The 252207-nt window shown below is 45.0% G+C and overlaps 11 protein-coding genes across 12 annotated transcripts; 3 read left to right on the plus strand and 8 right to left on the minus strand.

Moving 5' to 3' along the window:
* The first annotated feature begins 6347 nt into the window (after positions 1-6347).
* On the plus strand, positions 6348-7262 carry LOC140128801 (olfactory receptor 5V1-like). Its single transcript, XM_072150503.1, has one exon. The coding sequence runs from the start codon at positions 6348-6350 to the stop codon at positions 7260-7262; it is 915 nt and encodes a 304-aa protein (XP_072006604.1).
* Positions 7263-28101: 20839 nt separating this feature from the next.
* LOC140128802 (olfactory receptor 1f45-like) lies at positions 28102-29040 on the minus strand. Its single transcript, XM_072150504.1, has one exon. It carries the CDS (start codon positions 29038-29040, stop codon positions 28102-28104), a length of 939 nt encoding a protein of 312 aa, XP_072006605.1.
* Positions 29041-79788: 50748 nt separating this feature from the next.
* On the minus strand, positions 79789-80727 carry LOC140128803 (putative olfactory receptor 5AK3). Its single transcript, XM_072150505.1, has one exon. The coding sequence runs from the start codon at positions 80725-80727 to the stop codon at positions 79789-79791; it is 939 nt and encodes a 312-aa protein (XP_072006606.1).
* Positions 80728-86740: 6013 nt separating this feature from the next.
* LOC140128804 (putative olfactory receptor 1F12P) lies at positions 86741-87679 on the minus strand. The gene is made up of 2 exons (XM_072150507.1): positions 87107-87679; positions 86741-86998 (listed from the first exon to the last, which is right to left on the minus strand). The coding sequence occupies exons 1-2, from the start codon at positions 87677-87679 to the stop codon at positions 86741-86743; spliced, it is 831 nt and encodes a 276-aa protein (XP_072006608.1).
* A 7964-nt stretch (positions 87680-95643) lies between these two features.
* LOC140128805 (olfactory receptor 8I2-like) lies at positions 95644-96582 on the minus strand. The gene has a single exon (XM_072150508.1). The coding sequence runs from the start codon at positions 96580-96582 to the stop codon at positions 95644-95646; it is 939 nt and encodes a 312-aa protein (XP_072006609.1).
* A 25184-nt stretch (positions 96583-121766) lies between these two features.
* Positions 121767-122717, minus strand: LOC140128806 (olfactory receptor 1500-like). The gene has a single exon (XM_072150509.1). It carries the CDS (start codon positions 122715-122717, stop codon positions 121767-121769), a length of 951 nt encoding a protein of 316 aa, XP_072006610.1.
* Positions 122718-134278: 11561 nt separating this feature from the next.
* On the minus strand, positions 134279-135217 carry LOC140128807 (putative olfactory receptor 1F12P). The gene has a single exon (XM_072150510.1). It carries the CDS (start codon positions 135215-135217, stop codon positions 134279-134281), a length of 939 nt encoding a protein of 312 aa, XP_072006611.1.
* Positions 135218-139891: 4674 nt separating this feature from the next.
* LOC140125821 (olfactory receptor 11L1-like) lies at positions 139892-140813 on the plus strand. Its single transcript, XM_072144690.1, has one exon. It carries the CDS (start codon positions 139893-139895, stop codon positions 140811-140813), a length of 921 nt encoding a protein of 306 aa, XP_072000791.1. The 5' UTR covers position 139892.
* A 20550-nt stretch (positions 140814-161363) lies between these two features.
* Positions 161364-162332, plus strand: LOC140128808 (olfactory receptor 10A2-like). Its single transcript, XM_072150511.1, has one exon. The coding sequence runs from the start codon at positions 161364-161366 to the stop codon at positions 162330-162332; it is 969 nt and encodes a 322-aa protein (XP_072006612.1).
* A 4177-nt stretch (positions 162333-166509) lies between these two features.
* On the minus strand, positions 166510-171259 carry LOC140128809 (olfactory receptor 5G25-like). The gene is made up of 5 exons (XM_072150512.1): positions 171185-171259; positions 168158-169081; positions 167717-167824; positions 167582-167662; positions 166510-166593 (listed from the first exon to the last, which is right to left on the minus strand). Exons 1-5 carry the CDS (start codon positions 171257-171259, stop codon positions 166510-166512), a joined length of 1272 nt encoding a protein of 423 aa, XP_072006613.1.
* Positions 171260-174632: 3373 nt separating this feature from the next.
* Positions 174633-240499, minus strand: LOC140125822 (alpha-2,8-sialyltransferase 8F-like). Of its 2 annotated transcripts, XM_072144691.1 has the most exons (7): positions 240391-240499; positions 234470-234550; positions 229378-229464; positions 184631-184772; positions 176699-176808; positions 175850-175936; positions 174633-175701 (listed from the first exon to the last, which is right to left on the minus strand). In XM_072144691.1, exons 1-7 carry the CDS (start codon positions 240489-240491, stop codon positions 175245-175247), a joined length of 1065 nt encoding a protein of 354 aa, XP_072000792.1. In that variant the 5' UTR covers positions 240492-240499; the 3' UTR covers positions 174633-175244. The 2 variants fall into 2 exon arrangements, with proteins under 2 accessions (XP_072000792.1, XP_072000793.1); XM_072144692.1 differs by lacking the exons at positions 229378-229464; positions 234470-234550; positions 240391-240499 and adding an exon at positions 212194-212278.
* Between the last annotated feature and the right edge of the window lie 11708 nt (positions 240500-252207).

Genomic DNA, 252207 nt, shown 5'->3' on the forward strand with positions numbered 1-252207 from the left:
CTTGAGTCTTGTAGATAGTATAGAGGGTGCTCACCTTGTGAGGAGCTTGATGTTTTGCATAGATTCCCACTCCTGGGAAACGGTCCTTGGTGTATCCAATCCGGATTTGGCTCTTTATGTGGAAAACAGCAGCTCCCACAACTTTACAAACCCGAAACCAAAGGTTTCGGTAACAGCATGTATATGAAAGTAAAACAATGTAAGAGTTTGCGTGGGGTGCTAGAGTACAACCACTTGAGCCTACAAATTAATTTGTACCATTTTATTCTTCATTGATCGGTAAGATCTGAAGTAAATTACCTTTTTATTTATATTGACTGGACCGTGGTTTATATTACCTCACAGGAGGTCTCCTACATCCAAAGGCTCAAGTGGTTGTACTCTAGCGCCCCACGCAAACTCTTACATTGTTTTACTTTCATATACATATTCCTGTTGAGTCCGCTTGGGGATAATGGGGCACATTTACTTACCCAGTCCCGTAGCGATCCCGCGGTGCGTTGTCCGATGAGGATTCTGGTCCGGTTCGATTCACTAACATCGTGTTTCCGAGATCCTGCAGGTGTCGCTGCTGCGCCGAGGTCCGCCGGAGTTCACCATCTTCTTCCCGGTGCATGTGAGTGCTTGATCTTGCGACGCAAATCCTTTTGGAAATTTTGCTGTTTGTCGGAATCCGTCGGGTTGTCCGCCGGCCATGCCCCCGATTTCTGTCACGTGCAAGCCTGCGTTGATGCGTGCAATCGCGTGCGCCAAAATCCCCGGGCAATTCGGCGCTAAACGAACCCCAATGTGTCAGATTTGTGGATTTAGAAAGCCTCCCTTCTAAGTAAAGCATGGGTCCAGGCCCCCTTGTCTATTTCGGGGTACTTCAAGGTCCTGAAATTTGAGTTGAGAAAGGCCTATATCTGCCCGGATCAATTTATCTTTTATGTTGGGGCTTGTTTGAAACAGGTCATAAAGGACACCAATAATTCAGGGATTCCAGGGTGACTCCTAGCTAGTAGTGGCAAATGGGATTTAAGTGCCCTGTGGAGTTAAAAAGCCGATGGAATTGATGGACAAATGTGATCCGATTCTGGTGAGGACATTTGGGCTGTGTGGTAGTCTGCAGGGCTTTTTAGGACCTTAGGGGAATAACCTCTATACTGAACAGTTGCATGGGATCAGACACTATACTTTTTACCCTATCAAGTTGAGATTTAGGAAGAGCCTGTTTGAAGGCCGTGGTGTGGGCACTAGTGTCGTGTAGGAGACTGTTCCTATCCGTGGTGTCCAGAAAATGAATACTGTGTGGGTTAAAATGTAGTGTGAATTTTAATTCAGGCCAAACCTGATTGATCATATACGCCAATAAAGTTCCTGTGGACCATCCCAAATGCACAAGATATCGTCAATATATCTACGCCATACCAAGGCGTGTGTTTGAAGCAAGATCTGTGTGAATACAAGGTGTTCTTCAAAGAATGCCATGTATGTATTGGCGTATGGTGGAGCCACATTTGTATCACGGACTTGTAGGTAGTAGGAATCTTGGAAAAGAAAGAAATTTTCCTTGCGGATCAAGGTAAGCAAATTAATGCAGAACTGACTTGCTATAGGGCAGGGGTAGGGAACCTGCGGCTCGGGATGTGGCTCTTCTGTTGGCTGCATCTGGCTCTCAGACAGATCTTTAATAAATAGTGATGGCTGCTGTGTGTCTCTTAGACTGATCACTGGACACAGGCAGATATGTTACCGCTGCCTACGTCCTTTGTACAACCCAGGTGCCATCGCCTAAGCCTGGGTCAAAGAGAAAAAACGTAGGAGCGAAGAGGAGCTGGCTGCAGGGAGTGCTGGTAAGTTAATATTTTTTTTTTTTTGCTGTGGCTACATATCTACTGGAGGGCATATGCTGTGGCTACTTATCTACTGGGAGTATGTGCTTTGGCTACCTGTCTACTGAGGGTATGTGCTGGGGCTACCTATATACTGGGGGGCATGTGCTGTGGCTTCCTATTTACTTGGGGGCATGTGCAGTGGCTACCTATTTACTTGGGGGCATGTGCAGTGGTTACCTATTTACTGGGAGTATGTGCTCTAGCTACCTATCTGCTGGGGGTATGTGCTGGGGCTACCTGTCAGCTGGGAGTATGTGCTGTGACTACCTATCTACTGGGAGGCGTGTGCTATGGTTACCTCTATACTGGGGGGCATGTGCTGTGGCTACCTATTTACTTGGGGGCATGTGCAGTGGCTACCTATTTACTTGGGGGCATGTGCAGTGGTTACCTATTTACTGGGAGTATGTGCTGTAGCTACCTATCTCCTGGGAAGCATGTGCTGGGACTACCTGTCTACTGGGAGGCATGTGGTGGGTGTCAGGATTTGGAGTAGTGAACCCCCTGGACCACCGCGGATGATGATGTAAGCAGACACCTGGAACCGGAATCTAAGTGGCACCTGGTCTTCACCAAAGCCTGCCGCAAAGCAGGATGGTCTTGCTGCAGCGTGGTGCCACTACATCATTCCACAGGCGCAACTTGTCCAAGGTGGCAGCCAAGGTCGAGGTACAGGATCACTAGGCAGTCTCGTGGTCAGGAACAGGCAGATGTTCAAGGCAGGTGGCAATGATGCGAGGTCGGGGACGGAGCAAGAGGTCAGGGCTGGCAGTGAAGGAGCAGAATCAAGAACAGGTCCGGGGTCACAACGGGAGGTCACACTTGGGAAGGAAACACTGTGGAAAGCTTCCTCATAGGCATGGGAATGCTGGGAGCTGACGGTCTTTTTAGGAACCCGGGAAGTGGGTAGCGCCAATTAGCGGTACACTGGCCCTTAAAATCTGCAAGTGCTGGCATGCACGCGCTGGCCAGCCGGGACGGGAGCAGTAACGTGGAAAGGTGAGTGAGCTTGGAAATGGGCACCACCACAGACAGGGGCACGGGTGTGCCTGCGATCCGAGACGTAGATCGCAGGGGCACCCGTGACACTGGGACTACCTATCTACTGGGGGGGCATGTGCATATTGTACGGCTATTACGGAATAACATTTTAAAATATGTGGCGTTCATGGCTCTCTTAGCCAAAAAGGTTCCTGACCCCTGCTGTAGGGGAATATTCTTAATTTTTAAGAAGATAAACTGAGTTTGCAATAGACCTGTGTGTCAGACAATTGACTCATTATCATAGTCAGTTTTATCCATAATAACAATTGCCCAGCCTTTATCAGGTTCCCTTGAGATCAGATTGATAAAATTCTCAACCAGTGGATCATGGATTGGGGAGCATGAAACTACTCTTTGATCTTAAACCAAAGTCACTGGCTCTGATCAAGGTTTTTTTTTTTTGTTGAGGTCTCAGACTTTGAGTCTCAGAGATCAAAAAAATCTCTGGAGATCCATTTCCAATTCAAAAGTATTATTACAGCCGGAGGGGCAAAAGGATAACCCTTTTGTAACAGGTTCATTTGGGCTGGGCTAAGGGAAACAGACGAGATATTAACCACTCAGGGATTACCTGCAATCTCATTGTCATAGTTGGGGGTTGTGTTTCTGTGACATTGTCCTCCCTGGTGCGTCCTATTCCTAGTCACTCGAGAGAGAGAGGTTTTCCACTTAGAAAGACATCCAAGAAAGGTAATTATAGTAAAATATCTAATGTATCTAAACACTTCTGTGATGTACTTTCTGCTTCTTTCCGTTTCATGATTGTACGAGGCATAGAAAGGGTTAATTGTCCAACAAGAGCTGGAGACTGGAGAAAACTCCACTTATCTCTTAAGGGTTTCTGGATTATAACTTTAAATACAGCTCTCCCCATAGTCTAAATCAGTGGTGGCGAACCTATGGCACGGGTGCCAGAGGTGGCACTCGGAGCTCTCTATATGGGCACCATTGCCATCACCCCAGGGTATAGTTTGCCAGATAGGACTCAAGGCCTCTTGCAGTCCCAGGCAGCCCAGAACCCTAGAAGGAAGCTACAATGATAATTCAAACTTCTTCTCCTTCTTTCTATTGTATTGGTGTCCTCAAGTGCCTATACAATTTAAACCTGTGACACAGCAGGTAGTAAAAAGTTACTACTTAAATTTGCAAAAAATACGTGGTTTTTGGTTGCAGTTTGGGCGCTCGGTGTCTAAAAGGTTTGCCATCACTGGTCTAAATCATAAAACATGTGTTTCATTCAGTTTGTATTTTGTTACGACTAAGGAAGGTGTTCTGTCCGAAACGCGCAAACTTTTTGATATTGTGTACACTATCTTGTTTTTAATTTGATATGGAATAAAGCTTTAATGTTTTCAATGTATGCGCTGGAGAACATCCTCCTGGGTAATTCCCAATAGGCATAGGGCCGGCGAGGAAGGGACCAGTTTATTCAGCATATATAAGATGGATGAAATCAGCTTGGTCCGCCTGACATCTGTGTCATCTAGAGTCAGGTCATCTATGCACACGGATCAATCTGATCGGAGTTATATAACATTGATGGATGATAAACAACTGGATCAACTTATTATTGGCTGCCGGTGATACCGAGGTCAGAAGGTAGGTGTTCTCCTTATGGAGAGATTGACAATTAAGGCCACCTTTAAGGTGTGTGGAGACTTAAAGCCATAAATGCTGCACTAGGGAATTATGGGAAGTATGTAAATATGTTTTCCAAGGAGCTAAGGTGGAAAACAATGGGGCAGATTTACTTACCCGGTCCATTCGCGATCCAGCGGCGAGATCTCTGCGCCGGATTCGGGTCCGGCCGGGATTTATTAAGGCAGTTCCTCCGGCGTCCACCAGGTGGCGCTGCTGCGCTGAAGTTCCCCGAAATGCACTGGAATACACCGAGCCGGGCTGAGTGAAGGTAAGTGCAAGCTCCTCGACACATTTCTTTTAAAAAATGCGGTGTTTTTTTTAATCCGTTGGGTTTTCGTTCGGCCACGCACCCCGATTTCTGTCGCGTGCATGTCGGCGCCGATGCGCCACAATCGGCGCAAATTGAAAATATTCGGGTAACACGTCGGGAAAACGTGAATCGGGCCCTTAGTAAATGACCCCCAGTGCCTCCTTTTGCTACCTTGAAGGGCAGCCCCCTTAACATCAAGTATGGCTTTAAGTCTCCACACGCCTTTAAGGTGGCCTTGATTGGCAATCTCTCCATAAGGAGAACACCTATCTTCTCACCCCAGTCAATAGCCTCTCACACAGCCAAACCAGGTCCCTATGCTGTACTGTGGAGACCCAACCAGATTTTAGAGCACTGTATACACAGGGGAGTCTGTTCCTTCTGGAATAGATAGACTGGATTGGCTTAATCCCACATTGTGTTTTAAGACTTCTTGTAGGTTGTACTTGGTGTTAAGGGGGCTGCCTTTCAAGGAAGCAAAAGGAGGTATTGTTTTCCATTTAACAGCTTGGAAAACATATTTGCATACTTTGGTAATACCGAGGTGTGAGACTCTTGGCCCAACCCCCAGTCTTTGTCATATAGTGAGGGAATGAGAGCCTCCCAGTGAGCTCTGATTGGCCCTCCAACAACTCAGGAAGGAGATGGGTATAGATAACGGACACCAGACCTCTAGGACCCTGAGAGCGCAGAACCCCAATAAGTGGGAAAGTGGAGAAAGCCGTCACTATCGGAGGAAACTGAGCCAAAACACAGAACATTTAATGTGAGGGCTTGAGTTTTGTGGGATTGGATTTATTTGTAAATGACATTATTTTGGCAGGTCTGCAACGTAGTGATAAGATGTGTCTGACACAAGATATCTGCCCACTCTTAGGTTTGAAGGATTCTGTCAACTTTGGGAATAATTTTTCATCCGCGATTTGTAAGTCTTTTACTAATTAATCACAGTGGATTTTTAATCTTCTCAACAAATCCCTTTGTGGTTATTGGTGTTAGTTTTGGTGTTAGAAGCAAAACTACTACCAAAAATATTAAAAAATCATCTCATGGACAAGGAGTAGTTTCCCCTTATATGTCATTGTCCTGGTCACTGGTTCTGGAGACCTCGATCCTCATGTAAGGATTCTCAGTAGAGGAGTCAACCCACAAGCTAAACTGAGGAGCTTCATTTTTGCTTCAGATCTGAAGGGGTTTTTCAAAAACGTGCATTTTACTCCTGTCCAAGGCAAAGAAGTAAACCGCACAACATCTCCATAAGAGTCATAGGACCTTCCTTCTTGTGATTCTTCCCACTTGATAATCAGTTTTTATATAATGTCTGGTTGATGTGAACGTTACTATCCAGAGAAGTAGATTTTTTTTAGTTCATTTTTGTTCTTTAATCCTCCAACTAGCCAAATATGGAAACTCATCTACAGATGACACATTTTTTACCCTCCTTGAAGATGATGTCAGTACAGAATTACTCATGGATGGGTGGGTTCTTTCTTGTGGGCTTCCCAGAGCTCCATAATTTCACAATTCCATTCTTTATAGTCCTTCTTGTGGTCTACCTAATAATCTTAGCTGGAAACCTCCTTGTCATCCTTCTGGTGGCCACCACTCCGGGCCTCCATACCCCCATGTACATCTTCCTCAGCCAGCTGTCCCTAGCAGATGTCATAGTGACAACAACAATTTGTCCTAACACCCTTCATGTCATTATAAATAATGGCGGCTGCATTTCCAAGGTCGGCTGCATCACTCAACTGTTCATCTTTTCAGTGTCCATAACCACAGAGTGTCTTCTTCTGACTGTGATGTCCTATGACAGATATGTGGCCATCTGTAACCCTTTGCATTATATTGCTGCCATCAATATTTCCTTATGTCTTCAGCTTATTTCCTTCTGTTGGGCTTTAAGTTCTCTCATCACCATCATAGTCACCATCGTGATCTCCTGTCTTGACTTCTGCAGGTCCTACACTGTCGTGAACCATTTCTTCTGTGATTATGGACCTCTAATACAACTCTCCTGCTCGGACACATCTGTTCTGGAAACACTAGTGCTGATTTTTACTGCCCATGAGACGACCATCGAAACGCTCTTTATCTTCTCCACATATGTCTGCATTGTCCGCTCTATACGAAAAATCTCAGCAACCACTGGTAGGAAGAAAGCCTTCTCCACATGCACCTCCCACTTGACGGTAGTTTGCACCTGTTTTGGATCAATCATTGCCATCTATGTGTCTCCATCTGGAAAAAAAAACTTTAGCATGAACAAAATCTTTTCTTTACTCTACACTGTAGTGACCCCGTTATTAAACCCCATCATCTACAGCCTGAAGAACGGGGAGATCAGGGTCACCATCATTAAAAGATTCATCAAGCTGAGGAACATCTAGAGGAACGGATAAAAAGACCCTCTGCGACCTCTTTACCTGGCCACCCAGTATCTTACTAGATAGAGAGAGAGAATAATCATTGTAGAGGGATTGACTGAGATTAGAAAACATTTTTTTTTTTGGATACTCGATCTACGTGTCTAAAATGTCTAAATGTCGATCTACATTTATGATCTCTTAACTCTCTAGAACAGAAATTCCAATTTAGATGCCGGAACTGTTTAGTTTTCTTACAATTTTTCACAAAACAATAAAAATACAATAACAAAGGCAAACAAAGTATAAATGCTTTTGGGGGTTTAATGGGGATGTATCACATATCATGTCCTTCCAAGGGGTTTTGGGATAGACAAAACAGTTTTTAATCTGAGGCAATAAAGGAACCTACACATGTTTTGCTGGTATATGAGTATATGATCAGTCAAAGGACCTCACTATTTTTTTGCTCCTCCCCCCCCCCAATATGGAAAAAAGGAGAGTGAAAACTCATCCTTCAGTGCAACTTCATATGGCCCCAACAGTATCCCTAAGGACAGTCACCAACCATCTACAGTCACCCGGTCAGGAAACCACAGCAACGTCTCCCCGGCAACTTCTACAGGCCAACCATGGACCGTGTTTAAGTTTGTTTGGGGTTCAAAGATGGACAGAGTCAAAAGGTCTGTCATGTACAAGGAGCCTCGCAAGGGGGGTAAGGGCATCCCCGACATCCCCACTTTTCTTTGGATTTCTTTTGTGTGTGACATGGTCCGAAGAACTCTGCGAACACCAAGGGACTCTGCCGGAAAGTCCATGTCCCACCTTTTCCTTCTTCCCCTGTGGCAGGGGCTTGGTTGGGACAAGTGGAATAGCTCCTTCCCTTACAACTGGCATCCTCCCTGTGGTACTATGCCAGGGCGGTGAAATTTGTGAGGGATCAACATCTGGAGGGACTCAAGACGGATTTGTGGAAGCCTAAAACTATCCACAAAGTCATCAGAGCTAAGGATATTGTGGATTGTGTTCCGGGGCTGACCACCAGCACCATGGACACCGTGTGGTCCAACATGTCGTGTGAAAGGCTTAACAACTGGCACAAGGATCTGTCATGGATGGCCATCCAGGGGGGCCTCCCCACCCGGTCATTTATGGCAGCCCGCAACCTGAGCAAAACCCAGTACTGTCCCCGGTGTACCTTTGCGGAGGAGACATCATTGCACTTGTTCTGGGAATGCCCCTTTGCTCGGGGCCTGTTGAAAGCTCTGGATCACAAACTGCTTCTTTCTGTGCCCAGGAACACCATGACGTGCCACGCTGCACTTTATGGCCTGTTTCAAGGCACCCACACGGTGGGGGCCATCCAGGATGCCTGGCGTCTTATGAACTGCTTCAAAGACGTCCTGTGGTACGCCAGGAGGCGCCTCACCCTTCACAGAGAAACTTTGTCCATCCAGGACTGTCACCGGCTAGTCTTGAGCCAGCTCAGAGACTACGCCGCCCTTGACAGCAGGGTGGACTTAGAAGAAGAAGACTGACAAGCCACTTCTTCATTTTTCTCTTGTGGACTTTGTTTTTCTTGTTTTACTTGACCATGGACTTTACTTAGGGAGTTATGGGATTTTGCCTCTTTCCTCACAGATGGAGGCATCCAGGAAGAAGAAGACTTACCATCCTCTACTTCCCCCTACCTCCCTCATGTGTCTGTTATTTTTTCAATAAAGCTTCGGGCCTGTGACAACTTACCCCCTTCCCCTCTTCCCTCCCCACCTCCCATCTGTATCCCCTATTGCAGGTTAGTTGTTTTAATTGAAAAATGTGTTTTTTTTGTTTGCCTGAGCTAGTATGCTAGAGTAGCACTTATTCTGCCATAGTGTTAGGATAGGTGCTAGGAGTGTATCTTAATTTATTGTGTGCTTTGTACAAAGCCCATGCTGCATCATGGCACACACTGTCTGTAAGTTTTACTGTGCATCTGTGAATAAAGGCTCTTTCAATCAAAAAACCATGCGCCTGGTGATGTCATTAGAAGCCAATGAACTATCCCTGGTAAAAGCAGTGGGACACCCCGAGGGCCTGTCCCTTCTATCACCTCTATTATAACAGGTTGGACAGACATTTTTTTTAAATTGTTAAACCCGTCAATTTTTAAGAATTCCGAGAGCTTTCCCAGGAAAAGCAGCCATATAGGACCATGGAGTTACAGCCCCGTCTGATATATCCCTGTGTGTGGGCTCCTGGAGATCACTTTTATTTCTCAGGATTTTTTGATTTTTATTACATGAATTTCTGAATCTCACTGGTTATTATTTTTATTATTCTTCAACAATGATACTTGGGGAAATAGCTTGTCCTTTATCTGTTGTTTATTTTTCCTTACAGCGGTTTGGTATCATTATACTGATGTCCCTTTGTATTTTCTTGCAATTTTTCATTACAGTCACACACAGAATGTACAGAACTATAATATGGCTTCCCTAGAGGTCCATGGGGGTCTATACTGTTAACCTACACAGGGCCCCAACTTTATTTGAAAGGCCACCCTAAATATACTGATAAGATGAGATTATAACCTGGTGTAGGTTTTGTTAATCTTTATGTGTTCTCTATGATACTATGTCTACAATAGGAAATCTACCATCAAAACCCATTGGGGCACATTTCCTTACCCGGTCCTGCGAAGTTCCCAAAAGTGCATTGTCCGTGTATAATGCCCTGTGCCGCGATTCACTAAGATCATGTGCCCAATATCCTGCATGTGTCACTTCCCCGCTCAGGTCCCTGGAGTTCACCTTCTTCTTCCTGGTGCATGTAAGTGCATTGTCCGTGTATAATGCCCTGTGCCGCGATTCACTAAGATCATGTGCCCAATATCCTGCATGTGTCACTTCCCCGCTCAGGTCCCCGGAGTTCACCTTCTTCTTCCTGGTGCATGTAAGTGCATTGTCTGTGTATAATGCGCTGTGCGGGGAGTCACTAAGATCGTGCGCCCGGTATCCTGCATGTGTCGCTTCCCCGCTCAGGTCCCCAGAGATCACCTTCTTCTTCCTGGTGCATGCAAGTGCATTGTCCGTGTATAATGCGCTGTGCGGGGAGTCACTAAGATCCTGCGCCCGATATCCTGCATGTGTCGCTTCCCCGCTCAGGTCCCCGGAGTTCACCTTCTTCTTCCTGGTGCATGTAAGTGCATTGTCTATGTATAATGTGCTGTGCAGGAGTCACTAAGATCCTGTGCCCGATATCCTGCATGTGTCACTTCCCTGCTCAGGTCCCCGGAGTTCACCTTCTTCCTGGTGCATGTAAGTGCATTGTCCGTGTATAATGCGCTGTGCGGGGAGTCACTAAGATCCTGCGCCCGATATCCTGCATGTGTCACTTCCCCGCTCAGGTCCCCGGAGTTCACCTTCTTCTTCCTGGTGCATGTAAGTGCATTGTCCGTGTATAATGCGCTGTGCAGGGAGTCACTAAGATCCTGCCCCCGATATCCTGCATGTGTCACTTCCCCGCTCAGGTCCCCGGAGTTCACCATCTTCTTCCTGGTGCATGTAAGTGCATTGTCAATGTATAATGTGCTGTGCAGGAGTCACTAAGATCATGCACCCGATATCCTGCATGTGTCGCTTCCCCGCTCAGGTCCCTGGAGTTCACCTTCTTCCTGGTGCATGTAAGTGCATTGTCCGTGTATAATGCGCTGTGCGGGGAGTCACTAAGATCCTGCGCCCGATATCCTGCATGTGTCACTTCCCCGCTCAGGTCCCCGGAGTTCACCTTCTTCTTCCTGGTGCATGCAAGTGCATTGTCCGTGTATAATGCGCTGTGTGTGGAGTTACTAAGATCGTATGCCCGATATTCTGCATGTGTCGCTTCCCTGCTCAGGTCCCTGGAGTTCACCTTCTTCTTCCTGGTGCATGTAATTGCATTGTCCGTGTATAATGCATTGTGCTGCAATTCCCTATGATCGTGCACCCGATATCCTGCATGTGTCGCTTCCCTGCTCAGGTCCCTGGAGTTCACCTTCTTCTTATCCGCTGCATTCAAGTTTAGCTCAGTACAAAGGGGGTAGCTCTGTAAGAGGGGCTGTACAATGCCATTTGTCTGTATGGCTGGAAAGGGGGGCACTATGAAGAGGGGGAATGCTATATTGGGGGGAACTCTATGGGGCTGCACTTTATGAATGACACATGTTATAGGGGAGGAGCAGTGTATAGGGGAGGAGCACTATATAGACCTGAACCAGGAGTAGAATTCACATAGTTTTGATGTGGACTCCCAAGAAAACCAACTCCTTATCTTTTTGTTGCCTGTGCCATTTCGTTTTGCACTGCCTGAAGGCTTTAAAATTCACAACATATTTCATTAGGGTTTGTGCACAAAAGATGTTCCTTCCTTAGGAACCCAGAGAACTCCTCATCCTATGAGGTTCTAGAAGTGCCTGATGCTAAATTCAGTGGAAAGGTAAAGGTCCTGAATAGAGATGAGGAAATCTGCCGTTCCCAATCATAGCCATGAGTAGTTGCTACGGGCATCAATTTGCCCGATTGATCTGGCAATATGTCTGGGTCACACGGCCGAACCCAAATGAAAGATTCACTCATCAATAGTCCCGAGGAATAGTCCTGTATGTCTACTGACAGCCTGGTCAGGAATTTCCATGGAGATGACCCAACCAAGCTTGGGTCTCCGGAGCTACTATTAAGTCTTCTGGAGACAGATTAGGGTGGAGAATTTCACCCCTTCCGGCCTCTGCCCTTTTTCGTTTTTGTGTTTCCAGCTTTTTCTCCCCTCTTTTGAAAAAGCTGAAGGGTGTCTTAGGTTAGCTTCCTTACTAACCTGAGGTAGCATCCTCCTGGCCCATGGGAGCTGCCCTACAGTGTCTCCCTTGCACTCTGTTGTGCTCGTGTGTCTGCCTGCCATACTCTGGCTATGCACTCTGTGGGAATGATGTCCGGTGCGCCCTAGCATGTTAGATACTGTGTATGTGTATGTTAGAAGTGATGAGTTGGGCTGGTGTCCAGAGGTCTTGTGGGGGGCTGGTGTAAGTATAAAAACTGCGGTAGAATGCTATGTTCTCCACCGTACCACCAATGCTGGGGGCTTCCTCTCCCATTATCTTGGGTTCTGCTGCTAGCCTGACACTGTTTGCTGCCTCTAATCCACCACCATAGCGGATGAGCATGGTCCTTCCCCCTGGTTATGATGACTATGAGTTTAAAAGCCCATAGGCATCTAGTTTTTGGGCTAATGACTGACTGCAGGATTTCATAGCGGTGATGGGTGATGTGGGCTACATGACCTTGGGAGGTGGTAGGTGGTCTTTAGGTGGGATATAGTTCATAAAAAGGAGGCTGGTGGCAGTACTCACCCTCTTTGCCGGAAATCTTCCTGCCCTTTCTTCTTGTTATTCCTGCTTATTTCACTTAATAATGTCACAGCTGGAGTTCTCTAGGTCGGTTTGTACCTACATCCCCTTCAAGTAGGCAGGTATACAGGTGCCCAGGTTAAGCTCTTTAAAGTTTTACAATTTTGCTACTCTATGTGGGACATGTATAACTCCTATTGCTTCCTTTTTCTTTTTTTGTGTGACTTTTTGCAGTTTGAGAGTCTTTAGGTACAGAATCAGGTCGCGCAGCAGCATTAGCTGCCTCCAGGATGTACTGCAGTGGCTGATTTATCTTTGTAGCCCAGATGCTTGTGAGACTTTTGGGCTTGGAATTTTCCCATTCTTGCGCCTTAAGATACAATGCAATGATTAAATAGCCAACTTCAGTAAACTTGAAAAAGTGGCAGCCAGAAAACTATGATACATGAGCCCCAACGAGTAGAAGTCTACAGTTAATTATTTCTAATAAAGCTGTGGCCAACTCCCAGTCTTCATACCACAATTTTAACTTTAAAATGTTGTCTGTGTTTATCACGCTCTTGGGGAGGTCAGCGTTGGGGCTGACACTACGCAGGCTGTCTATGTGCCTTTATGTGCCTTCACCCAAAGAAAATATATTTACTTTTATTCTGTTCTTTTAGCATGCTTCCTTCTTTTTGTCCTAGAAGGAAAATCCAAGGACAAAGACAAGAAGGAGACAGAGAAAGAGCTGTTCAATCTAAAATATCTTTTATATGAAATATCAAGCTACCAGAGCCTGAAACGAAATCCCTGTGTAATGAATGGCAAGAATATTTTGTGAAGAAAAGTCCTCTAAGCTAGATGAAACAATACCAGCTCTGAGAGGGGAATTATAATCTTCTGTTGTAGGATTATCTCAAACCCGTGACCTCAAACCGGAACCAAAAAGACTCAGGCCTGCGGCCCCTTTTCTGACTCGGATTAGGAGTCCCGGCTCCATCCTGTTCTTACAAGGACTCCTTTACTGCTAGATATTTACCACTACATATTTGTTTCTAATATTGAGCTTGACAATCTCCTTAAGGCCGTAAGGAATATATTACATTTATAGGATATCATTGAACCTAGAACCATTCAGGATGAATTGTTTTTGGTCTTGAAGAGGAAGAGAGTTTTCCTAATTAATCAGACACTGAAGGACATTATTCAGGAAGAATGGCAGGACCCGGAAAGGATAGTAAAGATATCTAAGAAATTTACAAGTAGTTTAATGGGAAAGAAGCCAACATATGGGGTAACCCATGTGCAGGTTTCCAAAGTAGAGAAAAGGATGAATTTGCATTTTGAAGATGCCTCAGGGTTACATGCTCCTATGGATAACATGGAACTCTTCGGTGATGAATATGAAATCAAACATTGCGGCTACTTCTATTTCCATTTAGACAAGTTAGAAGAACATCTAAGGGCAGACACTCGTAAAGATCTTCTACTACAGTCCTCTTCTTTGATCAGCCACAGGATTTCTTGCAGATGCCTCAGACAAGAGTATCAGATCAGTCAACCAAAGAAGGAGCCCTGTCTAAATCGACTCACTGAGCGCTATGGTTTAACTAGTGGGGAGGTGATGTTAGATCTAAGATCTAGTTTTGCAACGTTCCCTTTCTAGGTTTGAGGCGGAACCTGACACCCTTTTAGAAAAAGCTGCTGAAGGGAAGAAAGGCTATTTACAAGTTAAGTAGACCAAGAAACCTCCTCTTTTTTGAGTCCTAAATATCCCCAAGAATATTATAGAAGAACGAGTTAGCAAAGCAGATGTAGCTTCTCCAAAGGAACACGGGGGAAGAAGCTTCCTGTTTGCCATTCAAACCATCAGTCTAAAAAGCAGTGACATCCAGTCTTCTATCCTTTGTTCCTCAGTAGATAAGCGTCACTCAGATTCCCTGGATTCTGAATATCATAGAGTCAGGTTACAAGATAAAACACCTTTCCTATCCCTCTCAAAATTTTTTAATTTCCAGACAATCTACCCAAAAACTGACTTATCTATTACTCTGGAATTGGTCTTAATGAAAGTAATCATACATCCAAAAATAAGAAGGACGGGGTTTTTACTCCCCTCTTATTCTTGTGAAGAAGCCAAAGAGGACATTACGATTGCTAATAAATCAGAAACGGCCAAACAAGAAAATTGGGTACACGTTCCCCAGCAATGATGGAGGTCTTCTGCAAGATTATTTACTGGGCAGGAAGTCTTCCAGATTCTTTAATAGCGGTCTTTCTACAGGGGTCAGAAAATGTAGTAACAAAGAAATATTCTCCTTTCTATGCCTACAGTGGGGGTGTCTTTCCATAGACCAGTTTGCCACAAAAAGAAACACCCAGACAAAAGACCTTCTTTCTGTCTCGCTCCAAGAGACAATCCCTCGGGGTTGGATACTCTCAGCCAACCTTGGGACATGGACTTGGCCTATGCTTCTGATTCAATGACTCTTCAAGTGGTGGAAAAATGATCCTAGTAGTGGCTTTCCTGTCAGGAAGGATCTCCTCCATCAGGGACCATTGTTCTACCAGAATCCAGATCATCTGAAAGTATGTGCCTGGCTGCTGAGAAACAGCTCCTGCATGCTAGAGGTTTGTCTTCTGAGATAATAAACACCTTGGCTGCCAACCAGAAGTCAATTCTTACAAACATTTACTTCAAGATTTGGAAGTAATTCTCTTTCTGCTACGCTGACTCACCTCCAGTTTTGGTATTGTCCAAATACTTGATTTTTAACAGGATGGATATACTAAGGTACTACGGCCTATTACTTTAATGGTTTAGAACTCAGCTTTAATGCATATTTTCATTATCCTCTTTCGGAACATAGATGGATTGAGAGATTTGTTAAAGCCTTAAGTAGACTCTGTCCATCCATCAGGTCTGACATTCCTAGATGAAATCTCTCATTGGTGCTTAAAGAGAACCCACCATTGAAATAAACCCATCCAATATAAATTCTTAATTTAAAACTGTGCCCTTATCCCTAAATGGTTGCTTTCCATGGCTGCATTAAAAAGTTTGTTTTTAAACTTATATGCAAATCACCTGATGTGAGTCCAATGACACTGAGTCCAATGAGGCCCTGCATATTCAGTGGTCACTGTACTGCCTCACCTCCTTATTCCTGGTTAACAAGTCTCAGTGCTATGACATGCTGCTGTATGAAACATTGAGCGAGAGCTCTGTCACATCATTGGGTACTTGGCGATGTCTTGTGGTCATGGTGGATATGGTGATGTCATCTAAGGTTGTTTTACATCTGCCACGCCAGATACATACCCCATGTATGTATCTGATCACATGGAATGTCACCAGTCTCCATGGACTTCTACTCTTCCTCATTCCTCCATCTATTTCTACATGTCCCCGCTCCTCCATGGAGGCTGCTATGATTACATGTCATCTTATACATCCATGGGGTAGACATTTCAGATGTAAAAGGACCTTAGATGACATCACCCTGGTCACATGACATGAAGTGGTGAATGCTCAAAAGAGACATAGGATATGAGAAGGAGTAGATAGGAGGGGTCAGCCAAGCAGAACACTCCCACTCTGCTTCCAGGAAATAAAAGATAAAGTTTATTTATTTGGATGTAATGGAAATCATTTTTAGCTGAAAAGGACATCAGTTAATAAGACTGCATAGGAACCAGTCACTAGCTGTATTTGTGAAAATGTTTGGACAGGTTCCCTTTAAATCTGAAGGGAGAATCCTTTAAACCTCTACAAGATTGTAACATTAGAAATCCAACGCTCAAGACTTCTTTGCTGGTATCCACCACTTCAGCCCGCAGAATAGGAGAACTACAGGATGTGTCTATCAAGGAACCTTACCTTTCCATATAAGCCGACAAAATTACCCTTAAACTTGATCCTTCTTTTTGGTGGAGTGGGCTTTCCATCGCAGTCGCAACATGATCTGAGCATCAGAAGGAAAAGTGCTCCAGGCTGTGGTCCCTCCCGAATGTGTTATCTGGCAGGTCTTCTGGTGGGCCGTCATGGGGACGTAATGGAAAAAGGTCTTACCAGTAAATCTGTTTCCATTAGTCCACCATGATGGCCATATATTACCTTGCTGTTATTTAACTTTATCTGACTACTGTTCATCTTATGTCAGTTCCTCTGGTGATTATTTGGAAGACACTGGAAAGAAGCTGCATGGGGGTGGGGGGGGGGGCTTTATCCTATTCACCACTTCCTATCCCTACCAAAGGTCAAGGTGCAATCTCCAGATGGGCCGTCATGGTGGACTTATGGAAACAGAATTACAGCTGAAATGAATTCCCATTATTTTCTATATCAGGAAATGTTTTCCTAATTAATCACAGTGGATTTTGAATAATCTGTGCAAATCCCTTTGTGAATATTGGTGTAAACTATAAAACCTTTCCTCTTTGAGCATAAGTTTCATTTAGGGGAGAGGAGGATTCTGAATTACTTTACGACACTTAGTGAATTATTTTAATTTCTTTGTGCTTGAGAACTATCTGCAGGAGCTGAAGATACATTATATGAGGTCAGACTACAACCAGGGAGTGTATTAGACTAAGACCTCATTGTCATGGTAAAGAAGAGATCTACACAACACTTGTCACTATAGATATGGGTCATAGGGATTTCTATCTGGAGACTTCTTCCCTGTCAAAACCAATCTTAATGTAATGTCTGGTACATGGATGTGGGTAATTCTGCAGAGAGGTTTTTTGTTCCTTAGTTTCACGCCAACCAAATTTGTGTACTCTTCTATAGTTGACCCATTTTATTGCCTATTTTAGATGATGTCAGTACCAAATGATTCTTCAGTGGATAGATTCTTCCTTGTGGGCTTCCCAGGTCTTCTTCATTTCAGAATTCCATTCTTTATAGTCCTTCTTGTGGTCTACCTAATAATCTTAGCTGGAAACCTCCTTGTCATCCTTCTGGTGGCCACCACTCCGGGCCTCCATACCCCCATGTACATCTTCCTCAGCCAGCTGTCCCTAGCAGATGTCATAGTGACAACAACAATTTGTCCTAACACCCTTCATGTCATTATAAATGATGGCTGCAGCATTGTGAAGGTCGGCTGCATCACTCAACTGTTTTTCTTTTCAGTGTCCATGATCACGGAGTGTCTTCTTCTGACTGTGATGTCCTATGACAGATATGTGGCCATCTGTAAACCTATGCATTACCTTACTACCATCAATATTCACTTTTGTCTTCAACTTATTTCCTTCTGTTGGGCTTTGGGTTTTATTATGACCATCATAGTCACCATCTTGATCTCCTGCCTTGAGTTCTGCAGGTCCTACACTGTCGTGAACCATTTCTTCTGTGATTATGGACCTCTAATACAACTCTCCTGCTCAGACACTTCTCTCTTAGAAACAGTGGTGCTGATCATTACCGCCCATGAGACGACCATTGAAACACTCTTTATTTTTTCCTCATATGTCTGCATTGTCCAGTCTATACGAAAAATATCTACATCCACCGGTAAGAAGAAAGCCTTCTCCACATGCACCTCCCACTTAACGGTAGTTTGCACCTGTTTCGGATCCATCATTGCCATCTATGTGTCTCCATCTGGAAAAAAACCCTTCAGCATGAACAAAATCTTTTCTTTACTTTACACTGTAGTGACCCCGTTATTAAACCCCATCATCTACAGCCTGAAGAACGAGGAGATCAGGATCACCATCATTAAAAGATTCATCAAGCTGAGGAAAATCTTAAAGAATGATTAATCTACATTTACAAGTGAGGATAGAGGACCCATAAACTAAATCTGTAGTGAGCCCCAAATGAAATGTATCATTTCTAATCTTGTATAGGGAATAATATATCCATAAGGGTGGGATCTAATTGCTTCCATTTCTCCTTCTGCACCATTTGGAAATGGAGGAGGTGGCGTTGTGTTGTACAGTGGATCTGCAAGGGGATACCCCAACCATACACTTAGCTTATGAGGATACCACAGATACCACAGACAGTTTTAGAAAGACTAAGCTTCACGTAGAGAGAGAACATGATGTTAGAGACAGCAGAGAGACAGTCACTAGTGTTCTGGAGTAAGGCAGGGGTGATGTTACATGAGCAGGTATATAGTCGGGCATCATCAGCACTTAAAAAAAAAATTTGCTGATGGCTTGTCTGATGGAGGCAGTATAGAGGGAAAATAGAAGAGGACCTCAGATTTTTGCCCTGTGGAAACCCGATGGTGAGAGGAAGAGGAGAAGAAAAAAATCCATAAAAGGAGACACTGAAAGTGAAGTCAGAGAGATAGGATGAAAACCAAGAGCATGCAGTGTCCTTCATCCTGAGGACGAACTGGTGGCCTACAGTATGGAACGCTGCCGAGAGATCCAGAAGAACGAGGAGAGAATATTGAGATGATCATCGGAGACTTTAGCAAGAGCAGTTTCAGTGGAGAACATAGAGTGGAAGAAACATATTATGGATCCCCTAAAGCACCTGGGCTTGGGTTATATCACTGGCTGGAGGGGCCAAAGACATGCATGCGCCTCTCCGGCCAGTTACATGGAGTGGTGCTCGCAGAGGGTGTGCATTCAATAATGAGGGTATGGTTCCTCTATCCACCAGCAGTCCATGGGTCACATGACTTTGCTTTTTTAGGAATGAGCTCATTCTATGTGACGGCCATTATTACAAACATATAAGTTGAGTTACATTTTTATTTTGACAAAACTGTTGTAGTATCTGTGTATTTTTCTTCTTTTTCATTCTCTCCCCATCATGACTGATGCTGAACATGGATTGCGTGTTTTGTCACGTTCCTGATGATAATACATCTGTGTCTATTTCGGTCTATTAAGCTCATTTATAATACAAAAATTTTACTTTGTGTTTAGTGACAGTTTTTTTTTAGCCCATAAGCAAAATTTTAACTAAACTTTTATTTTTGAACTATAATTTATTGGTGTTTATATAACATCTCTATGTTAGTACACGAGCCTTGATGCCTACCGGCAGTTTGTCCTGGTAAAAAAAAAACAACAGCAAAGTACAGTATACAAAATATTTAAAATATGGAGCATTTGGAAGTGAAGGGCTTGTTAGCTACACAAGGGCAGATATCTGGGTACTGCCCTTTTCAGGGCGTGAGCTGTAAGCTTGGGGAACGTAGGTGCCAATTAAAAATTAGGGCCAACTCACTCACTCCCTGGGCAACACCTATGTATCCAACCTGGAAGGAAAGTGTATAGACTGTTCCTCTTTCACATGAGCACTGGCAGATCTTACCACAATCTTTAACACATACATATTTTTATGTTTTTGTTGGTTCTTCTCTTCTCTTGCATACAACACTTGAGATTTTGGTACTGAGACCCGTCTGGATAGATGCTTAGGTCTTTTGGCTTCTTTGTGTAAGATGAACAATGCGCAGATTGTCCTGGGGTCCTTCCATGAACCTGATGTTGACTGGGTTTACAAGCTATGGGTACTCGTCATTTTTGACTACTATTATGGGATGTTAATTTTCTCTTTAAGCTATTGTGGGCCCACTTTTTTGTCCTCATCACTTTTTATCTCCCCCAGTGCTGTGATCATTGTTGATTATGGGATGCCACTTCGGACAGCATGATGCTTGTGCTTGTGATGATGCAGTACTTGATTTGGGTTCATGACAAGTATAATTGTTATATGTTCTGGACCTTCTGTTCTTGTCTGAAAATTATTTCCCCTCATATGTATAAATTACAGGGACATTGTAGAGGGACATTGTCTCTATTGACAATTTCTAACTGTCCACGGATCCCAGGGACCAGGTCCCTAGCATTGGGTGTGCTGGTCTCCACAAGAGCCCCTGTGTTCCCATTGTGAATAAGATCAGTCTCCATGCATGGGCAGCACTCCATTCACTTTGTGGAACTCCCAGGATGACTCTTTCTCTCATTGCCATAGAAGTGAAAGGTCAACATGTCCACATGACCAATGATCAGTTGGGTCCCAATAATCAAACTCTGGATACGAGATCCCCATGTGGCTCACAATCTAATTAATCTTCTATAAGGTGACAAGTGATGTAAAATATGTAATGAGATATTACATTGTATGTTCCTTTACAACATGTAAGAAATGTCCATTGAATCTGCAGATTTGGTTTACTGGATGGAGCTTTATGGCAAAGCCTCCATGATAGCAGATACCCCACAGGCAGTGTCAGACTGGCCGACCAGAGTACCAGAGGATCCTCCGGTGGGCCCTGGCTCAATCCAATACTGACCCCAGGGGTCCATCAGAAAACACCACAATTTGGAGGCTGCTAGAGTATATTTCCTGGGGGATAATGAAGAGTCGGCCCCAAGATTGATTTTCTCTGGTGGGCCTAAGGAAACCCAGTCCGACACTGCCCACAGGTCCCACATCACCAAAAATTCAGCATTGTATTTTATATTTCATGTGTTCCCAAAGAAACTGTCATCATAAATACATTTATATCAAAGTAATAACATCAAATCACTGTAACATGATGGTATCATCAGCAAAGAAGAGGTTAAAAGGAACAAATAAGTCTCCTGTGTTCTGCTAAGGTGCTGCTACCAAGCTTGTTGCCACTTGTAAGTTCTTTGTAACCACCAAGCTAGATATATTTTATCTTTTTTAATGTTTAGCAGACAACTGTCCATAAGATCAACCATCACTGGAAATAATAATGGGTCAACTTTGTGTGAGGTCCCTGGACAAAGAAGTTAAAGGTCCGCGTATCGTGATCAGGACTGAAGCCCTCTTACAGCAATGTACCACAATCATGAGAGATTACAATGTTCTTACAATCATTTCAGACGTCCACAGCTTACAGTAAGGGGGATGTATCTCATAGACACAGGGATGATTTACCAGATATATTCCCCAGTATTTCCATTTGTGTCCTTAGTTATATTCTAAAGCCCCTGATACAATTATATAAAGAAAATCTAATGTTATGGGGAGGGGGATGCAGGAGGCCCTGGAGAGGTCAGAGGGAACTATAGGGGGAAGACTTATCCCCATAATACTGGTGTCAGGTGGTTTAATGCTCAGAATCCATAATCCATTATAAACCAGAGGCACCTAACCATAGATCCAGGCACTATGACTGTGGTAAGCGTCTTATTTATGTTATCCATGGCCTCCTCCCTTCTAAAATCATCTTTTAAAATTATGTTAATGAACCTGAAGTGCTCTGGTGGCATTATCAGAACCCAACTTGCTGTAACTTCACAGTTGTTATAGGTTGTTACACTGCACAGGAGCACTCCCCCCTCCCACTGCGTGAGATTATTTCAAGCAGAGAGAAGGGGAAGTGCTGAGGGAGCAGGGGGAGCGGAAACACCCACCAGAATCTGGCTCATTAACATAATGGTGGAAGACACAATGAGGAATAATGTAAATTCTTTTTATAATGTCAACAGTTTAACCCAGGAAGAGGTACGGCGCCGCCTCGCAACCACTAAGATAGATAAATCACCTGGGCCAGATGGCATACACCCCCGGGTTCTGCATGAACTATGTACGGTGATAGACAGACCGTTATTTTTAATATTTGAAGATTTACTGAGGACTGGTTATGTTCCACAGGACTGGCGCATAGCAAATGTGGTACCAATATACAAAAAAGGATCAAATAGCGATCCTGGAAACTACAGACCCGTAAGTCTAACTGCTGTGGTGGGGAAAATATTTGAGGGGTTTATTAGAGATGCTATCCTGGAGTATCTCACTGAGCACAACCTTATAACCCAGCGTCAGCATGGGTTTATGAGAGATCGGTCCTGTCAGACTAATCTGATTGGTTTCTACGAGGAGGTAAGTTCAAGACTGGATTTGGGGGACGCTGTGGATGTTGTATATCTGGACTTCTCAAAGGCATTTGACACCGTGCCACATAAAAGGTTGGTATATAAAATGAGACTGCTGGGAATAGGAGAAAATCTGTGTATCTGGGTAAGTAATTGGCTTAGTGATAGAAAACAGAGGGTGGTCATTAATGGCACATTCTCAGATTGGGTTGATGTTACCAGTGGAGTGCCACAGGGGTCAGTATTGGGGCCACTTCTTTTTAATATTTTTATTAATGACCTTGTAGTGGGTTTACACAGTCAAGTTTCAATATTTGCAGATGATACTAAGCTGTGTAAAGTAATAAATACTGAGGTCGATAGTTTAGCATTACAGAGGGATTTGTCGAAGCTTGAGGAGTGGGCAGAGAAATGGTTGATGAGGTTTAATGTAGATAAATGTAAAGTTATGCACTTGGGCCATGGAAACAAAAAGTATAATTATGTTCTAAACGGTCAATTACTTAGTAAAACTGAAGCTGAAAAGGACTTGGGGGTATTGGTGGATGGTAAACTTAATTTTAGTGACCAGAGCCAGGCGGCTGCTGCTAAAGCAAATAAAATAATGGGATGTATCAAGAGAGGAATAGATTCTCATGATAAAGACATAGTTTTGCCCTTATACAAATCCCTGGTCAGACCACACATGGAATATTGTGTACAGTTTTGGGCACCAGTGTATAAAAAGGATATAATAGAGCTGGAACGGGTGCAGAGGAGAGCAACCAGGATTATTAGGGGAATGGGGGGATTAGAGTACACTGACAGATTACAAAATTTGGGATTATTCAGTTTAGAAAAAAGACGACTGAGGGGAGACCTCATTACAATGTACAAATACCTGAACGGACAGTACAAGGATCTCTCCAAAGATCTTTTTATACCTAGGCCTGTGACCAGGACAAGGGGGCATCCTCTACGCCTAGAGGAGAGGCGATTCTACCATCACCATAGACAAAGGTTCTTTACTGTACGAGCAGTGAGACTATGGAACTCTCTGCCGCAGGAGGTTGTTATGGCCGACTCTATGTACATGTTCAAGAGAGGCCTGGATGACTTTCTGGAGAGAAAAAATATCAGGGGTTATGGGGATAAAACATTTATTTAATTCTTGAAGGTTGGACTTGATGGACTTGCGTCTCCTTCCAGCCTTATATACTATGATACTATGAATTGTAAAAGTTGATTTTAGAACTAGGAGGCCATGAATAAAGAGAGCTTGCCACTCATCATAGGGTCAGTCAGCTCGACAAGGGCTTCTGAAACAGCAGCAATTGCCCTGGCAGAGGCACTGAGGTGTATAGAAGAGGCTCCTCTTCTAAGGGAGTCACCAAGGAGACACTGGTGTAGATAGAAACTCTAAGACACCAGCAACCATTTAGAAGCTACTGTAAGATATCACAAAAAGTGTGGCCCCAGCACCAGAGCTGTCAGGGAATACTGAACATTAGCTCTTACTTATTGCATTGAAAACTGGAACACAATAAACAATAAAATAAAAAATTCTCTTGTTGGAACATCAGCCAAGAAAATAAGAGCTCGATACCAGTGGATGGAGCCAGAATAGCCACCCTAAGGCTCATGCAGAGGTTTATCGGTTGTAGTAGGTGAGTGCCTGCTGCATGACCACCACTGGTGGAAGATCTGTGAAATGGACTGTTGCACCTACCACAGGTACCCACAGAGACACAAGGTAGGTCAATATATTGTGTTATCAATGTAACAGTGTAAAAAATAGATGAGAACAGTTGTTTTCCACATAGAAAACCTAATGACCCAAAGCCAATAACCACTTAAAGAGGAACCCAGCTCTGGTGAACCAGTTGGGGTAAGTCATGGTCGCTCGGCCACCTGTAACCATTAAACACATCTCAAGGGGAGACCCTATTACTTTGAGGTGCCTTGTGCCTTTCTTAGTATTATACAACCATGATTGTGCCTCCTGTGGCTTCATGTCAGGGATTTCTGACCTTGGGAAGGAATTGGACATCAGTGCATCCCTGCCTCTCCGATAATGACATATAATCATAAGTGCTCACAATGTCCGTTGCTCTATTCTGCTATGGACACCTAGAATTGATGGAAAACTGAAGCCCTTCCATTTACTTTCTGTACCTATAGACTTACATGTATGAAACCTTCTGAAAAATAGCGCTGCTGTCTGGTTATATTTGCTGTTATAAGAGAAAGGTAGCAGCAGGCCCCACTAATAGTGGTCTGCCCTTATCCTTCCATGTGCATGTTTGGTGGGGTTGGATACTCATGGATCTGGTACCTGCTCCTGACGCTCAGGAACTAATCTGTTTCTCTTCCCATCCATCATGTCCATGAGGCACTTGTGCAGTGAAGTGAATGCAGTGTAATACCATGCATGGCCAGATACCGACAATAATGTCTGACCTATCTGTAGACAAATATTGTGCTTTTTGTTTTATAATATATTAGAAATTTTTCCAACATAAAATAGTACAGTTAACATGTATCAAGATGGAAGCTCATAATATAGGCAGCTATCTCTCGCAGAAAGAGAAGTACAGTAGGGAAGTTACACAATTGCACCCTCAGAGATACTCATCACTGGAGTTTATAAAGAGGTGGGGGGGGAGATAAAAAGTGGAGAAGGCATTCCAAAAGGAAAAGTAAAAGAAATTTGGGGGTTATAGGGTCTGTAGATGTAAGAGAAAAGGGCATTATCGCAATATCATCGTGCTTCTAGTAACATGCAACAGACTCATACTGGCTACTAGAGTCTTAAACCAGGATCTTCCCCGAGTTTTCTTGTGAGCCTGTATGGAGCCCGTCCTCCAGAAGGTAGTCTACATAAAGCAGGACCACCAAACGTGTTGTTGGGTATATTTTTGAAAGCCTATACAGAGTGAGATATCATCCATATAGTAGTTTTCTAGACTTGTCTAAATGGCTGATGCACTGTGACGGCTTAGTACTTATTGTAAGGGCTTGTTGCTATTGTTGGCCCAAAAAACTGTAGCTTAGTATCCCATTTTGCTTTTACATTATTAAGATCCACCAAAGTTCCATCAATTAGAGTTGATGGGATTCGAGGGGTGATAATATAATAAGTGGGGCAATTTTAAGAAATGTCTTGTTTGCAAGAACTTATTAATGTTCTGCCCCTCACCTAGAGATTTGGTTTGTTTCCCCCTTTGTCAGAGAGATCCAAGTCTGGCATAACTGTAGAGATAACGGAGAGCTGGAGCTTATTTATGCACATGGGCAGCAAGGGTTTGTGGGGAATAACATGTTTCCGTGCGTGGAGCACGGCTTTAATGGGCGGAGATGTTGTGGACCCCTCAGGGGTGGGCACTCTGTAAGCCCAGGGCTATGAAGAGATTGGAAGCCTGTGATGTTCCTTTCTATGGATACCCACAGTTTGTTGTATATCCACCACGCTTGAATCTGATCCGCGATTGCTGCAGTAAGATAAGCAGTGATATCAGGGCACACAATTCCTCCACCTCACATCAGAGGGTAAGAGATTTCTTTGAGAGGATATTTTTTTGCCCTTTCCACATGAGGGATGTTAATGAGGACTAAAATGTGGCTAAAATCTGTTTGGGGAAGTAAAATGGGTAGATTATGAAAATAGTGTAATGTATTTGGAAGGATTGGCATTTTCAAAGTGGTGACTCCTTACAAAAATATTGGGGGGTTATTATAGTGTTTCAACTCCTCCGACATTGATTAAATTAGACGAGTAAACTTGGCTGAAAATATCTTATTAGGAAGACATATAAGGGAGAAACACAAGTAGGGAAAAGCGCTCCCTGCCTTCTGCTTCTCTCAGGAGATGGGCTTTGAGAGATGTTTCTCTTCACACTCCCTGTACAAAGGGAAGACAAAGAGACCTCGTGGGGCGGTCAGGTAACCTCGTGAGGTGCTACTCTTCACAATCCCTGTACAAACAGGTTTTCTCCCAACCTTTGAAGACAAAGAGACCTTGTGGGGTGGTCAGGCAGCAGCTAAAGGTCTCATGCCTGTAATGTACCCTAGCGGGGCAATAAATAGGCCTCCAATCAATAAATCAAAAAGAAAAGAAAAATGTAAAACTGGTGTAATATTATGACACTACTAAACTCATCGATGATACAAGTCTTTTCTTCAAGAGAGACTAACGGGTCAGACAAGCATAAAATCCCATTGTCCATAAATAGTCCAATCCTGAGATACTTCCCCCTGATTTTATACCCCTGATATGTGGGGCCATACGTATCGCTTGGTTGGGAGGTTCCATCATCAGGGTAAAGATTCTTGGTGAGAGGGGGCACCTGCCTGGTCTGTTTGTTATTTGGAATGGGCTGGATACCTGAGCCATAGCCACGAGCTGATGGGACAGAATATAGAGCAAGGATTGCATCAAGAAAGGGGCCAATATTGGGCTTTTTCATAGTATGGAGCATATTAAACCCCCTACCTGTTGCACCATAAGGTCCTGTACCACATCTTGGCCCTGCCGATCCTCCAAATGCTTTGGATTTTATTTGAGGTAATGTTTAATTATGTATTTTTACTGTTCTACATAAAAAGTGCCCCAACGTCCAAAACTGCAGGTGCTGAATCCCAAATCCATCACAGATATAAGTACAATCCACACTACGAGGAGCCTGAGAGTAACTTTATTTGTAGATGTACAATATTTATACATCTAATAAAGTGCATGAAATTCAACATTTAGTAATAAAAACGCAAATCAATAAAACTAATAATTATATTCACATGGTTTGGCATCAAGTAGATTCTCACACCTAGTGAATGACAATGATAATAGGAATAATTAAAATAATTACAGAGATGCAGAAATGAAAAATAATATTTTAAAAAATTGATAAATGGCAGAAATTAAATCATAAAAATGTTTAATAATTTAAAATGTTGTAAAGTAAAATAAGCAAGAGAAAAATAGGGGATTTGGCAAAATATTAAATAAAATTAATAATGAAAATAATTAAAAATCTTATGTCGTAGAGTAAAATAATTTAATTGAAATTAAAAGACAATAAATTATCAAAGTAATTCAATTATGTGATGTAAAATCACAAAATCATTACAGAAATGATTAAATAAAAACTAAAATAATACATTGTGATGTAAAGAGTTTAAAGTAAAAAACAATTGATACAGAAATAAAATAGACTAAAAATAACTATGACTATTAGTATTATAATTATTTACTCAATTTTATTGATTCTTGTACTCGTTATATATACAGATTAATATTTATAAATATATCTATAAATTGGAATTTTTTTCCATACTATCATTTTGTTTTTTTTTATATTGAAATCTAGAACTATTCATTATAATATGATTATATGAATATTTCTCATCATGGTCCCTTTAAGCAGATATTCATGACATTTTGACTAACACTGAGGCTTAATGCTTAAGGTAAGTTTAAAAACATAAACTATGGAGCATTAAAAAAAGCAAAAAAAAAAACAATGGTCACTATGAAGGCTTTTTCATGCCCCCTGCGATCTTCTTGAAGGAGGCCACATGCATAAAGGTCCCCTCTCCTATGTGGCTCAGTTAGTGTCCAGAGCCAAACATGGGTTGACTAACATAAGTCTGTACAGTTCCGGGCACAATCCATACTAAAAAGAAATCAATGGATTGTCTATACATAAGATTCTCTCAGTGCACTGATCTCTTCCTCCTGTAGAGGTTCCTCATGGTGTCGATGATCTCCTTGTTCCTCATGCTGTATATTATGGGATTGGTACATGGGGTGAGCATGACAAAGAGAAGAGATTTCAGCTTGTTCTCACTAAAGGCATTTGCACGTGATGGAGACATGTAGACCCCAATGAGTGATCCATAGTAAGTACACACCACAAGCAGATGAGAGCTACACGTGGAGAAGACTTTTTTTCTTCCCTTTTGAGAAGAGATCTTAAAAATCACAATAAAAATGCAGATATAGGACAACGTGATACAAACAAAAGGCAAAAAGATGACAAAAATGTTAAAGGAAATGTCAAGCCAAGCCAGTACACGCACCTCCGAAGAAGAGAGAGCAAGAAGAGGAGCAAAATCACAGAAGAAGTGGTCAATGATGTTAGTCGAACAAAATTGCAGTTGACTTATTAGAACGACTTCAACTTTAATCAGGAGAATCCCAATTAACCAAGACCCAAAGACCAACCTAATTGAAACAGTCATATTCATTATAGCAGAATACCGTAACGGGAGACAGATGGCCAAGTATCGGTCAAAGGACATCACCATGAGGATGCAGCATTGAGCGTAGGTGGACACAAATACAAAGTAGAACTGTGAGATACAACCATTGATGGTCATACTGTGACCTTCCAACCATATAATGCACAGCATGTTGGGTACGACACTGGTGGAAATAATCAGGTCGGCCAGGGACAAGTTAGAAATGAAGAAGTACATTGGACAATGGAGGCGATAACTGGAGGACACCAAAAAAATGATCAGAAGATTTCCAACAAATGTGAACATGTACACGAGAAGGGCGAGACAGAAGAGGACAATCCGGAACTTGTGCGTATTCTGGAATCCAATGAGGACCAACTCAGTCACTGAAGTCTGGTTGTCTCCGCACATCGTTAGGTATGATAGGGTTCTCCTAGTGAAAAACGAAAAAACTCAAACTCAAAATTTCAGCATTCACAAAGATTTCTGCTGACGAAAACATTTAAAAAGTATATAAAAGTTTAAATGAAAAAAAGAAGTTCAACATTTACAAAACATTTTCAGCCAATTAAAAAATTCTAATAATCACAAAAATATTAGAAAAGATATTGGAGAAATAAGATGAGGTGTAAGGTGGATATTTCAAGAACGATTTGTATCTTTTCTCATGTTCTCGATATTCCATCATGAGAAATCCATGTGAGAAGCCCCGAGATCATGTCCTGAGCTGATGACACTTATATTAGACATAATTATCTGACAAATTAAATATAATCTTTCCTATCTTTTACATTTTTTTACAAATGTATTTACATTCACTAATATAATGAGATATTGTTTATATTAACAAAAGAACATAATTTTTTAAATTTTTTTATTTATTTAATTTTATTATGATTTTTTAAAATTCCACTTGAATCTTACGACTAGACTTGATGTTTCTCATCTTTTATTTCATGTATTTTCTAGTTTAGTGCAGGTATTTTTTTTCTAATCTAATTCACCAAAAATGATGTAAAATTATCTTCCATTTACTTACGGGCTCTGGAGATCAGATATGAACAATGTGGGTCTTTTATCATCCTGAGTCTTCATGTATCCATGTTACCTGATCCTTCCTGTCTGTTACATATCCGTGTAATTACTGGTCTCTTTTATACCATTAATTACCTGGGGAGACTCATTACTGAGTCTGGTAGGAAAAAACATTCTCCAGGTCTCCGAGGTGTCTTATATCCATCATTAATTGGTGTTTTGGATAAACATCTTGTTATGATATAAATTCTCTTAATTCCTCCTCCCCCCCATAGTAATTTACCAACCCAAACACACATCAGATCGTAGATAATTATGAGCCTCCCTGGATCATCTGGTGATTTAAGGGAAATGTTGCAAATATCACACAAAAAAGTAACAATTTTTTAAAAATAAAAGTGAGAGTGAATGAAGTTAAAATGTGTCCGGAATCATTGGGTTGCCAGAATATCAAGCTGTGGGAGGGATGAGTGATGTGTGGAGCCCATCTTGGGAAATCCTGGAGCCATAGGAAATGAGTAGCAGCTCCATCTGGATGGTGATTAAGGAAACATGGAGGACAAGGATTTCTTTGATACCTGGAGCCAGATCACTCTTCCAGGTTTCCCTTAGTTCTTCAGATTCTTTTACATCTGAGACTCCGGTCCTGTCATTGCAAATGGAAGATTAAGCCCTTTGCCATTCAGGGCAGAGTTGTTGCGGATTGCACATGAGACTCCAATGGCTTGGGATCACTTAGACAAATATCGGGTTATTGCAGTATTTCCACTGGCCAAATATAGGGTCAGATGTCCCTGCCTACTGATGTTTGTGTGATACCTGTCAGAGGGCGGGAAGGCTCAAAGACTCAAAGCCCCACTGATAACTCTACCAACAGGGTGGCTGTTGATATAATTGGACTGCTGTCCATTTCAAGCAACTTTAGGAAATGTTTCTACTGATGGTTGTAGAATATGCCCAGAAACGGTAGCCTTGTCATCTATTCGGAAGACATGGTAGCTCCCATTACGGGAGATTTACCCCTGTTTGGGTTTTCCCCAGGAAATGCTCACTGATAAGGGAACTCAGTTCATGTCACAACTGATGAAATCTCTTGGTAAGAGGATACATCTGCTGACCAGCCCACAACCTAATGGACTGCTTCTATTGTTCAGATGCAGATGTTTAGGAAGTTGATTGACCCTCATGGGCAGGACTGAGAGCAGCACCTCCCATATTTGATATTTGCTTACCGAGAGGTTCACAGGGTTCTTGTATAGACCATATGTCTGGTGGCTTGGCCATCCCTGGAGTGTCAGTGATAAAATACTTGACAATATGGCGATTGACATAGTAATATGGCACAATCTAAGGCTGAGAAACAAAGTTATGACCTGACAGCTTGTGAGTACCTACCAGGTCAGTCAAAAGGTGTGGGTACTGGTCCCTGTACCCGAAGACAAGCTTTAGGCATGAGTAGGCCTATACCTTGTACATCAGAATCTCAATATTGTAACATATTTGGTAACCTTGGGCCATGAATGGGGAAGGGCTTCCTTGTGGAAATGAGGACGGTGCACCATGAGCAGGAGGAATCTCCCCATTCAAATTTTTCAGAAGCGCAGGAGGTGGATTCACAGAGAATGTTGAGTGTTATAACCAGCAGACCAATGCTCTTCACTGTGGGGAAACTTACATCACTTCCGGGAGATGTTCAGCAACATGCCTGAATGGATCAAGTTGGCTATTCCTCACATAGACACTAGATCATCCCACAATTTGGCACGCAGCATATTGGGTATACCTGGAGGTGCAGCAACACATTGCACAAGGATATGGATAAGATGTTAAACCCAGATGTCCAACAGTGTTTGGCCCTGATTGTATTCCTTGTCCCTAAGAAAGACCCGTATATATCCCCATTGTGAATGGACAATTGGGGGCTAAACAGCACTGCTTAAAAGATTATCTTTGACTTTATTGTTCAATTAAATCCATTACAAAGACATATAGATAGCAGCAATGTGTTTCGAGTGCAATGCACTTTTCGTTTTGGCTAAATTCATGTTAGAGAGACCAATGCATAACATATGCTGTGGACTTGTGACCTGCTTGATCAGTTGGCCATGAACCTGACAATCATGGATCTGAGCCGGAGATATTGGCAGATTCTCCGTATCTGTGAGGTATGTCTACCATGATGCTGTTTGGCATAAAGAATGCCCCTGCATTTCAGTGGATGGTCAACACCCTGTTCAACGGAATTGAAGGGTACATAGGCAGGTACCTAATGATATTGAAGTCTTCACTCCCAAATGGGTTGATCCAGGGCTGGGCCAGCACCCAATGTTTTTGAGCAAGTGCTGGCGCCCACAGCACCTTGGGCGCCCACCTGGCTGCAGGAATTGAAATCTGCTTCTAGGCCCTGGAATCTAGTGCTTTAGGGGCCTCTGACCCCATCAGAGGATCTCACCAGTAAGAGAAATCCCTTCATGAATCACAATGGTGTCACAATGGACTGTCATTCATTGTCCATCCCAAATTATGATTGTTTTATGTATGTGAGTATTTAATATTGGCTCTGCTATAGAAGGGCTATGTAAATATTGGCCACAGAGAGGCCCAGTTACTATTGGCTTTAGTGGGGACCCTGTGACTATTGGCTACAGGTCTTGTTCCTGTACCTGTGTAGCAAACTGCTTGGTTCTTGTACCAAATACTTCCCTGTACCCGTAAACACTGTTGCACCTCTCTTTCATCTTCTGCTGACATATGAGTTCACTGCGAAGGGGCCCATTGAGGCTTTGTTGACCAGGGCCCTCATTAAACCTCAATATGGCCCTCATTGGATCACCTAGAGTACCCAGAGTACCTGACACAGGTTCTTTGGAAAATGTGCCGGATGAGATTAACTATTGAACCGGGAATGTGCCAGCTGGCAATGTGCACCAGGGTAGTCATTGTGGCTCTGAACCAGGAGCCTAGAAAATCGCATGCCATTGCGTCCCACGCCATGTACAATAGATGCATTCCCCTTGATAGCAGCCTGACAGACCTAACTAAGAAGAAGTGACCTTCTACAGTTAATTGGAGAAATGACTGTAATATAAGCACTGATGACCACCCTCTCCGTCCTCCTGGTACAATATGTCACCAATTTATAGAACAGACTAATGCAAGTGACTTTCACCTTGGTGTCACGTTCAGCCAAGTAGACACTGAGGGCCAAGAACATCCCATTATGTATCTGAGCCAGAAGCTCCTGCTGCAGGAACTGGCCTCCTTCATGATGTAATAGGAAAGCCTGGTGAAAATGTGGGCCCTGCAGCATCCACAGACTTGTTTTTTTGTATGGGCACCATTTCACTGTGGAGATAGATGAGAACCCCTTTAGCTGGTTACACCTTATAAAGAGCTCATGGGAGGTCACTAGGCTAGAGTCTTGCACTCCAACTGTACCATTTGCCACAAAAAATAGCTATGACCACAGTAATGAGGGTAACAGGTAACAGACAGAAATGTGGGGGGAGCACAGTGAGGTGCTTCCCCCTATTGCCCACCTAGTGGGAGGTGTGGAGAATATTAGATTGTAGCATAGTGTCAGGTCAGGAAATGTGGCCTTGTTTGAAGGCTTTCTGAAGATCAGGAAGGCTCAGCAAGGGGTCTAGGGTACTATTGATTGCCGAAGACGGTGCAACTTCGTCATCTTCACGCTTCCTAAGTATGTAGCAGGAGCCGACAGAACACTGCTAGCAGAGCAAGAGGGGAAAGTTGTGCGAGCAAGAGGAAGTGATTTAAATATTTTTAAAAGTGGGAACTGTATGTGTCTTAATTACGATATATGCAGAGCCTCATGATTAATATTTATAAAAGCTATTCTGGTTAAATATGGAGGGCACCATTTATACTGTATATTAATTCATTGTGGGGGACATTGTACTTTTAGTGGGCTAGGGTTAATGGCTTAGGGTTAGGGGTGGTGTTGAGTGAAACCAAACCCCCAAATTCATGTCTGCACTGAACATGGCAGGTTTGGCACCCACAACCACAAAGTCAAATGGCCGACCGGTCATTTGGGCTTCAGCTTTGGCTTAACCGTGACAAGCTTAAGAATTGACTGCTGAGAAGCCAATCAACCCCATAAGATCCACTGCCATGCACTGTGATGGCTGTGACCAGCTGTGATTGGCCAGATGAGACATGTGGCCTTGCTGTATAAAGACCTGCATAATGTCCCAGCACCATCACAGTCAGGAGACACGGAAAGATTGGAGCTTCAGGGACGGTGATGGAAAGAACAGAGCTTAAATCATATCGCAATAAGGAGAGGAGGGTTTGAGGGACAGATAGAAATAATTCCCCTTTTAGAGTAACTGTATATCCCTACATTGCAGACTCCTTATTCACTGCATTAAGTGCTACCATTTCCTAAATCCATACATTCCTATATAGCAGTGTCCGTGTTCTCTCAATTCTCCCAGGCTCCGATTGTGAAATCAAGGATATTATTTTATATTTGGGCGGCATGAGGTCTTCTGCCCAGACAGATGGCAGCTATTTTAGTAATGCTCCAAAGTCATTGGGCATATTTATCAGGACCTGAAATAATCGCAAATGCTAGCCTATTGCTAGCACTTGCAACTATTTAGCCCTCTAAGCCACCTTCACCCCTGTGGGGCATGAAGGGGCGTGAGGGTGGTGCGGCCGGCTGAGTGGAGGGAGCGGGTGGCCGGGAGTGGGCCGCTGCAGGGCATATTGACGTGTGGGGGCTATTTTCCATCACAGGGTTCACTTCTGGGAATAGCTGTTTTTATATTTTGATAGGGAGACCTAACATGTCTATGATTTTTTTTTTTTTAGTTTATTTTTACATAGTTCTAAGAAAGGGAGTTTTTAAAATAATTTTTACATTTTTTTACAACTTTTGTTTTACAATATTTTAGACCCCCAGGGATACTTTTTCCCTTGGAGGTCTAATCCCTTCTACCGTATTCTGCAATATGATAGTTTTGCTAGAGATCTCTAAACATTAGTTGGGCGAATATTGAATCCAATATATTGAAGTGCCTGCACCTCCAGTCTTTAAATGCCTCCAAGTGTTACTGGTAGGTGTTTGCTGCAATATGCAGAAACCAATCACCCTGTAAGAGAGGGCTCTGCCTGTGAGCCCTCTCCATTAAAGTGGAATTCGATACGAATTTCACTAAAAATTCGTCATGATGCCGAAGTTTACGCTGATTCGCGGGAACAAAGTTTATTTTTCCCCTCTTTTTTCAATTCAATGGGCGCAAGAACAACGTGTTACATGGGGCAGAGAACTCTGGGAAGGAGAAAGGAACACCCCCGATGACATCTGCAGACCTTTAAGCCAATCAGCGGCCGGCAGGCTTATGTGATGTCACACAGCCCTATAAAACTGTCGGCCATTTGCAATCCCAGCATGTGAATATGCTGCCTGTAGTGTCTAGCTGCTGCTACTGTACTGTACTGTACTGTGTTTGGAGTGATTCCTGCTCCAATCCCTGGGTGTTCTTTAAGGGGGGGGTCTGTATATCCCAAATAGCAGTTCTTTTTAGTGAAAAAATCGAATAGAAAGAAATCTGCTTTATATTCATGCATCTGCAGTAGTTATTTGTGGACCTCTCACTGGGTGTCCGTTGTGGGGTATCTGTATAACGCAAATTCACATACCTTTGTGTTGTTATAGTTTAGAGCCAGATTTACATGTCAAATCCATGTAGTTGATTAATCTGACCTAGTCAACCATTCAACAACCCAATGGCTTGTGCCGAACCAAGGTGGAGAGTTCCAAGCCACAATTTTTTTGCCAAAAAGGCAGTGCCAGCCCTTCACAAATATGTACAACAGAAGGTGGGACAGTCCTTGAGCTTATCAGTTTATTCCAAGGTGCACGGCAGCGCAGACATGTGGAGTTGTAACTACAGTCAAGGCCAGTATATGTCCTTTACGGCCCACTGGGTGAATGTGCTTCCCGCCCAGCCACTCCAAAAACTTCCACAAGAGACGGCACTTTCTCCTCCACGTTGTCAAACTGCTGCTCCTGAGCCAGTGTCCGCCTCCTCCTCCTCCTTCTCCACCACCACCTCAGCCTCCAAAAGTGGTGCTCCATCATACCACATGTGCAGGGCACAGCGGTGTCACGCAGTTCTACACCTGGTTTGCCTGGGCGAACGAAGATTCCTTAATGAGAAGATTTCTTCACCCATCTATTGAAGAGGGTAGCCGCCAGCAGCAGCAGCAGCAGGACATGGAGCAGACCCTGCACAAGCAGGCGGTGGGCTACTTTGACAGCATTTCCCCACCTCAGGTGGAGAATCCCATGGACAAATGGGCAGCCAAACTTGATGCGTGCCTGTAACTTGCGGAGTTTGCTGTAAGCTGTCTTGCCTGGCCAGTAGTGTGGCATCAGATCGGGTGTTCAGTGCGGCGGGGGCCATCATTACCCCAAGGACAACCCGCTTGTCCTCCCGTAATCTGGAGAGACTGACCTTTGTCAAGATAAATCAGGCGTGGATCGGCCAAGATTTCAACTCACCAGTGCCTAATGCATCAGATTAGATCAGCCATGATGCCTCGTCCAAACGTTGAGAAATGAGTCTGGGTTCTAACTACCTGCCTCAGCTACTATTCTGATGCTTCCATCCGCCTGATGCCACCCATCTGCTGCCATTTGCTCCATCTGCCTCCTACCATCTTTACCAGGGACTGGAATTGTCCGCCACCTCCACTTTATATCATGGTGACACCCTCCGGGCTCCTGCTGCTGCTAATGCCACCTTCACACTATATCATAGTGCCACTCTGTGGGCTCCTACTGCTGCTGATGCCACCTCCACACTATACCATTGTGCCACTCTGTGGGCTCCTGCTGCTGCTGACGCCACCTCCACACTATATAATAGTGCGACTCTGTGGGCTCCTACTGCTGCTGCTGATGCCACCTCCAGACTATATCATTCTGCCACCCTGTCGGTTCCTGCTGCTGCTGCCACCTCCACACTATATCATTGTGCCACTCTGTAGGCTCCTGCTGCTTCTGATGCCACCTCCACACTATATCATTGTGCCACTCTGTAGGCTCCTGCTGCTTCTGATGCCACCTCCACACTATATCATTGTGCCACTCTGTAGGCTCCTGCTGCTTCTGATGCCACCTCCACACTATATCATTGTGCCACTCTGTAGGTTCCTGCTGCTGCTGATGCCACCTCCACACTATATTATTGTGCCACCCTGCGGACTCCTGCTGCTGCTGATGCCACCTCCACACTAGATCATTGTGCTACACTGTGGCCTACCAGTTGCCACCACCTCCACACCTCTGACCTCATGCTGCTGCTTCTTCTGGTGCCAACTTTGCAGTTTTTTTGGTAAAGACCTGATATTTTCCAGAAAACTGTAATGTATTATGGTTGTGGCATCTCTAATCTTCAAATTCAAATTTAATTGGAAAATTTCAACTTTGAATTAATTTCAAACTTCGTCATTGTTCCACAATGTAGCCTCCTCTGCTATTGGCTATGTGGGCTCCTGCTGCTGCCACCTCCATACTCTATCATTGTGCCACTCTGTGGCTTTCCCTGTTGCTGCCACCATGTTGCTGCCACCTGCGGGCTCCTGCTGCTGCTGCCAACTCCACACTCTATCATTGTGGCACTCTGTGGCTTTCCATGTTGCTGCCACCACGTTGCTGCCACCTGTGGCCTCCTGCTGCTGCTTCTGCCGCCACCTCCACACTCTATAATTGTGCCACTCTGTGGCTTTCCACATTGCTGCCACCATGTTGCTGCCACCTGTGGGCTCCTGATGCTGCTGCTGCCGCCACCCCCACATTCTATCATTGGGCCACTCTGTTGCTTTCCATGTTGCTGCCACCTGAGGTCTCCTGCTGCTGTTTCTGCTGCCGCCACCTCCACACTCTTATCATTGTGCCACTCTGTGGCCTACTCATGCTGCTGCCAACTGACTGCTGTCTCCCTGGAACACCCTGTGATTTTCATTATGCTGTTTTCTCCCTCCATCGCTCTATGACATCGCCACTATGTTTAGTTTTCCCCTTCATTTCATCTGTCAGAAGGCATGAAAAGCCTCAGGATTGATAGCCGAAAGCAGGAGTGGATACAGAACACAGAGGACATGCAAGTATCCCATTTACTGCTCATCTCTATTCTGGATCAACTCCTGTTTGTTTTTGGCTTTAGCAATACTGAGGATGGACTATTGACCGGACACTGATGGATGAAATGAAGGGCAAAATGATGAGTGACGTCAATGCAAAATTATTGCCGACACCCTCTCCATTCTTTTGGGGGGTTTCTACATGTATCAGGGTTTAAGAGAACAGGTTCTGTCATAATCTATGGAATCATCTGATGTCAGTGTAAAAAGAGTGCACTCTGTCATGTTATAGTGGGATCTTGGCCCTGAGCTCGGTCCTTTTGAGGTGGCACAGACAATACCTTGTCAGGCTGCTTTCCCGCTTTGCTTATTTGGTGAAGTTGGCCTCTGTAAGTGCACATGGAAGTGAAGAGTGAAGCGGTTCTAAGAGCGGCGGCTGTCATGTGCATGTCATATTAAAACACAGCATTGTTTGAAGACCAAACCACGCTCCCTATGCATATTTAAGCATGGCACAACATTCTACAACACCCTACAGGCTCTCTGCAGCCAGGAAATACCTGTCTTTTAACATGATTCAATTTTTTTCTAAACATTCGGCGAATCGGGACAAACCAAATTTTAACAAATTCGCCCATCTCTACTCTCCATACAATAGCCCGAGGTCCTGCCAAGGTCCTGCCTACCCGAGGTCCTTCCCAGTTCTTGCCAACCTGCTGAGGTCCTGCCTTCCCTGTGTCTCTACCTTGGCTGCCACCGCGGGCCTAGTCGCTCCTGTGGAGCGACCTGGTGGCTCCCCGCAACAGCGAGACCATCACACTTTTCGGCGGGCTCTGACAAAGACCAAGGGTCCACTTAGACTCTGCTCCCGGGTTGCAGCTTGTACCTTCATCCCCCCGCGGTGGTCCAGGGAGTCCACAGACTTTAGCCTCAAGAGACTCTCCCACTTCCCCCTGTGACAGTAAGATCCGGCCATGGACTCCGCCAAGGTCATGTATCCTGCTTAAGCCTTGGACTGTGCCAAGGACCCACTCCAGCTACTGGCTGACCTTCCCAGCACTATCGCTCAGCAGTCTCTGGAGACCGCTGTCCAAAAAGAGCTTTTGGACAAACTCGCTGCCACTTGACGGATGGTTGCCTCCCAGCAGCAGGCTCCCGCGACTCCTCCTGTTGCTCCAGTCACCCCGCTATGTTTTCCGGTAGTAGAGTCTGGACCCGAATGTTGTATGCCACAAATTTGATGACAACCCCAATTTTTGCAGGAGCTTTGTTTCCCAGTGCTCGCTGCACATTAAACTGATGTCCACCCAGTTCACCACCAAACGTTCTAAACTCCAGAGAGGCCCTGGCCTGAGCTACTCCTTTGTGGGATAGCGGTGGTCTGGACATGGTTACCTATACCACGTTTCTGGACAAAATCTGGTCCAGGTTCGAACAACCTCAACTCTGGCTTCCATGTCTGCCATGCTTGACCCCAGTGTTTCCAGAGTCTCCTCTGGCCTTCCCAGAGGCTGCTCCAGAGTCTCCTCCGGCCTTCCCAGAGGCCGCTCCAGGGTCTGCTCCGGCCTTCCCAGAGGCTACTCCGGCCTTCCCAGAGGCTGCTCCAGAGTCTCCTCCGGCCTTTCCAGAGGCCGCTCCAGTGTGCCAAGAGCTGCTCCATCCTCCGCAGCTTCCCAGTGCTTCTCCAGCGGCTCTCCAGGAGTCGACCCAGTCCCCACAGCTTCCCAGTGCTGGTCCAGCGGCTCTCCAGGAGTCGCCCCAGCCTACGGCTGAACTGCTTGCAAGGGAGTCAGTGCAAGTTACTAGAGTCTGTCTCTCAGCCAGACGTCTCCAGGATATCCTCGGCTTGTTCCCTGCTAGGTCCAAGCATCTCATTGGGGTTTGTCCTGTCTTCACTGTTTCCGCTCTCCTACTCAGGAGTCTCATCCCCAAGAAGATTTGGAGGAATCTGAGGAAGAAGAAGAGGAGGCTGAAGAAGAAGAGGGGCCCTGAAGGGGGGGTGGTACTGTCACGGTTACACCTGTGATCCTCAGTATGGATCCCAGGTGCACCAGTGCCCTCATGTGTGATCCCCGCTGCCCCGCTCCCCCGGGTCCATACTTACCTCTCCTGGCTCCATTGCAGTCCCGTCCAGGCAGCGTCCACCTGGCTAGGCCACAAGCTTCCGCTACTAGGGCGTGCGAGCGCCGACTCCTTCAAGATTTAAAGGACCGGCATCCTCCTAAATGGTGCTGGCATTTCCGGGCTCCTATATAGCCCGGCAACTCCCAGCATTCCCTGCCGAATCTTCAAGTCATTTTCCTGAAGTGAAAGCCTCCTGTGCGTTTCCAGGCGCCTCTGTGTTTCTTGTGCGTTTCCAGATGCCTCCTTGTTTCCCGTGGTCCTGTGGTGTTCCCATGTTCCTGTGGCGTTCCTGTGTTCCTGTGGCGTTCCTGTACTCCAGTGGCAGTCCCGTATCCCGGTGGCCATCCTGAGGTCCTGCCTACCAGAGGTCCTGCCTACCCGAGGTCCTTCTAACCTGCCGAGGTCCTGCCTTCCCATTGTCCGTTCCTACTCCGGTGATCCGTCCCTGTGGTTCCTGTTTCCTGCTCCTCTACCTTGACTGCCACCACGAGCCTAGTCGCACCCATGGAACGACCTGGTGGCTTCTCGCCGCACCAAGACCAGAGAGCCACTTAGACTCCGGTCCCGGGTTGTGGCTAGTACCGTAATCCCCCCCGGTGGTCCAGGGAGCCCACAGACTTTAGCCCCAAGAGACTCTCCCACACCCTCGTGTGTCATAGGTGGCCAGCACCAAATAGCGGTGCGCTGGCCCTTTAAATTTCAGAAGCGCCGGGAGCACAAGCCCTAAAAGGCGGAAGCACGTGCACTGAACCAAACTGACCTGGCCAGGTAAGAGAGGCTGCTACTGCTGCCTGAGGGGGCACAGGGAGGCACACGGGTGCGACTGCTACCCGGAATGGGATGTAGGAGCACCTGTGACACTCGGCAGTCAACATACAAAGGATATGGACATCAGGGTCTTCTGCAGGATCCCATAGAAATACATGGGGATGTGTGGCAGCTGTTGAAACATTGGCTAAAGTGTCCCCAAACTAGTTGTGTGCATGAAGCTTAAGGTAGATATTGTGAATGTTTGATCAAGGGTAAGGTCTTCCACTGCGAATTTGGTCGAGTAGCATGTCAAAGAAGACTCACAATATTACAATTGATCTTCTTCTCAAGATAGAAAGTTGCCTTGAAAACCAGGAACATTCCCTGTGATGCACAACTGAAGCCCTGAAAGATAAACCCCTTATTGTAATCAGCACCGGAGGATCCATTCCCAGGCAAACTTTCCCTATCGCTACCTGGTCACGAACTTCTTTACTGTGGCTGCGGAGTTTCCATTGTTTTGGCAGCCAAGTTTGAGGCAGTTACATTGTTTTCCAATGTCTCCTATCATTAATGATATCATTTCATTTCTTAGCTCATCTGTAATCCTAGGAAATTATAAAACTATCATTGATATCAATAATAATAATAATAATAATAATAATAATGATAATGATGACATTTGTTATTGTTTGTAAATAGAAAGTTTTTGTTAAAAACTATAAAATATGTAACATAAATTAGTATTAACAGCAATGTAATTGATTATTGTTAATGCTATGTTGTTATCATTATATTTATTATTAATGTTTATATATATTTATGCAAATATATAATTTTATATAAAAGTTCTATCTATTTATCATTCTTATTTTATATTATTATTTTAATTGTTATTTTATTCTTATTTTGTATTATTATTATTATATTATTATTAATATTATTATTATTATGACTATTATTATTATATTATTATTAATAATAATATTATTATTATTATTATTATTATTATTATTATGACTATTATTCTTCTTCTTATTATTATTATTATTATTATTATTATTATTATTATTATGACTATTATTATTATGACTTATTATTATTATTATTATTATTATTTTTATGATGACTATTTATGACTATTATTACAATGTGGTCAGTGATGGGGACGATGTAGCAGCAGGTCCCTGGTCCATGCACACAGTGACACGTGACAGACACCAGTAATATCCGGGCTCAGTATTAGGAGAGCAGAAGCTGATTACAATCTACGACGTCTCTTCTCCGGATAATGAATCTCCAGAGGAAACTTCATGTTTTCTAACAACAGAATTAATGAAGAGACATCGAGCCGATCCCAAGACATGGAATCTTCTGTCTGCTCCGAGCCAAGAGGGAGGACAGAAAGCTACAATTACCCCGACGTCCCAGGACAGCGCAATAATGACCGAGGGGACGGAGCGCGGAATATACCGGAAAATAACCCAGGAATTATCTCCCGGTAATCACAATCATCACACAGGGGAACATTATTAATGAATCAATTAAAAGTGTCTTAAAATATAAAGAAAATATAATGAGATAAATCGTCTCCCTGTAACCGCAATCATCAGGTGACATCATCTGGAAGAAAAAAGAAAACAATTAGAAACATCCCGTCCTGGACACGGCGACAATGTAACCGGAGAGAGAGGAAGAAATGTCAATCACATAGAGAATAATAACACATGGGGGGAGGAGATGAAGGGACTGTCACTCACAATATCAACTACTAGTAACAATAATTATAATAAAATATAAGGAAAAAATAAAGAAATAATTATATAAGGAAAATAATAATAATAATAATAATAATAATAATAATAACTTTATCCTCATGGTTTGTGAAATATGACAAGTGAAATCCCCATTTTAATACTCATTTCCCAGGACCCCGCTGGCGCTGTCCCACCTGGCGCTGTCCCTCCTGGCACTGTCCCTCCTGGCGCTGTCCCACCTGGTGCTGTCCTACCTGGCGCTGTCCCACCTGGCGCTGTCCCACGTGGCGCTGTCCCACCTGGCGCTGTCCCACCTGGCACTGTCCCTCCTGGCGCTGTCCCTCCTGGCACTGTCCCTCCTGGCGCTGTCCCACCTGGTGCTGTCCTACCTGGTGCTGTCCTACCTGGCGCTGTCCCACGTGGCGCTGTCCTACCTGGCGCTGTCCCACCTGGCGCTGTCCTACCTGGCGCTGTCCCACCTGGTGCTGTCCTACCTGTGCTGTCCCACCTGGCGCTGTCCCTCCTGGCGCTGTCCTACCTGGCGCTGTCCCTCCTGGTGCTGTACCATGTCCATGTGCGCCACATATTCCCCCCAGTGTCAGAGTTGTGTGCAGGACAGAAGGAAGAATATTTATAATAATGATAAATATTTCTATATCGCCGCCATATTCTGCAGCGCGGTACAGACCGTTAAGATCAGACATTACAGAGTAAGTGACAGGTATTAGACTAGGAAGGAGGGTCCTGATCACAAGAGCTTACAATCTACCAGAAGCCCTGCAGCAGATAACCTACATATTAAGAGGTTCTGCAGCAGGTGAGCTCTATATTAAGAGAACATGGAAACTGCTTGTACATGTGATAATAAAGCGTCTGCGCCAGTTTTGTGTGGCGGCTGCTCTGTGTCCGCACATAAAGGGGCGTCCGGTGCAGCGTCGGACCCTGCGCCACATTGTTACTGGGACTGAATTATTTCTCTATGTTAAAAATGCACAGAAAAAAGATGGTGCCGCTTCCTGAGCAGCACAAGGGGTACCAGGTAATGGGGGTCCTGCCCCAGTATACTGTATCTAGCGCCCCCTGCACATTCCTGAAGCAAACTGCACTGCACACGTTTTGATAAATCTGGGCTAATGAGTGTATTATGAGGTTCTGCAGCAGCTGAAGTGTTCCATGATGGTTTTCAGCAGATTGTCTGGATATTAAATGTGTTTCAGCAGCTGAGGTGGGTATTTTGAGGCTCTGCAGCAGCTGTGGTGCATATGATGAGGTTCTGCAGCAGCTGAGGTGTGTATTATGAAGTTCTGCAGCAGCTGAGGTGCAGATGATGTGGTTCTGCAGCAACTCAGGTGTGTTTTGTGAGGTTCTGCAGCAGCTGAGGTGCATATGAGAAGGTTCTGCAGCAGCTCAGGTATGTATTATGATGTTCTGCAGCAGCTGAGGTGCATATGATGTGGTTCTGCAGCAGCTGATGTGTTTATTATGAAGTTCTGCAGCAGCTGAGGTGTGTAATTACTTTGTTCTTTTAGAATAGGTGTAATATTTGCAGGTGACTGCAGATGGCGATGTGCACCTACAAATCAGATAGAAATATCGTGCAGCGTCTTCAGGTTTTCTCGCTCTCACGGCGGACGAGCAGAATCCGAATATCATCCGAATGTATCTGATCTTTTTTACTTATAAAATGATATGATGTTCACTGCATAAACACGTTGGGGCTCACTTACCCGGTCCAGGCGCTATCCCGCGGCGCGGTCTGCTGTGATTCACTAAGGTCCATGCGCCCGATGTCCACCAGGTGTCGCTGCTGCGCCGAGGTCCTCCGGACTTCACCTTCTTCGTCCCGGTGCATGTAAGTGCCAATCTTGCGACAAAAATTCTTTTTTAAATTCAGCGTTTTTTCCGAATCCATTGGGTTGTTCGACAGCCACGCCCCCCGATTTCTGTCACATGAAAGCCGGTGCGCCAAAATCCGATCGCGTGCGGCAAAATCCCCGGGGCAATTCGCTGCAAATCGGAAAACGTCGGGAAACCCAACGAAAGTTCGCGATTCAGGCCCTTAGTAAATGAGCCCCAATGACTAATTGAGTCTTCTGCATAGATAGACGGTACCAGCCTCAAAATGACAACATGCATACGGTACCAGAACAAAGCTTAATACCTACAGTACATATGCTCAAACCAAGCGGAGCTTACTACATAGATCCAGTGCTTGAACCAGACTGAGTATATAGAAATGATATCTGGACCAATAATGCTACAAAGATACAGAAGAAGAAAAAAAGCTCACAACATATATACAGAAATAGAAGGAAGTTTAGTACTAGAACCAAGCTTCCAAGCTTACTACATAAATACCAAACTTACTATATAGATAGGGTACCAGAACAAAACTTACTACATAGATACACAAGTAAAAGCAAGCTAACTATATTAATATGTTATCAAAACCAGACTTAGTGCATAGATACAGAGACAGAACCAATCCAACTACATAGATACAGTGACAGAACCAATCTTACTGCATAGATACAGTGACAGAACCAATCTTACTGCATAGATAAAGTGACAGTACCAATCTTACTGCATAGATACAGAGACAGAACCAATCTTACTGCATATATACAGTGACAGAACCAATCTTACTACATAGATACAGAGACAGAACCAATCTTACTGCATAGATACAGTGACAGAACCAATCTAACTACATAGATACAGTGACAGAACCAATCTTACTGCATAGATACAGTGACAGAACCAATCTTACTGCATAGATACAGAGACAGAACCAATCTTACTGCATAGATACAGAGACAGAACCAGTCTTACTGCATAGATACAGTGACAGAACCAATCTTACTGCATAGATACAGAGACAGAACCAATCCAACTACATAGATACAGTGACAGAACCAATCTTACTGCATATATAGAGTGACAGAACCAATCTTACTGCATAGATACAGAGACAGAACCAATCTTACTGCATATATACAGTGACAGAACCAATCTTACTACATAGATACAGAGACAGAACCAATCTTACTGCATAGATACAGTGAGAGAACCAATCTAACTACATAGATACAGTGACAGAACCAATCTTACTGCATCGATACAGAGACAGAACCAATCTTACTGCATAGATACAGTGACAGAACCAATCTTACTGCATATATACAGTGACAGAACCAATCTTACTACATAGATACAGAGGCAGAACCAATCTTACTGCATAGATACAGTGACAGAACCAATCTAACTACATAGATACAGTGACAGAACCAATCTTACTGCATAGATACAGTGACAGAACCAATCTTACTGCATAGATACAGAGACAGAACCAATCTTACTGCATAGATACAGTGACAGAACCAATCTTACTGCATAGATACAGAGACAGAACCAATCTTACTGCATAGATACAGTGACAGAACCAATCTTACTGCATAGATACAGAGACAGAACCAATCTTACTGCATAGATACAGTGACAGAACCAATCTTACTGCATAGATACAGAGACAGAACCAATCTTACTGCATAGATACAGTGACAGAACCAATCTTATTGCATAGATACAGAGACAGAACCAATCCAACTACATAGATACAGTGACAGAACCAATCTTACTGCATATATACAGTGACAGAACCAATCTTACTGCATAGATACAGTGACAGAATCAATCTTACTGCATAGATACAGAGACAGAACCAATCTTACTGCATATATACAGTGACAGAACCAATCTTACTGCATAGATACAGAGACAGAACCAATCTTACTGCATAGATACAGTGACAAAACCAATCTTACTACATAGATACAGTGACAGAACCAATCTTACTGCATATATACAGTGACAGAACCAATCTTACTGCATAGATACAGAGACAGAACCAATCCAACTACATAGATACAGTGACAGAACCAATCTTACTGCATATATACAGTGACAGAACCAATCTTACTGCATAGATACAGAGACAGAACCAATCCAACTACATAGATACAGTGAGAGAACCAATATTTATTTATTCCCACATAATTCTATAGATTTTAACTTAATGCTGAAGGTTTGCTGGAATACAGAGCCGGATCTGATCCTTCATCCGCCATCGGGCCCCCGCCACACCACTGCAAACTCACGCCCCCGAGGTCCAGTGAGAAGAGATGAAACAGCAATGACAGTGATTGGTCGAGGTTTGATTGGCCGGTGGCTCAGCCAACCAGAGTTGGGGATCGGTTACTGTGTCCGGCACATGCACCGTAGCAGGGAAATGATGGTGCACGAGGGCTGTGCATGCGCAGCGCCACCTCTGACCACATATCACATTGCAGCTGAATGCCACAACTGTCGGCCTGCCGGCAAGTATTTATGTGTGTGTGTATAAATATATAGGCATAGGTGTGTGTATATATGCTGCATGTATGTGTGTTTATGTAAATGCTGTCTGAATATACATGGTGTATGTACACAGTATGTGTGTTTATGCAGTATGTGTGTATATGGTGAGTGTATAATGCATGTATAAGTATATGATATATACTATTTGTACTGTATTACATAATGTGTATGTAATATACAATATGTGTGCAAATAAATGTATGGATGTGAACATACAGTATGTGTGTATAGTTTATATGCTTTTGTATATACTGTATGTATTAGTGTTTAAATGTGTATATAAGTACAGAAATGTGTGTGTATAAGTGTATACATGTATGTGTGTATAAATGTATGGATGTGTATATAAGTACAGAAATGTGTGTGTATAAGTGTATACATGTATGTGTGTGTGTACACATATAGAGAGAGAATAAGAGTGTACAACTTTATGTGTGTATATATAATAACAATGTGTGTATATGTGAGTGTATAAATGTATGTGTGTATATGAGTATGTAAATGTGTGTGATTGTATAAATGTGTCTCTACAAATAGGGGCCCCATGTTATATCCGCTATGGGGCCCCATGTTATATCCGCTATGGGGCCCCATGTTATATCTGCTATGGGGCCCCCATGTTATATCTGCTATGGGGCCCCATGTTATATCCGCTATGGGGCCCCATGTTATATCCGCTATGGGGCCCCATGTTATATCCGCTATGGGGCCCCCATGTTATATCCGCTATGGGGCCCCCATGTTATATCTGCTATGGGGCCCCATGTTATATCCGCTATGGGGCCCCCATGTTATATCCGCTATGGGGCCCCATGTTATATCCGCTATGGGCCCCCATGTTATATCCGCTATGGGGCCCCATGTTATATCCGCTATGGGGCCCCCATGTTATATCTGCTATGGGGCCCCCATGTTATATCCGCTATGGGGCCCCATGTTATATCCGCTATGGGGCCCCCATGTTATATCTGCTATGGGGCCCCATGTTATATCCGCTATGGGGCCCCATGTTATATCCGCTATGGGGCCCTATGTTATATCTGCTATGGGGCCCCATGTTATATCCGCTATGGGGCCCCCATGTTATATCTGCTATGGGGCCAAGCTCTTCTGGTTACGCCAGTGGTGCTGGGGTGTGCATTATAAGGTTCTGCTGTAGTTTAAGTCTACATTATAAGGCTCTGAAGCAGCTGAGGTGTGTGTTATGAGGTTCTGAAGCAGCTGAGGTGTGTGTTAAGAGGTTCTGAAGCAGCTGAGATATGTTTTATGATGAGTTTCTGCAAAAGTTGAGGTGTGTATTATGATATTATACACCTGGGGATGAAGCTGGGGTGTACAATATGAGGTTCTGCAGCAGCTGAGGTGTATTCTATTGGTCTACGGGTGCTGGGGTGTATACCATGATGTTCTGCTGCAGCTGATGAATATAATATGAGGTTCTGCATCAGCTGAGGTGTGTAATGTGTAGTAATGCAGCAGCTGAAGGGTGTTTTATGAGGTTCTGCAGCAGCTGAAGTGTGCATACCTCCCAACATTTGTGAAAACGAAAGAGGGACAAAATGGCGGCACGCGTAGCCACACCCCCAATCACTCCCTGACCATGCCCCAAATTTTAGCCATATTAAAATAATAAAAATCATCTCAATAAAAAAGAAAAAAAATTATCCTCATTGGGATTTGAACCCAGAACCTGCAGTGTCCATGTACAAAAATAACACAGCGCCCCAACCAACTGAGCTATAACCTCTGTGATTAACAAGTGGAGAATTGTGGTAACTAAGAACTATGACTATATACTGCCTTGGTATATAGGGAGGGATCTTCTCAGATTATTGTAATTATTGAGACTATTATTATTATTATTATTATTGAGATGATTATTATTATTTTTACCATTATTAATAATCATCTCCATAATAATAAAAATAATAATATTTATAATAATAATAATAATAATAGTCTGAATAATTACAATAATAATCTCTGAGAAGATCCCTCTCTATATATCAGTGCATTAGTCTGTGTCACAGTGTAAATGGCAGATAACATGTCTTACTTACCAGAAATCCTCAGCTCTGTATCCCTGGGCTTATAGCTCAGTTAGTTAGGCTCCTGTCTATGGTGCACAGGGTCCCAGGTTTGAATCTCAGCCTGGCCAAAACTTTATTTAATTTAATTATATAAAGAGCTTGTGTCTGGGGAAGCCCTGGAGACCATATATGGAGAGATGCTGATCTGACCTGATGATGTGGTCCCTGCTCTCAGGCTAAGCCGACACTTCTCTGAAAAGGATTCCCTGCCCGATGTCTGCTCTGGGGAACCCTAGGAGATGCAGTGACCATATATGGACAGATACTGATCTGACCTGATGACGTGGTCCCTGCTCTCTCTGCTAACCCGACACTTCTCTGAAAAGGATTCCCTCCCGATGTCTGCTCTGGGGAACCCTAGGAGATGCAGTGACCATATATGGACAGATACTGATCTGACCTGATGACGTGGTCCCTGCTCTCTCTGCTAACCCGACACTTCTCTGAAAAGGATTCCCTCCCGATGTCTGCTCTGGGGAACCCTAGGAGATGCAGTGACCATATATGGACAGATGCTGATCTGACCTGATGACGTGGTCCCTACTCTCCGCTAAGCCGACACTTCTCTGAAAAGGATTCCCTCCCGATGTCTGCTCTGGGGAACCCTAGGAGATGCAGTGACCATATATGGACAGATGCTGATCTGACCTGATGATGTGGTCCCTACTCTCCGCTAAGCCGACACTTCTCTGAAAAGGATTCCCTGCCCGATGTCTGCTCTGGGGAACCCTAGGAGATGCAGTGACCATATATGGACAGATGCTGATCTGACCTGATGACGTGGTCCCTACTCTCCGCTAAGCCGACACTTCTCTGAAAAGGATTCCCTGCCCGATGTCTGTAGAAGCCATTCTGTACTGTGAGTTCAGACTTTCAAAGTATTTACTATGCGGACACAGCGCCGGGACACAGCGGGACCTGGGGGGGAAATCCGTAACAATCTCATAGCTGCCCGTGACGCGGGGCAGAGGTACGAAAAACGGGAAAGACCCGTCAAAATCGGGACGGTTGGGAGCTATGGAAGTGTGTAATGTGTAGTAATGCAGCAGCTGAGGTGTGTAATGTGTAGTAATGCAGCAGCTGAGGTGTGTGTTATGAGGTTCTGCAGCAGCTGAGGTGTGTAATGTGTAGTAATGCAGCAGCTGAGGTGTGTGTTATGAGGTTCTGCAGCAGCTGAAGTTTGTAATGTGTAGTAATGCAGCAGCTGAGGTGTGTAATGTGTAGTAATGCAGCAGCTGAGGTGTGTCTTATGAGGTTCTGCAGCAGCTGAAGTTTGTAATGTGTAGTAATGCAGCTGCTGAGGTGTGTAATGTGTAGTAATGCAGCAGCTGAGGTGTGTAATGTGTAGTAATGCAGCAGCTGAGGTGTGTAATGTGTAGTAATGCAGCAGCTGAGGTGTGTAATGTGTAGTAATGCAGCAGCTGAGGTGTGTAATGTGTAGTAATGCAGCAGCTGAGGTGTGTAATGTGTAGTAATGCAGCAGCTGAGGTGTGTAATGTGTAGTAATGCAGCAGCTGAGGTGTGTAATGTGTAGTAATGCAGCAGCTGAGGTGTGTGTTATGAGGTTCTGCAGCAGCTGAGGTGTGTAATGTGTAGTAATGCAGCAGCTGAGGTGTGTAATGTGTAGTAATGCAGCAGCTGAGGTGTGTAATGTGTAGTAATGCAGCAGCTGAGGTGTGTGTTATGAGGTTCTGCAGCAGCTGAGGTGTGTAATGTGTAGTAATGCAGCAGCTGAAGGGTGTTTTATGAGGTTCTGCAGCAGCTGAAGTTTGTAATGTGTAGTAATGCAGCAGCTGAGGTGTGTAATGTGTAGTAATGCAGCAGCTGAGGTGTGTGTTATGAGGTTCTGCAGCAGCTGAAGTGTGTAATGTGTAGTAATGCAGCAGCTGAAGGGTGTTTTATGAGGTTCTGCAGCAGCTGAAGTGTGTAATGTGTAGTAATGCAGCAGCTGAGGTGTGTAATGTGTAGTAATGCAGCAGCTGAGGTGTGTGTTATGAGGTTCTGCAGCAGCTGAAGTGTGTAATGTGTAGTAATGCAGCAGCTGAAGGGTGTTTTATGAGGTTCTGCAGCCGCTGAAGTTTGTAATGTGTAGTAATGCAGCAGCTGAGGTGTGTAATGTGTAGTAATGCAGCAGCTGAAGGGTGTTTTATGAGGTTCTGCAGCAGCTGAAGTGTGTAATGTGTAGTAATGCAGCAGCTGAAGGGTGTTTTATGAGGTTCTGCAGCAGCTGAAGTGTGTAATGTGTAGTAATGCAGCAGCTGAGGTGTGTAATGTGTAGTAATGCAGCAGCTGAGGTGTGTAATGTGTAGTAATGCAGCAGCTGAGGTGTGTAATGTGTAGTAATGCAGCAGCTGAGGTGTGTAATGTGTAGTAATGCAGCAGCTGAGGTGTGTAATGTGTAGTAATGCAGCAGCTGAGGTGTGTAATGTGTAGTAATGCAGCAGCTGAGGTGTGTGTTATGAGGTTCTGCAGCAGCTGAGGTGTGTAATGTGTAGTAATGCAGCAGCTGAGGTGTGTAATGTGTAGTAATGCAGCAGCTGAGGTGTGTAATGTGTAGTAATGCAGCAGCTGAGGTGTGTAATGTGTAGTAATGCAGCAGCTGAGGTGTGTAATGTGTAGTAATGCAGCAGCTGAGGTGTGTAATGTGTAGTAATGCAGCAGCTGAGGTGTGTGTTATGAGGTTCTGCAGCAGCTGAGGTGTGTAATGTGTAGTAATGCAGCAGCTGAGGTGTGTAATGTGTAGTAATGCAGCAGCTGAGGTGTGTAATGTGTAGTAATGCAGCAGCTGAGGTGTGTAATGTGTAGTAATGCAGCAGCTGAGGTGTGTAATGTGTAGTAATGCAGCAGCTGAGGTGTGTAATGTGTAGTAATGCAGCAGCTGAGGTGTGTAATGTGTAGTAATGCAGCAGCTGAGGTGTGTAATGTGTAGTAATGCAGCAGCTGAGGTGTGTAATGTGTAGTAATGCAGCAGCTGAGGTGTGTGTTATGAGGTTCTGCAGCAGCTGAGGTGTGTAATGTGTAGTAATGCAGCAGCTGAGGTGTGTAATGTGTAGTAATGCAGCAGCTGAGGTGTGTAATGTGTAGTAATGCAGCAGCTGAGGTGTGTAATGTGTAGTAATGCAGCAGCTGAGGTGTGTAATGTGTAGTAATGCAGCAGCTGAGGTGTGTAATGTGTAGTAATGCAGCAGCTGAGGTGTGTGTTATGAGGTTCTGCAGCAGCTGAGGTGTGTAATGTGTAGTAATGCAGCAGCTGAGGTGTGTAATGTGTAGTAATGCAGCAGCTGAAGTGTGTAATGTGTAGTAATGCAGCAGCTGAAGCTTATATTATGAGGTTCTGCAGCAGCTGAGGTGTATGATGTGTGTTGGGGGCGGTGCTGTGTGTGTATACGCTGGGGCATTGTATTAGTGGGTTTGTTGAGTCTCTTTGGGACTTGGGGGATTTGTCTGATGAGTTTTCTGTGTTTTTTTAATGTTTATTTGCTTAATAAAATGTAAATATTTTTGGTATAATGTGAATTGTCTTATTATGTGTTTTGTACTGTAAACATCTGAAGTGCGTATTATGAGGTTCTGCAGCAGCTGAGGTGTGTATTATGAGGAGGTTCTGCAGCAGCTGATGTCTGTATTATGATGAGGTTCTGCAGCAGCTGAGGTCTGTATTATGATGAGGTTCTGCAGCAGCTGAGGTGTGTATTATGATGAGGTTCTGCAGCAGCTGAGGTGTGTATTATGATGAGGTTCTGCAGCAGCTGATGTGTGTATTATGATGAGGTTCTGCAGCAGCTGAAGTGTGTATTATGTGGAGGTTCTGCAGCAGCTGAGGTGTGTATTATGATGAGGTTCTGCAGCAGCTGAGGTGAGTATTATGATGAGGTTCTGCAGCAGCTGATGTGTGTATTATGATGAGGTTCTGCAGCAGCTGAGGTGTGTATTAGGATGAGGTTCTGCAGCAGCTGTGGTGCTTATTATGATGAGGTTCTGCAACTTAAAGGGCCATTTCTCGTCACCGGCCAGGGGTCCAGAGTATCTGAAGCTGGAACCATGATGCAAACTGTGAGGTCCACCACAAAGGTTTCTGGGGTCTAAAACTACGGCTCATGGTGGACCCCTAAATAATTTCATCTGGTCAGTTGCAGGACCCCTCTATGGGGCACATGTATCATGAGTTTCAGCTTTGTGGGACGTTTCTTCTGGTCAGTTGTATCTTAGGGGGTTTCCTTACTGATTCTTGTCGTGTTTGGTCTCCAATAGTCGCCATCAGTCCGGAGCTCATTTCTACTCCTGGGCAGGGGCAGACGTAGATTTGCGCCAAACTTTTAAACTGTGACTATTAAAAAAAAGTCAAAATGTTCACATCTGGATTTAAGTGATAACACAGGTAGGAATTCCGGAAACTAGACAATGGAGAACTTCTAAGGGAAATTAGGGGCAAATGAGAACAAGAACCATGAAAAGTCTGAAAAATAAAAGAAAAAGGCAAACCAGAAGTTCCCGATGTCTCCAGAAGCTTCTCTCGATGTCCCCTGTGTACGATCTCACAACCTGAGCCTCCAGCAGTCTACAAGCCTGTAATGCTGGCAGCTGTGAGGACACGCCCAGTTGGCGAGCAGCCAGCGCCGGAGCCTCACACCACCGGTTTTAGAGTAAGATTTCAGGATTACCATGGCAACAAATCTGTTTTTATCATAATTGAATTATTTCTATTGTCCTTTTTCCCATCGGTTCTCACGTTTCTCTGAGGAATCTCTGGCTGAGGTGGAGGAGGTCTTCTCTGTGAATGGTTGAGATGACGATGACCAAGCGATGGTGGAGGTGGGACCATTCCTCACCTGTTTCCTCAGTTACCCTCACAGAATCCAACTAATTGTCTGAGGGGAAGGAGGAGACTTCTCTACAGAAGATGCTATGGCTCCAGACACTCTCTGTCCAGGGGTCACCCATGACTGGAGACCTGCACATTGCCTGAGGAGAAGGATAGGGACAACCCTACAGACTACTGCTAGGGCTCCATCCACACTCTGTCCAGGGGTCACCCATGACTGGAGACCTGCACATTGTGGAGAAAAATGGATACATCTCTGCAGGATGTTACTATGGCTCCAGACACTCTATGTCCAGGGGTCACCCATGACTCGAAAGCTGCACATTGTCTGAGAAGAAAGATGGAGACATCTCTACAGAAGACGCTATGGATCCAAACACTCTCTGTCCAGGGGTCACCAACGACTGGAAACCTTCCCCCCATCTGAGGAGAAGGAGGAGACATCTCTACAGACTACTGCTAGGGCTCCATCCACACTCTGTCCAGGGGTTACCCATGACTGTCTGGACATTGTTTGTGGAGAAAGATGGGACATCTCTACAGAATGCTGCTGTGGCTCCATCCACACTCTGTCCAAGGGTTACCTATGACTTTCTGCACATCGTTCGTGGAGAAAGATGGATACACCTCTACAGAATGCTGCTGTGGCCCTATACCCTCTCTGTCCAGGGGTTATCCATGACTTGAAACCTGCACATTGTGGAGTAAGATGGATACAACTCTACAAAATTGCTACTTAGGCTGAAGACCCCCCTCTTCCCATGATCGGATGTGTGCACATTGTCCGTGGAGAAAGATGCAGACATATCTACAGATTGCTGCTGTGGCTCCAGACCCTCTCAGTCCAGGAGTTACACATGAACGGATGCACATTGTTTGTGGAGAAAGATGGAGACATCTCTACAGACTTCACATCTCTCACTGAAATCTGCACATTGTGGGGGACAATGAAGACAACTCTACTCTGTCCATGGGTAACTCATGGCTGGAAAACTGCACAGTGAAGAGGCAGATCGAGACATCTCTATAGGCTGCGGCTATGGCTCCACAGAGTGCAGCTCCTTGTCTGAGGGGAAGCAGGGACCCTTCTCTACAGCCGGATGCGGTGGCTCCAGACCCTCTCTGTCCTGAGGATTCCTTCGAGTCAAAGCCTATGTGGTACAAAGTACTTTGGTACCGGGTTGATATGGGAAAAGTCTGACTTAGAATTGTCCTCTACTGTCCTCATGGATCTACAATCTGCAGTCTTCAGGAGAAGATGGGGACTCTACTGTCCTCATGGATCTACAGTCTTCAGGAGAAGATGGTGACTCTACTGTCCTCATGGATCTACAATCTTCAGGAGAAGATGGGGACTCTACTGTCCTCATTGACCTACAATCTTCAGGAGAAGATGGGGACTCTACTGTCCTTATTGATCTACAATCTTCAGGAGAAGATGGGGACTCTACTGTCCTCATGGATCTACAGTCTTCAGGAGAAGATGGTGACTCTACTGTCCTCATGGATCTACAATCTTCAGGAGAAGATGGGGACTCTACTGTCCTCATTGACCTACAATCTTCAGGAGAAGATGGGGACTCTACTGTCCTCATTGACCTACAATCTTCAGGAGAAGATGAGGACTCTACTGTCCTCATGGATCTACAATCTTCAGGAGAAGATGGGGACTCTACTGTCCTCATTGACCTACAATCTTCAGGAGAAGATGAGGACTCTACTGTCCTCATGGATCTACAATCTTCAGGAGAAGATGGGGACTCTACTGTCCTCATGGATCTACAATCTTCAGGAGAAGATGGGGACTCTACTGTCCTCATTGACCTAAATCTTCAGGAGAAGATGGGGACTCTACTGTCCTCATTGACCTACAATCTTCAGGAGAAGATGGGGACTCTACTGTCCTCATGGACCTACAATCCGCAGTCTTCAGGAGAAGATGGGGACTCTACTGTCCTCATGGACCTACAATCTGCAGTCTTAAGGAGAAGATGAGGACTCTACTGCCTGGAAGCTTCCGTCCAATCTTCTCCTACACACGATGGATGGACAATCCACCGCTCCACAGGCCCCATATTACAGTAAGAGACCACTAATTGTTGGGTGAGTAGCCGTATGCCGGACACCACTACTGGGGCTCCTTCTAGTAGGAGGTGGAGAAGTTCTTCCTTCGTCTTTCTTAACCCCTTCCTGCCTCTGCCTATTTTATTTTTGTTTTCCTGTTTTCTTACTCATTTTTCTGAAGCCAAACATTTTTATTTGCAGAGGGTTTGTTTTTCCTACAATTTTCTTCCTCGTGGCGGTGTTTAACATTCCATGGAATATGGCGGGAAGCTGCGGCCCACGTCACACGTCCCCTTTATTCCTTGGGTCAGTACAATCACAGAGATAGAAAATCACATATTGTTATTATGTCTTTGTGACCTTTAAAAATATAAACACAAAAAATAAAAACTTACAACATTCTAAGATCCATGTTTATGCACTTCCATCTAAGAGAAGACATTTTTCTTTGTTTGTATTATGGAAATTTTTCTATTGTTTGATCCCACATAAAGTGGTGATGACAGTGAAAGCAGCTGCGACCCCCCCCCCCCCCCCATTACAGCATTTTTTGCCTTTCTTATACTGTAAATCGTTTAACATTTTAATAGATCAGGCATTTTTAAAGACTGGAGAACACAATTTTTTTTTTAATTTTAAATTTTTTAGGAAGAGGAGGTTTATTATCAATAATAATAATAATAATAATAATAATAACAAATAAACTGGATGATGCGTTTAAGTTATTGTGTTCTCTTCACTTATGTTATTCCATTATTTCTCTTTTTTCTTGGCCCCTCCTGCTGCAGATTTTAATTAAAAAAAAAAATTAAATCTCTGAAAAATTGTATTTTCTAGTTTCTCGTTGATTTTTTTTTTTTCAAATGTAATAAAATTGACAGGAAAAATGTTTACAAAAAGCGATATCTTCTTTTCTGGGCTTTGTTTTTTCCTTTGACATTACAAGGTCCAAATGACAAGTTACTTTGATTTATTGGGTCAGTACAATCACGGAGATACCACATTTGTAGAGTCGATTCCTGCTTTAATACTTAAAAAAAAATCTGAACATAAAAATTCTGTCTGATACATTTAGAAGCTGTTAATGACTTTTGATTCGGATTATAAGCTGCAAAATTGCCCAAAAAGAACCAATTTCTATATTTTTTTAATTATTTTTATTAGTTTTATCATAAAACAACGTAACATGTATTCCATTGTTGTACAGTGTCATATAAATCAGATAACAAGATTTTGTAGATCTTATGACGTCTTTATATCTTCTTGTCCTCTTGTAAGAATTGTATCGTACTTGACATATCTGATGATGACGACGATTTTAGGGATATCATATAGTATACATGTCCTTAACTTTATAGAACCTTATTTCTATTATCTGTATTTTGCTGTATAAGGAAATGATTTGATTACATTTATATAATGCAGCATTTTTTATACCTGCTGTCTTTATGGGTTTTTTTTGTATATACTTTTTAGTAAAGGGGAAATTGAGTTAGTATAAATAATTGTGTTTTATTTATTAATTGTCAAATTTAACCCCTTCTACCTGCTGATGCTTTGTCTTATTTGCTTTTTAACTGTTTATTTTTTAATTTTTTTTTTATTTACAGATTTGGTATAAATTGTACTTACTGTTTACACTATTTTATATCCATTGCAATGTATCAGACAAACCTCCACAAGTCATTAATTATTATTACTATTATTATTATTATCATTATTATTATTATCATTATTATTATTATTATTATTATTATTATTATTATTATTTTTGCTTCTTGCTTACACTTTGTTGTGCTGTGCAGTTTTTTAGAAGCAGCTTTTGACCTTATTTATGGAAATTTGAAAAATTTTGACCACTCTTTAATTTTGGCTAAATCATAAAATAACCTTCTGTTTACACTTTCTGTTTACACCTTCTGTTTACACCTTCTGTTTACACCTTCTGTTTACAGTTTCTGTTTACACTTTCTGTTTACACCTTAGGGGCATTTTTTTTCTGTTCTGGTTGTACAGATAAATCTTCCCACTATATAACACTCCACTCTTACATAAATTGTTGGGTGTTACAGACATTTGGAGGGTGTTCTATAAACAAACGGCACATACAAACTTTTTCTATTTTTTTCTTTGTCAATTTCTTTTTATTTCATTATTTCTTCTCCTTTAACCCTTTGTCCTGCAGCCTTTATCTATTACTACGTTTCCATTTTTTTACTGTTTTTTTTTTTACTCTTTCTATTATAAAATTGTATGTGGCTCGTGTCTTACAAAGCAAATGGTAACATTGTCCAGTCCTGTAACGTACTGAGAAGGAGATCTAAGACAAAAGAGGATTGACCAAAGACGGCTACTTCACAATTTCTATTTTCGTTTTTTATGGCTTGTTTGGGTCTAGATAATCACCAAAAGGATTTTTTATTTTATTTTTTATTTTTTTAGAAATTTTAGGAATGGTTTTATTAGAATCTTTATAGGGGGCAAAATAAGTGGATATTTAGAAATGTTTTTCATTCTCCTTTTTTGGGTTTGGGGATATGCTACATGTTTATGTCATGTTTGCTTATTCTAGAGTTTTTTTAGATTTTTTTTATATTACACATGACAATACTATGCACTATAGCAGATCTTTTCTACTTCTAATTTCATCCCATCCCCTTGGATAGTATTGTCATGCACCAGCATTAGTTAGGTCTTTGGGTATGCATGAACATCATATGCAGGGCCGGATTAAAGGAGGGGCTCCCGGGGCTCGAGCCCCAGGGCCCCCACCACTTTCACTTTTAAAGGGGCCCCCACCAGTTTCTCTCTGTGGGTGATGCGCAGCATCACACATTGAGATCTAGGATGTCAGCTATGTCAGTGAGACGCAGCTGCTATCACTGGAGGAGATCGGAGATGCACGGTTTACAGGGGCTGGCTGGCAATATACTTCCAAAAACATTATTGGAAGGGCCCCCACCAGTTTACGCCCAGGGGCCCCCACCACCCTAAATCCAGCCCTGATCATATGCATCTCAAACAAACATGCATCTGTGACTCTGAACTCAGCAGTGTGCATGTACCTAATAGGGCTAAGTATATCAGAAGAATAAGATGTACTAATGTGTGCAGTCATATGAGTATGTGTGTCCATACTATCAAAGGCTAGTCATACTCTGTAGCTGTAGACATCTGTAAATAGGCATAACATGTCAGTAGGGTCCCACGATAGTGAGACAATGAAAATTGGGGAACCTATAGGTGTCTACATGTGCATGTGATGCGTTACCACCGAATTCTTAGAGAGGAGTGTTGTGTCAGGATCTAGACGTCTCCCTGTGACCTGCTGTATGAGTTAATGGGATATGACTGACATCTAGTGGTGACATAGAGAATTGATCTAAATCTAGTCGTCCAGGGTTGGTGTTGTAACCAGACAAGACTGACATATAGTCGATATTCCCAACGCAGTACTCACCAGCAGTGTGGCTAAGCGCATGCACATTCAGTGTCGTTGTCTGCTCAACCAAACACACTCCTAGGAGCAATGGAAGTCTAATACAGTGGATCATCAATTCTGTTATATTGCACATTTAGCTGTTACCTCGACCTTAGACTCCATTAACTCTATAGAGCCAAGTCAAGAGAAATATATGACTGTGGCTGGATTTTTCCATTGGTTTGTCCCTCCCAATTTTGTTTTAGACGCCACAATAAAAGTTATGTTTTATCCTATGTATCCGTTTTTTGCTCAGTGAATAAATGTTTAAAATTCTAAAACGGCGTTTGACATCGATTTATTCTGTGACACGTCTAATATATGCAGAATATAAAAAATAATAAGTAAAAAATAGACATTAACATATTAGATATTCTCGAGGTCCAAAAGGTGGATGTTTTAAAGTTCAAAATTTTTATTGCTTACATTAAACACTGGAACAGCGAAAAATGCGCCCCCCCACCAGTAACTTGAATATAGATTATATATATATTATTTTTAAAAAAATATAGTAATACAAGTTGTACTTCCATCACTTGCAGACACCTGTGTGATGTCACCTGGGGGCAGCGGGAGCCTCTCATGACTGTCATGCTGCATCTCATGAAGGTAGGACTACAGTATATTACATGAGCATTGAGACCTCCTTGTGGTCAAACACCTCAGGGGGCCTGATAAAATAGTAAAAAAACATGTAAAATGTATTTAAAAAAGTAAAATTCCAATCACCCCCTTTCTCTAGAATCACAATATTTATCTCCACATCCTAAAGTGACGGGTCTATCAAACTATAGAAATAACCATCAGAACCCTCTGAGTGGAGTTCTGAGTTCTGAGCTGGTTAACTGGAACCAGGACTTCTCTACTGGAGATGTGATTGACAGCTGCCTTTCAGAGTTCATTGCCTTGGGTTTGCTGGGTGTTTTTTTGTGTAAAGCTGGGTGGTTTCAACTTGCTTCTGAATTCCAATCCTCAGTCCACTTAGAGCTGGTTATACTTTCTCCTATAAATTGTAGTACTTCTTTCTGTTTTTTTGCTGGTCCTGTATCCTGAAACCTGCCTGACCCAGAACCTTGAACCCCAACCTGATCTGGAACCCTGAACCTGTATCCTGCCCGATCTGCAACCTTGTACCCCAACATGATCTGGAACCCTGAACCTGTATCCTGCCTGATCTGCAACCTTGTACCCCAACATGATCTGGAACCCTGAACCTGTATCCTGCCTGATCTGCAACCTTGTACCCCAACATGATCTGGAACCCTGAACCTGTATCCTGCCTGATCTGCAACCTTGTACCCCAACATGATCTGGAACCCTGAACCTGTATCCTGCCCGATCTGCAACCTTGTACCCCAACATGATCTGGAACCACAGACCTGATCATGAGCCTGTATCCTGCCTAATATGTATGTATCCGGCCAAATCCAGAACGCTGCACCCCAAACCTGATCCGGAACACATACCAGAGCCTGTATCTAGCCTGACCCGGGTTCTTTAGCCTGTTTCCCTATATTCTTTTGTCTGTATATTTATCTGCCTATTCATCTTAATTTTGTTCTAAGCACTTACTCAGAGTCGGGATTGTTGAGCAGGAGTCACTTACCACTAGAGTTTTTTGTAGACTATTAGGTAGGGATTTGGATTTGTAGGTGAGCCCAGGTTCTCTCCTGTGACACTAACTATCCCGTACAATACATAACCTCACAGAGAAGAGCATCTAGATGTACATCACTTTATTTGACAACTTTTCCACCTATAAAAAGTTGATTAAAAAGTGATAAAAAGGTTGTTGAGCCCCAAAATATCATCACTGTAAATGTCGTCTGGTCCCTCAAAAAAGCTCATTTACACAATAAGGTATAAAAGGTAGTGGGTGATACAATACGGGAAGACAAGGGGGTCATTTATCATATTCACTTCTCTTTGTTCTTGTTTCTTATTTTTCATATTTTTAGATCTAATTAATCATAAAGTTTTTTCTTGCTGTTAAATCTCATGTTTGTAACTTTTTCCCATTGGTACAGATTTTTTCATACACACATATTGACACAGTTGCTATGTTTGCTTTTCCTTCTGCCTAATTCAAACATGTGATCCCAACAGCCAATCACAAAGCCCACAAGAAATAGCCACTCAGAAGCAGCCAAGGAAGGGAGAAGAACACAGGGAGGACGAGCAAGAGAGAGTAAAGAGGAGCAGGTAAGTATAACACAGACCCAAATAAAGATATAGAAACCCCAGAAAGGTGACGGCATGTGTAGGGTAAAATACCCCCTCCCCAACCACCATGGATACAGACTAATGGTATATATGTACTTATATATATGGCATACACAACCCCCTCCCCAACAACCATGTGTAAAGACAATATAAAAAAAGAGATTCTGCCCCTTCCGCCTGACCTCCCCCTACACAAACTCTGTGCTATTGCCTATTATATCCCACATACACTATATCAAATATACAATTCACACAATAAATAACAATTCCCCCAATTTATATATAATTTGTAACAATGATCACATTGTTTCCATCATATATCATATATATACCCCTCACACCACAACTGACCACACTGTACCCCACATATATCATATATACCCCTCACACCACAACTGACCACACTGTACCCCACATATATCATATATATACCCCTCACACCACAACTGACCACACTGTACCCCCACATATATCATATATACCCCTTACACCACAACTGACCACCCTGTGCCCCCACATATATCATATATACCCCTCACACCACAACTGACCACACTGTGCCCCCCCACATATATCATATATACCCCTCACACCACAACTGACCACACTGTACCCCCACATATATCATATATACCCGTCACACCACAACTGACCACACTGTACCCCACATATATCATATATATACCCCTCACACCACAACTGACAACACTGTACCCCACATATATCATATATATACCCCTCACACCACAACTGACCACACTGTACCCCACATATATCATATATACCCCTCACACCACAACTGACCGCCCTGTGCCCCCACATATATCATATATACCCCTCACACCACAACTGACCACACTGTGCTCCCATATATATTATATATACCCCTCACACCACAACTGACCACACTGTACCCCACATATATCATATATACCCCTCACCCCACAACAGACCACACTGTGCCCCCAAATATATCATATATATACCCCTCACACCACAACTGACCACACTTTGCCTCCACATATATCATATATACCCATCTCACCACAACTGACCACACTGTACCCACCACATATATCATAAATAACCCTCACACCACACCTGACCACACTGTGCCCCCACATATATCATATATACCCCTCACACCACAACTGACCACACTGTGCCCCACATATATCATATATACCCCTCACACCACAACTGACAACACTGTGTCCCCAAAATTATCATATATACCCCTCACCCCACAACTGACCACACTGTACCCCCACATATATCATATATACCCCTCATACCACGACTGACCACACTGTGCTCCACATAAATCATATATACCCCTCACCCACAACTGACCACACTGTGCCCCCTCATATATCATATATACCCCTCACACCACAACTGACCACACTGTACCCCCACATATATCATATATACCCCTCACACCACAACTGACCACACTGTGCCCCCACATATATCATATATACCCCTCACACCACAACTGACCACACTGTACCCCCACATATTTCATATATATACCCCTCACACCACAACTGACCACACTTTGCCTCCACATATATCATATATACCCATCTCACCACAACTGACCACACTGTACCCACCACATATATCATAAATAATCCTCACACCACACCTGACCACACTGTGCCCCCACATATATCATATATACCCCTCACACCACAACTGACAACACTGTGCCCCACATATATCATATATACCCCTCACACCACAACTGACAACACTGTGTCCCCAAAATTATCATATATACCCCTCACCCCACAACTGACCACACTGTACCCCCACATATATCATATATACCCCTCATACCATGACTGACCACACTGTGCTCCACATAAATCATATATAACCCTCACCCACAACTGACCACACTGCGCCCCCTCATATATCATATATACCCCTCACACCACAACTGACCACACTGTACCCCCACATATATCATAGATACCCCTCACACCACAACTGACCACACTGTGCCCCCACATATATATACCCCTCACACCACCACTGACCACACTGTACCCCACATATATCATATATACCCCTCACACCACGCCTTACCATAATATACCTCTATATATCATACAGTATATACCCCTCACACAACTGACCACACTGTGCCCCCACATATATCATATATACCCCTCACATCACAACTGACCACACTGTACCCCCACATATATCATATATACCCCTCACACCACAACTGACCACACTGTGCCCCACATATATCATATATACCCCTCACACCACGCCTGACCATACTATACCTCTATATATCATACAGTATATACCCCTCACACCACAACTGACCACACTGTGCCCCCACATATATCATATATACCCCTCACACCACAACTGACCACACTGTACCCCCACATATATCATATATACCCCTCACACCACAACTGACCACACTGTACCCTCACATATATCATATATACCCCTCACACCACAACTGACCACACTGTAACCCCACATATATCATATATACCCCTCACACCACAACTGACCACACTGTGCCCCACATATATCATGTATACCCCTCACACCACGCCTGACCATACTATACCTCTATATATCATACAGTATATACCCCTCACACCACAACTGACCACACTGTGCCCCCACATATATCAAATATACCCCTCACACCACAACTGACCACACTGTGCCCCCACAAATATCATATATACCCCTCACATCACAACTGACCACACTGTACCCACATATGTAATATATACCCCTCACACCACGCCTGACCATACTATACCTCTATATATCATACACTATATACCCCTCACACCACAACTGACCACACTGTGCCCCCACATAAATCATATATACCCCTCACACCACAACTGACCACACTGTGCCCCACATATATCATATATACCCCTCACACCACAACTGACCACACTGTACCCCACATATATCATATATACTCCTCACACCACAACTGACCACACTGTACCCCCACATATATCATATATACCCCTCACACCGGAACTGACCACACTGTACCCCACATATATCATATATATACCCCTCACACCACAACTGACCACACTGTACCCCCACATATATCATATATACCCCCCACAACACAACTGACCACACTGTACCCCACATATATATACCCCTCACACCACAACTGACCACACTGTACCCCACTTATATCATATATACCCTTCACACCACAACTGACCACAGTGTGCCCCCACATATATCAGATATACCCCTCATATCACAACTGACCACATTGTGCCACCACATATATCATATATACCCCTCACACCACAACTGACCACACTGTGCCCCCACATATATCATATATACCCCTCACACCACAACTGACAACACTGTGCCCCCCACATATTTCATATATACCCCTCACACCACAACTGACCACACTGTACCCCACATATATTATATATACCCCTCACACCACAACTGACCACACTGTACCCCCACATATATCATACATACACCTCACACCAAAACTGACCACATTGCACCCCCACATATATAATATATACCCCTCACACCAAAACTGACAACACTGTGCCCCCCACATATATCATATATACTTCTCACCCCACAACTGACCACACTGTGCTCCACATAAATCATATATAACCCTCACCCCACAACTGACAACACTGTGCCCCCTCATATATCATATATACCCCTCACACCACAACTGACCACACTGTGCCCCCACATATATCATATATAACCCTCACCCCACAACTGACCACACTATAAACCCACATATATCATATATACCCCTCACCCCACAACTGACCATACTACCCCCACATATATCATATATACCCCTCACACTACAACTGACCACACTGTACACCCACATAAATCATATATACCCCTCAAACTACAACTAACCACACTGTGTTCCCACATAAATAATATATACCCCTCACACCACAACTGACCACACTATAAACCCACATATATCATATATACTCCTCACACCACAACTGACCACACTGTACCCCTACATATATCATATATACCTCACACACTACAACTGACCATACTACCCCCACATATATTATATATACCCCTCACACTACAACTGACCATACTACCCCCACATATATTATATATACCCCTCACACTACAACTGACCACACTGTACACCCACATAAATCATATATACCCCTGACACCACAACTGACCACACTGTGCCCCCACATAAATCATATATACCCCTCACACCACAACTGACCACGCTGTGTCCCCAAACATATGGTATATACTCTTTACGCCACAACTGACCACACTGTGCTCACACATATATCATATATACTCCTCACACCACAACTACTACACTCTGCCCCCACATAAATTGTATACAACCCTTACACCACAACTGACCACACTGTGCCCCTACATATCTCATATATATCCCTCACACCAAAACTGACCAGACAGTACCCCATATATATTATATATACCTCCCACACTAAAATTGATCACACTGTGCCCCTACATATATCATATATATACCTCACACCACTACTGATCACACTGTGCCCCCACATGTATCATATATACCCCTTACACAACTCCTGACCACACTGTGCTCCCACATATATCATATACACCCCTCACACCACAACTGACCACACTGTACCTCGACATATATCATATACACCCCTTACACTACAACTGACCCCACTGTACCCTCCAAATATATCAAATACACCCCTCATACCACAACTGACCACACTGTACCCCAACATATATCATATATACCCCTTACACTACAACTGACCATACTGTACCCCAACATATATCATATATACCCCTCACACCACAACTGACCACACTGTACCCCAACATTTATCATATATACCCCTCACACCACAACTGATGACACTGTGCTCACACATATATCATATATACCATCGCACACAATTGACCACACTGTACCCACACATTTATCATATATACCCCTTACACCATAACTGACCACACTGTGCCCCCACTTATATCATATATAACGCTCCCACCACAACTGACCACACTGTGCCACCACATATTTCATATATACCCCTAACACCACAACTGACCACACTGTGCCACCACATATATCATATATACCCCTCACACCACAACTGACCACACTGTGCCCCGCAAATATATCATATAAACCATTCACACCACAACTCATCACACTGTACCCCAACATATATTATATATACCCGCACACTTAAATGACCACACTGTACCCCCTCATATATCTTATATACCCGTCACACCACAACTGACCACACTGTACCCCCACATGTATCATATATACCCTTCACACCACAACTGACCGCACTGTGCCCCCACATATATCATATATACCCCTCATATCACAACTGACCACAGTGTTCTCCACATATATCATATATACCCCTCACACCACAACTGACCACACTGTGCCCCCACATATATCATATATACCTCTTGCACTACTGACCACACTGTGCCCCCACATATATCATATATACTCCTCACACCACAACTGACCACACTATGTTCCCACATATATCACACCTAACCTTCACACCACAACTGATCACACTGTGCCCCCACATATATCATATATACCCTTCAACTACGTGCTTCTGCATATCTTTTATTTACAGCACAACTGACCACACTGTGGGGCAGATTTATCAAGCAGTCTGAAAGTCAGAATATTTCCAGTTGCCCATGGCAACCAATCACAGCTCAGCTTTCATTTCACCAGTGCTCATGAATATTTTAAAGGGGAGCTGTGATTGGTTGCCATGGGCAATTGGAAATATTCTGACTTTCAGACTGCTTGATAAATCTGCCCCTGTGTCTTTTAAATACATCATATACAACCTCACACACAACTGACTACCCTGTGCCCCCACATATATCATAAATACCCTTCACACCACAACTGACCACACTGCCTAACATACACTCACCGGCCACTTTATAAGGTACACCTCTCCAACTGCTCGTTAACACTTAGTTTCTAATCAGCCAATCACATGGCGGCAACTCAGTGCATTTAGGCATGTAGACATCGTCAAGAGAATCTCCTGCAGTTCAAACCGAGCATCAATATTTGGGAAGAAAGGTGATTTGTGGCCTTTGAACGTGGCATGGTTGTTGGTGCCTGAAGGGCTGGTCTGAGTATTTCAGAAACTGCTAAACCTCCGGGAATTTTAACGCACAACCATCTCTAGGGTTTACAGAGAATGGTCCGAGAATGGTCCAAAAAAGAAAAAACATCCAGTGAGCGGCAGTTCTGTGGGCGGAAATGCCTTGTTGATGCCAGAGGTCAGAAGAGAATGGGCAGACTGGTTCGAGCTGATAGAAAGGCAACAGTGACTCGAACTTTGAGGCAGATGGGCTACAGCAGCAGAAGACCACACCGGGTGCCACTCCCTTCAGCTAAGAACAGGAAACTGAGGCTACAATTTGCACAAGCTCATCGAAATTGGACAGTAGAAGATTGGAAAAACGTTGCCTGGTCTGTTGAGTCTCGATTTCTGCTGCGACATTCGGATGGTAGGGTCAGAATATATATATACCCCTCAAACCACAACTGACCACACTGTGCTCCCACATATATAATATATACCCCACAAATATATCATGTATACCCCTCACACCACAACTGGCCACACTGTACTTCTACATATATCATATATACCCCTCATACTGCAACTGACCACACTGTGCTCCCACATATATCATATTTACCTCCCACATATGTTGTGTATACCATCTAACCACAACTGACCATACTGTACCCCCCACATATATCATATATACCCCTCACACCACATCTGACCACACTGTGCCCCCACATATATCATATATACCCCTCACACCACAACTGACCACACTGTGCCCCTACATATATCATATATACCCCTCACACCACAACTGACCACACTGTACCCCCACATATATCATATATATCCCTCACACCACAACTGACCATGCTGCGCCCCCACATATATCATATATACCCCTCACACCACAACTGACCACACTGTACCGGCCACATATATCATACATACCCCTCACACCACAACTGACCACACTGCACTCCCACATATATCATATATACCCCTCATACCACAACTGACCACACTGTACCCCCACATATATCATATATACTCCTCACACCACAACTGACCACACTGTTCCCCCACATATATCATATATACCCATCACACCACAACTGACCACACTGTACCCCCACATATATCATATATACCCGTCACACCACAACTGAGCACACTGTGCTCCCACGTATATCATGTATACCCCTCACACCACAACTGACCATACAGTACCCCACATATATCATATATAACCCTCACAACAGAACTGACCACACTGTACCCCCACTTATATCAGATATACCCCTCACACCACAACTGACCACACTGTACCCCCACATATATCATATATAACCCTCACCCCACAACTGACCACACTATAAACCCACATATATCATATATACCCCTCACCCCACAACTGACCATACTACCCCCACATATATCATATATACCCCTCACACTACAACTGACCACACTGTACACCCACATAAATCATATATACCCCTCACACCACAACTGACCACTCTGTACCCCCACATATATCATATATACCCCTCACACCACAACTGACCACTCTGTACACCCACATATATCATATATACCCCTCACACCACAACTGACCACACTGTGCCCCCACATATATTATATATACCCCTCACACCACAACTGACCACACTGTGCCCCCAAATAAATCATATATACCCCTCACACCACAACTGACCACACTGTGCCCCTACATATATCATATATACCCCTCACACCACAACTGACCACACTGTGCCCCAAAATATATCATATATATCCCTCACACCACACCTGACCACACTGTACCCCTACATATATCATATATACCTCACACACTACAACTGAACACTCTGTACCCCCACATATATCATATATACCCCTCACACCACAACTGACCACACTGTACCCCCACATATATCATATATACCCCTCACAACAGAACTGACCACACTGTACCCCCAAATATATCATATATACCCCTCACACCACAACTGATCACACTGTGCTCCTAAATATATCATACATACCCATCACTCCACAACTGACTACACTTTACCCCCACATATATCATATATACCCCTCACACCACAACTGACCACACTGTGCCCCCACATATATCATGTATACCCTCACACTACAACTGACCACACTGTACCCTCACATATATCATATATACCCCTCACACCACAACTGACCACTCTGTACCCCCACATATATCATATATACCCCTCACACCACAACTGACCACTCTGTACACCCACATATATCATATATACCCCTCACACCACAACTGACCACACTGTGCCCCCACAAATATCATATATACCCCTCACACCACAACTGACCACACTGTGCCCCTACATATATCATATATACCCCTCACACCACAACTGACCACACTGTGCCCCCAAATATATCATATATATCCCTCACACCACACCTGATCACACTGTACCCCACATATATCATATATACCTCACACACTACAACTGACCACTCTGTACCCCTACATATATCATATATACCCCTCACACCACAACTGACCACACTGTGCCCCCAAATATATTATATATATCCCTCACGCCACAATTGACCACAATGTGCCCCTACATATATCATATATGCCCCTCACACCACAACTGACCACACTGTGCCCCCGCATATATCATATATATCCCTCACACCACAACTGACCACACTGTGCCCCCATATATATCATACATACCCCTCACACCACAACTGACCACACTGTGCACCTACATATATCATATATACCCCTCACACCACAACTGACCACACTGTACCCCCACATATATAATATATACCCTTCACACCACAACTGATCACACTGTGCTCCGAAATATATCATACATACCCATCACACCACAACTGACCACACTGTGCCCCTACATATATCATATATACCCCTCACACCACAACTGACCACACTGTGCCCCCAAATATATCATATATATCCCTCACACCACACCTGACCACACTGTACCCCACATATATCATATATACCTCACACACTACAACTGACCACTCTGTACCCACCACATATATCATATATACCCCTCACACCACAACTGGCCACACTGTGCTTCCGCATATATCATATATATCCCTCACACCACAATTGACCACAATGTGCCCCTACATATATCATATATGCCCCTCACACTACAACTGACCACACTGTGCCCCCGCATATATCATATATATCCCTCACACCACAACTGACCACACTGTACCCCCACATATATCATATATACCCCTCACTCCACAACTGACCACACTGTGCCCCCCATATATCATGTATACCCCTCACACCACAACTGACCACACTGTGCCCCCACATATATCATGTATACCCTCACACTACAACTGACCACACTGTACCCTCACATATATCATATATACCCCTCACACCACAACTGACCACTCTGTACACCCACATATATCATATATACCCCTCACACCACAAACAACCACTCTGTACACCCACATATATCATATATACCCCTCACAACACAACTGACCACACTGTGCCCCCACATATATCATATTTACCCCTCACACCACAACTGACCACACTGTGCCCCCACATAAATCATATATACCCCTCACACCACAACTGACCACACTGTGCCCCTACATAAATCATATATACCCCTCACACCACAACTGAGCACACTGTGCTCCCACGTATATCATGTACACCCCTCACACCACAACTGACCATACTGTACCCAACATATATCATATATACCCCTCACAACAGAACTGACCACACTGTACCCCCACATATATCATATATACCCCTCACACCACAACTGATCACACTGTGCTCCTAAATATATCATATATACCCCTCACACCACAACTGACTACACTTTACCCCCACATATATCATATATACCCCTCACACCACAACTGATCACACTGTGCTCCTAAATATATCATACATACGCCTCACATCACAACTGACTACACTTTACCCCCACATATATCATATATACCCCTCACACCACAACTGACCACACTGTACCCCCACATATATCATTTATACCCCTCACACCACAACTGACCACACTTTGCCCCCACATATATCATGTATACCCTCACACTACAACTGACCACATTGTACCCTCACATATATCAAATATACCCCTCACACCACAACTGACCACTCTGTACCCCCACATATATCATATATACCCCTCACACCACGACTGACCACTCTGTACCCCCACATATATCATATATACCCCTCACACCACAACTGACCACACTGTGCCCCCACATATATCATATATACCCCTCACACCACAACTGACCACACTGTGCCCCTACATATATCATATATACCCCTCACACCACAACTGACCACACTGTGCCCCCAAATATATCATACATATCCCTCACACCACACCTGACCACACTGTACCCCACATATATCATATATACCTCACACACTACAACTGACCACTCTGTACCCCCACATATATCATATATACCCCTCACACCACAACTGACCACACTGTGCCCCCGCATATATCATATATATCCCTCACACCACAATTGACCACAATGTGCCCCTACATATATCATATATATCCTTCACACCACAACTGACCACACTGTGCCCCCGCATATATCATATATATCCCTCACACCACAACTGACCACACTGTACCCCCACATATATCATATATATACTCACACCACAACTGACCACACTGTGCCCCCACATTTATCATATATACCCCTGACACCACAGCTGACCACACTGTGCCCCCATATATCTTATATACCCCTCACACCACAACTGACCACACTGCGCCCCCACATATATCATATATACCCCTGACACCACAACTGACCACACTGCGCCCCCACATATATCATATATACCCCTCACACCACAACTGACCATATTGTGCCCCACATATATCATATATACCCCTCACACCAAAACTGACCACACTGCGCCCCCACATATATCATATATATCCCTCACACCACAATTGACGACACTGCGCCCCTACATATATCATATATACACCTCACACCACAACTGACCACACTGTGCCCCCATATATCTTATATACCCCTCACACCACAACTGTCCACACTGTGACCCTTTTATTTATATGAATATTAACCCCTCACACCTCTTAAAAAACTTGGGGCTGATGTAATATATTATGTGTTGCATTACATTATGGACCACATTTATATAAAACTAGTGCAGTCTGTACAATGTGCAGTGTCCTGTGGAGTTTGCGGGGGGGGCAGATTTATCAAATCGGGAAGAGGGCGCCATATTTTTTGGTGCGCCTTTACCATACACCATGCAACACAAGACAGAAAACTGGTGCAGACACTTGAGTAAATCTGCATCCATGTGTCAGAGTGTGATGCAATGCCGGGGTCTTCAGATTGTTACTATGTTACTTAATGTAGGTCCGACTTACCTGATGATGTGAAAATTAATTGTTACACTGATTCGCTGCAAAAAATACTTGGCACTTGCTAAACAGGACGCAAAAGAGTTACTGACCTCACATGTTGTTACTCTTCCTCCTCCAGGTCACCTGATATGATGAACAAGACCCGTGATAAAGGCGCCCACATCCTTAGATTCAAGTAATAACAAAAGAGGGGGTGTAGCACTGCCAAATAATATTCGAGCCAATGCACAAATGCCAACATGAAAATACCACAAGAAAAGAATGCATTCAAAGGCTCATATGCGGTACAAAACGTAAATCCAAGTTTATTACACAAAATTCATCATGACAGACAATCAAAGAAGTACAAACATTTAAAATACTATATACATGAATACATACAGTCACCCGGTATAGTGAACTGTAAACCACCCCCCGACCAACACTAGGTAAGTGATACAAGACCAACCTGTCTGCCCAATAGTAAGATAAATGCTCAATTGCTGAGTGCCAAAGAGTAAGGTAAGGTCCCCTAACGGATGAACTGTACCAACCTCGGAGTCCATGAAAGAGTAGAGAAATATTGCTACAAGGTAAGCAAGACAAAAACATGGATGAGTACCGAGGAGAGGACTATGGTCAATGGAGTACAGGCGACGATCCTATGGGCAGTCAAGGACGGCACAGGTGGACAGGGGTGGCGGACTCCCCACGCGTTTCGTCGTATGAAAACGACTTCCTCAGGGGTATGTAGCCCACAATGATTGCGACTCACCTTTATACAGACCCTGCAATGAATGAGGTGTCAATTGCGGCATGCCGCTACAGTACGGCGCAAGACCGGAAGTGAATCCGGATAACCGGAAGTGATGTCTACACGCATGCGCAACCCCGGCCGGGGATTTAGCAATTGCACAGGTAACCATAGGAACCCTGTGACTCATCCAGATATCGAGATGGTAATAGTTGCCGAAGTATGGAACGCCTGAAGGAAAACAAGTATGAAAGCGGCGCCTAGGTTTAGATGGTAGAGCAAAGGGGCAGAATGAAAGGAAGGGGTTTTTCATGGGTCCATCTCATTCCCAGGGAGGGTGGATATGCCGGCCATTAGGTTGGAAGGTAAGTATGCAGGTAAATAGATTGGAAGGACGCGTCACATCCCCGGAGTTGAGTCCAAGTGGAAAAAGAATGGGTGAGTAGTTATGCCACATCGCCTAAATTCTATTGAAAAAAAGGGTACATGTTAGAATCATATTGGTATACACTATAAAAATGGTATGTGTTAGTGAATAAGGGTATCCCCGATAAGCAGGGACTACAAAGATCAGAAAGAATATCAACTTATTAGAGAAAACTTACCCAAGTTAGACAAGAACCCTGAAGATCTCACAAAAGACTGGGCGACGGAGAGTCATCACCTTTGCTTATAGAAACCTGTATACAAAAGTTCCTCATTAAGACCCTTTTAGTTTAAAGATCCACCGGGCTTCACGCCGTAGTAGCTCCAAACAAATATTCCCTCCCTTAATATTGGGGCGGATTTTGTCCAGACCAATCACTCGTAGCCCCCGGGTCTTTCCGTCATGATGGTTGCGATAATGCGTGGCAACTGAGGAGAGAAGTTTACCTTGTGAATAGTGGGCACGGGCGTTGTTAGTGCTCGATGGGTGTTGCTGAATCCTCCTTCTCAGTTCCTGTGTTGTCTGTCCCACGTTTACCTTATGACAGGGGCAAATCAAGGCATAAATAACATTCCTAGATCTAGAGGAAAAACCTTTCTCGATTCAAGGGATTAATGAATTCATTAGTTGGACACACTAAGTTACATACCGAGCAGTCGCCGCAAGGAAAAGATCCCTTTCATTTCAGGCCTCTTCCTTAGATTCGTAAATCGGGTCAATCCATGGTTTAAAAAAATGCAGACGCAAAACAGCGACATCACAGCGTGGAGGGATATAACACAACGACTGGGGGAAGGAACCCCCCCCCTCTTACAGACTGCGGGGCTGACTCTCTATATACTGAGGGACCTGCATATTAGTGACTGCGATGTTGTATTCATGGTTTATACAGTATAAGTTTGTGCTTTGTGTTAGTGTTTTACATTTTATTATTTATCGCTCTGTACATTTTGCTCAATAAAGCTTTACAACTTTGCAGCCTCTCTCCGTTTTCTTTTTCTCTGTTAATTCTTAACTATATTAAACATAAAGTAAAACTACAGCCCCTGTACGGAAATAAGCCAAAATGGGTCACATGGGAGAAGGCCCAGGTTCAATCCTCGGCTTTAACCAATAGCACTTACTCATAGACCCGGACACTGAGACTGTAGTGATCTCCTTATATTTGTTATCCATGGCCTCCTTCCTTCTAAAATTTTCAAAATTATGCTAATGAAGCAAACTGTTCTGGGGTTGATTACTACAGCGCCTCCATGTCTTAGCTTTACAGGTTGTTACATTGTTCCGGAGCATGTGTTCCCCTCCCATTGTGTGAGACTACACCAAGCAGAGGGAGAGGGAAGTGCTGATGGAGAGACACTGTAACAGCCTGCGGAGCTGCAGCACCAATAGGTTTTGGTTACATCCCCCAGAGCCCTTCTGATTTATTAGCATAATTTCCAAAGGAAGGAGCCATGGATAGAAAATATAAGAAGATAACCGCAGCCAGATGTATCACTGTTTTGCGCTGTAGTGTAGTTGTTGCACCTTAATTGCAATTATCACAAGTTACAACCATCTGTTATGAGTAGAGCTCCTGCCTCTTATTAATCACTTTACTTTAGGCGCAATTTAGGCTCAATGTTAGATTTGAGCCTTACATGTGACCCTCCTACAAGCTCCTCTCTGCTTCTCTCCCGCACCACAGCATGAGAATAACCTTCACAGCAGCACCCAGGTGTGTGACACCCTGCACCCAGTGACCTCCTCAGCAGTGGCTTCTCCTGGCGGGGATCCTCCGGTGCTGGTCTTCTGCTGCCCCCCTGTAATTCTGGCCAGTGTCCTCCTCAGACACCAGTGTGGTCATCCTGCTACTCTGTCCTGTCTGCAAAATCCTGCAAAATTCTCTTCTATCCTGCTACACTTCTCTGTACTGTCTCTCCCCCTCTCCCTGTTCTTCTATCCTGCAACACGAGGACACTTCTCTGTACTGTCTCTCCCCCTCTCCCTGCTCTTCTATCCTGCAGCACGAGGACACTTCTCTGTACTGTCTCTCCCCTCTCCCTGCTCTTCTATCCTGCAGCACGAGGACACTTCTCTGTACTGTCTCTCCCCCTCTCCCTGTTCTTCTATCCTGCAACACGAGGACACTTCTCTGTACTGTCTCTCCCCCTCTCCCTGTTCTTCTATCCTGCAACACGAGGACACTTCTCTGTACTGTCTCTCCCCCTCTCCCTGCTCTTCTATCCTGCAGCACGAGGACACTTCTCTGTACTGTCTCTCCCCTCTCCCTGCTCTTCTATCCTGCAGCACGAGGACACTTCTCTGTACTGTCTCTCCCCCTCTCCCTGTTCTTCTATCCTCCAACACGAGGACACTTCTCTGTACTGTCTCTCCCCTCTCCCTGCTCTTCTATCCTGCTACACGGGACACTTCTCTGTACTGTCTCTCCCCCTCTCCCTGTTCTTCTATCCTGCAACACGAGGACACTTCTCTGTACTGTCTCTCCCCCTCTCCCTGTTCTTCTATCCTGCAACACGAGGACACTTCTCTGTACTGTCTCTCCCCCTCTCCCTGTTCTTCTATCCTGCAACACAAGGACACTTCTCTGTACTGTCTCTCCCCCTCTCCCTGCTCTTCTATCCTACTACATGGGGGACACTTCTCTGTACTGTCTCCCCCCTCTCCCTGCTCTTCTATCCTGCTACACTGGACACTTCTCTGTACTGTCCCCCCCCCCTCTTCATGCTCTTCTATCCTGCTACACCGGATACTTCCCTGTACTGTCCCCCCCCCTCTCCCTGCTCTTCTATCCTGCTACACAGGACACTTCTCTGTACTGTCACCCCCCCTCTCCCTGCTCTTCTATCCTGCTACACTGGACACTTCTCTGTACTGTCGCCCCCCCCCCTCTCCCTGCTCTTCTATCCTGCTACACTGGACACTTCTCTGTACTGTCTCCCCCCTCTCCATGCTCTTCTATCCTGCTACATAGAACACTTCTCTGTACTGTCTCCCCCCCTCTCCCTGCTCTTCTATCCTGCTACATAGAACACTTCTCTGTACTGTCTCCCCCCTCTCCCTGCTCTTCTATCCTGCTACACAGAACACTTCTCTGTACTGTCTCCCCCCCTCTCCCTGCTCTTCTATCCTGCTACACCGGACACTTCTGTGTACTGTCTTCCCCCCTCTCCCTGCTATTCTATCCTTCTATACGGGACACTTCTCTGTCTTGTCTGCATCTCCCACTCACTTCTCTTCTAATCTGCTCTGAGCTGCTGTTTTTACAAATTGTTTGTAAATAGAAGATCATGAACTGTAAACAGAGGCTGCACATAGTGTCTGTGGTGTCTGTAGTGTCTGACGAGCTCTGCTGCTGGGGATGAGCTGCTCTGCATAAGAGCTCAGTGTTGCTTCTCAGTTTATTCGACCTTCAGGCTGGAATGTTTTTGCACCTAAATATACAAGTTGCTAATGATGAATGATTATTAGAAAAACATCTGGATTGGTAGGACAAATTAAGAAATCATGGTTATTTCGGCTACGCGGCTAGTTTGGTGTTTATTCACAAAGCTGGCACTAAAACAGTGCAACGATATAAAAAGGCGCAAAACAACAGAAAAAACAAGTGAAACATTTGGCCCACTCTGCCTGGATTTATGAGTAATGCCCCTGGTTTATCAGAATATATTTTGGATGATACTTTAAATTGAAATACTTTCAATATAATACTTTTAATATATCTGAAGGTGAAATGTGACAAACCTGTCCACTAACAGCACAACCACAACCAGGCTTGGCGCTAGAAGACAAACTGGGTAAGTGATGATGAACTAACCCTCCAACTACTTCGGGCTATGGCCCTGCCTACAGCAGATAAGCTGCCCTAACAAGGCCAAACCCGCTATCAGGAACCTAACTTATGGACCGTGAGTGACCCTACAAGGTGACAGCGAAGACTTACTTTGTCTGGCAGCCACTGGATGATGGAGCTGAAAGGTAACAGGAAATCAGAGATAGAGCAGTGTTCACACTAGTACACAGAAAAACTTCAAGCCAAAAACAAAAGTGTGAGACAGGGAAAGTGGGGCCACACCAGGAGATACAAGACACTGATGGGCGAACAACAAATACAAAAAGACAAACAGAGTCAGACAAAACCAGGTCAAAACCAAGATGGCGGCAAAATTACAGAATTGTATATCAATAGAATGGTTGGTAACAGGTAGCTACAGTCAGATGCACAAAATAGCAAACAAAGAAATAGCACTAGATAGCAAAGAGAAGACTGAATAACCAGCACCCTCAGAATATGAAGGGAGTAATGGACACTACCCCCAGCACTGACTGTTTCATTCATTCATCCATCCATCACTCAAGCCAAAGCTACAGACAGAACAAGCTCAACTTACACCCAGCCTTCCCTAAGGATGGACCCTGAAAGGGATCTGTCAATCACAGGCAGAGCTACCTCAAACTGTCAAAGCTACCCCAAGCACATCTCTAGCATATCGGTGCGGGCCATTTAGTCTCAGGCTCCTGCAACCAGTGGCCTTTTCTCAAGGAAGTTCTCCCCATTGGAATGCAATTATGATGTGGGTAATTGTGAAGATACTTCCTCGAAGGGAACCAAACACTGAATATGGGCATTGGGCATTATTCCCTACTCATTGTAAGTTCATCATCATACACTGTTGCTTGCTGGCTTATAAGTTCCCCCGAGATCTCTTAGGAGATCTTTCTCAGTGCATTAGGCTTATAATGCAGTAGAGCTCTATTGCAGCCTTTAGCCTTTACTAAACCCTCCAATAGACAGAGGATGAGAATATATCGATCTGGTGTTGCTTTTTCCTCCCATCCTCATGTTAGGGACTTCTAATTCCTTCAAACCAAATTCCAACAAGATGACGCTAAGTTACTTTGTACAAGGAGCAATGGTCTCTGAGATGGGGAATTACTCTACATGGTCAGGGGATGGATTCCCCTGATGACTTGTGGCTTATTTCTGTCTACTTATCAAATCCCCAGAAGTCCAAATGCCTGCAAAAGAGCAGTGCAGGAACCACAACCCCCTAGCATAGCGGGATGAATTTGTAACATTGGATTCCCTATGGGCAGAAACCTCCGCAGTCACTCAGTACTGAAAATTATATAACCCTGGTACCCTACCAGTCTGAGCTTTCAAGTATGAAAATAGTTTGATGTTTTATGCATTTTACGACTCTCAAAGTGACTAAACACCAGTCCATGTCATCTGTGACCTTCAGTGAAGAGGACCACATGCGTGAAGGGTCACTTCTACCATTTGGCTTCAATGGTAGGGCTCAGCTTATGTCTAGAAGTTTGATGGGAGGCAACATTTTTTGCCAAAGTGGCCTAACTTACTTGATTACCCCCCGGGCACAATAAATATAGTACCAATCAAATTAGGAGTCCATGGATTCAACAATGAATGGGTCTATACATAAGATTCTCTCATTGCTTTGATATCCTTCTACTGTAGAAGTTCTTCAAGGTGTTGATGATCTCTTTGTTCCTCATGCTGTAAATTATTGGGTTGGTACATGGGGTGAGCATGACAAAGAGCAGAGATTTCAGCTTATTGTCATTGTGAGAATTTTCAATTGATGGAGACATGTAGATCCCAAGCAGCGATCCATAGTAAGTGCCAACCACAAGCAGATGAGAGCTGCATGTGGAGAAGGCTTTTCTTTTTCCTTTTGATGAAGAGATCTTTAAAATCACGATTAAAATGTGGCTATAAGACAACATGATGCATACAAAGGGCAAAAAGATAACGAGAATGTTGAATGAGATGTCAAGCCAAGCCAGTACATGGACCTCCGAAGACGAGAGAGCAAGAAGAGGAGCCATATCACAGAAGAAGTGGTCAATGGTGTTAGAAGAACAAAATTGTAGTTGACTTATTATAATAATCTCAACTAAAATCAGAACAATACCAACTAACCAAGACCCAAAGACCAGCCAGATGGAAACAGTCATATTCATGATAGCAGAATACCGTAACGGGAGACAGATGGCCAAGTATCGGTCAAAGGACATCACCATGAGGATGCAGCATTGAGCGCAGATTGTAACGTATACAACAAACAACTGTGAGATACAACTATTTATGGTCATACTGTCTCCTTCCATCCATATGATACGTAACATATTGGGTACAACACTGGTGTTAATAATCAGGTCAGCCAGCGCCAGGTTGGAGATGAAGAAGTACATTGGACAATGGAGGCGATAGTTGGTGGACACCAACACAATGATCAAAAGATTTGCAACAAATGTGAACATGTACAACAAAAAGGTGGGACAAAAGAGGACAATCCGGAACCTATGTATATTCTGGAAGCCAATGAGGACCATCTCGGTCACCATGGTCTGGTTGTCTCCACACATCTTACTCTATAAAAGGGTTCTCCAAGTATAAAAATAAATAATTCATATGTTATATAATTTTTTAGTATATTATAACCCTTCTTCCACTACTATGGATGTTACCAATTTATTTTGTTTAATTGAAAAGAAAAACAAGAACAGAGCCACAAAACAGAAAAAGAGCCTCAACTGACCACGAGTCTTGTAATATAAAAGTATAATAAGACAGAAGGAAAATACAGAAACAGGGAAATTATCACATTAACTATTCTACCAAAACGGTTCAAATTAAAATATTATCATTCATTACTAAATTACCATAGTGATACAATAATAATATATTATAAAAAGTCCTGATATTTCTAAGAGAGGTTTCATTTTTTAAGTTTTCCGATCCTACAAAGAATGGAGAGGTCTGTGTTTTTTTTCGTTCTTCAACAGTGAGAAGATCTGAAAAAAATAAGAAAAACATTGGTACTGGTGACAACTGGCAACAATTAGGAAAAGAAAGAAAAACTAGAAAACTCTCAACTTATCTTGTTCTGGTGCTCCAGGAAAAGATCTTGAGGGGTAAAGATGATTGAGAGCCTAGAAGGACACAGGAGGATCTTGTCAACTACCTGTAGAGCGCCGATACCACAGGTAACTGTTAGTAACACAACACACTATCATGGGTTAATATCATGCAGCCCCCTGATGCTCGGCCCCTTTGCAGTTCACCAATGACCACTTGGATGATCATGAGGAGGCTTTGGGGAAGGTCATGTGGTCAGATGAGACCAAAAATCTTTTTGGCATCAACTCCGCCAACTGTGTTTGTAGGAAGAAGAAGGATGTCTGGGGTTGGAAACATCAAACTTTAGGTGAAGGGGGGTCTGCAAAGAGGACAGGACCACTGCACTGTATTGGACAGACTGGGGCTTATTGACTAAGGGTCTCATGGGCGCTTTTTTGTTGAGTTTCCCGACTTTTTGGCGGATCGCGCCGGGCATTGTGTCGCATGCGATCGAATTGTGTCGCAATCGTGCCGGCTTTCACGTGACGGAAAGCAGAGAACGTTCGACAAACCGCATGATTTAACATTTAAATCGTGTCACAAGCCAAGCACTTACATACACCGGGAAGAAGAAGGAGAACTCCAGGGACCTGAGTGGGGAAGCAACACATGCAGGATATCGGGCGCACAGTGGTAGTGAATCACAGCAGCTGTGCATTCTCGTCGGGGAACGCACCTTGGGGAACGCGCAGGGACTGGTAAATTAATCTGCCACTTTAATCTGCCCAGGTCCTTTGCGTTTATAGTGATTTCTTAATGTGACCTCGATTCCGTTCCTGACTTCGCTCCTGTGCTGCCTGTCCTGACCTTCCGCTACTTTCCCGACTCTGATCCCGTGCTGCCTGTCCCTGACTCTGATCCTGTGCTGCCTGTCCTGACCTTCTGCCTGTCTCTGACTCCGTCTCTGTCTCATGACTCTGTACCTCACCTAGGCTGTTGTGCCTGTGCAGCAACCTGGTGGTACCATGCCACAACAAGTCCAACCCGCTTTGCGGCCGGCTCTGGTGAAAACTGGGTGCCACTTCGACTTGGCTCCCAGGAATTGGCTTACGTCATCATGTGAGGTGGTACAGCGGGTCCACTACCCCTGATCCTGACACCTCCCTTAGTAAGAGAATTGAAGATGGGTCCCATTTGGGTCTACCAGCATAAATATAATCGGCCATAGATATACTTGTTTGACTTTCTCCCACATCATGTCATTACACTTCTTGAAACTTTGATCAGTGACAGCCCCGAAACCTGAAAGATCTGGAGAAGATGTATATAGCAGAGTGGTCCAGAACCCCTGATGTGGTGCAAACTACCAGCCACATCCGAACCCTGTGACCCCAAAGAAATAATACGTTCTGCTTTGCTATCGTATCAAATACGTATTTCATGTAATAAAATGCAGATTCAGTACGGTATTTATAAATCACACTGGGTTCATGGGATTTTCTGGATACAATAAAGATTACAAACCTCTCCATTTTTTGTGTAGGAGAGAAAACTTTTACTTCAACTGGAACAATTGGAACAATTGAATTGACTGAAGATCAGCTGTAAATAGCGTCTTCTCCTCCTGTGTCTCCATGTGTCCACGTTATCTGATCCTTCCTGGCTGTTATATATCTGTGTAATTACCCATCTCTTTTATACCATTAATTACCCGGGAGACCCAGTCATGTGCAGGGAAGACAAAAAAATTCCAATCTCAGAGGTTCCTTAGCCCCTCGGTAATTAGTGTTATGAATAAACATCTCATTACGACACAAATTCTCTTACCCCTCAAAACCCAAATAATTTACTGCCCCCCAAAATACAAACAGATGTTAGATAATTCTGAGAGGTCATTATAGAAGGAAAATGCTACAGATATCAAACAAAAAAAGAAAGTAGAAGGGGGAGGGAGTGAATGAATTAGTTAATTGGCCCGGCATCACTGGGTCGGCAGAATTTGGATCTGTATTCGGTCAGAGGAATGGGGATAGTGATGTGTGGAGCCGACTGGTGTATAATCTGCAGCTGTAGGAAAACGGAACCATCCGCAGGATCCAAAGGAGAATGGAGACGAGGCTTTCCTGGATGCGGAGGACCCACTCCATCTGCCCGGTGCCCCTCAGTCCAATCAGTTCATTCTTTCCAAAACTGGACCCCAACAAGGTAACCCCATAATTCTGATTCAAATTTTCTTCAACAGGTGAGGAAGTCAATTACCATGGGGCATGGAAAAAAGATACCTACTGTAATAAAGAGTTACAATATCATTATAGTAATAAAATATGTAAATACAAACATTTTGTCCAGACTGATGGAGGAATGCCATCGCTCTCCCTCCTCACCCTCCTCCACTCCATCTCTGTCCACCTCCGCCATGTTTTTGTCTCTCTATAGTCCAAGCAGAAAGTAGCATTAATGAGGGATACTGCCACCTACTGGTCCCCATGACAGTCCCTACACAGCAGTACACAACTTTGTGCAGGACCTTGTGTGTTGTTCGGAAGTGTCCCCTTCACCTAGAGGACCAATAAGGTATCAGCATCCTTTTCCTCCAGTGACAGGCAAAGTTGTGGACAACAGAAATTGCACAAACTAAGAATATATCATAAGAGAATTTATAGAAAGCAAACAAAACAAAATGTGCCGTTCACACCTGAGGACTGAGACCGCCCCTTCTGCATATACAATGGATCTGTTTGTAGCGTCGTACCGATCTGATGATTTTCTGGTACCAAATAAAATCCCTATTTTTCTGATTCACTTCTCACTCCCATAACTCATGTGGCTCCAACTGTCCTGGAAATTAGTACATAACACCTTGTGGTCCTCTAAAAGACAGATTTTTTATTTTTAAATAAAAGGTCCATCTCATTTTGTTAGTTTTTTATTATTTTATCATCAGGGTTACGGATAGCGTTAGTGTTAGGTAAGACCTTGTTATAAAAACCTAAAAAGCAATATATTCAACAAATCTTGATTGAATCAACTGATGAATGATTTGCTCACCTCTGGTTAGGACCGATAGCCCCATTCCCCTGGTAAGTCTAATCTCACCTGGCAGATAACTCAACCTTGTCATTTTTACAAAAAAATTGAAATGTCTGAGAATTGTTCACTAGCTCAATAAAAAGAGGTTGATGAAGAATGGCGCCCCGGCCGTACCCATGGCCTCAATTCTGTTGGGAAAAAAATGATCCTTGAAAATAAATTAATTACCAAGATTCATCTCACATTCCAAAAGTGATGACAATCACATCCAACCCCTTCCTTATCCAATCCCTTCCTCGTCCAATCCCTTCCTCATCCAATCCCTTCCTCATCCAATCCCTCCCCCATCCAATCCCTTCCTCATCCAATCCCTTCCTCATCCAATCCCTTCCTCATCCAATCCCTTCCTCATCCAATCCCTTCCCTTCCTTGGTTGAACTTGATGCACATGTGTCTTTTTTCAACCGTATAAACTATGATTCTATGATTGTCCCCACTTCTCGGTTCCTATACCCGAATCATAAGGGGAAGTTATACCAGTAAGATATCAGCAGCCATCGCCTCCAGAGATATTCTAGGGATTTCTATATAAATATTTGGTTACCTTCTACATTTTATCCCCTTAGTGTATCCCCTTCTCAAACTTAATGTTTTCACCTCTTGTTTAGTTGTATAACAGTATGGGGTGGCAGGGGTTAAATTGCTGTATGTTGTGTAGGTTATAGTGAAGCAATTGTAAATTTTATGTATGTAAACTTTAACCCCTTCCTGCACCCTGACATAACTGTACACAAGAGCTTACAGTCTATGAGGATGAGGGGGTGACACAAGAGCTTACAGTCTATGAGGATGAGGGGGTGACACAAGAGCTTACAGTCTATGAGGATGAGGGAGTGACACAAGAGCTTACAGTCTATGAGGATGAGGGGGATACAAGAGCTTACAGTCTATGAGGATGAGGGGGTGACACAAGAGCTTACAGTCTATGAGGATGTGGGGGTGACACAAGAGCTTACAGTCTATGAGGATGAGGGAGTGACACAAGAGCTTACAGTCTATGAGGATGAGGGGGATACAAGAGCTTACAGTCTATGAGGATGAGGGGGTGACACAAGAGCTTACAAACTATGAGGATGAGGGAGTGACACAAGAGCTTACAGTCTATGAGGATGAGGGGGATACAAGAGCTTACAGTCTATGAGGATGAGGGGGTGACACAAGAGCTTACAGTCTATGAGGATGTGGGGGTGACACAAGAGCTTACAGTCTATGAGGATGAGGGGGTGACACAAGAGCTTACAGTCTATGAGGATGAGGGGGTGACACAAGAGCTTACAGTCTATGAGGATGAGGGAGTGACACAAGAGCTTACAGTCTATAAGGATGAGGGGGTGACACAAGAGCTTACAGACTATGAGGATGAGGGTGTGACACAAGAGCTTACAGTCTATGAGGATGAGGGGGTGACACAAGAGCTTACAGTCTATAAGGATGAGGGGGTGACACAAGAGCGTACAGTCTATGAGGATGAGGGAGTGACACAAGAGCTTACAGTCTATGAGGATGAGGGGAGGACACAGGAGCTTACAGTCTATGAGGATGAGGGGGATACAAGAGCTTACAGTCTATGAGGATGAGGGGGTGACACAAGAGCTTACAGTCTATGAGGAGGAGGGGGTGACACAAGAGCTTACAGTCTATTAGGATGAGGGGAGGACACATGAGGGGAGGCAGCTCCTAGTGCTGAAATTATGGGTGACAGGTCCTCTTTAAAGTGTAATAAACCCTTTCAATTGTGAAAGGAATTAATGCACATTACTATGTTCAACTTTACTAATTTCCATCTAATAATGTGTGTAATCCACTATGATGAACACTTTTTTGATCCACATATTAATGCACGCTATTCAACAACATTTTACAATCAAGGTATGATTGATGGTGATTTTTCTATATTTGACTACTCTACAGTAACATAACCTTAAAAATATTGCTGGATGATTCAGTAAATGATAATATTCCTGTATGGTCTTTTCAAATATTGCCATATAATCCTCTATAATCAGTAAGAATAACCTTGCACTGTGAAAGTAATTAAGCAGCTTGGCGTTTTTCTCTTGCAAATATTCCCAGATCCCGAGCTGAAGCGCTTCTCAAGTCTCCAGGTTCTTGGATGCCAAACACAAGTTCAGTTTGAAATTGTGTGCTCCAAGTTCGCTCATCATTACATTAAAGGTGGCTGCAAAGTCCTCAGGTTTGATGCATGTAAACCAGTTGGTTATTTGGGTCTCAATTTTACAGCATATTACCATATTATCGTAAGGTAAATGAGACTGCGCAGTTACTTCCTCTGCACTTTAAGAGGTCTCATCATTAGAACACCAAGGACTGAGTTATTACTGACATAAGAAGTGAAAATGTAAAAAATGTTCGTCTAAAATATTAAAAATAAAAATGCTCATAATCCCCTTTAATTTATGGGGGCTGGTCGTCAAGGTGTTGAAGTAGTTATAGAAGTCTATTCATTCTCCTGTAGAGGTCCTTCATGGTGTTGATGATCTCCTTGTTCCTCATGCTGTATATTATGGGATTGGTACATGGGGTGAGCATGACAAAGAGCAGAGATTTCAGCTTGTTCTCATAGAAGGCATTTTCATGTGATGGAGACATGTAGACCCCAAAGAGGGATCCATAGTAAGTGCAGACCACTAGAAGGTGAGAGCTGCATGTGGAGAAGGCTTTACTTCTTCCTTTCCAGGAGGAGATCTGAAAGATCACAAAGAAAATATAAATATAGGACAATGCAATGCAAACAAAGGGTAAAAAAATAACCAAAATGCAAAACACAAAGTCAACCCAAAAAAGTGCAGTGACATCTGAAGACGAGAGGGCAAGAAGAGGGACAAAATCACAGAAGAAGTGGTCAATGATGTTGGAGGAACAAAATTGTAATTGACTAAATATAATGACTTCAACTTTCGTAAATAAAATCCCAGTTGACCAAGAACCAAGGACCAACCATAAGGAGTAAGTCATGTTCATTATAGAAGTATAGCGTAACGGGAGACAGATGGCCAAGTACCGGTCAAAAGACATCATCATGAGGATACAGCACTGAGCACAGGTAGAGACAAATACAAAGTAGAACTGTGAGATACAACCATTGATGGTCATACTGTCACCTTCCATCCATATGATACGTAACATATTGGGTACAACACAGGTGGTGATAATCAGGTCGGCCAGGGCCAGGTTGGATATGAAGAAATACATTGGACAATGGAGGCGATAACTGGAGGACACCAACACAATGATCATGAGATTTCCAAGAAATATGAACATGTACATGAGAAGGGCAGGACAGAAGATGACTATACGGAACTCATGAGTATTCTGAAAGCCGGTGATAAAAAACTCTGTCACCGTGGTCTGGTTGTCTCCACACATCTTACACTACAATAAGGTTCTCCTAGTAAGTAAAAAGGAAAAGAAAAGAAATTAAACCAGGTGCAGGAAATCAGTTAGTGGAAATATCTAAAACATTGCATTGTCCTTTAGAAAGATGTTGTATATAATGTACTGTGCATAAGTTCTAGGCTGGTTTCAAAAATTTCTGCTCAAAGAGAAGTCGTACAGAAGAAGAAGGGCTAAGCTGAAGCGGATTTCATTAATACAAAAACTGTAGTTCTATAAGTCCCATCTCTATTTGGTGTGACCGGCCTTTGCCCTCTCCGTACACCTGATACGGTCAGGGAGGTTGTAGGACTATAGTTAGGGATGTGATCGTCCAGTTATACTAAACTGATGATCATTTTTCTAATTTATAAAATACATTCGTCTTCTGAAACAGAAGCAGATGAGGAGGAGGCTCAGAACTTACCGAGGAGCAGCCGGACTCTACTACAAAGGGAGGTTGTGCAGGACAGTTTCACGTCCAAGGTCCTTTCCCATGACCACACTGACCCCAGCAACATGATACAAGTTCTAGTTCTCTTAAATCTAATGATAATTATTGGAGGATTATTAAGGATTGGAGCCACGTTCCACAGAAGATCTGGGCTTGGTTCCTCAAGTTGTCTAGTACAACCTCCGTGACGAGTTTCTACGTCTTCAGATGCTGAGTTTCTTCTACTGTCTGCTAACGTATCTATAAGTAATGCTCTGTGATGTTTTGTGGGAACAAGGGGGTGACACCAAATATTGATGGTAGTGACATTTTACTTTGCATTTTGATCATTGGTAAAAAATAAACTATACAGTATGAAATCTAAATAACTACTACTAGAAGAACAGGTCAGACTCCACGAAACGTAGACCTTCACCGAAACCTACGACACTTAACAGTATTTACACGTAAGCTGTATTTTCTTCCATGTAATTCTTTACGAAGTCAAGAGAATGAGTTTAAGAAAAAAAGTTTTTATGAACATGAAATAATTTTTAGAAAGATATTCTGAATAAAGAAAAAGCATGAGAGCAAAATAATGATTTTCATTTTTTATTCTTTGAGTTTAGTCTTTGAGTTTTTTTTCCTCAGTGAAACAATATTACACTTTTACTTACAGTTCAGGGTCAGTTTCAAGGATTATATACTACACATTATACGGATATTATAGATCCTTATGATGACCCCCAAAGTTGATCCCTATGAAGATCCCTACGATGCTGTTACTTTACATGGAGCCTTAGACAATCTGGGTTCCTCTTTGCCTTTGTCTTCCATGTATCCTTGTTACTTGTTCTATCTGAGACATTTCTATATAAATTCTTGTCTCTTTTATATCAAAAATAACCCTGTAGACCAATTTCTGAGTTATCTGAATCTCTCCCTTCCCCCGGGGGAAACATCTTGTTATGTTTTGTAATTTCTCTAATCATAGATCCACATATATCAATGTATTTTCCCCTTATGCTGGTCTAATATAACACAGAGTGAAGATCATTACTACTTATCAGGTTTCATGTTGGGGTTCGGTGTTTGGCTATGTGGCTAGATGTGGGGGACGTCAATTTGATGGATTGACTGTTCAGCCACCAATCCGGCAATATGTCCGAGCCACGTTGGCCGAACCTGAACTGGAACTACGGGTCTGTTCATCTTTATTTATCAAGTATTGTAAAGTTAAATAGAATAAAACTATTATGTTATTCTTTAGTCATAAAAGTAGCAGTATTTCTTTTTTTAATATATTTACAAAGTTCAATATTTTGGGAAAATAAGTTTTTGATACACTGACGATATTTCCCTTCAAAAACCTACAGAGAATGGAGAGGTCTTTCATTTTGATCACAGGTCACTTCACCTGTTTGATCTTGTTACCTGTATAAAAGACTCCAATCCACACACTCCATCAATCACACTCCATCCTCTCCACCATGGCCAAGACCAAACAAATGGATAAAATTGTAGACCTGCACAAGGCTGTGAGGGATACCGGACAACAGGCAGGAAACTTGGTGTGAAGGCAACAACTGTCAAGATCTGGGTCATCTAGGGCTCCAGACAAGAAATCGACTCCTGGGCTCAGGATGATTGTAAGACAGGTTAGGAATCAGGCCAGAACTACATGGGATCTTGTCCTGCAGCAAGCACTGACCACAGTCTCATAGATTACTGTTAGTAACACATTACACTATCATTGATTAAAATCCTGGAGGGCTCATAAGGTCCCCCTGCTCCCACCAGAACTTGTTTAGGCCCGTTTGAAGTTCACCAACAACCATTGAAGGGGATTTTGCTGAGAGATCACAGAGAAAAATGTTGCAGTAGTCCAAGCAGGAGATGATGAGGACATGGACTAGTGAGTGATGTTCATGAGATGGAGGCAGCAGGTTGTAGTAAAGGCCTCGATGTGAGGCTTAAATTAAGTCCAACATAAATGTCTCATACATCCCTGCTTCTTTCTTCATGAATATGGGTTTTTTTGATGTGGTGAAGAGGTGTAGCTGTGGGTATTTGGGAGGGGGAATGTTTTATCATTTGACTGTAGAAGACAGGGGAAGAGGGGTGGAGAAGGGCTGATAGGTGTAACGGCAGCTGGCCCGGTTAGGGAGTTTGGATGTGGAGTTGGATGTGCAGTGAAATATGTGGGACAGGGTCGCCTTGTATGCACAAACCCCTTTTAATCATTTAATGAGGTGGTTGTCCAGGTGCTGGGTGGTGTCCAGGAGTAGGTGGTTATAGGTATATGTACACATATATATTTAGCCATCTGCAAGGGGAATCCGGTGCCTTCAAACCTGAGTTAGTGGTTGGGGGTAAGGCATGGTCCAGAAGCAGAATGGCGGCTGAAGTTTGTAGCTCCAAGGAAGTCTTACTTGTTTTTTGCAATTGTAATAATTTAAAGTTATGTCTATTTGGATGAAATTTTTTATGTATGTTTGTAATAAAATGGCTGCTATGGCCAAAATTATCCAACAGAATTACAGTGTTATGTTGTGATTGTGGGAATTTGGAAGATGGGGGGGGGGGGGGATTATGACATGGGTAGTTTTGGCATGTGGAACAATCGGCTTAAGTGGTGTAACAAGCTTTAAGTTGCCTGGGTCAAGGAAACTTCAGAAGACCAGGAGAGAAGCATCAGAAGGACAAATAGTTGTAAACAAAATCAGTTTATTAAATATATCAAGAGACACAAATGAAATACTGGACAAAAAATAAAAACACTTGAAAATACACCAAAATGGTGTATGAAGGGGTTCAGCTCAAATAGTGGGATCGGCACTGACAAATCCATCATAGACAGCAGGATACAAGTTGAAACTGTGCATTTATTCCAGAAAAACACCAGCATCAAACTAAATCCTCGCCTGTCCGGCTCCAACTTTACATCTGGCCCCCCTCACTATCCACTGGAGGCTTCTCCCTGCCAGCAGGGAAAATACTTCAGTAACCCTGTGTCACTCATGTGTGGCTCTCACACAGTCCAGCATCTGTGTTTCCAGGTAGAGAGCCCCTTCTGAGTGCTCCACACCCTGCTTTAAGGGGTTTTACACCCATTGGAATTTGGAAGCTTTGGTCTGAAGCGGTGATCACACTTCTGTCTCCACTCCAGCAACAAGAGTCCTGTTCCAGGTCTTCCAAGAGACGAACAGATGGGAAACAGCTTCTAGTGTGATCTAATGGACATTCTGTTTTCTGCAATACACATAGGGGGACATGTATCACTCATATTGTGCTCATTTTCTTTGGTTTATTCGACTTTTCACAGTTTGCGACTTTTCAGGTGCAGAATCAAGCAGGGCACCAGCGTTATCTGCCTCCAGGATGTACTGCAGTGGCCGTATTTATCATTGTAGCCCAGGTGTTTGTTCAACTTGGGCGGCTTTTGGGCTCTGAAATTGCCCCATTCTTGCGCCTAATAAGCCCCAAAAAGCAGAGCAAGCTAGACCCAGACTAACTTTCACGGCTACTACTTGGGACTCAAAAGTCAGACGTCAAAACTAAAAATGTCACAAAAGTGAGACTAAACAGGCAACTCATCAAATGTATCACAAAGAGAAAAAAACTTAAGATACATTGCAAAGATTAAGTAGGCCAACTTCACGAAACCTGAAAAAGGGGCAGCCCAAAAACTATGATACATTGTCAGGATTCAGGTGTAGAGGACCCACTGAACAACCACAGATGATGACGTGAGCCAACACCTGGGAGAGTAGTCTAAGTGGTACGCAGTTTTCACCAGAGCCGCAAAGCAAGGTGGGCTAGTACCACCAGGTCGCTCCACAGGCATGACTTTGTCTGCGGTGGTGGCCAACGTGAGGTGCGGAATCATGAAGCAGAGACAGAGTCGCGGACAGGAAGGAGGTCAGGACAGCAGCACAGGATCAGAGTCAGGGACGTAGCGATAGGTCAGGACAGGCAGCACAGGAGAGAAGTCAGGAATGGAATCAAGGTCAAAACGTGAAATCAGGATAAACTAACATGGCAAGAAACACAGCTTTCTATCAGGCATGTAAGCACAAAGATCCGGCAGGGGACACAGGAAGGGGCTGGGAATCTAACAAGGAAGGGCAGCCGGCCAGCGCCAATTATCGGCGCGCTGGCCCTTTAAATTCCAGAACAGTGGCGCACTTGTGCTCTAGGAGGCGGGGATGCGCGCTTTGGAGTGAGGAGACCGCCAGTGGAACACGGACAGGTAAGAAGGACAGCTGCTGATATGAAGGGGCACAGAGGGGCACAGAGGGGCACACGGGTACGCCTGCGACCCAGGACCTGTGTCGCAGGGGCACCCATGACATACATGTGCCCCATAACCTCTCATTTCCTCTCCTGTCCAATAATGACCCTGTCATAGAAGCTACAAAGGGCTAGAGTTTGGACTAGGCCTGAATCCCCTACTGCACTCTCCCTAAAGATCACAAATGACAGACTGAGAATAATGAAAACATGCCTACACATGGTAAAAACATCTTACAGTACCCAAAATAGGCCTGGGCATAAATGGATAAGTGAAGGCATGGGCTGAGGGGAAGGCATGAGGAGGGGATTTCAGGTTTTCTCATCCAGTGCATGAGGTTATGCGAGATAATGCCCAGACTAACACCTCTGGGAGTTCCCCTGAAAAAATCTTGTCCTCTGATAATGTTCTTGCTACCATTGATAATGAACTTTCTGCTTTTATTACATATTGTCAAGATCTGGCACCCAGAGACAACCCGACAGATTGTTTGTACCCCTCAATTTTGCTGCACCAAATGTCTAGTGGCTTGGTCTTATTAGTGGCCTTCACGGTCACAGGAGGTTTGTGATTGTTTGTGATTTTAAGTGGGAGGTATGTACCAGCTGTAAGACACTTCCGCTCCAGATGGTCCATTGTCCTCCTGCCAAACTGTGTAGGGATAATAAAAGGGGGGCTACTGTCAAGTCTGTGGCAAGATCTCCCCCTGCCCGGAGATGGCGGCTTAGGTGCTTTTAATTCGTGTTTGTGTTTTCTGTGTGTGAACGGTAGCTAAGGTTTCTGCTGCGTTTGGACCTATTGGCCCACACCCAGCTCCCTGTAGCCCAGCTCTGTCCAGGGAGGTTGACAGGAGTGATGGACAGTGATCCAGTCTCCTGGTTCAGGTGTCATTCAGGAACCTGCCCAGTTTCGTTATACCCTGCTGGTTATATTTATGTTCTCGGCTCTCGGCTCTTGTTGTGCACCTTAGATTCTTCTGGTTTACTGACTTTGGCTATCATATATTGATCTTCCCTTCTGATACTCGATTCTGTACTTAATCTGGCATCTCTATTGTGACCCAGACCCCTGACCTCGCTTACTGTGTTATTTGTTTGTAACTTTTGTTTTGTTTCTGGGCTCTGCCTTAGGGAGGGACTGTCGTTGTGGTTGTTCTGTTTCACCCTAGGATACATGAGGTAAGTAGGCAAGTGACAGTTTTGCCGGGTCCAGTTTAGGGCTCACGGTCCTATTTGTCTTCTCTGTGCCTTGCTATAGATGTATATAGTGTATGTGTCTATATGTCTTGATATTATAGGACAATTTTATAAAGTCTATGGAAGAAAAATTGTATTGAATTACATAAAGAGAGGTTAAACTGTGGCTAAGCCCTGGATAAGGCCATATGGATGTAACTCGAGTCGGTAAACATGTGAGAGCCACTGACGTGCTCAGCAAAATGTTTTCTGAAGGCCTTTTCATTTGGTTACTTTTGTGAGTATTTAGAAAGAACATTTTTTATCTATATTGTTACATCTTTTCTTTGGATCCGATCCATCCGCAGTGATCTGGCGCCCGGTGCAGTAGAGTGTTTTCTGAGAGGAACCTTCTGAGCCACAGAGTTGTTCCCGGGGATCAGTTCTGGAGATTGCACTCTGCTCGCACATGGAGAGGTACAAACTGTGCAAGTGAGCGGAGATCCTGTTGTATTGACTTACTATGGTGCTTACTATTTTCCTGCTCCTCGTGCCTTCTTTGCCTTTTTGTATCGTACAGTCTGCCTGCTGCTCCACAGTAAGATCGGCATTTTTGTGTTTTACATGGTAGCTGGTTCTGCTGTTTTGGATACAAGTGAGCTGACTTTTTGCAATGCATGGCCTGGTGAGAAACAAAAGACACAGACAGTGGTCCTGATGCTAAACCCGGTTCCCAGCTATCCCTTCCTATTGCCCGAACTAGCTTGTGAAAGAAAAGATAAACTTTGCCTATATCTTTACATAATTCTCTGCACCCCCTGTCACGTCAGCTCTGGGTGCTGATTGGTTGCCATAACTACTTGCCGCCTGTTAGAGGCTCCCATAGCTGTCATTCAACATTCTACATTACCGCCTGCCGAAGGCAACTGACACCTGCCGCATATAGAAAGGGATGGCTGATAAGATGTTAAACTAACTAGAGAAGTCATTCAGTTGAGAAGAAAGAAATAAAGCTGGCACTCACCGATAAAAATCCAAAACTTTATTCCAACATGAATAAAACAACATCGTTGCGCAAGGGAAGCAAAAAAGGTGCAGGAGCCCACAGAAGGCGACGGTCAGTTTCGCGCTTCAGAATCGCTTAATCCTGCCTGACTTTCCGGCGTCCTCACCTGTACTTTAAATTATGGCACCGGACAAGGTATTTTAACAACCAGATAAACAAATGCTGTGAGTGGTTCGCTGAAGGAAGTAGGCAGTTCCATCGACGGAGTACAGCACAGCAGAACAGTTTTAAGTATACGAGGTAAGTATGTAATAGTAAACAATGTATTACTACGGCTACGTAAGCTAGTTAAGTAGATACTACGTTGCCTCTATAGGTGTGATGTCACAATAGACCAGAGATTTCAATGGCATTATGCATATTATACATAGGAACACAGAAGCTAAAACAAAGAAAAAAGGGAACGCAAAACGAAGGAACAAGACCCAGAGAGCAAACCAAGAGAGCGATATACAGATACAATTACTTATAAGAATTACAAAAAAACGTTCCCATTTCATTTTTGTCATTCAGACCCAATGGACCCAGTTCTAATTATCCAAGAAGCTTCGCATGGAAGCAAAGGCTTATGTCGGTCACCTCCATTAGGAGGTACAGGGACAGCTTCTAAACCTGCAAAAGAAATAGTGTTAGGGTCATTGGCATGCGCTTCTCTGATGTGTTCAATAAGACGTGGTGCTCCCTCTCCTGTCCTAATCGAATTGCCATGTTCCCGATACACTTATGAATATTGGGAACATCGCAATTCAATGTTGTTTTAATCGTGTTGGAATAAAGTTTCGGATTTTTATCGAAAAGTGCCAGCTTTACTTCTTTCTTCTCAGTTGAATGTTTATCTGCACTCTTCTGGACATTTTAAGCTAGAGCTCCGCCTCACCACCCAACAAGTCGGCACCCCAATGATGTTTTGCGCAACGTGTATTGTTGCTACTAGTGGCTAAGGGTTGACTCAGTGCAGTGTCCCCCATTTGTTCTTCTATTGCTTGTTAACTATAGAAGTCTATTCATTCTTCTGTAGAGGTTCTTCATGGTGTCGATGATCTCCTTGTTCCTCATGCTGTATATTATGGGATTGGTACATGGGGTGAGCATGACAAAGAGCAGAGATTTCAGCTTGTTCTCATAGAAGGCATTTTCATGTGATGGAGACAAGTAGACACCAAAGAGGGATCCATAGTAAGTGCAGACCACTAGAAGGTGAGAGCTGCAGGTGGAGAAGGCTTTACTTCTTCCTTTCCAGGAGGAGATCTGAAAAATCACAGAGAAAATACAAATATAGGACAATGTAATGAAAATGAAGGGCAAACAAATAAAGAAAATGCAAAATGCAAAGTCAACCCAAAAAAGTGCACTGGCATCTGAAGTTGAGAGGGCAAGAAGAGGAACAAAATCACAGAAGAAATGGTCAATGATGTTGGAAGAACAAAATTGTAATTGACTTAGCATGATTGCTTCAACTTTCATGAATAAAATCCCAGTTGACCAAGAACCAAGGACCAACCATGTGGAGTAAGTCATGTTCATTATAGAAGTATAGCGTAACGGGAGACAGATGGCCAAGTACCGGTCAAAAGACATCATCATGAGGATACAGCATTGAGCACAGGTAGAGGCAAATACAAAGAAGAACTGTGAGATACAACCATTGATGGTCATACTGTCACCATCCATCCATATGATACGTAACAGATTGGGTACAACACTAGTGGTGATAATCAGGTCGGCCAGGGCCAGGTTGGAGATAAAGAAGTACATTGGACAATGGAGACGATAACTGGAGGACACCAACACAATGATCATGAGATTTCCAAGAAATATGAACATGTACATGAGAAGGACAGGACAGAAGAGGACAATCCGGAACTCATGAGTATTCTGAAAGCCGGTGATAAAAAACTCTGTCACCGTGGTCTGGTTGTCTCCACACATCTTACACTACAATAAGGTTCTCCTAGTAAAAAAAAGGAAAAGAAAGAGAAAAGAAACTAAACAGATTGATGAAATCAGTTAGTGAAAATATCTAAAACATTGCATTGTCCTTCAGAAAGATGTTGTATATAATGTACTGGTCCTTTCACTCTTAGGTGTGACCGGCCTCTGCCCTCTCCGTACACCTGATACAGTCAGGGAGGTTGTAGGACTATAGTTAGGGATGTGATCGTCCAGTTATACTAAACTGATGATCATTTTTCTCGTTAATAAAGACATTCGTCTTCTGAAACAGAAGCAGATGAGGAGGAGACACAGAACTTACTGAGGAGCAGCCGGGCTCTACTACAAAGGGAGGTTGTGGAGGACAGTTTTACGTCAAAGGTCCTTTCCCATGACCACACTGACCCCAGCAACATGATACGAGTTCTAGTTCTCTAGAATCTAATGATAATAACTGAAGGATTGGAGCAACGTTCCACAGAAGATCTGGGCTTGGTCCCTCAAGTTGTCTGGAACAACCTCCCTGAGAAGTTTCTGTATCCTCAGATCATGTTCTCCAAGATGTTTGAAACATCCTCCGAGCTGAGTTTCTCCTACTTAATGGGGGAGATTTGTCAGAAGTGTTTGATAGCAAAAACCGTTCTAGTTGCCCATGGAAACCAATTAGAGCTCAGATGACATTTTCCCCCACCAACTGAACTATGATTGGTTGTCATGGGCTGGTAGAACAGTTTTGCCCTGTGATGTTTTTGTGGATATTTTTATTTTTTTAATTTACTTTGCACCTTGATGATAATATGTAAGAATAAACTGCACAGTGTAACCAAAGCTGAGACCGGGAAGGTTTTCTTATATTTATTCATATTTTCATAAAATAAATCAAGTAAAATAATACAAGTCTCCTTCATGAGTGATTTTGTTGTTTATTCTGTCTGTAAGATTTTTTTTCCTGTAATTTTTCCTCTGTGAAACAAGATGACATTTTTACTTACAGTTCTGGGTTGGTTTCAGGGATTATTCAGACCTCATCATGCAGATATCACAGCCCTGGATCCTTATGATAACCCCAATATTGATCGTTATGAAGATCCCTACGATGCTGCTACTTTACCTATATGACCCTATGGATCTTTACTAGAGATGAGCGAACATGCTCGTCCGAGCTTGATGCTCGGTCGAGCATTAGGGTACTCGAAACTGCTCGTTACTCGGACGAATACTTCGCCCGCTCGAGAAAATGGCAGCTCCCGCCGTTTTGCTTTTTGGCGGCCAGAAACAGAGCCAATCACAAGCCAGGAGACTCTGCACTCCACCCAGCATGACGTGGTACCCTTACACGTCGATAGCAGTGGTTGGCTGGCCAGATCAGGTGACCCTGGGATAGACTAGCCGCTGGCCGCGCTGCTCGGATCATTCTGTCTCTGGATGCCGCTAGGGAGAGAGCTGCTGCTGCTCAGGGAAAGCGTTAGGGTGTTCTATTAGCTTACTGTTAGGCAGGAGTGATTCTCAAAGAACCCAACAGCCCTTCTTAGGGCTACAATAACGTTCTACTTTTTTTATTTTAATTTGCATCTTTTACCATTTTGTGAGGAATTAGCAGGGGGACTTGCTACCGTTGTGTTTAGCTCTTAGTGGCACACATATCCATAGCAAAGACCGAAGTGGGAAAATTCAGTAGGGGTTGGATTTCTATTAGGCAATAACTCAGTGTCATCTCATCTGGCATAGTACTGTGCTTCCTTTGATACTTGGCTAGAAAATAGCCATAGGAGAATACAAACAGCTTCTTGAAGCCTACAGTAGCGTTCTATATATTTGATTTCTGGTTGATCTGCTGGTGGCTGTAGTTTCTGCAGTGCATGTACTTGCCAATTCTGAGCAATTTGTAGTGAGACTTGCGACCGCTGTGTTCTGCGCTTAGTGGCGCACATATCCATAGCAAAGGCTGAAGTGGCAAAATTCAGTAGGGGTTGGATTTCTATTAGGCAATAACTCAGTGTCATCTCATCTGGCATAGTACTGTGCTTCCTTTGATACTTGGCTAGAAAATAGCCATAGGAGAATACAAACAGCTTCTTGAAGCCTACAGTAGCGTTCTATATATTTGATTTCTGGTTGATCTGCTGGTGACTGTAGTTTCTGCAGTGCATGTACTTGCCAATTCTGAGCAATTTGTAGTGGGACTTGCGACCGCTGTGTTCTGCGCTTAGTGGCGCACATATCCATAGCAAAGGCTGAAGTGGCAAAATTCAGTAGGGGTTGGATTTCTATTAGGCAATAACTCAGTGTCATCTCATCTGGCATAGTACTGTGCTTCCTTTGATACTTGGCTAGAAAATAGCCATAGGAGAATACAAACAGCTTCTTGAAGCCTACAGTAGCGTTCTATATATTTGATTTCTGGTTGATCTGCTGGTGACTGTAGTTTCTGCAGTGCATGTACTTGCCAATTCTGAGCAATTTGTAGTGGGACTTGCGACCGCTGTGTTCTGCGCTTAGTGGCGCACATATCCATAGCAAAGGCTGAAGTGGCAAAATTCAGTAGGGGTTGGATTTCTATTAGGCAATAACTCAGTGTCATCTCATCTGGCATAGTACTGTGCTTCCTTTGATACTTGGCTAGAAAATAGCCATAGGAGAATACAAACAGCTTCTTGAAGCCTACAGTAGCGTTCTATATATTTGATTTCTGGTTGATCTGCTGGTGACTGTAGTTTCTGCAGTGCATGTACTTGCCAATTCTGAGCAATTTGTAGTGGGACTTGCGACCGCTGTGTTCTGCGCTTAGTGGCGCACATATCCATAGCAAAGGCTGAAGTGGCAAAATTCAGTAGGGGTTGGATTTCTATTAGGCAATAACTCAGTGTCATCTCATCTGGCATAGTAGTGTGCTTCCTTTGATACTTGGCTAGAAAATAGCCATAGGAGAATACAAACAGCTTCTTGAAGCCTACAGTAGCGTTCTATATATTTGATTTCTGGTTGATCTGCTGGTGACTGTAGTTTCTGCAGTGCATGTACTTGCCAATTCTGAGCAATTTGTAGTGGGACTTGCGACCGCTGTGTTCTGCGCTTAGTGGCGCACATATCCATAGCAAAGGCTGAAGTGGCAAAATTCAGTAGGGGTTGGATTTCTATTAGGCAATAACTCAGTGTCATCTCATCTGGCATAGTACTGTGCTTCCTTTGATACTTGGCTAGAAAATAGCCATAGGAGAATACAAACAGCTTCTTGAAGCCTACAGTAGCGTTCTATATATTTGATTTCTGGTTGATCTGCTGGTGACTGTAGTTTCTGCAGTGCATGTACTTGCCAATTCTGAGCAATTTGTAGTGGGACTTGCGACCGCTGTGTTCTGCGCTTAGTGGCGCACATATCCATAGCAAAGGCCGAAGTGGCAAAATTCAGTAGGGGTTGGATTTCTATTAGGCAATAACTCAGTGTCATCTCATCTGGCATAGTACTGTGCTTCCTTTGATACTTGGCTAGAAAATAGCCATAGCAATAGGATAGCATTGTTTGGTTTTAAAAACTCAAAAAAAAACAAAAAACACAAAAAAAAAAAAAAAAACACAAAAAAAAACAAAAAAAAGTAAAAAAAAAAATAAAGTTATAACTCTCATTTTAAAAATGTTTAACCCGAGGGCTAGGGGTAGAGGACGAGGGCGGGGACGTGGGCGTCCAACTACTGCAGGGGTCAGAGGCCGTGGTCCTGGGCGGGGTGAGACACCACCTGCTGATGAGGGAGCAGGGGAACGCCGCAGAGCTACACTCCCTAGGTTCATGTCTGAAGTTACTGGGACTCGTGGTAGAGCACTGTTGAGGCCAGAACAGTGCGAACAGGTGATGTCGTGGATTGCTGACAATGCTTCGAGCAATTTGTCCACCACCAGTCAGTCTTCCACGCAGTCCACCCATGTCACCGAAATCGCCACTCCTCCAGCTCCTGCACCTCAGCCTCCTCCCCCCCAGTCTGCCCCCTCCCAGGAAAATTTGGCATTTGAACCGGCATACTCTGAGGAACTGTTTTCTGGACCCTTCCCACAGTCACAAACCACTTGTCCGGTTGCTGCTGAGCAATTTTCCGATGCCCAGGTTTTCCACCAGTCACAGTCTGTGGGTGATGATGACCTTCTTGACGTAGTGGAAGTGTGTAAAGAGGTGTCCGACGATGAGGAGACACGGTTGTCAGACAGTGGGGAAGTTGTTGTCAGGGCAGGAAGTCCGAGGGGGGAGCAGACTGAGGGATCGGAGGATGATGAGGTGACAGACCCAAGCTGGGTTGAGAGGCCGGGTGAACACAGTGCTTCTGAGACGGAGGAGAGTCCTCGACCTGAACAGGTTGGAAGAGGCAGTGGTGGGGCCAGACGGAGAGGCAGGGCCAGAGCTGGTGCATCAGCGCCACTGTCAACTAGTGAAGCTCCCGTGGTGAGGGCTCTTGCGGCGAGGGCTAGATCTTCAGAAGTGTGGAGGTTCTTTAAGGAAACACCGGATGACCGACGGACTGTGGTGTGCAACATTTGCCAAACCAGGCTCAGCAGGGGTTCCACCACTACTAGCTTAACTACCACCAGTATGCGCAGGCATATGAATGCTAAGCACCCCACTCAGTGGCAACAAGCCCGTTCACCTCCGGCCGTGCACACCACTGCTCCTTCCCCTGTGTCAGCTGCTAGTCAGCCCCCTGCCCAGGACCCTGCCACAAAAACCCCATCGTCGCCTCCACGATCCTCCACAGCATCCACCAGCGTTCAGCTCTCCATACCCCAGACGCTGGAGCGGAAACGCAAATATAGTGCAACCCACCCGCACGCCCAAGCCCTTAATGTGCACATCTCCAGATTGCTTAGCCTGGAGATGCTGCCCTATAGGCTAGTAGAGACCGAGGCCTTTCGCAACCTCATGGCGGCGGCCGCCCCTCGGTATTCGGTCCCCAGCCGCCACTACTTTTCCCGATGTGCCGTCCCAGCCCTGCACCAGCACGTGTCAGACAACATCATCCGTGCCCTGACCAACGCCGTTTCTGACAAGGTCCACCTGACCACGGACACGTGGACGAGTGCTGCCGGGCAGGGCCACTATATATCGCTGACGGCACATTGGGTTAACTTGGTGGAGGCTGGGACCGAGTCTGACCCTGGGGCTGCTCATATACTGCCGACGCAGAGAATTGCGGGGCCTACCTCGGTCCAGGTGTTTCAGGCCTACTATGCCTCCTCCTCCTCCCACCCCTCCTCCACCTCCTCCTCCGAACTACCATCTGTGGGCACGGCGCCATCAGTCGGTAGCTCTAGGCACAGCAGCAGTGCCGTCGCTAAGCGACAGCAGGCGGTGCTCAAACTGCTGAGCCTAGGCGACAAAAGGCACACCGCCCAAGAGCTATTACAGGGCATCACGGCGCAGACTGATCTGTGGCTGGCACCGCTGAACCTCAAGCCGGGAATGGTTGTGTGTGACAACGGCCGTAACCTGGTGGCGGCTCTGCAACTCGGCAGACTGACACATGTGCCATGCCTGGCCCATGTGTTAAATCTGATAGTGCAGCGTTTCCTCAAGACATACCCCAATCTGTCTGATTTGCTCACGAAGGTGCGCCGCATCTGTGCGCATTTCAGGAAGTCCAGCCCAGATGCTGCCACTCTCAGGGCAGCGCAGCGCCGCCTCCAACTGCCCGCTCACCGACTGTTGTGCGACGTGCCCACGAGGTGGAATTCAACACTGACCATGTTATCCAGAGTTTACCAGCAGCGCAGAGTGATTGTAGACTGCCAGATGTCAACTTCCACCAGAACTGGTAGTCAGGTCAGTCAGCTTCCTCAAGTCTACAATGAGGAGTGGACGTGGATGTCTGATATCTGTCAGGTGCTGAGTAACTTTGAGGAGTCAACACAGATGGTCAGTGGCGATGCCGCCATCATCAGCCTCACCATCCCGCTGCTTGGCCTGTTGAAAAACTCTCTGGTCAGCATGAAGTCGGAAGCTTTGCGCTCGTCACAAGAGACGGGGGAAGAATATTCCCTTGTTGATAGCCAAAGCACCCTGAGGTCTGTTTCTCAGCGCATATCGGAGGAGGTGGAGGTGGAGGAGGATGAGGAGGAGAATGTTGGCGAGACACAAGAGGGGACCATTGTTGAGTCCTTCACTGTTCAGCGTGTATGGGCAGAAGAAGAGGAGTTGGAGGAGTTGGAGGAGGAGGAAATGGACAGTCAGGCCAGTGAGGGGAGTGAATTCTTACGCGTTGGTACTCTGGCGCATATGGCAGATTTCATGCTAGGCTGCCTATCCCGTGACCCTCGCGTTCAAAGAATTTATTCCAGCACCGATTACTGGGTGTTCACTCTCCTGGACCCACGGTACAAGCAAAATCTTCCCACTCTCATCCCTGGAGAGGAAAGGAGTGTGAGAATGCATGAATACCAGCAGGCCCTGGTGCACAAGCTGAAACAGTATTTCCCTTCTGACAGCGCTAGCGGCAGAGTGCGTAGTTCTGCGGGACAAGTAGCGAGGGAGAGTAGGCGAGCAGGCAGCTTGTCCAGCACTGGCAAGGGTACGCTTTACAAGGCTTTTGCCAGCTTTATGTCACCCCAGCAAGACACTGTCACCTGTCCCCAGTCTCGGCAGAGTAGGGCTGATCTTTACAGAAAGATGGTGAGGGAGTACGTAGCTGACCATACCATCGTCCTAAATGATCACACAGCTCCCTACAACTACTGGGTTTCAAAGCTGGACATGTGGCACGAACTGGCGCTGTACGCCTTGGAGGTTCTTGCCTGCCCTGCCGCTAGCGTCTTGTCCGAGCGGGTTTTCAGTGCAGCTGGTGGCATCATCACCGATAAGCGTACACGCCTGTCGACTGACAGCGCTGACCGGCTGACGCTTATTAAAATGAATAAAGGCTGGATTTCTCAGAATTTCCAATCTCCACCAGGTGAAGGAAGCTCAACCTGAATAATTGATCCACTCCTCCTCCTCCTCCTCATTTTCCTCCTTCTCCTCCTCTTTGTACAGTAAAGCAGAGGAAAATGGCTATTTTTTGACAGGGCCCACTGGCTCTTGCTATAGTACTTCATGCATTTAATTTTTCTGGAGGGCCACCTACCCGGTCCTCTGTTTGAAACAATTTTTGTGAGTGCCACATACAGGCACTCAATCTATTCCATTTTTCTGGAGGGCCACCTACCCGGTCCTCTGTTTTAAAAAATTTTTGGGACTGCCACATACAGGCACTCAATCTATTCCATTTTACTGCAGGGCCACCTACCTGCTCCTCTGGTTTGAACAATTTTTGGGACTGCCACATACAGGCACTCAATCTATTCCATTTTACTGGAGGGCCACCTACCTGCTCCTCTGGTTTGAAACATTTTTGGGACTGCCACATACAGGCACTCAATCTATTCCATTTTACTGCAGGGCCACCTACCTGCTCCTCTGGTTTGAAACATTTTTGGGACTGCCACATACAGGCACTCAATCTATTCCATTTTACTGGAGGGCCACCTACCTGCTCCTCTGGTTTGAAACATTTTTGGGACTGCCACATACAGGCACTCAATCTATTCCATTTTACTGCAGGGCCACCTACCTGCTCCTCTGGTTTGAACAATTTTTGGGACTGCCACATACAGGCACTCAATCTATTCCATTTTACTGCAGGGCCACCTACCTGCTCCTCTGGTTTGAACAATTTTTGGGACTGCCACATACAGGCACTCAATCTATTCCATTTTACTGGAGGGCCACCTACCTGCTCCTCTGGTTTGAAACATTTTTGGGACTGCCACATACAGGCACTCAATCTATTCCATTTTACTGCAGGGCCACCTACCTGCTCCTCTGGTTTGAAACATTTTTGGGACTGCCACATACAGGCACTCAATCTATTCCATTTTACTGGAGGGCCACCTACCTGCTCCTCTGGTTTGAAACATTTTTGGGACTGCCACATACAGGCACTCAATCTATTCCATTTTACTGCAGGGCCACCTACCTGCTCCTCTGGTTTGAACAATTTTTGGGACTGCCACATACAGGCACTCAATCTATTCCATTTTACTGCAGGGCCACCTACCTGCTCCTCTGGTTTGAACAATTTTTGGGACTGCCACATACAGGCACTCAATCTATTCCATTTTACTGGAGGGCCACCTACCTGCTCCTCTGGTTTGAAACATTTTTGGGACTGCCACATACAGGCACTCAATCTATTCCATTTTACTGCAGGGCCACCTACCTGCTCCTCTGGTTTGAAACATTTTTGGGACTGCCACATACAGGCACTCAATCTATTCCATTTTACTGGAGGGCCACCTACCTGCTCCTCTGGTTTGAAACATTTTTGGGACTGCCACATACAGGCACTCAATCTATTCCATTTTACTGCAGGGCCACCTACCTGCTCCTCTGGTTTGAACAATTTTTGGGACTGCCACATACAGGCACTCAATCTATTCCATTTTACTGCAGGGCCACCTACCTGCTCCTCTGGTTTGAACAATTTTTGGGACTGCCACATACAGGCACTCAATCTATTCCATTTTACTGGAGGGCCACCTACCTGCTCCTCTGGTTTGAAACATTTTTGGGACTGCCACATACAGGCACTCAATCTATCCCATTTTACTGGAGGGCCACCTACCTGCTCCTCTGGTTTGAAAAATGTTTGGGACTGCCACATACAGGCACTATCCAAATTAAATTGTCTCCATAGCAGCCTCCACACGTTGTCTCCATTGCTACCTCCAAAAGTCGTCCATATAGCTGCCTCCATACATCGTCCCTTTATCAAACGAGGTGTGTCAGGCAGAAATTTGGGTTGTTTTCATGGATTCCACATCAAAGTTGTTAACTTTGTCGCCACCCTGCTGTGTAATCCCCAAAATATACTGGCAAACTTTTACCATTTAGGGATATTATTTCAGCGCTTCTTGCGCATCTGTTTACATTCCCCTCACCCGGCATATCCTAAACTTATAAGAACGCTACTACACTTGATCTTATACAAAAGGTTCTTAGAAGTGCTGTTTGGGGAGTAGCCTAGAGACAGGGGCTTGGATTGGCGAAAGCTCGCCTGGCAGCGGAACGCCAGCTCCATGCGCATCATGCGCTTCTTGCGCATCTGTTTACATTCCCCTCACCCGCCATATCCCAAACTTATAAGAACGCTACTACACTTAACTTGGTGCAGGCTGGGACCGAGTCTGACCCTGGGGCTGGTCATATACTGCCGACGCAGAGAATTGCGGGGCCTACCTCGGTCCAGGTCTCAAAGGCCTACTATACCTCCTCCCACCCCTCCTCCTCCTCCGAATTACCATCCGTGGGCATGGCGCCATCAGTCGGTAGCTCTAGGCACAGCAGCAGTGCCATCGCTAAGCGACAGCAGGCGGTGCTGAAACTGCTGAGCCTAGGCGATAAAAGGCACACCGCCCAAGAGCTATTACAGGGCATTCCACATCAAAGTTGTTAACTTTGTCGCCACCCTGCTGTGTAATCCCCAAAATATACTTGCAAACTTTTACCATTTAGGGATATTATTTCAGCGCTTCTTGCGCATCTGTTTACATTCCCCTCACCCGGCATATCCTAAACTTATAAGAACGCTACTACACTTGATCTTATACAAAAGGTTCTTAGAAGTGCTGTTTGGGGAGTAGCCTAGAGACAGGGGCTTGGATTGGCGAAAGCTCGCCTGGCAGCGGAGCGCCAGCTCCATGCCAAGATCCAACTAACATAGTTTTAACTGCAGCACCTTTAATCTACTACTAGTTCACTGCCTCCATACATGGTCCCCTTATCAAACGAGCTGTGTCAGGCAGAATTTTGGGTTGTTTTCATGGCTTCCATGTTAACTTTGTCGCCACCCTGCTGTGTAATCCACAAAATATACTGGCAAACTTTTATCATGTACCGATATTATTTGAGCGCTTCTTGCTCACCTCCTTTGGTTCCTCTCTGCTACCCATTGGTTTGAAGCCTGAGTCCATTTAGGGTATGTTGCCATGCCTGCCGCTGCTGCCGCTGCCTCTGCATGCCGTCCCCTATAGTGTCAGGGTCAATTATTGGATGTTTTAGATGCTATCTAGCTTCATTCTGTCACTCTGTCATGGCCATGCTGTTGCCCATAATTTTGGCATAATGGTGCGATTATGCAGCCTCAGAGGCATCCATGCATGCTGCCCCTGCTGTTTCCTGTCCATTTCCGTGGTGTTTCCATCCTTTTCTGAGGTTCCCAGGTGTTTGGCCAAGCTTCCCTGTGCAGAGCCTTGGTCCCCTTGAAAAATGCTCGAGTCTCCCATTGACTTCAATGGGGTTCGTTATTCGAGACGAGCACTCGAGCATCGGGAAAAGTTCGTCTCGAATAACGAGTACCCGAGCATTTTAGTGTTCGCTCATCTCTAATCTTTACACATGGAGCCTTAGACAGTCTGGGTTCCTCTTGTGTCTTCCTTGTGTTGCTTTCTGTGACATTTCTATATAATTTCTTGTCTCTTTTATATCATAAATAACCCGGGAGACAAATTCCCGAGTCTGGTCAATGTCTCCCCTCCCCAGGGTAAACGTCTCATTACATTTTGTAATTTTTGTAATCACAGATCCACAAATCTCAATGTATTTTCCCTTATGGCATCATAATATAACACAGAGTGAAGATCAATAGAAGGAAAAATAGAGGAAAAATGTTTTGAGCTGCCCGCTCACTCACGTCAACCATAGATGTAGGACGCCAATTCAACTGTGTGGTCCGGTGCACAAGGCATTCAAAGAGATTTGTCATAGATCTCCATGTAAACTTGAAAATAAGACCGGCACTCCAATCTGCTAAAAAATTTTAAAGCTTTATTTCATTTCCATAAAATAAGGTGCATAATATACAGAGACCTACGCGTTTCGAACACTTGTATGTCTGTTATTACTCATGGTCTAAAGACTAAGCATAAACACACCATATTAAAAGGGCAGGTAACAGGTGAGAAAGGCTAATCAATTAATCTATTAAATTTGGATAGTGCCTGTATGTGGCAGTCCAAAAAAGTTTTCAAAACAGAGGACCGGGTAGGTGGTCCTCCAGAAAAATTAAATAGATAGAGTACTATACCTAGAGGCAGTTGGCCCTGGCAAAAAAATAGGCAGTTGCCTCTGCTTTAGTGTACAAAGAGGAGGAGAAGGAGGAAAATGAGGAGGGGGAGTGAATTATTCAGGTCAAGCTGCTTTCACCTGGTGGAGAATGGAAATCATTAGAAATCCAGGCTTTATTCATCTTGATAAGCGTCAGCCGGTCAGCGCTGTCAGTCGACAGGCGTGTACACTTATCAGTGATGATGCCACCAGCTGCACTGAAAACCCGCTCGGACAACACGCTAGCGGCAGGGCAGGCAAGAACCTCCAAGGCGTATATCGCCAGTTCGTGCCACATGTCCAGCTTTGAAACCCAGTAGTTGTAGGGAGCTGTGTGATCATTTAGGACGATGGTATGGTCAGCTACGTACTCCCTCACCATCTTTCTGTAAAGATCAGCCCTACTCTGCCGAGACTGGGGACAGGTGACAGTTTCTTGCTGGGGTGACATAAAACTGGCAAAGGCCTTGTAAAGCGTACCCCTGCCAGTGCTGGACAAGCTGCCTGCTCGCCTACTCTCCCTCGCTACTTGTCCCGCAGAAGTACGCCCTCTGCCGCTAGCGCTGTCAGAAGGGAAATACTGTTTCAGCTTGTGCACCAGGGCCTGCTGGTATTCATGCATTCTCACACTCCTTTCCTCTCCAGGGATGAGAGTGGAAAGATTTTGCTTGTACCGTGGGTCCAGGAGAGTGAACACCCAGTAATCGGTGCTGGAATAAATTCTTTGAACGCGAGGGTCACGGGATAGGCAGCCTAGCATGAAATCTGCCATATGCGCCAGAGTGCCAACACGCAAGAATTCACTCCCCTCACTGGCCTGACTCTCCATTTCCACCTCCTCCTCCATCTCCTCTTCTTCTGCCCATACACGCTGAACAGTTAATAAGGACTGAGCAATGGTCCCCTCTTCTGTCTCGCCGACATTCTCCTCCTCTTCCTCCTCATCCTCCTCCACCTCCTCCGATACGAGCTGAGAAACAGACCTAAGGGTGCTCTGGCTATCAACAAGGGAATCTTATTCCCCCGTCTCTTGTGACAAGCGCAAAGCTTCCGACTTCATGCTGACCAGAGAGGTTTTCAACAGGCCAAGCAGCGGGATGGTGAGATTGATGATGGCGGCATCGCCACTGACCATCTGTGTTTACTCCTCAAAGTTCCTCAGCATCTGACAGATATCAGACATCCACTTCTACTCCTCATTGTAGTCTTTAGGAAGCTGACTGACCTGACTACCAGTTCACGTGGAAGTTGACATCTGGCAGTCTACAATCGCTCTGCGCTGCTGGTAAACTCTGGATAACATGGTTAATGTTGAATTCCACCTCGTGGGCACGTCGCACAACAGTCGGTGAGCGGGCAATTGGAGGCGGCACTGCGCTGCCCTGAGAGTGGCAGCATCTGTGCTGGACTTCCTGAAATGCACACAGATGCGGCGCACCTTCGTGAGCAAATCAGACAGATTGGGGTATGTCTTGAGGAAACTCTGAACTATCAGATTTAACACATGGGCCAGGCATGGCACATGTGTCAGTCTGCCGAGTTGCAGAGCCACCACCAGGTTACGGCCGTTGTCACACACAACCATGCCTGGCTTCAGGTTCAGCGGTGCCAGCCACAGATCAGTCTGCGCCGTGATGCCTTGTAATAGCTCTTGGGCGGTGTGCCTTTTATCGCCTAGGCTCAGCAGTTTGAGCACTGCCTGCTGTCGCTTAGCGAAACGGCACTGCTGTTGCGCCTAGAGCTACCGACTGATAGCGCCATGCCCACGGATGGTAATTCAGAGAAGGAGGTGGAGGAGGGGTTGGAGGAGGAGGAGACATAGTAGGCCTGAGAGACCTTGACCGAGGTAGGCCATGAGGTTGCAAAAGGCCTCTGTCTCTACCAGCCTATAGGGCTGCATCTCCAGGATCTCCTGGATCAAATTCCAAATTTTCCTGGGAGGGGCCAGACTCGGGGGAAGGAGGTTGAGGTGGAGGAGCTGGAGGAGTGCTCACTTGGGTAACATGATTGGAATGTGTGGAAGACTGACAAATGCTTGAAGCATTGTCCGAAATCCACGACATCACCTGTTTGCACTGTTGTGGCCTCAACAGTGCTCTACCACGAGTCCCAGTAAGTTGAGACATGAAGCTAGGGAGTGTAGCTCTGTGGCGTTCCCCTGCTCCCTCATCAGCAGGTAGTGTCTCACCCCGCTCAGGACCACGACCTCTGACCCCTGCAGTAATTGGATGCCCACGCCCTCGTCCTCTACCCTTAGCCCTCGGGTTCAACATTTTCCAAATTAAAGTCTATTTTATTGACTTTATAGAAGAGAAATATAAACTGTTAAATTTTTTTGGTAATTTTTTTTGTTTTTTTGGTTTTAAAGAACAAAACGTGCAGAAGAAATCAGACAGCAACCACAGAAGATGATTGCTATGGCTAGTATCTGACCTACACTGACAGCACACAAAAGGAGTGTGTCACTTTAGCTTTTGAAAAACGCTAATGTAGCCCTAACAAGATCTGTTGGGTTCTTGGAGAATCACTCCTGCCTAATAGTAAGGTTCTTGGAGAATCACTCCTGCCTAATAGTAAGGTTCCTGGAGAATTATTCCTGCCTAACAGTAAGGTTCTTGTAGAATCAATCCTGCCTAACAGTAATCTACTAGCACCCTAACGCTTTCCCTGACCAGCAGCAGCTCTCTCCCTAACGGCATCCAGACAGAGAATAATCCGAGCAGCGCGGGCAGGGGCTAGTCTATTCCAGGGTCACCTGATCTGGCCAGCCAACCACTGCTATCGACATGTAAGTGTACCACGTGATGTTGGGTGTACTGAAGAGTCTCCTGGCTTGTGATTGGCTCTGTTTCTGGCCGCCAAAAATCAGAACGCCGGGAGATGCCATTTTCTCGAGCTGGCAAAATATTTGCCCGAGCAACGAGCAGTTGCGAGTACGCTAATGCTCCAACGAGCATCAAGCTCGGACAAGTATGCTCGCTCATCTCTAGTCATATTCCATGGATGTGCTCAAGTTAGAGGGGCAACAGTTCCTGACCAAATATACAGACCAGCCAGAGTTGCAGCTTAAAGGGAACCTGTCACCAGGAGACTCGGACGAGTATGCTCGCTCATCTCTAATTGTAAAGTTACATAGAATAAAACTATTATTGATTATACACAGACAATGCACTTTTGGTAAACTCCAGCAGACCGGTAAGTTAAATGTGCCCCAATGTGTGGGATGGGAACAGTGGTGAGGGTATAGATGACCCTGATCTAAGGTTTACACCATTGCCCATTGTAGTCTTGTTGGTCCTGATATCATTCCAGGTCCTAAAGCCAAATTGTAAATTGCATTGTCATATCAATCTTATTTCTCCTTGGGCTGAGGACCTTTAATGATCCTTGACATGACCTTTAATGTCAAGTTCTTCAGTCAATGCTGCTTTATAATCACAATATTAATGTGTTTTCACATCAAAGAAACTTACAATAACAAAGCTTCTGTATAATTGGTTATTCTGAACCGTATAATGTATAGAATATGGAGAGTTCATGAACCTTAGAAGAGATGAATGAGTAATAAAACCACCTTAAGGTTATCAGAGCAGAAGGCGGAGGATGGACGGTCAGGAGATGGATTCACGAGCCGCTACAATGTAGTTCTACTCTGTTATATAGAGGAAGCCTTTACCTGTAATTGACTGTATAATTGTCATAATTGTCACATCAAAACTTTTACATGTTAATGTGACTTGAGTTTTTTAGGAGGACTCTGCCTGAGTCCTACCTTTATGTAAGACTCATAGCATCAACTATCCGGGTCGAGATGCATAAACAGTGATTTGTCCCCAGTGGTGGGAAGTCCCCGATACCGGCCATATTAAGATTTCCTTCAGTGATTGAGAAAATCCACTTACATTTAAAAAAAAACAAATATCCACTTGTATCTAAATGTGTGGATGTCCTATCCTACACCATAATCGCCCACCACCCCCTGGGGTTAATGACAGCAGAACCTCACCACCATAGTAAAAGGCTTGTCCATAGTGAATTGATGTGGAGCCTGAAAAATCATCTGCACCAAATCTACAAACCTGTATCACTGCCTGTGGGACCATCCAACAATCCAGGAAACAGAATGCAAACATGCAGAAACATCAGAAGACCAAAAAAGCATCAGAAACTGAGATTTCAGCTTGTTCTCATAGAAGGCATTTTCATGTGATGGAGACAAGTAGACACCAAAGAGGGATCCATAGTAAGTGCAGACCACTAGAAGGTGAGAGCTGCAGGCGGAGAAGGCTTTACTTCTTCCCTTAAAGGACGGGATCTTAACAATCACAATGAAGATACAGATATAGGACAAAGAGATGCAATAAAAGGCAAAAATATTAGAGAAATGCAAATTGAGAAGTCAACCCAAGAAAGTGCAGTGACATCTGAAGACAAAAGGGCAAGAAGAGGGACAAAATCACAGAAGAAGTGGTCAACGATGTTGGATGAACAAAACTGTAATTGACTTATCATAATGACTTCAACTTTTGTGAGAAGAATCCCAGTTGACCAAGATCCAAGGATCAAATATATGGAAAAATTCACATTCATTATAGAAGAATATCGTAACGGGAGACAGATGGCCAAGTATCGGTCAAATGACATCATCATGAGGATGCAGCATTGAGTACAGGTGGAGGTATATATAAAGAAGAACTGTGAGATACAACCACTGATGGACATTGTCTGACCTTCCATCCATATGATCTGTAGCATGTTGGGTATGATACTGGTGGTGAGAATCAGGTCAGCCAAGGCCAAGTGGGAGATGAAGAAGTACATTGGACAATGGAGGCGATAACTGGAGGACACCAACACAATGATCATGAGATTTCCCAAAAATATGAACATGTACACAAGAAGGGCGAGACAGAAGAGGACAATCCTGAGATCATGAGTGTTCTGAAAGCCGGTGATAACAAACTCTGTCACCGTGGTCTGGTTGTCTTCACACATCTTACTCTACAATTGGGTGCTCCTGGTAAAAATAAAAATTTATAGAAGGGTGAAATGATCATCATCCTCAACCACCTACTAAAACAGAAGCAGAGTAAGAAGCCTAATATCGAGCGAGGAACAGACAAACTCTGCTACAAAAGTGATGTTTCCTATCACAGCTCCAGGTACAGGTGGTCCCCTACTTACAGACAACCCCTAGTTACAAACGGACCTCTGGTAATTGGTAAGTTACTGTACTTTACCCTTAGACTACAATGATCAGCTGCATCAGTTATTAACGGCATCTGCAATAAAGTTTTATTGTTAATCCTGGTTCTTGTACAATCCAACATTTTTAAAATCCAATTGTCACAGAGACCAAGAAAATTTTTTCTTGGGTTACAATTATAAAATATACAATTTCGACTTACAGACAAACTCAGGTTAAGAACAAACCTACAGAATCGATCTTGTAGGTAACCTGGGGACTGTCTGTTGATACTTTCTTGGATTAGAAGAGATAGAAGACTTGGAGATACATCTACAGAAGATCTGTGATCAATTTTAAGATGTCTGAAGAAACTTCCTTGTTAAGTTCCATCAAAAACTATTCCTAGAAGAACTGATGATGTGAAGGTTAAAGTTGGTGGAACTTAACATTGATGCTTCCAATCTGAAACAGAGCCAGATCGTAAGACTCAAACTATCAAACCAATCAAATAAAAACTTCAACTATTTTTGATTATTATTATTATACACTTCAAAATGACCCTGTAGCCTGTGACCACCGCCCAACCAATGACCCTGCAGCCTGGGACCACCACCCAACCAATGACCCTGTAGTCTGTGACCACCGCCCAACCAATGACCCTGTAGCCTATGACCACCACCCAACCAATCACCCTGTAGTCTGTGACCACCGCCCAACCAATGACCCTGTAGCCTGCGACCACCACCCAACCAATGAACCTGCAGTTTGTGATCACCGTCCAACCCACAACCCTGAAGCCTGTGACCACCGGCCAACCAATGACCCTGAAGCCTGTGACCACCGCCCAACCAATCACCCTGTAGTCTGTGACCACCGCCCAACCAATGAATAATAATACATGACAAATAACTTACAGTAAACACTTAAAACACATGATCCATGTTCATTCATTATATAAAGTTATTGAAATGATGATTGCTACAGTAATATTCTAAAAAAAATACTGAAGGCAACAAAAATTCTGAAAACATTTTATATGTTCTAATTAGTTTCTTTTTAGTGTAAAGTTTTCTAATAAATACTTTTATTTCATCTTTCAGTTTTGCTGCATGAACGTGATTTTAGTTTTTTATTCCGTCTTCATGAAAATGTGACTGTAATTTCTGACCCGTGAAACAATATCACATTATTACTTACGGTTTTGAGTCAGTTTAATGGATCATTCAGAGGACTATATTATACAGATCACATCCACTGATCCCTATGATGATCCTTGTTATATCTATTGAGCAGTTACTTTGGAGCACTAGACCATGATCCCTATAACCTGATCCCTTCTGTCTGGGACATTTCTATGTAATTGTCTCATTTATATCATTAATCACCTGGAGGACAATCCCGGAGGCTGGGAAATCTCTTCATCTCCGGGGTGAACATTTCATTATTACATTAATTATCTAAACCTCATCCTTCCCTGATGGTTTCATCCTTCGGGGCTCGTGAGTCAAGAACCAGGGGAGTTTCATAAGAAAACGACAAACAGGAGGCAGAACAAGGCCCAGACAAGAAATTTTGGAGACTTTACAGGAAAAACAAAGATGTGGCCCCCATCCCACCCCCAAACCATAACATGAATTCCTAATGATAATATCAATGTTATGGAAGAGAATCCTATCAATGAAATATAGACTGATAGCGGGAAGATGTAGATGGCACCAATACTCTATACAGATGGCAGGATGTGAGTGTAGGGATCCTCTATATAGATGGTAGGATGTGAGTGTAGGGATCCTCTATATAGATGGTAGGATGTGAGTGTAGGGATCCTCTATATAGATGGTAGGATGTGAGTGTAGGGATCCTCTATATAGATGGTAGAACCTGAGTATAACGATGCTCTTTATAGATGTTACTTTCAACTTTAAGGCTGTTGGAAATGGTAGAACCAGAACTATAGATAGAGTTCTAGGTCTAAGGAGGACATCCGTGGACAGACTTTCAGTGATGTTCCTCAGGACAGTAGAAGTGTGTAAGATTACCCTCTTTATGGGTTTTACCCTGGACTTCATCATCTGAAGGATCGTTTTATGTACTATGGTCTCCCATTCCCTGAATCCTCTTGCCGTCATGTTGTGCTCTACCGTATATTTTGGTCATCCACTCGTAGTTGTTTTCTAAATATCTTACTGGCTGTAAAGGTGCAAGGGCCTAATGACTGGGGCATCTCAGTTGTACACTTGGTGTGGACACTTGGCCGAGCCCTTGTATTCAGATATGTGTGATATTAGAAATGTCTCTGGTTTTGCCACATGATACTTGCTACTTGATACATAATACTTGGTTTTGGGCCAATTCTCCCCATTGGGTCCACAAATAGTAAGTCCTGACCACCAGCCATATTTGACAATGATATTTGGTCAGGCCTCAGGGAATTACAGTATCACACAAGAAGAGCAGCATATTATCAATGTCTTGTCATGAGTTCCAGCATAATAGAGTCTTCTTCCTGGAGGCCTCTTATCCAAAAAGCCAAAAGGTCACCACCAGGGAAGCCATAAAGAGACACAGAGGTGGGGGTTGGGGGCGGGTATTATTTTCAGGTTTCCTCTCTAAGTCGAAGCACTTGGAAAGAATTTCCTTGTCTCTCATTCTGGCCCTGGAACTATAGTACAACATCTCTTCACCCATGGTCCTAACCCCATCATGTCCATTTAGCACTTCCTCACCAACCTCAAAGTGTCCTTGGTAACATCAGGGTAATGGACAACCCTCCATTCCATCTCCTTCTCTATCTTAATATTTCATAAAAGAGAGTCTTAAATTAATTGTTGGACTTTCCAGCATAAAGTTGGTCTGATCCGGTGCAGTCTAGAATGACTCCCACCAACCTTCTATATATACCGTATATATACTTGAGAAGAAGCTGAGTTTTTCAACACAAAAAATGTGCTGAAGAACTTAAACTTGGCTTATACTTAAATCTATAAAATAATAAAATCAATACTCACATTTCTGATGCCCCCCACATGTCTTCTTCTTCATATTGCATGCATGGTCTTCACGCAAGGACCTGCCACAGGCCACCGACAGTCATCAAGAAGAGGAAATGCATCAGAAATGTGAGTTCAGAGTTTTTTATGTGCTGGGCACACATAGGCAGGGGGTTGTCTGGATAAATACTGGGGGTGGAGGGCTGGCTATATTCTGGGGGCAGGGTGCTGACTAGCTGACTCTATGCTGGGGGATGGCTGGCTGGTTACATAATAGGGACAGGAGGCTGACTATGTGCTGGGGGCACAGGGCAGTCTATATACTGTAAAGCATGTGCTGGCTGGCTAAATACTGGGAGCATCAGTTGACCAACTATATGTTTGGGGACATGGGCTGGCTGTATACTGGAGGGCATAGACTTCTGCCTACATACTTGGGTCAGGGGGCTGGCTAGCTATATACTGGGGGCAGGGGCAGGCTGGTTATATACTGGTGGGGACATGGCTGGGTAGCTATTTAATAGGGGCAGGGAGCTGGCTGGCTTTATACTGGGAGCTGGCTAGCTATATCCTGGGTGTAGGGGCTGGCTAGCTATATAATGGGGCAGGGGCGTGAATGGTAATGTACTAGGGCAGCAGGCAGGCTACCTATATTACATTAATTATCTAAACCTCATCCTTCCCTGATGGTTTCATCCTTGGGGCTCGTGAGTCAAGAACCAGGGGAGTTTCCTAAGAGAACGACAAACATGAGGCAGAACAAGGCCCAGACAAGAAATTTTGGAGACTTTACAAAGTGGCCCCCATCCCACCCCCAAACGATAACATGAATTCCTACCTATATGCTGGTAATGTACTGGGGCAGCAGGCAGGCTACCTATATGCTGATGGCAGGGGGGCTGGCTAGCTATATACTGGAGGCATAGGCTGGCTGGCTATACACTGGGAACATTGGCTGGCTGGCTTTATACTAGGAGACATGGGCTAACTGTATACTGGAGGGCATAGGCTACTGGTACACTGGGGGCAGGGGCTGGCTATATATTGGTGGGAAGGTGGCTGACTAGCTATATAATGGGGACAAGGGGATGGCTGGCTTTATACTGCGGGCTAGCTAGATATTTGAAAAACAAAGGTATTCGAGAACTCAGTTTCTTATTTAAAAATAGATGATTTTTATTATGTAAATATTAAAAATTGCAAGGTCCCATCTTTGCATAACATCCAAGAGGATCCAGTGCATAACCCAGTCATCCGGCAGGCCTGCTTTTTCCGTGCACCAGGAGCTAGAGTGGAGTTGGACCTTGTCTACATTGAGAATGCAGAAAACGTGAGTGAGCGGTCACTTTCTTGTTTCATTGTTGGCTAGATATTTACTTGGGGTAGGGGGCTGGCTAGCTACATACTGGGAGCATGGACTTGCTGGCTATCTATATACTGGGTCAGGGGACTAGCTATGTACTGGGGGGCAGGAGCTGGCTATATACTGGGTGGAGGATGTGACCAATGCATCCCCCACCCTAGGCTTATACTTGAGTTAACATGTTTTCCCAGTTTGTTAAAATGAGGTACCTCGGCTTATACTCAGGTTTATACAGTAGGTGATATTTACTTGAAAAACTCTACAAGAAATCCATTAGCGCAGCTTCCACTTTGAGATAGGATTCCCCAGCTCAGATCTCTGCTCCTCTACTGAAGCTGCTGAGATCCACTTCCAGGGTTTCAGATAAATATTTATTCTGTCATATGCAGACAAATAACTATCAGGGAGCAGACACCGTGTTCTGGACCAACTCATGATACAGGGTTCTGGATCAGGTCATGTTACAGGGTTCTGGATCAGGTTACAGGGTTCTGGATAAGGTCATGTTACAGGGTTCTGGATCAGGTTACAGGGTTCTGGATCAGGTCATGATGCAGGGTTCTGGATCAGGTCATGTTACAGGGTTCTGGATCAGGTTACAGGGTTCTGGATCAGGTCATGATGCAGGGTTCTGGATCAGGTTACAGGGTTCTGGATCAGGTCATGATACAGGGTTCTGGATCAGGTCATGTTACAGGGTTCTTGATCAGGTTACAGGGTTCTGGATCAGGTCATGATGCAGGGTTCTGGATCAGGTCATGATGCAGGGTTCTGGATCAGGTCAGGACAAAGTACAGGTTTAAATTCAGACTGGATATCAGTGTAGCAGCACAGTCTGCATACAGGCTTAGATAGAGGTCCTAGTTCCGATTGTGGTCTAGGGCACCGCTCCAGGATGGATACAAGATACATTGTTCCAGAGCTGGAGAACCACAGGTCATAGAATAACTAGACTGAGGTTCACAGGCAGAGACACCAGAGCATCAGGTATATAGAGAATAAAAAAGAATAAAACTGTATTTACCCATTTGGGAAATGTTTTATAAATCAAAAATACATGTATAAAAGGGGGTGTAAGTGCGGAGGGGGGGGGGGGGGTGCTACCAGGTTAGAACTTTGTATCTCCTTGTATAACTCATTTGTCTTGGGAATGAATGACATGACTTGGAGGAGAGATGGTGTGAGGAAATATTAGTTGTATAGAGGAGGCTGCTGCTATTTCTGACAGGTGGAGATAGGAAATAATTGCCCTTATTAGGGCACTCTGAGGTCTGAGGAAATGCATAAGGTTACTTAGAGGCTACTATAGTGCAAGGATATTCTTACTGCTTATAGAGGATTATATAGAATGCATAATGTCTCTGTCTATATATAGTAATTAGCTCCAGAAAAATCCTGAATTCTCATCAATCATACTTTGATTGTAAAGTTACTCCTGTCAGTGAATAGCGCACACTAATACCTCGACTCCGTGCTGTCAGAAATTAATGTCCAGTGACCCCTGGATTATAAAGGGGATATAACTGTATGGTTTAACCGGTTAAGGACCAGGACCTTTCCTGTTTTTTCATTTCCATTTTTCATTCCCCACCTTCAAAAATCTATAACTTTTTTTTATTTTTCCATGTACAGAGCTGTGTGAGGGCTTGTTTTCTGTGTAATCAATTGCACTTCATAGAGATGGTATTGAATATTCCATGTCATGTACTGGAGAGTGGGCAAAAATTCCAAATGCATTGAAGATGGTAAAAAAATTATTTGAACTGTTTTCTTGTGGGCTTGGATTTTACGGCTTTCACTCTGCGCCCCAAATGTCAGGTCTAATTTATTTTTTTTGGTCGGTACGATTACGAAGAAACCAAATTTGTATAGGTTTTATAATGTTTTCATACATTCACAAAAATTAAAACCTCCTGCCATTTTCTGGTGCTAATAATTTTTTCATACTTCGTTGTATGGAGCTGAGGGTGGTGTCATTTTTTGCGACTTTTGATGATGTTTTAAATGATATCATATTAGGACGTTAGGACATTTTGATTACTTTTTATGTTTTTTTAATATTTTTCAAAAAGGCAATAAAGGGCCATTTTCGAATTTGGGTGCTATTTTCCATTACGGAGTTGAATGCAGATAGATCGGGCATTTTCGGATGCGGCGATACCTAATGTGTTTATGATTTTTACTGTTTATTTATATTTATATCAGTTCTAGGGAAAGGGGGGGGGGGATTTGAATGTTTAGGTTTTTTTAGTATAATTTTTTTTTAACTTTTATTAATTTTTACTTTTATTATTTTACAGACCCCCGAGGGTACTTTAACCCTAGGTTGTCTGTACGATCCAATCATATACTGCCATACTACAGTATGGCAGTATATGAGAATTTTCCTCCTCATTCATTACAATGTGCTGATAGCACATTGTATTGAAAGGTTTAAAACAAGTCAGGTCTTTGGAAGACCCAAGGCTGTCATGGCGATGGATTACCACTCCCCAAAGACGTCATGGGGAGCAACGATGCACCGCCATCTTGCCGAAGATCGTCGCTTTTTGAAGCTGCCGACAGCTTTACCGCTTTGCTCACGGCTATCGTCGGGATAACACCAATCGCGGGTGTTACCGGTAATTCTTTGTTGCAATATGCAGCAAAGACTTACTGGCTATGGAGCGGGCTCAGTCTGTGAGCCCTCTCCATGCATCGAGACCCAACGTGCGCCATGAATACACGGCGGGCGGTTGTGAACTGGTTAATACTGCAGGTTTTTAGAGGAAAGCAGGAATTGAGGGACAGCGACATGGCTGTGGTTCAGCTGCTGGTGGTGGTGATGGAACTGATGCTGCAAGGAGCCTGCTCCAAGTTCCTCTGGATGTGTGGGGTGTGTGGCTTGTACTCGTAGACCCTAATAGGCCCCAAAAAGTTGAAGCTTTGGTCATTTTCATGGCAGACAATGCATCAACTCAGTTGCATGTGTAGAGCCTTCAAGAGGGCAGTGGTTTGGGCTGGATGGTGGAAGAAGAGAGGGGTGATGATGAGGTCCTAGAGCAGCCATCTAAAGGCCAGGAGGCCACAGACAGCTGACCGAACAAGTGAAAAGGGGCCATGGCACAGCTGTCAGTCCATAGCCACATGTCATTTGTAGGCTGTACCACCAGTCCATAAAACATGGCCAAAGCTTTAGCAATTCGAGCAACTCAGGTATGACGAGGCACCTACATAGTAAGCATGAGCTGCAGTGGCTAAGACATCAGTGGAGCATGTCTGGGAAAAATGTACAAGAGGGGGAGACACTTCCCACCAAGGAAATCTTGTTGGTGTGACTGCGCCCTGAAAATTGAGTTGTCCACATACTCAATAGTGCTGAATACTAGCCCCCCCTTCCACCCCCTTATGGATCCACACTACATGACTTCAATGGGCTCCTCTTCAGGTCAAAGTTTAGCCCAAAGTTCGGGTCCCAATTTTTGTAGGAAAACCCTGTTGAACCAGAAATTCGCCCAACCCAAAGTCAACAAACAAGTGAAGTTCAGAGATGTGTGATAGGTCTGAAATCCATGTTCTTTATTAAACTTCAAGACATAAAACACCTAAAAACACATAATACTCTTCCCTTACTGTGTTACAAAAGCATTTCCCCCAGAAACAGTAGAGCATTACACCCCTCGTAATCATTAAGACCTGGTATAAAAATGTCACAGCGATAAACAACAGGGGACGTTATAAATACACATAGAAAAATCGAGACGATGAGGAGAGTGATAATAAGAAGCAATAGAACATCGGAGCGGCTATACGTGCAGGGAGCCTATACACAATGCAAAGCGACGTTATTCTATATGTTTTTAGAATATCTCATTGGGGCTCATTTACTAAGGGTCCGTCAGACGCATTTTCGTCGGGTTGCCTGGCGATTTCCGTTTTGCGCCGAATTGCCCCGGGATTTTGGAGCACGCGATCGGATTATGGCATATTGGCACTGGCTTGCCCGCAACAGAAATCGAGCGGCGGGCTGTCGGACGACGATGGATTCGGACAAACCGTGGAATTTAAAAAAGGAAATGTGTCGCAAGATCAAGCACTCACATGCACCAGGAAGAAGCAGGTGAACTCCGGTGGACCTCAACGCGGAAGCGACGGATGCAGGAATCCTCACGAGGTTAGTGAATCGCACCGGACCATAATCCTCGTCAGACAACGCACCATGGGATCGTGACAGGCCCGGGTAAGTAAATGTGCCCCATTGTGTTTATCATTGTGCCATTTCTATACCGAGTATTAATCATTACCGGGGGTGTCCTGCTGATATTTTTCTGGGGGTGATGCCTTTGTCACACATTTATGTATTTTAGCTGTTTTTAAAACTAGCAGTAGATTTACACTGACTCCAGAATAGTGAATTAGCTGAAATAGTCCTATAGACCTATATGAGCAGTGGAAAATATTTTTTTAGACTTTTCTATGCCAAAAAAGACCAAGAATGATAAATAACCCCCATGGATTCCACCACTAACAAACCTATAAACGTCAATCGTTTCTTTCAATCCTATTTTTTCTCCCCTTGTAGAGGTCCTTCATGGTGTTGATGATCTCCTTGTTCCTCATGCTGTATATTATGGGATTGGTACATGGGGTGAGCATGACAAAGAGCAGAGATTTCAGCTTGTTCTCATAGAAGGCATTTTCATGTGATGGAGACAAGTAGACCCCAATGAGGGATCCATAGTAAGTGCAGACCACTAGAAGGTGAGAGCTGCAGGTGGAGAAGGCTTTACTTCTTCCTTTCCAGGAGGAGATCTTACAAACAACAATAAAAATGCTAATATAGGACACTAAGATGCAAAAAAAGGGACAGAAAATGAGAGAAATGCCAAATGAGAAATCGAACCAAACCAGGTCATCAACATCTGAGGATGAGAGAGCGAGAAGAGGAGCAAAATCACAGAAGAAGTGGTCAATGATGTTAGAGGAGCAAAACTGTAATTGACTTATCATAATGACTTCAACATTCAGGAGACAAAGAACAAGTGTCCAAGAGCCAAAGGCCAAGTGGATGGAAGAATTCATGTTCATTATAGCAGAATAACGTAACGGGAGACAGATGGCCAAGTATCGGTCAAATGACATCAACATGAGGATGCAGCATTGAGCACCAGATGAGACAAATACAAAAAAGAACTGTGAGATACAACCACTGATGGACATACTGTGACCGTCCCACCATATGATGCACAGCATGTTGGGTACGATACTGCTAGTAATAATCAGGTCAGCCAGGGACAGGTTGCAGATGAAGAAATACATTGGACAATGGAGGCGATAACTGGAGGACACCAACACGATGATCATGAGATTTCCAAAAAATATGAACATGTACACAAGAAGGGCGAGACAGAAGAAGACAATACGGAACGTCTTCATATTCGGGAAGCCGGTGAGAAACAGCTCAGTCACCACAGTCTGGTTCTCTCCACACATCTTATACAAATATATGGTTCTCCTAGTATAAAAATATAGGGACATAAAATTAATCCATACTGCAACCTGACACATCTTGTAGATATCAGAATTTTTACCTTTTAGATTTTTCAGGATATTTTGGTAATATAAATTTTAATGCCGTTGCTGTTAGGGAACAGATAACAAGATCTCCAGCTGTCCCTACCTATTTCCCTATCCTACCCTAAATGTTAGACAACAACTGGGCCACAGTGAAAATATATTGAGAAAGGTTTGGAAGGAATGTGTTGGCCAAGAAAAATTCTTCTGTGATGCTAAATACTTTTGTGTAAAAAATACAAAAGTGCTTAAGGAATGAAACCTTAATAGGCTAACCAGAAAAAATATACTTGCTTCTTTCAGAGCACACAGGCATTGAGTTTGGAAATGAATTACTGAGAGTAAAGCTCAACATTTGAGAAAAATGTTACACTTAAATAATTAATGGTAATATATCAAGAAGAAAAGTCGGTAGAGAAGGGGGGGTGGCATAGGAATACAGGAGTCTGGAGGTAGGCCCTTGTGGGGTTTGTGTCCTCAATGAAAACACATACACAAAAAACAAGACAAACGAACACGTGCCAAATACAAATATAGGTCAAAACCAAGAGGACACTTCAGTACAGAGTCTAGAGACAACCAGAGGGTCAGAAGACCTTCAAGGGTCAAAAGATCTAAGTATTCAGAATTCCAGAAAATAATAATCAGCTCCAGAGAAGGCTAATATCAAGCCCTGGGAAGTGGACAGATAATCATCTTATGAGATATCAAACTACGTTAGCAGGGGAGGAATGGCATCTTTCCATCACAGCTAGCTTAACTGTCTGTAGACCAGAACAAAGTCAGTAGGAGGCATACAGGTACTTCAATTTACACCTCGAAAGTCTCTAATTTGGGGGGTGAAGAAGGTGTAAATCAAAGAAAACATCTGTCCTGCAAAGATACACTAGGAGCACTCCAACAGACACACAGGCAAACTACTCAAATCCCCGGCGTAGCCACAAAAAAGGGGAAGTATTTAGAAAAAGACACAAAAGATCAAAAAAGGTGCAAAAAAAAGAAAAACACAAAAATACATGTCCCCCCCAAAATACAATTTTACTTCACTTACATAGAACAGCCTCAGGGATTATCTACTTTTATGTTTAACTGCAGTTTTCTGTGATGATCCCTACTTGATGATGATTCCACCTGTGGAATATGTACAGATGGGGCTTAGACCATGTGGGTCCTTCTTTATCCCGTGTCCTCCATGTATCCGTGTTACCTCCTCCCTTATAACTGTGACATTTCTACATAATTTATTGTCTCCTTTATATCTTTAATAACCGGGGAGACCAATTACTGCAGCTCGAAAATCTGTTCATCTCTGGAGTCCAGTTCTCAATATTACACGAATTATCTAACTGCTCCCCCCCCCCTCCACCCCCGATCCCCAAATGCAATTTTTTCTTTCCAAAAACACAAATTATACACAATTATAGCAAAATTTTACTGGAATATTTTTAGTATCGTTATAAAGTCATTTTCTATCATCATTTCCTCTTAATTTTAATCTTTTATATTGTAATATTACACAGGTCTACAACTTATATATAATGAATATGTATTTTGGTTTGTAGAAAACAATTTTTTTTTTAAATCAAGGCGTCAGGACTAGCCACAAACCTATCGGTATACTATGTACTATAGGTATTGTTTGCATACTTCTTCAATAACTTCTACGACTAAAACTTGTAGATCAAGATAATGTTTACGTACCCCGATCTTCACTCAGCAATTCATTCCATCCCCCATGCCACAGATACACCAGCACCCAAGGCTCCTGCTACTTTGGAAGAGATTCGTGCTCTGGTGAAGGTGGAATCCTACCTGAACGAGATAACTAATCAAGTTATAACTTGATGATAGAAGATTTTTTTCAAGGAGAAGAAAAATGATTTAGTACGAGAAACTTTAAAAGGAGGAATTCTCCAGCCAAACACTTAAAAACACTGATGCTTTATTCCATATCGAGTAAAAACAAAAATCCGGTGCACAATGATTAACATATATACTCGTGTATAAGCCCAGTTTTTCAGCACAAAATATGTGCTGAAAATCCTCAACTCGGCTTATACACAAGTCAATACAACCCAGCACTAGTATACTCAGCCTCCGGTGGCCCTGATGCACAGTGCTGCTCCCTATATGTCCGCACTGCTCCCCCGATGTCCGCACTGCTCCCCCGATGTCAGCACGGGTCCTCTTCTGTCTTCTTTCTTCAGTAACATCCTGCAGGGCGCCGGCATGTTCTTCTCCCGGACGTCACATAGAATGACGTCAGCAGCGGCCGCGACATACTATGCGCCTGCCGGTCGGGAAGAACATGGCCGCGCCCTGCAGGATTTTACAGAAGACACAAGAAGACAGAAGACAGGAGCAGAAGATAGATGAGGAACCGTGCTGCACATCAGGGCCACCGGAGGGTGAGTATATAAGTTTTTATTTTTTGTGCTGGGCAGGCTGTATACTACTGGGGCAGGCTGGGCTGGCTGTATACTACTGGGGGCAGGCTGGGCTGGCTGTATACTACTGCGGCAGGCTGGGCTGGCTGTATACTACTGGGGGCAGGCTGGGCAGTGCTGTATACTATTGGGGTATCGTATAGAAAGGCGGACAAGGAAAGACCAGAAAAGCGCTCATAGAGTAGTATGGTAGTAGCCTGTGGTGCTGACTAGGCAGAATGGAGAGAGGCTCACCGGATGTGGTTGTGCTGTTTTAGGCACAACTCTAATGAGGGTATAGAAGGTTAGTGTCTCCTGGTGGTGCCCATGGACAAGGGTCGTCGAGACACGGTTGCCAAACCGTTCTGGAAGCGTAGTCGGTAGAGCAGGAATGGTACTTGTCTCAATTCGGCGCAAAGGCCTTTGGTAGAAAATCGTTGGAGTCCAACTCTACCAGAACGCAATTCGGAGCAATAAACGAGCTAACCACCAACTGCTGACGGGAACGTACGTAGATTATAATAGGGGTTGATCGTCAAGGTTTCGTAGTAGATGGTGTCTGTGACCTATCTGTGTGTGCCGAATTGTACCCTTCCTGCTCTACCGTATACTATTGGGGGCAGGCTGGGCTGGCTGTATAGTACTGGGGGCAGGCTGGGCTGGCTGTATACTACTGGGGGCAGGCTGGGCTGGCTGTATACTACATGGGGGCAAGCAGGGCTGGCTGTATACTACTGCGATGACTCCTACACCAGTCCATGTGATTTTCTTCATCTGGTGAGCTGTATGCAAATTAGTTTTTCCATTTTATTTAGTAGGAAACTTGAATCTTCCTATAGATGCCACTGAATTACTTGATCAAAGCTCAAAATAAGAAATGTATTGTTACCAGGAGTCTGTTTCATGGTTCAGACATCGTGAAAAGGAGTTTGTTCCTTACTTGGCTTATACAAGTAACAAGTTTGGCTTATTTCATTGAGGCATTTGTCGGATCGGACATTAAAGCGGTTACGGCTGATAAAGAGTTTGTCAATAACTTGATGTTGTTTTCTATTCAGATATTGTCTTATACCGGATCCCTGATGAAGAGACCTGAGTAGTCTCGAAAGCTTGTAATTGTTTTCACCTTTTTAGTTAGCCAATAAAAGGTTTCATCAACTGCGGACTCTCATCTTTTATCTTTTTCTTTGTAATTTACATGTAGGTGAAGGCCGCAATAAATGGGATGACAGTCACAGAATTCTTTCTTCTTGGCTTCGATCATGTACAGAGCCTGAGGCCGTTCCTCTTTATCCTGTTTCTGCTCATCTACGTGTTGACGTTGGTTGGGAATGTTTCCATCATCATCCTGGTGTCCATTAGTCACCGTCTTCAGTACCCAATGTATCTGTTTCTCAGGAACCTTTCTATATGTGATGTCCTTTTCACTACAAACATTGTACCCAAAATGCTCCAGGTCACCCTACATGGAGGGGACTCCATTTCATTTTCCAGTTGTGTGGGTCAACTTTACATGTTTGCAGGTACAGCCATAGCAGAATGTCTTCTTCTCACATCAATGTCCTACGATCGGTACTTGGCCATCTGTAAGCCGTTGCACTATGCCTCCATCATGAATGTCAGGCGACATCTCCAATTGGTCGCCTTCTCGTGGGCATGTGCTACCATCCTCCCTGCAATCACCGTAAGTCTCATTTATGTTCTGGACTTCTGTGGTCCGAATGTCATTGATCACTTTTTCTGTGATCTCGCTCCTCTCCTCGAACTCTCTTGTTCCGACACCTCCACAGTGCAATTTGAGGTCTTTGCTCAAACTATTCCCATCATTGTCTTTGCATTCATGTACATTGTAGGTACTTACGTCCAAACTTTTCTTACCATTTTGAAGATCCCTTCCACCATTGGGCGACAGAAGGCTTTTTCTACCTGCAGCTCCCACCTGACCGTGGTGGGTACATTTTACGGTACTATGATCTCTGTATACGTCACCCCAAACAGACGACAATCAATAAAAGTGAACAAGACTCTCTCTCTCCTCTACAGTGTGGTGACTCCATTACTAAACCCCATCATTTACAGCTTGGGGAATCATTATAACAGTTTTTGGAGGTTTTTGAATAATCTAATCTCTAGAATCTAATTTTTTTAGGAGATTCTGTTGTAAATTTGTGATCCTGCTTTCTAAAAAATTATGTTTCATTAATTAATTAAATTCTTATTGTTTTTAAAATGTATTGTAGGTATATGCTAATTACCTCTAGAGGCTAGTAGAGTAGACTCTTTAAGCTGAAAGTCCGTAGGATTTGTGAGTGGGGGTGGTTTGCGGGGAGTGCCACAGACCGCACAGGCACAGTAGCTCCCGGGACGTTGTTAGCTAGAGGGCAGCTCTGAGCAAGTGTAGAAGCTCCTAGCCCAGTGATGGCGAACCAATGGCACGGGTGCCAGAGGTGGCACTCAGAGCCCTTTCTGTGGGCACCCGGGCCATCACCCCAGCACACCAGACAGAGCTAAAAGAATCTTCCTGCAGTTCCAAGCAACTTAAAAGATGCTGCTTTTAGTCATATTTTGAAAGAAGCTAAAATTAGGCAAATTTCCTATCTTTCTACTGTGTTGCTGTCCTCAGGCGGCCAATATGATTGAAAGTTGTTGAAGATCAGGGAGCAATAAGTTACTTCTTTAATTTTTGGTTGGCACCTCGTGATAAATAAAGGGTTTTTTTGGATCCTTTTTGGGCACTCGGCTGCTAAAAGGTTTGCCATCACTGTCCTAGCCCATTGCTACTAGTAGTGTAGATTTGTACCTATGTGTCTCGCCTCATAGGTTTTTAATGTTTTTATTGCCATCCTGTTGTAAATAAGATGTCCCTGTTTTTATCAATCTGTTGTTTTAGAGGTTTTTTTAATATCCTTTGATGATCACTGTTTAGTGTGTATAAAATGCTGTGAGTTTTCTGTTTCATGCATAACATCATGTCTGACGAAGAGAACTAGTATTCTCGAAAGCTCCACCATCAAATATACTCAGTTAGCCTCAAAAAGGTATCGCCTGATTTCTTCACTCTTCTAGCCCATTGCTACTCAGTTACTGCACATATTCAGGGCATAACCCCGCATTCACAAGCCCATAGACTTGCAGGGGGCGGCTCTGCAGAGGCTTCTCTAGGCACAAAGTATTCTTAGCCCTGGGAGCTCGAGGATCCACACCAAAGCCGAATTAATGTGGAATCAAACTGAGTCCATGCAACCTGCCGAGGGGATTCAATTCTGAAATAATTAACTCTCACTGGAATAAATTGGAACACTTACTGTTTGTAAAGTCCCATACACATCTCAGGTTCCAGACTTGGAAGAGAGATGTTAAGAGAGTTGGTCACAATTCATTTTCTACTTCATCTTCCCCATTATACTGCATTATACTTTGTTAAAGTATTAGTAAAAGGTTGTTAGTGGCAATGGGTTCAGTCCAGTCTGAGAATGGGCCTAGAATGTTTTGCTCACTGTGTGAATTACTTTTAGTTTTTTACTCAGAGAGATTACCGGCATGGTTTTCCAAGGCCGAATTATGGGCAAGGCTCCTGGGGGTCCCAGGACCCTACCACCCTCTGGGGCTAAAATTTAATTAAGAATTGGGGGGCTGCCTAATGGATTACTAAGAGGAGATAGCGCTTAACGGATTTGGGGGCACTGCCTATTACATGGATGGTAACTGTGTACCTGTTTGGCCTGCATTCATTGGGGACCTCCGCCCTTGCTCTCTGGACCAACTACCTTTTAGATGTATGTTTTCTTAGACACATAGCACGCATGCTGGGGAACCAAAACCGGTGTTGAATGGAGCAGGAGAACCTTTATCTGTGTTATTCCTTTTGGCTCTACGAGTTTCTTTATAGAGGTGGATGTCCTCCTAGCATGGACTGCAGCAGCTTTGTGCGTTTTGAGGTAAATCTTTAGAGGTGCTGTGGTCACTGTGGTGCAACAAAGTTGTATTAATTTGTTGTTGTTCCAATCAGAACTGTGCATCTCCCTGGGGACATGTGCACTCATCTCATGGCTGGACTGCTCTGCTCTGGATCTAAACAGTGGTTGGACCTGCAAGACCCCTCAGAAGTTTCTAGAGGCATCCACCAGTCGCCCAGCTGAGGGAAAGTCATGTAACAAAATCTCTTTCACCCGTTTTTAATATCTTGATAGATCAGACATTTTGGCTTTCAAAAGAGATTTATTGCACAACATAACCAGCACAAGGCATTGTATACTGTAGTCAAGAAGAAGAGAAAAATCTTAAACTCAACAATTCCAGAACATATGAAGAAAAATACCGCAGAATTTATGAAAATATCAGATCAACGGCCCAAATACCTAAAAATAAAGAGGAAAAGGCTAAAAAAGCCCATTAAAGGGCCAACTATCCTTAAGAGGCCTGCATGTCCATTATTTTGGTCTACAAGATGGATCCATCTATTCAACATACTTGACTTACAGTAAATCAAGAGTAAAAAAAGGAACAAGGGAAGAGAAAATATAGAGTAACTGAAGAGAAGGGTAAAAAGGATAAGAAAGAGAAGACATTACATCACGAAGGGCAAGGAAACAGACACAACAGCCGCACCCTGGGTCAAGGTCTGTTAGTATATTGGATCCAAGGTTCCTACGTGGCATTAAAATGTGACATCTTGCCACTCAAGATACCTGCTAATTTATTGTTTACCATTGTCCAAGATAGCTGCGCTTTAAACATAGCAAAATTAATTTGGGAGGGACTTCCACTGCTTGCCAATCGTAATGTTAGTTGCCAAGAAAATAGCCACATGGGCATGGAAGCCTTAAAAGAGAAAAGATTTAATAAAGCCTGCTCCGGGGTCTTGTGAACTTTCAGACCATTGGAAGAGAAAATGAATTGATGCACCCTTACCCAGAACCTCTTCCCCCCTGCACACTCCCGCCAAATATGCATAGCAGAGCCCTCATGCAGCGCCCCCCTGAAACAATTAGGTGAGTAGAGTGTAACCCTACTTTGTATAACCGCTGAGGTGTTGAACACCATCGTAACAGAGATTTAAACATTAATCGAGACCGAGGCAAAATGAGAAAAGATACCTGACCAAGTTTTGGCTTCAAACTCCTGCCCAATATCTCACCCAAGCTGAGTGAATGTAAGCAAGCGGTTTCCATGGCCGAGGGGGTAGGAATCGAGTCAGAAGTTCACCGCAAGGACTGGAGGAAATGGCGTATCTACTGATAATGAAAGAGTTCAGCCTGATGGAGGTGCCTGATAGAACTATTTAAATTAGCCCCAAGACTACACACATTGTTGATGTATAAAGTCCTAAAAAATCCTTTGTTGGTCCACCAAGCAGAAGCCTTCACCTCCAGGATCAGGGGGAACTTTGGATTGTTAAACAAAGGGGCCAATGGGTGATGTGAGGAAACCAAAGAGTGCCCTTACCATGTTATAACGAGAACAAATGAGAAAGGGCCAGAACAATATTGCAGGACACTGTTTAGCTGGTCGCCATAGTACGCAGAAGAAGCACAGGGTAAGCCTGACGCTCAATCTGGACCCAAAAATGTGCTCAGGTCTCTGCATGAAGATGGAGTAAAAAGGCTACAGCTGCCCTGTAAAACTAATTTAAAGAAGGAACCCCCAGATCTCCTAGGAGTCATAAGGGTAAGACATGGGCTTCTTGGGCCCCAAGAACTCCATATACAGCAAAATAATTTAGACCAGTATTTATTTGGGGTCAGGAATAGGGAGGGTGCAAAAATATTAAAGTAATTTTGGCAAAAGTGTCATTTTAACAGAAGCAATGTGGTCAAACCAAAAGATATTATAAAAAGACCATCTACCAGATTTCAGAATAGGGGGCTAAATTACAGCATAAAAACTGTAAATAACAATTGAATGAATACTCAAATAGGTCAGGTTATCTTACTGCAAACTGAATTCAAAGTATAAGGCCAACAGTTTCATGACTGAATCAGGTACTGATATATTTAGCGCCCAACAGAATGAAATCACGGTCCAACAGAACTCCCGACACCGTACATCTTTATTTCGGTAGAATTACCATTGACAATCCACAGAAGTACAAAACCATCAACGTGTTTCAAGCAGAGCAATCACCCTTAATCATGACTAACATATTTAGCGCCTCTGATTTAGCTTGATTTTCATGCAGGCCAGAAATAACCAAAAATCGGTCTATGGTGCTGTACAGGTTAGGGAAGGATTATATTACAAAAAAATGGACCAATTGTCACGGCAGGGAGTTTATTAACTGGGAAGCACAAAACTGCCATATGGCAGAAGAAATACCCATATCCGGACTGAAAAAAGTAATGTCTCGTTGTAAAACGTCACTTTTATTAGGTGTCAATTAAAAGAAAAATTGTGTGTGAAGACATTACTACAGAGTGCTTTAGAGAATTGTGATTAAAAGCACAGTAGAGTAGGCTCGGTATGTCAATGAGGAGTGGTACACTCGCTGTTGGTGTATCACATTGACATTAAGCTTGCATTATCAGATCACATAGAAGTAGTTGTGGCATAGAAGGCAATGTGATAGACTCCACTGAAACTCTGATATTCGGGGTTTATTTGTGGGTAGTTTGGTCCCAGGTGTTATGACAGATGTTCGCCTGTCCACGGTCAAGACAGAGATTATGCTATATAGATTCCTTCAGGTGTCTCACTGACATTAGTGTCTATTTAAGGTAAAGAGACCAATTCCTACTAACCCCCTCCAAGTGTATGTGGATTGGTCATATAATATGACCAGAGTCCTACACCTGGCTTGCGATTCTAAGTCTAGGAGCATGCGCATATTGCGCCGCCGTAGCAACAATAATATTGTATCAGCTGACATGGTCAGCTGACTCATGCTTATCAGCTGACCTATTACAACTATCGGCACGTCATCTCTATGCCACACCCCCTCAGGACGTCATCACTAATCGGACCTTTCTGTCACCCCTCTCTGGGAGGCTCCTTTCGTTTCTCTCTCTCCTATAGGCTCTCGGAATGGTAAGTGGGAGGATTTCTCTCTTTAAATGTCCGGCGTTGTCACGCCGCTGACACTATAGCCCTACCCCTGATGAAGCCAGCTTGCTGGCGAAACATGTCGGGGGGCTTCTGTGTGTCCTTGTTTTAACCAGCAGTATAGTTAGGCTCTGAGATAATTCTACAGTATATAACTATTTAGCGTGCATTTTCCAGCAACAGCATAGCGTGGCTAATAGATTTCCATTTACTTATAGACTCCTGCTGTGTAGGACTCTGGTCATATTATATGACCAATCCACATACACTTGGAGGGGGTTAGTAGGAATTGGTCTCTTTACCTTAAATAGACACTAATGTCAGTGAGACACCTGAAGGAATCTATATAGCATAATCTCTGTCTTGACCGTGGACAGGCGAACATCTGTCATAACACCTGGGACCAAACTACCCACAAATAAACCCCGAATATCAGAGTTTCAGTGGAGTCTATCACATTGCCTTCTATGCCACAACTACTTCTATGTGATCTGATAATGCAAGCTTAATGTCAATGTGATACACCAACAGCGAGTGTACCACTCCTCATTGACATACCGAGCCTACTCTACTGTGCTTTTAATCACAATTCTCTAAAGCACTCTGTAGTAATGTCTTCACACACAATTTTTCTTTTAATTGACACCTAATAAAAGTGACGTTTTACAACGAGACATTACTTTTTTCAGTCCGGATATGGGTATTTCTTCTGCCATATGGCAGTTTTGTGCTTCCCAGGTTAGGGAAGGACACCAGATCGGACAAATGCTGCAGAGTAGTATTGCAGTAAATGGGGATTCTCTCCCTGATCTATATCAATGTTCCAGTGGCAAATTGTTGTAGATTGTACTGAATGACATTCCGAGGAGTCCCACATAGACTACCGGATGTCACAGCAACAGATTGACAAACCCAAGATGGCAGTGCCCTTCGGTGCTGACATTGAAATTCACCCTTAGACTTTGCTAGAGTCATTCAAATGGTTAATACCCACAAAAGGTGCCAGCGCCAATCGTGGGTGTTGGAGGTGGGTGTTTGCTGCATTATGCAGCAAACACCCAGTGTGTATAAAGAGGGTTCAACCTGTGTGCCCTCTTAATGCACTCACTGTCGCCCCATAATGTTAAGGAACATCATGGTGCAGCAAGTGGTAAATTGTCTTTAGCAACCCCTAAACCACCTGACAACTATAATCTGTATTAGCTGGGAGGAGGTTCTAGAACAGTACTTATGCCCCTTAAATTTCCGGAAGCTTGCGCACTTGAGCCCTAGGACCACTGAAACCGGTTGCAGGAGCACCCATGACACCATGCAGAGCAATATGGGCCTATTGCTCTACTGGACAACCTTACAGCATTTGTGTTCAGAATAAATATTGGGGTGATAAATCAGTTCACTCACTTTAAGTCATGCTAACTAGTGCTGAATCTCTATATAGATTCCACTTCTATCAAACCTCTGAATGTTAATCGATTATCTTAATTCTATTATTTCTCCCCCTGTAGAGGTTCTTCATGGTGTCGATGATCTCCTTGTTCCTCATGCTGTATATTATGGGATTGGTGCATGGGGTGAGCATGACAAAGAGCAGAGATTTCAGCAAAGGCTTATGTCGGTCACCTCCATTAGGACAGGACAGCTTCTAAACCTGCAAAATAAATAGTGTTAGGGTAATTGGCATGCGCTTCTCTGATGTGTTCAATAAGACGTGGTGCTCCCTCTCCTGTCCTAATCGAATTGCGATATTCCCGATACCCTTATGAATTTCGCAATTCGTTGTTGTTTTAATCGTGTTGGAATAAAGTTTGGGATTTTTATCGGAGAGTGCCAGCTTTACTTCTTTCTTCTCAGTTGAATGTTTATCTGCACTCTTATGGTCATTTTAAGCTGGAGCACCGCCTCACCACCCAACAAGTCGGCACCCCAATGATGTTTTGAGCAACGTGTATTCTTGCTACTAGTGGCTAAGGGTCGCCTCAGTGCAGTGCCCCCATTTGTTCTTCCTTTGCTTGTTAACTATAGAAGTCTATTCATTCTTCTGTAGAGGTTCTTCATGGTGTCGATGATCTCCTTGTTCCTCATGCTGTATATTATGGGATTGGTACATGGGGTGAGCATGACAAAGAGCAGAGATTTCAGCTTGTTCTCATAGAAGGCATTTTCATGTGATGGAGACAAGTAGACCCCAATGAGTGATCCATAGTAAGTGCAGACCACTAGAAGGTGAGAGCTGCAGGTGGAGAAGGCTTTACTTCTTCCTTTCCAGGAGGAGATCTTACAAATCACAATAAAAATGCAGATGTAGGACACTAAGATGCAAAAAAAGGGCCAGAAAATGAGAGAAATGCCAAATGAGAAATCGAGCCAAACCAGGTCATCAACATCTGAGGATGAGAGAGCGAGAAGAGGAGCAAAATCGCAGAAGAAGTGGTCAATGATGTTAGAGGAGCAAAACTGTAATTGACTTATCATAATGACTTCAACGTTTGTGAGACTAATAACAGTTGTCCAAGAGCCAAAGGCCAAGTGGATGGAAGAATTCATGTTCATTATAGCAGAATAACGTAACGGGAGACAGATGGCCAAGTATCGGTCAAACGACATCAACATGAGGATGCAACATTGAGCACCAGTTGAGACAAATACAAAAAAGAACTGTGAGATACAACCACTGATGGACATACTGTGACCGTCCCACCATATGATGCACAGCATGTTGGGTACGATACTGCCAGTAATAATCAGGTCAGCCAGGGACAGGTTGCAGATGAAGAAATACATTGGACAATGGAGGCGATAACTGGAGGACACCAACACGATGATCATGAGATTTCCAAAAAATATGAACATGTACACAAGAAGGGCGAGACAGAAGATGACAATACGGAACGTCTTCATATTCGGGAAGCCGGTGAGAAACAGCTCAGTCACCACAGTCTGGTTATGTCCACACATCTTATACAAATATATGGTTCTCCTAGTATAAAAATAAAGCCTGATTCATGATTACATCTGGAGGAAGGACATGCCCAGTACAGAATGACGGCAAACAGGGAAAACTGTTTTGAAATTGGGGTCACCTGGATGGGAATCACAAGGGTCAGTGCTGCCCGGTAACCTGATGCAATTTTCAATAGCAGCTTAAAAGATGGAAATCCATAAGTCAGATCACTTGTGTATCCACAGGCTAAAAATAAAATCGGTGCATAGCAAGAATATACTTAATAGTATTAATCATCCGAAAATATTGTAAAAAATAACAAAAAGGCAACAAGATGTATACATTTCACAAAACATTTCCCACAAAATTGTCACTTAAAATTACTGTATTTTCCTTAAAAAAAAATTTAAATAAATTGAGACTGCAATCTTGACCAATTAGTAGATATCAGTCCTAGAAGATATTTTGGGTATATAATTATAATATAGCTGCTATCAGGGAATGGACAGCAAGATGGAAAAGGAAGAACAGACACAAAAAGCGAGCCCTCAAGCTAGAACCTCCGGCTGTCCCTACCTGCTTACCTACATATCCTAAATGGTAGGTGACAACTGCAGCACAGTGAAAACACAGAGACAATAAAGTGGACAAACATAGAAGAATAGTGCTACAAATACAGGTCAAAATCAAGAGGACAATGCAGTAAAAAATGAAGACACAAGCCGATGGTCAAAGATCAAAAGAGTTAAGAATAAGAAAGTCCGGAAATTAATAACAAGCTCCAGAGAAGGCTTAAAGCAAGCACTGTCACATGGAAACACAATCCATCACTGCTAGCTTAACTGTCTGTAGACCAGAACAAAGTCAACAGGAGACAGATGAGTGTGATGGAAATCAATCTAGAATTTAGGAGTGAAGTAATGCCATACAATATCACATCTTTCTCTAAACCTTCCATGTATCCGTGTTACCCCGTCCGTTCTATTGTGACATTTCTTTGTAATTCCTTCTCACCTTTATATCATTGGTAACCCGGGAGACCAAATCCTGCAGCTCGAAAATCTGTTCATCTCTGGAGTCCAGATCTCAATATTACATGAATTATCTTACTGCTCCCCCTCCGTCACCGATCCCCAAATGCAATTTTTTTTCTTACCAAAAACATTAACAAATCATAGACAGTCTAATACAGAACATTTTAATTTTAATATGTTGAATATCATTATTAGTGGTTGTTTCTTTTAGAGTTTCCTCATAAATTCTCTGTCAGTGTCTTGAACAATATAATCAAAGATGGATTTTCCATTTTTGTGTTAATATTTTCTACATGAATAACAATACAAACTAAAAATTACATGAATGTGTCAAATATGGCTCAAAATTGGAAACTATTCCCCATAAATTAAAGCTTACTTACCCCGCTCTACTTACCTCTCGACATCACCTTTTCATTGTGTCAAAGGGTGGGGACTTTTATCAACATGTTGTCTGGTTTCTTGTTTTACTTTTGAGACATTTTGTTGAGACTCAACTGAGACAAAATGACTCTCAAAACGTACAAAAAACCAGAATGAAGGAGACCACGGATAAGAAATATAAGAAGATTCCCACAGTCACGGTGCCTGGATCTTTGAGTAAGGTTTTTTTTTTAATTTTTAGTTCTAACTGTTACAATAACAAAAGCCGAAACCCATACAGTGCACGTGGCAGAGATCATTAAACATTTGTTGAAATCAAAAAATATTTGAATAGATTATCATATCTGTTAGTCTCCTGCTATTATTATATATACACAAGATTTGTCCGAAGCGAATCAGAAAATATTCACATTCAATTCAGTGTGATACCAGATCAAATGATACCAGATCGATGCATAGATCCACTGCTTTCTATTGGGCTGCAGAATCATGGAGCCAGAGTATAGCAAGCATTTTCTCTCCTCCAATGCCCCAATCCCAAAACTGTTTAAGGCCTGACCTCATCTCAGGCCGCTCTCTCTCTCCTTGCTGACTCAGGACGAAAATGTATGTCCAAGTTGGCTGCTAGTTCCCGCAATAGGACCAGCATTTCCGTCCTGCACTCAAACTCTAAACCATGACAACGGTCAACTGTGACATCATGCGGGAGTCTGTCTGTTTGTAACAGCTATAACTGTCCTCCAGCACAATTCCTCCACATTGGGTGGTTGTGTGTGGGGAGGGGGGGGGGAAGCCGATCATCCACTAATCCACTATGGCCTTTTGACCCTTTTTCCAGGGCTGTTGGCAAAAACATCTAAATGAAGGGTCAGGGGTTATGTGTACAAACAAAACTGTAAGAATGGGACAATCAAGAAGACAATGTAACCAGTCACCTTCTGTATATTCCTAGTATTCCAGGGACATCAATCTGTTACTTTGTTTCTCTCTTTTCTTTCTCAATTACACATTTTTCTATTGCCCCTGTGAGGAATAATCTACTATACCTCTGATACCGGCCTCCCGGTAGTCTGCACATTATCTATAATACCCCTGGTACCGGCTTCCCGGTAGTCTGCACATCATCTATAATACCCCTGGTACCGGCTTCCCGGTAGTCTGCACATTATCTATAATACCCCTGATACCGGCCTCTCGTTAGTCTACACATGATCCTGGGTCCTCTGTATATAATGAAGACAATGGAACGAATGTCAGAGCATCTGTGTGATGTGTGTAACGTCCTACTGCCAGATCTAGTGATGGCACCAGAGGAAGACACCAGAGAGCAATAAACCATCGGGAGCAACAAGAAGGGTATCACACATCATATACATATGTACATAGAGCATCATGTATGAACGTGCCATACATGACTGACAGCGATAGTGACAGCTCAGATAGTCAGAGGAGAAAGGAACATGGCTGCTCCATCCCGGTGCCACATTGTGTCCAGTCACTTTTTACATCACCAATTTTACATCACTTTATTGTGTTAGTGATTTCTCAATAGATTTAAGCAAATTGGAAGAGAAGGGCAAAAACATTTCTGAGCTGAAAGCAACAGCGACAATGACCATGCTGCAAATCCAGGTAAGAATAAGATTTGCTCTATAATTTGCTGCATAGTCACTTGGCACGTTCCCAATGTGGTGAGGAGACTTTTCTGCTGAACCCAAATCTGAAGGTTCTCTGCAGGTTCAGATACCAAACCCAAATGTTCACCCAAATGTCAGCAAATGGTAACAATGGATGTTACCCTTTTAATGGTAGTGCATCTACACCACCATTTTCCCAAGGATTTCCCACCGTTGAGCTCATGGGGAGTGATGATCCCCTGGAAAATGGCAACGTACACACAGCACAAGCTAATGAAGAGCAACCGGCACCAATAGCAGGCGTTAACGCCAGGCGGGGAGCTGAACGCCAAACCACAACTTCTGGACGAAGTCCAGGTTTGGGAAAATTACATCTACTAGATCTACTCTGCCGGATACTAATGATGGAGTGACCTGGTCTCCAGCTTTCCATGCACAATGTATGGCCGACATTAGAACAATGCATTGCCACACACTGAAGAAGGGACGGCTGAGGATTAGCGATAAGATTACTGCAGGTCTATTATAGTAAATGTGAGATGACACAATGGAGGAGGCCCCCGGCATATATTGACTTCTTATAAATGAACTTGTTCTAGTTAAAATCTATTTTACACAAAAGTAGTTCCTGATACAATGTAGAAGAAAGATTAGACTGATATAAGGATAATCCTAATCTCCGGTCATGTTCCCTCCACACAAAACATGGGTAAAAGATTTTTTACCATTACCCCATTTTAAAACCCAAAAGATTGGTATGTTGGCTGCTCCACATTCTCCCAGGTCATTTGTAAGGTCACACCATGATCTGGAAACTGTGGACCTGGTGCAGAGTCTCCAGTCTAGTTCATCTGGAAGGTTTGAGATGGGGCTAAGGATCGAGTTCTCTGCAGGATCGAGCTCTCTATGGACCACACTAGACTTTCCTGACTATGGATTTATGGACCAGACCCTCCAAATCATGTAATTTGGAACCCACCAGGCCCCTCTTCCCCCTACATTGCCTTCATAGTACACACTAGACTCTTCTCAAGATGCCTTTATGGACCACACCAGACTCTACCACCATTTCTTTATAGACCACATCAGGCCGCCCTGATCCTTACTTTATGGACCTTACTTTGTGAACTGGGGCAAAGTCATCAGTAATAATGACGATCCAGACATCGTCTTCCACAAAATTCAAAAATACAATTTCCACAATGTTTATCCTTCTCTTCACTATAACTAAGAGACTGAAGGTGAACCCTGACCCCCCCCCCCCATAACATTCATTATTAAATATTTCACCTATTTCATGTATCTATGTAATATTAATAAAACAATGTGGACAATTTACCCCCAGAGAGGCAGAAAACATGATAAAAAGTTTTGGTACATTCCATGGAATTTTCACCACATTCTTTTTGAAAAAAAAAGGTTGAAAGGGATCAGGACAAGTCAGTCTTCAGCCCAACAAGTTCATCTGAATTCCAGGGATTGGTGCTGAGATCATCTCTTGTGAATGCAATGAGGTCTTTAATTTCTTTGTACCTCGGGCAGAATATTTCTCATGGGGGGTCATGGGAGGAGAAGTGGAGCTTGTCCATGTTTTCATATTTTTCTTTGTAATTTACCTGTAGGTGAAGGCCGCAATGAATGGGACGACAGTCACAGAATTCTTTCTTCTTGGCTTCGATCATGTGCAGAGCCTGAGGCCGTTCCTCTTCATCCTGTTTCTTCTCATCTACGTGTTGACGGTGGTTGGGAATGTTTCCATCATCATCCTGGTGTCCATTAGTCACCGTCTTCAGTACCCAATGTATCTGTTTCTCAGGAACCTTTCCATATGTGATGTCCTTTTCACTACAAACATTGTACCCAAAATGCTCCAGGTCATCCTACATGGAGGGGACTCCATATCATTTTCCAGTTGTGTGGGTCAACTTTACATGTTTGCAGGTACAGCCATAGCAGAATGTCTTCTTCTCACATCAATGTCCTATGATCGGTACTTGGCCATCTGTAAGCCGTTGCACTATGCCTCCATCATGAATGTCAGACGACATCTCCAATTGGTCACCTTCTCGTGGGCATGTGCTACCATCCTCCCTGCAATCACCGTAAGTCTCATTTATGTTCTGGACTTCTGTGGTCCGAATGTCATTGATCACTTTTTCTGTGATCTCGCTCCTCTCCTCAAACTCTCATGTTCCGACACCTCCACAGTGCAATTTGAGGTCTTTGCTCAAACTATTCCCATCATTGTCTTTGCATTCATTTACATTGTAGGTACTTACGTCAAAATTTTTCTTGCCATTTTGAAGATCCCTTCCACCATTGGGCGACAGAAGGCTTTTTCTACCTGCAGCTCCCACCTGACCGTGGTGGGTACATTTTACGGTACTATGATCTCTGTATACGTCACCCCAAACAGACGACAATCAATAAAAGTGAACAAGACTCTCTCTCTCCTCTACAGTGTGGTGACTCCATTACTGAACCCCATCATTTACAGCTTGAGGAACCAGGAAATTCGCTCCGCACTCAAATCATTTCTACAGAAAAACAAATGAAAAAAACTTTTTCCAATTCCAATTTATTCCCAACTTTAAATGATTAAATATAAAAATTTATGCAGTTTCTTGAATAATTTATTTCACTTTAACTTATTACAATATAAAAACACACCATGGCCACCATGAAATTGTGGCGGTCCGCTGCCAGGCGAGCTTTCTCCTGTCCAAGCCCCTGCCTCTCGGCTCCTCCCCACCCCAAATGGGCCTGGGGGCCTGAAGCGTTTCCTTTGAAAAAAATTATCATTTTCAAAGCAGGCGGGGGGCTACAAACAGCACTTCTAAGAACCTTTTGTATAAGATCAAGTGTAGTAGTGTTCTTATAAGTAATTGGCTTGGTTATGGCGGGTGAGGGGAATGTAAACAGATGCGCAAGAAGCGCTGAAATAATATTGGTAAATGATAAAAGTTTGGCAGTATATTATGTGGATAACACAGCAGGGTGGCGACAAAGTTAACAAGTTTGATGTGCAAGCCGTTAAAACAACCCAAATTGTTGACGGACACAGCTCGTTTGCTAAGGGGACTATGTATGGAGGCAGCTATGTGGACAAATTTTGGAGGCAGCTATGGAGACGACGTGTGGAGACAGCTATGGAGACAATTAAATTTGGATAGTGCCTGTATGTGGCAGTCCAAAAAAGTTTTCAAACCAGAGGAGCGGGTAGGTGGCCCTCCAGAAAAATTAAAGAGATAGAGTGCCTCTATGTGGCAGTCCAAAAAAGTTTTCAAAACAGAGGAGCGGGTAGGTGGCCCTCCAGAAAAATTAAAGAGATAGAGTGCCTGTATGTGGCAGTCCAAAATAGATTTAAAAACAGAGAAGCGGGTAGGTGGCCCTCCAGAAAAATGAAATAGATTGATTGCCTGTATGTGGCAGTCCAAAAAAGTTTTCAAAACAGAGGAGCGGGTAGGTGGCCCTCCAGAAAAATTAAAGAGATAGAGTGCCTGTATGTGGCAGTCCAAAATAGATTTCAAAACAGAGAAGCGGGTAGGTGGCCCTCCAGAAAAATTAAAGAGATAGAGTGCCTGTATGTGGCAGTCCAAAAAAGTTTTCAAAACAGAGGAGCAGGTAGGTGGCCCTCCAGAAAAATTAAAGAGATAGAGTGCCTGTATGTGGCAGTCCAAAATAGATTTCAAAACAGAGAAGCGGGTAGGTGGCCCTCCAGAAAAATTAAAGAGATAGAGTGCCTGTATGTGGCAGTCCAAAAAAGTTTTCAAAACAGAGGAGTGGGTAGGTGGAACTTCGTAACGCTTTCCCTGACCAGCAGCAGCTCTCTCCCTAGCGGCATCCAGACAGAGAATGACGCGAGCAGCGCGGGCAGGGGCTAGTCTATTCCAGGGTCACCTGATCTGGCCAGCCAACCACTGCTATCAACGTGTAAGGGTACCACGTCATGCTGGGTGGAGTGCAGAGTCTCCTGGCTTGTCATTGGCTCTGTTTCTGGCTGGCAAAAATCAAAACGGGAGATGCCATTTTCTCGAGCGGGCGAAGTATTCGTCCGAGCAACGAGCAGTTTTGAGTACGCTAATGCTCGAACGAGCATCAAGTTCAGACGAGTGTGTTCGCTCATCTCTATTCACCTCCCATCTCCCCTTCATATTGTTACCCTCATCTGCACCACATTTTGTGTGCCCTCTCATCTCCCCCTTGTATTGGGTCACAATTACTAGGAATGTGGGAAACTGCACTAAAAGTGCTCTGCTTTTGTATAATAACCGGTGCAGCAGATTAATTAAGAACGTGCACCAGAAATCATGAGCGTGTCGCTTCTCTGCACTGGCCCCACAGAGTTCACCAACTTTTTTGTGGTGCATCTTTAATATAGGGCGTGCCACAGACTTTGCATGTTAGATACGGCGCTTGATCCGACTGAGCACCGGAACACCCTTTAATTGGTGCTTAGTTCAGCCACTCCACAGCCACGTGTGACTCATTTGCTGTGCAGACACTTCTTAAATACCTGTTCATGCAGTTTACACCTGAAAGAATGTGCAAAGTGGGACAGAAAACTGGCTCAAAGCCCTTAGTAAATGTTCCCCATCAATGAAAATCCTTATGTAGAGTGTGGAGAACAGTTGAAGGTTTCAATTTGAAGAGATTCTCCAACAACAAGTCGCCTGGGCCGGGTCTTTGCTGGGGGGGTGGCACATGTGATCGTCTCTAAGTGAATGTCTGGGCCAAAAGTTGCTGCTGTGTTGGGCTCAGTTTATAATGGATTATATTGTGTATCAGATCCCGTTCTTTCTGAGGTCAGTGATTGGTAAAGGAAATCCCACACAGTGGAAGGTTAGTGACTACAGGACTGATAAGAGGTGGCATCTAGTAATCTTCAGGTGATGATCTGCTCCATCACGACAGGACTTCATTACAAATTCTGTGTGTGTATATGGAATACACGCAACGTGTGTGTGTGTATGTGTGTATGTATGTATACGGAATGAGGATTTTTAATCTCATTTCTCACTCTCCAACTTCAAAACTCCATAACTTTCCGTGTAAAAAGCTGTGGGAGGCTTATTTTTTGTATAACAAATTTTACTCACACAACGGGGGCGGTTTTATAAGAGTTCCCGCCTCTCACACATCAGGGGCGGATGGAGTGGGAGTCGCTGCTTCTCACACATCGGGGTCTTGTGTAATGTGAGTCTCCACCTCTCACACATCGTGGGCTGGTGTAATGTGAGTCCCCGCCTCTCACACATCGGGGGCTGGTGTAATGTGAGTCCTCACCTCTCACACATTGGGTTTGGTGTAATGTGAGTACCTGCCTCTCACACATCGGGGGCTGGTGTAATGTGAGTCCCCGCCTCTCACACATCGAGGGCTGGTGTAATGTGAGTCCCCGCCTCTCACACATCAGAAGCGGGTGTAATGTGAGTCCTCACCTCTCACACATCGGGGGCTGGTGTAATGTGAGCCCCTCCTCTCACACATCAGAGGCGGGTGTGATGTGAGTCCCCGCCTCTCACACATCGGGGGCTGGTGTAATGTGAGTCCCCACCTCTCACACATCGGGGACTGGTGTAATGTGAGTCCTCACCTCTCACACATTGGGTTTGGTGTAATGTGAGTACCTGCCTCTCACACATCGGGGGCTGGTGTAATGTGAGTCCCCGCCTCTCACACATCGGGGGCAGGTGTAATGTGAGTACCTGCCTCTCACACATCGGGGGCTGGTGTAATGTGAGTCCCCACCTCTCATACATTGGGGGCGGGTGTAATGTGAGTCCCCGCCTCTCACACATCGGGGGCAGGTGTAATATGAGTCCCTGCCTCTCACACATCGGGGACTGGTGTAATGTGAGTCTCCACCTCTCACACATCGGGGGCTGGTGTAATGTGAGTCTCCACCTCTCACACATTGGGGGCAGGTGTAATGTGAGTCCCTGCCTCTCACACATCGGGGGCTGGTGTAATGTGAGTCTCCACCTCTCACACATCAGGGGCTGGTGTAATGTGAGTCTCCACCTCTCACACATTGGGGGCGGTGTAATGTGAGTCTCCACCTCTCACACATTGAGGGCTGGTGTAATGTGAGTCCCCGCCTCTCACACATCGGGTTCTGGTGTAATGTGAGTCTCCACCTCTCACACATCGGGGGCGGGTGTAATGTGAGTCCCTGCCTCTCACACATCAGGGGCTGGTGTAATGTGTGTCCCCGCCTTTCACACATCGGGGGCTGGTGTAATGTGAGTCTCAATCTCTCACACATCGGGGGCGGGTTTAATGTGAGTCTCCACCTCTCACAAATCGGGGGCGGGTGTAATGTGAGTCTCCACCTCTCACACAACAGGGACTGGTGTAATGTGAGTCCCCGTCTAACACACATTGGGGGCTTGTGTAATGTGAGTCCCCGCCTCTCACACAACAGGGGCGGATGTATTGGGAGTCCCCGCCTCTCACACATCAGGGGCTGGTGTAATGTGAGTCCCTGCTTCTCACACATGGGGGGCTGGTGTAATGTGAGTCTTCACCTCTCACACATTGGGTTTGGTGTAATGTGAGTCCCCTCCTCTCATACATCGGGGGCTGATGTAATGTGAGTCCCCGCCTCTCACACATCGGGGGCTGGTGTAATGTGAGTCCCTGCCTCTCACACATCGGGGGCGGGTGTAATGTGAGTCTCCACTTCTCACAAAATGAGGCTGGTGTAATGTGAGTCCCCTCCTCTCATACATCGGGGGCTGATGTAATGTGAGTCCCCGCCTCTCACACATCGGGGGCTGGTGTAATGTGAGTCCCTGCCTCTCACACATCAGGGGGCGGGTGTAATGTGAGTCCCCGCCTCTCAAAAAACAGGGGCAGATGTAATGGAATTCCCTGCCTCTCACTCATCGGGGGCTGGTGTAATGTGAGTCCCCGCCTCTCATACATCGGGGGCTGGTGTAATGTGAGTCCCCGCCTCTCACACATTGGGGGGGGCTGATGTAATGTGAGTCCCTGCCTCTCACACAACAGGGACTGGTGTAATGTGAGTCTTCACCTCTCACACATCGGGGTCTGGTGTAATGTGAGTCCCCACCTCTCACACATCGGGGGCGGGTGTAATGTGAGTCTCCACTTCTCACACAATGAGGCTGGTGTAATGTGAGTCTCGATCTCTCACACATCGGGGGCGGGTTTAATGTGAGTCTCTACCTCTCACACATCGGGGGCGGGTGTAATGTGAGTCTCCACCTCTCACACATCGGGGACTGTTGTAATGTGCGTCACCCCGTCTCTCATACATCGGGGACTGGTGTAATGCGAGTCCCCGCCTCTCACACATCGGGGCTGGTGTAATGTGAGTCTCCGCCTCTCACACATCGGGGTCTGGTGTAATGTGAGTCTCCACCTCTCACACATCGTGGGCGGGTGTAATGTGAGTCTCCACCTCTCACACATTGGGGGCGGGTGTAATGTGAGTCTCCACATCTCCCACATTGAGGGCTGGTGTAATTTGAGTCCCTGCCTCTCACACATCGGGTGGCTGGTGTAATGTGAGTCCCCACCTCTCACACATCGGGGGCTGGTGTAATGTGAGTCTCCACCTCTCACACATCGGGGGCTGGTGTAATGTAAGTCCCCGCCTCTCACACATCGGGGGCTGGTGTAATCTGAGTCCCCGTCTAACACACATCGGGGGCTGGTGTAATGTGAGTCCCTGCCTCTCACACATCGGGGGCTGGTGTAATGTGAGTCTCCACCTCTCACACATCGGGGGCTGGTGTAATGTAAGTCCCCGCCTCTCACACATCAGGGGCTGGTGTAATCTGAGTCCCCGTCTAACACACATCGGGGGCTGGTGTAATGTGAGTCCCTGCCTCTCACACATCGGAGGCTGGTGTAATGTGAGTCTCCACCTCTCACACATCGGGGGCTGGTGTAATGTGAGTCCCTGCCTCTCACACATCGGGAGCTGGTGTAATGTGTGTCCCCGCCTCTCATACATCGGGGACTGGTGTAATGTGAGTCCCCGCCTCTCACACATCGGGGTCTGGTGTAATGTGAGTCTCCGCCTCTCACACATCAGGGGCGGGTGTAATGTGAGTCCCTGCCTATCACACATCGGGAGCTGGTGTAACGTGTGTCCCCTCCTCTCACACATCGGGGGCTGGTGTAATGTGTGTCCCCACCTCTCACACATCGGGGGCTGGTGTAATGTGAGTCTCCTCCTCTCACACATCGGGGGCTGGTGTAATGTGAGTCTCCATCCTCTCACACATCGGGGGCTGGTGTAATGTGAGTCCCTGCCTCTCACACATCGGGGGCGGGTGTAATGTGAGTCCCCGCCTCTCACACATCAGGGACTGGTGTAATGTGAGTCCCTGCCTCTCACACATCGGGGGCTGGTGTAATGTGAGTCTCCATCCTCTCACACATCGGGGGCAGGTGTAATGTGAGTCCCCGCCTCTCACACATCGGGGGCTGGTGTAATGTGAGTCCCCGCCTCTCACACATCGGGGGCTGGTGTAATGTGAGTACCTGCCTCTCACACATCGGGGGCGGGTGTAATGTGAGTCCCCGCCTCTCACACATCGGGGGCTGGTGTAATGTGAGTCTCAACCTCTCACACATCGGGGGCTGGTGTAATGTGAGTCTCCACCTCCCACACATAGGGGGCGGGTGTAATGTGAGTCCCTGCCTCTCATACAACGGGGGCAGGTGTAATGTGAGTCCCTGCCTCTCATACATCGGGGGCAGGTGTAATGTGAGTCCCCGCCTCTCACACATCGGGGGCAGGTGTAATGTGAGTCCCCGCCTCTCACACATCGGGGGCAGGTGTAATGTGAGTCCCCACCTCTCACACATCGGGGGCTGGTGTAATGTGAGTCTCCACCTCTCACACATCAGGGGCTGGTGTAATGTGAGTCCCCGCCTATCACACATCGGGGGCTGGTGTAATGTGAGTCCCTTCCTCTCACACATCGGGAGCTGGTGTAATGTGAGTCCCCGCCTCTCATACATCAGGGGCTGGTGTAATGTGAGTCCCCACCTCTCGCACATCGGGGGCGGGTGTAATGTGAGTCCCTGCCTATCACACATCGGGGGCTGGTGTAATGTGAGTCCCCACCTCTCACACATCGGGGGCGGGTGTAATGTGAGTCTCAACCTCTCACACATCGGGGGCAGGTGTAATGTGAGTCCCCGCCTCTCACACATCGGGGGCAGGTGTAATGTGAGTCCCCACCTCTCACACATCGGGGGCTGGTGTAATGTGAGTCTCCACCTCTCACACATCAGGGGCTGGTGTAATGTGAGTCCCCGCCTATCACACATCGGGGGCTGGTGTAATGTGAGTCCCTTCCTCTCACACATCGGGAGCTGGTGTAATGTGAGTCCCCGCCTCTCATACATCGAGGGCTGGTGTAATGTGAGTCCCCGCCTCTCACACATCAGAAGCGGGTGTAATGTGAGTCCTCACCTCTCACACATCGGGGGCTGGTGTAATGTGAGCCCCTCCTCTCACACATCAGAGGCGGGTGTGATGTGAGTCCCCGCCTCTCACACATCGGGGGCTGGTGTAATGTGAGTCCCCACCTCTCACACATCGGGGACTGGTGTAATGTGAGTCCTCACCTCTCACACATTGGGTTTGGTGTAATGTGAGTACCTGCCTCTCACACATCGGGGGCTGGTGTAATGTGAGTCCCCGCCTCTCACACATCGGGGGCAGGTGTAATGTGAGTACCTGCCTCTCACACATCGGGGGCTGGTGTAATGTGAGTCCCCGCCTCTCACACATCGGGGGCAGGTGTAATGTGAGTCCCTGCCTCTCACACATCGGGGACTGGTGTAATGTGAGTCTCCACCTCTCACACATCGGGGGCTGGTGTAATGTGAGTCTCCACCTCTCACACATTGGGGGCAGGTGTAATGTGAGTCCCTGCCTCTCACACATCGGGGGCTGGTGTAATGTGAGTCTCCACCTCTCACACATCAGGGGCTGGTGTAATGTGAGTCTCCACCTCTCACACATTGGGGGCGGTGTAATGTGAGTCTCCACCTCTCACACATTGAGGGCTGGTGTAATGTGAGTCCCCGCCTCTCACACATCGGGTTCTGGTGTAATGTGAGTCTCCACCTCTCACACATCGGGGGCGGGTGTAATGTGAGTCCCTGCCTCTCACACATCAGGGGCTGGTGTAATGTGTGTCCCCGCCTTTCACACATCGGGGGCTGGTGTAATGTGAGTCTCAATCTCTCACACATCGGGGGCGGGTTTAATGTGAGTCTCCACCTCTCACAAATCGGGGGCGGGTGTAATGTGAGTCTCCACCTCTCACACAACAGGGACTGGTGTAATGTGAGTCCCCGTCTAACACACATTGGGGGCTTGTGTAATGTGAGTCCCCGCCTCTCACACAACAGGGGCGGATGTATTGGGAGTCCCCGCCTCTCACACATCGGGGGCTGGTGTAATGTGAGTCTTCACCTCTCACACATTGGGTTTGGTGTAATGTGAGTCCCCTCCTCTCATACATCGGGGGCTGATGTAATGTGAGTCCCCGCCTCTCACACATCGGGGGCTGGTGTAATGTGAGTCCCTGCCTCTCACACATCGGGGGCGGGTGTAATGTGAGTCTCCACTTCTCACACAATGAGGCTGATGTAATGTGAGTCCCCTCCTCTCATACATCGGGGGCTGATGTAATGTGAGTCCCCGCCTCTCACACATCGGGGGCTGGTGTAATGTGAGTCCCTGCCTCTCACACATCAGGGGGCGGGTGTAATGTGAGTCCCCGCCTCTCAAAAAACAGGGGCAGATGTAATGGAATTCCCTGCCTCTCACTCATCGGGGGCTGGTGTAATGTGAGTCCCCGCCTCTCATACATCGGGGGCTGGTGTAATGTGAGTCCCCGCCTCTCACACATTGGGGGGGGCTGATGTAATGTGAGTCCCTGCCTCTCACACAACAGGGACTGGTGTAATGTGAGTCTTCACCTCTCACACATCGGGGTCTGGTGTAATGTGAGTCCCCACCTCTCACACATCGGGGGCGGGTGTAATGTGAGTCTCCACTTCTCACACAATGAGGCTGGTGTAATGTGAGTCTCGATCTCTCACACATCGGGGGCGGGTTTAATGTGAGTCTCTACCTCTCACACATCGGGGGCGGGTGTAATGTGAGTCTCCACCTCTCACACATCAGGGACTGTTGTAATGTGCGTCACCCCGTCTCTCATACATCGGGGACTGGTGTAATGCGAGTCCCCGCCTCTCACACATCGGGGCTGGTGTAATGTGAGTCTCCGCCTCTCACACATCGGGGTCTGGTGTAATGTGAGTCTCCACCTCTCACACATCGTGGGCGGGTGTAATGTGAGTCTCCACCTCTCACACATTGGGGGCGGGTGTAATGTGAGTCTCCACATCTCCCACATTGAGGGCTGGTGTAATTTGAGTCCCTGCCTCTCACACATCGGGTGGCTGGTGTAATGTGAGTCCCCACCTCTCACACATCGGGGGCTGGTGTAATGTGAGTCCCGCCTCTCACACATCGGGGGCTGGTGTAATCTGAGTCCCCGTCTAACACACATCGGGGGCTGGTGTAATGTGAGTCCCTGCCTCTCACACATCGGGGGCTGGTGTAATGTGAGTCTCCACCTCTCACACATCGGGGGCTGGTGTAATGTAAGTCCCCGCCTCTCACACATCAGGGGCTGGTGTAATCTGAGTCCCCGTCTAACACACATCGGGGGCTGGTGTAATGTGAGTCCCTGCCTCTCACACATCGGAGGCTGGTGTAATGTGAGTCTCCACCTCTCACACATCGGGGGCTGGTGTAATGTGAGTCCCTGCCTCTCACACATCGGGAGCTGGTGTAATGTGTGTCCCCGCCTCTCATACATCGGGGACTGGTGTAATGTGAGTCCCCGCCTCTCACACATCGGGGTCTGGTGTAATGTGAGTCTCCGCCTCTCACACATCAGGGGCGGGTGTAATGTGAGTCCCTGCCTATCACACATCGGGAGCTGGTGTAACGTGTGTCCCCTCCTCTCACACATCGGGGGCTGGTGTAATGTGTGTCCCCACCTCTCACACATCGGGGGCTGGTGTAATGTGAGTCTCCTCCTCTCACACATCGGGGGCTGGTGTAATGTGAGTCTCCATCCTCTCACACATCGGGGGCTGGTGTAATGTGAGTCCCTGCCTCTCACACATCGGGGGCGGGTGTAATGTGAGTCCCCGCCTCTCACACATCAGGGACTGGTGTAATGTGAGTCCCTGCCTCTCACACATCGGGGGCTGGTGTAATGTGAGTCTCCATCCTCTCACACATCGGGGGCAGGTGTAATGTGAGTCCCCGCCTCTCACACATCGGGGGCTGGTGTAATGTGAGTCCCCGCCTCTCACACATCGGGGGCTGGTGTAATGTGAGTACCTGCCTCTCACACATCGGGGGCGGGTGTAATGTGAGTCCCCGCCTCTCACACATCGGGGGCTGGTGTAATGTGAGTCTCAACCTCTCACACATCGGGGGCTGGTGTAATGTGAGTCTCCACCTCCCACACATAGGGGGCGGGTGTAATGTGAGTCCCTGCCTCTCATACATCGGGGGCAGGTGTAATGTGAGTCCCTGCCTCTCATACATCGGGGGCAGGTGTAATGTGAGTCCCCGCCTCTCACACATCGGGGGCAGGTGTAATGTGAGTCCCCGCCTCTCACACATCGGGGGCAGGTGTAATGTGAGTCCCCACCTCTCACACATCGGGGGCTGGTGTAATGTGAGTCTCCACCTCTCACACATCAGGGGCTGGTGTAATGTGAGTCCCCGCCTATCACACATCGGGGGCTGGTGTAATGTGAGTCCCTTCCTCTCACACATCGGGAGCTGGTGTAATGTGAGTCCCCGCCTCTCATACATCAGGGGCTGGTGTAATGTGAGTCCCCACCTCTCGCACATCGGGGGCGGGTGTAATGTGAGTCCCTGCCTATCACACATCGGGGGCTGGTGTAATGTGAGTCCCCACCTCTCACACATCGGGGGCGGGTGTAATGTGAGTCTCAACCTCTCACACATCACCACATCACTGCAGAACATCACCATTCACACCTCAGCCGCTGCACAACATCATCATCCACACCTCAGCTGCTGCAGAACATCACAATCCTTATTTCACCAAGTCTGACTATGAAAATATACAAATTATTATTTCCTGTGGTGAAGCAAACAAGGCAAAAAAAATTCTAAATGTCTTTCTGGTCTGTTCACCACACATAAAAAAATGTGTTAAAAGTGATCAATAAAGTTGATAAAGTTTCCATGTACAGAGCTGTGTGAAAAATGCGCCGTTTTCTTGTGGGCTTGGATTTTTAAAAATTTCTCTGTGCGCCCCAAATGACTTATCAACTTTAATCTTTGGGTCGGTGCGACCCCGGGATAACAAATTTTGTACAGGTTTTATGTCATTTCATACATTTACAAAAATTAAAACCTCCTGTACAAAAATTCTGCCACTTTCTGGCGCTAATAACTTTTTTATACTTCAGTGCCGGAGCTTTGGAGGGTGAATTTTTGTTTCAACTTTCGATGACATTTTTAATGCTTCCACGACCTTTTGATCACTTTTTATCGAATTTTTTTTATTTTTCAAAATGGTAAAAATAGTGGCATATTTGACTTTTCGCCACTATTTTCTGTTACGGGGTTAAACGCCTGGAATAACCGTTATTATAATTAGATAAATCAGACATTTTGCGAAGCAGCGAAATATAACATGATATCTACATTTTTCTCTTTACACTTGCAGCATTCAATATCTGCCCCAGTTCTCTGGAATGCTCTTCCCCGGACTATGACAAGAGAAGAGGATCTAGGACTGAGCCCTGAGAAGGACCTTTACCCATGAAATCTTTGTACATCTGTTCCTGCCTATGACCTGAGACCTATGACCACTACTGCTATCCGTAGTCCTGTACTTAGTGTACAGCATCGTCAAATGTCTACAGTTATATTGTATATAGTTATTAGCTATTAGTTATTAATAATTATCAGAATTCTTGTGATGATAACACAATAATAAAATATTCAAATTTATAATAAATATCTTAATGATTAAAATATTATTATAGTATTTTTATGTTATATTATTTTAATTTATTATTGGTGAATTCTTCTCATTTTATATTATTCATATTTTATATTACTATTATTTTTATATTATATATTCTTCATATTGTATATTATTATTCTATTCCTATTATTATTATTATTACTATTTTATATTATTGTTATTATTTTTATAATTTTATTTTATTAATATTTTATATTAGTATTATATTCCTTTATTATTATTATTATTATTATTATTATTATTATTATTATTATTATTATTATTATTATTATATTATTATTACTATTATTATTATTATTATTATTATTATTATTATTATTATTATTATTATTATTATGACTATTTATGACTATTATTACAATGTGGTCAGTGATGGGGACGATGTAGCAGCAGGTCCCTGGTCCATGCACACAGTGATACGTGACAGACACCAGTAATATCCGGGCTCAGTATTAGGAGAGCAGAAGCTGATTACAATCTACGACGTCTCTTCTCCGGATAATGAATCTCCAGAGGAAACTTCATGTTTTCTAACAACAGAAATAATGAAGAGACATCGAGCCGATCCCAAGACATGGAATCTTCTGTCTGCTCCGAGCCAAGAGGGAGGACAGAAAGCTACAATTACCCCGACGTCCCAGGACAGCGCAATAATGAGCGAGGGGACGGAGTGCGGAATATACCGGAAAATCACCCAGGAATTATCTCCCGGTAATCACAATTTATAATAATCCATCAATCAGCAGCATCAAGAAATAAATGCCATGTAAAATATTAGAAATGGTAAAATTATAATCTAATGAAATAATAAACTAGAAATCTTATAGTTTATATTAAAGTAGATAAAACAAAGGAAACAATGAAATGAATCATTAGGTCTTGTCTTCCCCGGGTCGGGGTCGCTGGGCTCTGCCCCGGTATAATATCATTGCTAGAGATCATCCTGGTACTGAACATGTGACGGCAGATGTACCAGCAACACCCAGAAGCTGCTCCTGTCCTGTGGTGTTTTGGCTGCCGTCATGGATAAGGAACCAGCACCTGGTAACACACCTGCCGATTAACCGCTCCCTGCCCCCTAATCTCCCCCTCCAGGTGCTAGTAAAGATCATTGTTCGGTATTGGCGGCCGCCCTGATACTGCTGGTACCATAAATTGGGAAAAAGATTAAAAGAAAATCCGCACAGGCAACTGTTAAAAGTAAAAAATCTTCGTAGAGTTTTATTGGCTACATGTTAAAAAGTGTGACATCACGATAGAAAGGGAAAAGGCAAATCGTAGGTGACGCGTTTCGGACAAAAAGTGTCCTTAGTCATACCCATGAGAAGTCATATTGTGAGGTACCTTTTATGCATTGAGGGAGAACGCCACCGGAAGTCTGGTGAGAGGCGGGAGGGGGGGTGTCAGGTAGAGGAGTCACATGATCGCTAGAGGAGGACCTGTATATGTTGAACTGCTAGTAAATATGTGAGTACATAAACAAAGTGTAATGTTAATAGATATGCATAAGATCGTTCCTAAAATTCATGCCATTAGGTGAACGAGTGTCACGATTGCCTCCACGTTTGATGGGTGGAATGTGTTCAATTGCCACTACTGACATATGTCTGGTGGAGCCATGATGGGCATCCTTAAGGTGTTTGGATAAGCCCGAGGAGTTCCTGAGGCTGGTTAAATTATCAGAGTTGGCTGCTGTGATATGTTCCGCTATGCGGATTTTCAATTTTCTCGTGGTGCATCCCACGTACTGTAATTTGCATTGTGTGCACATGACAAGGTACACCACATATGTGGTTTCACAATTTAGATGTTTTTGTATTGAAAATGTATGTCCAGTGGCATAAGAGGAAAACGTGGAGGTTTTTTGTATGAGATTGCATCTTTTATTGCCACAGCATACACTGCCCCTGTAGCTGAGCCATGAACTGTTGTGTGATACAGTACTGATATGATTAGGGGAGAGTATGCCTCCTAATGTAGGAGCTCGGGTGGATACGCATCTGATACCCTTGTCTAGAATGTTGGCTAAAGTGGTGTCTTGGTATAGTATGGGTAAGTACTTTTTCACCACATTAGTGATTTCAAAATATTGTGGACTGTACTGTGTGGAAAAGACAGGAATATTATCAGATTTTTTGCTTGTATTTTTATTTTTGTCTCTTAGGTAATGGGAACGATCCTTGCTCCGTGCTCTATGGCATAATTTGGGGCTGTAGCCCCTTTTCTTTAGACGTTCAGTAATTGTGTGACATTCAGTGTCATAGGAATCTAGAGTGCAGGACGCTCTTTTAGCCCTAATATACTCTCCTATTGGTAAGTTTTTTATGGTATGGGCTGGATGACAGCTGTCAGCTTTGAGTAGTGTGTTGGTAGTGAGTAGTACTGCTGGTGCCAAGTATCTTTTGGCTACACGTTGCTGACGGCCCTCGTATCATGTGATGTCCAAGACTTTGTAGCATAGTGTGGCGGATGTGACAGGAAGATTACCAGAGGGGCTCCCCCACCATCTTCCCCTCCCAAAAACCTCACATATCTATGGTTTTTATCACCAATTTGCCCAATTCACAGGAAAAAAAAAACTGTTGCCTCGAATCTGTGGGAAGTGTCAACTCGTAGCCCTTTAGAAAAGTGATAAACTATTATCATTGTTGTTCATTAAAGGGGTTGTCCGAGGCTTTACAAAAACAAAGCAGAAGTCCTGATAAATAAGCCCCATTGTCTCTGACCGGGGAGTGTGGTTCGTCTCCAGGTTCTGGAGGGAATTCTGCGGACATTTGGGGAAGTCTCCGTCCCTCTCATCCACAAACCAATGGGCAAGAAGAGAGACTCAACCAAACGCTAGAACAATTAAGGTGTTTTGTCTCACGACAAATAGAAACGCTTTCTCCCACTCGCAGGTTTTGTAAACTTCTCACCCAAAATATCGCACTTCATCTGACATTATCAATTAACCCCAAATTTTCGTTTTGCAGGGACAATGGGGCAGATTCATTATCCCAGAAACCTGGATGAGAAAGCACATGAATCACCCCCTCCCAGCCAGATTTTGGGCCTCTCCGAGGGGCAGGGGCGTGAATGCCCGGCCCCCCACATTTACTATAGTCTGCACAGTAAAATATAATACATACTGTATATTGTGTGCATAAATGTGTGTATGAAGTGAAGACCTGTATGTATGTGTATATAGATGTATGTGAATGTTTAAAATATGTATAGTATGTGGAAGGGGGGCCCCCATTTGGAAGTCTGCTATGGGGCCCATCCTCTCCTAGTTACCCCCCTGCCTTTGTATTACTTGCCTCCTGTTGTGGTCCACGGTAAACTCTAGATTCTAGATTCTTGTAGGGTATAGAATATATTACGATATCTAGTTGATTATAAGGGTTCTCCCTTAATTATATGACCCTAGAATCCTTCCAAACCTGATGGGACTAGCGAGGGTCTGGTGGCCCCATAAAAGAAGTGTTAACCTGCTGATTAACAGAATCTCCCTCCACTACTGTCTGATGTCGGAGTACTAACCCAATCACCCTCCGGAATGGGACCATGGATTCTCAGGAGACACTATTATACACTATTAGGTGACATTGTTCTAGGGGCACTGGGGGGAGTTGTATACCTGGAGACAGTATATACTCCATCCTAGGGGTACTAACCTTTGGGATCACTTTACTAGGAAATACTATGTAAGTGTCCCTATCCTGGGGATTATATAAGCGGACACTACATCCTGGGGGAAGGGACTGTACTGAGAGACACAAACTAGGAGGCACTACATTAGGAGACACTATACTGGGGGATCTATCCTGTGGAGGCCATTATATTTAATAACTAGAAACTTAAGGAGGGGGCACTAGACTAGGGGACAGTATAGTAGGCAGCACTACACTAGAGGGTATTATTCCATGCGGCACTGTACTAGGAGGCACTAAACCAGGAGACAATGTACTGGGGTCATATCCTGGTTCTAGGAGACACCATATAAGTCAACATGTTCCCCATCATGTAAGAAATTAAAATACAAATTGCTTGGTATCCTCCATCCTCCTGAAGACAATCCATAGGCTGCTATAAGGAGCAGAGCTGTAGGTCACACGTTTGTGCCTGACTGGCCATGGCTTGGCATACAGTGATGGTTATGACCAGGAATCTTGAGAATTAATAACCACACAGTACATGCCTGGACAAAGTCACCAACAATAATGGTAGTAACATTTTGGTTGCCGCAGGCTTGACCCCAACAGGACATAAAAAATATGTCCACTACAAGTTTTAGTGCTGCTACCACCAGTCCTGCCCATCATCATCAACTGTATTCCCAAAAATAATTATCGGAATGTCTATGGTGTCATCATTCAGCCTTTAAACTACCATCAACATGACGATGGCTACTACTGCCGCTACTTCCACCACCGATGATGACCTCCTCCATCTCTACTTCCTCCTTCTCCTCTTCAAACTCCATATACTTACAACTCTTTAATATTTTCCTCTGGAGTGGGACCCAGAGTCCTGTCTTCCAAAAAAAATGGGTGTCAATGAAGACAGGGAAGATGGGATTAAGTGGAGGAACAAGCTCAATACAAGCTTAGAAATACAAGACTCTGACAGAGAGATCATTGTACATATAGCCTAGAGACACGGCACAGCTGAGTACTTGCAGTGATCACTCCACCCACACTCATGTTTCCAAATGTTTCCTACAACATTTCCCCATCTTTTTGGACTATTTTGCCAGTCATGTGGCACCAATGAGCCTCAGGTGACTCTTTCAAAACTTTTTAGTTAAAAGCAGGATGTCAGGCACAAGGGGTAGTGGACCTTCTGTACCACCACGAGCGATGACGTAAGCCGACACCAGGGAGAGGAGTCTAAGTGGCACCTGGTTTTCACCAGACCACACTGCAAAGCATGTTGGACTTGCTGCAGCTGTATTCCACCAGGTCGCTCCACAGGTGAAGGCAAAGTACAGAATCGTTGAGCAGGATCGTGGTCAGGAAACGCAGGTTTTGAACTTTCACAGGTAACACTCACAAGTGTTAAAACTTTAAAGGGGTATTCCGGGAATATGAACGTCCGACACAAAAACCCATGAAGATATAAATAAATGAATACAACAAAACTCAATGTCATTAGTCACAAAACGGAGCTTAAATAATTTGAATTTATGATTCACAAAATTTATGGCCTCTCTAGAGTAGGTGGAATTATCACTAAGATGGCCGCCACTGGAAACTACAAGTCCCGTGATCCTTTAGTTCTCAGTAACTCCTCCTACCTCTTTTGCTCTGCTCCCGGTGATGATCTAACAGGTTTTCTTGCTCTGTTACCATAGTAATGATGTGTAACTGCCATCACTGGATGCACTGCAACCAACCAACTACAGCCAAACGTAGTGGTGATCACATGACCTGCCCAGGTAGGTACAGGACATGTGATGTGGACATGTGACCAGCGGCCATCTTCTGTCCTGCAACGGACCGTGCGGAGGAAATTAACGGACTGATTAAAGGGCCAGTAGCATTTTAATTCTTCATTACAGTCTATGTCACCAGCAATTTTCTGCTGAAGGGAGCAAAATTTTAAATAACAACTAATTACACATTAGCTTCTATTATGAGTGCCCACTTGTATATGAATTATGCTGATTCCTGGAATACCCCTTTAAGTTCCAAGACGTCATGACCTCTCTGGGGCTACTGGTGGGGACAAGCTCATTCACCGTACCTGTACTTTCCACTGAGGTCCTGATTCGGATTTCTCAAGCAGAACCAGCAATGTTCCACATGCACCCAAGCATTGCAGGTCCACTCAACCCTACTCGGCGCATAACACGTGAAGGCTCCTGGTCACTGACAGCTCACACACATCTCCAACATGGAACTACAATAAAGAGAATTTTTTTTATTGTGATTTTACTGTTCATTTAATTGTGCTGATAATTGCCCTCAATGGTTTTCCCCTGTGGTCCCTGAAGAGATGGAATCACTATATAAGCACACTGGATTGTGAGAGCGTAGCCACCATGTGTGTCACCAGATACAGATGTGTATTCACTGTATAAGGACACTGTAGTGTGAGAGCATAGCCACCATGTGTGTGACCAGGACCAGGACACTGTAGTGTGAGAGCATAGCCACCGTGTGTGTGACCAGGACCAGGACACTGTAGTGTGAGAGCATAGCCACCGTGTGTGTGACCAGGACACTGTAGTGTGAGAGCATAGCCACCGTGTGTGTGACCAGGACCAGGACACTGTAGTGTGAGAGCATAGCCACCGTGTGTGGGACCAGGACCAGGACACTGTAGTGTGAGAGCATAGCCACCATGTGTGTGACCAGGACACTGTAGTGTGAGAGCATAGCCACCGTGTGTGTGAGCAGGACACTGTAGTGTGAGAGCATAGCCACCATGTGTGTGACCAGGATCAGGACACTGTAGTGTGAGAGCATAGCCACCATGTGTGTGACCAGGACACTGTAGTGTGAGAGCATAGCCACCGTGTGTGTGACCAGGACACTGTAGTGTGAGAGCATAGCCACCGTGTGTGTGACCAGGACCAGGACACTGTAGTGTGAGAGCATAGCCACCATGTGTGTGACCAGGACACTGTAGTGTGAGAGCATAGCCACCGTGTGTGTGACCAGGACCAGGACACTGTAGTGTGAGAGCATAGCCACCATGTGTGTGACCAGGACCAGGACACTGTAGTGTGAGAGCATAGCCACCATGTGTGTGACCAGGATCAGGACACTGTAGTGTGAGAGCATAGCCACCATGTGTGTGACCAGGACCAAGACACTGTAGTGTGAGAGCATAGCCACCATGTGTGTGACCAGGACCAGGACACTGTAGTGTGAGAGCATAGCCACCGTGTGTGACCAGGACATTGTAGTGTGAGAGCATAGCCACCGTGTGGGAGCAGATACTGAGATGTAGTCATCTATCTTCTGAAGACCACATCTCCATGAAGAAAGACGAATATTCAGCTACAGGCCATACACCATCCATTGTCTGGTAAGTCTCAGCAAGTTTCTTAATGGCTATAAAAGCCTTCACATTCTTGTGTTTTGGCTTGTTCTCATTCTGGCTGCTCCTAGACTTCTTCTCTCTCAAATGATATGTATATGCTATCTATAAATAGAGTGAAGGTTTATAGAGGACACATGTCCACCTCCTTTAAGAACTTGTCGTAGGACCAATGAGAAGTGAAAATCTGCATCTTTTTTCTTTTGTCATTTTTTCTTTGTATTTCCTTTTTTCTAAACTATTTCCTTGTGCTTCATGTCAGCCTCTTATTCCAATTCTTCTTCTTAACCTATGTCCTTGGTCTCTGTCGGGTTCTTATTTTATCTCCCTTCTTCTTGTCCTTATCTTAGTTTTTAATATGCTTATCATTCTTCTTCCCCTAATCCTTATTTTCCTTATCAATGTTATTTGTTTTCTTCATCTTCTCACTCTTCTTAATCTTGCCATCCTCCTTCTTCTTCTTCCTACTTCTTCTCACTCTGATTAGTCTCACCCTACTCCTTCTTATTCTTCTTACTTTATTTCACTCTTATTAGTCTCAACATTCACTTCTCCATTCTTCTTTTTTCACTCTTATTAGTCTCACCATCCTCCTTGATCTTCTTCTCCTCACTCTTATTAGTCTCACCATCCTCCCTCTTCTTCTTCTTCTTCTTCTCACTCTTGTTAGTCTTGCCATTCTCCTTCTTCTTCTTCTCCTCCTTGTTCTTCTCACTCTTGTTAGTCTCACCATCCTCCTTGTTCTTCTCCTTCTCCTCACTCTTGTTAGTCTTGCCATCCTCCTTATTGTTCTTCCTTCTTACTACTCTTGTTAGTGTCACCATGATCCTTGTTCTTCTCCCTCTTCTTCTCCCTCTTGTTATTCTTGCCATCTTCCTTATTCTTCTTCCTTCCTACTCTTGTTAATGTCACCATCCTCCTTATTCTTCTCCTTCTTCTACTCACTCTTGTTAGTCTCATCATCCTCCTTATTCTTCTCCTTCTTCTCCTCACTCTTGTTAGTCTCATCATCCTCCTTATTCTTCTCCTTCTTCTTCTCACTCATGTTAGTCTTGCCATCCTCCTTCTTGTTCTTTTTCCTACTTCTTCTCACTGTTGTTAATCTCACCATTCTCCCTGTTCTTCTTTTTCTTCTGACTCTTGTTAGTCTTGCCATCTTCCTTATTCTTATTCCTTTTTCTTACTCTTGTTAGTGTCACAGTTTTCTTTGTTCTTCTCCTTCTCCTCACTCTTGTTAGTCTCACCATCCTTCTTGTTCTACTCCTTGTTCTTCTGACTCTTGTTAGTCTTGCCATCCTCCTTATTCTTCTTCCTTTCTACTCTTGTTAGTGTCACCATCTTTCTTGTTCTTCTCCTTGTTCTTCTCCCTCTTGTTATTCTTGCCATCCTCCTTATTCTTCTTCCTTCTTCTCCTCACTCTTGTCAGTCTCACCATCCTCCTTGTTCTTCTCCTTGTTCTTCTCACTCTTGTTAGTCTTGCCATCCTCCTTGTTCTTCTCACTCTTGTTAGTCTTGCCATCCTGCTTGTTCTTCTTACTTCTTCTCAATCTTTATAGTCTCACTACACTCCTTGTTCTTCTTTCCACTTCTATCCTTGTTCCTCGGTGTGCCATTATCCTTGTTGTTTCATTTGTCCACATTTTAGTTTTTCTTATCATTGTTCTCCTTTTTTATCATTGTTCTCCTTCTTGTTTTTAAACCTTGTTTTACATTTTAGCCTCATTCTTGTCCTTCTTATTCTCAATCCTGTTCTTCCTACTGCTTGTTAATTTTTTGGCCTTGTTCCTGCTTCCTTGTCCTCATTTTTGTTCCTCTCATGCAAATATTACTTTTTCTTGCCTAATTTCCTCGCAATTGTTTGCAGGGAAATCCTTAGTAGAGTGCAGAACCTCTTTTTGGTCAGATACCGTCCATGGTGACTCCAGTATATATCCCTATGTTTCTTTATCTTCCTTGAAGACCATGTGCTCACAGAACCAGTCGGGTATTCTTCAGCTGAGACTTCAGGGCTTTGGAAAGCTCTTTTATATGGAAACAGCTCTCTTTATCCTCATCTTCCAGATGTATGCTGCTGCTCTGGTTGGCAATATACTCATCATTCTGACAGTTTTAGAGAGTCCAAAGCTTCATTCTCCCATGTACTTTTTCTTGAGTAACCTCTCGTTATGTGAAATCATGTTCACCACAGTGGTCACTCCCACTATTCTTCAAGTCCTCTGGAGCAGTGGTGGGACTGTGACGTTGTATCAGTGCATCACCCAGTTTTATTTCTATGCTTCTACCGGTGCAGTGGAGATACTTCTGCTAAATACAATGGCTTTTGATAGGTATCAAGCTATCTGCAACCCTCTCAGATATTCTTTAACCATGGGCTCTAAGACCCAGAGGTTTTTGGTGTGTCTAGACTGGGTGGCTGGATTTATTGTGATGTCCATCTCAACTACAGCCATCTGCAGCCTAGAGTTCTGTGGTTCTTCCAAAATTGACCATGTTTTTTGTGACCTGGAGCCTATTATTGAACTATCATCAACAGAAACTTTTGTGGTGAGGACCATAGCATTGGTTATAACAATTTTATTTTGCTTCTTGCCATTCATGCTAATAATAGCCAGCTATATCTCCATATTCTTCACCATCCTCCGGATTTCCTCTCGGACCGGAAGGCTTAAGACCTTCTCCACTTGCAGCTCCCACCTAGCGTCAGTGTTCTTGTACTTTGGGTCATTATTTATTATTTATTTGGTTCCTTCTCAAGGAAACTCCAAGAAGCTCAAAAAGTTCCTTTCCCTTTCTTTTATTGTCCTCACTCCGATGCTTAATCCGGTCATCTACACTCTGAGGAACCAAGACATCAAAACATCTTTGAAGGTCTACATGTGTTATCTGGAGCAGAAATATCTAGTACACAGAAACTTTTCTAACCGTCATTGACTGATTCAATAATTGATCAGTAATTTTGAGCCACTGAATCAGCAGTGTTCTTCATTCCCTGTAATGGACAGTATTATGGGGTATTCTGGACGCCCCCAACCAAATGAATAACAGGATCTGCAACTCCGATGGAGATAGACAACTTAGTCCACACTCATTTACCAAACATCTCAGGGGGATTCTCTACTCCACTTACCAAAAATGCAAATCAATGCAGACAAGAAGGTCCTGAGTTCCAGGTGACTCTAATATAATGGGAATGGATTATGGAACTATGAAACAAGAATAGTCCATAGGTTTAAAAATCCCATCAAAATCCATTATGATAAACCAGAGACACTGACTCAGAGGTCCAGGTATAGTGGCCTTCTTATATTTGTTATCCATGGCCTCCTTTCTCCTAAAATCAACTTTAAAAATTATGCTAATGAGCCTGAAGGATGGAGGTTGAGCGAGGACCAACAAGATCCTCAATACCAACATATTTAACAACATTCACAGCAGGTCAGACTCATGGGATACAGATGAGCTTTGTGGAACTGTCCAGAATTACGTACATTCTTCTCGGGGATCCTTTGTTTTGTTCATTTTGTTGTTTAGCTTTTATGCTTGTTGATGACTCCCACAACCCCCCCCCCTTCCCGTGTCACACAAAATGTGACTCCTCTCTGCTCATTTTCACAGGACTTTGGAGGAGATTTCTAGCAAGTGTAGCTCATACCTGACCTGAGAGTCAATGTCCTCAAATAGAGGAGTTTTTGCAGTTTATTTAGGTCTTTTTCTGTGCGGCTGTTGAATTTTCTCCATTGATAGATAATTTGTCTAATTTTGATGTAATTGGTAGAGTTTCTCCGGCGCTGATCACAAGAACAGGACATGGTCTCTGGATGTCAGGGACACCTGAAGATCCTAGGGCAGTGATGGAGAGCCTTTTACAGACCGAGTAAACAACTAAAAACCAAGCTACAACTAAAATCCACTTATTTACCTTGAGGTGCCAATATGGCATTTTAAGGAGTAACTTATTGCTTCCTGTTCTTCCTCAATTTTCAATCATATCAACCCCCTCAGGCTGCCAATACAGTTGAAAGAAGGGCAAATGCAGTCTCTCATTGTAGCTTCTCCCTGGGGTCTCTCTGTAGAAGGAGAATGGTGGGTCCAGCAGGAGGACCTCCAAAGACAGTGTACTTCTGTCAACAGCCTCTCACTTTCCCCGCAGTTGCAAACAGCCAATGAAATGTCGCTTTCAAACATTATCTCTTAAGTTGCCTGGGACTGCAGGTTTTGGTTCTATTTGGTGAACTCTGTCCTGAAGTGATGGTCTGAGTGCCCGCAGAAATGGCTCTGAGTGTCACCTCTGGCACCCGTGCCATAGGTTCGCCACCACTGTCCTAGGGAGTAGGAAGAAGGTTTATGTATACTTCTCCCATCCTTGCTGCATGGAGCCGAGCTTCTGCCTCTATAGACCTGGTGTTCCGATGATTGCTGAATCTGATAGGGGTAAGTAGAACTATTGGATCTGATCTGCACCAGCACCTCTATAACCAGACAATAGCCCCACAGGGGGTCATTTACCCCTGTATCTGTGGATCGTTTAGATGCCCCAATTACATTATTGCAAAATAGTGGACAAATGAAGTGAAATCACGAAAAACATAGAGAAAAACACAATAATATTTCCTAATAACATACAATAAAATTCTGTAGTCAACACCTTTTCCTGAGATTTCACATATTGGGGCAGATTTACTTACCCGGTCCAGTCGGAATCCGGCAATGTGTTGTCCGACGAGGATTCTGGTCCGGTGCGATTCACCAAGCTCGTGCGCCCGAGTTCCTGCACCTGTCGCTTCTGTGGTGAGATCCGCCCAAGTTCACCTGCTTCTTCCCGGTGCATGTAAGTGCGTATCTTGCGACACAATTTTAAATTTGAAATCCTGTCCGAAATTTGTCCGAATCAGTCGGGTTGTCCAACGGCCTGCCCCTGATTTCTGTCAAGTGCAAGCCAGCACCAATGCGACACAATCCGATCGCATCCGCCAAAATACCTGGGCAATTTGGCGCAAAACGGAAATCGGTGGGAAACCCGACGAAAGTGCGGCGTTTGGACCCTTAGTAAATTAACCCCATTACGTATCAAAATGGCCAACACAAAACAAGGAATTTATTTTGAATGGTTATTTAGATGGTTTTTATATTTGAAAATTAATTTAAAAAAAACCTGATGTACATTAAAAAGAAAGATCTTTGTCCCTATTTTTTGTAAATTTAAAGCATTACTCCAATGTCATAATGATTGTCACCAAATTTGCTTCCCCTTTTTAAGACAAACAGAATGATGCCCATATTGTGTTCCCCTCTCTTTTGTTTCCAGAGTTATTGTATTTTGAGTTTTTGACAGATTAAAGTTCTGCAGAATCACAGACTGATGGAGGGACTGATAGGGAACAGGGGAGATCTTGTACCTCACTATTCTGTACAAGAGACATCTGTATCCACTGCACTGAACACACTGTGGACTAGTGATGGGTCATTCGCAAACGAGCTGGCACAAAGAGCTGGCTCATTCGCGTGAACGACCTGAGCCAGCTCACCTCAGTGAGCCAATGGCTCACTAAACTCTGCCCCTAAAAGGCTTGTCACGCCCCCTTTAACCTAATGATATTGAGTTAAAAGTGGAGTGGTGCGCGGCGCCTGACTGGCCTGCGGCTTCCTATTATATATTTAATAGGGAGCCGTTCAGGAGCCAGAAGAGGCGGCTCTTCTTAGTGAGTGGAGCCTAATGAGCCAGCTCACTAAGAAGAGCCAGAATTCCCATCACTACTGAGGACACTGTCACATGACCTCCCCCTTCTCTTTCCAGAGTGAGCAGGGCACAGAATCACATGACTTCCCCTTCTTCCTCCAGAGTGAGCAGGGCAGAAAACCACATGACCTAAAGATAATAATCAAAGTTATTCTACATCCCAACAGCTACTGATTGTGAAAAGAATTGAGAAAGCTTTAATCCCTAATCAAAAATACTGCAGTCTATACCTGTGCAGTAGCCTGTGTAGTGTGCAGGGGGCGCCAGATTCATGAAGACCGCGTGACACATTTCATGAATCTGGCGCCCCCTGCACACTACACAGGACACTGCACATAGTACAGACTGCACTATTTTTGATAAAAGTGGCCCAATGAGTGTCCAAAATCCCGACCAAAACAGAGAAATATGCTGGTGTTGTCTGTTTTTTACAAGAAAGTGATTGGCGCAGGTTATATAAGTGATATTTAATAAAGGTTTTAAACTTCAGCCATTGTGGTTGAGCGCATTGCAAAATATGGTTGAAATGATTTTTGGGAATTTTGGGCTAAGAATGATGGTTCCATTGACTTTATGGTGTTTTTTCTCTGAGGTGTTTTGTTCAAGGAGATTAATTATAAAAGGGCTACCTTAATAAATATGAGAGGTCTTTAACCCCTTAAAGGGGTTTTCTCACGAAGACAGGATTCTTAAATAACAAAGTAACAATTTCTCTAATTTACTGTTATTAACAAAATTACAGCATTTCACAGATATAAGTCCAACCTGTCTCTATCAATCCTGGTGTACACAATTTCGGTTGCCCCAAGATCCGACAATTAATCTTCTAGCTTAGGGTCAGGCAGGATAGATAGTGTCACTGCATCGTCCCTCCCCCTGCATTTTAAGACGAGCTCACACAGACTCTCACACTTCCTGCCAGCAAGCAGCAACCTGAGAAGAGTAAATCTACACGCTACAGGCAGATGAGATCGTTGCATAAGGGGAGAAAGGCACGGCAGATCTGATCTGTCAGATACAAGTGAATCTTTCAGATACGAGTGAATGTTCAGAAGCTAAATAAAAGTATATAAACCCTGTACCCTGATAATCTAAGCACATTGTCAGCACACAGCATCTACCAGCACTAAAGGGATTATGAAGTGTCCGCTCTAGAGTCTTACACTGATCATCATTGAGTGATAGGAGCTAAAACAACAATAACACTGAGTAACATTGTAAGGGGTTAAAATTAATCTTTATTGTGTACACACCACTAGGGGGTTAAAATTTGAGAACTTTCTTTCATGGGAAAACTCATTTAAGGGCGCAGCCAGTTTTTGTGTATATTTTTTTTGGGGGGGGGCACATTCCCAAGTCTACTATGGGGCCCTACCTCTCCCCGTTCCACTCCTGCCTGTAAGGATACACCATGTCTATTCCGATTATTGGTCTGCTACATGAAATAGTGTTACCCTATTGGGTGAAGGGGAGGAAAGAGTTAATCAATGGGGATGGACCTGTGTAGTCCCGATGTTAAGTACAATAAAAATGTGAGTGGACTAAAGCTATGTGTAACATTATATCTTTCCCATGGTACCAGATATGATGTTTCCCCATAAGATCTGATAGGTAAAAAAAACTTGTCTCTCGTACTCCCTATCTAGACCTCAAGGTTCCCGGGTCTGTAACATGTGTATCCAAAAGTCCTCACGCTTTTTCAAAAGTTTAATTTGATCGCCCTCTCGCCCCGATCACGAGTTCGATCACTTGGTTACTGGAGCTGTTGTGTCGCATATTCAGAAAATGGATAGGGATTGGTAAAAGTAGATTTTTTTGTATGAACGGAGGATTAGTTCCTTTACCGTAAGGTGAATGTCAACTCTGGATAAATAGAATTGATGTGATTGTCAAATTGGAACAGGGTATCCCACCGCCCCCTAATGCAGAAGATGTTGTCTATGTAACGTTTCCAGGTGATTGTCTAAAGAGTTCATGAGTATAAAAGTGCTGGACTTGACCATGAATTTGTATATGGGGGGGGGCGCCATTGGATCCCATTGACATCATCTGATGAAGACGTTGTATCCAAAACATCAGCTGAATTTACACTGTTACCACTTTAATAAAGAAAATCTGCATCACTTTCCATGCTCAGAGTCTTGTTGATATACATATATATGGGGTAGGATCCTTAGACTGATGCAGGACGTGATTGGTAGAGCGAACTGCTTACTGATAAATTATTCCAGGGCTGTTCTTTAAATTGATTCAAATTCTTTAAATTAAAAATCCCCATTGGGGCACATTTACTTACCTGATCCTGTCACGATCCCCGAACCGGACTGTCCGGCGAGGATGAAGTCCGGGGTGATATCCCGCATTTATTGCTTCCCCGCTTAGGTCCCCGGAGTTCACCTTCTTCTTCTTGGTGCATATGAGTGCGTTGTCCGTCCATTCTTACCTGGTCACTAGAGGTGGTCACTCTTACCCGGTCATTGGAGGTGGTCACTCTAACATGGTCAGCAGAGTTGGTCACTCTTACCTGTTGATGAGAAGTGGTCACTCTTACCCGGTCACTTCAGGTGGTCACTCTTACCCGGTCACTGGAGGTGGTGACTTTTACCTGGTCACTGGAAGTGTTCATTTTTACCTGGTCACTGGAGGCGGTCACTCTTATCCGGTCACTGGAGTTGGTCACTCTAACCTGGTCACCAGAGGTGGTCACTCTAACCCGGTCACCAGAGGTGGTCGATCTTATCTGTCAAGTAGTCATTCTTGCCCTCCACATTTTGTCCATTGAAATCAATGAATAAAGTCACACACACGCTCGGTCACCACTTTATTCATTCTATTTTTGGATGTTGTGTTCGGTGATAACTTCACAAGGCAGGTTAATCAGGGTATCATTATATTGATTTTTGATGGAAATATTCTTTATGGTTTTCAGTGTCCTAGAATTCTCCATTACAAGGTCATAGATTACCTATGTTAGGACATGCTCATTTTTTTGTTGATCATATTGCAAGCTTCTTCTCGCAGTGTAAACTAATTTGTAAAAAGCCACTTTAATCTCTCTGTTCCTAAGGCTGTAAATTATAGGATTGACCAATGGAGTCATCACTGTGTAGAGCAATGAAAGAACTTTGTTCACACTCGAAGACTGATTCTTCGAAAGGAAGAGATAGGCAACCATGAGTGTCCCAAAAAAGAGGGAGACCACCGTCAAGTGCGAGCTGCAGGTGAAGAAGGCCTTCTGCCTTCCAATGGTTGAAGGGATTTTAAGTATGGTGACAAATATAGCTGTGTATGTCCCTGTGATGTACATCAGGGGAAGGAAAGTGGCAGGGACACCGGTCACAAGGTTCCACGTCTCCACAGAAGATGTGTCTGAGCAGGAAAGTTGGAGGAGCGGGGCCAGATCACAGAAGAAATGATCAATGATGTTGGGTCCACAAAATTGCAGACTGAACACTTGGAAGGTTGTGTTCAACAAAACAGAGAAGGATAAGACCCAGCACGGTAAAACTAGAAGAAGACACTTCCGTAAGTTCATAATGGAGGAGTAACGGAGGGGATTGCATATGGCCACATACCGGTCATAGGACATCACCGACAGAAGAAGACATTCAGTTGTGGCCAGTGCTCCAAAAAGGTAAAACTGGATAAGGCATTCGTAAAAGGATACAGACCCACTGTCTCTGGATATAATGTTAAGCATAAAGGGGACAATGACTGCGGAAAGGAGAAAGTCACATGACGAGAGGTGACTGAGAAAGAAATACATAGGAGAGCTCAGGTTCTCACTTTGCGACACCAAAACAATGATGAAGAGGTTTCCCAAAATGGTGGCCAAAAACAGAATAAGGAAAACCAAGAACAAGAGACTCCTGTAGTGATGGAGACTCTGGAATCCCAACAAGATAAACTTGGGCTCTATTGTCTGGTTCCCTGCACTCATTATCTGAAAGAAGGAGAAGAACAAAGAGGTTCAGTCAACCAAGACATGGCTCACGAAAATATCAGATCCTCAAAATATCAGAGCACCGGAGGACCATACAGAGCAGCTGCTGTAATATAGTTATCATTATTTGGGGTGGACAATGCTGGTAACATGGGTATCTTCTGGCATTAGGTCATGTAGCTACAGCTGATATTACAGGGATAAAGATGACAACTAACATGGTGGCCTACAAACCCAGAAAATATCCTTAGTATTCAGATCAAAACTAAAATCCAACCAAAAAGTGTTGATTCTGGTTGATTACTTATGAGATATAGATTTTTATAAGATAGCATGCTGCACATTGTGTATATACTGTCCCTGTACCATGCATTCTTTTAGCTTCTTAGACAAACTGGATCTGGCTGGAGTGGACCACCACCTCTCTAGTTGGATCCTAGAATACCTCAGTATGCGAGAGCCCAGGACTGTGTGCCGCACACTGTGATTAGTAGTATAGGCGCAACTCAAGGTACAGTTCTGGCTCCCTTCCTCGTCACGTTGTACACAGCAGACTTCAGGTACAATTCATGTAGCTGCTACCTCCAGAAGTTCTCTGATGACTCTTCTATAGTCGGCCTAATTACAGGTTAGAACGACAGGGAGTACAAAGAACTGATCTGAGAATTTGTAGACTGGTGCCAGCGAAACCACCTTAGGATTAATGCTGGGAAGACCAAGGAAATGGTGGTGGACTTCCGTAAGCACAGTCCTCCTTCTTAACCAGTGGATATCCAGGGGACAGACATTGGGGCGCATTTACTAAGGGTCTGCGTAGCTCATTTTCGTTGGGTTTCCCGACAATTGTTTGATCTTTTTTTTTTTTTTTTTTCTCTTTATCCTTTTTTTCTTTTTGTTCTATTCCTAATCCTATTGTTCTGACATTGATTGTCCTGTCCTCTCTGTACTCTCTCTGCTGCTGTAACGCTGTGAATTTCCCCACTGTGGGACTAATAAAGAATTGTCTTATCTTACCTCAATTACAATGGCTCCAGCTGAAGGTGATATATATTTAGCTAAAGGTATACAGCCAGGTCTTATAGTTGATTTGTTGGTGTATGTGAGAGACCTTGACGAGAGCCAGATAGAGAAGGCAATGAGTGAGTCAGAGCATCTCCAGAATAACAGGTCTACCCACTGTGGAGTCCTTAGTACTTACCCAAATCAAGAAAGACAACTGTTGAACTGGACATTGGGTCATGCACAAGTAAGGGTTGGCAAAATACATATGGGGTAAAGGTTAGCTTGGTTGCCGGATCCCATTGAAATTGTATTGGTGTTCTGTTGGATTGCCCATGCTGACCCAAGACCACCACCAAAGGTGTCCACATTAGGTACATGAACATCTGAATTGGACCAAATTATGTTTAATCCTTTAACATATCTGTGACCTGACGTCTGCCAAGGAGACCTCTTCAGTTGGGAACCTTCCCTACATGGACTGTATGCCCTACCAAGACACAGAATCCATGCATTTAGTGTTTTCAGACATCTCAGAGCTCACTGCTTGGTGCATACTGGGTTTGTTACACAGATCAATGGAAGGCAAATAGACCATGTTATACATAATGTGGATGGCCACACTTCCCCTTCTCTGGGGGAGAAATGGCACCAGGAGGCACTATGAGAGGCAGCACTGGAAGCAATGTGAGGTTCTGGACAATGTTTTGGTGGACACCTTGGGTTCTGGTATCATGTGGATGTTGCTGTGACACATATCACTTACCTACACACTTCATAGACCATGTACCCTCCTCCTGATGGCAGCATCTGAATTAGGTAAAGTCTTAACCACGGTGCCACATCTCTTATAGCATCTGGTGCTAACGTTCTGTACAAGATAGTATCGGTCTCCTACAGAGGTACAGGGGACTCCAAGCCTCAATGATTTAGAAATGTGGGCTACACAATGTTATTTTGGTGGTTCTAATGTTATATATTATATAGATAAAGTGTGAGTTATAATATTAAGGGTCATGCCAGTATAACCAGGGCATGTGCAGCTGGTAAGACCCACGTCCTCTTCTCCTGAAGACCATAGACATAGAACATCCTACAGCTGACCTTATACCTTGGTTGAACGGAGCGGATCCAGCATTGCCCTCCAGAAGGCTGAGAATCAGACTGTGTCTTCCCCATGGTTTATATGGATCATCGAGGGAATGCTCTGAGGAGCCGCGATCTCATAATAATATCTAATTATGGAAATAATGAAGGAATGTGCGGATGAAACACCTGCCGCCATCATTACCTCTTTCTATACATCTTCAGCCTGAGATATTTTAAAGTCATGAACTCTATCCCCACAGTCCTCCTAAAATGTTTGGAGTGACCTAAATGGGGCCTTGCTTTGAACCAGAGATGGAGTATTCCTGTACCATCACATGTCACCACAGGGTTTGGCCCTGTAAAACCATTCTGAGTTTCCACCAATCAGAACATGAGTGTTTGATATACTAGACTTAAACCAGGTGGTTTCCACTGTTGGCCGACCATGAAGCAGCCATGACCTACACTACAGGAAATCCAGCAGCCATGACCTACACTACAGGACATGCATCAGCCATGACCTACACTACAGGACATGCAGCAGCCATGGCCTACACTACAGGACATGCAGCAGCCTTGGCCTACACTACAGGACATGCAGCAGCCATGACCTACACTACAGGACATGCAGCAGCCATGACCTACACTACAGGACATGCAGCAGCCATGGCCTACACTACAGGACATGCAGCAGCCATGGCCTACACTACAGGACATGCAGCAGCCATGGCCTACACTACAGGACATGAAGCAGCCATGACCTACACTACAGGACATGCAGCAGCCATGACCTACACTACAGGGCATGCAGCAGCCATGACCTACACTACAGGACATGCAGCAGCCATGGCCTACACTACAGGACATGCAGCAGCCTTGGCCTACACTACAGGACATGCAGCAGCCATGACCTACACTACAGGACATGCAGCAGCCATGACCTACACTACAGGACATGCAGCAGCCATGGCCTACACTACAGGACATGCAGTAGCCATGGCCTACACTACAGGACATGCAGCAGCCATGACCTACACTACAGGACATGCAGCAGCCATGACCTACACTACAGGACATGCAGCAGCCATGGCCTACACTACAGGACATGCAGCAGCCATGGCCTACACTACAGGACATGCAGCAGCCATGGCCTACACTACAGGACATGAAGCAGCCATGACCTACACTACAGGACATGCAGCAGCCATGACCTACACTACAGGGCATGCAGCAGCCATGACCTACACTACAGGACATGCAGCAGCCATGGCCTACACTACAGGACATGCAGCAGCCTTGGCCTACACTACAGGACATGCAGCAGCCATGACCTACACTACAGGACATGCAGCAGCCATGGCCTACACTACAGGACATGCAGTAGCCATGGCCTACACTACAGGACATGCAGCAGCCATGACCTACACTACAGGACATGCAGCAGCCATGACCTACACTACAGGACATGCAGCAGCCATGGCCTACACTACAGGACATGCAGCAGCCATGGCCTACACTACAGGACATGCAGCAGCCATGGCCTACACTACAGGACATGAAGCAGCCATGACCTACACTACAGGACATGCAGCAGCCATGACCTACACTACAGGGCATGCAGCAGCCATGACTTACACTACAGGACATGCAGCAGCCATGGCCTACACTACAGGACATGCAGCAGCCATGACCTACACTACAGGACATGCAGCAGCCATGACCTACACTACAGGACATGCAGCAGCCATGGCCTACACTACCGGACATGCAGCAGCCATGGCCTACACTACAGGACATGCAGCAGCCATGACCTACACTACAGGACATGCAGCAGCCATGGCCTACACTACAGGACATGAAGCAGCCATGACCTACACTACAGGACATGCAGCAGCCATGACCTACACTACAGGACATGCAGCAGCCATGACCTACACTACAGGACATGCAGCAGCCTTGGCCTAAACTACAGGACATGAAGCAGCCATGACCTACACTACAGGACATGCAGCAGCCATGACCTACACTACAGGACATGCAGCAGCCTTGGCCTACACTACAGGACATGTAGCAGCCATGACCTACACTACAGGACATGCAGCAGCCATGGCCTACAGTACAGGACATGCAGCAGCCATGACCTACACTACAGGACATGCAGCAGCCATGGCCTACACTACAGGACATGTAGCAGCCATGGTCTACACTAAGGGACATGCAGCAGCCATGACCTACACTACAGGACATGCAGCAGCCATGACCTACACTACAGGACATGCAGCAGCCATGGCCTACACTACCGGACATGCAGCAGCCATGGCCTACACTACAGGACATGCAGCAGCCATGACCTACACTACAGGACATGCAGCAGCCATGGCCTACACTACAGGACATGAAGCAGCCATGACCTACACTACAGGACATGCAGCAGCCATGACCTACACTACAGGACATGCAGCAGCCATGGCCTACAGTACAGGACATGCAGCAGCCATGACCTACACTACAGGACATGCAGCAGCCATGGCCTACACTACAGGACATGTAGCAGCCATGGTCTACACTAAGGGACATGCAGCAGCCATGACCTACACTACAGGACATGCAGTAGTGAAATATATGAAAGTTCCACGTAGTGTAGATATAAGAGCTACTCATTCAGGAGTCGCACCACTTCAGAGAGCCTTATGGCCTGGTGGCAGCTCATTCCCATTCAAAAAATGTGGCCAAGTTGTAACACTAAGAGCAGCCACTATACACTATGTGAGCTATAAGGAGAGACACCTCCATTGTTCTTATAGAGCTACTCTTCATCCTGGCACATGGAGGATGACTCTGAACAAGGGACCACCCATCGATAACACCCTACAGCAGTGGTGGCGAACCTATGGCACGGGTGCCAGAGGTGGCACTCGGAGCCCTTTCTGCGGGCACTCAGGCCATCGCCCCAGGACAGAGTTCACCAAACACTAACTTTTCTTGTAGTCCCAGGCAACTTAAGAGATGCTGTTCTCAGCGTTATTTTAAAGTGACACATCATTGGCTGTTTTGAACTGTTTTGACAGAAGTGCATTATCTTTGGAGGTCATCCTGCTGGACCCACCACTCTTTTTGTACAGAGAGACCCTGGAGAGAAGCTACAAGAAATTCTTCTTTCAACTGTATTGGTGACCTCAGGGGGCCAATACGATTGAAAGATGTGGAGGAACAGGTAGCAATAAAGGTTACTGCTTAAAATTCCTTGCTGGCACTCCACAATAAATAAGTAGATTTTGGTTGTAGTTTGGGCACTCGGTCTCTAAAAGGTTCGCCATCACTGCCCTACAGGGTCTATGGATAGTTCTTTACACAACACCTTTACTTGTTAACTTCAGGTTTCTGTAGTCCATAATCTACATCTTGGAAAGGTAAGAAAATACTATAAAGATTTTAATTAAAAAATACAAAAAAAATTGCATGAATTTCATGAGAGTAATAACACTTTTCTTCCAGAGTTGTGTGAGCAGCCAAACAATCGGTAGGATTCCAAAAAGGTCTGTTTTTTCAAGTAACAGGAGACGGCAGCTTCTCAGTATAGGACCCGATCTGCCCTAATGTTACGTGCCTCTAGCTATAGCTCCATGTTACAATGGTCACCAGACTGCACGTCCTAGTCTTGGGCCTTGTGGTCCATCCCTGAAATACACGGACATTGATGTCTCCTCAACCGGGCTTGATTCCTGCCATAGCCTACGGATGATGGGAGTGAGCACTCCTCACCTCACCCCTCCCCTCTCCATAGGAATCTGAGTGTCTGCATCACAAATTGGACCAAAGATAGGACATTCTCTATCCTTTGCAGCGTGGCCACCAGACTTGCACGGGCCGAGTTGCAGAATACGCCCATTCAGATGAAGTCAATGGGGCCATGTGTTAGCCGTACAATGGTACAGTACGGCTGACACATGGCCAATAATTGACGTGAGTGTGCAAGGGACCTAAGGAAAATCTCCCACTCCAGTAATCCCTACATGTTTATAGTGCAACATGATACTAACCCCCACATTGGCAGCATTGGTTGTCGATACAATAATTAGCATTGTCCTAGTTTGAGCTCCAGAGCTCCCTGACTGTGCATCCGTAGGTATTGATAAAATTCATCAGACATAGAGTGGACAGGCTTAGGATGCACATTATCATAGTAATGGTGAGGGATTGGGATTCCTTCAAGATCATTAGGAAATGGCCAGAACCCGTAGAGTGTCACCTTCTGGCAAACCTCAAAGGCGGCACTAGCCACCATGAGACCCGAAGACATACGAAAAAACCTGAGGCCAATGCCTTTCCAGTAAGAAGAAAGCTTCTGGAGGTACTTTGGATTGAAGAACACCACCTTGCTGCTCATGTCAAAGTCTTCCAAAGTAACGAATGTGCGCATGGAGACATCTGTGTTCATAGAGTAGGAGAAGGCTGGTAAGAGAACCAAGGCTGAACCATAGGCCTTGACCATGTTGATGAAGGGCTTCCTGTGACTGAGGAGGCGTCCATACCTGTGCAACAAGATATATTAATAAGAATTACTCCGCATTCATACTACTTATACTTAGTGGAGGGGGGCTGAGTCCTAACCTAACGTTCTGGCCTGGTGCCCACCAAACGCATCTCTATAATTCAAAATCAGAAGCTCAAAGAACTTGCCTATCAATAATGATGCTTGGGTTTGCGGTGACAAGGTGCGTCTTGCTCCCGACATCCTTAGTCCAATTCAGTGGAGGAAAGTTTAATCTGAAACATAAATATGTAGGTGAAAAAACTAAATTTTAATGTCAAGGTCCTCTACTTTCTCTATCAGGCAATAAATAGGATAAAATCCCATAATTGCAGATAAAGGTGTCCGATCTGCTTGGGCCCAATAAAAATAATGATGAGAAGGTCCACATTTCATCAACCTCTTGGTAATAGATCCTCTAAATTCTATTGTCTACTGCTGGACCTCTAGGACCCTTTATTAGAGTTTAGGTACGAGACTGACCCTAGTGAATACCATGGAGGACATCTTTTTAGGCTAATGGAGAACGAAGCTAATGGAGCTATTAGTGGAATGTAACCAAGCGAAGAGTCATGGAGATAAGTTTGTGTAGTGGACTAGAGCAGCCTGTAGAGCAGTAGGGGACAAAGAAAATATCAAATGTCATGAGAGCAGACAGTGTGACCTCAACTGCAGCAATATTACTCCATGATACCATAGGTGGCACACACTGGACACCTCAAAAGGGGCAAACGGTGGGGAAACAAGCACGAATGGGGATGTTGGATGAGTGGATAGTTTGGGAATTGGCTTGGATGATACTGGAAACCTCATTGGTCCAGATTTTGCACTGCCTCTGCTGCGCCACAAAATTCTGCCTCTCAAAGGGCGTTCACTGAAAATGCGCATCACATTTATTACTGCGAATACACAGAATTACATTCACAGCAATATATTGTATGAACGGCTCCATTCTCTCTTCAACTTGAGGTTTTTGGAAATCATTAAAAGTTTCTTACCTAAACACAAAATCTGCTTTATCAATGTCGGCTCCACAGGAGCTGTTCCTCAAAATGCCACCATTACCAACCACAGCACAACGTCTGATGGGCTTAGAGAATGGAGACGTCTGTAATGAGATAGAAAAGGGAGTACAACAAAAACTATCACAGAGCGAGAGAGGGCACATCAGGGCATGTTTTGGGTTAAACTGGTAAAATGTAAAAAGAACATGTACTATTCACACAATGGCCCCTCCAGTCATGATCTGGTATGTCCAGGGGTGAGCTTTTACCTCCGATCCTGAGGTTCATGATTTACGAGTATAATGTAGCTCATTGTATCACATTAAGGAGACACCTACAGCACTGAGGCCAATTGGTTTATAGTAAATATAAAATCCTTTTGGACCCAAATACAGCAGTTAAAATAACTCCCTAAATCAGCTACTTAAAAATATTTTTGCACTCCAGAAGGAACATCAAGGACCTTTTTGAACATGTATAAATTGTCAAGCAATAAAGCCCCTAGTGGCAGAGAGTTCCACAGTCTCTAAGCTGTCACGGTTTAAAGAGCCTCCTCTCCTCTAGGTGTAGAGGATGCCCCCTGTCTGTGGTGATGGTAGAACCTCCTCTCCTCTAGGTGTAGAGGATGTCCCCTGTCTATGGTGATGGAAGAATCTCCACTCCTCTAGATGTAGAGGATGCTCCCTGTCTATGATGATGGTAGAACCTCCTCTCCTCTAGGTGTAGAGGATGTCCCCTGTCTATGGTGATGGTAGAACCTCCTCTCCTCTAGGTGTAGAGGATGCCCCCTGTCTATGGTGATGGTAGAACCTCCTCTCCTCTAGGTGTAGAGGATGCCCCCTGTCTATGGTGATGGTAGAACCACCTCTCCTCTATGTGTAGAGGATGTCCCCTGTCTATGGTGATGGTAGAACCTCCTCTTCTCTAGGTGCAGAGGATGCCTCCTGTCTATGTTGATGGTAGAACCTCCTCTCCTCTAGGTGTAGAGGATGCCTCCTGTCTATGGCGATGGTAGAACCTCCTCTCCTCTAGGTGTATAGGATGTCCCCTGTCTATGATGATGGTAGAGCCGCCTCACCTCTAGGTGTAGAGGATGCCCCCTGTCTATGGTGATGGTAGAACCTCCTCTCCTCTAGGTGTAGAGGATGTCCCCTGTCTATGTTGATGGTAGAACCTCCTCTCCTCTAGGTGTAGAGGATGCCCCCTGTCTATGGTGATGGTAGAACCTCCTCTCCTCTAGGTGTAGAGGATGTCCCCTGTCTATGGTGATGGTAGAACCTCCTCTCCTCTAGGTGTAGAGGATGCCCCCTGTCTATGGTGATGGTAGAACCTCCTCTCCTCTAGGTGTAGAGGATGCCCCCTGTCTATGGTGATGGTAGAACCACCTCTCCTCTATGTGCAGAGGATGTCCCCTGTCTATGGTGATGGTAGAACCTCCTCTTCTCTAGGTGCAGAGGATGCCTCCTGTCTATGATGATGGTAGAACCTCCTCTCCTCTAGGTGTAGAGGATGCCTCCTGTCTATGGCGATGGTAGAACCTCCTCTCCTCTAGGTGTATAGGATGTCCCCTGTCTATGATGATGGTAGAGCCGCCTCACCTCTAGGTGTAGAGGATGCCCCCTGTCTATGGTGATGGTAGAACCTCCTCTCCTCTAGGTGTAGAGGATGTCCCCTGTCTATGGTGATGGTAGAACCTCCACTAATCTAGGTGTAGAGGATGCCCCCTGCCTATGGTGAAGGTAGAACCCCCTCTCCTCTCGGTGTAGAAGATGCACCCTGTCTATGGTGATGGAAGAACTGCCTCTCCTCTATGTGTAGAGGATGTCCCCTGTCTATGGTGATGGTAGAACCTCCTCTCCTCTAGGTGTAGAGGATGCCCCCTGTCTATGGTGATGGTAGAACCTCCTCTCCTCTAGGTGTAGAGGATGCCCCCTATCTATGGGGATGGTAGAACCTCCTCTCCTCTAGGTGTAGAGGATGCCCTTGTCTATGGTGATGGTAGATCCTCCTCTCCTCTAGGTGTAGTGGATGCCCCCTGTCTACGGTGATGGTAGAGCCTCCTCTCCTCTAGGTGTAAAGGATTCCCTTTGTCTATGATGATGGTAGAACCTCCTCTCTTCTAGATGTAGAGGATGTCTCCTGTCTATGGGGATGGTAGAACCTCCTCTCTTCTAGGTGTAGAGGATGTCCCCTGTCTATGGTGATTGTAGAACCTCCTCTCCTCTAGGTGTAGAAGATGCCCCCTGTCTATGGGGATGATAGAACCTCCTCTCCTCTAGGTGTAGAGGATGTCCCCTGTCTGTGGTGATGGTAGAACCTCCTTTCCTCTAGGTGTAGAAAAAGCCTCTTGTCTATGGTGATGGTAGAACCTCCTCTCCTCTAGGTGTAGAGAAAGCCTCCTGTCTATGGTGATGGTAGAACCTCCTCTCCTCTAGGTGTAGAGGATGTCCCCTGTCTATGGTGATGGTAGAACCTCCTCTCCTCTAGGTGTAGAGGATTCCCCTTGTCCATGGTGATGGTAGAACCTCCTCTCCTCTAGGTGTAGAGGATGCCTCCTGTCTATGGTGATGGTATAACCTCCTCTCCTCTGGGTGTAGAGGATGTCCCCAGTCTATGGTTATGGTAGAACCTCCTCTTCTCTAGGTGTAGTGGATGCCCCCTGTCTATGGAGATGGTAGAACCTCCTCTCCTCTAGGTGTAGAGGATTCCCCTTGTCTATGGTGATGGTAGAACATCCTCTCCCCTAGGTGTAGATGATGCCCCCTGTCTATGGTGATGGTAGAACCTCTTCTCCTCTAGGTGTAGAGGATGCCCCCTGTCTATGGTGATGGTAGAACCTCCTCTCCTCTAGGTGTAGAGGATGCATCCTGTCTATGGAGATGGTAGAACCTCCTCTCCTCTAGGTGTAGAGGATTCCCCTTGTCTATGGTGATGGTAGAACCTCCTCTCCTCTAGGTGTAGAGGATGCCCCCTGTCTATGGTAATGGTAGAACCTCCTCTCCTCTAGGTGTAGAGGATGCTCACTGTCTATGGTGATGGTAGAACCTCCTCTCCTCTAGGTGTAGAGGATGTCCCCTGTCTGTGGTGATGGTAGAACCTCCTTTCCTCTAGGTGTAGAGAAAGCCTCCTGTCTATGGTGATGGTAGAACCTCCTCTCCTCTAGGTGTAGAGAAAGCCTCCTGTCTATGGTGATGGTAGAACCTCCTCTCCTCTAGGTGTAGAGGATGTCCCCTGTCTATGGTGATGGTAGAACCTCCTCTCCTCTAGGTGTAGAGGATTCCCCTTGTCTATGGTGATGGTAGAACCTCCTCTTCTCTAGGTGTAGAGGATGCCTCCTGTCTATGGTGATGGTAGAACCTCCTCGCTTCTAGGTGTAGAGGATGCCTCCTGTCTATGGAGATGGTAGAACCTCCTCTCCTCTAGGTGTAGAGGATGCCTCCTGTCTATGGTGATGGTAGAACCTCCTCTCTTCTAGGTGTAGAGGATGCCCCCTGTCTATGGTGATGGTGGAACCTCCTCTCCTCTAGGTGTAGAGGATTCCCCCTGTCTATGGTGATGGTAGAACCTCCTCTCCTCTAGGTGTAGAGGATTCCCCTTGTCTATGGTGATGGTAGAATCTCCTCTCCTCTAGGTGTAGAGGATTCCCCTTGTCTATGGTGATGGTAGAACCTCCTCTCCTCTAGGTGTAGAGGATGCCCCCTGTCTATGGTGATGGTAGAACCTCCTCTCCTCTAGGTGTAGAGAATGCCCTCTGTCTATGGTGATGGTAGAACCTCCTCTCCTCTACGTGTAGAAGATGTCCCCTGTCTATGGTGATGGTGGAACCTCCTCTCCTCTAGGTGTAGAGGATTCCCCCTGTCTATGGTGATGGTAGAACCTCCTCTCCTCTAGGTGTAGAGGATGTCCCCTGTCTATGGTGATGGTGGAACCTCCTCTCCTCTAGGTGTAGAGAATGCCCTCTGTCTATGGTGATGGAAGAATCTCCTCTCCTCTAGGTGTAGAGGATGCCCCCTGTCTATGGTGATGGTAGAACCTCCTCTCCTCTAGGTGTAGAGGATGCCCTCTGTCTATGGTGATGGTAGAACCTCCTCTCCTCTAGGTGTAGAGAATGCCCTCTGTCTATGGTGATGGTAGAACCTCCTCTCCTTTAGGTGTAGAGGATGCCCTCTGTCTATGGTGATGGTAGAACCTCCTCTCCTCTAGGTGTAGAGGATGCCCCTGTCTATGGTGATGATAGAACCTCCTCTCCTCTAGGTGTAGAGGATGCCCCCTGTCTATGGTGATGGTAGAACCTCCTCTACTCTAGGTGTAGAGAATGCCCCCTGATTATGGTGATGGTAGAACCTCCTCTCCTCTAGGTGTAGAGGATTCCTCTTGTCTATGGTGATGGTAGAACCTCCTCTCCTCTAGGTGTAGAGGATGCCCCCTGTCTATGGTGATGGTAGAACCTCTTCTCCTCTAGGTGTAGAGGATGCCCCCTGTCTATGGTGATGGTAGAACCTCCTCTCCTCTAGGTGTAGAGGATGCATCCTGTCTATGGTGATGGTAGAACCTCCTCTCCTCTAGGTGTAGAGGATTCCCCTTGTCTATGGTGATGGTAGAACCTCCTCTCCTCTAGGTGTAGAGGATGCCCCCTGTCTATGGTAATGGTAGAACCTCCTCTCCTCTAGGTGTAGAGGATGCTCACTGTCTATGGTGATGGTAGAACCTCCTCTCCTCTAGGTGTAGAGGATGTCCCCTGTCTGTGGTGATGGTAGAACCTCCTTTCCTCTAGGTGTAGAGAAAGCCTCCTGTCTATGCTGATGGTAGAACCTCCTCTCCTCTAGGTGTAGAGAAAGCCTCCTGTCTATGGTGATGGTAGAACCTCCTCTCCTCTAGGTGTAGAGGATGTCCCCTGTCTATGGTGATGGTAGAACCTCCTCTCCTCTAGGTGTAGAGGATTCCCCTTGTCTATGGTGATGGTAGAACCTTCTCTTCTCTAGGTGTAGAGGATGCCTCCTGTCTATGGTGATGGTAGAACCTCCTCTCTTCTAGGTGTAGAGGATGCCTCCTGTCTATGGAGATGGTAGAACCTCCTCTCCTCTAGGTGTAGAGGATGCCTCCTGTCTATGGTGATGGTAGAACCTCCTCTCTTCTAGGTGTAGAGGATGCCCCCTGTCTATGGTGATGGTGGAACCTCCTCTCCTCTAGGTGTAGAGGATTCCCCCTGTCTATGGTGATGGTAGAACCTCCTCTCCTCTAGGTGTAGAGGATTCCCCTTGTCTATGGTGATGGTAGAATCTCCTCTCCTCTAGGTGTAGAGGATTCCCCTTGTCTATGGTGATGGTAGAACCTCCTCTCCTCTAGGTGTAGAGGATGCCCCCTGTCTATGGTGATGGTAGAACCTCCTCTCCTCTAGGTGTAGAGAATGCCCTCTGTCTATGGTGATGGTAGAACCTCCTCTCCTCTACGTGTAGAAGATGTCCCCTGTCTATGGTGATGGTGGAACCTCCTCTCCTCTAGGTGTAGAGGATTCCCCCTGTCTATGGTGATGGTAGAACCTCCTCTCCTCTAGGTGTAGAGGATGTCCCCTGTCTATGGTGATGGTAGAACCTCCTCTCCTCTAGGTGTAGAGGATGCCCCCTGTCTATGGTGATGGTAGAACCTCCTCTCCTCTAGGTGTAGAGGATGCCCCCTGTCTATGGTGATGGTAGAACCTCCTCTCCTCTAGGTGTAGAGGATGCCCTCTGTCTATGGTGATGGTAGAACCTCCTCTCCTCTAGGTGTAGAGAATGCCCTCTGTCTATGGTGATGGTAGAACCTCCTCTCCTCTAGGTGTAGAGGATGCCCTCTGTCTATGGTGATGGTAGAACCTCCTCTCCTCTAGGTGTAGAGGATGCCCCTGTCTATGGTGATGATAGAACCTCCTCTCCTCTAGGTGTAGAGGATGCCCCCTGTCTATGGTGATGGTAGAACCTCCTCTACTCTAGGTGTAGAGAATGCCCCCTGATTATGGTGATGGTAGAACCTCCTCTCCTCTAGGTGTAGAGGATTCCTCTTGTCTATGGTGATGGTAGAACCTCCTCTCCTCTAGGTGTAGAGGATGCCCCCTGTCTATGGTGATGGTAGAACCTCCTCTCCTCTAGGTGTAGAGGATACCCCCTGTCTATGGTGATGGTAGAACCTCCTCTCCTCTAGGTGTAGAGGATGCCCCCTGTCTATGGTGATGGTAGAACCTCCTCTCCTCTAGGTGTAGGGGATGCCCCCTGTCCATGGAGATGGTAGACCCTCCTCTAGGTGTAGAGGATGTTCCATGTCTGTAGTGTTGGTGTTACGTGTTTGTAATCTGTCATTGTATTCTAGTCCCCCCATTCCCTGATAATCTTGCTTGCTCTCCTCTGCACCCGTTCCACTTCTACTATATCCTTCTTATATGCTTGTGCCCTAAACTGAACACATATATGACAGTGCTGTTAAGGATGTTTAAAGAGGGCTCACAAAGCATATATTGCGCAATTGCATCCTGCTCTCTGCGGTGTATATATATATATATAACATGTGGCTGGAGCTGTGGCCGGTGACAGATCCACAGACATTATACACAGAAGTGCACCGGCCGGCGCTGTCAATAGGCACGGCGAGGCCACATCGCGGAGAGCCGATAGTGATTGCACAACATATACCGGCGGCTTCCCCTACAGGTCTCGACTAACAGCGGGGTGAAACAGAGGGGCGCGGTGGAGGAGTGCTGGGGGAGTGTCTGCCAGACCATAAAGAGGAGCGCCGCCCCCCTCATGAATAAACCCAACTGCCAGTGCAGGAGATACGTGGTTCCAACCTCTAATGTGGTAAGAGGTCAGATCTTTTAGGAACAACATAAATTTTAAAAAATTTAGCATATATAGAAAGGGTCTGGGGAGAGGATTTGGTGGGGGGGTTGTTTGGTGGGGGGGTCTTTTTGGGGGTGACAGCTTCTCTTTAAATATTAAAATAATTATTCCCTTCAGTGAATCAAACACCTCCCAAATGTCCAAAACTCCACGAATAAAAGATTTAATAAAAAGTGATTAAAACTCATCTCGCTAAAAATTACTTGTTACACGGCTCCTCCGTACACCGGGGTATAAAATGTTATTATTATTATTATTATTATTATTATTATTGTTATTTTTATTATGTTATCAGAATATGTGAAAACTAAGAATTTGTTTGTTCTAAAAGTTATATTTTTTAAAAATTCTTTCAAAACATTATAAATCTATATAAATTTGGTAAATTTGGTATCATCGTGATAGGACTGACCCGCAGGATAATCTAGAGATGTGACTTGGAGTAAAGGCGTAAAAACAGCCCACAAGGAAAGGCGCTAAAGTGTTTTTTGATAGCAGTTGGAATTTTTTCCCAGCTGACAAGTCCTGTACACTGCGTTGTATATCAAATACCGTCACTAGGGAGGACAATGTGCTATGCCGAAAACAAGCCTCATACAGCTCTGTACACACAAAAATTAAAAAAGTTATAGAATTTTAAAGAGGGGAGAAAACAAATGGAGATGCAAAAAAAAAAAGGAAACAGAGCATTAGTATGAATGGGTTAAACTTCGTTAACCATTTCTCTGACAGCCACTAATCGCATTGTAATGTTCTACTATTATATTATTTTACTAGTAATTATTTGTATTATATTCTGTATTGATTACTTTACAGAGCAGAGTATTATCTGCAAATATTGAAACTCTACTGTGTAAACCCTCTATGAGAATATTGATAAAAATGTCAGTGAGGTCATTGGGACAGAATGTAAAGGATCAGTAAATGCAAAAATAAATCAAATAAATAAGTCACAGGAACAAAGTCTAGGGTGTGTTCTGTACATTAACTATGTTGTCCTACTCCTGCTGACCGCAGCATAGAAGGGGTTATGTTCGCATGATGTATGTAATATTACCTTTGGGAACATGTGGAGGAGATCCTCTGTGACATTTCTGCTTCTTATCTCTGCGTCATACTGAATGATGTGTCCTATCGGACTGTTCTCCTGGGTCAGCACCAGTGTATGAGAGGCATTGCAGCACGCCATAAACTGTGACCTGGGGGGAGAGTACACAAGAGATGTAGATAGGTGGAGGACGGTGACAGATGGATACGGTAGTACATCGGATACTGCACATGAGCGCTCAGCATTGTACTAACCCGCTATAAGTTATCATTCACCTATGTACCAGGAGGTGGCGATATTATAGGTTTAGCTATATGCTTCTAGATCATTCTTTTGGGCGTGACCGTAACATCTGGCTGTTCGGGCTTTGCCCCTAATGTACGGGATGTTCTGCAATAATTTGTACTTGGTTTGCCTTCTGTCTTGCACTAGTCTGAACACTGCCTTATTCCACCCCCTGCATTCCACCGGTCTGTCTCCTGCTGACTTCTAATGGTCAAATGCCAATGTGAATTATAGGATCTCCCTATAGTTTTCTATATGAAAGGCAGAACCTGATCACCTCTGTCTCCCATTTCCAGGGCAATTTCTTATCTTCCAGGAATTACCCCTTAGTATTTGCCCTCTACTGCTCGATTCTAGTATTGCAGCTGTTATTGCCATCTGCCTGAGGGAAAGCTCCTCACCAGGTGGGGCAGATCTTCCATGAAGGATAAGCGACTTCTGCCTCATCTACACCAACTACATCACCTTCCTGACACCTGGCAAGTATCTTCCGCAGGGACTAGAGGATGTGCTTGTTACCCACAAGTGCCCCTTACATACTCACGTATGGGCTTCATCCTCACTGACACGGCCCCACATTTCTCTTTTATCAAGGCATATCCTTAAATATTCAAATTGACTCTTCCAAGATCCTCCCTAGTGATTAAGAATCTACTGTTGGATCGACATGGGTGGCTCATTACAGGTCCACTGATTTATCCAGCCTCTAGGCATAAGCCCCGGGGCCCCCACCACTTTTCAGAATAATGAGGCCTCCCCCAAAGCTGCTGGTCCAGACTTATCAGCCGGGGCACAGCGGGATAGAGCAGGTGGGCACTGTCCGATCAGTTCTGCTGTAAGGAGGTTCTGGTGAATAACTTGCAGGACTGAGCTCATTGCGTCTGCAGATATTAGAACATGTAAGTTACATAAATGGCGCGTTTATACGTGTAGTAATCGGTGATTACAATGTGCTCGATCCTGATAACATGTTACACGCATAACAGACGAGCTGATACCTTATGTTGTACCTGAGGATTTCCGGCATCTTGGAATGTACATCTCCCTCTGCCTGATGTAATCTCACACAGTGGGAGGAGGAGCTTCTCCTGCACAGTGTGACAGCCCGTGAAGCTACAGCACAAGGGGGTTCTAGTTACACTCCCAGAGATCTTTAGCGCATGAGAATAATTTCAACAGTTGATTTTTCAAAAGAATGAGACCAAATATAAGAGGATGACCCCCATCACTCAGCATTCATCTATAGGTAAGTGCCCCTGGTTTATCAGGATGGATTTTGATGAAATATTTCCTTCAATATTATCAAAATTATTATTAGAGTGATTATCTTAATTTGATGTGGATTTCTCTCTAGATCCTAACTATATATTTTGCTTATTGGGCGGTGTTATTACAGTAGCTGTATGTCGGGTACGTAGGGGTGGTATTATTACAGTAACTGTATGTTGGGTACATAGGGGCAGTATTATTACAGTAACTGTATGTTGGGTACATAGAAGCGGTATTATTACAGTAACTGTATGTTGGGTACATAGGGGCGGTATTATTACAGTAACTGTATGTTGGGTACATAGGGGCGGTATTATTACAGTATCTGTATGTTGGGTACATAGAAGCAGTATTATTACAGTAACTGTATGTTGGGTACATAGGGGCAGTATTATTACAGTAACTGTATGTTGGGTACATAGGGGCAGTATTATTACAGTAACTGTATGTTGGGTACATAGAAGCGGTATTATTACAGTAACTGTATGTTGGGTACATAGGGGCAGTATTATTACAGTAACTGTATGTTGGGTACATAGGGGCAGTATTATTACAGTAACTGTATGTTGGGTACATAGGGGCGGTATTATTACAGTAGCTGTATGTTGGGTACATAGGGGCGGTATTATTACAGTAACTGTATGTTGGGTACATAGGGGCGGTTTTATTACAGTATCTGTATATTGGGTACATAGAAGCGGTATTATTACAGTAACTGTATGTTTGGTACATAGGGGCAGTATTATTACAGTAACTATATGTTGGGTACATAGGGGCAGTATTATTACAGTAACTGTATGTTGGGTACATAGGGGTGGTATTATTACAGTAACTGTATGTTGGGTACATAGGGGCAGTATTATTACAGTAACTGTATGTTGGGTACATAGGGCGGTATTATTACAGTAACTGAATGTTGGGTACATAGGGGCGGTATTATTACAGTAACTGTATGTTGGGTACATAGGGGCGGTATTATTACAGTAACTGTATGTTGGGTACCTAGGAGCGGTATTATTACAGTAACTATATGTTGGGTACATAGGGGCGGTATTATTACAGTAACTGTATGTTGGGTACATAGAAGCGGTATTATTACAGTAACTGTATGTTGGGTACATAGGGGCGGTATTATTACAGTAACTGTATGTTGGGTACATAGGGGCGGTATTATTACAGTATCTGTATGTTGGGTACATAGAAGCAGTATTATTACAGTAACTGTATGTTGGGTACATAGGGGCAGTATTATTACAGTAACTGTATGTTGGGTACATAGGGGCAGTATTATTACAGTAACTGTATGTTGGGTACATAGAAGCGGTATTATTACAGTAACTGTATGTTGGGTACATAGGGGCAGTATTATTACAGTAACTGTATGTTGGGTACATAGGGGCAGTATTATTACAGTAACTGTATGTTGGGTACATAGGGGCGGTATTATTACAGTAGCTGTATGTTGGGTACATAGGGGCGGTATTATTACAGTAACTGTATGTTGGGTACATAGGGGCGGTTTTATTACAGTATCTGTATATTGGGTACATAGAAGCGGTATTATTACAGTAACTGTATGTTTGGTACATAGGGGCAGTATTATTACAGTAACTATATGTTGGGTACATAGGGGCAGTATTATTACAGTAACTGTATGTTGGGTACATAGGGGTGGTATTATTACAGTAACTGTATGTTGGGTACATAGGGGCAGTATTATTACAGTAACTGTATGTTGGGTACATAGGGCGGTATTATTACAGTAACTGAATGTTGGGTACATAGGGGCGGTATTATTACAGTAACTGTATGTTGGGTACATAGGGGCGGTATTATTACAGTAACTGTATGTTGGGTACCTAGGAGCGGTATTATTACAGTAACTATATGTTGGGTACATAGGGGCGGTTTTATTACAGTATCTGTATGTTGGGTACATAGGGGCGGTATTAATACAGTAACTGTATGTTGGGTACCTAGGAGCGGTATTATTACAGTAACTGTATGTTGGGTACATAGGGGCAGTATTATTACAGTAACTGTATGTTGGGTACATAGGGGCGGTATTATTACAGTAACTGTATGTTGGGTACCTAGGAGCGGTATTATTACAGTAACTATATGTTAGGTACATAGGGGCGGTATTATTACAGTAACTGTATATTGGGTACCTAGGAGCGGTATTATTACAGTAACTGTATGTTGGGTACATAGGGGCAGTATTATTACAGTAACTGTATGTTGGGTACATAGGGGCGGTATTATTACAGTAACTGTATGTTGGGTACATAGGGGCGGTATTATTACAGTAACTGTATGGTGGGTACATAGGGGCGGTATTATTACAGTAACTGTATGTTGGGTACCTAGGAGCGGTATTATTACAGTAACTGTATGTTGGGTACATAGAAGCGGTATTATTACAGTAACTGTATGTTGGGTACATAGAAGCGGTATTATTACAGTAAATGTATGATGGGTACATAGGGGCGGTATTATTACAATGACTGTATGTTGGGTATATAAGAGCGGTATTATTACAGTATCTGTGTGTTGTGCACTTAGGGGCGGTATTATTATAGTAACTGTATGTTGGGTACATAGGGCGGTATAATTACAGTAACTGTATGTTGGGTACATAGGGGCAGTATTATTACAGTAACTGTATGTTGGGTACATAGGGGCGGTATTATTACAGTAACTGTATGTTGGGTACATAGAAGCGGGATTATTACAATAACTGTATGTTGGGTACATAGGGGCGGTATTATTACAGTAACTGTATGTTGGGTATATAAGAGCGGTATTATTACAGTATCTGTGTGTTGGGCACATAGGGGCGGTATTATTACAGTAACTGTATGTTGGGTACATAGGGCGGTATTATTACAGTAACTGTATGTTGGGTACATAGGGGCAGTATTATTACAGTAACTGTATGTTGGGTACATAGGGGCGGTATTATTACAGTAACTGTATGTTGGGTATATAAGAGCGGTATTATTACAGTATCTGTGTGTTGGGCACATAGGGGCGGTATTATTACAGTAACTGTATGTTGGGTACATAGGGGCGGTATTATTACAGTAACTGTATGTTGGGTACAAAGGGGCAGTATTATTACAGTAACTGTATGTTGGGTACATAGGGGCGGTATTATTACAGTAACTGTATGTTGGGTACATAGTAGCGGTATTATTACAATAACTGTATGTTGGGTACATAGAAGCAGTATTATTACAGTAACTGTATGTTTGGTACATAGAAGCGGTATTATTACAATAACTGTATGTTGGGTACATAGAAGCGGTATTATTACAGTAAATGTATGTTGGGTACATACAAGCGGTATTATTACAGTAACTGTATGTTGGGTACATACAAGCGGTATTATTACAATAACTGTATGTTGGGTACATAGGGCGGTATTATTACAGTAACTGTACGTTAGGCACATAGGGCGGTATTATTACAGTAAATGTATGTTGGGTACATAGGGGCGGTATTATTACAGTAACTGTATGTTGGGTACATAGGGGTGGTATTATTACAGTAAATGTATGTTGGGTACATAGGGGCGGTATTATTACAGTAACTGTATGTTGGGTTCATAGGGGCGGTATTATTACAGTAACTGTATGTTGGGTACATAGGGGCGGTATTATTACAGTAACTGTATGTTGGGTACATAGGTGCGTTATTTTTACAGTAACTGTGTGTTGGGTACATAGGGGCGGTATTATTACAGTAACTGTATGTTGGGTACATAGGAGCGGTATTGTTACAGTAACTGTATGTTGGGTACATAGGGGCGGTATTATTACAGTAACTGTATGTTGGGTACATAGGTGCGTTATTTTTACAGTAACTGTGTGTTGGGTACATAGGGGCGGTATTATTAAAGTAACTGTATGTTGGGTATATAAGAGCAGTATTATTACAGTAATTGTATGTTGGGTACATAGGGGAGTTATTATTACAGTAACTGTATGTTGGGTACATAGGGGCAGCATTATTACAGTTACTATATGTTTGGCAAATAGGGGCAGTATTGTTACAGTAACTGTATGTTGGGTACATAGGAACGGTATTATTACAGTTACTATATGTCTGGCACATAGGAACGGTATTATTACAGTAACTGTATGTTGGGTACATAGGGGCAGTATTAATTTAGAAACTGTATGTTGGGTACATAGGGCTGGTATTTTTACAATAACTATATGTTGGGTACATAGGGGCGGTATTATTACAGTAACTGTATGTTGGGTATATAAGAGCGGTATTATTACAGTAACTGTATGTTGGGTTCATAGGGGCGGTATTATTACAGTAACTGTATGTTGGGTACATAGGGGCGGTATTATTACAGTAACTATATGTGGGGAACATAGGGGTGGTATTATTAGAGTAACTGTATGTTGGGTACATAGGAGCGGTATTGTTACAGTAACTGTATGTTGGGTACATAGGGGCGGTATTATTACAGTAACTGTATGTTGGGTACATAGGTGCGTTATTTTTACAGTAACTGTGTGTTGGGTACATAGGGGCGGTATTATTAAAGTAACTGTATGTTGGGGAAAATAAGAGCAGTATTATTACAGTAATTGTATGTTGGGTACATAGGGGAGTTATTATTACAGTAACTGTATGTTGGGTAAGTAGGGGCAGCATTATTACAGTTACTATATGTTTGGCAAATAGGGGCAGTATTGTTACAGTAACTGTATGTTGGGTACATAGGAACGGTATTATTACAGTAACTGTATGTTGGGTACATAGGGGCGGTATTATTACAGTAACTGTATGTTGGGCACATAGGGGCAGTATTAATTTAGAAACTGTATGTTGGGTACATAGGGCTGGTATTATTACAATAACTGTATGTTGGGCACATAGGGGCGGTATTATTACAGTAACTGTATGTTGGGCACCTAGGGGTGGTATTATTACAGTAACTGTATGTTGGGCACATAGGGGGCGGTATTGTTACTGTACCTGTGTGTTGGGCACATATGGGCGGTATTATTACAGTAACTGTATGTTGGACACATAGGGGCGGTATTATTACAGTACCTGTATGTTGGGCACATAGGGGCGGTATTATTACAGTACCTGTGTGTTGGGCACATAGGGGCGGCATTATTACAGTAACTGTATGTTGGACACATAGGGGCGGTATTATTACAGTAACTGTGTGTTGGGTACATAGGGGCGGTATTATTACAGTAACTGTATGTTGGGTACATAGGGGCGGTATTATTACAGTAACTGTATGTTGTGTACATAGGGGCGGTATTATTACAGTGACTGTATGTTGGGGAAAATAAGAGCGGTTTTATTACAGTAACTGTATGTTGGGTACATAGGGGAGTTATTATTACAGTAACTGTATGTTGGGTACATAGGGGTGGTATTATTACAGTAACTATATATTGGGTACATAGGGGCGGTATTATTACAGTAACTGTATGTCGGGTACGTAGGGGTGGTATTATTACAGTAACTATATGTTGGGTACATAGGGGTGGTATTATTACAGTAACTGTATGTCGGGTACGTAGGGGCGGTATTATTACAGTACCTGTATGTCGGGTACGTAGGGGCGGTATTATTACAGTAACTATATGTTGGGTACATAGGGGTGGTATTATTACAATAACTGTATGTTGGGCACATAGGGGCGGTATTATTACAGTAACTGTATGTCGGGTACGTAGGGGCGGTATTATTACAGTAACTATATGTTGGGTACATAGGGGTGGTATTATTACAATAACTGTATGTTGGGCACATAGGGGCGGTATTATTACAGTAACTGTATGTTGGGCACCTAGGGGTGGTATTATTACAGTAACTGTATGTTGGGCACATAGGGGGCGGTATAATTACAGTAACTGTATGTTGGGTACATAGAAGCAGTATTATTACAGTAACTGTTTGTTGGGTACATAGGGGCGGTATTATTACAGTAACTGTATGTTGGATACATAGGAGCGGTATTATTACAGTAACTGTATGTTGGGTACATAGGGGCGGTATTATTACAGTAACTGTATGTTGGGTACATAGGGGCGGTATTATTACAGTAACTGTATGTTGGGTACATAGGGGCGGTATTATTACAGTAACTGTATGTTGGGTACATAGGGGCGGTATTATTACAATAACTGTATGTTGGGTACATAGGGGCGGTATTATTACAGTAACTGTATGTTGGGTACATAGGGGCGGTATTATTACAGTAACTGTATGTTGGATATAATATCACTTTACTTTTATCTTTGTAAATTGTGTTTACATAAATGATATTTAGTTACATCTTATCTCGCTTGTTATTGTTTTACTGCTTTGTGTTTATTGCTCAGTCATTTACAGCCAATAAATGTTCATGTTTATGACGTATATGTGCAGTAAATGACTTTAGTGTAATGTTCCCTCATGTTCAGATACTGACTCCTGATTCGTTGGGAATGGAAGCGGACGCAATGCAACCAATGGAAGTGTCTGATGACCTCTGATCCATCCCAGGGCTCTTGACCAGGGGTGGATAAGACCACCATGGGCTCGGGGCTGTAGGAATATTATAGCCCCTACAAGCATGGAGTCACTTCCTGCATCTGCTACTAGAATCAGCTTCTTGGGGAACAGAGGATGTGTCACTTCTGCTGCTTTCAATATGGAGGTTCAGGACCTTTGTTGGACCTTAAAAGGTAAACATGATAGCAGCAACAGATGGTCCTTCTCAGTATAAAATTTGTTTGTGGTTTGAGAAGTCATGGGCCCCTTAGAATGCTTGGGGCTCTTTAGGACTGCTCCTGACCAAGTGTCTGGTCCTTTTCATTCTGACACAGCGGCTGGCCCTACTCCTCCTGACACAGCGATTGTTCCTAGTCTTCCTGACACAGTGGCTGGTCCTAGTCCACTTGACACAGTGGCTGGTCCTTGTCCTCCTGACACAGCGGGTGTTCCTGGTCTTTCTAAAACAATGGCTGGTCCTCATCCTACTGACACAGCTGCAGGTCCTAGTCCCCATGACACAGCGGGTGGTCCTCATCCTCCTGACACAACTGCTGGTCCTTTTCATCCTGAAAAAACGGCTGGTCCATTTTATCCTGACACAGCGGCTGGTCCTTTTCATTCTGACACAGCGGCTGGTCCTAGTCCTCATGACACAGCTGCTGGTCCTTTTCATCCTGACACAGCTGCTGGTCCTTTTCATCCTGACACAGCTGCTGGTCCTAGTCCTCATGACACAGCTGCTGGTCCTTTTCATCCTGACACAGGTGCTGGTCCTTTTCATCCTGACACAGCTGCTGGTCCTTTTCATCCTGACAAAACGGCTGGTCCTTTTCATCCTGACAAAACGGATGGTCCTTTTCATCCTGACACAGCGGCTGGTCATTTTCATCCTGACACAGCTGCTGGTCCTTTTCATCCTGACAAAATGGCTGGTCCTTTTCATCCTGACAAAACGGATGGTCCTTTTCATCCTGACAAAACGGATGGTCCTTTTCATCCTGACAAAACGGCTGGTCCTACTTCTCCTGACACAGCTGCTGGTCCTTTTCATCCTGACACAGCGGCTGGTCCTTTTCATCCTGACACAGTGGCTGGTCCTTTTCATCCTGACACAGCGGCTGGTCCACGTCTTCTTGACACAGCAGCTGGTCCTTTTCATCCTGACACAGCGGCTGGTCCTTTTCATCCTGACACAGCGGCTGGTCCTTTTCATCCCGACACAGCGGCTGGTCCTTTTCATCCTCACACAGCTTCTGGTCCTTTTCATCCTGACACAGTGGCTGGTCCTTTTCATCCTGACACAGCGGCTGGTCCTTTTCATCCTGACACAGCGGCTGGTCCTTTTCATCCTGACACAGCTGCTGGTCCTTTTCATCCTGACAAAACGGCTGGTCCTTTTCATCCTGAAACAGCGGCTGGTCATTTTCATCCTGACACAGCGGCCGGTCCTTTTCATCCTGACAAAACGGCTGGTCCTTTTCATCCTGAAACAGCGGCTGGTCATTTTCATCCTGACACAGCGGCTGGTCCTTTTCATCCTGACACAGCGGCTGGTGCTCATCCTCCTGACACAGCGGCTGATCCTTTTCTTCCTGACACAGCTGCTGGTCCTTTTTATCCTGACACAGCGGCTGGTCCTTTTCATCCTGACACAGCGGCTGGTCCTTTTCATCCTGACACAGCGGCTGGTCCTTGTCCTCCTGACACAGTGGCTGGTCCTTTTCATCCTGACACAGCGGCTGGTCCTTTTCATCCTGACACAACTGCTGGTCCTTTTCATCCTGACACAGCGGCTGGTCCTTTTCATCTTGACACAGCGGCTGGTCCTAGTCCTCATGACACAACGGCTGGTCCTTTTCATCCTGACACAACAGCTGGTCCTCGTCTTCTTAACACAGCGGCTGGTCCTTTTCATCCTGACACAGCGGCTGGTCCTTTTCATCCTGACACAGCGGCTGGTCCTTTTCATCTTGACACAGCGGCTGTTCCTAGTCCTCATGACACAACGGCTGGTCCTTTTCATCCTGACACAACGGCTGGTCCTTTTCATCCTGACACAGTGACTGGTCCACGTCTTCTTGACACAGCGGCTGGTCCTTTTCATTCTGACACAGTGGCTGGTCCTTTTCATCCTGACACAGCGGCTTGTCCATTTCATCCTGACACAGCGGCTGGTCCTTTTCATCCTGACACAGCGGCTGGTCCTTTTCATCCTGACACAGCTGTTGGTCTTTTTCATCCTGACACAGCGGCTGGTCCTCGTCTTCTTGACACAGCGGCTGGTCCTTTTCATTCTGACACAGTGGCTGGTCCTTTTCATCCTGACACAGCGGCTGGTCCTTTTCATCCTGACACAGCGGCTGGTCCTTTTCATCCTGACACAGTGACTGGTCCACGTCTTCTTGACACAGCGACTGGTCCTTTTCATCCTGACACAGCGGCTGGTCCTTTTCATCCTGACACAGCGGCCGGTCCTTTTCATCCTGACATAGTGGCTAGTCCTTTTCTTCCTGACACAGCTGCTAGTCCTTTTCATCCCGACTCTGCGGCTGGTCCTTTTGATCAAGACACAGCTGCTGGTCCTTTTCATCCTGACACAGAGGCTGGTCCTAGTCCTCCTGACACAGCGGCTGGTCCTAGTCCTCCTGACATAGCGGCTGGTCCTACTCCTCCTGACACAGCTGATGGTCCTTTTCATCCTTACACAAAGGCTGGTCCTACTCCTCCTGACACAGTGGCTGGTCCTTTGCATCGTGACTCAGGGCTGATCCTTTTCATCCTGACACAGCAGCTGGTCCTTTTCATCCTGACACAGCGGCTGGTCCTTTTCATCCTGACACAGCGGCTGGTCCTTTTCATCCTGACACAGCGGCTGGTCCTAGTCCTCTTGGCACAGTGGCTGGTCCTAGTCCTCATGACACAGCGGCTGTTCCTTTTCATCCTGACACAGCGGCTGGTCCTTTTCATCCCGACACAGCGGCTGGTCCTTTTCATCCTGACACAATGGCTGGTCCTACTCCTCCTGACACAGCTGATGGTCCTTTTCATCCTGACACAGCGGCTGGTCCTTTTCATCCTGACACAGCGGCTGGTCCTTTTCATCCTGACACAGCGGCTGGTCCTAGTCCTCTTGGCACAGTGGCTGGTCCTAGTCCTCATGACACAGCGGCTGGTCCTAGTCCTCATGACACAGCGGCTGGTCATAGTCCTCATGGCACAGCTGCTGGTCCTTTTCATCCTGACACAATGGCTGGTCCTACTCCTCCTGACACAGCGGCTGGTCCTAGTCCTCTTGGCACAGTGGCTGGTCCTAGTCCTCATGACACAGCGGCTGGTCCTAGTCCTCATGACACAGCGGCTGGTCATAGTCCTCATGGCACAGCTGCTGGTCCTTTTCATCCTGACACAGCTGCTGGTCCTACTCCTCCTGACACAGCTGATGGTCCTTTTCATCCTGACACAGCTGATGGTCTCTGTGCATAAACATGTTGAAATTGCAGAATTTCTTTAATTTTCTGACAATAAGCAGTTGTGCTGGTAATGATGAAAGGTCTTTTATAGACACAATTGGGAGGTTGTGGAATCTTTATTGTTTTATTATATCTCTGCAAAAATGCTACAAGTCATTTACCATCACAATAATTCTATTGTATAACATTTACACCTTTCCATTTCCTTTGTACATTCCTTTTTAAAAAACATTTAATTTCTTAACAAATCACTGATCCCCTCTTACACTGGATTCATTACGACTCATTTTCCCCTCTCGGTTCCGCCAGTGGTTGATTTCTGGTTTTTAACTCTTTCCAATCTTTAATCAAAATCAAACGGCCCTGAAATAACTTTGATACTTATCTTTCTGTAACCTTTCTGTAAGTTACTCGCTCCACTGTATATCCCAGAATTCCCATAATTGGTCCAAACCCACATTTTTCTTAATGTCTCCAAATATTTTACGCCCAAACTGAATGACGATGGGACAGAACCACAACATATGGGCCACACCCGCGGCATCTGCTCTCAGTCCTGCCTTATACAATATATATGCTGAATAATAGACTCTGTAAAGAATATTTCATTGTATGAACCTAAAATTATCAGTTATTGATTCCCAATTCCTGACTCTTACTTAACCCCCCCCCCCTATACTATTTTCCCATTTATCCTGACTCCTTTATTGATTTCCTCCAGAATCCCCTTGTACATCTTGGAAAAAAAATTTCTTGTGTTAAAATTTATACAAATGTGTAATTTTTTTGTCGTGATTATAAATTATTATTTTTTTATTATAACTTACCTTGCACCCTGACAAAATCCTGGGGTAGTCCCAAGGGTTGGGGTTTGGTTTGGATGCTTTTCAAAAAACAACATGTAACTTGTCTGTACTGCAGACTCCTCAGCTCTCAGCCCCCACCTTTGTGCTCCTGTACAGCTCCTCCCTCCCCCACTGATGTCAGATCACCAAGCTCTGATCTCTGTGTAGGAGCAGAAGGGAGGAGCTGTACAAGAGCACAAAGGTGGGGGCTGAGAGCTGAGCAGCACAGACAAGTCACAGGTTGTTTTTCTAAAACGCATCCAGGTTATAACCGGCTTTGGTGAGCAGGGTCTATTTTGCCACCCCTACAAAATCCATGGCAGGAGTTGCTGCTTAATTCCCGCTCCCCACACACTAGTGCTATTCCCTACTTGGCTGATAAAGAAGAATCATATAACAGACATGATAAGCAGCTAATAAACAACTTCTGCAACAGTAATCATGCAAGAAAGAGATAGGAAATAAAGCCGAAAATCAGGCTAGGCAGCCATGAATGGGTTACTAATAAACAACACGCACAGAATGATCCAAGTTGTAACAGCAGGGACCGGCAAGAGTTAATACTGGTGGATCCAGGTCCAGAGAAGAAGATCTCATTCCACTTTCAGGCTCTGACTGAGATGACGTATTACATGTTAGGGAGATGGAACAAGTTGAGCAGAGTCTATAAGGACACCCCTACAAAATCCATGGCAGGGGTCACCGCTTCATCCCTGCCCCCACACAGCTAGTGCTATTGCAACATCCCCCACCGGGGCCTAGCCCTTTGCGGTGAGGCCTGGAGACAGCCGGGGCCCGCAGTACCGGAGTGGCTGGCGGTTGCGGCCTAAGCACGCTATTGTCACGGTGCTTGGTACGGGGAACCGGAGGGCTGTCCTGCAGCCTGACAGGTCTCCAGCAGGGTGGTGTTGGCAAGAAATGATGAGGGAGCGGCTGCTATAGCGGATCTCCCTGGGGCAACCCCTTAATGTCTCTGGGTGATGGACAGGGTGCCCGGTGATGAAGGCAGCCGTATTAGCAGGGACCAGACGGAGACAGAAGTTGAAGAAAACAACTTACAGTTCTTTATTTGAACCGCAGGAACCGCAGCAAACGTGCCTTTAACAAGATGGTGGAGTACTGGAGAGGTATTTGGAGGGAGCCACAGGATGTAGGTCACCAGCCTGGATGTAGAGGGCAGGCTGGGAGGCAGCTGTGTCCTTAGAGGATGCTTCAGCTCGGTCCTGGATCTCTTCAGGTATCACCCTTGAAGGTAGGGTGATACCCCTTTCCTCACTAAACTAACTCTAGTCTTATTCTCCACTTCAGGCAGGGGCTAGGCTCTTCCTGCACTGCTCCGGTGTGCTAGAGCATCTGAGCTGCTGCTCAGCTAACTACTCTCTGCATGCGTCCTGCAGACCCAGAGGGCCTGACTAGGACCGGTCTCTTCTCCCTTCTGGGAGAGACTGCTCTCCTCTCTCTCCTGAGAGAGACTTCTCTCGGAGTGTTTTCTAGAACATTCCTGGCCAGGGGGTTTTATTACCTCCCTTTGGTCAGGTGGTGGCTGCTCCTCCAATTACCTCTCAGTTCACAAAGACAGGATGTAACACATATCATTGGATACTGGACTTGTACATCATATACAGATTTAACTTCTGCCTTGCCAGGCAGGATTAACCACTGCAATGTCCCCTGTGTGATGTGGTGACATGTTATGGGGCTTATTCGCAAGCACTACCTCGCCATTGCATCGGCGAGGGTGTTGCATACCCCGGGGGCAATTGAAAGAGCCGCCCTCGGCTCGACTACAGATGTTTTGGGGCACAGAGGGGGCTAAGGGCACTTCTAGGAAGTGCAGGCTATGTGAGGTGTAGGGACAAACCGCCCATGGTCCTGGAGACAGGCACCTGGGTTGGTGTCGGACTAAGACAAAACATGTAGCTGTATGACAGTTGGTCGCTGACGCCATTAAACCGAACTGTACAGTAGGAAAGGTGTGGTGTCATGTCCTGTAATCCACTCCTTGCACCAAGGCCTGTATATTTGTTGTATCAACGCTTCTTCCCTGGCGGCAATCATATAGTGTGTCTATCTGCATTGCGTTAGCATATGCGACACGAGTACCTCCTGACTGGCATCCTTACCCATGTATGGGTGGCATCCAGGTGCTAACTCTGTAACACCCCCGGTCCCCTAAAGACCCACAGTTTACGGACTACCCCCATGTGCAAACCTCGGTTTGAGGGATCAGGTAGCGGTCAGTGTTTTACATAAAAGACGGTCCGACACAGCCACACTACAACCTGAAAAGCCTATGAAAGGGTTAATGCAGACTACTGGCATATCTTCTGACAGTGTGCAAACATTTCGGTAAATTCACATTGGCTTAGGAGCCCAATGGGTACACATCTTGAACGTTACAAACGTTACAGATAGATAGGCTACTCAGGGTAGCAAGATAGCAAATGTCTCTTTTCCTGCAAAGAAAAGGCATAAAGAGTGCAAGCAGAATGTCCGTACCTAAAAAGGAAGGCATTAAGTGCAATATAGTAGTCAATAGCAATAGCAACTTTTCCCTGGAGTATCTGGCAAAAGTCTCTGAGAAGGTCTCTAATGACAAAGTCCATCTTCTGGGCACAGCCCTCGATGTGGGGAAAAGTGCACTGAGAAGCAAAGGGTCTCCTCTATTTGGAGAGGGACAGAGTCCTTTGAAGAAAGAATCTCTGCTGTGGCAGAGGAAGGGTGCTATCATAGCACATGACAGTGTATAATCTCTTGACTGAGATAAATAAGGGTAAGAGTCTCAGGAAAGTCTCTGGCTCTTTGGGGTAAGGACAGAAATAAATATTTACAATGGACAAAGTACCTGGAGAGGGCTACAGCCCTTCAGGGGTTAGTCAGATGCACCTTCGCTGGGTTCAGCAGGGACAGGATCCAAAGGCAATAGGGAATCCTGTGCGTCCTCAGCGGGAGTAGGTGCCGGCTGGGGACACCCGGTGGCAGTAGCGGGTACTGCAGGTGCAGCAACATCCTCCGGACCTTCAGGGGGAGGAGCGCTGTCGCCCGGGGTGTCGGCTGTTCCAGCCAGGGGCTCAACTGAGCCAGGGACCACGGAGGGGTCCAAGAAGAAATAAACAGAGCCCGGCGGCCGAGCCGCGGCTCCTTCCAGCTCCAGTTCTTCCGGGGCCGGGTCATCACCCCATCGGTAGCCGGCAAGGGGAGATGTGGGCCTAGATGGAACCTCCGGACAAGGTCCGCTAGCCGGGATGTCCTCTCCCACAGAAGAGCCGCGGGACCTGGCAATGCTCCCGGCAGGGGAGACGGTGGGGGTGGCGCCCTGTATCATGCCCGGCCCATGGATGGCAATGGGACCCGTACTCACGATTACCGTGGATGGGGCATTCACGTGGGTCACCGCCCGGGGACTCGCAGCCGAGGAAGAAGAGGTGTTTGGAGATTCCGGCCACTCGTCGTCCTCATACCAGTCATCGTGCGGGTAGTAGCGGTCCTCATCGGAGTCGGGGATCCGGATCACACCAGCCGCCCAAGGTCCTCGGGGCCCCTCTTGCAGGGAGAACTCAATGCACTCGCCTGGCTTCAGGTTGTGCTGGCTCTCCGGCAGATCAGGCCTCTTGACGGACCGGCGGGGTATAAATACTTCCCGTCCGGTGTAGTCCTGGGTGGCGAAGCCATAGCCACGCTGCTTATCGAAGAACCGGACCATGCCGGTGGTGCGGTTCTTCTCCACCCAGGCTCCAGCTGTAGACCGGCCGGCCATGTAGCGTTGGGCCTCCTTCTCGCGGCGTCGCTGCTCCGAGACAGCGTCCCGGAGTCGCTGGCGGGCGGCCTCACCTCGGCCTCGAGGCTGCGGAGGTGCCGGTGCTGGGGCTCGTGGCTCCGATGCAGGCTCGGATCTCCGTGATGGTCGGGCAGGTGCCGGAACAGGAGCAGGAGCAGCCGGAGGATCAGGAACCGTCACAGCAGGGCTGACAGGCCGAACAGCAGGAATGGTAGGCCTCGGAGCAGGTGGCACAGCCGCAGTAGGCCCAGGCGTTGGCTCGACAGGAGTCGGGGCCTCCCCACGTGGCACCTCCACGTGGGCCTGCGGTACCGGGATGGTGACCGGGATAGGTATGAGGAACCGCCCGGGTGGAACTTGGTACTGCGTCACCGTTTGATAACACGTCCTGGTGACGAAGGCCCGAGTCAATCCTCGGTGCAGCCGATGTCCAGCGGAGGGTCTCCGGACCGGCTGCGCAGAGACCACCACCATAGTCTCTAGTACCTCATAGAATTCAGGACGCTCCACAGGAGGGAAGGGCGGAGGACCCCACATGGTGTTGTCCTCGCTGTCCAAAATCCACTCAAGTTCTGGCGCTTCTCTGAGGCAGGGCAGGAAGTCCGCCTCGAGCCAGTGGGGGGAGTCCAAGTCCTTCCCGCCAAGAGCTGTGGCGGGCTCTAATTTTTCCTGCGCCACAGGAGGCGGGGTTCCCGCCAGTGAAGGTTTTGGCGGGCTTGAATTATTTGCTGCGCCACAGTTTCTGAGGTAAAAATCTTCAGGCACGGCAGCGCCGGATGTAGCAGAGCTGGTACAGTTCTTGCCAGGATTAACCTCTGGAGTGTTGGAGCGGCGCTCGACAGCACGTGGCAGCAGTATAACACAGTTCATTCCAGAAACACACAAGCACTTGGGCCTAAACCCGGATGGCAGCAGGGTTAGGCAGCACAGTCTTTTTAATAAAGGAAAGTCTTTAATGCCGTAATAAGGCACAGAAGTATATATCCTGTTCGTGACGCCACTTGCAACATCCCCCACCGGGGCCTAGCCCTTTGCGGTGAGGCCTGGAGACAGCCGGGGCCCGCAGTACCGGAGTGGCTGGCGGTTGCGGCCTAAGCACGCTATTGTCACGGTGCTTGGTACGGGGAACCGGAGGGCTGTCCTGCAGCCTGGCAGGTCTCCAGCAGGGTGGTGTTGGCAAGAAATGATGAGGGAGCGGCTGCTATAGCGGATCTCCCTGGGGCAACCCCTTAATGTCCCGAGTGTAAGTCTCTGGGTGATGGACAGGGTGCCCGGTGATGAAGGCAGCCGTATTAGCAGGGACCAGATGGAGACAGAAGTTGAAGAAAACAACTTACAGTTCTTTATTTGAACCGCAGGAACCGCAGCGGAGGGAGCCACAGGATGTAGGTCACCAGCCTGGATGTAGAGGGCAGGCTGGGAGGCAGCTGTGTCCTTAGAGGATGCTTCAGCTCGGTCCTGGATCTCTTCAGGTATCACCCTTGAAGGTAGGGTGATACCCCTTTCCTCACTAAACTAACTCTAGTCTTATTCTCCACTTCAGGCAGGGGCTAGGCTCTTCCTGCACTGCTCCGGTGTGCTAGAGCATCTGAGCTGCTGCTCAGCTAACTACTCTCTGCATGCGTCCTGCAGACCCAGAGGGCCTGACTAGGACCGGTCTCTTCTCCCTTCTGGGAGAGACTGCTCTCCTCTCTCTCCTGAGAGAGACTTCTCTCGGAGTGTTTTCTAGAACATTCCTGGCCAGGGGGTTTTATTACCTCCCTTTGGTCAGGTGGTGGCTGCTCCTCCAATTACCTCTCAGTTCACAAAGACAGGATGTAATTCAGACATATCATTGGATACTGGACTTGTACATCATATACAGATTTAACTTCTGCCTTGCCAGGCAGGATTAACCACTGCAATGTCCCCTGTGTGATGTGGTGACATGTTATGGGGCTTATTCGCAAGCACTACCTCGCCATTGCATCGGCGAGGGTGTTGCACTATCCCCTACTTGGCTGATAAAGGAGAATCATATAACAGGCATGATAAGCAGCTAATAATAGTTCTGTAAAAACGGTCACGCCAGAGAGATTAAGGAATAGAGCCAAGGGTCAAGGGAGACAGGACATGAAAGGGTCAAGGGAGACAGGACATGAAAGGGTTAGAAGAAAACACACACAGAATGATCCCATCTGAAACAGCGAGGACCGGAGAGAGTTAATACTGATGAATCCAGCAAGTTACCAACAAGGCAAACATTATACACAGACAATGCACCAGGAAGAAGAAGGTGAACTCCGGGGAACTGAGCAGGGAAGTGACACATACAGGATATCGGGCGCAGGATCTTAGTGACTCCCCACACAGCGCATTATACACGGACAATGCACTTACATGCACCAGGAAGAAGAAGGTGAACTCCAGGGAACTGAGCAGGGAAGCGACACATGCAGGATATCGGGAGCAGGATCTTAGTGACTCTCCGCACAGCGCATTATACACGGACAATGCACTTACATGCACCAGGAAGAAGAAGGTGAACTCCAGGGAACTGAGCAGGGAAGCGACACATGCAGGAAATCGGCCGCAGGATCTATGTGACTCTCCGCACAGCGCATTATACACGGACAATGCACTTACATGCACCAGGAAGAAGAAGGTGAACTCCGGGGACCTGAGCGGGGAAGCGACACATGCAGGATATCGGGTGCACGATCTTAGTGACTCCCCGCACAGCGCATTATACACGGACAATGCACTTACATGCACCAGGAAGAAGAAGGTGAACTCCGGGGTCCTGAGCGGGGAAGCGACACATGCAGGATATCGGGGCACGATCTTAGTGACTCCCTGCACAGCACATTATACACAGACAATGCACTTACATGCACCAGGAAGAAGAAGGTGAACTCCGGGGACCTGAGCGGGGAAGCGACACATGCAGGATATCGGGCACTCGATCTTAGTGACTCCCGCACAGCGCATTATACACGGACAATGCACTTACATGCACCAGGAAGAAGGTGAACTCCGGGGACCTGAGCGGGGAAGCGACACATGCAGGATATCGGGTGCACGATCTTAGTGACTCCCGCACAGCGCATTATACACGGACAATGCACTTACATGCACCAGGAAGAAGGTGAACTCCGGGGACCTGAGCGGGGAAGCGACACATGCAGGATATCGGGTGCAGGATCTTAGTGACTCCCCGCACAGCGCATTATACACGGACAATGCACTTACATGTACCAGGAAGAAGAAGGTGAACTCCGGGTCACGTGTTATTGTTTAGATCCACTCTCCAACCCCATTTGTTATAGTGCCCCGTATCTGCAGCATGACCTCGTGTATTGGAAACCACCCGACCCATACAAGTAATATGCAAATATGGTTTCCAGGATGGGACAATGAAAACATTGGGACACATTTTCTAAGGCTCCAAACGCCGCACTTTCGTTGGGTTTCCCGAATATTTCCGTCTTGCTCCGAATTGCCCCAGGTTTTTTGGACACGCACTCGGATTGTGGCGCATCGGCATCAGCTTGCATGCGACAGAAATCGGGGGGGGGGGGGGCGGGGCCATCAGACAACCCAACAGATTCAGACAAACCACAGAATTTAAAAAAAGAATTGTGTCGCAAGATCAAGCACTCACATGCATCGGGTGAACTCCGGCGGACCTCAGCGCAGAAGCGACGGATGCAGGAACTCAGGCGCATGGGCTTAGTGTCGCACCAGGGGATTGCGACAGGACCGGGTAAGTAAATCTGCCCCGTTGTCTCTTAGCTCCTTGTAAGACAGCCCCTGAACATCAAGCATGACTTTTAAGAAGCCTAATGCGGGATGATGCAGAATTAAAGCCAAACCAGTCTATCTAATGTGGAAGGAACAGATTCCCAGCTGTAGGCAGCGCTGTACATTGTTTCTATGTGGTTGTATCTCTTCAGCACAGCGCAGGGAACTGGTTTAGCTGAATGCTAGGCTTGTGACTAGGATCGGGAAGTAAGAGCTCTCTTTATGGAGACTTTGCCTTTTAAAACTGCCTTACAGGCGTGTGGAGATTTATAGCCATTGACGCTCCACTGAGAGATTCTGTTATCCTTCATTAAATGCCACTTTACAAAAAAGTTATCCATCTACAACCCATTTGTAGGCACCTGGACGGCGTTTTATTTAGCGCTGGAGCCTTAAATCTCCTAAAATGCTGCTTTTCAAGGAGGTGAAGTTTTGGGAGAAAGTTCTTCATGCCTATTGACTAAATATATCTCCTGGTTACCTGAGTAGGATCTCACTTTATGTTGTCCTCCACTGGACTGTGTACACTGTGTGCAGGTCTCTGTAGGTGTTGGATGCCCCCCACATCCAGATACCTCACCGTGCAGATACCTCACCATGCAGATACCTCACCGTGCAGATACCTCACCGTGCAGATACCTCACCGTGCAGATACCTCACCGTGCAGATACCTCACCGTGCAGATACCTCACCACGCAGATACCTCACCACGCAGATACCTCACCACGCAGATACCTCACCACGCAGATACCTCACCACGCAGATACCTCACCACGCAGATACCTCACCACGCAGATACCTCACCACGCAGATACCTCACCACGCAGATACCTCACCACGCAGATACCTCACCACGCAGATACCTCACCGTGCAGATACCTCACCGTGCAGATACCTCACCGTGCAGATACCTCACCGTGCAGATACCTCACCGTGCAGATACCTCACCGTGCAGATACCTCACCGTGCAGATACCTCACCACGCAGATACCTCACCACGCAGATACCTCACCACGCAGATACCTCACCATGCAGATACCTCACCATGCAGATACCTCACCATGCAGGTACCTCACCACGCAGATACCTCACCGTGCAGATACCTCACCGTGCAGATACCTAACCATGCAGATACCTCACCGTGCAGGTACTTCACCAGTCATAGAACATTTATGATCCACATTAAACATTCCATTTAGTATTTCACTGCTGACATTGTTTGCTCTTGGTGACACCACCCCTGGTTTACAGCCCTGATACAGATATCATCCAGTTGCACTTCAGTCACTTCAAGATTATTTCACCGGCAGCTGGAGAGGAGCCATAAAGCCACCGAGGGCTCGGCTGCCGTATCAGAGCGCACACCACAATGTCAAACTACTAAAAAGTTCAGACAACAACATACGAGTTGTGTTGGCAGCCCTGGATACTCAGTGTGAGAGTCTGATTCTGAAGGCTCCGGACAGTGCCCTTAGGGGAACATCGTAGGCTAAATTGTTTGTTCTGGGGGCCATGACTCTATATTGGCAGCCATCCTGGGGTTGCAGAGATTAAGAGGTTGGCTACTAGGAATTCCTGGTGGCCTGGGTGTAGAGCCGAGGTGGCGATGCATGTTACTCTGTGGCCTCTCATGCTCATTCGGCATTGCCTATCCCAGGAAGTCGTTGGACACATTTGACCATGGACTTCATTACGGATCTGCCGCACTCGGACGGTAACAGGGTAATTTAGGTCATTGTGGATTGATTCAGCACCTCATTCCCTTTCCTCAGTTGCCCACAGCAAAGATCTTGGCTCAGTAATTTGCTAAAAATGTGGTTTGCCTGCATGATGTTCCGGAAGACATTGGGGCAGATTTATCAAGCAGTCTAAAAGTCAGAATATTCTTAGTTACCCATTGCAACCAATCACAGCTCAGCTTTCATTTTACCAGCGTTTTACCAGCGCTCATGGATATTTTTGAGGGGAGCTGCGATTGGTGTCCATGGGCAACTAAAATTACTCTGACTTCTAGACAGCTGGATAAATCTGCCCCCTTGTCGCTGGCAGGGGTTCCCGGTTTGTCGCCCGTTTCTGGAGAGAGTTTTGTGGCAGGTCGGGAATAAATTTGTCGTTTAGGACGTTGAACATTTCCTTCTTTGTTTTGTGTGTGATCATTAGGAGGATTGGGCAGATTTCTTACCTGTGGCTGAATTTGTGCTCAACAACTATGACTCCTCCACCGCTCTTCGCACTTCTGTCGTGATGGTAAATGCCCCGTTTTTGGATCTTTTCTGGAACAAAGTCTTTGGTGCCAGAGGAGGAGTTCTACTCTAATAAGTTGGAGGGCGTTTGGGTCAGAGTAAGGAGGAATCTGGGGGCCTGTTCGCGGAAAACAAAAATGGTGGCTGACAGGAAAAGGAGAAAGACTGACCTTGTGGTAGGTGGCCGTGTGTGGCTCCAGACAATAAAATTGGAAGATGAAGGTCCCATTTAAAAAGTCGGGTCCTATATTTGTGGGTCCTTTTTCAGTGACAGAACTTATTATTGATGTTTCGGTTACATTGGACGTTCCCTCCTCTGTGTTTCATGTCTGAGGCGGAGCCTCCCCTGGATGCTGATGGAGAGTATGAGACCTCATGGATTATAGACTCACGATTTTTGAGGGGGACCCAATGTATTTGGTGGCCTGGAAGGTTACTCCTCAGAGGTGACTGCGCCCAGATTGGTGGCTGCTTTCTAGTAAAGGTCCTGATGGGGCTCACCCCAAGAATTCTGGGGACACCCGTCCAAGGGCAGGTGCTGACCCGGGGTCCTGTGGCTTTCTGATTGGTTCTCTACCACCGTGCTTTGTGGCCTGATTGTTTATACCTGTGTTTTTGTTTTTGGTGTTTTTGCATCACTCGCTGGGATTTTTAGGTCTCAGTTGTGGTAATTTGTCGTATCCTATCAGGAGCGGCCGGGCTCTGCTTGCTGCTGATTTTGTCATTTAGTTTCAAACACCGATAAAAAAAAATGTTGTTTTGATTTTGATATCGTGACATCTTGTGACAGGCGACACCTGTTTACATATTTATGATTTTTACTGTTTATTTTACATCAGTTTTTAGGGAAAGGGGGTGATTAGCATTTCTAGCGTTTTTAATTTTTTTTCCACTTTTTACATTTTTTTTTGTACCTTTCAGACCCCCCTATGGTACTTTAACCCTAGGTTATCTGACACCTGTTCAAGTCGCGATCCCCGATGATCCTGCACTGTGCCACGATCCATGTAGATCCTGCGCCCGATATCCTGCATGTGTCGCTTCCCCGCTCAGGTCCCCGGAGTTCACCTTCTTCTTCCTGGTGCATGCAAGTGTATTGTCCGTGTATAATGCGCTGTGCGGGGAGTCACTAAGATCCTGCGCCCGATATCCTGCATGTGTCACTTCCCCGCTCAGGTCCCCGGAGTTCACCTTCTTCTTCCTGGTGCATGTAAGTGCATTGTCCGTGTATAATGCGCTGTGCGGGGAGTCACTAAGATCCTGCACCCAATATCCTGCATGTGTCGCTTCCCCGCTCAGGTCCCTGGAGTTCACCTTCTTCTTCCTGGTGCATGTAAGTGCATTGTCTGTGTATAATGCGGTGTGCGGGGAGTCACTAAGATCCTGCACCCGATATCCTGCATGTGTCGCTTCCCCGCTCAGGTCCCCGGAGTTCACCTTCTTCTTCCTGGTGCATGTAAGTGCATTGTCCGTGTATAATGCGCTGTGCGGGGAGTCACTAAGATCCTGCACCCGATATCCTGCATGTGTCACTTCCCCGCTCAGGTACCCGGAGTTCACCTTCTTCTTCCTGGTGCATGTAAGTGCATTGTCCGTGTATAATGCGCTGTGCGGGGAGTCACTAAGATCCTGCACCCGATATCCTGCATGTGTCACTTCCCCGCTCAGGTCCCTGGAGTTCACCTTCTTCTTCCTGGTGCATGTAAGTGCATTGTCCGTGTATAATGCGCTGTGCGGGGAGTCACTAAGATCCTGCACCCGATATCCTGCATGTGTCGCTTCCCCGCTCAGGTCCCCGGAGTTCACCTTCTTCTTCCTGGTGCATGTAAGTGCATTGTCCGTGTATAATGCGGTGTGCGGGGAGTCACTAAGATCCTGCACCCGATATCCTGCATGTGTCGCTTCCCCGCTCAGGTCCCCGGAGTTCACCTTCTTCTTCCTGGTGCATGTAAGTGCATTGTCCGTGTATAATGCGCTGTGCGGGGAGTCACTAAGATCCTGCACCCGATATCCTGCATGTGTCACTTCCCCGCTCAGGTACCCGGAGTTCACCTTCTTCTTCCTGGTGCATGTAAGTGCATTGTCCGTGTATAATGCGCTGTGCGGGGAGTCACTAAGATCCTGCACCCGATATCCTGCATGTGTCGCTTCCCCGCTCAGGTCCCCGGAGTTCACCTTCTTCTTCCTGGTGCATGTAAGTGCATTGTCCGTGTATAATGCGCTGTGTGGGGAGTCACTAAGATCCTGCACCCGATATCCTGCATGTGTCGCTTCCCCGCTCAGGTCCCCGGGGTTCACCTTCTTCTTCCTGGTGCATGTAACTGCATTGTCCGTGTATAATGCGCTGTGCGGGGAGTCACTAAGATCGTGCGCCCGATATCCTGCATGTGTCGCTTCCCCGCTCAGGTCCCAGGAATTCACCTTCTTGTTCCTGGTGCATGTAAGTGCATTGTCCGTGTATAATGCGCTGTGCAGGGAGTCACTAAGATCCTGCGCCCCATATCCTGCATGTGTCGCTTCCCCGCTCAAGTCCCTGGAGTTCACCTTCTTCTTCCTGGTGCATGCAAGTGCATTGTCTGTGTATAATGTGCTGTGCGGGGAGTCACTAAGATCCTGCGCCCGATATCCTGCATGTGTCACTTCCCCACTCAGGTCCCCGGAGTTCACCTTCTTCTTCCTGGTGCATGTAAGTGCATTGTCCTTTTATAATGCGCTGTGCGGGGAGTCACTAAGATCGTGCACCCGATATCCTGCATGTGTCGCTTCCCCGCTCAGGTCCCCGGAGTTCACCTTCTTCCTGGTGCTTGTAAGTGCATTGTCCATGTAGAATGAGCCACATTGTAACAGATCTTCAGAAAACATACATCATCTTATGACATCACAAGGAGCAATGATCTCAGCAAAGATGATTTTGGGGTCCATACCCGGCTGGCTTTAGGCTGCCTTCAGCAACAATCAAAAGATTTCCACCCATGATCAGGGTTAGCATTCATCGTGGGTGTTTGCTGCAATATGCCAGCAGTAGATGGGTGACATACAGATGCATTACATGTCAGTAAGGGGTTAAGGCAAAAATAAGGGGGTTTTTGGTTATAGTTTAGAAACTCGACCTCCAAAAAGATTCACGATCAGTGCCCTAGGCTAAATCCTAAAATTCACACCCCAATCCTTGGAATTCAAAGCCGAAATGATCCAGAAAGTAAATCCTGCTGAAGGTCACACCCAAAAACTTCTGACCCCCTCTGTGTGACGTCTCCTCATCAGTTACAGAACAAACGTCTAGAGGTCATCAAACCCTCGTACATCTATCCCTTCATTCGTAAGACAATAACCAGGAGGGAATTGGAACAATGCAAGAAACTTTGGGATTCTGCCAATGTCTTCCTAAGGTTACTAGACCATTAAATCTAGAACAAACCTTGAGATCTGCGCTGCATGTGAGATCCATCTAAGAACATTGGTTACCACAAGGCGTGGCCTGTGACAATGACTCGGACTGAGATCAAAATGAGGATAAAATCAAAGCAAAACCTGTCACACCTCGGCAGAAGTAATTAGTCGCAGCATCGTATCGGAAGCAGAAGCCGTCTATTACATTATTATACTGTAGATATCATCCCAGATGTCACATGTGCAACGTCCCTGCCAATGCAATGCTGCAAAATACAACCTCCATCCATCCTATAGGCTTTCTCTGAGCCTAAGTTACTAAAACACCTTCTGGCTGGAAAGTTCCAGGTCTTCTTCTCTCCTGAGCTTCAAAGAATCCTGTGTGTCTGCGGCACGCTGCCCTGATACACGTGTCCTGTGTTAGTACCAGACCCCTGCAGACATCCACCTTCAGAGGTCCGCATCATCCTGCTGAAGCAGCCATCTATATCCAGCCTGAAGCCCCCTATGTACAATATAATACTGCCCCTTATGTACAATAATATAACTACTATAATACTGCCCCCTATGTACAGGAATATAACTACTATAATACTGCTCCCTATGTACAAGAATATAACTACTATAATACTGCCCCCTATGTACAGGAATATAACTACTATAAAACTGCCCCCTATGTACAAGAATGTAACTACTATAATACTGCCCCCTATGTACAAGAATATAACTACTATAATACTGCCCCCTATGTACAGGAATATAACTACTATAATACTGCCCCCTATGTACAGGAATATAACTACTATAATACTGCCCCCTATGTACAGGAATATAACTACTATAATACTGCCCCCTATGTACAAGAATATAACTACTATAATACTGCCCCCTATGTACAGGAATATAACTACTATAATACTGCCCACTATGTACAGGAATATAACTACTATAATACTGCTCCCTATGTACAGGAATATAACTACTATAATACTGCCCCCTATGTACAAGAATATAACTACTATAATACTGCCCCCTATGTACAGGAATATAACTACTATAATACTGCTCCCTATGTACAGGAATATTACTACTATAATACTGCCCCCTATGTACAGGAATATAACTACTATAATACTGCCCCCTATGTACAGGAATATAACTACTATAATACTGCCCTCTATGTACAGGAATATATCTACTATAATACTGACCCCTATGTACAGGAATATAACTACTATAATACTGCCCCCTATGTACAGGAATATATCTACTATAATACTGACCCCTATGTACAGGAATATAACTACTATAATACTGCCTCCTATGTACAGGAATATAACTGCTATAATACTGTCCCCTATGTACAGGGATATAACTACTATAATACTGCCCCCTATGTACAGGAATATAACTACTATAATACTGCCTCCTATGTACAGGAATATAACTACTATAATTAGGGCCGGCTTCAGGTTTTAGTGGGCCCCTTTATGGGCCGACCTTCAGTAGTCACAATGCCCCCCCCTCCCCCGCGTGGACACATCCCCCCCTCCTGTATACACACTGCTACCCTCTCCCCCTGTATACACACTGCTACCCTCTCCCCCTGTATACACACTGCAACCCTCTCCCCCTGTATACACACTGCCCCCCCTTCCTCCTGTATACACACTGCCCCCCCTCCTTTATACACACAGCCCCCCCTCCTGTATACAGACAGCCCCCCCTCCTGTATACACACAGCCCCCCCTCCTGTATACACACTGCCCCCCCTCCTGTATACACACTGCCCCCCCCTCCTGTATACACACAGCCCCCCCTCCTGTATACAGACAGCCCCCCCTCCTGTATACACACAGCCCCCCCTCCTGTATACACACTGCCCCCCCTCCTGTATACACACTGCCCCCCCCTCCTGTATACACACAGCCCCCCCTCCTCCTCCTGTATACACATAGCCCCCCCCCCTTGTCTCCCCCCTCACCTTACTGATGCAGCTCTCTGTGTGGTCACTGCTTTCCCCGGCAGGTCATGTGACCATGATGTCATCACAGGTCCTTCAGCCAACGATGTAGCAGCTCCTGCTGGGGAAAGCAGTGACTGCAAATGCTTTCATAGCGATCTGTGTCTGGAAGACACAGATCGCTATGAGAGACGCCCGACACCGCTACAATTGATCTGGGGGCCCGAGTGAGCCCCTCCAGTACCCCGGGGCCCCGGCACTTGCCCGGGTGAGCCGGGTGCTGGCGCCAGGCCTGACTATAATACTGCCTCCTAGAGGTGAGGTTGTGTGTGGTGAGAGCTCTTGACCATGCCCAGGGCGGGGCCACCCTGGGTGCGGAGATTCCCCAAGCGAGGCCCAGGCTTCCAGGCCTACACCGGGAGTGAACTCCCAATCAATTCTACAGATGGATGTAAATCCAAAAGTTTCCAGTCAGCAAGAGAATCGACAGAATGAATGTAATGTTGATGCTACAAAGAAAGTTGATGTGAAGAAAGTGAGTGCAGCAAAGAATGAAGGAAGTTCCTCACCAGCCCAGCGTGGAGGAGCACAGGTGAAGCAGATTGTCAGACCAGCAGCAGGTGCACAGCCCCCCACTCCTGCACCCAGACAGAGGAGAACGTCCCTGGAGAGACAGACCCTGCAAGAAAACCTGCAGCAGAGGGATGTGGTGACCAGCATGGCCGCTCCAGGCCGCACCAGATCTGCTGTGAAGCCACAACATGTGTCTGCAAAGGCCGGTGCAAGCAGCAAGCCTGGAGATGTGACACACAAGGAGACAGGTGGATGCACAGAGCCTGGAGGACTACAGCGACCAGCACGGCAGGTGAAGGAGACAGGTGGATGCACACAGCAAGGAGGACTACAGAGACCAGCACGGCAGGTGAAGGAGACCAGTGGATGCACTCAGCCTGGAGGACTACAGAGACCAGCACGGCAGGTGAAGGAGACAGGTGGATGCACTCAGCCTGGAGGACTACAGAGACCAGCACGGCAGGTGAAGGAGACAGGTGGATTCACACAGCCTGGAGCACTACAGAGACCAGCACGGCAGGAGAAGGAGACCGGTGGATGCACACAGCCTGGAGGACTACAGAGACCAGCACGGCAGGAGAAGGAGACAGGTGGATGCACTCAGCCTAGAGGACTACAGAGACCAGCACGGCAGGTGAAGGAGACAGGTGGATACACACAGCCTGGAGGACTACAGAGACCAGCACGGCAGGTGAAGGAGACAGGTGGATGCACTCAGCCTCGAGGACTACAGAGACCAGCACGGCAGGTGAAGGAGACAGGTGGATGCACACAGCCTGGAGCACTACAGAGACCAGCACGGCAGGTGAAGGAGACAGGTGGATGCACACAGCCTGGAGGACTACAGAGACCAGCACGGCAGGTGAAGGAGACAGGTGGATGCACTCAGCCTGAAGGACTACAGAGACCAGCACGGCAGGTGAAGGAGACAGGTGGATGCACTCAGCCTGGAGGACTACAGAGACCAGCACGGCAGGTGAAGGAGACAGGTGGATGCACTCAGCCTGGAGGACTACAGAGACCAGCACGGCAGGTGAAGGAGACAGGTGGATGCACTCAGCCTGGAGGACTACAGAGACCAGCACGGCAGGTGAAGGAGACAGGTGGATGCACACAGCCTGGAGCACTACAGAGACCAGCACGGCAGGTGAAGGAGACAGGTGGATGCACTCAGCCTGGAGGACTACAGAGACCAGCACGGCAGGTGAAGGAGACAGGTGGATGCACTCAGCCTGAAGGACTACAGGGACCAGCACGGCAGGAGAAGGAGACCGGTGGATGCACTCAGCCTGGAGGACTACAGCGACCAGCACGGCAGGTGAAGGAGACCACCCGAGCGCCTGAGCTGCAGTTGGCGGAGGAGATCCCAGCACTGGTAAGGAGGATCTATGTCCAGACCCTCTGACGCTGCGTCAGTGTCCAGCATGTCTCCTGATGAGAGAGGAACACGTCCCATACTGCAGGCACCAAGTTTTGTGTTTCAAGAGGGCGAGAAGGGAAAACAGCAGCTGCCAAGGTCTGCAGCCGTCCATCAGCAGGAGCATGCACAGGCACCACAAGTCCCAGGAGGCACTACACCGCAGCAGGCACAGGCACCACAAGTCCCAGGAGGCACTACACAGCAGCAGGCACAGGCACCACAAGTCCCAGGAGGCACTACACCGCAGCAGGACAGTGGACATGCACCTATGTGTCCAGGTGATGTGGTGATCCAGGACTGTTCTACTGCTGGAGCAGACACTGGGGACACTGGTGGTCATCATGATGTTCCTGAGGGGTCGGGGGATGGAGGGGACCCTCAATCTGTATGGGATGTGCAGTCACCTGAGGTGGATGGGGGAAAGGGGGTTGTGCAGGATAATGTAAGTGACTTCCCCCCTATAACATCGAGCCCCCCAGTTGAGTCAGGTCGCTCTAGATCAGACCCTCCCCCCAATACCCGGAGTGAACCCCGTCATGAACCTCCCAGTAATGCCTGGAGCCGCGGCGCTCCCTCCTTCACCTCTGGTGCACAATACAGGCGTTTAAGAGGAGGAACATGGTGCGCTTTAAAAACAGAGGCGCAAAGGAAGATCTCCCAGATAGGAGGTTTGTGGTGCGGGATCTCCTGTGCCGCCAGATGGGGTTCTCCCCAGATGATATCCTGGCGGTCATAAACCTACCAGACAGACAGGGCTATGATGTCAGCTTTAATCTCATGTCCAGTCTGGACAGGTTCTGGGACAAACTCCCCCGCTTCAGGGACACTGATGGTTGGAGTAAGTTCGTGTTTGTCCCCATATCCAGGCCAGGTACCATGGTGGTCAATATAATATTCTGGAACGAGTCGGTTCCTCCTCAGGATGTTCTAGTGTGGTTCAGACACCATTGTGATCTTGTGTCAGACCTCACTAAGAACAGAGACTCCGATGGCATCTGGACTGGAGGGTGGAAGGTGCTGGTAAAACTGAGGCAGTACAATAACATCACCCTGCACCTCCCTAACTCCTTCTTCATAGGGAGAGAGAAAGGCGTCTGCTTTTATCCCGGGCAACCAAGAAAGTGCTTCAAGTGCGGTAAGATCGGGCACGTGGCCAATATATGTACAGTGGTAAAATGTAATCTGTGTGGGGAGGTCGGCCATCTCAGTGCCACCTGTGAGAGGGTGAAATGTAACCTCTGTGGAGAGATGGGCCACCCGCACAAGGATTGCCCGGAGGCCTGGCATAACATCGCCAGGGACTTCTCTGATGATGAAATGGTGCAGGAGGCAGACGCCTTAGAGGAGGAGGCCTTGGTGTCAGGGCAAATTTTGACCAGGCGGGAGGTACATGGGTCAGGTGATACTGCGCCAGAATCTCAGATGTCGGATAGTGCTCAGGGGAGTTTGGGGGTGGTAACTCAGGAGCAGCCTCAGGCAGCCACCTCTGTAGCACCTGGTGAATATGAGGAGGTTAAAAAAAACAAGAGAAAGAAAAAAGATAAATCCTCCCGTAAACCAGAGGAAGAGTGCAACTTAGGTCCAAAAACCAGGAGAAAGTCCAGTGGTGATGCCGGGGTCATGGTCCTATCTAACAGATATGATGTTCTGTCTGAGTCAGAAGGTGATTATGAGCACGAGTTACAGCGCATTGATAATGAGTGTGAGGTGGACACAGGAGACCCCCCAACTAAGAAGAAGCCCCCTCCTGTAGATACCGCTGAGGAGTTGCACATGGAGACTGGTGGTGTACAGGGGGAGGATGACTCTGACATATGATGATGGGGGTCGCTGCTCTGCTCTTTATCATTGTAATGGCTGGGTTCTCTCTAAAAGTTGCTTCTAGCAATGTCAACAGCATTAAAGTAAGAAGGACTAGACACGCAGTATATGACCACCTGAGATATCTGGGTGCGGATGTCATCTTCCTGCAGGAGACCCGTCTGACCACCTTGGGGCATCTCCGTGAGGCTGAGCGTGAGTGGCGGTCTGGTCCTTCTTACTGGTCACTGGCTGTGGAGCCGTACACGTCCCTGGTAATAGAAAGAGATTACGGAAAACTGGGCATTCCCGATCCGTATGAAAATTGCCGGGAACGTGTGGCCAAGAAATCAATCATAGGTCTCACTGACTCCCAGGGAGTTTTGCAGGAATCTCGGGAGGGTATCCTGGGGGTGGTGAGATCCTACTATGCTGAATTATTTCAGAAAAAGGTTTTGGATAAAGAGAAAATGACTCAATTCTTGGAGGCAACTCCAGGCCCTGACACTAGAGATTTGGACTTTTCACCTTTGACAGCAGGAATAACAGAGGAGGAGGTTAAAGAGGCCATTGATAAGTTACATCTGAAGAAGGCACCAGGTCCTGACGATATTACAGCAGAATTCTATAAGAAGTTCAGAGACCTCTTAGCCCCGATCCTTGTGGATGTGTTTACCAATTGTCTAGAAAATCACCTGATGCCTCCATCCATGAGAGTGTCCTCCCTTATTCTGCTGTCCAAAGGTAAGGAGCCTAGTGACATCAAGAACTGGAGGCCGATCGCCCTCTTAAATGTCGACCGGAAGATTCTGGCAAAAATTCTATTCTCTAGATTAGTCTGTTTGTCCCCGGCACTGTTGGCAGGCTCTCAGTACGGCACAGTAAGAGGGCGGAACATCTTTGGAGCAGTCATCTCGATAAGAGAGATGTTTGAGAGATGTAAAGCTCTGAGGTGTGGGAGATATGTTGTAGGTCTGGACCAGGCTAAGGCCTTTGACAGGGTTGATCACGATTATCTATGGGCCACTTTGTCAAAGTACGGTATTCCGGGACAATTTATAGATTGGCTGAGAACTTTGTACAGAGAGGCGAAGAGCTTTCCTCTGATCAATGGTTGGCAGGGGGACACTTTTGAAGTAGAGGCAGGGGTGAGACAAGGCTGCCCCCTGAGTCCACTGCTGTATGTGTTTGCCATAGACTTGTTTCTGAGATCACTGCAGCGGTGTGATTTTCAGGGGGTGCCGGTCCCCCATTGCTTGCCCCTGGATGTTGTCGCCTACGCGGATGATGTGACTGTGGTGATATCTGAACCTCGTGAGGTGGAGATGTTATCTTCAGCCATCAGAAGTTACTCAGAGGCCTCCGGGTCTCTGGTTAACCTTGAGAAGAGTCAAGCTTTCTGGACAGTGGATACTGCTCCTGGCTTTGATCTGCCACAGTTCGCCAAGGCCTCCACCCATATTAAGATCCTTGGGGTGAAATTTGGGAGGGAAGATAATTCCAAGCTAAATTGGGAAGAGAAGTTGGAAACCGGAAATGCAAAGGTTCAGCGATGGAAGAACTAGAGGCTGACCTATAGAGAAAGGGTTACTCTGATGAAGACTTACATGGTCCCTGTCTTCCTCTACGTCGTCTTTCCTTTGCCAGAATCTTTCTCCGCTAGGCTCTTTAGCCTGTTCTTCCAGCTTTTATGGGGGAACAGGTTGAACCCAGTAAAAAGAGGGATCACCTACCTGCAGAGGAGAGAGGGTGGGCTGGATATGTTAAATCCAAGGGTATTTTTTGACTCCATGTTTCTGAAAGTTAATTTTGGTTGCCTGGACTCAAATGATGGTCTCCTGTGGGTAAGTAGTGTCAGGGACTGGATATTGCCTTTTGCAGAGTCTTGGGTGCGAGGCGGCAGTCTCAAGAGGGGCCGATGGACTCCTGGCTTCCTCCCCCAGTATCTGGAGTATGGTCTCAGGTGCATGAAAAAGTGGAGAATAGATAAGACCTATCTGGATAGTAAGACCAGGAAAGACCTTTATATGAGTGTCTGTAGATCATTCTATACATTACAGCCAGCTCTGAGGGACTGCACGACGGCCACCCTGCAGGAGAGTCTGAAGTTTCTGAATAGTCATAAGCTTCCTGCAAAATTATTTGACATCGCCTGGTTGTCTCTGCATGGGAGGCTCTTTGTTAGGGGCAATTTAAAATTCCTGAGCGTCTCTGACCGTATGTGCCCCTTAGGATGTCAGCAGGAGGAGACTATGGAGCACTTTACCACCGAGTGCCAGGGAGGGAGGCGGATATGGCAGGTGGTGTCCCGCAGGCTTAGGATACCATGGCTACAGTCTCTCAGATACCCAGATATCATCTATGGGGTAACATCACATGTAGATGGCATCAACAGGGAGACCATGTACCTCATTATCACCACCATAAAGTATTACCACTGGCACATCAGGACCCGAGTCTCCATCCACAGCGAGACCTTCCAGCACATGACCGCAGTCACACTGATCATGTCTGAGCTCAGGTGGATCCAATACATAGAGATAGGAACAAGAGATGGGAATAGGAAGTTTTGGAGGAACATAAGTCTATACTGATGCATCATGTATTTCTGTTAATTTATGATATTTTTTTTTCCCCCTTAAACCAGTGATGGACATTTAAGTTATTAGAAATGGAATTTTGATGTATGATTTCTTGTAAATTCTGATAAGAATGTATAATGTATTTTGTTTGTTTTTTACTAATAAAAATTGCCCCCTATGTACAAGAATATAACTACTATAATACTGCCCCCTATGTACAAGAATATAACTACTATAATACTGCCCCCTATGTACAGGAATATAACTACTATAATACTGCCCCCTATGTACAAGAATATAACTACTATAATACTGCCCCCTATGTACAGGAATATAACTACTATAATACTGCCCCCTATGTACAGGAATATAACTACTATAATACTGCCCCCTATGTACAAGAATATAACTACTATAATACTGCCCCCTATGTACAAGAATATAACTACTATAATACTGCCCCCTATGTACAAGAATATAACTACTATAATACTGCCCCCTATGTACAGGAATATAACTACTATAATACTGCCCCCTATGTACAAGAATATAACTACTATAATACTGCCCCCTATGTACAAGAATATAACTACTATAATACTGCCCCCTATGTACAGGAATATAACTACTATAATACTGCCCCCTATGTACAAGAATATAACTACTATAATACTGCCCCCTATGTACAGGAATATAACTACTATAATACTGCCCCCTATGTACAAGAATATAACTACTATAATACTGCCCCCTATGTACAAGAATATAACTACTATAATACTGCCCCCTATGTACAGGAATATAACTACTATAATACTGCTCCTATGTACAAGAATATAACTACTATAATACTGCCCCCTATGTACAGGGATATAACTACTATAATACTGCCCCCTATGTACAAGAATATAACTACTATAATACTGCCCCTATGTACAGGAATATAACTACTATAATACTGCCCCCTATGTACAGGAATATAACTACTATAATACTGCCCCCTATGTACAAGAATATAACTACTATAATACTGCCCCCTATGTACAGGAATATAACTACTATAATACTGCTCCCTATGTACAAGAATATAACTACTATAATACTGCCCCCTATGTACAAGAATATAACTACTATAATACTGCTCCTATGTACAAGAATATAACTACTATAATACTGCCCCCTATGTACAAGAATATAACTACTATAATACTGCTCCTATGTACAAGAATATAACTACTATAATACTGCCTCCTATGTACAAGAATATAACTACTATAATACTGCCTCCTATGTACAGGAATATAACTACTATAATACTCGCCCTATGTACAAGAATATAACTACTATAATACTGCCTCCTATGTACAAGAATATAACTACTATAATACTGCCCCCTATGTACAAGAATATAACTACTATAATACTGCTCCTATGTACAAGAATATAACTACTATAATACTGCCTCCTATGTACAAGAATATAACTACTATAATACTGCCTCCTATGTACAGGAATATAACTACTATAATACTCGCCCTATGTACAAGACTATAACTACTATAATACTGCCCCCTATGTACCAGAATATAACTACTATAATACTGCCCCCTATGTACAAGAATATAACTACTATAATACTGCCCCCTATGTACAAGAATATAACTACTATAATACTGCCCCCTATGTACAGGTATATAACTACTATAATACTGCCCCCTATGTACAGGAATATAACTACTATAATACCGCCCCCTATGTACAAGAATATAACTACTATAATACTGCCCCCTATGTACAAGAATATAACTACTATAATACCGCCCCCTATGTACAGGAATATAACTACTATAATACTGCCCCCTATGTACAAGAATATAACTACTATAATACTGCCCCTATGTACAAGAATATAACTACTATAATACCGCCCCCTATGTACAAGAATATAACTACTATAATACTGCCCCCTATGTACAAGAATATAACTACTATAATACTGCCCCCTATGTACAAGAATATAACTACTATAATACTGCCCCCTATGTACAAGAATATAACTACTATAATACTGCCCCCTATGTACAGGAATACAACTACTATAATACTGCCCCCTATGTACAGGAATATAACTCCTATAATACTGCCCCCTATGTACAAGAATATAACTACTATAATACTGCCCCCTATGTACAGGAATATAACTACTATAATACTGCCCCCTATGTACAGGAATATAACTACTATAATACTGCCCCCTATGTACAGGAATATAACTACTATTATACTGCCCCCTATGTACAGGAATATAACTACTATAATACTGCCCCCTATGTACAGATATATAACTACTATAATACTGCCCCCTATGTACAAGAATATCACTACTATAATACTGCCCCCTATGTACAAGAATATAACTACTATAATATCGCCCCCTATGTACAAGAATATAACTACTATAATACTGCCCCCTATGTACAAGAATATAACTACTATAATACTGCCCCCTATGTACAGGAATATAACTACTATAATACCGCCCCCTATGTACAGGAATATAACTACTATAATACTGCCCCCTATGTACAGGAATATAACTACTATAATACTGCCCCCTATGTACAGGAATATAACTACTATAATACTGCCCCCTATGTACAGGAATATAACTACTATAATACTGCCCCCTATGTACAGGAATATAACTACTATAATACTGCCTCCTAGCTGTGAGGACGTGTGCAAGTGGTGCTCGTGAGACTTTGCAATGTCTGGAGCTAGCCCAGGGCGGGGCCACCCTGGGCGGGGAGATTCCCCAACCAAGGCCCAGGCTTCAAGGCCTAAACTGGGAACTAATACCCAGACACATTCAGCAAGGGATTTTAATCCCAAAGATTCAGCAAATGTCTGCAGTCCAAGAAATCTGGTAAAAGTTGTTGTGGAACAAGAAACAGCAAAAAGTAAGAGTCTGGTGAAGCAATCTGTGTCTGTATGTAAAGAAACAATGGTGGAAAGACAAAAAGAAAGAAACAGTGAGAGAGAGCAGCAGCCTCCATCCCAGGCCTCAGGTGGACAATCCACCTCCACCCCGGGCAGGCAGAGGAGGACATCACTGGAGAGGCAGACCATCCAGGAGAACCTGAAGCAGAGTGTTGTGTTACCTTCTGAGCGCACCAGGTCTGGGGGAATGCAGGCTGTGACCAGAAGCAGCCATGAGGGAAGGCCCAAAGGTGCTACAGGTGAATCTGCAAGACATCTGGGATCCAGTCGCCCACCAGGAGATTGTGAGACCCGTGCAGCAGCAATGGCCGCAAAACTCCAGGGATCACAGTGCTCTGCGCCAAAAACGCAGGGTCCAGTGCAAGGGAAAAGCGGTGGCAGTGCACCTAGAGGATCCAGTACTGCAAGCAACCCTGAGCAAGCCCCCTGCAGCAAACTGCAGCCCCCAGAGCCATCACCTGAGCTCCAGCTCGCCGCTCAGATACCAGAACTGGTGAGGAAAATGGAGACACTGAAGAAACACAAACTGTATATGCAGAAACAGATAGACTGCACATACAAGCTAAAGACCGCAAACCCGGGGAAGCAGGCCCTGCTAGATAGGAAGCTGGACTCACTGGCCAAACAGCTCGCTGATGTTGTGCAGGAGATGGAGGCCACTATTGACCAAATGGGACTGGTGGGAGAGACCTACAGAAACCAGCAGAGGTTTGAGAAAGACAAGGCCTCAACATCCAGGTCTGAGAGCCAGCAGGCACAAGCAAGACCCATACTGCAACCAGCAACACTGCCTTTCCAGGAGGGTGAGGTGTACAAGAGGAGACAACAGCAGCCAAGTTCTCCAGCAGCCCCCAGTAAGGCACTACAAGTCCCAGCAGTCTCTGACGAGGTACTACAAGTCCCAGCTGCAAGTAAAACTGATGACAGCAGTGAAGTGGCGGTGCAGGCACCACAAGTCCCAGGTGGCAGCGCACAGCAGGAGGACTCTGGACTAACACCTGAAGGTAATTCTGTAGCACCTCAGGGGGTTCCTACTCAGGACTGTGATGTGCAGAGTGTTTTTGAGCAGGACATTCGGGACTGTACTATGCAAGGGGTTAATGCTGATGATTTTGTTATTGCTGAAGGTTCTGTTATTGCTCATGGTTCTGTTATTGCTGAAGGTTCTGTTATTGCTGAAGGTTCTGTTAATACTGAAGGTTCTGTGGGAGGTAATGTCCCAGCTGTGGAGTCATCCATGGAGCTTTCTATGGCAGCTGGTGACACCGAGAGCCCTGGTGTTGTTATGGAGGGTGCGGGACAATCTAAATCTGAGGAGTTCCCCCCACTAGTCACACCACAGACAGCAGAGCCCCATATTCCGGGTGGTCAGCAGCCCCCTAGTACTGATGGTCCACAGCCCACACATCCCCCACAGCAGGACAGGGGTCAGTCATCAGGTAATGCATGGAGTCGGGGTTCCCCATTCTTCTCCTCTAATACCAGCTATACTGGTCAGGCCTTCAAGAGGAGGAACGTTGTCAGGTTTAGGCATAGAGGGGCTAAGGAGGATCTGCCTGACAGGAGACATGTGGTCAGGGACATGTTGTGCGCCCAGATGGGTTTCCAGCCAGCCGACATCCTGGCCGTAATAAATCTTCCTGATAGACAGGGGTATGATGTCAGCTTCAAGCTGATGTCTAACCTGGACCGGTTCTGGGCTCAACAACCCCGCTACAGAGATACTGAGGGGTGGAACAGGTTTAGTTTTATTCCCATCTCCAAACTAGATACAGCCATTGTCACCATCCTGTTCTGGAACGAGTCTGTCCCCCCTCAGGATATCATTACCTGGCTTAAGAGACATTGCACCCTCATGTCAGACATGACCAAGACCAGGGATGAGGATGGAATCTGGACCGGGGGGTGGAGGGTCCTTGTTAAATTGCATCAACACCAGAACATCACCCATCACCTCCCCAATTCCTTCTTTATCGGCAGAGAGAAGGGTGTGTGCTTTTATGTTGGTCAGCCGAGGTTATGCTTTAGGTGTGGGAGATCAGGTCATGTGGCGAGTAACTGCACCACAGTGAAGTGCACCCTGTGCGGAGACCTCGGCCATGTGAGCGCCAACTGCAAGACCATCAGATGCAATCTTTGTGGTCAGATTGGTCACCCCCATAGGGACTGCCCTGATGCCTGGCACAACATCTGTAGGGACCTGCCTGATGAAGACCTGATGGAAGGGGCAGATGTGCCAGATGAGGAGCAGGAGGAGGAGGCCCTATTGTCAGGGTCAGTGTGTACTGTGCCAGAGACCCCAGATATTAGTGGTGCTGCCCCGGACCATCCAGGGACAGGTAACACAGAGGGGGACATGGAGGTAGTAGAACAGCCATTAGTGCAGCCAGTGCCCGTCCCTTCCCCTGCCTCGGCACCAGCACCTACCACCGGGGATAATTATAATGTTGTTAAAAAGAGAAAGAAGGACAAGAGCTCCCGCAAACCCGAGAGTGCATGGACCACTGTTCAAAAACCCTCTAAAATGAGAGTTGAGAGTCAGGCGGACGTTACTGTGACAACAAACAGGTACAGTGTACTGTCCGAGTCAGATGAAGATGAGGAATTAGAGAGAGAATTGAAGCGCATGATGGAGGAATACGACGATGATCCAGGGGGAGATCCTCCGACAAAAAGGAGACCCCTTCATGCCGAGTCTCAGTCTGTATGGGATATGGAAGCCGGTAGTCAGGAAGATAACTCTGACTCTGACTTATGATGATGGGGATGATCTTTTTGTTTCTTCTCATGATGGCAGACTTCCATCTTACTGTGGTCACAAGCAATGTGAATAGTATTAGGGCTAGAAGGACCAGACATGTTGTGTACGAACATCTAAGGTATCTCAATGCCGATGTGTTTTTCTTACAGGAGACCCGTTTAAACACCTTGGGTCTCATGCGAGAGGCGGAGAGAGATTGGCAGTCTGGTCCTTCCTTTTGGTCGCTGGCTGTGGAGCCTTATGCCGGAGTCTCCATCTTGTTTAACACCCATGATGTCACCGTCCACAGACTCACCGAGATATCGATGGGGCGGTGCCTGCTGCTAGAGGTCACCATCAGAGGCAGAAGACTCCGGCTCATTAACATCTATGGCCCACAGACAGTGACCGAAAGGACTCAGCTTTTTAATGATGTGAAGCCATATCTATTCACGTCTATTCCAGTCATCATGGCCGGGGACTTTAATGCCACCACTACCACCAGGGACAGGAACAGTAGGCCCCTTACCAGGGACTGTAAGGTCCTAAATAGCATAATTCAGCAGGCTGGCCTGTCCGATGTTTTTGAACAAGGTGGTAGGAGTCCTAAGTTTACTTATACCTGTGCAGGACGCAGAAGTAGAATAGATCTAGCTCTGGTGAGTCCTACTGAAGCCATCAGTGAGAGAATGGAAAGGAATGTCCCATATTCGGATCACTTGGCCTTATATTTTTGTTTGGGTGCTACAAAGTATCCTGAGGCTGGTAGAGGGCTGTGGAGACTTAATTGTAGTCTACTAGATGATAACTCGGTCCAGGAATACATTTCATCTTTTTTGCAGCATCAACTGGACAGAGTGGATTTTTATGACAACATGGCCGACTGGTGGGAGGACGTCAAGGAGGAGATCCGGTCCCTCTTGCAAAGACTGTCAATTAAGAAGGGGAGAAGTAAGTACAGCCAGTATCTGAGACTGCGTAAAGAATTGGAGTCACTCTATTCGGCGGCTGGGGATGACCAACAAAGGATTGACCGGCTGAAATCTGAGATAAGACAGTATCAGTACAGTAGGTACACCTCCCTGGTAGTCGAACGTGACTATGGCACCCGAGGGGCACCGGATCCGTTTGAGAATTGCCGGGAGCGTGTGGAGAAAAAACTGATTGCAGGTCTCACTGACTCCCAGGGTGTTTTACAAGAGTCTCGGGAGGGAATCCTGGGGGTGGTGAGATCTTACTATACTGACTTGTTTCAGAAGAAAGCTTTGGATAAGGAAAAAGTGACCCAATTCTTGGAGGCAACTCCAGGCCCTGATACTAGAGAATTGGACTTTTCTCCTTTGACAGCAGAAATAATGGTGGAGGAGATAAAAGAGGCCATTGATAAGTTACATCTGAAGAAGGCACCAGGTCCTGATGGTATTACAGCAGAATTTTATAAGAAGTTCAGAGACCTCTTGGCTCCAATCCTCGTGGATGTTTACAGAAATTGTCTAGAAAATCACCTGATGCCTCCATCCATGAGGGTCTCATCGTTAATCCTGCTGTCTAAAGGGAAAGAGCCGAGTGACATCAAGAACTGGAGGCCGATTGCCCTCTTGAATGTCGACAGGAAAATTCTGGCAAAAATTCTGTTTTCTAGATTAGTCTGTTTGTCCCCGGCACTGTTGGCAGGCTCTCAGTACGGCACAGTAAGAGGGCGGAACATCTCTGGAGCAGTCCTCTCGATAAGGGAGATGTTTGAGAGATGTAAAGCTCTGAGGTGTGGGAGATATGTTGTAGGTCTGGACCAGGCTAAAGCCTTTGACAGGGTTGATCATGAGTATCTATGGGCAACTTTATCAAAGTACGGTATTCCGGGACAATTTATAGATTGGCTAAGAACTTTGTACAGAGAGGCGAAGAGCTTTCCTCTGATCAATGGTTGGCAGGGGGACACTTTCAGGGTAGAGGCAGGGGTGCGACAAGGTTGTCCCCTGAGTCCGCTGCTGTATGTGTTTGCTATCGATCCGTTCCTGAGATCACTGCAGCGGTGTGAATTTCAGGGGGTGCCTGTCCCCCAGTGCTTGCCCCTGGATGTTGTTGCCTACGCGGATGATGTGACTGTGGTGATATCTGAACCTCGTGAGGTGGAGATGTTGTCTGCAGCCATCAGAAGTTACTCAGGGGCCTCCGGGTCTCTGGTCAACCTTGAGAAGAGTCAAGCTTTCTGGACATTGGATACTGCTCCTGGCTTTGATCTGCCACAGTTCGCCAAGGCCTCCACCCATATTAAGATCCTTGGGGTTAAATTCGGGAGGGAAGATAATGCCAAACTAAATTGGGAGGAGAAGTTGGATACCGGAAATGTAAAGGTTCAGCGATGGAAGAACTGGAGGCTGACCTATAGAGAAAGGGTTACTCTGCTGAAGACTTACCTGGTCCCTGTCTTCCTCTACGTCTCTGTCGTCTTTCCTTTGCCAGAATCTTTCTCCGCTAGGCTCTTTAGCCTGTTCTTCCAACTTTTATGGGGGAACAGGTTGAACCCAGTGAAAAGAGGGATCACCTACCTGCAGAGGAGAGAGGGTGGGCTGGATATGTTAAATCCAAGGGTTTTCTTTGACTCCATGTTTCTGAAAGCTAATTTTGGTAACTTGAACTCAAACCACAGTCCCCTGTGGGTGAATAGTATCAAGGACTGGATATTGCCTTTTGCAGAATCTTGGATGCGAGGCGGCAGTCTCAAGAGGGGCCGATGGACTCCTGGCTTCCTCCCCCAGTATCTGGAGTATGGAATACGGTGTCTGAAGAAATGGGGGATAGACAAGGGTTTTATTGAGAGTAAGACCAGGAAAGATCTGTACTCCCGAATATGTAGGACATTCTACTCTCTACAGCTGGCACTTCCAGATTGTCCAACCACCACACTAAAGGACAGTCTAAAGTTTCTGAATGGTCGGAGGCTGCCCCCCAAGTTCGGTGACATTGCCTGGCTCTCATTACAAGGGAAGCTCTTTGTTAGGGGGAACCTAAAGTTCCTGAGTGTGACAGACCACATGTGTCCCCTCGGGTGCCAGCAGGAGGAGACTATGGTCCATTTTATCTCTCAGTGCTGGGGTGGTCGGAATATTTGGCGTGAAATATCCACCAAGCTTAGGAGTCCCTTGTTGCAGTCCCTACAGTACCCGGAAATCCTCTATGGTATAACATCTAATGTAAGCAACATCAACCGGGAGACCATGTACATAGTTATCCAGGTCATAAAGTATTATCACTGGCAAATCAGGACTAGGGTGTCCATACATGGTGAGACCTTCCATCATGACAAACCCATAAGCCTCATCATGTCAGAGCTCAGGTGGATCAGGTCATTGGAGGTCAAGAAAAAGGAGGAGAATAGGAGTCTATGGAGGAACATTCATCTAGACTGACATATGATTGTACAATGTGATTGTATTTGTTTTCTTATGTTTTTTTCCCCCTTTTTGTAGCCAAAATGGACTCAAGTTAAAGTTGATCTAATTTTTCTCTCTTATGCTCTTGTATGATTTGTACTGAATGACTTCTGATTTTGATTTATTTGATGGAAAAGTATTTCTGTATTTTTGTTTGTTTTATACTAATAAAAATTGCCCCCTATGTACAAGAATATAACTACTATAATACTGCCCCTATGTACAAGAATATAACTACTATAATACCGCCCCCTATGTACAAGAATATAACTACTATAATACTGCCCCCTATGTACAAGAATATAACTACTATAATACTGCCCCCTATGTACAAGAATATAACTACTATAATACTGCCCCCTATGTACAAGAATATAACTACTATAATACTGCCCCCTATGTACAGGAATATAACTACTATAATACTGCCCCCTATGTACAGGAATATAACTCCTATAATACTGCCCCCTATGTACAAGAATATAACTACTATAATACTGCCCCCTATGTACAGGAATATAACTACTATAATACTGCCCCCTATGTACAGGAATATAACTACTATAATACTGCCCCCTATATACAGGAATATAACTACTATTATACTGCCCCCTATGTACAGGAATATAACTACTATAATACTGCCCCCTATGTACAGATATATAACTACTATAATACTGCCCCCTATGTACAAGAATATAACTACTATAATACTGCCCCCTATGTACAAGAATATAACTACTATAATATCGCCCCCTATGTACAGGAATATAACTACTATAATACCGCCCCCTATGTACAGGAATATAACTACTATAATACTGCCCCCTATGTACAGGAATATAACTACTATAATACTGCCCCCTATGTACAGGAATATAACTACTATAATACTGGCCCCTATGTACAGGAATATAACTACTATAATACTGCCCCCTATGTACAGGAATATAAATACTATAAAACTGCCCCCTATGTACAGGAATATAACTACTATAATACTGCCCCCTATGTACAGGAATATAACTACTATAATACTGCACTCCTATGTACAGGAATATAACTACTATAATACTGCCCCCTATGTACAGGAATATAACTACTATAATACTGCCCCCTATGTACAAGAATATAACTACTATAATACTGCCCCCTATGTACAGGAATATAACTACTATAATACTGCCCCCTATGTACAAGAATATAACTACTATAATACTGCCCCCTATGTACAGGAATATAACTACTATAATACTGCCCCCTATGTACAGGAATATAACTACTATAATACTGCCCCCTATGTACAGGAATATAACTACTATAATACTGCACTCCTATGTACAGGAATATAACTACTATAATACTGCCCCCTATGTACAAGAATATAACTACTATAATACTGCCCCCTATGTACAGGAATATAACTACTATAATACTGCCCCCTATGTACAGGAATATAACTACTATAATACTGCCCCCTATGTACAGGAATATAACTACTATAAAACTGCACTCCTATGTACAGGAATATAACTACTATAATACTGCCCCCTATGTACAGGAATATAACTACTATAATACTGCACTCCAGGTGGCGCTATAAAGCTTCCATAGAAATGATCTCTGTATTCTGTATATCAGAGCCCCTGGACTTACCGTCTTTTCTCCCGTTCTGTAAGGTTCTCCTCCCAGGAACATCCTTGAAGTTCTTTCATCACTGAGAATAACTCTGTCCTGTCAAATCTGGTAGAATAAAAAACCATAATGAGACATGTTTATGTTTCTTCATTTATTCCTCAGCTTCAGGAAGGTCTATAACATGCAGGAAATGTTCAAATACATCCTGTCCAACTCCAACAGTGCACCACACAGAGTCAGTGGGCGGTCTAGTACACAGGCGGTCCATGGTGCACCACACAGGGTCAGTGGGCGGTCTAGTACACAGGTGGTCCATGGTGCACCACACAGGGTCAGTGGGCATCTAGTACACAGGTGGTCCATGGTGCACCACACAGGGTCAGTGGGCGGTCTAGTACACAGGTGGTCTATGGAGCACCACACAGGGTCAGGGGGCGGTCTAGTACACAGTCGGTCCATGGTGCACCACACAGGGTCAGTGGGCGGTCTAGTACACAGGTGGTCTATGGAGCACCACACAGGGTCAGTGGGCATCTAGTACACAGGTGGTCCATGGTGCACCACACAGGGTCAGTGGGCGGTCTAGTACACAGGTGGTCCATGGTGCACCACACAGGGTCAGTGGGCGGTCTAGTACACAGGTGGTCCATGGTGCACCACACAGAGTCAGTGGGCGGTCTAGTACACAGGTGGTCCATGGTGCACCACACAGGGTCAGTGGGCGGTCTAGTACACAGGCGGTCCATGGTGCACCACACAGGGTCAGTGGGCATCTAGTACACAGGTGGTCCATGGTGCACCACACAGGGTCAGTGGGCGGTCTAGTACACAGGTGGTCTATGGAGCACCACACAGGGTCAGTGGGCGGTCTAGTACACAGCAGGTCCATGGAGCACCACACAGGGTCAGTGGGCATCTAGTACACAGCAGGTCAATGGTGCACCACACAGGGTCAGTGGGCGGTCTAGTACACAGGTGGTCCATGGTGCACCACACAGGGTCAGTGGGCGGTCTAGTACACAGGTGGTCCATGGTGCACCACACAGGGTCAGTGGGCGGTCTAGTACACAGGTGGTCCATGGTGCACCACACAGGGTCAGTGGGCGGTCTAGTACACAGGCGGTCCATGGTGCACCACACAGGGTCAGTGGGCGGTCTAGTACACAGGTGGTCCATGGTGCATCACACAGGGTCAGTGGGCGGTCTAGTACACAGGTGGTCCATGGTGCACCACACAGGGTCAGTGGGCGGTCTAGTACACAGGTGGTCCATGGTGCACCACACAGGGTCAGTGGGCATCTAGTACACAGGTTGTCCATGGTGCACCACACAGGGTCAGTGGGCGGTCTAGTACACAGGTGGTCCATGGTGCACCACATAGGGTCAGTGGGCGGTCTAGTACACAGGTGGTCCATGGTGCACCACACAGAGTCAGTGGGCGGTCTAGTACACAGGTGGTCCATGGTGCACCACACAGGGTCAGTGGGCGGTCTAGTACACAGGTGGTCCATGGTGCACCACACAGGGTCAGTGGGCATCTAGTACACAGGTTGTCCATGGTGCACCACACAGGGTCAGTGGGCGGTCTAGTACACAGGTGGTCCATGGTGCACCACACAGGGTCAGTGGGCGGTCTAGTACACAGCTGGTCCATGGTGCACCACACAGAGTCAGTGGGCGGTCTAGTACACAGCTGGTCCATGGTGCACCACACAGGGTCAGTGGGCGGTCTAGTACACAGGCGGTCCATGGTGCACCACACAGGGTCAGTGGACGGTCTAGTACACAGGTGGTCCATGATGCATCACACAGGGTCAGTGGGCGGTCTAGTACACAGGCGGTCCATGGTGCACCACACAGGGTCAGTGGGCGGTCTAGTACACAGGCGGTCCATGGTGCACCACACAGGGTCAGTGGACGGTCTAGTACACAGGTGGTCCATGATGCATCACACAGGGTCAGTGGGCGGTCTAGTACACAGGCGGTCCATGGTGCACCACACAGGGTCAGTGGGCGGTCTAGTACACAGGTGGTCATGGTGCACCACACAGGGTCAGTGGGCGGTCTAGTACACAGGCGGTCCATGGTGCACCACACAGGGTCAGTGGGCGGTCTAGTACACAGGCGGTCCATGGTGCACCACACAGGGTCAGTGGGCGGTCTAGTACACAGGCGGTCCATGGTGCACCACACAGGGTCAGTGGACGGTCTAGTACACAGGTGGTCCATGATGCATCACACAGGGTCAGTGGGCGGTCTAGTACACAGGCGGTCCATGGTGCACCACACAGGGTCAGTGGGCGGTCTAGCACACAGGTGGTTATGGTGCATCACACAGGGTCAGTGGGCGGTCTAGTACACAGGCGGTCCATGGTGCACCACACAGGGTCAGGGTGCGGTCTAGTGCACAGGTGGTGGGTACACTTAGTGGGTACAGTCTCTGGCAGTCACATCACTTAGTGGTTACAGTCACTGGCTGTCACATCACTTAGTGGTCACAGTCTCTGGCAGTCACATCACTTAGTGGTCACAGTCTCCGGCAGTCACATCACTTAGTGGTCACAGTCTCTGGCAGTCACATCACTTAGTGGTCACAGTCTCCGGCAGTCACATCACTTAGTGGTCACAGTCTCCGGCAGTCACATCACTTAGTGGTCACAGTCTCCGGCAGTCACATCACTTAGTGGTCACAGTCTCTGGCAGTCACATCACTTAGTGGTTACAGTCTCCGGCAGTCACATCACTTAGTGGTTACAGTCTCTGGCAGTCACATCATTTAGTGGTTACAGTCTCTGGCAGTCACATCACTTAGTGATTACAGTCACTGGCAGTCACATCACTTAGTGGTTACCAGTCTCCGGCAGTCACATCACTTAGTGGTCACAGTCTCTGGCAGTCACATCACTTAGTGGTCACAGTCTCCGGCAGTCACATCACTTAGTGGTCACAGTCTCCGGCAGTCACATCACTTAGTGGTCACAGTCTCCGGCAGTCGCATCACTTAGTGGTTACAGTCTCTGGCAGTCACATCACTTAGTGGTTACAGTCTCTGGCAGTCACATCACTTAGTGGTTACAGTCTCTGGGAGTCACATCACTTAGTGGTCACAGTCTCTGACAGTCACATCACTCAGTGGTCACAGTCTCTGGCAGTCACATCACTTAGTGGTTACAGTCCCTGGCAGTCACATCACTTAGTGGTCACAGTCTCTGGCAGTCACATCACTTAGTGGTCTCAGTCTCCGGCAGTCACATCACTTAGTGGTCACAGTCCCTGGCAGTCACATCACTTAGTGGTCACAGTCTCTGGCAGTCACATCACTTAGTGGTTACAGTCTCTGGCAGTCACATCACTTAGTGGTTACAGTCCCTGGCAGTCACATCACTCAGTGGTCACAGTCTCTGGCAGTCACATCACTTAGTGGTTACAGTCCCTGTCAGTCACATCACTTAGTGGTCACAGTCTCTGGCAGTCACATCACTTAGTGGTTACTGTCTCTGGCAGTCACATCACTTAGTGGTCACAGTCTCTGGCAGTCACATCACTTAGTGGTCACAGTCTCTGGCAGTCACATCACTTAGTGGTCACAGTCTCTGGCAGTCACATCACTTAGTGGTCACAGTCTCTGGCAGTCACATCACTTAGTGGTCACAGTCTCTGGCAGTCACATCACTTAGTGGTTACAGTCTCTGGCAGTCACATCACTTAGTGGTCACAGTCTCTGGCAGTCACATCACTTAGTGGCCACAGTCTCTGGCAGTCACATCACTTAGTGGTTACAGTCCCTGGCAGTCACATCACTCAGTGGTCACAGTCTCTGGCAGTCACATCACTTAGTGGTTACAGTCACTGGCAGTCACATCACTTAGTGGTTACAGTCACTGGCTGTCACATCACTTAGTGGTCACAGTCTCTGGCAGTCACATCACTTAGTGGTTACCAGTCTCTGGCAGTCACATCACTTAGTGGTCACAGTCTCCGGCAGTCACATCACTTAGTGGTCACAGTCTCTGGCAGTCACATCACTTAGTGGTTACAGTCTCCGGCAGTCACATCACTTAGTGGTCACAGTCTCTGGCAGTCACATCACTTAGTGGTTACAGTCTCCGGCAGTCACATCACTTAGTGGTCACAGTCTCTGGCAGTCACATCACTTAGTGGTCACAGTCTCTGGCAGTCACATCACTTAGTGGTCACAGTCTCTGGCAGTCACATCACTTAGTGGTCACAGTCTCTGGCAGTCACATCACTTAGTGGTTACAGTCTCTGGCAGTCACATCACTTAGTGGTCACAGTCTCTGGCAGTCACATCACTTAGTGGCCACAGTCTCTGGCAGTCACATCACTTAGTGGTTACAGTCCCTGGCAGTCACATCACTCAGTGGTCACAGTCTCTGGCAGTCACATCACTTAGTGGTTACAGTCACTGGCAGTCACATCACTTAGTGGTTACAGTCACTGGCTGTCACATCACTTAGTGGTCACAGTCTCTGGCAGTCACATCACTTAGTGGTTACCAGTCTCTGGCAGTCACATCACTTAGTGGTCACAGTCTCCGGCAGTCACATCACTTAGTGGTCACAGTCTCTGGCAGTCACATCACTTAGTGGTTACAGTCTCCGGCAGTCACATCACTTAGTGGTTACAGTCTCTGGCAGTCACATCATTTAGTGGTTACAGTCTCTGGCAGTCACATCACTTAGTGGTTACAGTCACTGGCAGTCACATCACTTAGTGGTTACCAGTCTCCGGCAGTCACATCACTTAGTGGTCACAGTCTCCGGCAGTCACATCACTTAGTGGTCACAGTCTCCGGCAGTCGCATCACTTAGTGGACACAGTCTCTGGCAGTCGCATCACTTAGTGGTTACAGTCTCTGGCAGTCACATCACTTAGTGGTTACAGTCTCTGGCAGTCACATCACTTAGTGGTCACAGTCTCTGGCAGTCACATCACTTAGTGGTCACAGTCTCTGGCAGTCACATCACTCAGTGGTCACAGTCTCTGGCAGTCACATCACTTAGTGGTTACAGTCCCTGGCAGTCACATAACTTAGTGGTCACAGTCTCTGATAGTCTCATCACTTAGTGACTCTTCTGGTTGTACTCACGTATTCCTTGTGGAATTTAATACGAGAGACTTGACTTGCAGACACTCGGCCTCGGACAGCTTCTTGTACGTTTTCCTCATCCTGTGGACAGGAGCAGATTGGTTAAATTGTAAGATTGAGGTCCCATGATGCAATGCATGAGCCAATGGAGGAAGAGAAAGGGATCTGGGGCGAGAAAAGGGGCGAGCAAATCAAAGATTAAGGTGAAGCACCAACAGCTCCATCACATCACGGGGATCTGGGAAAGATGGAGGTATAAATAATACCGCACCCTTATGGGTCTCTAGTCTCCTCCAGCCTAGCGGATACACTGCTCCAGACCTGTCAGGACCTCCGCAGGGCCCCGCACTATGGGGCACCGGCCTTGTGGACTACAGCAGCCGCTCAGTGGTAATGTGGCCCAGGTTAATAGTTGTGTCAGTACTGAAAAAACTCATGAGATGCCACTTCAGGCACTCAGCTTACTGGTTACAGTCACTGTCAGGCACACAGCTTACTGGTTACAGTCACTGTCAGGCACACAGCTTACTGGTTACAGTCACTGTCAGGCACACAGCTTACTGGTTATAATCACTGCCAGGCACACAGCTTACTGGTTACAGTCACTGCCAGGCACACAGCTTACTGGTTACAGTCACTGTCAGGTACAAAGCTTACTGGTTACAGTAACTGCCAGGCACACAGCTTACTGGTTACAGTCACTGTCAGGTACAGAGCTTACTGGTTACAGTCACTGCCAGGCACACAGCTTACTGGTTACAGTCACTGTCAGGTACAAAGCTTACTGGTTACAGTCACTGCCAGGCACACAGCTTACTGGTTACAGTCACTGTCAGGCACACAGCTTACTGGTTACAGTCACTGCCAGGCACACAGCTTACTGGTTACAGTCACTGTCAGGCACACAGCTTACTGGTTACAGTCACTGTCAGGCACTCAGCTTACTGGTTACAGTCACTGTCAGGCACACAGCTTACTGGTTACAGTCACTGTCAGGCACACAGCTTACTGGTTACAGTCACTGTCAGGCACACAGCTTACTGGTTACAGTCACTGTCAGGTACAAAGCTTACTGGTTACAGTCACTGTCAGGCACACAGCTTACTGGTTACAGTCACTGTCAGGCACACAGCTTACTGGTTACAGTCACTGTCAGGCACACAGCTTACTGGTTACAGTCACTGCCAGGCACACAGCTTACTGGTTACAGTCACTGTCAGGCACACAGCTTACTGGTTACAGTCACTGTCAGGTACAAAGCTTACTGGTTACAGTCACTGTCAGGCACACAGCTTACTGGTTACAGTCACTGCCAGGCACACAGCTTACTGGTTACAGTCACTGTCAGCCACACAGCTTACTGGTTACAGTCACTGTCAGGCACACAGCTTACTGGTTACAGTCACTGCCAGGCACACAGCTTACTGGTTACAGTCACTGCCAGGCACACAGCTTACTGGTTACAGTCACTGTCAGGCACTCAGCTTACTGGTTACAGTCACTGTCAGGCACACAGCTTATTGGTTACAGTCACTGTCAGGCACTCAGCTTACTGGTTACAGTCACTGTCAGGCACATAGCTTACTGGTAACAGTCACTGTCAGGCACACAGTTTACTGGTTACAGTCACTGTCAGGCACACAGCTTACTGGTTACAGTCACTGTCAGGCACACAGCTTACTGGTTACAGTCACTGCCAGGCACAAAGCTTACTGGTTACAGCCACTGTCAGGCACACGGCTTACTGGTTACAGTCACTGTCAGGCACACAGCTTACTGGTTACAGTCACTGTCAGGCACAAAGATTACTGGTAACAGTCACTGTCAGGCACACAGCTTACTGGTTACAGTCACTGCCAGGCACACAGCCTACTGGTTACAGTCACTGCCAGGCACACAGCTTACTGGTTACAGTCACTGCCAGGCACACAGCTTACTGGTTACAGTCACTGTCAGGCACTCAGCTTACTGGTTACAGTCACTGTCAGGCACACAGCTTACTGGTTACAGTCACTGTCAGGCACACAGCTTACTGGTTACAGTCACTGTCAGGCACTCAGCTTACTGGTTACAGTCACTGTCAGGCACATAGCTTACTGGTAACAGTCACTGTCAGGCACACAGCTTACTGGTTACAGTCACTGTCAGGCACTCAGCTTACTGGTTACAGTCACTGTCAGGCACATAGCTTACTGGTAACAGTCACTGTCAGGCACACAGTTTACTGGATACAGTCACTGTCAGGCACACAGCTTACTGGTTACAGTCACTGTCAGGCACACAGCTTACTGATTACAGTCACTGTCAGGCACAAAGCTTACTGGTAACAGTCACTGTCAGGCACACAGCTTACTGGTTACAGTCACTGTCAGGCACACAGCTTACTGGTTACAGTCACTGCCAGGCACACAGCTTACTGGTTACAGTCACTGTCAGGCACTCAGCTCACTGGTTATAATCACTGCCAGGCACACAGCTTACTGGTTACAGTCACTGCCAGGCACACAGCTTACTGGTTACAGTCACTGCCAGGCACACAGCTTACTGGTTACAGTCACTGTCAGGCACATAGCTTACTGGTTACAGTCACTGTCAGGCACACAGCTTACTGGTTACAGTCACTGCCAGGCACTCAGCTTACTGGTTACAGTCACTGCCAGGCACACAGCTTACTGGTTACAGTCACTGTCAGGCACATAGTTTACTGGTTACAGTCACTGTCAGGCACACAGCTTACTGGTTATAATCACTGCCAGGCACACAGCTTACTGGTTACAGTCACTGCCAGGCACACAGCTTACTGGTTACAGTCACTGTCAGGCACATGGCTTACTGGTTACAGTCACTGTCAGGCACACAGCTTACTGGTTATAATCACTGCCAGGCACACAGCCTACTGGTTACAGTCACTGCCAGGCACACAGCTTACTGGTTACAGTCACTGTCAGGTACAGAGCTTACTGGTTACAGTCACTGCCAGGCACACAGCTTACTGGTTACAGTCACTGCCAGGCACACAGCTTACTGGTTACAGTCACTGTCAGGCACACAGCTTACTGGTTACAGTCACTGTCAGGCACTCAGCTTACTGGTTACAGTCACTGTCAGGCACACAGCTTACTGGTTACAGTCACTGTCAGGCACACAGCTTACAGGTTACAGTCACTGTCAGGCACACAGCTTACTGGTTACAGTCACTGCCAGGCACACAGCTTACTGGTTACAGTCACTGTCAGGCACACAGCTTACTGGTTACAGTCACTGCCAGGCACACAGCTTACTGGTTACAGTCACTGTCAGGCACACAGCTTACTGGTTACAGTCACTGTCAGGCACACAGCTTACTGGTTACAGTCACTGCCAGGCACTCAGCTTACTGGTTACAGTCACTGCCAGGCACACAGCTTACTGGTTACAGTCACTGTCAGGCACACAGCTTACTGGTTACAGTCACTGTCAGGCACATAGCTTACTGGTTACAGTCACTGTCAGGCACACAGCTTACTGGTTATAATCACTGCCAGGCACACAGCTTACTGGTTACAGTCACTGCCAGGCACACAGCTTACTGGTTACAGTCACTGTCAGGTACAGAGCTTACTGGTTACAATCACTGCCAGGCACATAGCTTACTGGTTACAGTCACTGTCAGGCACACAGCTTACTGGTTACAGTCACTGCCAGGCACTCAGCTTACTGGTTACAGTCACTCTCAGGCACACAGCTTACTGGTTACAGTCACTGTCAGGCAGATAGCTTACTGGTAACAGTCACTGTCAGGCACACAGCTTACTGGTTACAGTCACTGTCAGGCACACAGCCTACTGGTTACAGTCACTGTCAGGCACTCAGCTTACTGGTTACAGTCACTGTCAGGCACTCAGCTTACTGGTTACAGTCACTGTCAGGCACACAGCTTACTGGTTACAGTCACTGTCAGGCACACAGCTTACTGGTTACAGTCACTGTCAGGCACACAGCTTACTGGTTACAGTCACTGTCAGGCACACAGCTTACTGGTTACAGTCACTGCCAGGCACACAGCTTACTGGTTACAGTCACTGTCAGGCACACAGCTTACTGGTTACAGTCACTGTCAGGCACACAGCTTACTGGTTACAGTCACTGTCAGGCACACAGCTTACTGGTTACAGTCACTGTCAGGCACATAGCTTACTGGTAACAGTCACTGTCAGGCACACAGTTTACTGGTTACAGTCACTGACAGGCACACAGCTTATTGGTTACAGTCACTGTCAGGTACAAAGCTTACTGGTTACAGTCACTGTCAGGCACACATCTTACTGGTTACAGTCACTGTCAGGCACACAGCTTACTGGTTACATTCACTGTCAGGCACACAGCTTACTGGTTGTAGTCACTGTCAGGCACTCAGCTTACTGGTTACAGTCACTGTCAGGCACACAGCTTACTGGTTATAATCACTGTTAGGCACACAGCTTACTGGTTACAGTCACTGCCAGGCACACAGCTTACTGGTTACAGTCACTGCCAAGCACACAGCTTATTGGTTACAGTCACTGTCAGGTACACAGCTTACTAGTTACAGTCACTGTCAGGCACACAGCTTACTGGTTACAGTCATTTTCAGGCACACAGCTTACTGGTTACAGTCACTGTCAGGCACACAGCTTACTGGTTACAGTCACTGACAGGCACACAGCCTACTGGTTACAGTCACTGTCAGCCACACAGCTTACTGGTTACAGTCACTGCCAGGCACACAGCTTACTGGTTACAGTCACTGTCAGGCACTCAGCTTACTGGTTACAGTCACTGCCAGGCACACAGCTTACTGGTTACAGTCACTGTCAGGCACACAGCTTACTGGTTATAATCACTGCCAGGCACACAGCTTACTGGTTACAGACACTGCCAGGCACACAGCTTACTGGTTACAGTCACTGTCAGGCACACAGCTTACTGGTTATAATCACTGCCAGGCACACAGCTTACTGGTTACAGACACTGCCAGGCACACAGCTTACTGGTTACAGTCACTGCCAGGCACACAGCTTACTGGTTACAGTCACTGTCAGGCACACAGCTTACTGGTTACAGTCACTGTCAGGCACACAGCTTACTGGTTACATTCTCTGTCAGGCACACAGCTTACTGGTTACAGTCACTGCCAGGCACTCAGCTTACTGGTTACAGTCACTGTCAGGCACACAGCTTACTGGTTACAGTCACTGTCAGGCACTCAGCTTACTGGTTACAGTCACTGTCAGGCACTCAGCTTACTGGTTACAGTCACTGTCAGGCACTCAGCTTACTGGTTACAGTCACTGTCAGGCACACAGCTTACTGGTTACAGTCACTGTCAGGCACACAGCTTACTGGTTACAGTCACTGTCAGGCACACAGCTTACTGGTTACAGTCACTGTCAGGCACTCAGCTTACTGGTTACAGTCACTGTCAGGCACTCAGCTTACTGGTTACAGTCACTGTCAGGCACACAGCTTACTGGTTACAGTCACTGTCAGGCACACAGCTTACTGGTTAGAGTAACAGTAACCTCTCCCTATCACACTTCTCCTCTCCTCATTCTTTCTTTTAAAATCTCTTTTTTTCTCCCCTTTTCTTCTTCTTGTTCCCTCTCCTCTTCTTCCACTGTCTCTCATGCTTCCGCTTTCTCCCTCTCTCTCTCTCTTTCTCTCGGTCTCTGTCCCCCATCTTTCTCTGTCTCTCTCTCCCTCTCTCTCCTTCTCTCTCTCCCTCTCTCTCCTTTTCTCTCTTTCCTATGGTCTCTCACGCTCCCTCTTTCCTTCTCTCTCTTTCTCTCCCTCCTTCTCTCTCTCCCTCTCTCCTTCTCTTTCTCTCCCTCCTTCTTTCTCTTTCTCTCTCTCCTTCTCTCCTTCTCTCTCTCTCTCCCCCGCCTTCCTCCGTCCTGTCTCACCGGTGAAGGTCTTGTGCTCTTTGCCGTAGTTTGTGGTGGAAGGAGAAAGCGCTGAGCAGAGCCAGGATGAGGATGAGGAGGAGGCGGCAGCGTCGCGGCATCTTCTTTTGAGTCGTTGGTCAGAAAATGAGATGACAGGTGATAAATAGCTGAGGTAGGTGCAGAGGTAGGTGTGCCCGGCCTGCCCAGGTCATCCACGTACACAATCTCTTATCTGGGAAGTGTCTCTGCATCAGGTCCAGGTGGACACAGATGTAGTAGAGCTGAGTGTGTCACATTATTGACCAGCTCTGCTTCACATTGTACAGTATTAGATCACTATTGTTATATCGCCATCCTATACCGCAGCGCTGTCTGCTTTCATGGCTACGTTTAATAATATAGAAATTACCTTCCACAATGATTTTATTGTTCCATGGACAGAGCCGTGCGAGGGCTTGTTTTTTATGCTACACCGTGTACTTCCCCGTGGTATAGTATCACATTATCAGGTAATCTATAGGTGAATCCATACGTGTCGCCTCCTCTCCAGCTTCTTACTCACAGCACAATATGATTCATGTTCCTCTCCTGGGGATTCTAGGGTTAAAATCAGAAAAGCTTCAAAGAATCCAAAGGTTGAGAAGTGGAAGTGGCAGAATATCTCAGGTCATTGTCTTGTCCCTTACTATCTGTTTAGGAGGATTGTAAACTCCTGATTGGTGGATGTCCCTGCCATGGGGCTTCCTCAGATGTGACACTGACGGCCGATACTATGAGTAATATAATCAAGTATCCAAAACAATTTATCACACAGGTAGTAACACCAGTAATATAATCCCTACAACTAGTAATAAGAGCCCCACCAGTAGTAATAGTAGTAATACCAGTAATATAATCCCTACAACTAGTAATAAGAGCCCCACCAGTAGTAATAGTAGTAACACCACCAGTAATATAATCCCTACAACTAGTAATAAGAGCCCCACCAGTAGTAATAGTAGTAATACCAGTAATATAATCCCTACAACTAGTAATAAGAGCCCCACCAGTAGTAATAGTAGTAACACCACCAGTAATATAATCCCTACAACTAGTAATAAGAGCACCACCAGTAGTAATAGTAACACCACCAGTAATATAATCCCTACAACTAGTAATAAGAGCACCACCAGTAGTAATAGTAGTAACACCAGTAATATAATCCCTACAACTAGTAATAAGAGCCCCACCAGTAGTAATAGTAGTAACACCACCAGTAATATAATCCCTACAACTTGTAATAGGAGCACCACCAGTAGTAATAGTAGTAACACCACCAGTAATATAATCCCTACAACTAGTAATAAGAGCCCCACCAGTAGTAATAGTAGTAACACCACCAGTAATATAATCCCTACAACTAGTAATAAGAGCACCACCAGTAGTAATAGTAACACCACCAGTAATATAATCCCTACAACTAGTAATAAGAGCACCACCAGTAGTAATAGTAGTAACACCAGTAATATAATCCCTACAACTAGTAATAAGAGCCCCACCAGTAGTAATAGTAGTAACACCACCAGTAATATAATCCCTACAACTTGTAATAGGAGCACCACCAGTAGTAATAGTAGTAACACCACCAGTAATATAATCCCTACAACTAGTAATAAGAGCCCCACCAGTAGTAATAGTAGTAATACCAGTAATATAATCCCTACAACTAGTAATAAGAGCACCACCAGTAGTAATAGTAGTAACACCACCAGTAATATAATCCCTACAACTAGTAATAAGAGCACCACCAGTAGTAATAGTAGTAACACCAGTAATATAATCCCTACAACTAGTAATAAGAGCACCACCTGTAGTAATAGTAGTAACACCACCAGTAATATAATCCCTACAACTAATAATAAGAGCACCACCAGTAGTAATAGTAACACCCCCAGTAAAATAAACCCTACAACTAGTAATAAGAGCAGCACCAGTAGTAATAGTAGTAACACCACCAGTAATATAATCCCTACAACTAGTGATAAGAGCACCACCAGTAGTAATAGTAACACCACCAGTAATATAATCCCTACAACTTGTAATAAGAGCACCGGCAGTAGTAATAGTAGTAACACCACCAGTAATATAATCCCTACAACTAGTAATAGGAGCACCACCAGTAGTAATAGTAGTAACACCAGTAATATAAACCCTACAACTAGTAATAGGAGCACCACCAGTAGTAATAGTAGTAACACCAGTAATATAATCCCTACAACTAGTAATAAGAGCACCGGCAGTAGTAATATTAGTAACACCATCAGTAATATAATCCCTACAACTAGTAATAGGAGCACCACCAGTAGTAATAGTAGTAACAACAGTAATATAAACCCTACAACTAGTAATAGGAGCACCACCAGTAGTAATAGTAGTAACACCACCAGTAATATAAACCCTACAACTAGTAATAAGAGCACCACCAGTAGTAATAGTAGTAACATCACCAGTAATATAATCCCTACAACTCGTAATAGGAGCACCACCAGTAGTAATAGTAGTAACACCAGCAATATAAATCCTACAACTAGTAATAAGAGCACCACTAGTAGTAATAGTAGTAACACCACCAGTATTATTATCACTACAAGGAATAAAAAGAGCACCACCATTAGTAATAATAGTAACACGACCAGTGTTATGAACCCTTCAACTAGTAATAAGAGCCCCAGCAGTAGTAATAGTAGTAACACCACCAGTAATATAATCCCTACAACTTGTAATAAGAGCACCGGCAGTAGTAATATTAGTAACACCATCAGTAATATAATCCCTACAACTAGTAATAGGAGCACCACCAGTAGTAATAGTAGTAACACCAGTAATATAAACCCTACAACTAGTAATAGGAGCACCACCAGTAGTAATAGTAGTAACACCAGTAATATAATCCCTACAACTAGTAATAAGAGCACCGGCAGTAGTAATATTAGTAACACCATCAGTAATATAATCCCTACAACTAGTAATAGGAGCACCACCAGTAGTAATAGTAGTAACACCAGTAATATAAACCCTACAACTAGTAATAGGAGCACCACCAGTAGTAATAGTAGTAACACCAGTAATATAATCCCTACAACTAGTAATAAGAGCACCGGCAGTAGTAATATTAGTAACACCATCAGTAATATAATCCCTACAACTAGTAATAGGAGCACCACCAGTAGTAATAGTAGTAACACCAGTAATATAAACCCTACAACTAGTAATAAGAGCACCAGCAGTAGTAATAGTAGTAACACCACCAGTATTATTATCACTACAAGGAATAAAAAGAGCACCACCATTAGTAATAATAGTAACACGACCAGTGTTATGAACCCTTCAACTAGTAATAAGAGCACCACTAGTAGTAATAGTAGTAACACCACCAGTAATATAATCCCTACAACTAGTAATAAGAGCACCACCAGTAGTAATAGTAGTAACACCACCAGTAATATAATCCCTACAACTAGTAATAAGAGCACCACCAGTAGTAATAGTAGTAACACCAGTAATATAAACCCTACAACTAGTAATAAGAGCACCACCAGTAGTAATAGTAGTAACATCACCAGTAATATAATCCCTACAACTCGTAATAGGAGCACCACCAGTAGTAATAGTAGTAACACCAGCAATATAAATCCTACAACTAGTAATAAGAGCACCACCAGTAGTAATAGTAGTAACACCACCAGTATTATTATCACTACAAGGAATAAAAAGAGCACCACCATTAGTAATAATAGTAACACGACCAGTGTTATGAACCCTTCAACTAGTAATAAGAGCCCCAGCAGTAGTAATAGTAGTAACACCACCAGTAATATAATCCCTACAACTAGTAATAAGAGCACCACCAGTAGTAATAGTAGTAACACCACCAGTAATATAATCCCTACAACTAGTAATAAGAGCCCCACCTGTAGTAATAGTAGTAACACCACCAGTAATATAATCCCTACAACTAGTAATAAGAGCACCACCAGTAGTAATAGTAGTAACACCACCAGTAATATAATCCCTACAACTAGTAATAAGAGCCCCACCTGTAGTAATAGTAGTAACACCACCAGTAATATAATCCCTACAACTAGTAATAAGAGCACCACCAGTAGTAATAGTAGTAACACCACCAGTAATATAATCCCTACAACTATTAATAAGAGCACCACCTGTAGTAATAGTAGTAGTAACACCACCAGTAATATAATCCCTACAACTAGTAATAAGAGCCCCATCTGTAGTAATAGTAGTAACACCACCAGTAATATAATCCCTACAACTAGTAATAAGAGCACCACCAGTAGTAATAGTAGTAACACCACCAGTAATATAATCCCTACAACTATTAATAAGAGCACCACCTGTAGTAATAGTAGTAGTTACACCACCAGTAATATAATCCATACAACTAGTAGGGAAGAATCTTTCTTTGGATTCTCATCTCCTCTTTTAACTCCACTTCCATCGGCCGAGATAGTTCTAGGCCGAAACAGTATGACAAAAATTTTAGCTATATGGTGCAGTCGACATCTTCTGAGAAAAGTGAACATAAGACCTCCCTAAACAGTCTGACTTTACTGATACACCGCCCCCTAAAACTGTATAAAGATACCCTTCCCTTTATAACTACCCAACACAGAGTTGTTTCAGGCACCGTTGGTTTGGTATAGACGTATGCTTGGGTGCTTACCTCTTTAGCTTTATGACGGATAAAAACTCCCTGTAAAATGGTTTATGTGGATGTATTAAGCTTAAATGTGCAGGGTCTAAACTCCCCAGTAAAAAGATTTACGGTTTGGAGAAACATAAAGTTGTACTCCCCTGATATAGTTATGTTACAAGAAACACACCTCTTGGGAAGAGATTACTACAGGTTCAGCGATAAGTCTTATACACGTTTATATTTTGCCTCAGATAGACAAAAGAAAAAAGCGGGTGTTGCAATTGCATTTAAAAATACGCTTCCAATTACGCAAGTTGAGGTGGAACAAGACACCCATGGCAGATATATTTGGATCCGCTGTCTTATATACAATCAAGTATTCAGTATTATAAATATATATGCCCCGAATCAAGGTCAAGTAAAATTCATTAAAAATGTCTTTAGCAAATTTATTAGTAGCCATCATAGAAACATCATTATTGGGGGAGACTTTAATGCAGTTGTCAACCGCCGGTTAGATACCACCTCTGTAACACTAAGTTTAAAAAAAAAAACCCTGTATCGGGGAAATTATACGAGAATACGATATACATGATGTATGGCGATACGTACATGGGGAAAGAAAAGATTATACCTTCTTCTCAAAACCGCATTCAAGTTACTCAAGAATAGATTTTTTCCTAGTAAGCAGAAGCCTGGTCAATAAGATATTGGATGTAAACATCCTCCCAATGACCTTTTCTGATCACGCACCAGTCAAGATAAAGATTTCAGTTGAAGGGACTTCGATGCTAGGTATGACCTGGAGGGTTAACTTCACAACCTTAAAACAGTTCAAAAAACAATTAATAGAGGAGCTGAAGGCTTTTTTTAAATTAAATTTAGAGGACTCTAACTCCCCAACCAATTTGTGGTGCGCCCATAAAGCATATTTCAGAGGATACTTAAAAATGTTGAATACCCATATGAGGAAGGAGGAAAACAAAAAACGCAATGAGCTATTAAACCGTATCAACGCATTAGAGGAATGGCACAAAGTAAAACCAGATAAAGAAATAGGAGATATAATTGTCAACTTAAGGGAACAAATAAAAATCTTGTCACTAAAAGAATATAGGGAGGTATTAAGGAGAGAAAAACTTAAAAAATTTGAAATAAGCAACAACAGAAGTAAGGCACTTTCAAATAAGCTTAAAAAGGTAGCAAACACCAATAAAATAGAAAAGATCCTTGATTATGATGGTAACATTACTTATGACCCACAAAAAATAATAGCAACTTTCCGCACCTTCTATTCTAGGTTATATAACCTAGAAGAGCAGGGTGAGGTGAAAAAGCCAGATAACCAACTCATTAACACATTTTTTGACCAACTAAACCTCCCTAGGTTGAGTCCAGTACAATCGGACACACTGGGCGCAGACTTTACGCTAGCAGAGGTCAGGATAGCGATAGACAAATTAAAGAAAGGCAAAGCCCCAGGTCCAGATGGGTTAATAAACGAATACTATATTGAGTTTAGCGATATACTGGCTAAACATTTGGTTGATATGTTTAATGAAATTAAACGGGGAAAAAGCATAGCGGAGGAATTACTAACTGCAAAAATTATAACAATTCCCAAACCAGATAAGGATGATTCTAGAGTACAGAACTATAGACCAATATCACTCCTTAATAGTGACATCAAAATATACTCCGCAATCCTAGCCATGAGATTAGCAAAAGTCATACCGTGTATAGTGTCAAAACACCAGGTTGGGTTCATGCCTCGAGGCCAGACGCGAGATGCTACTCGCAGAGTAGTTGATTTAATCCAAGTGATGGAAACCAGGAAGGCCCCATGTGCACTGCTGTCTATTGATGCTGAAAAAGCATTTGACAGAGTGCACTGGAGCTTCTTGGAAATAACATTGGCAAAATTTGGCTTTCTAACAATTTTTATCAACATGATAATGTCCATGTATAGACGTCCTGTGGCATTTATAAGTGGCTTAGGGTTCTGTTCGGACAAATTCAAAATCAGCAACGGTGTCCGTCAGGGTTGCCCTTTATCTCCCTTGTTATTTAATATCTATATAGAACCCCTTGCACAGGCAGTAAAAATAAATAAAGACATCAGGGGAGTAAATATCAAGGGAGACAAGTATATACTGGGCTTATACGCCGACGATATAATTATAACAAGCGAGGAAGCAGCCACTTCTCTGGCCGCCTTTAAAAAGGTAGTCAATTCATATTCTCTTGTATCATACTATAAAATAAATGAAAGCAAAAGTAAATTGCTATTGGTCAATAGTACAATGGCTTTAGAAAAAAAAATAAAGGACAATCTTCCATACTTATGGTCCCCAGAAGGTTTCCAGTATCTGGGGATACAGTTGGCTGGATCGCTCAAAGAAATAATGGGGAAAAACTTGAAAGAATTAGACCTCAAGGTAACTACTATAATTAAGAATCTGACAAAATGCCGTCTAACTTGGTTAAACAAAATTGCCGCTGTAAAAAGGAACATTTTACCAACTATACTATATTACATGAGATGTATCCCCCTGAGATTCCCTAAAGCAGAGATAAATAAAATCCAAAAATATATAGATAGATACATTTGGAAAGGTAAACCGCCACGGTTGCCTAAGAAAACTCTATATGCCTCGAAAAGTCTAGGGGGGGTGGGATACCCAAACATATTAAGATATCAAGAAGCCACCCTAATGGAACCAATAAAAAGCCTATGGCAAAAAGCAGAGAGGGAAAAATGGATGACCATAGAGGCAAAAAACTGTCACAAATGAAAAACCTAATCTTAGCCGACTGGCTTGGTCATAACTCGGCTGGGTCGATGCTTGACAGCACAAAGGCAACGTTGACAGCGTGGCACGGATATTACTCCGGTAGGTCCGACATATTCTTGGATAGGCAAGAAGTGGATATGGACACCCTTAGCCTGTGTCTTGCGCACCTCCCAGCAGAAAAATGGAAAGCTGCAGGCATCTTCTCCCTGGCGGATCTGTCCAGAGGGGATAGAATTATGTCTTTTGAGGAGCTCTATAATACATATAGCATCCCTAAGGGTGAATTCCTCAACTACAATAAAATGATATTGTTTTTGCAACAAATACAAAATAAATTGTCTATTAACAACGAAGCTACGACACCATCTATAAAAATAAATGGAAGGGTGGTATTTCAATTGCATATGGGGAATTAAACTCCCATAGTCTTTTAAACACAAAATTAACATATATGCAAAATTGGGAAAAAGAATTGGGAAAGACGTTCTCAATGACCGATTGGCTCTCATCTACAAAAAAAGTTCAAAATAGTCTGAGGTGCTTAAACCATAGTGAATGCTACCTCAAAACTTTTTTGAGATGGCATTTAGCACCTAACAGATTAGCAAAAATCTATAATAACACATCGAATGAATGCTGGAGAGGGTGTGGGGTCCAAGCGGATCTTCTTCATTTATGGTGGCATTGCCCAATGGTTAGAGATTTTTGGGCACAGGTGATTGGGCTGTTTCAGAGACGGTGCAAGATTAAAGTTCCAGCTTCACCTGAGATATTCCTTCTTAACGTAATGGAGAAAAATGTATATTTGGCTGGTGACGTTAAGGGTATCCTTTTTAGGCTATGTTCTATAGCGAGGTTAGAGATCCATAATAACTGGAAAACAAATCGCCCACCAGAAATAGAAAGAGTAATTTTGGGGATGCTCAACCTAAGAAACTATGAATTATTTATGTACGAGGGGGGAATTATAAGAAAAAAACGTTTTTTTACTGGATGGGACTTATGGGTACGCATATAAAGAGCTAGAGTCAGAAGGAAACTGTTTATATAACGAAACAGGATCCAGAAATTAAAATTAGGGAGGTAAAGGGGGAAAGAAAGAAAAGGGGTATTATATTATATAATTAAAGGAAAACTATAATATTGACACTGTATAAATAATAATTGTATAGCTAATTTTTGTATAGATTGATTGTTGATTCATACAAAAAGTTGTAAATTGTTGTTTTATTTTTTTTGCGATATAAAATAAAGAAAGAAAAAAAAAATCCCTACAACTAGTAATAAGAGCCCCACCTGTAGTAATAGTAGTAACACCCCCAGTAATATAATCCCTACAACTAGTAATAAGAGCACCAGCAGTAGTAATAGTAGTAACACCCCCAGTAATATAATCCCTACAACTAGTAATAAGAGCACCAGCAGTAGTAATAGTAGTAACACCACCGGTAATATAATCCCTACCACTAGTAATAAGAGCCCCAGCAGTAGTAATAGTAGTAACACCACCAGTAATATAATCCCTACAACTAGTAATAAGAGCCCCAGCAGTAGTAATAGTAGTAACACCACCGGTAATATAATCCCTACAACTAGTAATAAGAGCCCCAGCAGTAGTAATAGTAGTAACACCACCAGTAATATAATCCCTACAACTATTAATAAGAGCACCACCTGTAGTAATAGTAGTAACACCACCAGTAATATAATCCCTGCAACTAGTAATAAGAGCCCCACCAGTAGTAATAGTAGTTACACCACCAGTAATATAATCCCTACAACTAGTAATAAGAGCACCACCAGTAGTAATAGTAGTTACACCACCAGTAATATAATCCCTACAACTATTAATAAGAGCACCACCAGTAGTAATAGTAGTAACACCAGTAATATAATCCCTACAACTAGTAATAAGAGCACCACCAGTAGTAATATTAGTAACACCACCAGTAATATAATCCCTACAACTAGTATTAAGAGCACCACCAGTAGTAATAGTAGTAACACCAGTAATATAATCCCTACAACTAGTAATAAGAGCACCACTAGTAGTAATAGTAGTAACACCCCCAGTAATATAATCCCTACAACTAGTAATAAGAGCACCACCAGTAGTAATAGTAACACCCCCAGTAATATAATCCCTACAACTAGTAATAAGAGCAACACCAGTAGTAATATTAGTAACACCACCAGTAATATAATCCCTACAACTAGTAATAAGAGCACCACCAGTAGTAATAGTAGTAACACCAGTAATATAATCCCTACAACTAGTAATAAGAGCACCACCAGTAGTAATAGTAGTAACACCCCCAGTAATATAATCCCTACAACTAGTAATAAGAGCCCCACCAGTAGTAATAGTAGTAACACCACCAGTAATATAATCCCTACAACTAGTAATAAGAGCACCACCAGTAGTAATAGTAGTAACACCAGTAATATAATCCCTACAACTAGTAATAAGAGCACCACCAGTAGTAATAGTAGTAACACCCCCAGTAATATAATCCCTACAACTAGTAATAAGAGCCCCACCAGTAGTAATAGTAGTAACACCACCAGTAATATAATCCCTACAACTAGTAATAAGAGCCCCACCAGTAGTAATAGTAGTTACACCACCAGTAATATAATCCCTACAACTATTAATAAGAGCACCACCTGTAGTAATAGTAGTAACACCACCAGTATTATAATCCCTGCAACTAGTCATAAGAGCACCACCAGTAGTAATAGTAACACCCCCAGTAATATAATCCCTACAACTAGTAATAAGAGCACCACCAGTAGTAATATTAGTAACACCACCAGTAATACAATCCCTACAACTAGTAATAAGAGCACCACCAGTAGTAATAGTAGTAACACCACCAGTAATACAATCCCTACAACTAGTAATAAGAGCCCCACCAGTAGTAATAGTAGTAACACCACCAGTAATATAATCCCTACAACTAGCAATAAGAGCACCACCAGTAGTAATAGTAGTAACACCACCAGTAATATAATCCCTACAAATAGTAATAAGAGGACCACCTGTAGTAATAGTAGTAACACCACCAGTAATATAATCCCTACAAATAGTAATAAGAGCACCACCAGTAGTAATAGTAGTAACACCACCAGTAATATAATCCCTACAACTTGTAATAGGAGCACCACCAGTAGTAATAGTAGTAACACCACCAGTAATATCATACTTACAACTAGTAATAAGAGCACCACCAGTAGTAATATTAGTAACACCACCAGTAATATAATCCCTACAACTAGTAATAAGAGCACCACCAGTAGTAATAGTAGTAACACCACCAGTAATATAATCCCTACAACTAGTAATAAGAGCCCCACCAGTAGTAATAGTAGTAACACCCCCAGTAATATAATCCCTACAACTAGTAATAAGAGCACCACCAGTAGTAATAGTAGTAACACCACCAGTAATATAATCCCTACAACTAGTAATAAGAGCCCCACCAGTAGTAATAGTAGTTACACCACCAGTAATATAATCCCTACAACTATTAATAAGAGCACCACCTGTAATAATAGTAGTAAAACCACCAGTAATATAATCCCTGCAACTAGTCATAAGAGCACCACCAGTAGTAATAGTAACACCACCAGTAATATAATCCCTACAACTAGTAATAAGAGCACCACCAGTAGTAATATTAGTAACACCACCAGTAATATAATCCCTACAACTAGTAATAAGAGCACCACCTGTAGTAATAGTAGTAACACCACCAGTAATATAATCCCTACAACTAGTAATAAGAGCACCACCAGTAGTAATAGTAGTAACACCACCAGTAATATAATCCCTACAACTAGTAATAAGAGCACCACCAGTAGTAATAGTAGTAACACCAGTAATTTAATCCCTACAACTAGTAATAAGAGCACCACCAGTAGTAATATTAGTAACACCACCAGTAATATAATCCCTACAACTAGTAATAAGAGCACCAGCAGTAGTAATAGTAGTAACACCACCAGTATTATTATCACTACAACGAATAATAAGAGCCCCACCAGTAGTAATAATAGTAACACGAACAGTGTTTTGAACCCTTCAACTAGTAATAAGAGCACCACTAGTAGTAATAGTAGTAACACCACCAGTAATATAATCCCTACAACTAGTAATAAGAGCCCCACCAGTAGTAATAGTAGTAATACCAGTAATATAATCCCTACAACTAGTAATAAGAGCACCAGCAGTAGTAATAATAGTAACACCACCAGTAATATAATCCCTACAACTAGTAATAAGAGCCCCACCAGTAGTAATAGTAGTAACACCACCAGTAATATAATCCCTACAACTAGTAA

Source organism: Engystomops pustulosus, chromosome 4 (genome assembly GCF_040894005.1).
Source record: "Engystomops pustulosus chromosome 4, aEngPut4.maternal, whole genome shotgun sequence".
In the NCBI taxonomy this organism is placed as follows: Eukaryota; Metazoa; Chordata; class Amphibia; order Anura; family Leptodactylidae; genus Engystomops; species Engystomops pustulosus.

What these genes read in the sequence shown, in the direction of transcription:
- LOC140128804 (XM_072150507.1), bottom strand. Translation starts at nt 87,679, where the DNA reads ATGTGTGGAGACAACCAGACCACGGTGACAGAGTTTTTTATCACCGGC. An exon ending in TTGCCCTCTCGTCTTCAGAT is followed by an intron (nt 86,999 to 87,106) that starts GTCACTGCACTT and finishes GTGATCTTTCAG; the next exon opens with ATCTCCTCCTGGAAAGGAAG.
- LOC140128807 (XM_072150510.1), bottom strand. Translation starts at nt 135,217, where the DNA reads ATGTGTGGACATAACCAGACTGTGGTGACTGAGCTGTTTCTCACCGGC.
- LOC140128806 (XM_072150509.1), bottom strand. Translation starts at nt 122,717, where the DNA reads ATGTGTGGAGAGAACCAGACTGTGGTGACTGAGCTGTTTCTCACCGGC.
- LOC140125821 (XM_072144690.1), top strand. Translation starts at nt 139,893, where the DNA reads ATGAATGGGACGACAGTCACAGAATTCTTTCTTCTTGGCTTCGATCAT.
- LOC140128808 (XM_072150511.1), top strand. Translation starts at nt 161,364, where the DNA reads ATGTGCTCACAGAACCAGTCGGGTATTCTTCAGCTGAGACTTCAGGGC.
- LOC140128809 (XM_072150512.1), bottom strand. Translation starts at nt 171,259, where the DNA reads ATGGGGAAGACACAGTCTGATTCTCAGCCTTCTGGAGGGCAATGCTGG. An exon ending in TTTACAAATTAGTTTACACT is followed by an intron (nt 167,825 to 168,157) that starts GCGAGAAGAAGC and finishes TCTGGTGACCAG; the next exon opens with GTTAGAGTGACCAACTCCAG. An exon ending in TCACCACCTCCAGTGACCGG is followed by an intron (nt 167,663 to 167,716) that starts GTAAGAGTGACC and finishes TCTCATCAACAG; the next exon opens with GTAAGAGTGACCAACTCTGC.
- LOC140128802 (XM_072150504.1), bottom strand. Translation starts at nt 29,040, where the DNA reads ATGTGCGGAGACAACCAGACTTCAGTGACTGAGTTGGTCCTCATTGGA.
- LOC140128805 (XM_072150508.1), bottom strand. Translation starts at nt 96,582, where the DNA reads ATGTGTGGAGACAACCAGACCACGGTGACAGAGTTTTTTATCACCGGC.
- LOC140125822 (XM_072144691.1), bottom strand. Translation starts at nt 240,491, where the DNA reads ATGCCGCGACGCTGCCGCCTCCTCCTCATCCTCATCCTGGCTCTGCTC. An exon ending in ACAGAACGGGAGAAAAGACG is followed by an intron (nt 184,773 to 229,377) that starts GTAAGTCCAGGG and finishes CTCTCCCCCCAG; the next exon opens with GTCACAGTTTATGGCGTGCT. An exon ending in TCCTCCACATGTTCCCAAAG is followed by an intron (nt 176,809 to 184,630) that starts GTAATATTACAT and finishes ATCTCATTACAG; the next exon opens with ACGTCTCCATTCTCTAAGCC.
- LOC140128803 (XM_072150505.1), bottom strand. Translation starts at nt 80,727, where the DNA reads ATGTGTGGAGACAACCAGACCATGGTGACCGAGATGGTCCTCATTGGC.
- LOC140128801 (XM_072150503.1), top strand. Translation starts at nt 6,348, where the DNA reads ATGGGTGGGTTCTTTCTTGTGGGCTTCCCAGAGCTCCATAATTTCACA.